The 288358-nt window shown below is 43.1% G+C and overlaps 2 protein-coding genes, 1 long non-coding RNA gene and 1 pseudogene across 11 annotated transcripts; 2 read left to right on the top strand and 2 right to left on the bottom strand.

Annotated features, from left to right (window-relative positions):
• The first annotated feature begins 47501 nt into the window (after window positions 1–47501).
• On the top strand, window positions 47502–237638 carry SVIL (supervillin). 9 transcript variants are annotated; one of them, XM_054522129.2, is made up of 39 exons: window positions 47502–48351; window positions 125288–125345; window positions 131191–131282; window positions 139399–139456; window positions 139573–139724; window positions 142785–142907; window positions 143233–143899; window positions 157344–157424; window positions 159964–160893; window positions 161251–161421; window positions 162135–162169; window positions 162754–162815; window positions 163577–163716; window positions 166378–166473; window positions 168731–168974; window positions 169421–169997; window positions 170815–171040; window positions 180598–180724; window positions 194974–195121; window positions 199080–199169; window positions 199256–199342; window positions 200935–201112; window positions 204160–204332; window positions 206423–206578; window positions 207877–208013; window positions 208621–208768; window positions 208897–209042; window positions 210294–210469; window positions 213380–213524; window positions 214276–214552; window positions 221070–221221; window positions 223821–223926; window positions 224581–224788; window positions 227190–227323; window positions 229306–229461; window positions 231400–231543; window positions 232614–232738; window positions 236410–236565; window positions 236666–237638. In XM_054522129.2, the coding sequence occupies exons 1-39, from the start codon at window positions 48294–48296 to the stop codon at window positions 236750–236752; spliced, it is 7026 nt and encodes a 2341-aa protein (XP_054378104.1). In that variant the 5' UTR covers window positions 47502–48293; the 3' UTR covers window positions 236753–237638. The 9 variants fall into 9 exon arrangements, with proteins under 9 accessions (XP_054378104.1, XP_054378105.1, XP_063583589.1 ...); XM_054522130.2 differs by lacking the exon at window positions 166378–166473 and having other exon boundaries at window positions 47504–48351; XM_063727519.1 differs by lacking the exon at window positions 166378–166473 and having other exon boundaries at window positions 47505–48351; window positions 194977–195121.
• On the bottom strand, window positions 119310–119385 carry LOC112135322 (small nucleolar RNA SNORD115; annotated as a pseudogene).
• LOC103891605 (uncharacterized) lies at window positions 225952–236072 on the bottom strand. Its single transcript, XR_008510361.1, has 5 exons — window positions 234568–236072; window positions 232649–233125; window positions 230977–231119; window positions 229681–229797; window positions 225952–227825 (listed from the first exon to the last, which is right to left on the bottom strand). It is a non-coding gene; the product is annotated as an uncharacterized LOC103891605 (long non-coding RNA).
• Window positions 237639–255927: 18289 nt separating the features above from the next.
• On the top strand, window positions 255928–271462 carry LOC112135154 (putative uncharacterized protein encoded by LINC00575). The gene is made up of 3 exons (XM_024253322.2): window positions 255928–256290; window positions 265930–266149; window positions 271378–271462. Exons 1-3 carry the CDS (start codon window positions 256247–256249, stop codon window positions 271411–271413), a joined length of 300 nt encoding a protein of 99 aa, XP_024109090.2. The 5' UTR covers window positions 255928–256246; the 3' UTR covers window positions 271414–271462.
• Window positions 271463–288358: the final 16896 nt, after the last annotated feature.

Genomic DNA, 288358 nt, shown 5'->3' with positions numbered 1-288358 from the left:
AGGCTCTGGAACCCCAGTTCACTAGAATTGCCAAATTTCTGCCCTCAGAAGTACCGTGCATTGTGCGAGGCATGCAGAATGGAGGAGTGCTCAACCCTGCAGAGAGAGAGAACGCAGGCCCCTCCCTTCATCTAGCTGCCTTTCCTTCAGAATTCAGTTTCCTTATAATTCTGTCCCTCGGGCTGTTTAGGTCCAACGGCTTCTAGCATATGAATCTCTCACCGTGAGCTTTCCTATAAATTCCAAGTTCTTCCTTAGTTTTCCTTTTCCCCTTTGGTTATATTAAGAGAATATTAAATTGTGTTTTAGGGCCAGGCCCAGTGGCTCACACACTTTGGGAGGCCGAGGTGGAAGGATTGCTTGAGGTCAGGAGTTTGGGACCAACCTGGCCAACATAGCAAAACCCTGTCTCTACTAAAAATACAAAAATTAGCTGGATATGATGGCACACACCTGTAATCCCAGCTACTGGGGAGGCTGAGGCAGGAGAATTGCTTGAACCCGGGAGGTGGAGGTTGCAGTGAGCCGAGATCATGCCACTGAACTCTAGCCTGGGTGACAGAGTAAAACTCGATCTTAGAAAAAAAAAATTGTATTTTGGGAAATGCTTGTAATGTAACCATGCTCACAATAACTGTATCAATTTATTTTGTTAAGAGACAGAGTTGCACTCTGTCATCCAGGTTGGAGTGCAGTGATGGGATCATAGCTCACTGCAGCCTCCAACTCCTGGACTTAAGTGATCCTCCTGCTTCAGCTTGGACTACAGCATGTGCTACCATGCCTGGCTAAAAAAAAAATATATATATATATTTTTTTTTAGTAGAGACAGTGTCTTGCTCTGTTGCCCAGGCTGTTTCAAACTCCTAACCTCAAGCAATCCTCCGGCCTCGGCTTCCCAAAGCACTACCCTGCCAATATCGATTTTTGTTATTCCTCTCTTTGTTTACATCTCCTTACTTCGTTGGTTCATCACAATTCTGGGTGTAGGGGGCTGTCTATGGGATGGGAGAGGACACTGGGCTCCTTAGCCCATCACAGGATCTAGAAACTGGAATTGGAATTTTATCTATGTATGTATGTATGTATGTATGTATGTATGTATGTATCTGTCTATCTATCTATCTATCTATCTATCTATCTCAGTAACTAGGTCTTAGGCCAAAACACTCCATCTTTTAAGCTTGCCTCTAAAATGAGGATAATGATCTAATGAAGAATGAAGATTTGGTTAATGTTGGTAAGGAACTTTTATAGGCCAAGCATGTATTATTTTTCCACCGTTTTGATAGTAGCTATTAGTATGCTGGCTTTTCTCACTTTTGAATAAGGCATTCCTATGTAAGAAGGTGCTTTGAAAGACCTTTTTTCGGGAGAAGGAAAGGGCTGGCACTTGCAGGTGTCTTGTGTGTGTGCAGTTGTGGTGCACACAGCGGCTTGGCTCCGCAGTGCAGTGAGGTCTGGCACCCACCCGGCTCTCCAGGGGCAGCTTAGTCCTGCTGGGTGCTCAGGTGTCTCTTCTCTCCCACTTTTCCAGGTATCTCTAGGAACTTACTGCCCTTTCAACATGAAGCTTAAATTTTTTATTTGAAGAACCAGCCAATGAGAATGTATTTGGTGATGTCTTCACAGCTGAAACCTTTGCTATGTATGTGTGCCTGTTAAAAGGTAGGAGGGAGAAATCTTCTAGATTGTTTTATTTTTTCCTTCCTCTTCCCTCCTTGCCTTTGCTCCTCTCCCCCACCCCCCACCCCCAAATAAATACACAAAACAAAGGTCCTGAGTGTCATGCTTGAGAATATGGATGTGGGCCACCCTGGCTGGTTTGAATCCTGACTTGGCTCTAACACTTGGGCAAGTTGCTTAACTGTTCTGTCTCCTGATCTGTAAAATGTGGATGAAGACAGTTCTTACCTCACAGGAGCGTGACGAGGGTAGGTGAGTTAACATATGGAAAACACTGAGAGTGCCTGCCATTAACCCATTTATGCCTGAGGTTGCAGTCTTTTTGTGTGAAAAATCAGACCTTGGTGATGACCTTGAATGGTGGGATATAAATAACTCTCACAAGCTTAGCGTTCGAATAATGGAACACTAGGCATGTATGGTTAAGCACTACGTCAGTGTCAGTGACGATGAGACAAAAACCATGTGGGTCATAGCTATTTGGGAGTAATTGTTAGGAAAAAGAATTTTAGAATGGAGCATTCTGAAATACTAGTGTTTCTATATTTTTACAGTAGTAGAAACAAAGTCCTGGCTGGGCACAGCAACTCACGCCTGTAATTCCAACACTTTGAGAGGCTGAGGCAGAAGGATTCCTTGAGCCCAGGAGTCTGAAACCAATCTGAGCAACATAGGGAGACCCTGCCCTTATATTAAAAATATATATTGATATATATGTCATATATAAATATAAATAAGCATTTATATGTATTGTTATATATATAAGGTTCAGAGAAAGTAGAATGTTACTGTATTCCGTGTGTAGCAGGAAAAATAATCATCACAGATCTCTCCTGAACATTTGGTGTATGCCAAGCACTATACCGAGTGCTTGACACTGATGATCTCATTTCAGGCTCTTATGAGTTTGTTCCTGTGCTTATTTTCCAGAAGAGGAAAGAGGTTTGGAGAGATTAAACTTGCCCAAGTTAGGAAGTGGCTGAATGCAATGGGATTCCTGAGCTCACCTGCTCATATGGGGTGGAATGTTCTGCATCCGTCCTTCTGCTGAGCAGAACCAGGGAGAGTTTATCGGCTTTGTCATGATAATCACATCATCTCTTATGGTTGTTAGTGAGTCTAGTAATGCATTTCCTTTAAAAGGCAGTTTTCATGTTGATGAACCTCTACTTGCCTCTACTTGTAAGCCAGAATGCCAAAAACAAGAAACCAAGTTCACGATTCTTTGTTTTCTATGATTTGACAAAGGTTTCTGGCATGAGAGCCTTCTTTTTGTAGCTGTAGAGCAACTGAGGTTCTTCACTGAGGTTGACAGTGTCTTAGCTGAGTGAGCTGCGGCAGGGATTCCCCTGTTTCTTGTGTTTCCAGTTGCTTATTGGCTGATCCAACTTCCAGATGGGTGCTAATTTCATTCCAGGAAAGGGACCAGAGCTGAGCAGCTCATCTGTTTTCCTTAGCATACTCCTCGGTTATTTGAAAGGGTGATTTGAGCTTATTTTTCTTCTTGTTTGTAGAGAACAGTGGTGAGATAATTCGAGTGTCTACCTATAACAGAGTGTGTGACAGGGATTCCATAATCTTTGCTATCCAGCATCTGTTGGACAGGGGTAGATAGGGGGTTTGTTGTCGTTGGAAACCTGGAAGGAACTATTAGTCATGTCTTAATCCTGAGCCATAAATTTACACTCATTTGAGAGATAAGCAAATTTGGCAGAAAGACTGAGTCAGAAATCTTTGTCTTGATCTCTGAGACAGGATTAGTGGACAAACTAAATCATAAATTATTTATTATTTTGGTCACAGAAGCTGGAGCGTTGCCAATAAACGAATCTTTAAAAATTATTCATTATCTGACATACTTTAAATTGTTCATTATTGGTCATTTAGGCTCCGAATACAGTTACAGATTGAAAAGTAAGAGAAAAAAATATCTTTCTACTATAGAACGTTGCAATTTTATTTAATGGGAAAAATATTCTTTTAGTCTTTTTACTCTTCTAGAAGAAAATGTTCCACTGAATAATTGATGCTTCTAAAATGAAGCTTTGCGTTTTATGATACTAGAATAGCTTTCATTATCTGAATGAATGAATGTTAGCCCTGAATATTAACTATTTTCATATAAAAAACATTTGAACTTAAGAAAAATCAGCCAACTTGATTGTTCTCAGGTAAGGTTCAGGCCATGAATTATACAGAACCACAGATAATTGCAGATGATGGAACTAATCACAATATGCAAATCAGCAATGATTAACAACCATATGCGGGTTTTCTCATGGGTTGTGTTCAAATGAAATAGGATATTAAAACTGGAAACTTAATTATGTAATTCAGGATGATAAATACATTATTATGTTTTCACCTTTTTTAAAAGAATTGAGACAAATGTAGTCATTTGTGATTTTGTAATCTTTGCTTTTATTTTGTATAAATTAAAATATAAAATGCATTATTTTTTATGACAGGTGAAATAAAAACATAGCGCTTTCTAGTATTGCATATTCTGGATCTGAAGTTCTGCTTCTAAAATGTATGCTTGGTTCTAAATGATATAAATAGCCTCCATATTACTGACTTATACTTCTAAAACTTCTTTCTGAAGATTCAGCAGCAGGTCCTTGTTATCCAAGGATAATGAGAATGAGAAAAAAGGCCATTTAAGGTGAATCCACTTAAATGGGGACCAACATTTCATAACATAATGAAAAAAAGCTTTGGGAATTTATCATGAAAAAAAATTAACTGAAAATTAAGAAAATAAGTTTATTTTAGCATACATTTATCAAAATTTAGGTGATCATTGCGACTATGGCTAGCTCTTAGAATGAGCAGTGTGAAAGTCAAATGTTGATTATTTTGAAAGGAGTAAATTTTTTGTACAAAATTAGGCGATTCTACATTTCGGTGCTTTTTATATCACAATTGACATTTACATCACAGCATCAATATGACCGGTGTTACAAAGATATTCAAGGTCTTGGTCATTTTCCTTTGCAGCCTTTTAGATTCTTAAATACTAAAATCACTGTAGAAAGTTCTATCTTGTCACCAACGTTAGATTTTTCTCTGAAGTGATTGTTTCCTAATCAAACTGCTCAGCCCCCACTGGCCATTGTTTTGCCTGTTATTGGGGAAATTCTCTAATGCCATTTTGATTAGCCTCATGAAATTCTGTATTTGGGGGAAAGTTTTGCAGTGTTGCTCTGCGGTGGACATACATCTGTGGGAGGTACGAGACAGTCACTAACAGGATTAGGGATAGAGGCTGACTTTGAACAAGGATGGATTTTTAAGAGGGACTCAAGTCAAAAAATGGCTATTAGGAAATATTTTAGTATTTTGAAGGTGTGCTTCCCTGAACAAGCCCATCATTTGTAGGGATTTGGGTCATGAATACTCCGATAACAAGGGCTCCCTGACCTGTGTGTATGAATGCATTTCAGTATGCAGTATGAAAAAGAGACTCAGCTGGGTGCGGTGGCTCACGCCTGTAATCCCAGCACTGTGGGAGGCCGAAATGGGCAGATCACGAGGTCAGGAGTTCGATACCAGCCTGGCCAATATAGTGAAACCTCGTCTCTACTAAAAATACAAAAAATTAGCTGGGTGTGTTGGTGTGTGCCTGTAATCCCCACTACTCGGGAAGCTGAGGCAGGAGAATCACGTGAACCCGAGAGGCAGAGGTTGCAGAGAGCTGAGATCGCACCATGGCACTCCAGCCTGGGTAATAGTGCGAGACTCTGTCTCAAAAAAAAAAAAAAAGAAAACAAAGAAAAAGAGACTCATGAGTCGGAGAGATACCAGTTCCAGCCTCAGTTCTGCCAGTGGGTAGCTGTATACTCATGGATGAATCACTTCCTTTTGGCATAAATTTACTTATCTGTGAAAAGAAAAGGTTGAGCTAAGGTCCCTTCTACCCATTCTGTGATTCTAAATTGGATAGTTTGAGTTGGGGAAGAGCTATATCACTGTTTGCATAATTCCTAGAGCTTAGCAAATATCAACAACTCCTTCTTTTAGTTTATTTGCACTGTATATATATGTGCATTTTATGATTTCAGTATCTTCATCCATATGTAATTATGCTCTTGGTAAAGTTGTAATCAGCACTTTGGTACAATTTTAAATTCTGCTCTTTTCACTAGTCTTTATCTCATAAATGTTTGCATATATATTGTAAACTTAACATTTTTCTCTGTTTTCACATTCACCTTTCCTAATAGCTGATAGCCCATTGAGTAAATATATTTTAATAAGTGTATTAAAACATATACTTAAAACATATTTAAATATATTAAAACATACTGATACACATCCTGATCACCGGGCAACTGAGCATCTCCATACTTCAGAGATTTTTTAATGTTTGTTTGGGCCATGTTACCCTAGACATTTTTGTAGATAGACAATTTTTTAAAAAGAGCTCCTCACACTTGTAGCTCAGTTCTATGTGCATTTCAGTGCACAAATGACTTTTGCCACTGCTGTAAACAGGAAGAAACAAACTAAGGCAAAGAGCCCAGCTAAGTGAAACAGAGAGGAACAAAAGAAAATTAGAACTTGGCTTTTGCTGCTGCCAAGCTGGGCAAATAGCGATCCCAGGGAGCCTGGTGTTAAATAACAAAGAAAGCAGGGAAGGAGGCAGAAATCCCAGTGGGATCTGAACGGCATCTTCAGATGCTTGGCTGCCCCTGCCACACTCTAGGGAGCATCTGATCACCTGGGAGGCATGGTGATCTTTGGCTTCTGACGTTGCACTGGTCAGACTAACCGTCTCCAGAGAACTGAGCCATCAATCATCCCCTGAGGGGAGACAGTCAGGCTCACTGCCTCACCGCCTCGAAGCATCCACAAACTGAATTAGCTAATGCTACATTATTAGACATTTCTGCACTTTTCATTTATATTCAGAAGCTTGGAAATTTTCAATGTGTCCTTGGGGGAAAATAGTTTGTTCAACCATTATAATTAGATTTTCTACCTCTTATCCAGATAAAGGAAGCGTAATTGACACTTTCCTCTTCTACCGGGGAAAGTGTCATTGCTGCTTCTGCATATGTGGGTGTACTATTTGCAATGCTTGTTTCTCACAGCTTACCCCAGAACTAAGGCGGTTATTGGGCAAGAAAGGGAACTATCCATTGCTGAAACTGGGAGTAACTTGTGATAACCAAAATTAGTGACTGAGGCAAAAGTCTCAGTCGATCAGTTTATTAAGCCATCTTAAGGGCACATCCGGGGAGAAACAAATTCCATAGACAGATCTGTGGCTGTTATTCCAAAGAAGTTTTCAGGAGGCTTAGTGTTTATACCTTTTCGTAAAGGGGGAAGGCATTGTAGAAAAAGGGGCAGGTAGGTGGTAAAGCAAATTTTACGGAGTTTTTGTTTGTTTGTTTTTTGTTTGTTTGTTTGTTTATTGAGACAGAGTCTCAACTCTGTCACCCAGGCTGGAGTGCGGTGGCGCGATCTTGGCTAACTGCAACCTCCCTTCCCAGATTGAAGCAATCCTCCTGCCTCAGCACAAGTGTGCACTACCACGGCTGCCTAATTTTTGTATTTTTGGTAGAGACGGGGGTTTTGCCATGTTGGCAAGGCTGGTCTGAAACTGCTGACCTCAGGTGATCCACCTGCCTCAGCCTCCCAAAGTGTTGGATTACAGGCATGAACCACCTCACCTGGCCAAACTTTATATTTTTGGGAGATTTTATTTAGTGCCCAGTAAATCTACATTTTGCGTAAGGTAAGGTGAATGTTTGAAGAGAAAAAAGAGAATAAAGGAAGAATCAATTATGCAGAGTTTCTGGGTAGGTGGAGGAATGATTGATCTGGTCTTGTCTTTGTTCTGTACCAGGGAAGATAAGCTTGTAATTGACATTATCAGTGTGGAATCGAATAGACTTTAGTTTTAAGAGCTAGACTTAGATTGTAAGCATAAAGTTGCAATTGGCATGTCGTTGTTTATGGGAGGGCAGCAAAAAGTTTACTTACCTGTAGAGGCAGTCCTGAGGCCTTCTACTCTGGATAATGCTAGTAACGGCTCTTCATTTGAAAGAGAGTGTTGCATGACTCAGCCTCCAGGCTTAATCTTTTATTTTGCATAAGGAGTTTGGGGGTCTTGAGATTTTTTTAAATTTTCCCTTGCACATGGTTGTTTGCAATAAGTAATGGCAAAGCCTGGTTAAAGTGGATTCAATCAAAACAATTTTAGTCATGATTTAAATTACCAAATAGGAAAAATCTAGGATTCTAGAAATTGTGTGTCAGTTTCAAATCCTGCTGTGCTAGGTCACATGGAAGTGAGGAATATTGATAAAGTAAGAGGCAGTTCCGTATTTCCAGAGGTTAAATGCAAACCAATTCATTCCATTTCATTTAAGTATATATTTCTTGGCTTTGGAAATTACATCCTATGATTTTTAAAACTTTTCTCCCCCAGATTCTGGCTACATTGGAGATTGGTTGCTTTCTAAAACTGAAGGAGAAGCCCATGAAGAGATGGTGGATTCTCATTGAGTTTTGACTAGCAGAAGAAAAGGTAATTATTGATGATTTCAGAATATGTTTGCAGTACCATGTGGAGTTCAGCTGCAGTAGCAGCAAAGACAAAACTGAGAGTTTTAGACATTTTCTCTTATAATAACAACTGGTACCGTTCTAAATTCATTGTGTGAGATGGATTTTTTAAAAACAAAACTTAAAATGTTCTTCTTAAATAAGCTTTTCCAGGTAGGTCTACCTGAGGATTAAGGTGTTACCGTCAAAGCGGTTGACTCCTTTCCTTAGACCACGTTCCTGGGCCTGATTCCCAGCTTGTTCCGTGTGACAGCCTCACATTTATAGGGATTATGAAAGAATTTCCAAGATAGAGGTTACAGGAAGACCACTAAAGTGTAGGAACTCATTTTAATCACAGGTTCCTTGCTTGTCCATTCTGAAAGTATCAGTTTATTTTTTCTCTTTACTTCAAGTTGCTGTGCCTAATGGTTGGATTTAGAGTTAAAAATAAACCATATTTAAATTCATATTGATCTACTTTGTTAGGCAAATTGGTCCTAGGGCCAATGGGTGGAAGATATAAAGAAACAGATTTGAATTCAGTATAAGGAGGATTTTTTGAACATCTGACTGACTAATGAATGGGTTGCCTGGCCTGGAGGAAGCTCTCCATTGATGGAGATATTTCTGTCGTAAACCAAAAATAAAATTCTAAGCCAAGTGACTGAATGGAACATCCTCTCAGCCAAGGGACCCAACAAAACCTGAAAAATTAGTTCAGATCATGATGGGAAGGGAGGGGTCAGGCATGCCTCATTATACTCTCCTCCCTTTGGAATTCAGGCAAAAAACTGACCAGCATTAACTTTTCAAAAGAAGACATACACGTGGCCAACAAGCATGTAAAAAAATGCTCAGCATCACTAATCATTAGAGAAATGCAAATCAAAACCACAATGAGATACCATTTCACACGTCAGAATGGCTACTGTTAAAAAGTCAGAAAGTAACAGATGCTGGCGAGGTTGTGGAGAAAAGGGAATGCTTATACACTGTTGGTGGGAGTGTAAATTAGTTCATTGTGGAAAGCAGTGTGGCAATTCCGTGAAGAACTTAAAGCAGAATTATCATTTGACCCAGCAATCCCATTACTGGCTATAGACCCAAAAGTGTATACATTGTTCTGCCATAAGGGCACATGTACACATATGTTTATCACAACACCATTCTCAATAGCAAGACATGGAATCAACCTAAATGGCCATCACTGGTAGTAGACTGGATAAAGAAAATGTGGTGCATATACACTATGGAATACTACACAGACATGAGAAAGAAGGAGATCATGTCCTTTGCAGCAACATGGATAGAGCTGGAGGCCATTATCCTTAGCAAACTAACGCAGGAACAGAAAACCAAATACTGTATGTTCTCATGCGTAAGTGGAAGCTAAACAATGGGAACACCTGGATACTAGGAGGGGAACAACAGGCACTGGGGCCTACTTGAGAGTGGAGGCTTGGGGGAGAGAAAAGATCAGAAAAAATACTCATTGGGTACTATGCTTACTACCTGGGTGATGATCTGTACACCAAACCCCTGTGACACACAGTTTTACCTACATAATAAACCCACACATGTAATACCCCTGAACCTAAAATAAAAGTTAAAAAAAAATAAAGATCCTAAGACTGACAGAACAGAAAGATACCAAATTCCAACCTGACTCTAGTGTAGCATCATATGGCCGATAGCAGGCACTGAAAACAAATCACCGTATTTTATCCCTTTGACATATTTTGAAATAGCTTTGTAAAGCTGTTTCTTTTGGGAGAAATTTACATTCCATAGAGAATCCTTTCCCTTTCCAGGTCTTTTCCTGATACTGAAGAGATTGGCTGAGAGTCTAGCACCTTTTAAGGGTCTGAATAGGAAGCATTCACCATCTATTGCCTTTGGGGGCAGCCACCTATGAGACTGTGAGACTTCATCTACATAAGAACCTTTGTCTCCACAACCCCCATATTAACCCAAACACTCCTTTCTACTTATTCCAGGTCTTTAGACAATAACTTAACTCTTTCAACCAATTTCCAGACAGAAAATCTTTGACTCCACCTATGACCTGTAAGCCCCCACCCCCCAAGTTTTCCCGCCTTTCTGGATCGAACCAATGTATATCTGACATGTATTGATTGATGTCTTCTGTCTCTGTAAAGCATATAAAACCAAGCTGTAACCCAACCACCTTGGACACATGTTCTCAGGACCTCCTGAGGCTGTGTCACAGGTCATGATCCATAACCTTGGCAAAGTAAACTTCTAAATTGACTGAGACCTGTCTCAGATACTTTTTGGTTCACACTGTAGAAACTGTGTTTGTCTGACAAGGATGTTGCTGCAGGAGAGCCTCCCTGAACTGGGGTTGGTCAAACTGAATCTTCCTAGGTCCATTTTAACCAAAAGGAATTCTACAGTTTCTCTACTGATGGCCCAAAGGAAGCATAGTTTTTTGGGTTTTTTTTTGGAGGTGGGGGTTGGCTTTTTGTTTTCACACATTAAAAAAATTACGCAAAGATGTTCAACTTAATTATTGCACTTGTAATTTCTGGTGCTTCTGTCGTGATTTGGGGTGACTTTCATGAAATGCTTATTCTCAAGCATATTTCCTGACCAGTGTGCCAGGAGGTTAGAGAGGCTATTCAGAGTGAGGATGATTTTGTGCTTCCATGGTGAAGTGCAGCACAGAGGGGTTCTCTGGGGCAAGTTGGGGGAGCCCAGAGTGCATGGAGAGGGAGGGCCTGGCACAGGCTGTGTTTGGATCCCAGGGAACCTCTTAGTGCAGGTGAATCAGGGTAAATGACAATGAAAATCTGCCCGAGGGAGAAGATGTGATCAAAGTATGTGCAAAGCAAGTGTGTGTGTTTTGCTAGGTTGGGAGGGAGAAGATTGCCATAAGTTGATTATAATAAGCCTGTGTAAACCAAAAATAAAATTCTAAGCCCCTCAGCCATCTGAATGAACCCCTCCTCTTGGCCAAGGCCATTCCAAAATTAACCTGAATAACTAGTTCAGGCCCTGATGGGAAGGGCGAATCAGACATGCCTCATGATACCCTCCTCCCTTTTGGAATTCAGACCCAGCTGACCAGCATTAAGATCAACACAGACCTTGAGACTGATAGAACAGACTCTTTAAGTCTAATAAGAAACATTTACAATCAGTTTTCTGAAGCCTGAAGCCTGCTACCTGGAGGCTTCATTTGCATACTAACACCCTGGTCTCCACAACCCCTTATCTTAACCAGACATCCCTTCTTATTGATTCTAAGTCTTCAGACAGTAATTTAACTCTTTCAGCCAATTTCCAATAAGAAAATCTTTGACTCCATCTATGACCTGGAAGCCCTCACCTCCACTCCCAGCTTCCAGTTGTCCCATTTTTCTGGACCAAACCATTGTACATCTTACAAGTATTGATTGAAGCTTTATGTCTTTCTCAAATCTATAAAGCCAAGTTGTAGCCCAATCACCTTAAGCACATGTTCTCAGGATCCCCTGAGCCTTTGTCACGGGCCCTTGGCCACTCATATTTGGCTCAGAATAAATCTCTTCAAATGTTACAGAGTGTGACTCTTTTTATCAACACCTGACTTAGAATCTTAGCACCACCTTTGGACCCACCTGCTCTGCTACCTTTGAGCCCTTAGTTTCTGCCACCCTTGGCCAACTCTACCCATTAACCATTTTGTGAGGACAGGTGCATAGTCATTAAACATGAGGTGAAGCACAGTGTTTTCTGAGAACATCTGAATGTCCTATGACCATTCCTATAGCTAACATACAGTTGAACCTAGAAAAGCATATCTGAATTGTAACAGAATTTGTATACCCCTCTTTCTTCACCAAGCCTGTCTAATTCCAGGCAGAAATGTTTCTCCTTCTTCCTTCTAAATGCAACATCATTTTGTCCTTTGCATGTTTCATTGGTTTGGTTCCTTTTATTAATTATGTGTGTAAAGGGTATGTCCTCACTGATAGCTAGACAATAAGCTCCAGGAGGAAAAGGATTTCTTTCTGTTTTGGTTGCTACTTTATGCCAAGAACCTAGAGCAGTGTCTGGAGCTTAGTAGGTGCTTGATAAACATTTACTTAATGAGATAACAAATGTGTCTCTCTGGCTAAACTGAAAACTTCTTGGGAATAGGACGAGTCTCTTCGTCTGTGACTTCATCATTGGGCTGACACAGCAGCTGCCCTCTCCCCTGGCTATGGAACTATGGGCTGAGATACCTACACATGGGCTACTTTCTCAAAAGGGCTGAGGAGGGGGTGTGGTATTGGAGCTGTTTTGGTGACTAGAGGTTAAGATCTGCCAACCTGCTGCTTAAGGCATAGAAGATTCTTTCCAAGATGCATACAAATGAGATTTGGAAGAGATGCAAAGCCCAGAGCCAGCGTGGGTGTCCATGCTAGGACCTTTTACTAGCTAGGATCACCAGCCCCTCCCAGGAAACTCTCTGATGGGCTGAGAGAGTGGGGACAGGAAGGGCGTGTGCTGGGTGTCACAACAGAGCCTTCCCTTCAAGACAGGTCTGAGCGGAAGTGTGTGGTAAGTCACATGGAGGCAGAAGGTCTGTTCCTGATCAGGGTTAAGGTGCCCCTTTGGTCTCCCTTCCAAGCCTGTGTAAGAAGCCCTGCATCTGTTGAAATAAACAAATGGGACAAAGAAGCGCAGAGGCAGCGAGCCTTATTGCAATGTGCCTAGTGTGGTTTGTAGCAAGGAGGAAGTCCGGCTGGTGGGAGCATCCAGCCCAGCTCTGATGATCTGAAACCATCTTTGAGTAACTGGTGCCCGGAGGGAATGTTTTACTTTTTGGCTGCTTTTCCGACGTGATCATTAGGAAAGAGGTAGGCACACTTTTCCACAACTTCTATGCTAAGCTTCTTTGTCTGGAAAGGAAATTTTGGTTGCAAGGACTTGAAGTTGCCTTCTTGTGAGCTGATACTTTTGAGACAGTCAAGAGGATGTTAATTTAATGAAATCATGAACTTATGCTTCTTATCTCCTCCTCCTCCTCCTCATTCTTCTCTCTCTCAACACACATACACACACACACACACACACACACACACACCATTCCATCTTTAGAAGTCATCATGCCTTTGCATGTCATGCTTTGTGCTATGGTGGCTGAAGACTCTCTCTCCATCACCAGCTGTTCCCCAGGCTGTCATTCTGTATAAAATCCTTGCTGCTGACTTCTCATCCTTCCTTGCCTGCATGTGCCCTAAATCTCACTTTTCTGCCCATCCTCTTTGGCTCATCCTCTTCTCTTCCCACACAATTCCCTTCTCCCAGTGCCATCCTCCTTCTCAGTTGTACCAGTCACAGCCCCATTCCCTACCATGCCAATTACAAATGCAACCCCTTTATGACAGCTTCCTGCCCCACCCCCACAGGGAACTCACCTCTCTTCCACCCTGCAGTGCTCTGAGCTTCTCCCATGGACTTTCTATCTCCTGCCCCTGAGCCAATTTTTTGTGAGGCAAGCCCAGCAGGCAGTGTCCATGCCTGCTAGTTGCCTTCTCCTTCCCTCCCACTTTCCTTGCTATTTTTTTTTTTTTTTTTTTGAGATGGAGTCTCACTGTGTCGCCCAGGCTGGAGTGCAGTGGTATGATCTCAGCTCACTGCAGTCTCCGCTTCCTGGATTCAAGATATTCTCCTGCCTCAGCCTCCTGAGTAGCTGGGATTATAGGCACACACCACCATGCCCAGCTAATTTTTGTATTTTTAGTAGAGACAGGGTTTTACTGTGTTGGCCAGACTGATCTTGAACTCGTGACCTCAAGTGATCCACCCGCCTCGGCCTCCCAAAGTGCTGGGATTACAGGCGTGAGCCACTGCGCCCAGCCTCTCTTGCTATTTTTGATTTGCCCTAAACTCCATCACCCTTCTTAAATGCATGGTACACTTTTTACAGCATAAATATTTGGTGATAGCCCTGAGGCTAAAGTGCAACATCACAGCACGCATCGGGGCCCATTTGGTGCAGGCTCCCATCCCACGGCCCCCTGCCCATGCGCCATATGCTGTAGCATGTGTAATTCCTATCAGCTTTCTTAAAATAGCAGGCTCCAGGCCTCGTGTTGCATACTACCTGGAACACCTTCCCTCTTCCTTCTCAACTGGCTGCATCTGACTGATCACTAAAGATGCCATTCAGGTTCCTCCTCCAAGAAGCCAGCTGGGTCAGATGCACCTCCACTGGTAGAATGGGGAGAGTGGACAGAACGCCTATGAGAACATGTGCCAGACTGTATGTTTCCGGTGCTGATCTCCTTGACTAAACAGACTTTTATTATTACTGAGATAGGATCTTATTCTGTCACCCAGGCTGGAATGCAGTAGCACAGTCACGGCTCACTGCAGCCTCAACCCCTTGGACTGAGATCCTCCCACCTAAGCCCCCCAAGTGGCTGGGATGACAGGCATATGCAACTATGCCGGGTAATTTTTAATTTTTTATTTTTAGGAGAGATAGGATCTCGCTATATTGCCAAGGGTCTCGAACTCCTGGGCTCAAGCAATCCTCCTGCCTCAGCCTCCCAAAGTGCTGGGATTACAGGTGTGAGCCACTGAACCTGACCTGGACTTTTTTTTTTTTTTTTTTAATTTTAGATTCAGGGGGTACATGTACAGGTTTGTGGCATGGATATTCTGTGTAATGGTGAAGTTTGGGCTTCTGTAAATGAACTTCTGTAAAGGTGAAACTGGATCCCTGACCTCTAGCAGTGCCACCCAACAGAAAGGTATTTAGAAAGTGGCTGGCTTGGCGGGGCATGGTGGTGTGTGCCTGCAGTCCCAGTTACTCAGAAGGCTGAGGTGGGAGGATCTCTAGAGCTTGGGCAGATGAGGCTGCAGTGAGCCGTGATCAGTGCCACTGCACTCCAGCCAGGGCAACAGAGTGGGACCCCCATCTCAAAAAAAAAAAAAAAGGAAAAGAAAAAAGAAAACAAAGTGGCTGGCTTTCTAATCATTCATCTTCAGACTTTCCAATCTGTACTCAATGCTTTTGGTTTTAGGTTTTTGTTTTTCTAGTAACATATTTGATGAAGAAGTCCCATCTGATGCAGAGGAGACTTGCATGTGGAAAGGAGTTGTCACTGTTTCTTAAACTGTGGCTTCACTGGCTTCATTAACTGCACCTTCTCTTCTCACAAATACATGTCGTTTTTATTTACCATAACATTTGAGAATTTAGTAAAAGTTAGTGGAGCAAGTTAGTCCCCTTAGTTGCCTACAAGCAGCTCTAAACCCAGGTGTTTTTTTGTTTTGTTTGTTTGTTTGTTTGTTTGTGACAGAGTCTCACTTTGTTGCCCAGGCTGGATTGCAGTGGCACAGTCTCTGCTCACCGCAACCTCTGCCTTTCAGGTTCAAGCGATTCTCCTGCCTCAGCCACCCAAGTAGCTGGGATTACAGGCGTGCGCCACCAAGCCAGGCTACTTTTTGCATTTTTAGTAGAGATGGGGTTTCGCCATATTGGCCAGGCTGGTCTCGAACTCCTGACCTCTGTTGATCCACCTACCTCAGCTTTCCAAAGTACTGGGATTACAGGCATGAGCCACTGTGCCCGGCCACCCAGGTGTTTTTAATTTTATACACGGGCTGCTACAAGAAAACCAATGCTGGGAGATGGTCATGCATTCAGCTCAGGTCAACTCAGGGTACCCTCAACCTAAAATGTGAGAGGAGAGCTACAGAAGCAATGGACGAGAAGAGAGCAGGGGATTTAATATCCCCCACACATCTTCCAGCTTCTACTCTGCTCACTAATTTCATTTTGGACAAAAGCTTGTTGATTCTTCTTACTCAGGCTAGTTTCCTGCATCATACTAAACAGAATTCCTCCAGGGAACAGCCTCTTGGCTAAATCAACATACACCTGCCATTCACAGATGCAGGGCTCTAGCAAGATTCTAGAGCAGGGTCCCCAACCCCCAGGCCATGGATCAGTACTGGTTTGTGGCCTGTTTGGAACCTGCACAGCAGGAGGTGAGCGGCAGGTGAACGAGTGAAACTTCAACTGTATTTGCAATTGCTCCCCATTGCTTGCATTACCCCCTGAGCTCTGCCTCCTGTCAGATCAGCGGTAGCATTAGATTCTCATAGGAGCATGAACCCTATTGTGAACTGTGCATTTGAGGGAGCTAGGTTGCATGCTCCTTATGAGAATCTAATGCCTGATGATCTGTCACTATCTCCCATCACCCTTAGATGGGACTATCTAGTTGCAGGAAAACAAGCTCAGGGCTCCCACTGATTGTACATTATGGTGAGTTGTATAATTATTTCTTATATATTACAATGTAATAATAATAAAGTGCACAATTAATGTAATGCACTTGAATCATCCTGAAACCATCCCCCTCAACCCCTCGTTCATGGAAAAATTGTCTTCCACAAAACCGGTCCCTGGTGCCAAAAAGGTTGGGGATTGCTGTTCTGGAGCCTTTGTCTTTCAGATAAGGTAGACCCTGGCTTCACTTCTAAAAGGAAGATAAATGACTTTCTAGTGATATTTGCCCATTTTAGACAAATGTTTCTGCACCTTAGACTCAGGGCAGGTAGGCAGGATCATTGCTGGGGTGGCTTCCTGCATGAACATTGTAGTTTCTTTGAGTTGAAGGTAGAACATTAAGTTGTGATCACTGAAGGAGGAGCATCAAGCACAAATGAGCTCCTGACATAGTTTACACAGCACTTGGATGGAAAGGGCTATCCCTTTCCCTCTTTCCTTATGGAATTGGGAATCTGACAGTAGGTGGCCAATGAAAATGTATCCTGGCTGGTCACAGTGGCTTATGCCTGTAATCCTAGCACTTTGGGAGGCTGAGGATGGAGGATCGCTTGAACCCAGGGGTTGAGAGCAGCCTAGGCAACATAGTGAGACCCGTTTCTATAAAAAAATAAAAATTAGCTGAGCATAGTGCTGCACAGCTATAGTCCCAGCTACTTAGGAGGCTGAGGTGGGAGGATTACATGGGCTCCATTACATGGAGTCCAGGAGTTTGAAGCTGCAGTGAGCTATGATTGTGCCACTGCACTCCAGCCTGGGCAAGAGTGAGACCCTATCATTCTGACCCAGGTGTTACCCCGAGCAACACTGACAGCATTCAGGGCTAGGTCATGCTTGGTTCTCTTGGCAGAATTTTTTCTTTGGTTTGGGGATATCGCCTGTACATGACAAGACAAAGGGGCAGGAGGAGTGGAAACCTTCCAGCGTCGTTCACATTGCATGCTTGGAAACACTACTTGGGGGTGGAAAGTGAATGCATCTTTGTGGCATCTGAGTTTCCAGCAAGGAGTGTCTGCTGAGCTGAAGGCAAAAAGGGAAGCGGGAGAATTTTATAGAATAGGACATCTGGGGCACTCACATGAAGGGAGATTCAATACTATTCATTCAGTCTCTGGCGTTATTTCTCTTTCCTTAAGTTTACACTTTTTAAATTTGAAATTGAGAAATGATCACATTTAAATAGCAATGATCCAGTTACTTTGGCATCCTTTATTTAGAAATGTCCCTAAGTAAGTGATCTCTAGTCTAGGAGGCAGATGGGTTCTGATGACCTGGGAAGAACTCTGTTGTTACCAAGGCTAAATCTCAACAGATGTTTCCAAGACCCAAGGGTCACAGCTGTGTGCCAGTAGGAAAAGAGAGGTGGAAAGTCTACTCCATACAGCCAAATGGGCGTTACATCCTAGACAAATGCCAACCTAAATGTAGCCCTTTGTGTGGTCAAGGCTGTTGTCAAAAGCAGAAAGAGCTAGCTCTAATTTCTCCAAACCAATGTCCAGCTCAGCATTCCAACTGCCAGCTGCTCCTGCCCCTTAAGGTGATAACTCAGGGCCCAGAGTGACCTCTCTTGCTCCACTGGAGCCAGCCAAACCCTTGTGGTTTTTTTTTCTGCTTACCTTTGACAAGAGGAAATCTCTGCAAACCTCTGTGTGCAGTTCCAGAAACATGTTTTACTTTATCATCATGCTCAAAGACCACTTTGTAAGTTCTCTGCATTGGAGGTAAGCTGGCTAGCATTTACCAAGTATTTGTGTTTAGCAAGTTAGTCTTTGCTCTCAAAGAGTTTATATTGTGCACACACACACACATTCACACACACACTTTTTTTTTCACTTAAAAACAGAAGAATGAATGAATGTATATATGTTTAGGTGACACAGAGAGGTAATGTTACCAAAACACTAGGGGTTTGGTCTTGATCCTGCTGCTGCTCACCACACAGAAAGCCAATCACCGAGACAATCAGTATTGCCAGGGAAGAAGGCTTTATCTGGGTGCTGCAGTTGAGGAGATGGGAGATCAGTCTCAAATCCATCTCTCTGACTGACTAAAATTAGGGGTTTATATAGCAGGGAAGAAATGTAACCATGCATGGGAAATAGGAATTAGGGAGAGGTAAGGATGAGGAAATGGTCAACAGGAAGCAGGGAGGTCAGTAGGCATCATGATGGGTGAGGGGCCTGGTGTTTTATTGCCCAGATGCAGTGATCTGGTGAGTTTCAGCTCCTTGATACTATCTCAGAGGACTGATGGTTGGTTTCCTGAGAAAGGAGCTCAGATAAGACAAATGTAACTTTCTCAAGTTTCAAGACTGGGAAGGGTCCATTTCTATGTTTAATCAAAAGAAATCATGAACATCAGTTCTATGGGCAATTGGGCTGATCAGTCATATAGCAATAAGATACCCATGAATACATCTTTACTATCATGAACAAGTCTTTGTGTAACACTTGGGCAAAAACTGGAGGAAAGGGCATGGTTTTTCTACTGGGAGGATGGATAAGGGGGAGAAAAATTATTAGTTTTATTCTTAGAACAGTTGAGGGTGAAGATGTAACATGGTTTGATGGACAGGAAATGGAAGCTTGCTACAGTGGGACTGGTGGAAGAGCAGAGGTGTGCTTTGTGAGGTTCTGTGGGTCTGTGTGGGTGGGTGTAACATCCTAGCCTGGACAGGACTGGTTTCTTCTTCTTTTTTGTTTGTTTTAGAGACAAGGTCTCACTCTGTTGCCCAGACTGGAGTGCAGTGGTGTGATTGTAGCTCACTGTAACCTTTAATTCCTGGGCTCAAATGATCCTCCAGCCTCAGCCTCCTGAGTAGCTAGGACCACAGGCATGCACCACCATGTCCAGCTAATTGGTTAACTTTTTCTTTGCAGAAATGGGGTCTTGCTGTGTTGCCTAGGCTGATCTCAAACTCCTAACCTCAAGCAATCCTAACCTCAAGCAATCCTCCCACCTTGGCCCTGCAAAGTGCTGGGATTACAAACATGAGCCATTGTGCCCAGCTGAGGGCTGGTTTCTAGAAATGGTGGTATGCCAGGCTTCATACTGGGGTTATGCTTGTGGACTGGGCTCATTGGCCAGATTGCTCTGGCAATACGTGGGGTAGGAAGAATCATGCCCCCTCTCTCCTCCTCTTCAAAAAATGTCCACATCCCATCCCACTCCCTGGAAGCTGTGAATATGTTCAGTTATATGGCAGTTGGGAATTAAGGTTGCAAGTCAGCTGTCCTTGAGATGGGGAGATTATCCTGGACTATCCAGGTGGGACCTTTGTAATCACAAAGTTCCTCAGAAGTGAAGAAGGAAGTCAGGAGAGTGAGTGTCAGAGTGATGCCATGGGACACGGTCTTCAGGGCTGTTGCTGCCTTGAAGAGGCAGGAAGGGGTCGTGAGCCAAGGAATGCAGGTGGCCTCTAGAAGCTGGGAAAGGCAAGAAAATGGATTCTCCCTGAGAGCCTCCAGCAGAAATGAGGCCCTGCCAACACCTTGACTTGTAGCCCAGTGAGACCCAGACATCTAACATCTAAAACTATAAATAAGAATTTGTGTTGTTTTAAGTCACCACATACATAGTCATTTGTTACAGCAAGCTATAGCAAACAATCCAAATGGAGACCTGTCTGTAGTTTGGAAATGCGAGACCTTCTTATTTATTTGTGGAATATAATATAATGGAAAATTAATGGAATATAAATAACTCCAAGAAGATTCTTGTCAACATTAATTCTGAGATTTCTCTAAGCTAATTTATTTTACTACAGTAAGGCCAGGAATTTTATTGCTTTGCTGTTGTCTCCTCACTGCCTCAATCAGTGCCTAATTCATTCCTTTTTGAATGAACGAATCTTTTCTAACAAAACTCATGAAAAACCCTAAGAAACACCCCCCACGTTTTTTTGAGACAGAATCTCATTTTGTCACCCAGGCTGGAGTGCAGTGGATCACAGCTCACTGCAGCCTCGACCTCCCAAGTTCAGGCAATCCTCCCCACTCAGCTTCCCAAGTAGCTGGGACCACAGGTGGACACCACCACATCCGGCTAATTTTTTAATTTTTTTTTTTTTTTTTTGTAGAGATCAGGTCTTGCTGTGTTGCCTAGACTGGTCTCAAACTCCTGGGCTCAAATGAACCTCCTGCCTTGGCCTCCCAAAATGCTCTCATTACAGGTGTGATCCACTGTGCTCGGCCCCACCTTTTCAAAAAAAAAAATTATGCTAGGCTGGGCTTGGTGGCTCACGCCTGTAGTCCCAGCACTTTGGGAGGCAGAGGCGGGCGGATCATGAGGTCAGGAGATCGAGACCATCCTGGCTAACACAGTGAAACCCTGTCTCTACTAAAAATACAAAAAATTAGCCGGGCGTGGTGGTGGGCGCCTGTAGTCCCAGCTACTCGGGAGGCTGAACCCAGGAGGCGGAGCTTGCAGTGAGCCAAGACTGTGTCACTGCACTCCAGCCTGGGTGACAGAGCGAGACACTGTCTCAAAAAAAAAAAAAATTTATGCTAAAGTGTATCACTATTAGTAGAAATGTTAAATTGAGGCTCTTGTTATAGACAAGGCATATCATACTTTGCATTATCATTCAAAGATGAGAGGCTTAATTAGAGAATTTTCTACAGTTGGGTTTTAACAAGAGCCATTCTTACTTCCTTGCGGTCTAAGAACTTCTTGGTACCTACACATGGTTGAAATGTTAACCCTGTCCTTTGCTGCTTAGCAAGACTGCTGTAATACTGATATGGTCTGGCTCTGTGTCCCCACCCAAATCTCATCTCGAAATTGTAATCTCCACACATCGAGGGAGGGACCTGATGGGAGGTGATTGGATCATGGAGGCGGTGTCCCCCATGCTGTTCTTGTGATAGTGAGTTCTCACAAGATCTGATGGTTTAAAAGTGTTTGGCAGTTCCCCCCAGCTCTCTCTCTCCTGCTGCCATGTAAGACGTGCCTTGCTTCCCCTTTGCCTTCCGCCATGATTTTAAGTTTCCTGGGGCCTCCTCCACTATGGAGAACTGTGAGTCAATTAACCCTCTTTTCTGTATAAATTACTCAGTCTCAGGTAGTTCTTTATAGCAATGTAAAAATGGACTAATACAAATACATAGCAAGTTAGGACCTTAAGTCAGTGATTAAAAAAAAAAAGTATTAATTATTTGTGAAACTCAGCTTGGAATATCTGATATTATTTCCTAACATACAATTAATGATCATTGTGTGGCATCTTTTAGAATAAGAATATTTCTAGTGTAGATTTATTTCTTCACTCATTCTCTAAAGAAATCTTTGCTAAGGCAGGTCACAGTAGCTCACGCCTGTAATCCCCACACTTTGGGAGGCCAAGGTGGGTGAATTACCTGAGGTCAGGAATTCAAGACAAGCCTGGCCAACATGGTGAAACCCCATCTCTACTGAAAATACAAAAATTAGCGGGGTGTGGTGGTGGGTGCCTGTAATCCCAGCTACTCAGGAGGCTGAGGCAGGAGAATTGCTTTAACCTGGGAGGCTGCAGTTGCAGTGAGCCAAGATCACACCACTGCACTCCGGCCTGGGCAACAGAGTGAGACTCTGTCTCAAAAGAAAAAACTTTGTTAAGATCCTGCTGTGTGCCAGGCACTGGAGAAACAAATATAAATAAATAAGGTATGGAATTTTTTCCAGAGGAAGCCACATTCTAGATGCAAAGAAAGATAAGTGAGTAGCTCAAGAGAACATGGAATAGCAGTGCTAAAATAATTTAGGGTGCCAAGAGGAAGGAACTTCCCACTCTGCAGGGAAAGTGCAGAAGAGAGGAGGAGATATTTGAACCTAGTACTGAAGCACAAGGAGGAGCATAGCAAATGGAAGAAATAAACATTATTAATTGCCTACTGAATACTAGGCACCATGCTGGGTACTTATGTGCATAATTTTATTATTTAATTTTTACCCTAAGGAAAATTGGATTTAGTTAAGTAACTTTGCAAAGCCACCCAGAGTGGCATTTCTATTTTTTTCTTTTTTCTTTTTTTAGAGACAGGATCTTGCTCTGTCGCCCAGGCTGGAGCACAGCAGTGTGATCACAGCTCACTGCAGCCTCAACCTCCTATGCTTAGATGATCCAGGATGGCATTTCTGGTTATTGTCTTAGAAGTCATTGGTTTTAACACTCTAGAGGAGAGACTGGCAAACTTTTTCTGTAAAGGGACATATTATAAATGTTTCAGGTTTTGTGGACCATACAGTCTTTGCTCTAATTATTCAACACTGCCACTGGAACATGAAAACAGCCATAGATAATACAGAAATGAATGAGCATGGCTGTGTTCGAATAAAACTTTATTGGCAAAAATTGGCAGTGATCTGGCCCACAGGTTACAGTTTGCTGACCCCTGGTCTAGAAGAGCAATTACAGGTACCATTTTATTTGGGGATATTTCTGGAGAGGGAGTCTATAGGTTTCATTAGCTTCTTAAGTGGGTCAGCGGCTACTGGGATTTCTGGTCAGTGACAGTTTCAAAATGTATTACAGAACCTCACAGAGAAATGATAGCAGGCTGGATTAATAATAGAGATTCAGACTGACCCAATTTTCTAGCGTTTTACATCATAGGGATTAATATTTTACAGATCTCTGAGAATCCAGATATAATACATCTTTAGGTCATTAGAGAGGAGTCCAAAGAGAAAACCACACTAATTCAGTCTTGGCAGAGGGTTTGACATTGTGTGGCCATGTGTATATTTTAACTTGGAGATTTAAAAAAATAGAAATAGAGATGATATGTCTGGAGCCATTGGAAAGAAATAAGGTAAATATCTGAATGGATGACCTAGGAGAAGCCTAGAGTATACAGCCTCGATCCTGCTGTCTTCTGGAAAGACGCAGAAACAGCTGGTTAGTGTAGCAAGGAAGGGGACATGTGACGGAAGTCCCAGCTTTAGTTTGGAAAAGCAGAATGCATCCTTGACATCTTAAAACAATAAGCCAGAAAAATCTGTCTTGAATAGTTGATACTGTGGGAAAAGTCACTAAGTTCAGAGATCTGAGTAAGGAATACTTTAGAGCAAAACAGCGAATTTTCTTTTAAGAACGGATCTTTCCAAAGCATATGCTAAGAGATGTAGTGTGGTGGGAAAACTAATAAAAGACTTCCAAAATGTTATTGAAAGGAAACATTGGGAAGCTATTGAAGGCATTTATCCCGGGGCTACGTGACTAAAAAGAGATTTTTCTCTTGGCTGATAATGGAAGGGTGGATAAGTAAGGTTACTTTGGGGAGCTAATTTCTTTTGAGTAAAACTTTTCAAAAATGAAAAGCAGATGAAGTTTTTAAGATGGGTTCAAGTTTTGGACGGTTCCAGCTGGATTGAAACATTTTCTCTCCAACAAAGGAAATAGATGAAAAGTGAAGTCGGTGCCTGCAGTCTCTGGGGTCTCTGCGCCTGGTGTTCCAAAGTGGATTTTGATCTGGTCCCTCATCAGACTCTGCTGTTGCTCTTAGGGTTGGATGGGAGGAAAGAGGGAGGAAAAGATGGAAAATAGAGGATTTGATGGACTCCTGGAAGAAGCACATGTTAGCCAGCCACAGTTACTCCAATCAAAACAATTTAAACTTTCCCTTCCATTTTGAATCCTGGGCACGATTCCTGTCTTGGATGAAACAGATGTGATTTTGGGATATGTACAAAATCTTATAATATGGAGGCTGAGCCTTGCTGGCTTTCCTGCCACTGCACTTCACTCTAACTTGCAGGGATCAATTCGATCCCGTTTTACATTCTTTTGTTGTTTCTGGCCTCTTTCTGGATGAAATGCAGCTTCATAAAACAGAGAGAGTTTCCTCAACCTATAAATCTTAGAGCAGCTGAAGAAAATAATCTATAAAGCCGATAAATGCTTTGATATGGATTATGTCAAACAAACAATGTTTACACAAGACTTTAACATGTAAACCAATTAAAGATTCTTGTAATTTGACTTCTCTTTCCCATCAGACTAAGCCTTTGTATCACAGAAATGTGACAGAAAATGCCCACACTCTGCAACCTGGCTGACATGCTTTTGTTTTAGCAAGGGTTAAACAAAGGGGCTCCTCAAAGCATTGCTGATCTATTTTATAAAGCTTTGAAGCTTTTATTAGCTTTGTTGGAAATATTTGTTTCCTGGAAAGTTCTGTAATGGAATAATATATCGCTTCTCACAGAAATCCATTTCTTAGGTGTATATAGTCAGTGGCCTAGTTGGTGGAGATGCTACTGCAAGATTAAATTAATATCTAAACTGGTCCTGAGTCAACTATTTCCATTCTAAAATGTTTTAAGTCTTAAGGTTTAAAACTATTGGGGTCAAATTAACCTTTTCTTTATTTTTTTTATTTTTTATTTTTTTTGAGATGGAGTCTCACCCTGTCTCCCAGGCTGGAGTGCAGTGGTGCAATCATGGCTTGCTGCAACCTCTACCTTTTCAGCTCAAGTGATCCTCCCTGCTCAGCCTCCCAGGTGGCTGGGACTACAGGTGCACACAACCATGCCCAGCTAATTTTTAAATTTTTTTGTAGAGACAAGGTCTCCCTGAGTTGCCTAGGCTGGTCTTGAACTCTTGGATTAAAGTGATCCTTTCATCTCGGCCTCCCAAACTGCTGAGATTATAGGCGTTGCCACCACAGCCGGCAACTTTCCTTTATCTTAAATCATGTCACTAAGTCCCAGACAGCAATATCAATACATTTTCCAGCAATTCAGGTGGCTGCTAACCTGCTTCGTCCCGACGTCTCGATCTCCATCTCCATCAACGGCACCTTTGTTCACTCAGTGGCCCAGTCTGGCCACTTCTCATTGCCTCCACTGTCACCTCCCAGCCCAGGGCCATTATCTCTGTCAGGATGGCTGTGGGGGCCTCCTATAGAGCTCCACGCTTCTTCTCATCCACTTCCCTGTCTACCTATTCCCCAAAGTCTGTTTTCCTCAGAGCAACTACAGTAAGTCTTTAAAACTAAATTGAGATCATGTCACTCTCTTGTTTTTATCCAACTGGGGCTTCTAGAAACTCTCAGAATAAACTCCAAAGTCCTGGCCCAGAGCCTGTGTGGCCAGCACTCAGCCATCACTGACCAGCACTTTCTGCTGGTTACCCGGGCTCTCTTCCTTTCACTCACTGCACGCCAGCCAAACTGGCCACTTTGCAAGTTTCTTGCACAGACCAGTCATACTCCCATCTCAAGAGATGGGAGTTGGCACTTGTTCTTTCCTCCAGTGAAACTCTCCCTGCAGATGTGCCCCAGCCTTCTTGCCCAATTCTTCTGGGGCTCTGCTCAAATGGTAGCTCCTCAGAGACACAGACCACTTTATCTAAAACAGAATCCCCCATCCTCTTAGTCTACTTCCCCTTACCTGCTCTTACCAGCTGACATTCAGTCTCTTAGGGATCAATATGTGTATTTGTCCATTCATTTATTTATTTGTCAGTTACCCCCAAAAGAATGTGAGCTCCATAGAGACAGGGACATTGATTTATCATTGTACCTATAGTGCCTAGAACAGTACTCAGCACACATGGGCAACCAGGAGTATTGACTCTAGAAAAAAACTGGAATCCTTCACGTTGTTTTTGGTCTGGGTATGTAGGCTGAATCATAGTGCAGTTATGTTTTTTCAATAGTACAGTGATTTGAAAAAATCCTTCTGCCCCACTAAAGGTTTGCCATTTGACAATCAAGATTTATGTTAGATTTGGCCGGGCCCAGTGGCTCACACCTGTAATCCCAGCACTCAGGGAGGCCAAGGTGGGTGGATCACCTGAGGTCAGGAGTTCGAGACCAGCCTGGCCAACATGGTGAAACTCCGTCTCTACTAAAAACACAAAAAATTAGCCGGGTGTGGTAGCATGTGCCTATAGTCCCAGCTACTTGGGAGGCTGAGACAGGAGAATTGCGTGAACCCAGAAGACAGAGGTTGCAGTGAGCTGAGATGGCTCCATTGCACTCCAGCCTGAGCAACAGAGTGAGACTTCATCTCAAAGAAAAAAAAATTATCTTAGATTTTACTTCTTGCCTGAAGATTTTAGCAGTAACCTTGGCTTACTTTCAACATAATTGAATATTTGGATCGCAGTAGCTGAGTATGTCAGTGAGTTAGCGGTTTTGTAGGCCTCGTCTGTGTAGACAGATAGCTACTGGATCCTTTCTGCCTTCTTTCCTTGGTGATGAGCAGGTGCATACTTAGCATGAGGAGAAAGAGCTCCATATTCCTCTATTTTTTCTTTTTTTGAGACAGGGTCTCACTCTGGTGCCCAGGCTACAGTACAGTACTCCTCTATTTTTAATACAAGAGAGTTCCCATTATTATCTAAACACTCAGAGGTAGCTTTAAGAAATGTTATATGACTAAGGGAGCTTTATTCTCTAAAAATAAGCAATTAATAGTCTTCCTGTAAATATAGGGTGAGAATAAATTGGAGCTGGGTGTTAGTAAAGGAAGTTAGATACATGGTTTGTAGAACCTTGTAGAAGATGACAATAGCCCTATTCCATGAGATAATTTTATTGGCATCATTTCTCTGATCTGCTTTTAGAAAGTCAGATTTATTGGTATATAACTCATATATAATAAAATTGCCTGTTTTTATTGTACAGCTTATTTTTTTTTTGAAAGACAGGGTCTTGCTGTGTCACCCAAGCTACAGTACAGTGGCACAGGCATGGTTCCCTGTATCCTTAAACTCCTGGGCTCAAGCAATCCTCCTGCCTCAGCCTCCTGAGTAGCTAGGACAGTAGGTGCACACTGCACCACCACGCCTGGGTTATTTTTATTTTTTTAGAGACACGGTCTTGCTATGTTTCCCAGGCTTGTCTTGAACTCCTGACCTCAAATGATCCTTCCCTCTCAGCTTCCCAAAGTGTTGAGATTACAGGTGTGAACCACTGCACCTGGCCCAGGTATGTTTTGATAAGCCCATACCGTTGTGTAACCACCGCCATAATCAAGATGTAAATATCCATCATCCTAAAAAAGTTCCTTGTTTTCCCTGTGTCATCAGTCCCCACACTCAGCCCCCAAACCCTGGCAACGACTGCTGTTTTCTATCCCTACGGTTCTGCCTTTTCCAGAATGTTATGCAAATGGAGTCACACAGGATGTCTTTTGAGTCTGGCTTCTCTCATTTACCATGATGTGCTTAAGCTGATCCACATTGTTGTGTGTCAACAGCAGTTCTTTTTTGTTGCTGAGTCGTGTTCCATTGTATTGTTGTAGAGTTTCCTTATTCACTCACCAAAGGACTTTGAGATTGTTTCCATATTTTAGTGATTATGAATAAAACTCCAGTTCCATTTATGAGCAGATTTTTATGGAAACGTAAGTTTTCACTTTTTCTTGAGTAAATACATAGGGTGTGGAGTTGCTGGTTCATAAGTTAAGTTTAACTTTATGAAAAAAAGAAGAAACACCTGCTAGGCTGTTTCCCAAAGTACCTGTGCCACTTTTTTGCATTCCAACCAGCAAAATGTGAGTGCTCCTAGCTCCTTCAGAGCCTTCAAGCACTAACACCCTGTATTAGTCTTTTCTCTCATTCTGCTAATAAAGACTTACCCAAGACTGGGTAATTTATAAAGGAAAGAAGTTTAATGGACTCTATGGGTGCTACAATTCAAGATGAGGTTTGGGTGGAGACACAGCCAAACCATATTATGCCCAGTGTGATTTTCCTCCTTGAAGAGAAACCTCGGAATATGACTTTCCCTTTTCTTTCCCTCAATTTTGTGTTCCAATCCCTTCTACTTAGAACTTTAAATTACTTTTATTTAAAAGTCCTTCTAGCTTCACTATTGCCTGAGTTTGTTTTTTCCTTCTCTGCACATAACACAGTGTGTTGTATTCAGGAGATGCTAAGTGCACATCTATTTCTCTTGGGTGTAGTAAACTAAGTAAAACTGAGCTCAAGGGTAATACCCACCCTTAGTGAGACCTTGGCGTAAGTGTACCAGGCTCATGGGTCATCTGTACGAGGCGGTGGACTCCTGTCCCAAGATCTAGGGAGAGAGCCCTATTACGTCTTTCCAGGCAAAAAGGTATCCTTAGGTGTGGGATATAAAACTATGTTGGGACTTTTGCAGTGACAAAGATCCTTTTTGCCCCAGGCAGAGAAGTCAGATGCAAATCTCTATGGTTATTAAAAGGCATATAGATTTATCTTGGAGATACTACTTAGGATGTCGTGAAATCTTGTGAAAACCTTTTTACCTCTCTGAAAGCTTTTGTATTATTTTTTTAAATAGTGGAACATCAGAGCATAATGGTTAGGAGTAGGCCAGGTACACAGTAGCTCACGCTTGTAATCCCAGCACTTTGAAAAGCTGAGGCAGGAGGATCACTTGAGGCCAGGAGTTTGAGACCAGCCTGGGCCACATAGTGAGACCCCATCTTTATAAAAAATAAAAAAATTAGCCAGGCATGATGGCATGCGCCTGTAGGGCTAGCTACTGTTGAGAGGCTAAGGAGGGAGGATCCCTTGGTAACATGCATCCAGAAGGCATCACTTAAACCTTGAGAAAGGAGGTGAAGGTCATCCAGGATCAATCAGGACCCATCCCCTTTTTCCCCTGTTATGGGGGTTGATAGGCAGAGAGTATGAAGCGTGAACTGGAGCCCTTAGTGTATATCTATCTTACCAAACATAGTTTGCATAGCAGTAGGGTTTTTTGTTTGTTTGTTTGTTTGTTTTTGAGATGGAGTCTCGCTCTGTTGTCCAGGCTGGAGTGCAGTGGCGCAATCTTGGCTCACTGCAAGCTCCGCCCCCCGGGTTCACACCATTGTCCTGCCTCAGCCTCCCGAGTAGCTGGGACTACAGGGTCCGCCACCAAGCATGGCTAATTTTTGTATTTTTAGTAGAGACGGGGTTTCATCTTGTTAGACAGGATGGTGTTGATCTCCTGACCTCGTGATCCGCCAGCCTTGACCTCCCAAAGTGCTGGGATTACAGACGTGAGCCACTGTGCCTGGCCAGCAGTAGGTTTTTAAGTTTGGTATTAGTTGTCCACCTAGACAAAAAAGAGCAAGGCCTAGCATAATAGTTTATTTTCGTGAAAATGTGCACCTATGAAGTCAGTAGAGAGCAATAGAAAATATTTGCCTTCGCCAGGTGCTGAATTGCATGGATTACAACTGTATGGGATTCAGGAGTCCAGAGAGGGATCAACATACCTCAAGACACCACGATTGCTTTGACTCTACTGTGAGCTGCTGGGGAGACCGTTTGCCTCTTTTTTTTTTTTTTTTTTTTTGAGACAAGATCTTGCTCTGTCACCCAAGTGATCCTGCCATCTCAGCCTCCTGAGTAGCTGGCACTACAGGCTTACTTAAAAAAATTTTGTAGAGATAGGGTCTCACTATGTTGCCCCAGCTGGCCTTGAACTCCTGGCCTCAAGCAGTTCTCCCACCTCAGCCTTCTAAAGTGCTGGGATTACAGGCATGAGCCCTTGCCTCTTTCTTAGTTCTCTTTTTATTGAGGTGGCTACATGAATAGTGTCTCGTGACCTTTTCTGTAAAAATACACTTATATGATTGTATGATTTGTAAACTTCTTCAGGTCTGAGAACAGTTGGAGGAAATCATGATGTTGTTTGAGGCACACTGAAATGTTGAAATGTTGCATTCTGTTTTTCTGTTTTACAACTTAGCTCATTATATGCTTTATCATCATATATACAAATGTGTGCATCCATATGTGTATGTGTGCATGTGTATGTGTATATATATATATATATAAAATTACCAAATATAAAATTGACTCTTCTCTAATGGGTAGATGGTTTTGTTGATTTGGCATTTTATTTATTTACTTTTTACAAATGTTCAAATAACAACAATTATTATTATTATTATTCCTGTGGCTAATCCAACCCTGGATGGCTGAGAATTAGCTGTAATTGTTATTTATAATCAAGATCAAGCATTTGGCATGAATTAAGGAGACAGGGAGAGGTCTCTGGGGATGAATCCAGGCAGCCAGAGAAGGTCTCCTGCTATAGACAATATAAAATCATATTCATACATGCATGTATCTGTCACACACCAACCTGAGTTTTTCTTCAATTTTTGCTACTTATTTATTCATTTTGTGGTTGCTATTAAGCAAGTGGTAGGAGCCATCAAAAAAAACACATTTGAAAAAAATTATGAATATACATTTTGAAAAAGTATATGAGAGATTCTTAAAGTTGAGAATTCTGCCCATTAACTCAATTTTTCCACTTGTGATTTTGGTTAATACCCATATCCTTGAAGCAGAACATCTCCCAGGGTTTTGCAGGAGTGTACTAAAAAATGTATGAGGACCTGATGTTTCCTTTTAAGAACCTGTGCTGTCATGGGATACACGGGAAGGTCCCCCAATGGCAGCATAAAGACCATCAAGTGGGGAACATGTCCCGTAGGAAGATATCCCCAAGGACAGAGGGGTGGTGGAGTTTCTGGATCTCACCAGGGAGGATTGTGGTGCTTATTTTAGCTCCCTCTCCTTGATGTGCCCTTGGCGTCAGTTGCTATTTTGACTGTGAGCATCTTCTTGCAGTTGCCGATGTGCTGATTGCCAGCAGCACTCACTGGGAGAACCAGCGGCTGCTCTGCCCACTGCCTCCCTGTCAGTCTTTGTGCATCTTTTTGTTGAGCATGGGACTCATGCCCATGAAACACTGAAAACATACAGTGCAGGAGAAGAGTCCCGCTGATAAAAACCGAGTCTGATTTTAGAGGGAAAAGTCCTTATGGAATATAGGCATCTCTCAACCAGGGCACGGTGGCTCACACCTGTAATCCCAGCACTTTGGGAGGCCAAGCACGGCAGATCACTTGAGGTCAGGAGTTCAAGACCAGCCTGGCCAACATGGTGAAACCCTGTCTCTACTAAAATACAAAAATTAGCTGGGCATGGTGTTGCACACCTGTAATTCCATGAACCTGGGAGGCGGAGGTTGCAGTGAGCTGAGATTGTGCCACTGCACTCCAGCCTGGGTGACAGAGGGAGACTATGTCTCAAAAGAAAAAAAAAAAAGAAATATAAGTATCTGTTGATTGAGAGGTAAAGTACAGAAAAGTTGTCACCATCAAATCTAATATGTTCTTCATAGTGGAAACTACCGATGTTTACTTCCTGAAAAATCCAGTATTTGGAACAATATTCACCATTCTATAGATACTGTCTTACTGTGTAAAAATATTACAAGTCTAGGATCACAAAGTCTTCTATAGTTTTCTTGACGAATAAAATGGGCCATTGGTTAGTGCTCTTAAAATGGTCTATTATTTTATTATTATTACTATTTAAGAGACAGAGTCTTATTCTGTTGCCCAGGCTGGAGTGCAGTAGTGTGATCATAACTCACTGCAGCCTCAAATCCCTGGCCTCAAGCGATCCTCTAGCCTCAGCCTCCCAAATAGCTAGGGCTGCAGGTGCACGCCACCACACCCAGTTAATTTTCTTTATTTTTTTGTAGAGATGGGGTCTTGCTTTGCTGCCCAGGCGGGTCTCAAACTTCTGGCCTCAAGTGATCCTCCCACCTTGGGCTCGCAGAGTGCTGGGATTACAGGCATGAGCCACTGCACCTGGCCTATTATTTGTCCTTTATCCAAGTGTTCCGTGTGTGTCTGTGTGTGTGCACACGCACATACATCCCTGCTGCTCTGTCTCCTCATGCCGGCTTCCCACTTTAATTGTTGCTCATTGCTTCTAACTTGGCTCACACATGTGACAGTCCAGTCACTTACTAGTGACTTTCCAATCCATGTGTTTGCTTCTGGAATTATTGCTGTCAGAATGGTAAGCCTTGGGCACTAATGTGGTAGGCAGCTATCTGAGGGGTGATGGATGGCTGGAACTACTCCAGACACAGTGATGTCTGCAGGTCACTGTGCAGTTCCAGTCAGTGGGGACCTTCTCTAATGGGGAGATGGTTTTGTTGATTTGGCATTTTATTTATTTACTTTTTACAAATGTTCAAATAACAATAATGATTATTATACTTATTATTATTCCTGTGGCTAATCCAACCCTTGATGGTTGAGAATTAGCCATATTGTTACTTATAATCAGCATCAGGTGTTTGGCGTGGATTCAGGAGACAGGGAGGTCTCTGAGGATGGATGAAGGCAGTCAGAGAAGCTCTCCTGGAAACTGGGGGCATCCAGGCTGAATCCTGAAAGATTTGTATGAGAACGGGGAGGAAGTGCCCAAGGCTCTGCGAAAATGTCTGGAAGAACCAGCTTTCCTTGCTAAAGGCAGCTAGGGAAAAATGTTGGAGAAAGAAGCCAGAATAAAAGTTGGGTCTCATGGCAGCCTCATCCCTGAGTTCTGCAGTGGGGGTTGTTGGCTGCTTGGTGGAGAGGGATAAGTTGCTGCTTAATGCCCCAGAACTAGAGGCACTTGCTACTATAGTAGTTTGGTAGTATGTGAATAAAACTCACTGGGGCCGGGCATGGTGGCTCACTCCTGTAACCTCAGCCCTTTGGGAGGCCAAAGGCGGGAGGATCACTTGAAGCCAGGAGTTTAAGACCAGCCTGAGCAACATAATGAGACTGCATCTCAAAAAAAAGATAGAAAGTTTATTTGATTTTTCAGTTCTAGAAGTTGGAAAATGAAAACAAAAACTCACCAGAAACATCCATTTACTGTGGGCACCTCCATGGGCACCATCTGTCAAACCACAGGCTTGAAACATTAACCTAAAAGGATGTCTTTGTCCGGCATATCTCTCTTCCAGATGCAATTGGTCTAGATTTAGTCCCAGAGTCTAGTCAGAGTTTTTGCACAGGGGGTTGATAACCTGGTGAAAGTCGGTAACAGTTTGTTTTGTCCGGAAAGAAAGGCCTTGGGAAGGTCAAGAGAGCCGTGGAGAAAAGAGACAAGCCCTCCTGGTCTGGCTCCAGCTTAGCTAGCATCTCCTCCTGCTGCATTAATCATGCTCATTCTCCTTTCCCCGGTGCCCTGTTTCCCTCTGGAATTCTTTTCTGCTTTTATTCCGGTTTGACTCATTTCTCGAACTTCAACCTGTCCCTAAATTTGGACCTTTTCCTGTTTGTATTCTTGCTCTTTTATTTTTCCTAAATGATCCTGACTGCGTGAAAGCTGGTTGATGATGGGGTTTTCCTGTCAATATATTCTGAAGTTTTACTCTCTAGTGACTGAGGTTTTCCCTTTGTCTTTAAGCAAACCAGATTTCTAGGACTCAAGTGTTTCAGGCACAGGCTTTTTTTTTTTTTTTTTTTTTTCCTTGTGAGACGGTGTCTTGCTCTGTCGCCAGGCTAGAGTGCAGTGGTGCGACCTCGGCTCACTGCAACCTCCAACTCCCTGGTTCAAGCAATTCTCCTGCCTCAGCCTCCCGAGTAGCTGGGATTACAGGCATGTGCCACCATACCTGGCTAATTTTTGTATTTTTAGTAGAGACAGGGTTTCACCATGTTGGCCAGGATGGTCTTGATCTCTTGACCTCGTGATCCACCCATCTCAGCCTCGCAGAGTGCTGGGATTACAGGTGTGAGGCACCGCGCCCAGCCCAGGCACAAGCTTTTTAAACTCCTTCTTTGTCCCTGAGCTCACAATTTCACTGCAGATTTTCTTCTATCTGGACTCACAGTTGTAGAGCCCCAAGGCAATTGCTGTGCACACTATGAGTTTGAGAGCCCATGCTCTGGAGGTCAGGAGGGGAATGAGCCAGGGGAAGACGTGAGCATCTGGGCAGAGAGTAGCACTCTCTTTAAGAAGAGGGAGAGATGGGAATGTTTCTGTTCTGCCCTTTCTTCTTGGCTTCTTGTGATTCTCTTGGCCCGTTCCCCCCATCAGAATTTTACTCTGTGGCCTAGGCTGGAGTGCAGTGGTGAGACCATGGCTCACTGCAGTCTCCACCTCCCAGGCTCAAGCGATCCTCCCACCTCAGCCTCCCTAGTAGCTGGGAGGTGTGCAACACCATGCCTGGCTAATTTTTTATATTTTTTGTAAACACAGGGTCTTGCTATGTTGCCCAGGCTGGTCTCAAACTCCTGGGCTCAATTGATCCTCTCACTTTGGCCTCCTAAAGTGCTGGAACAATAGGTATGAGCCACCCCACCCTGCCTTTTTAATTTTTTTTTTTGAGTCAAGCAAGGTGTTGCTTTGTTGCCCGAGCTGGAGCGCAGTGGTACGATGGTAGCTCACTGTAATCTGCAACTCCTGGGCCCAAACAATCTTTCTCCCTCAGCCTGTTGGGTAGCTGGGACCATAGGCAGGCCCAGCTAATTTTTTATTTTTTTGTAGAGACAAAGTCTCACTGTATTGCCCAGCTTAGTCTTGAACTCCTGGCCTCAAGCCATCCTCCTGCCTCAGCCTCCCAAAATGCTGGGATTACAGGCATGAGCTACTGTGCCCAGCCCCTGTTTTCTTTTTGAGTAGTTTTCTTTTTCTTTCTTTTGTGGCTGGTTCAATACAAAGGTCTCCTTTTCCTAAGCAGGCAAAGGATTTTTTTTTTTATTATTATACTTTAAGTTTTAGGGTACATGTGCACAATGTGCAGGTTAGTTACATATGTATACATGTGCCATGCTGGTGTGCTGCACCCATTAACTCGTCACTTAGCATTAGGTATATCTCCTAAAGCCATCCCTCCCCCCTCCCCCCACCCCACAACAGTCCCCAGAGTGTGATGTTCCCCTTCCTGTGTCCACGTGCGGCACTATTCACAATAGCAAAGACTTGGAACCAACCCAAATGTCCAACAATGATAGACTGGATTAAGAAAATGTGGCACATATACACCATGGAATACTATGCAGCCATAAAAATGATGAGTTCATGTCCTTTGTAGGGACATGGATGAAATTGGAAATCATCATTCTCAGTAAACTATCACAAGGACAAAAAAACCAAACACCGCATATTCTCACTCATAGGTGGGAATTGAACAATGAGAACGCAAAGGATTTTTTTAAACCAGTTTGGAGTCCTAAGGAGGAGTCCCAGGGGAAAAAGAGAGGTTTACATTGGTCTAGCCCAGTTCTCAAGGCACCAAAGCTTTTTAGTAATAAAGAGATTTGTGGAGGAAAGGGAAAATGATTTTTTTTATTGTTGGCACAAAAAACAGTCTGCTTAAATCCAATAATTTGTCTGTGTTTACCACAACCATCTTTGTGGCTTACAGGAATGAGTTCATGACTGTCTGAATTCCACCAGGCAGTGGTGACAATAATTTTATTTTATTTTTTAACCTTGTGGGAACTTCACATGGGCTGACTCCCCTTTGACCCCGCACCCATCACAAGATGACTTTTTCCTAGAAGTTGCCTCTGGGGCTGGGCTTCTGGACATGAACCCCATTCTCTCTATGCCGGATAAACCAGGCTTCTGACATCCTGCCTGCGGAATATTTATAAAAATGAGCGCCAAGGGATTCAGCTGTGGTTTCTTGCAATGCCTGGTGTGGTGCCAGCTGTTGCCCAGTTCAGAGCCCTCTGTGCTTGAGTGAATTCTTTTCCGACTTTTTCCAGCGGTAAGAATACAAGGAAGTGCTGAGTAGACAACAGAGAGGAGATGAGAAGATGGAACTCAATAGCCTAAGACAAAAGACTTCCCAAAGCCACGCTTGTAAACCACTAACCAGCTGATAAACGAGGGGCTTTCCTCTGTAGTCTGGGATTGCAGGGCTGGAGCCTTCTGTGTTGGGGACCTCTCCCAGGCTGAGTCATTAAGAACCACACAGAGTGTCAGCCCTCGAGTCTAAAGAATGACTCTGTAACCTTGTGAGTCATCTTTCATACAAATTGCACCTCGTCAGGCAAACCACAAGGGGAAATGCATGTTTGCCTTAATTCTACTCTGGTACATTCTAGCATAGGTGGGGTTTCCCCTCACTCTTTGAGGAAAATAAATGCAGAGATTGTCTCTGCCTGGAATGCTTGACATAGACCAAGTCATAGCCAAATCACTCACCCTGATGCCTTCGGTGAGTTATTCCAGTCTCCTAACTCTCCACCTAGCATGTCTTTTTCTGTGGAATTGGGTCTTTGTTAGTTCCATCCAACTTCGTGATGAATTTCAACCCATTTCTTATTTTCTCAGATGTCCCTTTGTGACAAGGCTGCTGTTCCCAAGCCTCCATATTTGTTCTTTTGTTTTTAATTTTTTTAAAGACAGGGTCTTGCTTGTTGCCCAGGCTGAAGTACAGTGATCCAAACATGGCTCACTGCAGCCTTAACCTCCTGGGCTCAAGTGATCCTCCTGCCTTGGCCTCCCATGTAGCTGGGACCACAGGAGCACACTTCCATGCTCAGCTAATTTGTTCAATTTTTTGTATAGACAGGGTTTCACTTTGTTGCCCAGGCTGGTCTTGAACTCCTGGCCTCAAGCAGTCCTCCCACTTCAACTTCCCAAAGTGCCAGGATTACAGGTGGGAGCCACCATGCCTGGCCATCTCTATATTTGGATTTGATTTTAAATTTGAATTTAGAAAGTACTCATATTTACCAAAAATGACTCTTGCTTATAGACCAAATAATAAAATTTTAGTCCTCCCAGAAAAATAAGAGCTTTGGAGAACCATTGCATAGAAATGACTTTATTCACTGAGTTTACGATGAGTGGGAAAAAATGCATTCTTTTATTGAGCACTTTTTATAAGAGGTTTAAAAAGGTACTTTAACCGCTGCCTGTAATTTGTAGTTGCTGATGTTGATGAGTATTTGAAAGGGAAAAAGCTCTTTGGAGGCAGCAAATTAATCACAGCAGAGTATCCAGTTTCATTCGTACGTGTGGTTGTCTTGTATTGTTTGCTATTTTCTTTCTCAGATTTTTCAGTCGAGACTTTGTCCTTTTTCAGAGAGAGTTCAAGCGGATGGCCTTGAGGACCTGAAAAGCTGAGATGTGATGATTTTGAAGTCATTTCACATCTGAAGCCATGATTTAAATATTAGCATTAAGGTAAGTATTGAGGAAAGAAATATGACACTTTTGTGGTTAACGCATTATTGGCTTTGCTTGCACTGTTAGAAGAGATTAAAGCACATTGTGAAGGGTGATTTTGTTTGAATCATGTTCAACAAACCAGAGCTCGGAGAAGATTAAAGCGGCCTCTGTGATGCGGTGTGGAACCGTAGACATATAGTGGAGCTGAGCCACTGTGATGGTTGGAAATGTCTTCATTTGTCCTCGGTGGTCATGTGTCCCAGTGTGCCTTTTAGGAACTCCAGGAAAGAACAGGAAAACTTAAAGCTGTGGTTTTCTTTCTCAGCTGAGCCGTGGCTATTAGGGAGCTTTCCGGGCATGTGAATTAGATAGGACCTTCACATAGGAGCAGAGCCAGCCAAAGGAGTGGGAACAGGAGCACCCTTCTGGAAACTGTGCTATTTGACCTGCCTTTCTGGAGCAGGAGTTCTCAAAGTGTGTTCCCTGGAACACAGCTCCCTACACCACTAACACAGTGGGGACCTGGGTCAGAGGATGGGTCTATGCCTAAGTGCGTTTGGAAAGCATTGGATTAAAGTTAAATGACCTTCTTCAAAACTAATGAGCTTTGTGAATCTTGACGGGTGTGTGTAGCGGGCAGTGCTCAGCAGAGTTCCATGGAACTATTTTCTTGTGAGGCATCTTAAGACCAGTGTTCCATTTGTTCATTAAATATTGATTGCGCACCAGCCATGGATGGTGTTAGATGCTAGAGATGCAGGAGAAACTGAGGTTGACAGTGCTCATGTATAGATAATAAATACATTAACAAGTAACGAAAGGTAATCATTGAGAGACACAATAGCAAGTGTTTAAGAGCCTGGTATCTGCAGCTCAGTGGCTTGGGTTTTAATCCTGGGTTTGACACTTATAAACTGCATGACCTTGGAAAAGACATGTAACCTCTTTTTCAATTTCCTTATGTGTAAGATGATCATAATAGTATTCACTTTGTAGATACTATTATTGCAAGGACTAAAATTTTGAATATGTGCTGGCAAATACCAAACTTTATGTTAATACAAGTGTCATCAGAATATGTACATATATTAATATTAATTGTTACCAAAACACCAAGGGTTCAGTCTGGGTCCTGCTGTTCACTGCACAGAAAGCCAGTGACTGAGACAACAAGTATTGCCAAGGAAGAAGGCTTTAACTGGGTGCTGCAGCCGAGGAGATGGGAGCTCAGTCTCAAGTCCATCTCTCTGACTGACTAAAACTGGCTATATAGCAGGGAAGAAATGTAATCATGTGTGGGAAAACAGGAACTCAGAAGGGGCTTGGAAACAATCGTGTTGAATTAGGGGTCCGCATTTTATTGTCTGGATATGATCTGGTGAGTTTCATTTCTTTGACACTTTTTTTGAGAGGCTTGAAGGTCATTTCCTGAGGAAGGATCTCAGATAAAACAAATATAACTTCCAAGTGTTAAGACCAGAACGTTCAATTTCTATGTTTTTTTGTTTTTTGTTTTTTTTTTTTTTAAAGCTATATGGGACTGTTGGGTTGGTTTCATAATGGCTGAGTACTTTGAAGGTTCCGTGGCTGCATGAATGGAGAAGACAGGGTGATGGGCGGGGACTTTTGAATAGGGTGATCCAGGAATGCCCTGAAGTAGAGACCCGTAAGAATGAGAAATAGTAAGTTATGCAGGTGGCATAGAAAAAGCTTCCAGATTGAAAAGCAAAGGCAAAGGGGATGTCTTATGCAGAGAAAGCATTTGACAAAATTCAATACCTCTTCATGTTTAAAAAAAAAAAAAACACTCACACTCGGCCGGGCACAGTGGCTCACACCTGTAATCCCAGCACTTTGGGAGGCCAAGGCAGGCAGATCATGAGGTCAGGAGATCGAGACCATGCTGGCCAACATGGTGAAACCCCGTCTCTACTAAAAATACAAAAATTAGCTGAGCATGGTGCCACATACCTGTAGTGCCAGCTACTCGGGAGGCTGAGGCAGGAGAAGCACCTGAACAGAAGTCTGAGGTTGCAGTGAGCCAAGATCACACCACTGCACTCCAGTGACAGAGCAAAACTCCAAAAGAAACAGAAAAAAAAAAAAAACCCCACACATACACACTCAACAGACTAGGAATAGAAGGGAACTTCAACCTGAAAAGACATCTATGAAGAACCCACAGCTAACATGACACTGAATGGTGAAGGGCTGAAAGCTTTTCTCCTAAGCTCAGAGACAAGACAAGGCTATCCATTCTCACCACTTCTGTTCAGTATTTGTGAACCGTAAATTTTAGGTGTTGTGATGGTTAATATTAGGTGTCAACTTGATTGGACTAAGGGATGCTTAGATGCCTGGTAAAGTGTTGTTTCTGAGTGTGTCTCTGAGGGGCTTGCCAGAGGAGATTGACATTTGAGTTGGTGGACTGGGAGAGGAAGACCCACCCTTGCTGTGGGTGGGCACCATCCAGTCAGCTGCCCAGCATGGCAAGAACAAAGCAGTAGAAGAAGGTGGGATAAGCAGCTTGCTGGGTCTTCTGGCTCTCTTTCTTCTTCCTGTGCTGGATGCTTCCTTCCACTCCTCCTGCCCTTGGACATCAGATTCCAGGTTCTTTGGCCTTTAGACTCTGGGACTTACACCAGTGGCTTGCCGGGGAGTCTAGGGCCTTTGGCCACAGACTGAAGGCTGCACTGTTGGCTTCCCCAGTTTTGAGGCTTTAGGACTTGGACTGAGCCACTACCAGCTTCTCTCTTCCCCAGCTTGCAGACAGCCTATCATGGGACTTACCTTGTAATTGTGTGAGGCAGTTCTCCCTAATAAATTCCCTTTCACATGTATATGTATCCTGTTGGTTCTGCCCCTCTGGAGAACCCTAATATATTTGTCAACCTGGCTGGAATAAAAAATACCTAGATAGCTGATATAACATTATTTCTGCATGTGTCTGTGAGGGTGTTTCTGGACGAGATTGGTGTATGAGTGGTAGACTAAGTGAGGAAGATCCACCCTCCATGTGGGTGATCACTGTCCAATTGACTGGGGGCCCAGATAGAACAAAAGACAGGGGAAAGGTCTTTGCTGGAGCTGGAACACTTCTTCTACTGCCCTTGGACATCAGAGCTCCAGGTCCTCTGTCCTTTGGACTCTGGCAGGTGTACCAGTGGCCCCAGGATTCTCAGATCTTGGGCCTTAGATTGATAGAGTGATACCATTGGCTAGATACCATTGGCTACCCTGATTCTGAGGCCTTTGGACTTAGATGGAGACAGGCTGCCAGTCTTCCTGGTTGTCCAACTTGAGGACACTCGGTTGTGGGACTTCTCAGCCCCCATTATCCTGTAAGCCAATTCCTCTAATACATTTCCTGTCTACCTCTATATATCTATCCTATTCATTCTGTCTCTCTGGAGAACCCTGACTAATAGAGTATTGTGCTGGAGGTTCTAGCCAGAGCAGTTATACAAGAAAATGAAATAAGAGGCTTCCAGATTGGAAAAGAAAAGGTAAAACTATCTTTACTTGCAGATGGCATGATCTTGTTTATAGAAAATTTTTAGGAATTCACCATACTATTAAAACTAATAAGTTCAGCAAGATTGCAGAACATTAGATTAATGTACAAAATCAATTTTGTTATATATACTTGTAATGAATAATATGAAATAAAACAGAAATAATAATTCATTTTATAATAGCATGAAAAAGATAAAAAACTTAGGAATAAGTTTAACAAAAGAAGTGTAAAACATACCTTAAAACTACAAAACATCATTGAAAGAAATTAAAGAAGACCTAAATAACTGGAAAAACATTCCATGTGCATGGAACAGAAAACAATATTGTCAAAATGACAATACTCTTCAAATTGATCTACAGATTTAATGCAATCTCTGTCAAAAATCTCAGATGAATTTTTTTTAATTGACAAGTAGATACTAAAACTAATATGGAAATTCAAGGGACCCAGAATAGCCATGACAATCCTGAAACAGAAGCACAAAATAGAAAACTCAGCTTCCTATTTTCAAAACGTATTACAAAACTACAGTAATTAAGATAGTGTGGTACTGGTATTCTATTCTATTCTATAGAATAGAATTGAGTCTAGAAATAAACTCATACATTATTTATGGTCAATTGATTTTCAATAAACTCATACATTATTTATGGTCAATTGATTTTCAATAAATCAGTGGAAACAATACAAAACAATGCCAAAACAATTCAATGGGGAAAAATAATATCTTCAACAAATTGTACTGGGGAAACTGTATATCCATCTGCCAAAGAAAAGTTGGACTCCTACCTCATATCGTAAACAAAAGTTAACTTAAAATTAATAAGAGGCTTAAATGTAAGCCTTAGAACTCTCAGAAAAAGCATAGATACAAATTTAATGGCCTTGGATTGGATTTTTTTAGATATGATACCAAAAGGACAAGTGACAAAATAAAAATAGATAAATGTATCAAAATTAGAAACCTTTGTGCAGCAAAGGACAATATCAAGAAAGTGAAAAGGGCTATGCATTAGTCCATTCTCGCATTGCTATAAAAAACTACCTGAGACTGGATAATTCATAAAGAAAATAGGCTTAATTGGCTGATGGATCTTCAGGCCATACAGGAAGCATGGTTGCAGAGGCCTCAGGAAACTTACAATCATGGCAGAAGGTGAATGGGAAGCAGACACAGCCTGCATGGCTGAAGCAGGAGGAAGAGAGAGAAGGGGGATGTGCTACACACTTTTAAACAACCAGATCTCGTGAGAACTCACCATCACAAGAACAGCAAGGGGGAAGTTTGCCCCCACGATCCAATCACTTCCCACCAGGCCTGTCCTCCAACATTGGGGGTTATAATTCAACATGAGATTTGGGCAAGAACACAAATCCAAACCATATCAGGCTGAGCACAGGGACTCATGCCTGTAATCCTGGCACTTTGGGAGGCCAAAGCAGTAGGATTGTTTGAGTCTGGGAGTTTGAGACCAGCTTGGTCAACATAGCGAGACCTTGACTCAGAAAAAAAAAAAGGAAAAGGAAAAAGGCGATTCACAGAATGGGAGAAAATAGTTGCAAATTATATATGTCATAAAGGACTGTATCTACAATACATAAAGAACTCTTAAGACTCAGTAATAAAAAGATAATTTGATTAAAAATGGGCAAATGATTGGAATGGATAGTCCTCCAAAGAAGATATGCTAATAACTATTAAGCACATGAGAAGATTTTTACTGTCATTAGCCATTAGGGAAATGCAAATTACAACCACAATAAAAAACACTTCATACCCACAAAGACAGATAATGACAGTTGTTTGTGAGGATGTGAAGAAATTGGAATGCCCATGTTTCCAAAGCAACTGTTTTGGAAAACAGTCCAGCAGTTCCTCAAACAATTAAACACAGATTTACCTTTTATAACCCAATATATCCACTCCTAGGCATATCCCCAAGAGAAATAGGAAACATACTTATACATATACCTATATCTGTAGTCCCAGCTATACAAAAATAATAATATTTCTAGCAGCATTATTCATAATACCTAAAGAATGGAAAAAACCCAAATGTTTGTCAACTGAAGAAGAGACAAGTAAAATGTGGTATATCCATATGGTAAAACACTATTCAACTTTAAAAAGGATTGTAGTGCTGACATATGCTAAAACATGGATGAACCCTGAAAACATGCTAAGTGAAAGAAGCCAGACACCAAAGAACACATACTGTATAATTCCTTTTATGTGAAATTTCTAGAACAGGCAAATCCATAGACACAAAGTAGATTAATGGTCACCTACGACTGGGGGTGTATGGCGGCAAATTATGAGTGACTGCTATGGGTCTGTGGTTTCTTCCGGGAATGATGAAAGTGACTAGAATTGAGTTTCTAATGGTTGTACAATTCCGTGAATATATTAAAAACCACTGAATGATACATTTTACATTAGTGAATTGTATGGTATGTGAATTTTATATCAGTAAGTCTGGTGTGTGTTTGTGTGTGTGTGTGTGTCTTACATATATTGGAGGGTTAACTGTCAGCACTTCGTTATAGATGAGACTTAGGGAGTGAGGACAAGGGAGGAATTAAGAATGACCTCTAAATTTTGGTCTTGGGCAACTTCTGAGAAGGAGATGAAAGACTGAGATTAGGAGGGTTTCTTTTTGCTTGGTTTTGTTTTTGTTTTATGGAGAGGGCCAGCTTTGAGAATCAAGAGTTCTATTGTGGACATATTAAGTTTGAGGTGTCTATTAAATATCCAAACAAATCTTAGGCAGACAGTTGAACGTGTGTCTAGAACTCCAAGGAGTAATCTAGACTGGAGATAACATTTAGATGATAGGTGAATCTGTAGGAAAGGATGAAAACAGAGAGAGAGAGAGAGAGAGAGAGAGAGAATGCATGTGGCACAGGATGAGGTAGAATAGGAGAGGGGAGCTACAAAGCAAACTGAGAAGGAATGGCCAGGCAGGGAGGAAGGAGAAGTAAGAGAGTGAGTGCAAGGTCACTGAATTCAGGCCTGGAGTAAGTCCTACTGAGAGGCAGCCATAGGAGGACAGAAGGATCTGTTGTAATTGCCAAGATGGATGTTGCCCATGACCATGATAAGAGAAGTTCAGATTGAGAACTCCAGATCCGAGTGGGTTGAAGAGGGAATGTGAAGTGCTACAGTGGAGACAGTTTGGCACCTGTTTTCAGAAGTGTTGCTGTCACCAGATTCTGGTGAAAAATTGCTCTTGGATCCTTACCTGCTCTGCTGAAATGCCCAACAACGTGCTGGTTGGGTTTGGAGGTCGTGTCTTCCTGGAAGCCAGCCCTTCTGGGTATGAATGTTGCATCTATGTAGGGAGTTGCTAACGTGTAGGCAGGGTTGGGGCACGAGGGTGGTGTGAGGCTGGGGTTCGGAGAAGAGTGCCATTCTTTGCCTTGTTCTCTGATGGTTTTGATTTTGTTTAGTTATTTTGATTGGGAGAAAATGTAAAGAAGGAGTTTACTAATGTGCTTTTTCAAAGTCTAGGTCAAATTGATAAAAAGAAATCTCTGTTTGAAATCAGAATAAAGAGAAAAGACATTCCATGCTCTTGTTTTGGAGACAGGGTCTCCTGTTGCTGCCCAGACTGGAGTTAAGTAGCACAAACTACTGGCCTCAAGTGATCCTCATGCCTCAGCCTCCCATGTGGCTGGGATTACAGGCATGTGCCACCATGGCTAACTTATTATTTTTATTTATTTTTTATTTTTTATTTTTTTTATTTATGAAGTATTTATTGATCATTCTTGGGTGTTTCTCAGAGAGGGGGATATGGGAGGGTCATAGGATAATAGTGGAGAGAAGGTCAGCAGATAAACACATGAACAAAGGTCTCTGGTTTTCCTAGGCAGAGGACCCTGCGGCCTTCTGCAGTGTTTGTGTCCCTGGGTACTTGAGATTAGGGAGTGGTGATGACTCTTAAAGAGCATGCTGCTTTCAAGCATCTGTTTAACAAAGCACGTCTTGCACCGCCCTTAATCCATTTAACCCTGAGTTGACACAGCACATGTTTCAGAGAGCACGGGGCTGGGGGAAAGGCCATAGATCAACAGCATCCCAAGGCAGAAGAATTTCTCCTCCCAGACAGGGCGGCCGGGTAGAGGCACTCCTCACTTCCCAGACGGGGCCGCCGGGCAGAGGCGCTCCTCACTTCCCAGAGGGGGCGGCCGGGCAGAGGCACTCCTCACCTCCCAGACGGGGCGGCCGGGCAGAGGCGCTCCTCAATTCCCAGACGGGGTGGCCGGGCAGAGACGCTCCTCACTTCCTCCCAGACGGGGTGGCGGCCAGGCAGAGGCGCTCCTCACCTCCCAGACGGGGCGGCCGGGCAGAGGCTGTAATCTTAGCGCTTTAAGAGGCCAAGGCAGGAGGCTGGTAGGTGGAGGTTGTAGCGAGCCGAGATCACGCCACTGCACTCCAGCCTGAGCACCATTGAGCATTGAGTGAGCGAGACTCCGTCTGCAATCCTAGCACCTCGGGAGGCCGAGGCAGGCAGATCACTCGAGGCCAGGAGCTGGAGACCAGCCCGGTCAACACGGCGAAACCCCGTCTCCACCAAAAACACAAAAACCATTCAGGCGTGGCAGCGCGCACCTGCAATCCCAGGCACTCGGCAGGCCGAGACAGGAGAGTCACAGGACCCCGAGACAGGGAGGCTGCAGCGAGCCGAGATCACGGCAGCACAGTCCAGCTTCGGCAACAGAGGGAGACCGAAAAAAGAAGGAGAGGGAGACCGAAAAAAGAAGGAGAGGGAGACCGAAGAAAGGAGGGACAGGGAGAGGGAGGGGGAGGGGGAGGGGGAGGGATTTTTATTTTTGTAGAGACAAAGTCTTCCTATATTGCCCAGTTGTTCTCCAACTCCTGACCTCAATGATCCTCCCAGCTTGGGCTTCCCAATGTGTTGACATTACTGGTATGAGCCTGTGCACAAACTTCATTCCAGGCTTTTTTCTGTAGTGAAAGTCTTTATGAAACACAGTCCTAACTGTACATATATAATTGCCTTGCATTTATTAATACATCAGTTGGTTGGGGTTTGGACCCTGAGACTGTAGCAGTTCCTGGAGTGAACTGAAAGGCAAAGTGGTAACTTTCTCAAAATGCACACACACAGATGCTTTTCAGAAACCTCAAAAGTGCATTGCCCACGGCTCTTACCATTTGCATCAGTACATTCTTTCCCCACGCTTCTTTGCTAATTTAGATTATGTGAAAACAACTTTTTAAGACAGATGTTCCTTCAAGTAACAACCCACTCTTTCTCTTCTCTTGAGAAAATATTAGTTGGAAATGGACTGTTACTTAGGCTAGAAAGTCCATTTGAAATGTTTTGAGCAAACATCATTGTCTAAGTCCACTTCATGCTGCCGTAACAGAATACCACAGAATGGGTAGTTTAGAAACAATAAAAGTTTATTTGGCTCATGGTTCTGGTGGCTGAGAAGTCCATGATCCAGGGGCTGCATCTGGTGAAGGCCTTCATGCTGCGTAATCCCCCAGCAGAAGGCATCACATGGTGAGAGCAAGCAACAGAGAGATGTACTCACTTTTATAGCAAATCCACTCTCGTGATAAAGAACCCACTTCTGTGATAATGATATTAATCCATTCACAAGGACAGAGCACTCATGACTTAATCACCTCTCAAGGGTCCTACCTCTCAACACTGTAGCATTTGGGATTAAATTCCCAGCACATGAACTCTGGGGGACACATTCAAACCGTAGCAATCATATTTTGAGCACATGACTAGGGACTGCTCATCTTAGATGAATCCAAGCTGTGTTTGTTTTTCTTTTACCAGATGTGTGTGTGTGTGCGCCCATGCACTTGCATATTTTGGTAAGTCAATTGTTTGAAGTTATATTTGAGTGTTCCTAGCTAAAATTTTTTCTTATATGGAAAACAAATGGCCTACCATAACACAATATTTTTAAAATTTAGTGTTTTCTAGCTGGCTTGGCATGAAATTAGAGAACGCCCTTATTTCTCTAACCTTAGGTAAAGTCTTCTTACAGCAATTTTCTTATGTGTGTGGTTTAAAAAACAAAACTTTGTGGTTGTAATTCTTTGGTTGTGTTTTATTGTATATGTGAGAGGCATGCCGTGGCAGTTCAGAAGAAAGAATTGTTCAGTATTACTTTCATAAAACATTGAAAGAAGCATCTTCATTTGTTCTAGATGCAGATTCACAGGATTTTTAAATTTATTATTCTGAGAAGATGATATTAGTAGTGTGTCCTATGTGATTAGAAGTTAGAATATCACCCATGAAAAAATTTCTGGCTTAAAAGAAACCCTGCTTTTATTTATTTATTTATTTATTTAGACAGGGCCTTGCTCTGTCACCCAGCCTGGAGTGTAGTAGTGCGATCACAGCTCACTGTAGCCTTGACCTCTTGGGCTTAAAGGATCCTCCTACCTCAGCCACCCAAGTAGCTGGGACTATGGGTGTGAGCCACAATGCCTGGCTAATTTTTAATTTTTTTTTTTTTTTTTTTTTGTAGAGACGGGTGCCTTACTGTGTTGTCCAGGCTGGTCTCAGACTCCTGGACTGAAGCAATCCTCCCCACTTGGCCTCCTAAAGTGCTTGGAATACAGGCATGAGCCTCTATGCCCAGCCCAAGAAACAAACCCTGCTTTTAGAATCTTTTTTTTTTTTTTCCAGCTGTCCTGTGCCCTAGGTTTATAACTTTGACTAACTTCTAGCAACTTCCAATCATGGGAGAATTAGAGTGGTTATCTGGGATGAATTGTTTGAACTTCAACCTGTTATCTTGGCTGGAGGGCTTTCTTGGCCACAGGGCCGTGCTAAAGGGCACTTTGATTTCTTGATTTTCAAAGAGCAAGAGAAAGTGATTGCCAAGAGGAGAGGTTTGGTTGGCTTTTCTCAGAACTAACTGCCTCTCCAGAGAAGCCTGCATCGGCTGCTCATCATGATGAGGGTCGGGCAAGGTCAGTTTCCACTGTCTTCTAATTGTTTTCAGAGAATTGGACGGTACAAAGCAGGTGCCACTGACAACATTTCCCATCATTTTATGGAAGAGTACTGATTCCGTCTTTTCTGCTCAGGGTGGATCTGTGCAAATAACTTTTGTTTCTCAAAAATTTCTGGTTTGTCTTGGGATGCAGCCAGGCCTCTAATGTGATGGTGTGTGCTGTGTCACAAACCTCAGCCCCGAAAGCCTGAGCTTGGCTTTGTCAGATCCGATGAGTGTGCATGAGCAGGAAGCCACCCTTCGGGAGAATTCAGGGGCAAACGTACAAGTGATGTTTGTGAACCTGTGCAGACAAAGGCTTTGGGTAGATGCCTGTGAGATGTGGGGATCCAGGTGACATGAAGGGAGAAGAACAGAAGAAGACAGGTAGGGGACTTGTGGGTTTTCTTAACTCCACGTGGCTGTATTGAGAAAACTAGTTAACATCTCATGGGCTGGTGGGAGCGTCATCTTATTGTTCTCTCTCTTTTTTTTTTTTCTGGTAATGATTTTTTTTTTGATATTGAAAAAAGTTTAATCATTTCAATTAAAAATGCCACTAATTTGACTTTTTAAGTAAAAAATGTAGGCGTTTTTAAAACTACTTTCCTACTACCAAAAAATCAGGAAGTATCTAGCTCTCTAAATTAGGAAAGCAAGCAATGTTATAAAAACACTGAAGGAATCTCTTCTTCGTGACCTTTTGTTAAACTTGGTTTAAGCTGTAGACCTTATTTAAAATAAAATTTACTACAGAACAGGAAATAGAAGCTGTGGAAGACTCAAAATACACCTTTGTAGTTCTCTGTTCTTCACCTGCTCTCTCACTGTCTCTACACACACACACACACACACACACACACACACACACCTACCTATATTTGCATGAAAAATGGGTAGTAAAAGTAGTGAAGGGCAAACAGAAGGTACAATACAATCAAGTAAGAGGTTGAATATAAACTGGAACAAATCTTAATTTTTTATTTCACTTTCATTTGGATACGTTTACTAATTTTCTTTGCTAGCTTTAAGACTTTTAAAACATTCTTTGGCCCTGGGAGGGAGTTGTATAACCATAAAACTTGAGAATCCTGGCCCTAGAATAAATGTTCCTTTTAAAACCCCAAGGACAGAAAATTGAATACAGCTGTGCAAAAAAGAAAAAAAAAAAGAAAAAGAAAGCAAGAAAAGAAAAAAAAGCCAAGTGATGGTTTAGGCTTGCAGGCACCCTGACCAACTTTCCCAGTGCACTTGGGCTGTGGTTTCCTGGAGATGGGAGATGGGGAGCTTTGGTGTACTTCTTGAAGGTTTCAGAAAAAGGCCAAGACTTCTTCAGAGCTGTATGTTTCTGGGATATGGTTAAGAGCGCATTCTTTTTGGCATGGTTATCTATCTTGCTTGTCCTAAGCATGTCCTCTTGTTTTCCCCTGCAGAGGATTGGGGTTTCTAGGTCATTCTCTGTGATGCCATGATTCTGCAAACCTTACAGTTCCTACCTAAAAGTAAGCTTCAGAGTTTAAGCAGTTTCCACCAGTCAGAAGGTGGAACAGATGAGTTTTTGAGATGCAATCTTGCTCTTCTCCCTCAGTCACTGAATTTGCCTCAGTATGGCCAGTTTTCAGACATGGTCCTGAGAACACGGCATTGCTACTCCCTGCTTCTCCTCTCCCTGGATGGAGACCAGAATGTTGCTTCTCTGATGTTTGCCTCGTGGGTTCCCATGTTAGGTTTGTGACCCACGGGGAGCTGTCACTGGGGACCCTACTGCAGCCTGGCATTAATCACTTTGCTCTTTGTCAGGCCGTGTCATGATGATTCATACTTCTTCCTCTACAAGATTAGATTACTGTAATTTTCATATCCTGGACTGCCCACGAGGGATTTGAATTAATACTTGTTGGTATAGAAAGCAGGATCATGTTTCTGGGGAGAAAGGACTGAACTTGCCTACTTGGCCATCATCAGAAAACATTAGGCAGGGCCTGGCTGAAAAATAATCCTGCTTTCAGGGCTTACCACATCAATTAGCTTACCATACGGGCCAGCAAGCCATGTCTCTGTGAACACATGGTCCCTGGGCAGCCGATTTGTGAAAGTGATGCCAAGCCCAAGAGATCAGAATGCACGGAAGATTTTGCAAGGGAGTCCTATATTGAAATCAGACACTGCTTAATGAGGAAAATCTTTCCCAAAGAGGTATTTGAGAAGGAGGTAAACCAATTCAGGCATGTGGAACGGCCTGCACAAAGCCAGCAGGAATTACGATCACAGATTGCAGGGCAGGGGGGATCTATGAGGGATAAAGTTGCCTTTGGAAAAGAACTCATTGCCTTGTCATTTCCCCTGTAGCATACGTATTATTTGCCTTATTCATTCAACAAATATTTATTGAGCACTTACTATATCCTAGGCACCGAAGATGAACAGCAGGTCACAAACCAGACAAAAATCTCTGTCCTCACACAAGTCACATTTTAGGGGACCCATGTCACTAGGGGTACAAGCGTAAGCTGAAGGGAGCTGTAGCAAGGAGTTAGGAGTACCTGGAAGAACTCCTAAATAACTATAGTTGTTTGAAAACGTATTTGCTTATTTATTTTCTCTCTTCCCTTTGATGCAACTTGCACCCTCTATCCCACTAACGAGATTACCAGCCATCTTTCAATAGATCCTTGGGAGGGAATCACTTGTACTTGCTAATGAATAGTCCACTTTAGTAGTCCAACAGATAATAACTTCAGGGTCTTCAAAGGGTTATCTGATCTGCTTTGGCCGAAGTCTCTATTGGAGGGAAGTTGAGGCATGATCAAAGGATTTTATCTTTGCTTGTTCTCCTACTGTCTAATAATTTGTATTTCAGAATGCTTTGCTTTAACATATTTTATCTCGCTTGGAGCACTTTATTCCTTCCTTATTTATTTATTTTTTGAGACGGAGTCTCACTCTATCACCCAGGCTGGAGTTTAGTGGCACAATCTCAGCTCACTGCAACCTCCACCTCCCGGGTTCAAGCGATCCTCCTGCCTCAGCCTCCCGAGTAGTTTGGACTACAAGAGCCCACCACCTCGCCTGACTAATTTTTGTATTTTTAGTAGAGACACAGTTTCACCATGTTGGCCAGGCTGGTCTTGAACTCCTGACCTCAAGTTGTCCCCTCACCTCGGCCTCCCAAAGTGCTGGGCTTACAGGCGTGACCCACCACGCCTGGCCCCTTCCTTCCTTTCTTCCCCCTCATTGTTGAGGCTTTTCTTTGGAGAAGGGGAGATGGTGCTATGCCTCAGAATTGTAGGATTTCAAGTTTTTAGAATTTGATGGCACTGTAGGAATCTTAATCCAGACCAGCGATTTTCAGTCCCCAGACTAAAACCAAGCCCTTACCTGAGGGCAGTGTGATGAGAAATCTAAGAAAATGAAGTGAATGTCGTATTAAATATAAAGCTAAATTTATTCAGTTGGTTTCTACATCATTCTGTTATTTTCTTTTCTTGAAATTTTCAGGGTTGTTTTTTAGTGTCCTCCACCTACCCCAGAAATCAATCTTCCTGACCTCAGCCTTCCACCTCCCAGCATTCTGTCCCCACAGGCTGACTCCTGTCAGACCCCATCCTCCCACGCCCCAGTTTTCAGATGGGACCCTCCTCCTCAGTCTTGTAGCCCCTGCCCTCAATACAGAAGTCACTGGCTAAACCTTAGGGTAGGAAGTTCCCACTCATGCTGTCAGGGAGACATGGCCCAGGATCCGCAGTTGGAGCCAAAGATACATTGTAAGATACAACACATAGTGTTTCTGGTTTCTTTCTTTCTCTCTTTCTTTCTTTCTTTCAGGTGGAATCTCGCTCTGCCGCCCAGGCTGGAGTGCAGTAGCGTGATCTCGGCTCACTGCAAGCTCCGCTTCCTGGGTTCAAGTGGTTCCGTTTTATAGAATTATTGGGACTGTGGTTCCACTCTGTTACAGGCCTATCAGGCTTCTGTGGGTTGGCCAAGTGCATAGCCATTACGTAGAGCTCTGTTTCTGGAGGAAGATGAGAATGGAACCTTCACTGGGCTACACAGTGCTTGGCCCAGGGGATATGTGGTTTCTTGGTCCTTGGGTCTGGGAGAACACGCTCAGAGAAGGCTCCTCGCTCCCGTGTGTCTCTAAGGTATAGATGATGCTCCCTGAGGAGCACAGTCTCCTGGAGTTTTTCTTTCAGGAATAAGAACGATCCATTCCCTCTTGGTATTTGGAATCAGCCAAACAAACCACATGTGGTGCTGAGCTTTGTGATGTCAACAACAGCAGGGAAGGGAAGAGCCTCCCAGGTCCTCACTCCACTGGCCACATCACCGTCAGCTCATGTCCCCATTTGAGCAGCAGCCTCCGTGGTTCTGTTTGTGCAGCGAGCTGCTGCTTGACAGCAGACAGAAATCCCATATTTTTAGATATCTAGCGGCCCAAACGGAGCATGTCACACTTTGTACATCTCTGATTACTCTCAAGACTCTGAGCCTGGTGTCCAGGAATGCAATGTTGCTCCAGCCATGTGAGAGGCTGGGTCTCTGGAGCCAGGACTCATAAACCACAGTCCAGGCTCACCCCTGGCAAGCTCACATCTCATTTTGACCACGAGGCCAGCAGTTCTCTTTGTGTTGAGCTCTGCTACACACCCATTGCTCTGAAGCCACAGCCCAGGAGAGAAGAGTTGGCTCGCTCATCAGTGGTTCAAGCCAGTGACTTACAGATGACCTTGGAACTCAAAGATTTTCAGCTAAAGCCAGTAAAGTTCTCCAAAAGCTTTGAGAAAAAGTGAGACCAGACCAGACAGACAGAAAGACAAACTCAGTTGACTCAATTGATTGAATTATTGATTGATTCAGATTTCTGGCAGGGGTGGGGGGTTGTTGGTTGAAAAATATTAACTGAAAATAATATCCCCTTTTTTGTCTTTAAAAAGAAATTTATGCACAAACAAAATGACTTCCCCATAGTACAGAAGCCCACAAACTCAGATTCATACAGGTGTATCGGTGTACATATCAGTAGACTACAGCATGTCTCTGTCTTCTCCCATAGAGGTCAAAATCCTAAACTTTTTGGGAAAAGGAAATGATTCCAAGTCTGGTTCCATTGTGGCAGAAAATAGGGCAAAATACAGGTCCTGGTTGCCTGGCCTTTTCATCTCCTGGAAATGAGCTGCTTGAAAAATACCTCCAGTGATTGATCAAGTTCATTGCCCTGTGGAAAGCAGAACTTTTCAGAAGGCAGAAGCAAGGAGACAGAGAGTGTTGTTGTCTTACTTTCCTGCACTGACAGTCCTGGCCAATGCTCTGACATCATCTTGAGTCCAGAAATAGGAGTGAGAAATGGACAGTGAGGCCACTACACAGAAACATTTGAGCTGGTGATGCATGTTTTCTTTTCTGCCTGTGAGCTGAGGATCCAACTTGTGACTGTTTCTCCAGCTCTGGAGGGATAGTACATATTGATTAGTCCACCCTGACAAAAGGGAGAATGTTGTAGCTGCATTAAAATGAGAAGAGATCAGCTGGGCGCAGTGGCTCATGCCTGTAATCCCAGCACTTTGAGAGGCTGAAGTGGGCGGATCATTTGAGGTCAGGAGTTCAAGACCAGCCTGGCCAACATGGTGAAACCCAGTTTCTACTAAAAATACGAAAACATTATTCAGGCATGGTGGCATGTGCCTGAGGTCCCAGGTACTTGGGACCCAGGTACTTGAACCCGGTGGGCGGAGGCTACAGCGAGCTGAGATCATGCCATTGCACTCTAGCCTGGAAGACAGAGTGAGACTCTGTTTCAAAAAAAAAAAAAAAAGAGAGAGAGAGAGAGAGAAGAGATCTAACTGCAGACTATTTTGATATTTTCAGTCCACATCACGAACATTTATTAAATTTACTGAGTGGCAGATGTTGCTAGGTCCTGGGAATATGAAGATATCATGGAGCCTCTGCTACAGCCTAGAGATTGGGAATCAGAGACTGTGTCCAGGAGAGGTTTGCAGGGGAAATATTCTCAACTAAGGCTTGAAGTATGATTAGGGGTCTTTCTTTCTTTCTTTCTTTCTTTCTTTCTTTCTTTCTTTCTTTCTCTCTTTCTCTCTCTCTTTCTCTTTCTTTCTTTCTTTCTTTTCTTTCTTTCTTTCTGACAGAGTCTCACTCTGTTGTCCAGGCTGGAGTGCAGTGGCACAATCTCAGCTCACTGCAACCTCTGCCTCCCAGGTTCAAGCGCTTCTCAGCCTCGGGAGTAGCTAGGATTACAGGCTGGAGCCACCATACCTGACTAATTTTTGTATTTTTAGTAGATACAGAATTTCACAGTGTTGGCCAGGCTGGTCTTGAACTCCTGACCTCAGGTGAGCCATCCGCCTCAGCCTCCCCAAGTGCTGGGATTATAGGCATGAGCCACTGCACCTGGCCTGATTAGGGGTTTTCTAAGTGAGAAGGGTGGGAAGGCATTCTGAGCAGAGAGAACAAACTAGATAGGAATAGGAAGGATGGCCAGGGTGGTGTCTCATGGTTGGGCACAGGTCACCTGCTGGTGGGAGGGAGGATAGGAGGTTCCAGCTCAGAGAAGTGGGACTTTGGAATGTATCCAACAGGCTGGCCATCCTTGAGTTTTTTGTTTTCTTTTGTTTTCTGTTTTCCACCAACACAAGTAATCGCATCCCTCCTAGGTTTATCTAAATGTGGTGTTGGTAATGAAGCAAGGCATTGCAGTCCTTATAAGCCTCACAGCTTGTAGGAATACACCTGCAAAAGTAAGTCACTGCAGGTCTTAGTCTGTATGAGATAACCTAAGGGTTAAGTGTCATTTCAAAGTATTTATTTATAACTGGATACCTTTTTTCTCCTACCGATGAATATCTAAATGCAAGAGTGACAGTGATTCTAAGGATAGTCTTACATTTGTCCTTTAACAAATTTATTTTTATTCTTTATTTTATTTATTTTATTTGTTTATTTTGAGATGGAGTTTCTTGTCACCCAGGCAGGAGTGCAGTGGCGCGATCTTGGCTCATTGAAACCTCCGCTTCCTGGGTTCAAGTGATTCTCTTGCCTCAGCCTCTGCAGTAGCTGGGATTACAGGCTCACACCACCATGTCTGGCTAATTTTTGCATTTTCAGTAGAGATGGGTTTCATCATGTTGGCCAGGCTGGTCACAAACTCCTGACCTCAGGTGATCCTCCCACCTCCGCCTTCCAAAGTGCTGGGATTACAGGCGTGAGCTACCACGCGCAGCCTATTGTTTTAAACTTTATTTTTTATTATATTCATTTTACTATTTTTTTAAAGATATGGGGTCTCACTATGTTGCCCAGGCTGGTCTCAAACTCCTTGCTTCAGTCCTTCCACCTCGACCTCCCAAAGTTCTAGGATTACAGGCATGAGCCACTGCACCTAGCCCCCTTTAACAAATTTAATTTTAAAAGTTTGCCATATGGGTCAGGATCTGGGAGAATTTGCTAGATTAAAAAATAAAAACATAAAGTATAAAAAAGACAAAAAGTTTGCCATGTGGGCTTCCATGGGTGAGAAGCAAGCGCTATCCACCTGTCTGTTGGAGGCAGCACTTGCCAGGCCTATGCTTGAGAACTGCTGGGGGACTCTCCAGGAGGGTTTTTATTGGGAGTGAGCAGGCAGGGTGGAGCCGTTTAAAGGCCATTCTGGAAGTGCGGAGAGGGTGGGTTTAGAGAGGTGGAAGTGAAGTTTGGAGACTCTAGGCATAAGCCTGACTCAGGCCCATGAGAACATCAACGGGGTGGAAGGAGAGAGGAAGATTAAAGGCAGGAACCAAGGCATAGTGACTGCTGAGATCTGAATGATCACTCAAGTGAGGCAGGGCCCTGATTTCTGGTTTGGATGGCCAAGTTGCTGATGGGGAGGTTGTGGTCAGGTAGGAAACCAGGAACAAGTTTCCTGATGGGAGATGGGAGATGACGGGTGTAGCTTGATTTCTCTTGAGTTCCATGTTCCTGTGAGATGCTCCTGGTTTGCTGAACTTCAGGGAATCACTAATCTTCTGACTTCTGCTTCAGGTGTGGCAGATGGAGCTCACTCTGGGAGCAGGTAGGATGATACCAGCAGGCTCAGAGTCCTGGGAAACATATGGACATTTGAGGGAGGCAGAGGTGGACACTCAGTGAAACAACTGAGGAGTGATCAGAAGGGCATGGGAGAGCTGAGGAAAGGAGTGTTGGAGACGTTTTACGAAGAGGACATTCCGTGGAGGCGGAAGTGGTCAGAAAGTGCCAGACGCCATAGAGGCCACGTCCAGATGAAGCCTCAGGAGAGTGTGTTGTTGGGAGAGCAGTTTCTGGGTTGTAGGGGAGCCAGAATCCAATGACAAATTTGCTGGGAAGCACATGGGGCTGGGGGACAGGAGACAGTGGTTCTGGAACATTCAGGGTGATAAAAAGAAGGGAAGGTAGGCAAGAGCTTGAAGACAGAGGTGGGGCCAAAGGAACTTTGGGGGCAGAAGATTAGTCGCTGGAGCATATTCTGGGCTTGTGCTGCCTCGTCAACGAACTGAAAAGAAGCCTCATCTCTTCTGTGTGTGACCTGGCATTCCCCAAAGCACCAGAAAAGTCCAGCATAAGTTAGACTGGCCTCCAAAGTGGCGATTCTGGGAGTTTGGACCTAGGTTTTATATTATGGAAACTGAGAAGATAAAGGGCCCTGAAACCTCCATCTGCCCATTCCACTTCTGGGAAGGCTGAACTATTATATCATCTATTTATTTTCAAGAATAAAGAGTTTGGCCGGGTGTGGTGGCTCACGCCTGTAATCTCAGCATTTTGGGAGGCCGAGGTGGGCAGATCACGTGAGGTTAGGAGTTCGAGACCAGCTTGGCCAACATGGTGAAACCCTGTCTACTAAAAATACAAAAATTAGCCAGATGTGGTGGCACGTGCCTGTGATCCCAGCTACTTAGGAGGCTGAGGTAGGAGAATCACTTGAACTTGGGAGGTGAAGGTTGCAGTGAGCCGAGACCGTGCCATTGCACTCCAGCCTAGGCAGCAAGAGTGAAACTCCATCTCAAAAAAAAAAAAGGGCCAGGCGAGGTGACTTATGCCTGTAATCTCATCACTTTGGGAGGCTGAGGTGGGCAGATCACGAAATCGAGAGATCGAGACCATCCTGGCCAACATGGTGAAACCCCATCGTACTAAAAATACAAAACTTAGCTGGGTGTGCTGGCGCGCACCTGTAGTCCCAGCTATTCGGGAGGCTGAGGCAGGAGAATCACTTGAACTTGGGAGGAGGAAATTGCAGTGAGCCGAGATCGCGCCACTGCACTCCAGCTGGTGACAGAGTGAGATTCTGTCTCAAGAAAAAGAAAAACAAAAAAGAAAGAGTTCTAGAGAACAGATTTCAAAAACTTGTTTTCTGTTATATTTATAGCAGTATTCACATTGGAAGACCAGTGCAGTGGCACACTTTCGTTATCCCAGCTACTCAGGAGGCTGAGGCAGGAGGATCACATGAGCCCAAGAGTTCAAGACCAGCCTGAGCCAAATAGCGAGACCCTGTCTCTAAAAATGAAATATAATCAAAAATTGAGATGACCCGATCTCCTCCCTTTCCAAAAAGTTGTTTTCTTGCTCTTTCTCCCGAGTAGGTCAGGTTTTAAAAATTAATAATCTGGGGCAGTAGGTGAAATTTCTGAAAATTATGTGCAGGTTTCCTTTTTTATTTTTGGATGGGCCCTAGATATTAGAGGTGCTCTCTTTAAGTATCTACACAGCCTGCTAAATAAACACATTCAATTGGAAAGCAATGCTTTCCATTTCTTATTCTATATCAAATATTTTACTTTCGGATTAACTTTCATTCTTATAGGGAAAAATAAATATTTCCAGTTTGAAATTCTTAAGATGGCATTGATAATAAGTAAATCTCTATAGATTTATGTGAAGTACAGTTACGGTAAGTCACCCATTTACAAATGGATTATATTTGAAAGTTTCATTTGAAGTGGGTTTGTTTTTTGGGGTTAGGATGCTTTTTCCTTGGAAAAAATACTTAATTAAACTTTTTTTTTTTTTTTTTGAGACAGAGTTTCACACTTGTCACCCAGGCTGGAGTGCAATGGCACAATCTCAGCTCACTGCAACCTCTGCCTCCCGGGTTCAAGCAATTCTCCTGCCTCAGCCTCCCAAGTAGCTGGGATTACAGGCACATGCCAGCTACCATGCCTGGCTAATTTTTGTATTTTTAGTACAGACAGGGTTTCACCACGTTGGCTAGGATGGTCTCGATCTCCTGACCTCAGGTAATCCATCCACCACAGCCTCCCAAAGTTCTGGGATTACAGGCATGAGCCACCCTGCCCTGCTTAATTAAACTTTTAATTTTGAGATAATTATAGATTCAGATGTAGTTGTAAGAAATAATACAGAGCGATCATGAGGGCTTTTTACCCAGTTTCTCCAGTGATAACATCTTGCAAAGCTATACAATAGTATCACAACCAGGATATTGACACTGATGTGGTCAGTCCAATAGAAGAGTTCCAGAACAGGGGTCTCTCATGTGGCCCTGTTAAACCACCTTATTCCCATCCCTAACCTCTAACAACTCCCATCTCTTCTCCATTTCTATAATGTTGTCATCTGGGAAATGCTATGTAAATGCACTCGTATAGTATCTAACATTTTGGGATTGGCTTTCTGTCACTCAGCATACTTTAATTCCCTGGATTCTTATCCAGGTCATGGCATGTACTAATAATTTGTTCCTTTTTATTGTTGAGTAGTATTCCATGATATGGATGTACCACAATGAGGATTGGGTAGACACTCATTGCTTTTGCCTAGGGGTGTCTAATTGCTCTAGCACTGTTTCTTGAATGGCACAGAAATCATTTTGGCATATTCATGTGGGCCTGTCTCTGGGTTCTCCAATCTGTTCCACTGAGCTGTGTTATGTATCTGTCTTTTTGCCAATGCTGTGTTGTCTTGGTTACTGTAGTTATCCAGTAGGCCTTAATATGGGATAGATTAATTGCTCTAACTTTTTTCTTCTTTTGAGATGGAGTCTCACTCTGTGGCCCAGGCTGGAGTGCAGTGGCCTGATCTTGGCTCACTGCAACCTCTGCCTCCCAGGGTTGGGTTCAAACAATGCTCCTGCCTTAGCCTCCTTAGTAGCTGGGATTACAGGCATGCACCACCACGCCCGGCTACCTTTTCTGTATTTTTGGTAGAGACAGTGTTTCACCATGTTGGTTAGGCTTGTCTCGAATTCCTGACCTCAGGTGATCCACCCGCCTCGGCCTACCAAAGTGCTGGGATTACAGGCATGAGCCACCACGCCCGGCCTAACTTTTTTCTTCTTTTTCAAGATGGTTTTTAGCTATTGTAGGGCCTGTACCTTTACTATAAAATTTAGAATATCTGCCAAAAATCACTGTGAGGCCAGGCAGAGTAGCTCATACCTGTAATCCTAGCACTTAAGAAGGCCGAAGTGGGAGGACAGCTGGAGCGCAGGAGTTCAAGACAAGCCTGGCCAACCTAATGAGACCCCATCTCTACAAAAACTAAGAAATTAAAAAATTAGCCCGGTGTGGTTGTGCACATCTGTAGCCCTAGATATTCAGGAGGCTGAGGCAGGAGGATTGCTTGAGCTGGGGAGGTTGAGGCTGCAGTGAGCCATGATTGCACAACTCTACTCCAGCCTGGACAATAGAGCAAGACTATGTCTCAAGAAAACAAAACAAAACAAAACAAAAAAAACCTTGCAAGATTTTGATAGGAATTTTGTTAATCTGTAGATCAGTTTGGGGACAATTGACATCTTTTGTATGTTGATTTTTCTTCCAATTCATGATTATCATCATTGGAAAGAAGTGAGTGTGATGAGTCTTCTAAGCCAGGCAGATAGCAAAAAAATTAGGAAAGTAAATGGATTGCACAGGAAGAATTAACTGGGATTTAAATAATCAAAGACAAAAAGGATATATAAAGGAAGTGACGAAGGAGATTTACCCTATTAGACTCCAATGTATTAATCTAGGACAGTTTGGTTGCTATAGGGAAGCAGTGTGCAAAAACTTAAGAGGCACACAAAAGATTGATGTTTATTTTGTGGGAGTGAATCTTTTTTAGGAAGGAAATAGCACTATTGTGGTAACAGTGATTCATTTTCTCCTCCTATCTTCTCTTTACAAAGAAGGCCCAGATAGTGAACTGTTTTATGTAAGTTTTTATTTATTTTTGCCCTACTTTTCTCTAGGGAGGGGCTTACCACAGCTTATAAAAATACGTAAAACAAGATCAAATAAACTTTAAAATGAGGAAAAAGCCAATATGGTCCAAGGGAAAAGAAGATCAGGGTCAGGACTGAGATTAGGATGCAAAAGCCATGCTATGAAATTTTGTTTGTTATCTTGAGATGGGTTTAAAAAAAAAAAAAAAAAAACAGTTGACTGGGACAAATTTTTTTACCCCTAGCACAAAACAGTCATGAAGCCAATGTTTAATTATTATACCTGTCATCTTTTCACCTGGCCTCAGGACTGTCCTCTTAGGGAGAGGCATTGTTCTGTAGGGTTAATTAGTAACAGGAATTTAGATCCTGCTTAGAGAGGCCTCCTGTGCTGGCTGAAGCAGCTGGTGGTCTGAGAACCCTGACACCCAGAGGCATACCACTGGGAGGCCCCGGGCAGCACACAGCTTTTGCTGTACTCCAGCCCAAGTCTTATGGGGTCTGTGGTTTATATTGAAGTTGGTGCAGACTATTAAGACTCTCTGTTCTTGGTACCGACAGGGACAGAGACCTACAATTGTAAGTATTTTTGTAAACAGGGTTGTGATATTTGTTTGAGTGTATTCAACATGTCAGTGGCCTTTTAATGTTTACAAAAATGCATATGGCCATTTAAGAAGTGGTTGTGCTTCACAGTTAATATTTTTTTCATTAGGTTAGGTTCATCTGGTTTTTCAGTGAGGTGAGCTACCTGAGAGCCATAGGAAGATAGATCTTGCCAGTTCAGAGGACTGACTTTGGCTTTAAGATAAAATATTTGTGTCATTTTCGAGAAAGTACTTCCAGCACAATGCTTTCTTCTGATGATTCATTTTCTACAGTTATTGGAAGTGGGAAGAAATCCACAGAGGTTACAGAATTTGTAAACTTGTAGAGACATGTGCCATTATATCATGCTGTTTCATAGATTTGTACGTCTGTTAGTTACTTTTCGGGCATTCATTGTATATATGTCTGTTACTTACTTTTGGGGTGTTCAGTGTCTGAGCTTTATCAACGATTGTGTGCTCTTTTTTTAGCCTAAAAAAACTAAGATAGAGAAATGTTTGCTTATCCAAGTCTGTATTGTTGTATTATTCAGTAGACTGCTATTGTATTTTTAATTTCTCTATAAAACAAGCTGAAAGACAGTGTGGACAACCTAATTACATTTGAAGTAGCTGCTGGCCAGGCCTGCTGCAACAGCTGATGGGCTCCTCTGAATTTCCAGGGCTATTTCTGGTAGATGAGCTGGTATCAAGGCTCTCGAGTTCAGGCCATAAAAGGCCCGTCCCATGTGAAGTTGCTTCACTGCTCTGACTGCGTCCTCTCCAGGCTGAAGTGTCCTCAGGTTTCATGTGGATTTGCCCAGTAATGGATGGCTTCACCGAGGCCAAGTTGGGGAAGTTCAGCCTCGAGGACACTAGGGGACGAAAAACTTCAAAAAGAAGACTCTTTTTATTAATATTTTGGCGTTCTTTTTGGAGAGGAACTTTTGGGATGTAGCCTTTACCTGTTTCCTGAATTTGACATCCAAAAAGCCTTTTGGAAAACACCATTCTAAATTTATCCTGTTCTGAATCATCATCGCTTCTGATAGATGCAGTTGCTTGCTGACATCGTGATATTTGATTTTGTACAACGCTATTTGGGCTAACTTTTGGGATTTTACTTTGTGCTTAGAATTTGAAAGTAGTATTCATTGGAAAGAGACTCCAAGAAAATACTCGAAGACATCAAAAGCTGGATTCGAGGATATAACGTGTTTTGTTTTGTTTTTTAAATTAGAAAAATAAGGAATTGCAGTGTGATTTTCTTTCCGCCTTTAATTTAGAGGAACGAGGATTATACAGAAATTTGAAGTAAGTGAAAAATCTTCCTATAAATCTAAATGCAGTAGGTTTTTTTTTTTTTTTTTAAGTGCCATCTGTCTGAGCATGTTTCCTGAGGATTTGTTGACTTCAGTCATTGGAAAATTCCTGCCAGCGTTTGCCAGTTACTGCAGCCATTCCTGTAGATACCCTTGAGCATATTTCTTGGGTTGAGAAGGATTGGACTTTTTTTTTTTTAAAGGATTTACTTTATGGTAGAGAAAGGTTTATTACTAACAATTTGATTACTATAACTTAGTCAGTACATTCTGTCTAAATGTTAGCACTTGAAGTCTTGGAATTAAAGTATATTCACAATGCAAAGTACTTTAATAATCGTAGCACAAGTATGGGGGTGGAGTTCAGAAGGGCAAGTTTTATTTCACTGCCATTATAATTCATGTAAAAATAGAAAATCACCAGTGATCCTTTTGCATAATCTTTGTTCTGAGGGTTCTTTGCCTTGGTACTCTCATTCTTCAGGGCTTGATTTACAGAACTTGTGATGTTTCAGAATTTATGAGAAAAACCTCACTGTAGGTTCTAGAGTTTGAACTGCATTTTATTTTTAAATTCTCCAAGAAAAAATACTGCATTAGCCTTTTAAAGCCCTGGAGATTGCTATGGTCTCTTTGTAATTTAGCTCAGTGATTTGCTTCTGCTGAAAAACAGCAGTGAACTCTAGAACACTGAAGGCTTATTTGACATGTTGCTTCTTTGAAAAAAAAAAAAAAAGATTATTTCTTTATACCATATCAGATGGACAAGTACGGGCAGTCATTATTTTTACCAGGTAGGAAAACAGAGTATTTACAGAGGAGAACTTCATCGGTGAATACTGCGAGGGTTCTTCACCGGAGGTAGTGTGGCAACCCTAGGGGGCGTTTGAAAATGCATGGGGGTGTTTCAGGTTTTCTCAATAAGTCACTGGCATTTGGGAGGATGTGGTTAAGAATTGTAAATGCCCAATTTACATGGTGTAGGGGACAGTCCCATACAGCATTACCCTGGCCAAACTGCTGGTGGTATCCTCTGTTGAGTAAAACTGCAGGGTATAAATTGTACCCTCTGTCTCCAAAGAAGAGCAGCCCAGTGGCAGGCAGATGTGTGCTGTCTCTTCTCACCAAACCCAGTGATGTCTTTTTTTTTTTTTTGAGATGGAATCTTGCGCTGTCACCTGGGCTGGAGTGCAGTGGCACGATCTCGGCTCACTGCAACCTCCGCCTCCCAGGTTCAAGTGATTCTCCTTGCCTCAACCTCCCAAGTAACTGGGATTACAGACACCCGGCACCACACCCAGCTAATTTTTTTGTATTTTTAGTAGAGACGGGGTTTCAGTATGTTGGCCAGGCTGATCTTGAACTCCTGACCTCGTGATCTACCCGCCTTGACCTCCCAAAGTGCTGGGATTATAGGCGTGAGCCCCTGCACCCGGCACCCGGTGATGTCTTGAGGATCCAGGGCATCAAGTGTGCACTAGTAGTGTCAGAGAATTTGTCTTACAATGGAAACTGTGGAGTCTATACTCTATGTGTGTGTGTGTGTGTGTGTGTGTGTGTGTGTTAAAGATAATTTATTTAGTCACCTTGATCACTGGATGAGGCTGATGTTATACAAGCTATTGTAGTACATTAGGTGCCTTCTTGCCTACCTTTATGTTAGTACTATTGGTGCATTTAATTTTGCCACTTGCATAGTCTTCAAAGTGAAATTTGGTTAATGCACTCAGCTTGCAGTGGACATCAGTCAGCCATTCAACAAACATTTCTTTATCTTTGCTTCTACTTTGGAGACAGACTGTTTTGTGGTAAACAGACTTCTGGAAGACTTTGGAGTTCAATTCAGAGTGAACATCTTTGGCAACACCTGGGGTTATATAGTATTCTTTTTTTCTTTTTTTTTTTTTGTTTTTTGAGATGGAGTCTTGCTCTGTTGCCCAGTCTGGAGTGCAATGACACAATCTCAGCTCACTGCAACCTCCGCCTCCTGGGCTGAAGTGATTCTCCTGCCTCAGCCTCCCAACTAGCTGGGATTACAGGCATGTGCCACTGCACCCAGGTAATTTTTGTATTTTTAGTAGAGACAGGGTTTCATCATGTTGCCCAGGCTGGTCTTGAACTCCTGACCTCAGGTGATCTACCCGCACTCGGCCTCCCAAAGTTCTGGGATTACAGGCATGAACCACCACACCCAGCGAGTTATTTAATATTCTACAGTTGAGGAATTGTATCCAAAGGAAAGGGCCCTTGGATTTTTATAAGGATATCTGGTGAGCTCCAGCATGCAGGGCTCTCGGGCTACCTGGAGCGTTATGGAGAGTAAGCTGCTAGAAGCCTTGTGATTGTTAGGGTACAAAGGCAGCCTTGGAGTCATCTGAATCTGCAGCTGCCTGGAATTTTAGGACACTCATTGTAATTTTATGTTAAAGCGCTGATCTCAGGGTGCCTCGCTGTGACCGGGAGTATCCGTAGATCTGGAACTTTCCAGCAGTTCTGGGCTTCATTGATTTGTGACTCAACTAGGAATCTTGTGGTCACCCTTGACTCCTCTCCCTGTAGGTCCCCAAGGCTTCTGCCCCACCACCTCCTCTTGAGCCTCGCCATCTTTTTTATTTATTATTTTTTTTGAGACGGAGTCTCACTCTGTCAGCCAAGCTGGAGTGCAATGGCGTGATCTTGGCTCACTGCAACCTCTGCCTCCCGGGTTCAAGGGATTCTCCTTCCGCAGCCTCCTGAGTAGCTGGGATTACAGGCGTCCGCCACCACGCCTGACTAATTTTTGTATATTTAGTAAAGATGAGGTTTCACCATGTTGGTCAGGCTGGTCTCGAAATGCTGACCTCATGATCCGCCCACCTCGGCCTCCCAAAGTGCTGGGATTACAGGCATGAGCCACCGCGCCCGGCCAAGCCTCACCATCTCTTACCTGGGCTACTGCTTTGCCCTTAATGGATCCCTTGGCCCCCGGTTTCTCCTCTGTCTGGTCCAGCCACAGAATGACCTTCCTAAACAAAGATCTCATCTTGCACTCGGCCAGGGCCAAACCCTCATCGTTCCTCACTGCTTACATGCAAAAGCCTGGGCTCCGTAGCCTCCCCTTCAGGGTCTTTCATGCCCCTGGAGTTCTGTTGGCAAGTCTCCCCAAAATGTTGTCTTCTCTTGCCTGCCAGGGAAGCAATATCAAAGGAGATGTGCCAGAAGCTTCCTCTGACATGCCTCTGGCCTCCTGGGCCTCGACTCCAGCCTGTACTCTAGGGCTGCACTCACTAGGTCCTGGTGGCCCTTTCCTTGGCAGCGGGGTACCCAGTGAGGTGCTTGGGTCTCACTTCTCTTACCACTCCCAGGGTCTAGCCCAGTGGGCACTCCAGAAATGTGAGTTGTTTGAATGGATTGAATTGTAACGACTTGTGGGTTCTTCATATCGAAATTTGGCTGTGATCCACCCAGTACTTTTGCCCTCATCCTATATTACTCATAGTAGAAGCTGGTGTTCTGTGTTATAAGTTCTCCTTTTTTTTTTCCTTCATCTATAACAATGCAAGCAGAAAGGTTCGTGTTACGGTAACAAGTCCGATGGGGTTTCTGTATATGGGGTTTCTGTACACGTGCTTTTGCCAACCCGGGAAATTAAGGTGTGCCGCATGAAGTCAGTCACTTCATTATTGGAACTTTGCCTAAAATGAAGAAACTCATCTAGTGGTGCAATTTGACCTAAGTGTTTTACCCATACAGTCAACTTCATCTTGGGTCACACATCTCAGGAGCAGTTTGCACTGTTGATCTCAGGGGCTCTTTAGTATTGGTTCAGAGAGATCTCTGTCCCTCTTAGAGACACTCCCTATTGTAGGAGGTTTTGAAAGAAGCATTCTTTTTCCTCCTAATGTGCTTGTCCCCTTCTGAAAGTTGATCCTTTAATCCAGAACAAATTTATAACCTATGTCTAACTGGTTTTTGTGTAAATATAGTAAAAGAAATAGTTTTCATATTTGCTTTGGGATCATTGGTCTGCCCATGTCACAGCCCTGGGTATATTCATTTCAGTCCATATTTTTTGGGCACTTTCCCTGTGCAGAGTTCCGGGAAGATCCTGTGGGATGCAGAAGCCTATAGCGTATTCCTTCTCATTGGCAACCTCTTTCCCAGAGTGTTTTGGAGAGGGACATAATGGAGCTATTTTACCAGTCAGAGTAGAAGGGATGAACAATAATAACATGCCATCCATTATTACTGTGTGCCAGGCTTAATGCCACACCCTTTACCTCTACAATATATCATTTAATTATTTTTATTTTTTGAGACAGTCTTGTCTTGTCACCCAGGTTGGAGTGCAATGGCATGACCATGGTTCACTGCAGCCTCGAACTCCTGGGCTCAAGCAATCCTCCATCCTCAGCCTCCCGAGTAGCTGGGACTATAGACAATCACTACTATGCCCAGCTAATTAAAAAAAATAAAATTCTAGAGGCAGGGGTCTCACTATGTTGCTTAGGCTGGTCTTGAGCTCCTGGCCTCAAGCTATCCTCCCATTAAGGCCTCTCAAGGCACTGGGATTACAGGTGTGAGCCACCACACCCGGACTCTAATTTTTACAGTAGCCCCCAAGAAATATTAGTGCAATTGTCTTCATTCTACTGACGAAAAAACTGAGGATTAGAAATGCTTGCCCAAGCTTGGGCACATACCATGAGGTCAGGGGAGAGCTGGATTTGAACCCAGATCTAGTTGACTTCAGTGCCTGTATTCATAACCACTGCTTTAGCCAGTGCAGGCCAAACTTTAATAGGAATCACCTGCAGTCTTGTTACTGCAGCGTCTGATTCAGTAGGTCTGCACTGGACTTAGAGAGTCAACAAACAGGATCCAGGTGATGCTAATTCCTCTGTCTGAGGACCTGCTTTGAGCCGCCTTAGGTTAATTCTTTGCCACATGCCTGAGATGGAAGCAACCAGCTGGGGTGGGGGACTCGAAGGGGGCTTCCGGGAGGAGAAGGAGTCTTTCAAGGCTCCTTTGTTCCTCTAGGCTTTTAATGCCACCCCTTCCCGCTCTCTACCTACACCGTTCTCTCCCGTTTGTCTTATTTTCCACTCTGCTCTTCTCCTGGCTTCTCCTTGTGTTGAAAACATCCTCAGGTTTCATCCATTCTAAATAAAGCTCCCCTTGACCTCAAGCAATCACTTCTTTCTTTTCTGCCCACTCACTCCTCAGCACTGATCAGGAACTCTTCTGTCTTCTCCTCTTGGACACCTTTCAAGACCTCCTGGTTACTTTGATGTCCCTGCAGCCTCCCTGGGATGGAGCCCCTCTCCGTGAGAATCCCATCTCAGGTCTAGTGAGGGTGATGGGGCTCTGACCTCTATACTCAGCGTCCACAGCCTGCTGTGATCTTGAGGTCTCCTGGCGGCCTTATTTTTAAAATCATTTTCTGTCTCTTTGCTTGCTCAGCTTTCCTTCTTAAGGTCCATTTAAGATTTTTTTTAAAATCCTGGTGTTCCTCTTTATCAGGTGAATTGTTCAACGTGTCCATTTCAGGAGGAATGCCTTCATTTGGCTTTTAGAGCTGATTTTCTGTTTGTAAGTAGAAATTAACTCCCAATTAGCTGTGTGAGAATTTGTATCCTCTGTATCTGCTATCGATAGAAAAGAACAATTCGGTTCTGGGCGAAGACCCAAAGGGCTTTTTATTAATAATGCACCTACGATTCGTGAACTGTATTTAGGTTCATCAGAGGCCTCTCGTTTCTTTCTGGACTTTCAATTACGTTCTGAGCATGGAAAGTTGGCAAATAACTTAGGCTTGGATGGATAGATACAGTCATTGAATAGAAAAACCATATTGATATTTTTAGGTTTTTAAGATCTCACATACTTTAAATATTTCAAAATTTTAAGTAAATACTCTTTCATACATTCTGAAACATTATATCTAATTTATCTCATTTAGCCAAAAATTTAAGACATATACATGTTGCAGTTGCACACCTGTTACTCCAAAACAAACAAACCGCTCCAGCCAAAACCCAAATGGGAGAGCGCTTGATTTTCAGTAGCTTAAAATATATTGAATTAAGAGGTAGGTTATGAAAGCAAAAATGACATCTGAATGTTTTAGTGGTTTTGGATATAAATTTTCTTAGGAATTTTTTGTTTGAGTTAAGCTGATAGTTTAGTTTACTGTGTGCTACGTTGGTTACAAAATTCAGCTACATTTGTTTATTTTGCAATTAATTCAATTTGTTTGCAAATATTGCATCAGACATCTAAACCAGCTAATAACTCTATAGGTTTGAGCCAGGTTAGAAAAAAAGGCTTGGGTGTACCGTTAAGAAGCAGCTAGCTCTCCAAATTGTGCTGATAGTCTTAATTTCCCCCAGATGTTCATTTTAGCCACACACACATAACCATTTGGATTTATGATTTCATACATTTTTTATTGAAAGTGCTGAATATTTTAAAATTCCGTGATTAGATAAAATTGGTCATTGTGCTTCAGAATAGGGTGACTCAGCTTCATGGGATGTACTTTACCCAGCACAGGATTCTCCCATTTGAAATGGAATTTATGAATTTGGATTTGTATCAGGTCTTCACTCCAGAGGCATCAGAGAGCTTTCAGGCAGCCAACTATTCTTAAATATTTCAAAAGGAAGTTGCAGTGGGCACGTGGCATGGAGAACACAGCAGAGCAAAGTGATGTAGGGGCCATAACAGCCAACACGCTTTGTTTCCTTCATTCATTCACCTACCTCCCCAAAAGTCCAAAGAAGTGTTTTCCCTGCTCTCGGTGGAGGAGGAAGATTCTATCTGGAAATTGAAGGTGTCAATGGCCAGAGGAAGAAGGAGGAGCATTGATTTTCATGAATAACCAGCTGTGTGACCTTGGGTACATTCTTAACCTCTCTGAGCCTCAGTGGCCTCATTCATTCAAACAAGGGTTGGACTGGAGGAGTTCTAAGACCTCTTTTACTTGTTGGGATTCTGTAATCCAAAGGTTTCAGAGATCTAGAATAATCTGTCTTCCTTGGAAAGGCAACACCTTGTATCTGGAAGGTAGTAGTTCAAGGTGGGAGAGCAGGAACAAATTAGAAATGTGTTGAGAAAGAAGATCTTTTTTAAAAAGTCCTCTCACTATCCTTGCTTGTTTCTGTTGAAATATGCAGACTGTTTCTCCCTTCTCTGATGGCTTCATAATCATTCTTTGTCTTTGATTCTTATTTATTTTATTTTATTTTTTTGAGATGGAGTCTCGCTCGGTCTCCCAGGCTGGAGTGCAGTGGCGCGGTCTAGGCTCACTGCAAGCTCCGCCTCCCTGCAAGCTCCGCCTCCCGGGTTCACGCCATTCTCCTGCCTCAGCCTCCTGACTAGCTGGAACTACAGGCGCCCGCCACTATGCCCGGCTAACTTTTTGTATTTTTAGTAGAGATGGGGTTTCACCGTGTTAGCCAGGATGGTCTCGATCTCCTGACCTCGTGATCCACCCACCTCGGCCTCCCAAAGTGCTGGGATTACAGGCCTGAGCCACTGCATCCGGCCTGATTCTTTATTTTGGAAAGTTTCTGACACCTCTTCAAATTAAGCTCTCATAGTTTCTTTTGTGTTCATTTAAGTATGTCTCTTTTCTCTAACCTGATTTATTCTTATCTTCTTTTGGATTTTTGCTTTTTCTCCTGATGTGAAACCCCAAAGTGGTCACAGCAAACTCACTCAGGGATGCCTGAGACCGTCAGAATCTTCCTGTTCACAACAAGATGGGATGTGCTTGGCTTTCGTTTCCCTTTAAGTTTATTAGTTCACTGCTATGTATTTATTGATTCTCGACAGTTGTTTTCTGAGCACTTACTGTGTGTCAGGGACTGGTATAGGTGTTGGGGAAAGAGCGGTGGGAAACAAAATTCCTGCCCTCATAGCGTTTAAGTTCCAATGGAATGGTACTAAAGTACCCTGAGTGATTCTCTTAATCTTCAGCTCCACGTCTGTTGTTCAAGTGCTTAGGTTAATAACAAAATGTAAAATACCTACCATGGTTTCACATAGTTATGTGTGTCTGATGTAGGGGCCATAACTGTATGTGTGTGCCTTGAGAAAACTTAAGATCTACCTTCCTGGCAAATTTTAAATATATAATACATTGTTAGCAACTATAGTCACCATGCTATACCTTAGGTTTCCAGAACTTACTCGTAACTACAAGTTTGCATCCTTTGACCAATGTCTTTCCAGTTTCTGCTACCTCCAGCCCCTGGTTACCACCTTTCCATTTTGTTTCTGTGAGTTCAGCTTTTATATCAAAACATCATGCTGCACACCTTGCGTATATACAATTTTCATTTGTGAATTATACCTCAAAGCTGAAAAAAGACCCCAAAAAACCCAGCATGGTTCCTAACCAAAGGAGACACTTGTAAGGCTTTGTATCCTCTTACAGTTTGCATTTTGTATCTTCTGAAATTCTCTCTTCCCCTAGAATTCATACTGATAAAAGCTTATACGCATTTAAAAATATATGTTTGAGGCCGGGCGTGATGGCTCATGCCTGTAGTCCCAGCACTTTGGGAGGCCGAGGCGGGTGGATCACGAGGCCAGGAGATCGATACCATCCTGGTTAACATGGTGAAACCTCGTCTCTACTAAAAATACAAAAAATTATCCGGGCAATGGTGGTGGGCACCTGTAGTCCCAACTACTCGGGAGGCTGGCAGGAGAATGGTGTGAACCCGGGAGGCAGAGCTTGCAGTGACCGGAGATCACGCCACTGCACTCCAGCATGGGCAACAGAGTGAGACTCCGTCTCAAAAAAAAAAGAAAAAATATATATATATATATATACTTGAGGCAAGTACAAGTCAAATACCCATCTCTCTCTATTTTTAAAATTCATGCTTTCTCTGCCATCATAAAATTCGATCTATAAAATACTGATTTCATTACCAAGGCAAAGGTTGATGTTGATATCAAGCAGGATGTTACAGAAATAAATCATTGGATCAACTTGACTTCTTTCTTACTTTGAGACTTTGTCTCAGAACTTTATTAAACTTAGCAAAAGTTAAAAATAAAGGTAGTCTTACCTGAAGACTTTGAGATGATTTTAGAAAGAGTTTAGTAACATTGGATGAACTATTGTGTGTCACTAATCGTGTCAGAGAATCTAACTTACAACTGAAACTTTGGAGTCTGTAATCTTTCTTTGTGTTTTTTTTTCTAAGACGATTCACCTGGTCACTTCTATCACTGGGTGAAGCTAATTGTATATAAGCTAGAACTGCCTTCTGCCTACCTTTATGTTAGTACTATTTTTACGTTTAATTTTGCACAAGTTGAAAGAGATTGCTTGGTTCATGGGGCCTTAAACATTTCAACATTTGTCCTTCACAAGATAATTATTTCATTAAAAATAAATTACAATTTATTCAGTAGCTCTCCACATGAAAATAATAATCAGATGGTAAATGGATGCCCTAAGATATGTGGAGAACAAATTACCATGGTATTTTAAAGGAGAGAGTTTTCTAAGCTAACTTTTATGCATGTAGCATCTCCCTGTCTAACATGAGCATTGATGATAATTTCTACCATTAATGAGCTCATTTTTTTTTTAATGAGACTTTGTTTTTACTTTTAAAAAACAGTAACCTAAGGCAGGTGAAGTCAAATTGTTATTGCTGGGAAGTTGTGTTTCAAATGAGCACCGTAAATGATTTTGTTGAGCCGGCGTTTTTTGTTTTGTTTTGTTTTGTTTTTGAGACAAAGTCTCACTCTGTCGCCCAGGCTGACATGATCGATATCAGCTCACTGCAACCTCTGCCTCCCACATTCAAGTGATTCTTCTGCCTCAGCCTCCTGGGTAGCTGGGATTACAGGTGTGCACCACCACACCCGGCTAATTTTTGTATTTTAGTAGAGATGGGGTTTCGCCATATTGGCCAGGCTGGTCTTGAACTCCTGACCTCAGGTGATCCACCCACCTCGGCCTCCCAAAGTGTTGGGATTACATGCGTGAGCCAAGCAGATGGTTTTTAAACTGGGGTCCAAGAACAAGCTTTAGAATGTTAGAATATCTCCCCAAAACCATATGGAAAATGGTAGGGTTTTTTTTTTTTGAAAGCTCATTTAATAAAGGAGAGCATCCATTGTTTTCATTACTCTTCTTAAAGGGGCTATGACTCCCAAAAAGTGAAGAACAAATGCATGTGAGGAAAAGTCACATTCTGATTAGTCATATGTTGCTTAACAACAGGAGTACCTGCTGAGAAATATGTCCTTGGGCGATTTCGTCATTCTGCAATAATCATAGAGTGCATTTCCACAAACCTAGATGGTACAGCCCACTACATACTATGATCGATGGTGTAGCCACTGGAATCTTAAGGGACCACCATAGCAAATGACTGTGTTTCTTTTGTTGTTGTTGTTTTTGAGATGGAGTCTTGCTCTGTGGCCCAGGCTGGAGTGCAGTGGCGTGATCTTGGCTCACTGCAACCTCCCCCTCCTAGGTTCAAGCCATTCTCCTGCCTCAGCCTCCCAAATAGCTGGACTACAAGCACGTACCACCATGCCTGGCTAATTTTTTTTGTATTTTTAGTAGAGATGGGGTTTCCCCGTGTTAGCCAGGATGGTCTCAATCTCCTGACCTCATGATCCACCCGCCTTGGCCTCCTGAAGTGCTGGGATTACAGGCGTGAGCCTCCGCGCCTGCCTGGCAAATGACTGTGTTTCTATAGAAATGAAGATCTTAGATGTGCCTGGATGGCTCCAGATAACACCCAGCTGAGCCTTACGGCTCCTAATGGGTCCCATCCTCCCGCTGAAATGAGATCAGAACAACCCATGGGGCCTTAGTACTGGCCAGTAGAACTGGACAATCTGTTGATGGGTGTATTCTCAAACTGGTACTGTTCTGTTGGGTAGCCCCTAGCCACTGGTAGCAAGTGCCACTGAGGAATTAGACCTTAACCTTGACTTCATGTTAATTAGTCAGAATTGCAGTGGCCCCTTTTGTTGGACAGCACAGGACCAGAGGAAGTGGATTTGCACTTTCCATCTGCTGATAGGAATTGAAAAACTGCCATGCATTGCCTATTGACCTATCCATGTAATTTGTCATACTTGGATAGCAGAGGAAAAATCTGAAATACTGTGTTTTTCAAAAGAAATGGAAGCTTATTGTATTAGGGGAAAATTTTCTGGGGATTCCTTATTTCTTTCACATATACACACACCCAGTGCAAGCATGCACACACACACACACTCGCACACACACTGGATACAGTTTTGTAGGTTCTTTGTGTCCCGAAAACATAAAATGTTCATTTCTGCATTTTGAATTATGGATTTGAAGATCCATGCTGTGCAGTCTCAGCATCACTAATAACGCTCGAGTTGAATGCTCCAAGCTTACTTCACAAGGCAGCTCTCGCTTAGGGAGCGGTTTGCATGGAGGTGCTTTGAATTCCAGGACAGAATGGTTTGGGGAACTAGGGGGACTGCAGTCTCTGTTGACAGCATGTCCTTTGGCTGCTTGGTTGTTCTTTCCTAAGTTTGTGTTTTGGTTTCAGGTCGTGGTGTTGTTCTGGGAGAAATTAGCTTAAATAGCGTTTTGTTTGTTTTTGCTTTTGACGTGTTTAAACATATGGATGGAAACTAAAGTTGTCCTCTGGGAACCAGGACTGTGATGTGCATGATTAGACCTGTCTGTGTTGATGGCTTGTGTGAGATCTTGTGATTATCCAGCGAACTGTGCCAAAGTTTCATTATTTATTCATTCCTTCCGATGATTTTGGAGTACCTGCTGTGGCTACTAAGGATATCATGTATTTTCTTCCCAAACGTCTGCAACTCATAAACCTCTGACGGTTTAGACTGTGTGTGGAGCTGGGCGGGATGATCATAAGAGGAGACGGTGCGCTTGTCACCTGTATAAGCCACTTAGATTCCCAGGCAGTTTTCTCACCTGAAAAACGAGAGATTGACCTTCAGTGTTTCCGAGGTTCTTTGCTGCTCCCAAGCCTCTGATGTTTGTGTGTGTCTATGTGTATGTGTTCTTGTGTGTGTGTTTCTGTATGTATGCGTATTTGTGTCTGTGATTGTGTATGTGTGTTTGTATGTGTGTGTGCGTGCGCATGTATTTAGCTTTTCCTCATAAACTTTTATTATTAAAATGAGCCCACAACAGAAGAGGATGAGAACTCTTGGGCTATGTAGGAAATGCGGGGCCGGAGGGTGTATTAGGATCAAGAAGAGGCCAGACTGGCCGACGGGGCCAGACCCCCAGGTCATGGACCTCCTCCTGCCATGGGCCCACAGCCCATGTGATTTTGTGAGGTCGCTTGAAAACCTGGTTAACCTGGAATGTAATTTTTAAACATGATTGTACTTTGTGGAAAGAGGCTGTTATTTCTTGTTAGAGGGATCTGGTCATCTTTTCTGCTCTGTTATCTTTGTTTATGCTCTCATGAGAGTCATGGTTCCCTCTGCACCTTGGGCTCGGCCCGCTGTGGGGTAGCCCCTGTTTCCCAAGCATGGTGGGACCCCTGTTCTGCCTCCACATCTGTGTTCTCCATCTGCTCTGGAATGCCCTCCCTGCCAACGCACAGAGCTCTCCAGCCTCAGGGAACTTGCTGCTTTGGTTGGGAAATTCCCCTTGGGATTAAGCGTTCCTGCCTTCCCGCAGCACTTTCCTAGCTCAGAGCAGGCTCACAGAATGTGTGAGTGTCCTTGGGTGCAGAATACCACAGGCAAGGGAGATCATTCTCCATTGCATTTCTTTTCAACTACGATTTGAGTGATTTTTCAGAAGTACAACAAGATTTACCTGATTCTTATATGGAGGTAGTGATGTATTATTAAATACACAGAATACAAAGGCAGGGATGGGTGGGGCATGTACCTGTAATCCCAGCACTTTGGGAGGCCGAGGTGGGAGAATTACTTGAGGCCAAGAGTTCGAGACCAGCCTGGGAAATATAGTGAGACCCCATCTCTATAAAAAAAAAATTTTTTTTAAGAATAAAAAATCAAATTTAAAAAGTTTATTTGAAAAGTCAGGGATAGCCCAACCGTGGTGGCTCACACCTGTAATCCCAGCACTTTGGGAAGCTGAGGTGGGCGGATCACGAGGTCAGGAGTTTGAGACCAGCCTGGCCAACATGGTGAAACCCCATCTCTACTTAAAATACAAAAAATAGCTGGGCGTGGTGGTGGACGCCTGTAATCCCAGCTACTCAGGAGGCTGAGGCAAGAGAATCGTTTGAATCCGGGAGGTGGAGGTTGCAGTGAGCTGAGATCGCGCCATTGTACTCCAGCCTGGGTGAGACTCCGTCTCAAAAAAATAAAAATAAAAATAAAAGGCAGGGATAATACCTCACTTCCCCTGCTTAACCCTAGCATCAAGAGTAGATGAATACACAAGTTGAATTGGATTAGGTGACTATATATCAAAAACAATTCAGCTCAGCTGTTGCACTGAATGAACGTTTTTAAAATAACCACACAGTTGACTATCCGAGTTGCCACCTGCCCTTATTTGGTTTGTCAGAGGGTGGGTGAATATTTAGGGACACTATAAGGGGAGTCCTCTCCTTTCTCTCCCACCTCTTTCCTTTTACTCTCTCTCCCCCTTTCCCTTCCTCTCTTTTCCTTTCTTTTCTTTTCCTTCCTTTTCCTTCTCTTTTCCTCTCCTCTTTCCTTTTCATCTCTTCCTATATCCTCCTTTCTCTTATTGTCTTTCTGTCTTTCCCCTTTCATCTTCAAGACCTAACAACATGGCTATGGATATCTGTAAGTCTGACTGATTTTAATGTGTGCAATGATAATTTTTAAAACATGCATAGTATATACATAATATGTCTCCATTTACACGGTTCTGATGGCTTTCTTAATATTGCTAATACTAAAAAAACTTTTAAAAATTATTATAATTTGAAACATGAATTCTGATTTCTAGGCTTCATGATAGTTTGTGGAAAGAAGCTGTTATTTCTTCTTAGGATTGGTCATTTTTTCTTCTCTGTTATCTTTGTGTATATATGTATTATACATGTATGTGTACCTATGTATGAGTAACATCCAAAAAAAATCCACATTTAAAAAAATGTAGTTTGCAGTAATCTTTTTAAAAATGTAGTTTGTCATAATATTTTTTAAAATGTAGTTTGTAATGAGGAGAAAATGAGTACATGACAATCGAGTTTAATTTTAGTAGAGCAAAAATTAAAATCAACCCTCAGCTTCTGCTTTGGTGTTTGTCAACTCAAATTTAAAATTAGAAATGTGGTAATTATTTGGCAGTTCTGGCTTTCTCAGGGAAACCATATCATATTGTATGTGTGTGTGCTGGCCTTTAAAAATAGATATTGCCATGAAGCTCATCATCTATATTCATGGCCGACTCCTGGAAGTGGTGGGCTTTGAAAAGCAGGGCTGTGAGTTTGACTCTTACACTTCCAGGGGGCTCTCCATTCCAGCTTTGGTTCCCTTCAGTCCATCTGTGGTCAAAGCTCTTTTGTTTTCAAAGCTAACTGCCGAAGAGTAAACACTCTTGACCCCGACCGTAAATATCTGTCATACGTCTGGTTAGTTTTAGTTTTAACTGAACAAAATCATTTTGGCAGAAGAGTCATTAAAGTTTGCACAAAATCCTGACCTTCACATCCCTGGTTTTCCTCACACAGGCATCCACAGCGAGTCACAATCCATTTGAAAACATTTCTTTTCTGGGACTGAAAATCTCCTAAAACGTATATTCTTCAGCAAACAAAGTATCTCATAGAATGCAAACATGGATGACTGGGGGAATACAATTTTTTTTTTTTGCGCTCTCATAGAATGCAAACATGGATGACTGGGGGAATACAATTTTTTTTTTTGCGCATAATGACTTCTGTCAGTCCTCTAAGAAATTCAAAGAATTTTCACGGCTTCCAGTTTAAATTCTAGCGCCTCTGGCCATGGCCATGGTTTGTTCTGTGTTTGATTATCTTTCCGTTCAGGGGTTCGATTGTTACTGGGCTACGTTAGACAAAGCTACCTGGATCTTGAGTTGCCACTTTTAGCCCAAAATCCCCTTCCTACCTGTTTATGGGGCAGTGGAGCACTTGGTGGCCACACTGGCTCTCTGTGTTAAGATGTTTGCTGAAAATTAGCCGTCTACGGTGGCCTATGCCGGTAGTCCCAGCTACTCAGGAGGCTGAGGGGGCGGGAATTCCCTGAGTCCAGGAGTTTGAGGCTACAGTGAGCTCTGACTGCGCCACCGCACTCCAGCCTGGGTGACAAAGCGACACTCTGTCTCAAAAAAAAAAAAAAAAAAAAATCTGCTGCTGCAAGAGCTTATTTGTAACCTGGAAGGGAAGGAGTAGTCCAGGGTTTGGGGCAGAGCCTATTGCCTCTGAAAAGACCCAGTAAATTCTCTGGGGACTGCTTGTACCCTTGTAACTAGATAGTCATCACACATGAGTCGAAAGAAGGCATTTGGGCTTTGAAGGTGGTCAAGAGCGTCCAGGCTGGGCCAGGCATGGTGGGTCTGTGTGAGAAGCAGAGCTTAGGAAGGCTGGGGTCTGAACATGCTTTGACTTTTGCTTTGTGCAACCAGTAATCCAGAAAAATCCTGCCTGAAGCCCCAGAGGCTGTGCTTCTTCAGCAGGGTGTCGTATTGTCAGGGAGCTGCAAACAGCCTGTTGTAGTCAGAAAAGATGGTGTTTTCCTTTCCACAGCTTTATGGACATAAAATAAAACTTGAATTTGACAAACAATACAATAAATCCTCCTTTCCCAAAAATTATGAGTTGAGGTCATGGTTCCTAATCGGAACTGTGTGCAGCTGTTGGATTTTTGGCGCTTTCTAGAGCTTTCACTAAAATCAAATGCATTTAAACACCCTCCCTCCTCAAGAGGACGGGATTAGCCCGCCTCCCCAGGAGAACAGTGCTCTCCTGTGTCAGCAAGCTCTTTACACAGTGGTCTCCTGCCTGTGTCAGCGAGCTCCTTATAACAGTCTCTGTGCACGCCCTATCACTTTATCATGGATTAGAGGCTGCAGGATGTTTTCATATGGCCCATGATAATGTAATGATGGCTGGTACTTTAGGACTTGAAAACCTCTTAACGTCTTGGCCAGACTGTGTACTGTTCTTTCAGGCATCTGTCTTTTAAATCAGTTATCTCCATTTGCTGTCAAATTTGGCCTGCATTGGCCGGCTTTATTATTTCTGTCGTTCCATAGAGAGCCACACTGAAACTAATTTGAGAAAAGTGGAATTTCTATTGAAAACTTGGAGGCTACCAGCAAGTAGACTGTATATTTTGGAGGGTCCACCAAAGGCTCACAGTCACTGTCACCTCGTAAGGATCCTTCCAATGAATCTCCAAAAAGTAGTTTACATCTGCATCCTTGATGGAGATTTTCTTGTTAAGTAGACAGAATTTCTCTTTTTTTCTTTCTTTGTTTTCTTTTTTTTTTTTTTTTTTAAGATTAGTTTTCCTCTTGTTGCCCAGGCTGGAGTGCAGTGGCACGATCTCGGCTTACCGCAACCTCTGCCTTCCGGGTTCAAGCGATTCTCCTGCCTCAGCCTCCCAAGTAGCTGGGACTACAGGCGCGCACCACCACGCCTGGCTAATTTTTTGTATTTTTAGTACAAAATACAAAATAGAGAAATACATTAGAAATACAAGTGCGATGCTCTTGTCAGGGAAGAAAAACTCTTTCTTTACCCTCTCTTGTGCAATGATCAGGGGCCTGCAAATGTAACTGACAAAAGTCAGGTTCACAGCAGAAAAGAATACAAATGTTATTAATAATTTATATGCATGGGAGTTCACAGAAAAGAAGTAACACTCAACAGATCAGACTTGGGAGCTTATATACCTTTCTTCATAAAGGAAAAGAGCTTTGGGCTTCAAGGGATGATCAATTGTGCAGAAGCAACTGGAAAATACACGGGGGAAACTAGGGGAAGATAAGGGTTATTTTAGTGAGGTTTGTTTGTGCAGACTCATCTCCATCTCCGGTGTTAAAAGTTCCACTTCAGCCAGGTGCAGTGTCTCATGCCTGTAATCCCAGCACTTTGGGAGGCTGAGGTGGGTGGTTCACCTGAAATTGGGAGTTCAAGACCAGCCTGGCCAACATGGCGAAACCCTGTCCCTACTAAAAATATAAAAATCAGCCACGCTTCGTGGCGTGGGCCTATAGTCCCAGCTATCCAGGAGGCTGAGGCAGAAGAACTACTTGAACCTGGGAGGCAGAGGTTGCAGTGAGTGGAGATCACGCCACTGCACTCCAGCATGGGTGTGACAGAGCCAGACTCCATCTCAAACAAAATAAAAAAGAGTTGCACTTCCCCTTCCTGGTACAGCAGTGGGAGACACCTGAACAAAGGGAAGTTTATGCCTGGCTTTTAGGCAGAAAAAGTGGGGGCAGAGATCCTCAGTTGCCTTCAACTCAGAATAATCCTAATGCCAGAGTGGCATATTTTGAAATGGTGTATTCCAGACCCTGCTTCATACTTTACAGAAAAAATATCAGTGCAGTACGATAAATCCTAATATCAGATTACTGTGTTTTCAGTGTGACATTTTGTTTATTGGAATCTGTCTTGTATGTCAGTTTATTGTATATTTTATTTGATTTTGGACTAACTTGCATGTATTATGTATATCATAATTGCCCAAACCTCAATATTACAGAACGAGTTTACACGTTTTTGTCTTAAAAATGGAAATACAGGCTGGGTGCGATGGCTCATGCCTGTGATCCTAACACTTTGGGAGGCCGAAGTGGGTGGATTACCTGAGTTCAGGAGTTCAAGACCAGCCTGTGCAACATGGTGAAACCCTGCCTCTACCAAAATACAAAAATTAGCTGGGCAAGGTGGCACACACCTGTAGTCCCAGCTACTTGGGAGGCTGAGGCACGAGAATCGCTTGAACACAGGAGGAAAATAAAAAGGAAATGCAATTTCTCAAATAGTAAAGGTTTAATAAGCCACCCACCTATGTGCTGAAATAACCTTGAATTGATAAAGATTTAAACAAAAACTAAATTTGGTCATCTTTAGAAGCATATTATTTAGATATGGGGTATCATGCCATGTCATTGCAAATTGTGTAGGAAAAGCATCAACTTCTGTTTAAATTTGCTTGGCTGAAATGAATGTGAGGAAGTCAGCGTGGGAGTTTATGGCAAACTCTGAATTATTCTGAAAATAGGGTATTTCAAAGAGGCAGATATCTCTAAACAAATCTGAACAGGATTTGGAAAACATTTTTGTACTTAAATTTGATATTATGCCTGATATTTAGGACTTCTAACCATTACTGCCCAATGCTTGGTACATAGCAATAAATATTTGTGCAATGAAGAAATTAATGAATGGAACACACATACTTGAATGAGCAGAAAGACTGAAAGTACACAGAGCTGAAAGCCTGTTTGATTTCTTCATCTGTCAAGCTCCCTAGTGAAAATTTGCTTTGTGACACTTCTGATTCATTCAAACCTTCTCCAGAAGGAAAGTAATTAAGTGTTTTTGTTTTAGACAGTTCCATTTTTATACTGCAGGTGACAAGCGAGGAATAACCAGCTTTAGCTTTTAATACAATGAGTAATTAAACACAGAAGGTACTGCCAACAAAATTGAAATCAAATCTGTCATTTGATCCTGTGCTGTGTTGCATTTGCTTTGTGAATTGGTGGGGAAAATATGCTAAATAATAATACACCATTGAATGTTAAGAAACAGCTGGGAGAATTAGGATCATTTTAAAAGGCTGAGAAACAAGGTGGCAAACATCTAGAAAATTCTTTAATTAAAGCTTAAGCAAATGAGATAAGATGAATCCTTCGACTGTGATATGATAGTTTTTAAAAAAATAGCAATTGTTTGGTCTGTTTCTTAAATAGATGCTGTCATTTACCTTAAAAGCTTTGCTAACCTCAAGTCTGACTGCAGGCTTTCTCTGTGGCCGCTGAAGCTACTAGTGTTGGTTCAAATTCCAACACTTTTTGTTATGACTTGCATTAGCATGGGGGGATAACTTAACTTCTGCCTCAATATCCTCATCTATAAAATGGGAATGATAGTAGTACATATCACATAGAGTTGTTATGAGGATCAAATAGGTTTATGCCTGTAGAACACCAAAAGCGCCACTTGCAACATGGGCATGTTTATTGAATGATGATGATTAATCTTCATTAGGACCCAAATGATTCGTAGATTTCATTTTAGCCATAAGCTGCAAGAATTTTTTTTATACTTTAAGTTCTGAGATACATGTGCGGAACATGCAGGTTTGTTACATAGGTATACATGTGCCATGTTGGTTTACTGAACCCATTAACTCGTCATTTACATTAGGTATTTCTCCTAATGCTGTCCCTCCCCTATCCCCCCACCCTCTGACAGGCCCTGGTGTGTGATGTTCCCCTCCCTGTGTCCATGTGTTCTCATTGTTTAACTCCTACTTTGGAGTGAGAACATGTGGTGTTTGGTTTTCTTTTCCTGTGTTAGTTTGCTGAGAATGATGGTTTCCAGCTTCATCCATGTCCCTGCAAAGGACACGAACTCATCCTTTTTTAGGGCTGCATAGTATTCCATGGTGTATATGTGCCATATTTTCTTTATCCAATCTATCATTGATGGGCATTTGGGTTGGTTCCAAGTCTTTGCTATTGTGAACAGTGCGGCAATAAACATACGTGTGCATGTGTCTTTATACTGGAATGATTTATAATCGTTTGCGTATATATCCAGTAATGGGATTGCTGGGTCAAATGGTATTTCTTGTTCTAGATCATGTTGCAATTTTTTTTTTAACTAAAATGTTATTGTAATTCTTTTTGTAACTTTGGTGTTAAAAGTAAATGATTTGAGCCTATGATTTCCATGAAATCTAGGGAAATGATTTAATATCCTTTAATTTTTTTAAAAAATGGCTTTAAAAGGTTCTGTCATGGTATAGTTAGTGATAATAGAAAGCTCCTATTCCTGGTGCCTTAGTGGCCATTCCAGAGCCAGTTTCCTGAGGAGGCTGAGCTCAGTGCCTAAGACTTAGCCAGGATTCTGCAGCTGATTCACCGAGGAAACCTTGACCACAGTGGTCTCATACGTTCCATAAGGGGAAAGGAAAGCTTTCCTGCTGATGAGTTGGTTGGGCTTTTGGAATTCATATGTAAGGTGATTATCTGGATTTTAGTACCCTTAGGTCAATCCTTTAAAAAATGTGTAAAAAAAGAGAATATTCTTCTGGTTGCAGTGTCAAATTATAGGTAAGTATCTGCATATTTATTCATCCAGAGAAAATTCTGGATTCACTGAAATAAAATATTTCAACTACAGCCATATCACCATGGGTTTGGAACAGATCATCATTCATCAAGGTTATTGTTTTCCAGATTGGATGATCATTAGAACTGCTTGATAAATGGCCAGGCTCCACGCCTGTAATCCCAGCACTTTGAGAGGCCTATGCAGGAGGATCACTTGAGCCCAGGAGTTCAAGACAAGCCCTGGCAACATAGTGAGACCTCCATCTTTAAAAAAAAAAAAATTTTTTTTAAGTAGCTGGGCATGGTAATACGCACTTGTAATCCCAGCACTTTGCAAGGCTGAAGCAGAAGCATTGCTTGAGCCCAGGAGTTCAAGGTTGCAGTGATCCTTGATTGCGCCACTGCACTCCAGCCTGAGCAACAGAGCAACACCCCACTCTAAATAAATAAATAAATAAAATACTTGATAAAGCTCTTGAAAAATATGGCTTTCTGATCCCCACCCAGACCTATTTACTCAAAACCAGAGGGTAGGGATTATCAACCTCTCCGCTGCACCAGAGCATCACTCTTTCGATCCGCATCCCTCTTTCTTCTTCTTCTTCTTCTTTTTTTTTTTTTTTTTTTTTGAGATGGAGTCTCTCTCTGTCGCCAGGCTGGAGTGCAATGGCACAATCTCAGCTCACTGCAACCTCTGCCTCCCGGGTTCAAGCAATTCCCCTTCTCAGCCTCCCGAGTAGCTGGTACTACAGGCATGTGCCACCACACCCAGCTAGTATTTTGTATTTTTAGTAGAGACCAGGTTTCACCATGTTGGCCAGGATGGTCTCAATCTCTTGACCTTGTGATCCGCCCACCTCAGCCTCCCAAAGTGTTGGGATTACAAGCGTGAACCACCATGCCCAGCCTCATCCCTCCTTCTATAGCATCTTGGCCCAGTGCCATCCAGCCATCAGCTTGAGTGAACCCACCAGCATGGGGCTGTGTGAACATTGTCCTAATTGTCCTGTACAGATTGGACATTTGTGACTAGGAAAAGCACACTTACTAAGGATCTACGTTTTTGAAACTTTTTGAAATCTTTTTTCTTTTGCTATGTTTTTTCTTTTCTTAACTGCATAACATAAATCTCTTAGAAAATCACGTTTAAAATCCAAGAGAACTCATGATGCCCTCTTCTTATGTTTTCTGGGTGCAGAGCTCCAGAGCTGTTTCTTTGAAATACAAGTTATCTGTTGAACTTAAGGGTATTTGGCAGAGCACCCTGGGAGGACAGCACTGCCCCCAAACTCTGAGTCTCACAAGGAGGGAGGTCCTTTATCAGTGTGCAAGTGATTCCCCTGTAATTCCACCCAACCCACCAAAAAGCCTCACTTCCGACTCCATCCCTGATATCGTGGATGATGTAAAGAATGGTCAGTCATTCCACTGTCTGATGTCACTACCAATACACAAGAATCTAGAAAGGGGATAAACAGAGAGCAGGGAACTCTAAAATATTTTCCCTGAGAATCACTGGAACAAGGGGTCTGATTACGTCTCTGTTGGCTGTTGAGGATCCATAGTCAACCGACTATCCGTGCTCCTCCTATTCCCTGGGACCCTTGCTCGAATGACCTCACCACCTGGCTGGCACATGCTACCCTGGGGTGGAAGCACATTCTCTTATGACTTGCAATGGGAAAAAGGGCTGAGGATCGATTTTTTTTTTTTCCCGAGATAGCTGAGGAGGTGAGTCCTGCCAACATCTGAGCTACCCCGTAGGGCAGGCAGAATATTTCTGGAGAAAAATGAGCCAACATATTGCTAACAGATTCCATGGCATTCCAAACCCCACCCTCCCACTGGGCCATTTGGTATCTCCTGGAGCGTAAAGTCCATGGAGTGAGAGATTCTCCCCCTGGTTCTGGCATGGCCCCATTTTCTAATAATACCCATCTGCAGTCTTAAGCCTTTAAGCTGTCCCAAGGGTAGGGGGTCTCAGGGAACCAGTTGGCTCCAGTCACCTTGAAGGATTCACTCTGAGTTCTGACTGGTTGAGACCAGAAGCTCTCGTAAGTAGCAGCTTTGCCTCTGAGATGCTCCTTCGCCTCATCTGCACGATTCTGCAGAGCTGGGGTCCTGCCTACCTTTTAACCACATCTGACAATAACTATCCTTACCTTTTGCTACCCCTTGAATTGAGACTTCTTTACGTTTGGCATTGGTTTGCTCCTGATTCCTCTCCGAAATATTCTAGAATGCTAAAAAATGTCAAATGATTTTTATCTTAAACAAGGGCCAGTGTTTGAACCATCATATGTCATAGGGACATGCCTGTCGGAGCTAAAATGAGACTTACTACATGCCGTCCTGCTTGGGAGTAGTTGGGGATGAGTAACCACTTGACACGTTCCAGCAGTCCCCCCACCTCGGTCCCTATTCGAGACAGGCTAGAGCTGTGGCCATACCAGCATCCAGTCCTTATGTTTAAAACAGATCAAGCCTCTAAAAAAAGAGACTTTTAAGTGCTTGTAGACATTTTTTGAAAGTGTGAAGGAGCAGTGTACTGAAGATAATGAACAAGCTTCCTTCTCACTAAACAAGAGTAAACCAAGAATTGCACTCACAGGGATATAGGCAAGGCACAAGTAGACGGCGGGACTGTAGATCATGCTCCAGTGAGGATACTTGACTGAGGAAGGAGGGGCGACATTCCTCTCAGGCACTTAGTGAGTTGGGTATAAGTGTTACTTATTGGTATCCAAAAAGGCAACTAAAAATCATCAAGGTGATTCACGTGGAAAGAGCAGAAGAGTGTCCATGGTAATTATGAAGTAGCTGATGGCTCTGGGCACAAAAGTGAGCTGAACACAGTTATGGGCCAGTGTGCTTTGGGTAGCAGAGAGCCTCCTTCAGCAGCTCAGAAATGCATGAGCGAGAGTGCACCTAAAGAATCACAAGTGATGCACTGCACAGGAGTTATGGGAAATGAGGAGCCAGGGGCTGAGGGAGTCTGGGAAGGTTTCATAGGCACAAAGGGTGGGGTAGGACTTTGATTCATGAAAAGATGGAGGTTGGTGGGCAGGAGGAAAGGACACATGAAGGTAGAATGGGCAGGGTGCAGTGGCTCACACCTGTAATCCCAACACTTTGGGAGGCTGAGGCGGGAGGATCATTTGAGGCCAGGAGTTTGAGATCAGCCTGGGCAACATGGTGAAACCTCGTCTCTACTAAAAATACAAAAGTTAGCCAGGCATAGTGGAGCATGCCTGGAGAATCGCTTAAACCCAGGAAGTGGAGGTTGCAGTGAGCTGACCATGCTATTGCACTCCAGCCTGGGTGACAAAGCGAGACTCTGTCTCAAAAAAAAAAAAAAAAAAGTGCAGAATGAATGGAGCTTGTTTGGGCAGGGGAGAGCCTTGAATGACAAGATAAGTGGTGTGTGTTTATAGACAATGGCAAACCTTGGGAGTCTGGAAGGAACAGATGCTCTGGCCCTATAGAGGATGGAGAGGAGGAGGAGACACCACCAGAGGTAATTCAGAGGCTATTGTGATTGTACAAGTCTCAGATTTTGCAATGATGGCAGCGAGAAGGGAAAGGAAGGGACGAGGGTGGGGTGTGAGGGAAGAATAGGTTGAGGAACTGATTGGAGATAGAAATCTGCAAGAACTCAGAGATACAAGTGGGACAAACTACTCAGATTGGCAGGGAGCCCGCCACAGTGTGGAAATGAGAAAAGGGTGAGGGGTTGCTCTGACTTCACTGTGATGAGCCTGTCCAGTCCTTACCAGTCTCTCGGGGGAGGGAGGTCACAGTGTCACAGGATCCTTAGGGTGTTGCTTCACCAGCTGGAAACCTCTGTGGCTGGTGGCACCTCTGCTTGAGTTTTGCTCATGCCTGCTGGACTTGTTCCGTCCACTCAGCCCAGCAAGATGTGCTCAGCTCATGCTACCAGCCTGGATCCCATGCCTGCCAAGGGCAAGCCAGGCACGGAGCAGCAAGGGGATATGTGAGTGAGTGAGCACAGGGTCTGGCCACTGCACAGCCAGGCACGCTGGCTGCTGTGGCAGGGTGGGAAGCTCCATGTGCCAGCTCCCTTTGAGGCTGCGGCTGGACCAGATGTATCACAAGTGGCTTCCACTGTGGGCACCAGCATCTGGATGAGGGAAATGTGGTGGTGCCCAAAAGCTCAGAGACACCAGGAACAGCACTCCCCAAATAGGTGTTACAGTATGTCACAGCCATGGCTCAGGGAGCACCAAGGTCTGGACTTCCAGAAGGGCTGCAGCTCTTCTCTACCTCTTGTTACCTACAGTGCGGTGAGTGGGGGGACATGTTCCAGCCCATTTGTGTTACAGCTCTTTCAGTCCCACCACCTTGCTCTGGCCCGTGGCTCATGGGCTGGCCCAGCCCCACTGCTGCTTCCCATCATGTGGGGTGGCCACTCGGCACCAGCAGAGGGTGGGAGGGCTATAGTGTTAACAGCAGCTCTGGCTCAGGGAATCCTGAGGTCTGGGTCCCTAGAAGGGTTGCCATCCTTTACTCCCATAGCCCAGGAGCATGTCACCACCCACAGCTCGGCGAGCTGGTCAGGAACATGTTACAGCTCCTTTCACTTCCACTGTTCAGCAGGTCCTGAGTTCTTGTCCCATGTCCAGGAAGAATGAGGTTATGCAGACAACTGGGTGAACAAGGCAGGCAGGAGCTTTACTGAGTGACAAAACAGCTGTCAGGAGACCCAAAGTGGGTGGCTCCTTTCCACAGGTAGTCCAGACAAGTGTCTTAGGCTGGCTGAGTCTGGGGTTTTTATGGGCTCAGAAGAGAGGAAGTGCATGCTGATTGGTCCATAGGCGGCCATAGGCAGGCCTGGAAAAAGCACCATCTGATTGGCCAAAAGGCATCAGTGAATTTCTCACTCCAGGTTGCGGACTCCACCTGGAACGGACAGCTGAGCCCCCAGGCTTCAGGCCATCCCTGGCTTAAAGGTAGGGTTTCACTAGAGACCCACCCCTTCCTGCCTAGGAACCTGTCTGCCTCCCACTGCCATCAACATGCCATCCATGGCACCCAGGCTGTCTGCACTGAGGGGTGCCCACATGCCCACGCTCACCTGCCCTCAATGCCCCCAGCCTCCCTCCCACATTCATCACTGCCCAAAGTCCAGAAAGGGCTGAGGCAGCAGGGTGCTGGCTCTGCCACAACTTTGCTTCGCACTGGAGCAGGCACTGGGAGAGAGGAGAGGCCAGATAGTGGGAACAGGCACTTCTGCCTGAAGGAGTAGGAGGCTTCCCAGGCCCTGGAGAGTGCAGTGATGCCCAGGTCCACAGCTGGGCAGCTGCAACTGCCTGGGAGAACAGGCTCCCATCCTACCAGCTTGGTAGGGCACAGAGCTTCTGCTGGGAGCACCTGTTCCTGGCCCCTGCCAACTCCACAGAGTGCACAATCCCAGCCGTGGCTTCCACACTGCAGCTGGCGTCCTTACAGCAGCCACCCCAGATGGGCCACTGTTGCCATCAACAGTTGGCAGGAAGGCAGGCTGAGCCTGGTGTCTCAACCAGAGGACTTCACAGCAGAGGTAATTGTCAACCCCACTTCCACTGCCTTGACATCCCTCTTGTAGCAGAGAAGCTAATCCTGCCCAGCCTGGCCATGAGTGAGGGCACCTGAAGGGGTGAGGAGGTGGGGGTAATGTTGTGTGGGTAGAGAGTCCCATACTCAAAGTGACTGCCAAATCCAGGGCTGTGCGTAGAACGACTGCTGACAGCCTTTGATAAGCTTGCTGTGAGTCCAAAAGAATGATCGGATAGATGCTTGTCTTGCAGTGCATCTACATTAATCTCATAGCAAATTATTTGTCTCATATTAGAGAAAGTTTAGCTTTCTTAGAAGCTTGATGGGAAAGAGCCTCCCAGCTCTTAGAGTTTGCTTTTTCGCAACTCAGTTTACGTCTTCTTCTTACTCCAGGTTCCCAGCTCCTTGAGCCTTGCCCGTGAAGGGGTTGAGTCAGGATGGGAGACCTTGAGCTGCCTTGACCCGCTACAGCTCTGACTCAGGGATGTGCCCTGCTTGTCACAGCATGGGTGTGCTGGGCCTTGGAGCATCTTTTCAGGCAGAGAGCAAGACTTTGGCACTGTTGAAAGCTGTACCTCCAAACAGCAGCCCATTCATAGACTACAGAGGAAAAAAAGACCACACTTGCTACAGTAACAACGCAGTTCAGTACCAGGGAATAACTTAACATGAAACATGTCAAATCTATGTAAACAACTGGAAGATACTCCTAAAAAATACAAAAAAGAATTTGAAAAAAAAATCATGTTCTAAATGAGGGAAGTTTGAGGTTATAAATATATCAGTTCTTCCTAATTTATTACATTTTACACATTCTCAATTTATAAAATACCAACCATTAAGAAAAAAAATAAACTAGGCAAGGAGATTCCAAAGTTCACGTGGACAAATAAGCAAGAGCTGCCAGTTATTGAATACATTACACAGCCTCAGTAATTAAAATAACGTGGTACTGGCAAGTGAATAAACAAGACAGCAGAACATATTAGAAAGCCAGAAGTAGTCCCAGATATATATGAGAATATATAAATTTTGAAACTTCTCATTTAAAGTCAACAAAGAAAACTAGATTGCCCAATAAACATAATGGCAACTGGGTAACCATAAGGAAGAATGAATAAATCATGCCCCACACCAGGATAAATTTCTAATGGATCACATATTTAAATAGTTAAATGTGTAGGCCGGGCATAGTGGCTCATGCCCGTAATTTCAGCACTTTGGGAGGTCAAAGTGGATGGATAACCTGAGGTCAGGAGTTTGAGGCCAGCCTAGCTAACATGGCGAAACCTCATCTCTACTAAAAATACAAAAATTAGCTGGGTGTGATGGCACGTGGCTGTAATCCCAGCTGCTTGGGAGGCTGAGGCAGGAGAACTGCTTGAACACAGGAGGCAGAGGTTGCCATGAGCCAAGATCCTGCCACTGCACTCCAGCCTGGGCAACAGAACAAGATTCTGACTCAAATAAACAAATAAATAAATAGTTAAATGTTTGAGGCAACTGGAGAAAATCAAATATAGATCAAGTATTAGATGATACCAAATAATATTGTTAATTTTGTTACATATAATAGCATTATACAGGGAAATAGTCATAATTTTAAAATGCATATTGAAGTATATAGAGGTAAAATGAGTTGATATTTTGGGTGTACTTTAAAATAATTTTGTTGAGAGAGAGAGTCAGAGAGAAGAGATAGAAGAAAGAAGTATAATAAAACCTTGATAGCAGTTGAATTTAGGTGGGGGTATATGCCAGTTTATTATAACCTTGTCTCTACTTTGTACAGGTTTAAATTTTTTCAAAATCAAAAATATTGGCTGGTTGCAGTGGCCAATATCTGTAATGCCAGCACTTTGGGAGGCTGAGGCGGGAGGACTGCTTGAGACCAGGAGTTTAAGACAAGCCTGGGCAAAATAGCAAGACTCCATCTCTACAAAAATTTTTAAAAATAGGCCGGGAGCTGTGGCTCACGCCTGTAATCCCAGCACTTAGGGGCCAAGGCAGGTGGATCACTTGAGTTCAGGAGTTCGAGATCAGCCTGGCCAACGTGACAGAAGCCCATCTCTACCAAAAATACAAAAATTAACTGGGCGTGGTGGCAGATGCCTGTAATCCCAGCTACTCGGGAGGCTGAGGCAGGAGCATTGCTGGAACCCAGGAGGCGGAGGTTGCAGTGAGCTGAGATAGCACTGCTGCACTCCAGCCTGGGTGACAGAGCAAGACTCCATCTCAAAATAAATAAAAATAAAAACTAATAAGTACTAGAAGAAAACAGGAGAATTTCTTCATAGCTGTGGATTTGGCAAGCCTTTCCAACTGATTTGAAATTAAGAAACCATGAAAGAAAAGACTGATAAAAATCAACTCTCTCTCTCTATACAAACACACACATATACATTTATTTATATAAAATATATATTATGTAAATAATATATATTTGAATATATATTATGTAAATAATATATATTTGAATATATATTTTTTAAAGCCACTTTTCCACTAAGGGGGAAAAACCCACCAAAGAGAAAAAAAACTAGGAAAACTATTTGCCGCTCACATCACAAACAAATGGCTAATATATTAATATAGACATTTCAGGAAATCCTTTTAAAAAGTTAAAACTATCAAAATAGACAAAAGATCTGAACAGACAGCTCACAAAAAAGGTAAAAGGAATTTAAGGAGCCTAAAACATATGGAAAGATGCTCAACCTCATTCTTAGTAAGAGGAAAGAAATGTACCATATCTGGGAAACCTCAGAGCAGCAAAACTCTAGAGCTGCTCTTGCACTCCGCTGAGGCTGGGGGGAGACAGGAACCATGGCTGATGGGAATGTAAACTGGTGCAATTTGACAGTTTTTGTCAGAATTCTTTCAGATACACTTAGATTCAAGGTGATATAGCTTTGTTTGAAAACAGCAAAAGAATAGAAACCTTAAGGCCCATCCATAGAGGACTGGCTAAGTAAATCACAGACTCTGCGTACAGTAAAATACTATGCACCTGTAAGAAAATGAGGCTAATGCCTGTATGCCTATATGGGAAGATCTCCAAAGCACATTGCTAAGTGTACTTTGCACACTTCTGCTTATATATGAAAGGGAAACTAAGTATCTATTTGTATTTGCTTGCATAAAGAAACTCCATAAGGACAAACAAGAAACAAATACAGTATTCCCTCCCTTATCCTGGGGGATGCATTTGAAGACCCTCAGTGGATTCCTGAAATCACAGATAGAACCTAATCCTGTATATAGTGTTTTTTCCCATACTGTACACACATAAACCTATGATAATGTTTATTTATAAATTAGGCCAGGTGCAGTGGCTCAGGCTATAACCCCAGCATTTTGGGAGACCCAGGTGGGAGGATCATTTAATCTCAGGGGTTCAAGACCAGCCTGGGCAACACAGCAAGACCCTATCCTTACAAAAATTTTTTTAAAAGATTAGCTGGGCATAGTGACATGCACCTGTAGACCCAGCTACTTCAGATGCCAAGGCGGGAGGATCACTTGAGAGCGGGAGATCGAGGCTGCAGTGACGTATGATTGTGCCACTGCACTCCAGCCTGGGCAACAGAGCAGGACCCTATCAATCCATCAGTGAGTGAGTAAGTAAATAAATAAATAAATAAAGGCACAATGAAAGATCAACAATATGGCCAGGCTCAGTGGCTCACACCTGTAATCCCAACACTTTGGGAAGGCCGAGGTGGGCAGGTCACTTGAGTCCAGGAGTTTGAGACCAGCCTGGCCAACATGGCAAAACCCTGTCTCTTACTAAAAATACCAAAAAAAAAAAAAAAAAAAGCCAGACATGGTGGCATATGCCTGTAATCCCAGCTACTCAGGTGTCTGAGGCATGAGAATTGCTTGAACCCAGGAGGTGGAGGTTGCAGTGAGCCAAGATTGCACCACTGCACTCCTGGGTGACAGAGCAAAACTCTGTCTCAAAAAAAAAAAAAAAAAAAAGAGCAACAATAATAAATAATACAATACAATTCTAGTAAGATACTGTAATAAAAGGTATGTGAATGTGGTGCCTCTCTTTCTCTCAAAATATCTTACTGTACTGCACTGTGGGTAACTGCAACCTTGAAAAGGGAAGCGATGGACATGGGGTGACTACTGTCACTGGCACCTCAGAAATAGGGAAGGGGGTGGAAATATACTGCCACTTTTTAACTTTATTCAATCACGTGAGTCAAAAAATTACAAATGTAAATTGGATTTTTAAAGACTGTACTGTGGGCTTATTACATAGTCACCTTTGCGGATTAAGTCCTGGCTTTATGTATGACATCTATTAGCAGCCTAATTTTATATTAATTGAATGCAATTCCAAAAATAACAGTTAGGTCATTTGAAAACATATGCCTCAGGTGCCCATTAAATGCTCTTTTCAATATCTGTTTTGTTCAGAATGTAGTCTGGCCGGCCCTGGGTGAGTAGTTCCATGAAGTAAGATACTGTCATCACTTTGAGTGGGCAGGGTCCCTTTGCTCATTCCTATATCATTTCATTACCTTCCTCATGATCCAGCCAGCTGCTCTATTAAATATGAATACCAAGTATGCTTTAAACCTACAGGTGAAGAAATTAGATGAACTGTCTGGCCATAAATTATATCATGATTCTTGGGAGAGTCCCGTAGCCTGGAGCCAGAGCTGTTTCATTGTGGTTGAGACCAAATTTCAGGCATCTGCTCACTGAATGCTTTTCCATTTTTGCTTTAAAAGCTTCATATGAGTACATACAGCATTTTATTTGCTTCACAGCATGCCCCACAGAACTCTTTCTTGGAAATACAGAGATTCCTATTTTTAGTCTTTCAGGAAACAAAATTACTAACTTCTCCCCCTGCTTCCCTTTTTCTTCTTTATAAAGAAGAAAGGGTTGGAAATCTTATTGCATTTTCATTCTCTGTGATACGAAGATGAGGGGGGAGGGCAGGGTTTGTGGGGATCTTTCACAGCGTTTCTCCCAGCTGGGACTAAATACCATGAATGGCTACAGCCTTGTCCTGTTCTGCACTTGCTTTTATTTATTTACCTCCAAAGTAAAACACATCCAGCAAGGGGAAGGAGTGCTCAAGTTTCAGTCGTCAGGATGGTAAGAAGTTCTTCATTATCATCTTCCTGGGCATGAAAAGATTTTAAAACAACTGATATACCTCTCCCTTTCTTTTTTTGAGATGGAGTTTCTCTCTTGTTGCCCAGGCTGGAATGCAATAGTGCAATCTTGGCTCACTGCAACCTCTGCCTCCTGGGTACAAGCAATTCTCCTGCCTCAGCCTCCCAAGTAGCTGGAATTACAGGCGCCTGCCACCACACCTGGCTAATTTTTGTATTTTTAGTAGAGACAGGGTTTCACCATGTTGACCAGGCTGGTCTCAAACTCCTGACCTCAGGTGATCCAACTGCCTTGGCCCCCCGAAGTGCTGGGATTACAGGCGTGAGCGACAGCGCCCAGCCTCTCCCTTTCTTTTTTTAAAAAAAAATTATATTTAGTCTTCTTTCAGGCTTGACCATTTGCATCTTTAAACATTATATTGCAAAGCCACTTGAAAGCTGCAGTTTACAAATGTACATGATTGATAGGTCTATAGATTTTCATAGAAGGCCTGACTTCATAAGCATTTATACTCATGAATAAAAACATTTGCATTCTCTTTCTTCCCCCAAATCATTCTGGCAGTGAACACTTCACCTGCCCAGGCCTTTTATGGAAAAGTGTATGTAATCCCTCTGAGCCTTTGGGGCCTGGGATCCAGGTTGTCCCACAGCAGGGAAGGGAGGGTGAGACAAGGCAGGTTAAGCAGGTACGGCATGTTGGAAGGTGTACCATGTGCCCTTAAAGGTGAACCCAGTGCACCTTCATGAACCGTGGTACACCTTTAAGAACTTGGTACGCCTTCATGAACACTTCAAGTACCAGGGGGCACTTCATGAACCATCATTAAGTTTCTCCTAAATCATTGCAAAATAATCAGAACTCTTTTGTCGTGGACAGCATTTCTTTTGTAGGTGTTTAGAGTTGCCAATAGCTCCATAAATTGTTAAAAGCAAAATATTGAAATATAACCTAATAATCCAGGGCCCCATGTTTTGAAAGAACACTGCCAAATCTTTCACGTAGATACCAAACACTGTGTCAACATTTAGCTAAATCGAATTGATGGTGATCCCAACAAGCAATGAACTGGTACAAAGAGAAACAATTAGGAGAATAAAGGACTCAGCCATCAACAAACTGAATAATGTTCAAATGGACAAAAGTACAGATAATGAGGAAGAGAAGAAAGAGAAAGGGAGAGGAAAGAGGTAACCGGTGCTGAGCAGGAGATGATGCCACCTGGTAGCAGAATCAGAAGCCTGCATGGTGCGGAGTGCACTATTACAAATGTGAATGTCATCAATCCTTAGAACAACCTTAAAGGCATTGTCATTAAAAGAGGGGATAATTAGCCTGAGTTACATAGCTAAAAAGCACCAGAGCTGGGCTTTGAACTCATGTCTGATGAGCCCAGGCTCTTACTCTCCAGGCTGTTCTTTGCATTTGTGGTAGGCCATCAGTCACCTGTTTCTCTCTGCATCAGAGCTGAAAGCCACAGGTTCAATCCTGAAATGGGCCTATGGCAAGAACCTCATTCTATATAGTAGTTGCAAATTGTGCCTCAGGCTTAAACCTCTCCCAGAACTGGGGACAAAAGTGGCTAGACGCTATGGTGAAAGAATATGGATAGTTCAGTTTAAACACATTTCTACTTTTAAAGAAATAATGCATTAATGCATTAATGCATTATTCTCCCTAATAGTTATTTAGAAGCATCTTGTTGATAGATACAGAGTAGCACATTTTAAGCTTTATAATTTTCAGTTTCAGCTCTGGAATTGGGTAAAACTGATGTGTACATTGGTTTTAGGTCAAAACGTGGCATGTAGCATTTTGGAAAGCAAAGTGAATAAATAAAAATCCAGGGGGAAATTTTTTTTTGATGCTTTTGCTCTGGGAACTTATTTATGCTGGTATCGTTAGCTGTTTTTCTTGGATGACCAATGTGTATAATTGTAGTGACATATTTCTGAGATAGGATGAAAACCACAACAAAATACAAACCTTTCAAGTCAGCACATAAGTTATGTATATTAATGACAGGGAGAAATGGAGCCAGGAAAAGTGGTTTTAAAACCGCGCAGACACCAGGGAGTGTCCGTGTATGTGGTTTTATTAAATCTGACTTCTAGAAGCGAGTTGCTCACCACTCAGTGTGAGAAAGAACCTGGAACATCATAATCATATGTATTGACTATAATTCAGATCAGATAAGTGGTCCCATAGCATGAGTCCCTTGAAGAGAGATGCCATTGTGGGGTTTTAGTTAGAACAGTCTTTCGGTCCTTCTCCTGGTTCACGGAATTTGTTTGGATGTTGTTCTCATCACAATTCTTCCCCTTCGTCTTTGCATAGGGTCCCTTTTGTGCCCCAATATTTCATGTTCTGGGACTAAGAAAATGTTAATTGCCTATTCTCTAATAATATGTGTATAAAATGCATCCCCAAGTAACAAACTTTACTATGTAAATGATGCTGCTGTTTATAAAAGAAAATGATGGGTTCTTACAGTCCTGATTTTGCCACTGACAGCACCTTAGCCAACCTATGTGTTTCTCCATCTGATGTGGAGGTGCAACAGGCCTGGGCTGCATGCTGAATCACCTGGGGAACTTTAAAAAAATTCCCATGCCTGGGTCCCACCCAGAGATTCTGGTGCCGTATGTCTGGGTGTGGTGAGGGCATGGGACGGTTAAGACTCCTTAGGAGGGTCTAACAATGCTCAGCTCCAGTTGGCAATGACTAAACCAGAGGACTTCTAAAGCCACCTCCAACCTGCCCCTTTGTGACTTCTAGTCTGTATCATACATAACTAATGGCCAAAATTCAGAGTAAAAATTTTTCAGTGATTCATGTAACAATCTCATCCAGCCAGACATGGTGGCTCATACCTGTAGCCCAAGCTATTGGGAGGTTGAAGTGGGGAAATTGGTTGAGCCCAGGAGTTTGAGGCTGCAGTGAGTCATGACTGCACCATTGTACTCCAGCCTGGGCAACAGAGTGAGACCCTATCTCTTAAGAAAAAAAAGAATCAAAAAAATCTCATCCAGCCCAAAGCACTCAATAGTAGAGTACCTCTTTTGCCACATGTAGTGGATTTTATCGGTTCTTTTGTGGGATGCATTTACCAGATTACCCTACTCCTACCTCTAACTCTTCCATTAGAATAGCAAACCAAACAGAAGAGGGCTGTCATTAATAATGTCCTACTTAATAGGCACTTGATGAACATCTTCCACATTTGGTGTAAATTCCATTCACCCTGCGAGCCACCGGTATCCTGTCTATCTGACCGCTGGGAAATTGATTTTGTTATTTTTGCTTCTCCCTGGAGGACTACACAAAGTTTTAAAACAGGCTTGGCATGGTGGCTCATGCCTGTAATCCCAGCACTTGGGGAGGCCAGGGCGGGCGGATCACCTGAGATCAGGAGTTCGAGACCAGCCTGGCTAACATGGCGAAACCCCGTCTCTACTAAAAATACAAAAGATTAGCTGGGTGTAGTGGCGCGTACCCATAGTCCCAGCTACTCAGGAGGCTGAGGCACAAGAACCGCTTGAACCCGGGAGGCAGAGGTTGCAGTGAGCTGAGATCATGCCTCTGCACTCCAACCTGGGCGAGAGAGCAAGACTCCGTCTCAAAAAAAAAAAAAAAGTTTTAAAACAAAAAGGCAAGACTGAACAAAAAAATGGAGAGCAAATAAAAGAAAGAAAACAACATTCACATGATGTTGAATGTGCTCTAAATTTTCCAGGCAAGAGAAAAGAACAGCTGTGATTCTGCGAGTTTGCCTGAATGTCAAGGTCAGACTTAGGAGTTGAGTGTTGTCCTGGGTGTCAGGCTGAGGTTCCTCACTCTCATCTCTTAACTTGCCCAGACTAGTGATTGCAGGGATGAAATAGTCCTGCTATAGGAAACATTTTTTTTTTCTTTGCCAGATCAGCATGATCAAATATTTCTAAAGCTAAACCAAATGACATATTGGCTTGCAAGGATTACCCACACCCTTGCATCAGTAAAAAAAGAAACAAACTGAACTGCCTGGAGGGAGTGGAGAGAGGCTATTTTGTGCTCTGAAAGATGCCCAAGGCAGCTGTAGATAGCATTGTTTTCATGAAACGTTGGCTGGGCTGGCCTGTGCATTAGCTCATGTTCCAAATCTGTCACCAGAAGAATGTAGTGAGAATCTTGTTTCAATCTTCTTTTCTTTCTCGCTTCACTCTTTCCTCAACCAGAGTCCAGCATCTACACAGCCGCTCCGGCCAAGGTTTGAAAACAGCAGTTTTGAATAAAACCTAACAGGCTTTTCACATTATTCTAAAAAGGAATGGAGGCCCTTTGATACCCATTTCCAGGCCTTATTTCCCCACTCACTCCAGAGACAGTTGCTGCTGAGTTTTCAAACATATGGATTACCCTTTCTCTGAGGAATCTCCACTGAAACTAGAGATGGCAGAGGGAAAACTGGGGGCAGCCGTAACTGCATGCTGGCATTTGCAGCTCAGATTGGTCATTTCTGTCCACAGGGGCACAGGCAGCAATCCAGGGATTTTGTACAACCTTCAGGGACCAAACAACCTTTTGGTCCTCAGTCCCACACCCACAGGTTCAGAACCCACCTGTTAACCCTTCATGTTTTCCTCTCACTAGCCCTATGGGGCTTTTTCCCTCAAATTTTTTTTATTGTGGTAAAATACACACACCATAAAATGTACTATTTTAACCATCTGAAGTGTACAGTTTGGTGGTATTAAATGTCAGTACATCCACATTGTCGTGCAAGCATCCCCATCCATCTCCCAAATTCTTCGCATCTTGCAAAACTGAAACTCTGTACGTATTAAACTTCCCATTCCGCCAGCCCCTGACAATCACCATTCTACCTTCTAGCTCTGTGACTGTCACAAGTACGTCATTATGTGGGATCATACAGTATTTTTTTGTGACTGGCTTATTATACTTAGCATGATCTACGTTGTAGCAGGTGTCAGAATTTCCTTCCTTTGAAAGGCTGAATAATATTCCACTGGGTTTAGATACACCACATTTTGTTGACCCATTCACCCATCAAGGGACCCAAGTTGCTTCCACATTTTAGCTACAGTGAATAATGCTACTAGAAACATAAGGGCACAAAGCTGGGTCTGTGACACCCTGCTTTTAATTCTTTTGTCACAAGCCCTGTTGTTTTAACCTTGCTGTGTTAGCGGTGGAAGAGATGTGAGTTACCCTGAGTTACCGGCTGTGAATCCGTAAGGGTCCACAGCAACTTCAGTCCTTGCCTCCTAAAAAGAAATAATTCAACTGAGGGGCATCAAGCAGAAAGAGACTAAGGCAAGGTTCAAAGCAGGAGTGGAAGTGTATTTTAAAAGGTTTTAGGCCTGGCGCGGTGGTTCACGCCTGTAATCCCAGCACTTTGGGAGGCCGAGGCTGGTGGATCACTTGAGGTCAGGAGTTCGAGACCAGCCTGGCCAACATGGCAAAAACCCGTCTCTACTAAAAATACAAAAATTAGCCGGGCGTGGTGGTGGGCACCTGTAATCCCAACTGCTCGTGAGGCTGAACCCAGGAGGTGGAGGTTGCAGTGAGCCAAGATCGCCACTGCTCTCCAGCCTGGGCAACAGAGCAAGATTCCCTCTCAAAAATAAAAATAAAAGGATTTAGAACGGGAAAGAAGTCTTAGAAGAGATCCAGGTGGGCGCCTGAAGGCCCAAGAGAGAAAAAGGGAGGCATTTACCCTTGATCCTGGGACTTTAAAGGCTGCCCTCTCTCCCATGATTCTTCCCTTAGGGCGGGCTTTCCGCTTGCGCAGTGCCCTCTTTCCCCTTTGGAAGTGAGCAGTGCAGCCCGTTTAAGGAGTTATGCACATGCCCAGAACATCATACTTCGCCATTTTGTCTCTTAACGTGTATGCCCAAGAGGTTGCTTCTCCCTGGGGTCTGCATTCAATTAACACTTTTAATGTTAACAGGTGTGCAACCTCAGGAGCCCGTCTCTCTCTGGCTGCCGAATTACCGTTTTTAGAGAGGCAATGCGATAGTTGCTGGACCATCACCAGACATTCCTGGTAGGGGGGTGGGAGAGCCCTCTCCTGCCCTGCCCATGTCTAATTACCTGTAGCAGCTGGAGATCAGTCTGCTCATCGCAGCAATGGGGACAGCATACACTTAACTTCGTGCTAGCGGGATCACACGAAGCTGCCTTGATTAAAGCCCTTTGTAAATTATCAAACACTTTACCATTGTCCATTTATGCGGTGTGAAGATGAAACGAGATATGGAAAGCATTCTGCATGCAGTACAAATGGACAGTATAGTGTGACTCATTTGTGCTACCATGGGATGGGTTCTGTACTTGGCCCTGGGTGGGAACTTGGTTTCCATACATGAGAAAGTAACAAAAGGGAGGTGCAGGAGGGGATAGGGATCCTCCCTCTAGCCCAATGCCCAGTGGCCCTGAAACTCCCTGAGTTGTGGCATCATCCCCCACCCCCACATTTTCCAAACCTCTTAATTCCTCTATTGCTGGATGGCTTACTGAAATGCTCTTCCCATGATCTCGGTGGGCAAAGGGAAATAATTTTTTTTTCTTTTACAGACAGGGCCTCACTCTGCTGCCCAAGCTGGAGTGCAGTAGCACAATCACAGCTCACTGCAGCCTTGAACTCCTGGGCTTAAGTGATCTTCCTGCCACAGCCTCCTAAGTAGCTGGGACTGTAGGTGCGTGCCACCATGCCCAGCTCATTTGTTTTTAGTCTTTATAGAGACGGGGTCTCACTATCTTGCTTAGACTGGTCTCAAACTCCTGGCCTCAAGTGATCCTCCCACCTCGGCCTCCGAAAGGGCTGGGATTACAGGCAAGAGCCACTGCGCCCATCCAGGAAGGGAATTTTTAAAGGACAAATTATGGTGGTGCATAGCTACAGAGCCCACTAGGCACAGCTGTCCCTGAAGAAGGAATCCTCGTGAAGGAGAAGGGGTGTGTGGTGCTTCTGTGCTCTCATATGTGACACCTGCTCACATGCACACAGGCTGGCCTCATCATGCATGACTGTAAAGACATTTTGGGTCACACTGCAGAAAAGAAAGTGTTGGGACTGGTCTCTAAGCTCATCCTGCAGAAACAGCGAGCTGTCCTAGCTGTCCTGGGAATGATGGGGCCACAGACTACATGGCCAAGAGCAGGCAGAGCAGCTACTGTTTCCCTAGGGCCACGTGTGGAATGAGTCACTTCATCAGCTCACCACAACTGCTGGCCTGGCACCTGGGTCCTATGGAGAGGGCATGGGAGGTAAAGTGCCATCGCAGAAGCACCAGGTACCGAAGACCGCGTTGCCTGCTTGGAGGATACGGGCCTGGCTCACTGCAGAAGACAGGCACTGATGCTAGAGACTTTCCCCTGGGCCATATGTATTTTTGTCTTGAAAGAGGAGTCGTAAGGGTTTGCCTACTCAAAAGCTATTTTGTTTCATATTTACATTTTTAGTTCTTTCTCCATCAAGAAAACAATTAGTGAAATGAATGGAATTTGCCTTCCTTGCTGCTATTGCTTATGTGTTCCTATTTCACCATCTTTTGTAAATAACAGTGTTGTTGCTGTCAGGGCACTTCTCCCTCACTGGGCACATGCCTTTCTGTGCTGTGGCCAGCCCACCATCGCCTGTCCTCACCCGCCATCCATACCCTAGCAGAGTCGTGCTGCTCTGAGGGTGCCGGGTGGGGCTCCATTCTCACCCTAGCAAACTCACCAGAACAAAGCCCACCTGCTCAACCCTGTCCTTGTCTCATTTCCCAGCTTCCTGAGGCTCCCTTCCATACCCACAGAGGTAGGACTGCTAGAGCCCCACTCATGAGAATCACAGTCATTTCCCAGCTTCCTGGGGCTTCCTTCCATGCCCGCAGAACAGAGGCGGGACTGCTAGAGCCCCACTCATGAGAATCACAGTTTCCACAGAGAAGACCAGTCTAGCTTGGACTGTGGGTTCCTGGTTTTGCAGACGTAGAGTGGTGAAGGCCTAACCGAGGAGAGGAAACAGGAGTGTAACAGTCTCCATTCCAGGACCAGCATCTCTTCCCTCCCCTTCAGGGGGTTTACCTTCCTGAACTTCTCAGTGTATGAAACACAGCAGGGGCTGGGGAACTATACAACCCAGAGGTGTGTGTGTTTCAAGTATTTTTTCGAGCAGTTTCAGGTTCAAAATTGAGCAGAGGCTGGGCGCAGTAGTTTACGCCTGTAATCCCAACGCTTTGGAAGGCTGAGGCAGGCTGATTGCTTGAGCCCAGGAGTTCAAGACTGGCCTAGGCAATATGGCGAAACCCTGTCTCTACTAAAAATACAAAAATTATCTGGGTGTGGTGGCGCACACCTGTAGTCCCAGCTACTTGGGAGGCTGAGGTAGGAGGGTCACCTGAGCTCAGGAGGCAAAGATTGCGGTGAGCCCAGATCACACCACTGGACTCCAGCCTGGGTGACAGAGTGAGACCCTGTTTCAAAAAAAAAAAAAAAAGAAATTAAGAAGGTACAGAGATTTCCCATAAACTCCTTGCCTCCCACTTGCACAGCCTCCCCTACTATCAACATCCCCCACTAGAGTGGTACATATGCCACAATTGATGAGCCTACACTGACACATCATTATCATCCAGAGTCCATAGTTTAATTAGGGTTTACTCTTGGTGTATAGCCTGTGGGTTTGAATAATGATAATATGTATTATTATACAGGTTGAGTATCTCTCATCTGAAATGGTTGAGACCTAGGAGTGTTTCAGATCTCAGAATTTTTTTTTTATTTTGGAATATTTGCATGTACATAATGAGATATCTTGGGGACAGGACCAATGTCTAAACACCAAATTCTTTTATGTTTCATGTATACCTTATATACATGGCCTTAAGGTTATTTTATATAACATTTTAAATAATTTTGTGTATGAAACAAAGTTTGTGTACATTGAACAATCAGAAAGCAAAAGTGTCATTGTCTCATGTCAGGGCTCAAAAACTTTGTGATTTTGGAGCTGAACCAATTTTGGATTTTCTGATTAGGGATGCTCAACCTGTAGTACACTACAGGGTATTTTCACCGCCTTAAAAAATCCACTGTGCTCCACCTATGCATTCCTCCCTCCCCTCCCAACCCCAGAGAACCAGTAATCTGCTTGCTGTCTCCATAGTTTTGCCAAGTTTCTTAGAACTGGGTATAAATTAAGAATAAAAGGGCATTTCTCAGTCTCCAAGGATAAGGGCTTGGGCGCAGTCCATTTAATGACATTATTTTCCTTATGAAAAATTATAGGATTGATTTATTGACTATTTCTTAACATGTGTATGGTGTTAAATGTTCTTAATAAGTTTTGGCACATTGTCCAAAATATTACATCGTAAATTTGGGAAGTTCCATAGTTCTTTTACTTAGAAGGTTTGAATTAGAGGTGAATTGCCCGAGATTTGAGAAGGAGGCTGGGAGGCAGAGAGTGGAAGGCATTTGATGTATTTGGGTTTTGATAACCCCCCTGTTCAGGTTTTAGTGAAGACCATCTTTGGCTTCTAAGGACTTGAGTCTGACAGATAGGCAACTGGGGGGCCCATGTGTGGATTTCGCTTGGTCTGGAATCTTCCTGATGGGCAGATGGGGAGTGAGAAATGCTCTTGAGTCCCCAGTTGAAACATTTGGGGATCTTTAGTGACACCAGCCTATATCCTTTATGTGAAGGTCCAAGAGTGAGTTTCAGGCACTTAACAGTTAACATCCAACTGTCCGCTACTGTCAGAGCCTGCAGAGGACTGTGGGGACAGGCTATGTCTTGTGTGTACTTTTATAATAGCGTAAAATGTTAATGAAGTATTGCATTATAATATGATTTTACTATAAAATGACAGAATATATCTTTTTTTTTCAACAAGTATTCTCTAACTCTACAAATATCAATGTGGCTGCTATCAAAAAATTTTAAACATAGCACAGATTAGGGCCACAGTCTTCAAGGTAATATTTAAACCTGGATCACCATATTTGATAGCTTTCGATGTGACCTTGAATATCCAAAGTCCTGCTTTTGTTTAAAACTTCCCTTCAACAATTCAATAAATTAGAATTTTAGAGACTTTTTTCCTTTAAATTTAGAAACTGAGTTGAAATTGAACCTATTTCCACCACTCTTTTACTAGCCCTAAAGAATGACATAGAACATTAGTCATTAGAATGAACTTTAATCTAGGCCTTGATCATGACGGAAATATTTAGATAAATGATTTGAATTTTGTATAGACTCAATGTAATTATAGTCACACAGATTTTATTTGAAAATCAACTAGGCTTCTTTTACCCCAAGAGATTTTTACCTAACAAAGTGCACCTTGCATATTTTAACATTGATTGTTTATGCTTACTTTATGGTTAATTTGGATCAAATATTGGGTCTGGCAAATGCTGCTCCCCTTCCTGCATAACTGTCAAGAGTCCATGCAATGATGGACACCTTGACACTGTAACCTCCATTATGGAGGTCTCACTGTTAACTGGAAGAATCGCAGCTGCAAGAAACTGAACAGCACCTGGGCGACTTAGGTAGAGTTTAAAACAGAAATGAGAAACCAACATGTATTCAGCTTTTGTGAAATTGTGTGCTTCTAGAAGATTCTTCTTGCCCCTTGTCTTGTGAAATATCGAAGAGGCTTTATTTTCTTATTCAGAAATAGGTAATATGTTGGAAAATAGAATATCCAAATATTACACTTAGACGCTTAAAAACAGTGACATTGTTTCAGAGAAATCTCCTTTTTTCTTTCTTTCTTTTTTTGAGAAAGAGTCTCATTCTGTTGCCCAGGCTGGAGTGCAGTGGCACCATCTTGGCTCACTGCAACCTCCACCTCCGAGGTTCAAGCAATTCTCCCACCTCAGCCTCCCAAGCAGCTGGAATTATAGGTATACACCACCATTCCTGGCTAATTGTTTGTATTCTTAGTAGAGATGTGGTTTTGCTATGTTGGCCAGGCTGGTCTCAAACTCCTGACCTCAAGTGATCCGTCTGCCTCGGCCTCGCAAAGTGCTGGGATTACAGGCATGAGCCACAGCACCCGGCCCAGAGAAAACTCTTTATGTCCCGTGAGCATTAGAGCAGTACCCGGGACCATGTAAGGTACTAGCAGTGGTAAATGCCTGGCAGGCTCTTTGCTCATCTCCCCCTGAGCCAGGAACAGGCATCAGCCCTTACCCAGAGCACTTGGATCTCCCCACATGTGCTAAGATCCCTTCACAGCATGGAGCTTCGTGCAGCAAGGCTGATGACATAAGCTGGCATGAGTTCTGTCTGCTGCCCTGGTATATCCTATAGCACCTAATGTGCTGGAAGGACTCACGTATTTAGGAACATGATAGTTCTTAGGCTGTCAGTTTTTTTAAAAGGTGCAGGGTGCAGAGGAGGAGAATCGGGAAGTTATTATTGCTTTGTCAGAGGTGAGATTCTGAATAAACTATTCGCACAGTTGCAATGTTTATATACAAAATTTTTACTATGGCACAGGTTTGCATCAGGTTTTATAGAGAGAGCTATTACTTTTTTATAAGACTGCCTCACTTTTATAACTGTCAATATATTAGCTTATAATACAGACAATTGAAAATAGCAAAAGCACTTTTATATAGCTGACAATAAAGCCTCTTAGTTTGGATTCCCTGGGTTTCGATGCCATGGTCCACAGTCATTTTACTCAACAGGTTCTTCTTGAGGGCACGGGGTGGAAAGTTCTGGACCTGCCTGGGGAGGTCGAGGTGAGAATGACAGCCAAGGAGCTGAAGAAAGAAACCAGCAATGCAGAAGCACAGGTGTTCCCAGAGTATTTGAGATTTCACACACGTAAACACATTTCACTTCGTGTGTATTAAAAGAGAAGGCCAATAAGTGTGTGAAACATTATTCTTTATTTGGTTATTACTAGAACATAAGTTTGTGTGGGCAAGGAGTTTGTCTCACTGTATCCACAGCCCCAGAACCGGGCTTGGCCTCTTGGGTGCTCCATAAATATTTGTTGAGTGAATGAATGAAATAATTTGCTAACATTTAATTTCTTGCATGTCTTGGAGATATTAAAACTATTTTAAACAAAGATGTCCTTGCTTCAGGGTTTCTATTTGGAGTGTTTCGTAAAATTGGCTTTGGGAAATGCATCGATTCTTTTCTGCCACCAGGGGGCGGTATAGTGCAGTTCAGGAATCAAGTTTTTAAGTTTTTTCAAAGAGGGGTTAGTACTTCAACTGATACCCTTAGATGTGGATAACTGTGACTAAGTTAAATCAGCACTGCAGGATGAGGTTTAAAGCTATATCAGCATATTTCAAGCTTAACACAAGCATGTGTCCGGGTTAAAAATAATATCCATAAATACAGCCTGATAATGTGCTTAAAAATAAAACATATAAATAGGTTGCAAATGATGATTGAATCTTTCATCATTTTATGATCACTTTCTGCCACCCAACCAGATGGCATATGTGATCTACTAGCCAGAAGGTGTAAAGTACATGTTAAAGTGAACAAATACTCTTTTTTTCTTCAGAACAGGAAAAGATCTGATAAAAATCTATCATTCTGTCCATGCAGTTGGCACCGTTTTAATGTCAGGGGGAAAATGCAGTGGTTCTAGTTCTGCTTCATAGACAGTGACTAAATATATACCGTCAAGGCTGAGTGTCAGGGGCTGGCTCAGTACAATCAAGCACCTGAATAGCTCTTTTGTGCTGGGAACCTGTTGGGCAGCCTTACTTAACAGGGGAGCCACAGGACAGGAGGTCTGGTAATATCTTTATTATTAAGGAGAGAGTCCCAGGGGCTGGAAGGGAGGAATTTTCCTTTACAACATTTTTTTTTTTTTTTTTTTTTTGAGACTGAGTCTCGCTCTGTCGCCAAGGCTAGAGTGCAGTGGCGCAATCTTGGCTCACTGCAACCTCTGCCTCCTGGGTTCAAGCAATTCTCTGCCTCAGCCTCCTGAGTAGCTGGGATTACAGGCACATGCCACCACACCCGGCTAATTTTTTGTATTTTTAGTAGAGACGGGGTTTCACCATCTTGGCCAGGCTGGTCTTCACTCCTGACCTCGTGATCCACCCACCTTGGCCTCCCAAAGTGCTGGGATTACAGGCGTGAGCCACCACACCCGGCCAACAACATTATTTTTAATGAGAACAAACTTAATTTTAGTTCAGTAGACATTGCCTATTATGTGGGAAATTAATGTATTCTTTTATTACTATCTTCAGTTTGCAGTTCCTGAGGTCTTGAGGTTTGGCCATATAAGAACATCCAGGTACATCCAGGTCTCTCGGCAACTCCAGATCCTCTGTTACAGGAGTCTTGATTGACAGAGCTTGCTGTGAGGATCGGTAGCCAGCAGCTAAATTGTCTCACCTCCTTTTCTTTTCTTGCCTGGTCTCTGGGTGGAAGTTCCAATTAGGGCTCAAACAGCCCCCAAAGCCGGCAGCTGAAGAGGAAAGGGGAAATACGGTGGTGCTTCAGTGCCATCTAATTTGGCCTTAAACAGTAGGAAATTAGCTGCTTCTCATTAAAATAAACAAATGGCAGCCTGTTCCGTCCTGCATGCTGCCGGGGACTTGCAAGGGGACTGGTGAAGTCCCCACAGTTTCTGGGGGTTACAGTGGGCCCAGAGCTGCTCTCCTCCCCTCCAGATTCCCACCACACTGTTGGCCAGCTGTGGATCCTCTCCTCCTTTGCCTAAGTTAGAGGAGACAAAGGTGAGTGTGAGCTGAGTGCTTCAGTGTCGAGGCTGTGCGGGAGATGTGATAGGGCAGCACGGAGTTGGTGTTACTTAAAAGTCCGTTTCCCAATGCTGCTTTCCACAGAGCTGGAGGACAGGCTTTTGGTGTCGAGTGTCTCACATCCTTGTTTTTTTTCCCTTTGCCATGAATATCTAGACAGGAATTTCTGATAACCTCCTGTGAACCGAAAAGTCACTGAGGCATCTCAATCCACTTAAAGGTTTATTTTGCCAACATTCAGGATGCTTCTGGGGAAAAAGGGACACAAGTCCCAGTGGGATCAATGTACTGTGCTTTTTCCAAACTGGGTTTGAGTTTGAGGACTTCAGTATTTAAAGGACAAGGAAAAAAAGGGGTGGGTGGGAGAGGTAGGAAGTGAGGCAAGTGGTCACATTCTTGTGAGGCTCTGATGAGCATTCTGTGAGTCTACATTTTACATGTGAAAACAAAGGAGGGGAAAGTCAGTTACGCATTTGTCTCTTGCACAGTAAATCTACATTTTACATAAGGTACCCTAAGCCTGTGAGGTCACAGCTATCTTTCTGGGGACAAAAGCAAGCAGCTTTTGTGTGACTCGCTTCCTAAGCTTCACTTTCCTTTTGGCATAGTGAGTTTGGGGTTCCCAAGATTCTATTTTCCTTTCACACTCTATTAGAGAATTCCCTAGGGACTATTTTGGTTTGGTAAATGCTGGATTAGTGTAAACTAAAAATCAATCTGCTATTTACATCCCCAACATAATGGCACTTAATAGGCAACCATTTTTCATAAGTCTTGTTTCAGACATCACAGACTCTATTCCCCAGAGAAGCAGAGAATGAATGGGTGCTGTATGTTCACTGCTGGGTGTCCGAGAAACTGCACAGGAACTGTTTTAACATGAAGAGAGTCCGCACTGGACACCGATGCAAAGGGCAGAGTGAAGGGATGAAGCGTCAGATGCGTCTCTGTTTGCCACCGGCACACGTTTCTGCTGTGCTAGATCTGACCATGCACAGGACTCTAAACTGGTGGTTTGGTGACTATTAACCTCCACGGTATTGCTATCTCATGCTCCCTGACCCCTTCCTAATTTTGCTGTGGTTCAGCAGCTCCAGTCTACTGTTGAAATGCTGGTAGATTTCAAAACTCCATTGGGACATATTAAATTCCGGTGAGCCAGTGGGTGGGATGCCTTCTGAATGACAAAGGGGCCCTGTGGCTAAAAGCTGAAGAAAATTTGTGCAATGATGAATGTGCTGCAATTAATCACCAGAGATCTGTTCTTTTCCTTATATGCATAGTACAGTGCAGGGGCCAGGGCGGGGGAGAGTCTCTGAGTCCAGATCTTCATAGAATTAAAAATAATGAATGTTTGTAATCAGGCATGGCTTGACCAACAACTCCGCCTCCTTAGTTGGAAATACAGATGTCCACTTTTCGCTGGTGTGTAATTATTTTCTGGAATGCTGAGAATGGTTCCCCTGACCTATGGCTTCTTTTTAAGCATCCGGGATATACAGTCAATTTGCAGGTTGCTATTTTGAAGTCAGGGAGTCTCGGAGATTGAATATATGCCACGTAAGTTCCTGCAAGATGGACTTTCTGGGAGTCCTCTGATGAGGTTGGGAGAAGGCAAAGAGGAGACGTTTCCATGTAAAGGCTGAGCAAGCTCCAGGCCACTGCAGAAGTTCAGCTTTCTTCAGCTCTGTAAGCTGGACCCTGCGGCTGGAGTCTGGCCAACTGCTGGGACAAGTTTCTATTATTATGTAAATGGAGTCCCAGTGCAGCCTTGGAAGAGTTTCTGGCACAAGGTAACCCTTTGTCTGCCAAAAGGTAGCCTCTCCCTTTGCTTCAAGCCCAGAGTGTGCATTTTGCAGTGGTGACCTGTAAGCCACCGGTCAGCCTGCAGATTGCCTTATTAGGCAGACTGCGGAGGCTGGTGGCTGGGGACTGGCTGGCAGCGGCAGTGGCAGTGAGCTTGTGTCCTGTACAAAGCCGGAGAACCCGAGCCCCAGAGACGTGGCCTAGTACTGTTCTATTAATGATAGTGCTCCGTGATGACAGGAATATGCACTCTCCTTGGCAGGCATACTTTATGGGTTGGTTGGAGAACAGGAGGTTTGCAGGGGGAGGTGACTGCCTGAAGGACAGAATGGTACGGGGCTTTCTTCACTGCGTAGCTTGTGTGTTCAGTTCTGTATCAGGGCTTATTCTACAGAGTATGGACTTTATCAGGAAATTTTTTTTTAACTTTTAAGTTCAGGAGTACATGTGCAGATTTGTTATATAGGTAAACATGTGCTATGGGGGTTTGTTGTACAGATTATTTCATCACCCAGGTACTAAGCTTAGTACTCGTTAGTTATTTTTCATAATCTTCTACCTCCTCCCACCCTCCACCCTCCGAAAGGCCCCAGTGTGTGTTGTTCCCCTCTGTGTGTCCATGTGTTCTCATCATTTAGCTCCCACTTATAAGTGAGAACATGTGGTATTTGGTTTTTCTGTTCCTACATTAGTTTTCCAAGGATGGTAGCCTCCTGCTTCATCCATGTCCCTGCAGAGGACATAGTTTTGTTCTTTTTTATGGCTGCATAGTATTCCATATTAGGAAATGTGGAATGTTTTCCTTTTAATGCAAGATGTTTTGCGGACTCTCAGAATCTTGCTTATGTTTTATAGTAAACTTTTCTGAATGATGAGGTCATATGTGTAGTAGGGAGGAAATATAACTAGATAGACAAGTGGTACAATGGAAACGGCAGAGTTTTAGGAGCCAAGAGACCTGTGTTCCAGGGCTGCCACAAGTGAGCTAAGTGGAATAAGTCACTTGCATTAGGGAGGTGATTTCCCCAAGGACAGAATGGTATAGCTCATGTATCTAGGGCTTAGTGGGCAATCACTAGTGATCACTAGTGAATCGGTGATCACTATACATTATACATATCCAAACATCACTATGTACCCCATAAATACGTACATTTATTATTTGTCAATTAAAAAATAAAAATGTAGAGTGGACTGAATGCACTCAATTACCTCTCCATCGTACATTTCTCTCCTCAAATTGCATTAACCAGCCTCCCCTTTCCTTTGTGTTCTTTTTAGTAAAACTGTTTAATGAGTGTGTGTGGTTAATAGCCACAGCCGAGCATCCATGGGGACCGTTTTCCCAACGGAACCTGTAAGGCTGAATCCATCTTTTCTCTTCTGAGTTTCTTCCAAACTTGCTGCAGTAGCTGAAAGTTAGTGAAGATGGCACTTTCCTGCACTGAAATGCTCGTTCAGATGCCTCAGGTTCTATGGGTTATGGCTCATGGACCAAAGCTGCACGTGAGGCAAACGAACATCTGGAGGAGCCTGCGTTCAGGATGCGGCAGTGACCACGCTCAGAGCGCTCAGTCTCACATCCCTTGCCTAAGCGGCTTCTCATTCATTGAGCTGAGGCATCGGACAGCCTGCCGGGAAGACAGACACGAACCACAGATCACGCTCACTCCTGACTGCTCCGGACCCTGGCTTCAGTTCTCCTCTCCCTCCAGAGATCTTGGGGCACCAGGGCTCATAAGCTGCTGCATGAGAACAGGGACGCTCTTACTGCTGGAGTCAGATTCAGAGTGTGTGTGTGTGTGTGTGTGTGTGTGTGTGTTTTTAGCACAGTTGGGAGATGACATCTGAGATGCTGCTGGCTCAGCTCTGCTGGTGTCTCTTTTAAGCATGGAGCGGTGTCCTTGTTGTCTTCTTTTCATTGCTTATATCTGCTGCTTGCTGTTCAGGGAAAGCACAAATTCACTTTCTCCTCTTGTTAAAAAAATAGTGTGGCGGGCGTGGTGGCTCATGCCTATAATCCCAGCATGTTAGGAGAATGAGGTGGAAGGATTCTTGAGGCCAGGAGTTCAAGGCCAGCCTGGGCAACATAGTGAGGCCACTGTCTCTATAAAGAATAGGCTGGGCATTTTAAACAAATGCCACATGTGGTCTGAGGGCCACCCAAGTTTGATATCCTTTGCTTAATCAGATGTTACACCCATGCATGAGCGTAAACGTGTCTTGAGTCATTTCAACAGACAGTGTGGAATGTGCCTTTGATTTGTTTTGCGTCATGACCTCCACATGGCACCTGCACTTTGAGCACGGGATCTGCTTTCCCAGTGCAATAATACGATCATGAAGAAAGTCAATCATGAACGTGTGAAATCTCATGGACATGCCCTCCCCCACCCTGCATCAATCAGCAAGGGGCTGGGGACCTGTTCTGAGAGCCTGGTAGGTCTCTAGTGCCAATTAAAACAACCCATGGAAGCCAGGCACAGTGGGTCATGCCTGTAATCCCAGCACTCTAGGAGGCCGAGGTGGGAGGATTGCTTGAGCCCAGGAGTTTGAGACCTGCCTGGGCAACATGTTGAGATCCCATCTCTACAACAAATACAAAAGTTAGCTAGGCGTGGTGGTGTGCACCTGTAGTCCCAGCTACTCAGGAGGCAGGGGTGGGAGGAATTGGCTTGAGCTCAGGAGGTCAAGGCTGCAGTGAGCTGTGATTGTGCCACTGCACTGCAGCTTGGGCAACAGAGCCAGACCCTGTCTCAAAAAATAAAAAATAACCCATGGAAAACAAGGGTGACATTGGAGATCGCAGGTTAATGAGCTTTTCTTGCATTTTCATACTGATTATTATTGCTGAGATTGTCGTTGTTGTTACTTTATTAAGATGCCCTTCTGAGAACAAGGAGAGCCAGAAATTACTTTATTTGAAACTTTCCTTCAAATTATTGAAGACTAGCTCTAGAACAGCTGTGATCTATCCGGTATCAACAGACATTTTATATATGTACTTGTCTGCCATCTGGACTTTTAGACTCATAAGAAATTCTCCTCTGTGGTGATTCAGTGTTTCCCTGCTTTCTGTTCATGTGAAAACCATCAAGTAGTGACCATTGAATGACTGGATTTGGCAGAGCCTTCTCCGCCCTCCCTGGACGATTGTCATCGAGTCAGCCCCTTCCCCTCTGCATGAGGTCTTCTTCTCACGAGAGGAGAGGCGTGGGCCCCCACAGCTCTGGAGGTGTGGGCCCCCGCAGCTCTGGAGGTGTGGCACGCTGCACCTTATGATGTCCTGGGATGCAGCCGCAGACTTCATACAGTGAACGCCTAGGTTTACTATTATTATTATTATTGTTGTTATTATTATTATTATTATTATTATTATTAGAGACAGGGTCTCACTCTGTCACCCAGGCTGGAGTGTAATAACATGATCAAAGCTCACCACAGCCTCAAATTTCTGGGCTTAAGTAATCCTCCCTTCTCAGGCTTCTGAGTGGCTAGAACTACACCATCGTGCCTGGCTAATTTTAAAATTTTTTTGGTAAAGACGGGGGTCTCGCTATGTTGCCCAGGCTGGTCTCTAACTCCTGGTCTCAAGCAGTCCTCCTGCCTCAGCCTCCCAAAGTGCTGGGATTACAGGTGTGAGCCACCGTTCCTGGGAACAGCTAGTTTTATGTTTATTCGTCACATCATTGATTAAGAGCCCTTTGTGGGTTGGGGCTTTGAACAGGTCAGAATCGTCCTTGGCATCTCCTGGCCTCCGGCGAGTGGTGGGCCGGCCATGTGCCCCTCACAAGAGCTGTTCTCCAGGTGCTCAGCATGTGCCTGCATTTTATGTCAGCTGTGATTTGCCCTCAGTGTACATTTTATTGTATATTGTACTGAAATATACATACCGTGACATTTACCATTTCAACATGTTTAAGTGAACAGTTCGGTGGCATTTAGGTGCATTCACTCACAGAGTGTGCAGCCATCACCACCATCCCTCTCCAGAACTTTTTCATCATTCAAACTGAAACTCTACCTATTCAACAACTCCCCAACTTTCCCTCTGCCCAGTCCCTGATCACCACCATTCTACTATGTGTCTCTGAATGTGACTGTTCTAGAAACCTCATATAAGTAGGATTGTACAGTATTTGTCCTTTGGTGACTGGCTTATTTCACTTAGCATAATGTCTTCAAGGTTCCTCTACATTGTAGCAAGCGTCAGAATTTCCTTCCTTTTTAAGGCCGAATAATATTCCATCATATGTATATTCAGTGTGTAATTTAAACACAGAACTGACCTATGTCTTTTTTTTTCTGACAATCAGCTGACCATTCTCTCTTCCTCTGAGGTACCTGGATTTTTCTCTCCAAGAGTCATTAGCCATAGATTTGGAATGAACCAGAAACTAAAATGATTAGAGATAATTTCATTACAAATGTTAACATTACTCTTTTGAACATTTACTTTAAAGACACTAATAAGTCTTTTAGATGATTGCAATAAGCCTTTTCTTTAAAAAAGAATTCTGAAGTTTAGAAAGGCTGGCATGGTTTTCTTTCAACACATCTGATGAAGAAGAAATAGCTGTGACTTGTAACATTTCTTATTGAATGTACTTTGCCTTTTCATCTCTACCTACGTGGTCTGTTTCAAATTACCTGATGCAGTGATGTAACGCAACATTTTATTTGCACGCTTGTCCAAAATATTACCACTAACCAAAATTCACAGAGCATCTCACAGTACACACGGGAGGAGAATTAGACTAAAATGAGGAATCTGGAAAGTCTGACTGACCAGTGAGATGTGATCAAGGGGAAATGAAAGGCCCTAAGTGGGCTTTCCCCAGGGGCAATTTTCTCAGGTCAGGCAGTTCTGCCTCAGATTAAGGATCTGCACACATAAAGAAAATCCACCAAAGAAAATGAGAATACCATTTATGGCTGTTGCTAGCATACAAAATGCTCCTTTACTGGGCTATGAAAATATGTTCTTCACTTTGGAATTTCACTCCAGCCATCATCATTAGTAGCTTATAGTAGATTTCATTAAAATCGTTTCCATAGCACTTCTTGATATTGGAAATGTATTGGTAAGTCACGTCAGTATGTATTCAGACAACTGCTAGTCATAATATCACACTCCCCTATACTGTACATTTAAATTCCAGCTCATGGTTGGCTTGATGGTTCACGCCTGTAATCCCAGCACTTTGGGAGGCCAAGGTGGAAGAATCACTTCAGGCCAGGAGTTTGAGACCAGCCTGGGCACATGGCAAGATCCCATGTCTACAAATTTCAAAAAATAGCCAGGCATGGTCCCAGCTACTCGAGAGGCTGAGGTAGAAGGATGGCTTGAGCCCAGGAGGTTGAGGCTGCAATGAGCCGTGTTTGTGCCACTGCACTCCAGCCTGGGCAACAGAGCCAGACCCTGTCTCAAATAAATAAATACATACATACATACATTAATTAGTTAATTCATTCATTCCAGCTCATTTTCCTGTAGACTGGGAGTGCTTTCATTGATGTTCACTGGGCACAACAAGGTGACATGAGGTGACATCATACGGACCTCTGGAAGAGCATGTAGTGCACCCGAATCCCTTTTCAATACGGAGTTCCTTGTGTGGATTAAATAATGGAGTCCATTTTCGGAGTGCTTCTATACATGTTCTCTCATTTTATCCTGACCTCACTGTCCTATTTCCCTCTTTGATTTTATTGTGGCTGGCCAGGGAATGGCTGTTTTGCCTTTATTAAAACAATTTTTTTAGAGACAGGGTCTTAATCTGTTGCCCACACTAGAGGAGTGCCGTGGCGTGATCATAGCTCACTGCAGCCTTGGCCTCCAGGGCTCAAACGATCCTCCCACTTCAGCTTCACAAGTAGCTGATTACAAGTAGGGATTGCAGGCATGTGCCACCATGCCCAGCTAAATTTTTTTTTTTTTTAATTTTTTGTAGAGACAGAGTCTCACTTTGTTGCCCAGGCTGCTCTCGAACTCCTGGCTTCAAGCGATCCTCCTGACTTGGCCTCTCAAAGTGCGGGGATTACAGGCATAAGCCACCACCAGGCCCTGTTTTGCCTTCAGAGATGTATTTTAAGTTGTTGGTCTAGGCTTGATGTATCTATCCTAGGTCAGGCACTATCCTGGTTTTCTCATCTGTATATGAGGGTAAGTCACCGAGAAGACTAAAGGAATTAAATACTCCAGGACCCTCAGCCTTGCATCCGCCCCCCAGCAAAGAGCCAGGGGTGGTCACAGGTGCCATCCTGTTCAGCCCTGGTGGGAAATGGCTGCCTGCAGTGGAGGTGCTGGCTACTTCCCTTTTCCTTGGCTTTGCCCTCGTTTTCTCCCCCAGGATGATGGCCCCTATAGGAGAGTTGCCTCAAAGGACAGCGTTGCAGGGGTGCTTGCGTGTCATCAGCCAGAACAAGTGACAGGGTCTGGCTCCCCAAATAGCCTCCCTGTAGTCTGAGCTGCCACTGTGACCTGCGCTACGCAGTCCCTGAAGGTTTAATACCGTGACTGTCATCTAATGCCTTATCTTTTGACCTTGTCAATTTGGGAGGTGACACTTCTCACCTGGACTCATACTGAGACATTGTCAATAGTTGGACTGCAGGGATCATTGTCCCCGTTTTTGTTTTTTGTTTTTTGTTTTGTTTTGTTTGTTTTGTTTTTTTGAGACAGAGTCTTGCTCTGTCACCCAGGCTGCAGTGCAGTGACGCAATCTCTGCTCACTGCACCCTCCACCTCTGGGGTTCATACCATTCTCCTGCCTCAGTCTCCCGAGTAGCTGGGACTACAGGCGCCCGCCACCACGCCCAGCTAATTTTTTCGTATTTTTAGTAGAGACGGGGTTTCACCGTGTTAGCCAGGATGGTCTCAATCTCCTGACCTCATGATCCACCCACCTCGGCCTCCCAAAGTGCTGGGATTACAGGCGTGAGCCACCGTGCCTGGCCCATTGTCCCCATTTTTACCTTTGCCTAGCTCAAAAATCCTGTTAGATGCCCAGGAACTCAGATGATCACATTGTTCTGAAGAAAACTAGGAATACACATAGTAACGAAGTAGGTGAAATAGAGAATAATAAGATACTTCCAGTTTCCCCAGCGAATCTTTAGCATGTTCTTCCTGATTCTCCCTACATGCAAATATTTCTGTTTCACATCATGGCTTCAGATTTTAGGAAAGACAAGAAGACTTTAAGTAATAATCTCAAGCTGAGGAAAGAGAAGTAATACTTTTCCTCTCTGCAAACTATTCAAGAAATGAGGTTGGCTAAGAATGGGAGAAATTTATGGATAGAAGTGATTTCAGTGCTTGCGTGCTCATTTGATTGATTGATCCATTCAACCAGTATTGATAGTTTACTTGTTCTGAGCCAGGCTCTGTGCTAGAAATGCACCCAGAAGTGTGCGTCACATGCTGTCTCTCCAGTTTTTATAATCCTTTAGCTAGGAGACAATAAAGGCTTTTGAGCAGGAAAGGTGTGATTGGTAATAAAGAAGAACATTTATGAAGGGGATTTAACAGGTGAATTCAATGTTGATAGGCAGGGCAAGGTTCTTCTGTGCACACCTGGTGTCAAGGTTAAGCAACACTGGTGCCCGTTATCAAGGATCTTGGTGACCGTCTAGGTCAACTCCTCAATTTAGAGCCAAGAAAATGCATCTGCTGGAAGAAGTGAGCAGGCTGATTTTGTGCCATAGGGCCATAGGCGCCATTCATTCACACCAGGATTTTCTCCTGGATTTTTAGTCTATGTCTAAGCTTTGGGGATTTAAGAGGTCTTATTGCCTTCATCTCCATTTGTATTTAATTGTTTTGCAATTACAGAAGGAAATCATGCATATGGTAGATACTTTGGAAAATAGAGAAGTTACTTTGGAAAAAACATGAACAGAGTTATCTCTGAGTTGTGAGAGAATTAATTTCTTGGTTTATTTCCTGTCATTCTGATTAGGTGTGTGTGCATCTCTAATATAATATTTAAAATTTTTCAAATCAATAATGGAGTTTCAACCCTGGTTTGCTTGTGTAATTTATTTACCCAGTCTTCTATATGCACCCCAGGTAGACTAATTCCCATTTTATACATTTATAAATGTATACACAAATGGGTCCGTTAATTTTAACAATATTAATTATTCCAATTCATGGACCCATTTATTTGAGTCATCTATAATTTCTTTCATCAATGTTTTATAGTTTTCAGTATACAGATCTTTCATCTAGTTGGTTAAATTTACAACTATTTTATTTTTTGATACAATTATGAATGGGATTGATTTCTTAATTTCTTTTTTAGATAGTTTGTTGTTGGTGTAAAGAAATGTTATTGGCATTCCTTAAGGAACCAAAAGTAAAACTACCATTTAATCCAACAATCCCACTACTGGGTATCTACCCAAAGGAAAAGAAGTCATTATATAAAAAAGATACACGCACCCGCATATTTATAGCAGCACAATTCACAATTGCAAAGATATGGAACCAACCTAAGTGCCCATAGACCAACAAGTGGATAAAGAAAATGTGGTATATATACACTGTGGAATACTACTCAGCCATAAAAAAAGAATGAAATAATGTCTGTTGCAAGAACCTGGATGGAGCTGGAGACCATTATTCTAAGTGAAGTAACTCAGAAATGGAAAACCAAATATCATATGTTTTCATTTATAAGCGGGAGCTAAGCTATGAGGACTCAAAGGCATAAGAGTTGTATAATGGACCTTGGGGACTCTAAAGGGAAGGTTGGGAGAGGAGTGAGGGATAAAAGACTACATATTAGGTACACTGTACACTGCTCAGGTAAGGGTGCACTAAAATCTCAGAAATCACCACTAAAGAACTTATCTGTTTAATCCAAAACCACCTGTACCCAAAAAACTATTAAAATTAAAAAAATCATTTGCAGTCAGGCACGGTGGCTCACGCCTGTAATCCCAGCACTTTGGGAGACCGAGGCAGGCGGATCATGAGGTCAGGAGATCGAGACCATCTTGGTCAACATGGTGAAACCCCGTCTCTACTAAAAATACAAAAATTAACTGGGTGTGGTGGAGCGTGCCTATAATCCCAGCTGCTCGGGAGGCTGAAGCAGGGGAATCGCTTGAATCCAGGAGGCAGAGGTTGCAGTGAGCCTAGCTCACACCACTGCCTTCTAGCCTGGTGACAGAGCAAGACTTCATCTAACAACAACAACAAAAAAATCATTTGCATTGTTAAAAAGAATAAAATAAATGCTACTAGCAGGGAGCGGTGGCTCATGCCTGTAATCCTAGCATTTTGTGAAGCCAAGGCAGGAGGATCACTTGAGGCCAGGAGCTGGAGATCAGCCAGGAGCTGGAGATCAGCCTGGGAAACACAGTGAGACCCAATCTCTACCAAAAAATTCAAAAATTAACCAGGCATATTGGCACATGCCTGTAGTTCCGTAGACTCAGGAAGATGAGGTGGGAGAATTGCTTGAGCCCAGGAGTTCAAGGCAACAGTGAGCTATGGTCACACCACTGCACTTCAGCCTGGGTGACAGAAAAAGATATACTACCCATAATTGTATTTAATTTAATAAATGATGGGATATGTATATATCAGAATTAGAACATGTCACCATAATGCCATTGTGAGTCATCATCAATAAACCACAAACATTGTAAAAACATAGCAACCTGACATATAAATTAGAATAGGTTAACTTCTATATTTAGACCAAATGAATATCACCTCTTAGCGATGATACCAATAATCACAAGCCTTGTCAACATTATGTCAATGCAATTTTAGTAAAAAGTAAAGTTTCCCTCTTGTAGATCCCATCAAGTATGCTAGTCACTCATTGAGAAGAAGAGTGCACAAGGGTAATCATGTTGCCTGAAGGAATGGCCCTGATTGTCATTCATATGAGTGTCCATACAAGTCTTATTTACCATTGGCATCATTCACAGCACACACTTTCATCATAATGAAAATGAAGCCAAACGTACTTGGGAGACAAAAGTCAGGTACCAGATTGCTCATCAATTTATCCAATTTCAAGTTTCATGGGAAAACACATATTATTGTAACTCACATTTATACCCCAATTGCAAGGGTATTTCAGTCATAAAGATTCATCAGTGATCAAAACATATCCTAGCACTGTTAGAATACTATACTAATATTATAGAAAATTTAGTCTGTATTTAGACCTCAATGACTATAATGCATTGAGCAAAATTCCAATGTGTCATATTTCTCGATCCTTAAAAAAATCAATCCTAGGTAAAAAGTAAGGATTTTCTCATGAGGATTGCATCATATGTGTCTGTCAGTTATTGAGAAAACCCTGTCATGATATTCATGTTGTCTGAATGAATAATTGTAATTATTATAGAGCTCAGTCTTCACTAGTTCAATTATCTATTTGGAATTTTTCAGCTGGCAAAGGTAGCCTCTCACTTCCACTCAATAGAATAGCACCAGTAGGGCTTACTAAATCATGCAGTGAGAGGAAGAGAGCAAGGGTCTTAGTGCCAAATATCCAAGAAAATTAGGAATTATAGGAAACAAACACCTAAAGAATCAGAATTTATAGTTTACTTAGAAGCACACAGATAGAAGTGTGCAAAACAAGTTTCAAAGAAATATTTCATTGCCAGAATCCTGAAATAAAATCTCCACAGAAGGAAACTAAGAAATCCAAACTTCTTGTCTCACAATTGTTACCTAGGCTGGGCCTCAGCATAATCCTACTAAGCTTAATTTTTACATTATCATTTCTCGTCAAGATAATAATTCATCATTGGCCTAACCCATGGCACTCATATGCATATGCACACTTAGATCAAATATGCTTAACAGAGATGGTTTCCTTAAACACTGGTGGTAAAGTGGACTGGATGCCACATCTTCAGTGCTAGACAATTGGGTGGTATCAGTATACAAATGGTAAACACCCTTGAGTTCATTCATAGTAATTTCCTTGTGTGCATTTTTAGAAATAGAAATAATGAGTCATTGCTTCCTACACACTTCAAAGTAGTCACATCCATATCTTATTCCTCTCCAGTAAGGTGGGAGAATTAGGAAGAAAAGGAAAAATAATAATCAATTGCTTCTTTTTATACACAACACCCACACCCCACCAGGGACACTGACTTCTCTCTGAGCCTTATGGCCTTAGCTATGCCCTAGTTACTCATATCTGGGGGCGGCCCTGGTTTCGAGCAAGGTCTGTGGGATCAAAACTAGACTTAGAAATCATATAAGTTTATGAAAGACAACTGCAACTCGCCTGACGTCTCCTTCTGGGGTCAGGCTGGCCCCTTTACCAGCGACATCCATATGGGCTGGTCAGGCTGATCACGAATGTGGGAGTTGTCCTGGGGAGAGTCAGAGCATGTGGATTTTCAGCCTGGCACTTCCACGCCACAAGCTTTGTGACCTTGAGTATTCTATAGGAGTCACTAACATTTCATTACATGAAGACCAGGTGATCAGAAAGGCCCCTTCGGCTCCAGTCTTACCAGGGTCCGCCCGGGCCTGATTCACTTGTTCCAGTGATACCACCGTGGGGTGTCAGCATCGCAATGGCTCACTCATAGATCCTTCAGGTCTCCTCCAGCCACCACCCTTGTACCATGACACGACATGGCACGTACCATGGTCCGATGTCATGTGCACCATGGCATGGTGTGATGTGTACCATGACATGACCATGTTCCATGACATGCTATGACAGTGACCTCCCTCAGTCTGTCCCAGGCACACGGTTTTACCCCTTCTCCTAAAGCAGGTTCGCATGCCCATCTAAAGGCAACTTCAATATTTGCTTTTACTTCTCTTTAAAGATTACAACCTTAAAAATATCCAGTAAAATACTGTACTTCCATAAAGCATTGCCCCTGAGTAAGATTAGTGCTTCTCAGTGGACACAGCAGCAGGGAACTTTGTGCGTTCATGCTGAGCTAGTGGCTGTGTGATGCTATTGAAAAGGGAATACACCACCATCAGCGCTCGGTTAAAACGTCTTCTCCCTGAAATTTAAGAAAGTCACAGGCTGGGCGTGGTGGCTCACACCTGTAAGCCCAGCACTTTGGGAGGCCAAGGTGGGTGGATCACCTGAGGTCCGGAGTTCGAGACCAGCCTGGCCAACATGGCGAAACCCCGTCTCTACTAAAAATACAAAAATTAGCTGGGCATGGTGGCGCGTGCCTGTAATCCCAGCTGCTCAGGAGGCTGAGGCAGAAGAATCGCTTGAACCCGGGAGGCGGAGGTTGCAGTGACCCAAGAGACATGCCATTGCACTCCAGCCTGGGTGACAGAGCGGAAAAAAAAAAAAAGTCACAATCACAACTTAGAATTTCTCTGCAAATAAATATGTTAAACTACAGAATGAAGTGAGGAAATGTTTGGGTATTTTGTAGCTCCCCTGTGTGAATGAGCTAGCCTAAAACAATAATGATAATAATAGTAGTAATAATTCTTGAATATCAAGGGGAAAAATTAAAAATAATAATTCATTATAATTATTGGAGAGTAAATGAAAATTTTTCAAAGATACTTTCTATGAACATAAAATAGAGATTTTTCTTCACAGTCTTATTTGGTTTCCTATGGATAGGATACCTAAATAATAGATTAAATTTTATATCCATAATTTCATAAAGAATGTTGTGCTTTTTTCCTTTCAACAATTATGTCATATTTAAATCAGTTTGCTTTGTACCATAATTCATGGGTGAGGCAAAGAATTTTGGTAAGACTCCGTTACCAACTTAAAGATAATACCCAACAATTAAAAAAATTCTGTACTGGAATTTTATTTTCAAAATTTCGAATACGGGAAGGGGACAAGAGCTGAAAAACAAATGATTGGGTACTATGCTCAGTACCAGGGTGATGGGACCCATGTACCCCAAACCTCAGCATCACTCAATGTACCCATGTAACAAACCTGCACACATATCCCCTAATCTAAAATAAATGTTGAAAAAAAAGGAGAAAAGGAAAAGCAAGCGACAGGAAAATTTGAAAAAAAATTAGAATAGACTTATTCCTTAATAATAATTCAAAATAAACATTTAGATTCTTTTAGGATAACTGTAATTGAGTATTCTATAGGAAGAGTAATTTTCAGGCACAAAAAGGGTGATGAGCAGTGATACTGTGTTCCATAAACTGTTACATTCTTTATAAAGGATTATTTATCAATATGTCAACATGTATATTATTTCATCTTATCTCTCTATTCTTTTTTTTTTTTTTTTTTGAGATAAGATCTCACTCTGTTGCCTAGGCTGGAGTGCAGTGGTGCAACCATGGTTCACTGCAGTCTTGACCTCCCAGGCTCAAGCAATCCTCCCGCCTCAGCCTCCCAAGTAGCTGGGACTACAGGTGTGTACCACCACATCCAGCTCATTTTTTATTTTTTGTAGAGACAGGGCCTCACCATGTTGCCCAGACCAGTCTTGAACTCTTGGCCTCAAGTGATCCTCCTGCCTTGGCCTCCCAAAGTTTTGAGATTATAGGCATCAGCCACCATGCCTGGTTCATCTCTTTATTTCCAGAATCAAATTGCTTCTACTATTTCCACTCCTTCCTCTTCTCCTCCCAACACTCTGTTTTTTCTTTTTGTTGCTAATTATCTATGACCTTACCATCAAGTTTCTAATATAGTTATCCAAGTTACTGACGTTGTTCCTTGCTGAGTTTTTTTTAACTATCCTATTTGCCATAGTTTTTCCTGATTTTAGACTATAATGTAATGAGTTTAGAGAAAAATGGCAAAAATGCCACCACTGACCTCTCTAGTACCCAGGGTTGATGTACCTTGTGTTTATGTGTCTTTATTAATTCAGCATATAATTCTTCATTTTCACCTTAAGTGTGTTTGTATTTTACAAATTAGTCTAAGTCCACCTGGTTTGAACACAGGATACTAACTCCACACACCCGGAGATCTCTAGCTTTTAGAAGAGATTATCTTGTGATTTCCTATGGTCATTCAGCAAACATTTCCTGCAGCCCTACTGTGCACCAGGTACAGTGTCCAGAACTAAAGATACAAAGACAAACTCAGAGTGCCTGCTCCTAGGTGGGGGTGTGGTGAATCACAATCTTGATCCCACCTCCCCAAGATCCCGTAGCTCCATCACCAAACAGTTGTCTATCCAGGAGCAAGCTCTCGTCTAGCCCTATTTCCTTAGCTTGCAAATGAGACCATTTCTCTTGGTTCTCTGGAATGTTCCATTTTTCTGTACAATCAGTCTGTAATTATTGCGAATTTTTCTTGGAATTGCATGAGCATTGCTTGAGCTCACCAACTACATATTGTGGTTAAAATTAAACAGAGGGCAATCTAATAGGCAAAGCTTAACTTAATAGCTTCTACTTCAAATTAAAATTTGAATCTCTGGTAATATCTGCCCTTTCTTTTCCCGCAGTTTCACTCATATGTTGTTCATAAATCTTAAGTATGGGTTTTTGGCTCTCTGTTAGGTAAAATACTTCATTTAACTTAGCCAAAGCCAGACTTGGAGCAGCCTGGAAATACTCAAGCATCCCTTCTTCCCAATACACGAGGGTGTCTGTAGGTTTTTCTTTGTATGTGTGTCTGTAGGGAGAGCAAGTTGTATTTGACTCCTCCGATGATGGTTAGGTTGCAGCACTGTCTCCTTAGCCGGAGCAAATGCTGGGATGCACCATGGCTTTGCCTTGGTCATCTACATCACCCACGTCCCATCACTGGGCTCCAGTCTGTTGCAGCGCCTCCAGGCTTAATTTCTGTTCATAATCTGATTATGGGGTCTGAGCTGTTCCAGCCAGCGGCCTCTTGCTTCTCCTGTACCATAGGCACAAAGACACAAGTGCCTGGTCGCTCTAGTCCTGCACTGTGAAAAATCTCAACCCAGTTTTGCTTAGACCAGACGAAGGTGGTTGCTGGCTGAGAATGAGCTGTAGAGCAGGCTGTGTGACCGAGCCGTCTGTGTGCAGCCATGTTCAGAAGCCCAGGTTTTTCCAGCTATTTGGGAGCTTTCAAATTCTCTGAGAAACAAGGTAAGGCAAGAGAAATATGAAATGCACTTATGTATGGATTTTATAACATAATGAATGCATGGGGTCCTCTATTTTGCCCTATGTATTCTCCTGTGTTCAGTTACTTATCCACATTTCCCCAAAGACACTTTAAATATCTAATTGAGTTTATAAATGAGCTTATCTTGTGATTGCTGATAATGTGAATTTTTTTCCCTTAGTAAGTTAAAGTTACTACTAAACCACTGAAACCTTTATGTAAGAAAAATTGCAAATGCAATTGGAATGCCCACACTTTGGATCAAATTCTAGATGTGCTGCACTTTGGCTAAAATATTTTTCTAAATCAAATGCTATACATACTAAATTATTTCCAGTAGGCATTGGTGAGTAGCGTCTTTTTATTAACTCTTCATGTGAGACAGTTTGGAACAAAATACTGTCTTTTCAGTGGCTTTCTTCCAGCACAGAGGAAAATACATGCTTTCAATTTAATTTCTGAAGTGGTGTGGCATGTTCAGTTCACTGATTGAACAAAAATGAAACACTAAGGTTATTTTGAGTATCATATTTGAAACTCAGCCATTATACATCCAAACTGTTTTCCAGCTCAAATGCACTATTGGGAAGTGACTTGAACAATTCAGACCTCAGATTCAGGAATTTCCTCCTACAGTACTTGAAAGCTTTTTGAATTGATTTCTCTTTGGTTAATTACATAACAAGATACTGTATAGTTAAGAGAAAAGCTTAGATGTTTTACTGGCATTATGGCTTTCATTTTATTGTATTTCTTTAGTTGGCCACAGTTCCAAATTCCAGGACTGAGGATGTATTTTGATGGATAATGAAGTGCCAACATCTGATATATTTTGTACTTATTTTTCCTTGGGCTTCTGCCCCTAAATATTAAAGAGCAAAAGGCACTTCCTTAGGGGAAGAAGTTTCTGTAAATGGTCTATTTGTGGTTTTCTTAGTGGACAAATGCTGTAAGCCAAAGGCTGTAAAACAGATTACATGCCATTAGACTGGTTATAAATTTTGTCTGTGCCTGGTTTTGATTAACCTGTTCATTTGGGATGTTTTTCCTGTATAGAATTGTTACCAGCTGTCTTTACGTAATACATATCTTGTCTTCAAAATACAAATAAATAGTTATTTTTATTGGTTGTTATTGTTTAGATTGTAGTGAGAGCAAAAGACACAGCTGAGTTGTCCTTTGCTCTTCAGACCCCACCCCCATTCTTTAAAGGCATCTCAAACATTTCTAGTTACCTGGACCAAAATTGCTTATTTTCTCCTCTATTCCTGAGTATATAGCTGCCTTATTTAGTATTTAATTGCTTTGAGTTATTCTTGTTGCCATAACAAATTTAAATGGTAACATTGAACTGTGTTAGAAGTATTATTGTTATTCTTGTTCTTATTATTTTCATTTACCCACGGAGTATGTTGGCTACTTTCCGGAAAAGAAAAGCAAAACTTGCCTATGTAAATTTCCATGTGGAATTTGATTCTTAGAAGGTGTCATTTTTGTATTTCTATTTTTTGTCTGGTTAATGGTTTTCTTTTTCTTAAATTATATGTTCAAAAGGAGTTTGGAGAGTTTTTTCTCACTGGATTTTTAACAATTTGTATAACTATTTCAATGTTACGTTATTTCTTTTCCCTTAGATTTCAACAAGAAAAACTTAAGCTTCCTTGGATTCCCACGTCAAAGGAAAGTTTCAAGGTAAAGTGGCCTTGTCTCAACAAGTGTGAAATTTTGAAGATTTGTCGTAGCTTTTAAAATTATTCTCTCGAATGTCTAACTCATGAGTTTCAATGTTTGGCGATATGCTTTCTCCCCAGAATTCGATTTATTAAAATGTATGAAGCAGAGGAAGCTTTGCATTTAATTCTGCTTATGGAAACTATTTGGAGAACAGAATCTTGGTGTCTCTTGTCATTGCAAACTTTTAAAGGACTATTATCTTCTCTTTCTCACACCTGCCTCTAAGCAGGCACTGTCTTTTGCAATCTGTCCATCAAAGAAGGGAGCTAGATTCTTTTTAGAAATGGTTTAAACTTGTTTCTCTTCCCTCTCCTTTCCTCCTTCCTTCCTCTCCTCCCTCCCTCCCTTTTCCCATAGACACACACACACACATACACACACACACACACACACCATCCATCCATCCATCCATGTGAGTTATTCTTCCCTGGTGTTCCCAACTCTCTCTCTTAGCCTTTCTGTACTTCCAGTTCCCTTGGCCACAGAAATTTATGGGTGCTAATTTGATTGACCTAATGTGCTAAAACTCCATGACACATCATCATGGATGTAAGAGAAGTGGAAATGAATGCCTGTGCCATACACAGTAGCTGTATCTCAGGTGCTTTTTAGTAGATTATTGTCTATATTAATAGAGTTTGATATTTTCAGATGGAGGCACAAAGTTGTCCCCTACACAGTCAGGCAAAGATCTCAATCTGTGCTTCATTATAGTGGAAGGACCCAGCCCCAATTTCCACACAGCTGCTCTTGTGCCTAAGGTATTATGACATTGTTCCTTGACCAAAAAGGATTTGCATTTCAACAACATTAGGATAGATAGGGGTCTAACTTCTGTCCTCCTCAGGCATTTGAAAATGGCAGTTGATCTCGTGAACACACTGGATGGGGCAAATCTTTGGTGTATTTCATCCACATCTTTTAAATGCTTATGCTTTATTTAATTTTTACACACAATATCATCAAACAGCACATCTAAGTATAAAGTTAATTAGAGCAATGATGATCCAGGGTCATCAGTGAGGTTGTCTTAACTGACTCACAAAACGTCACTTTTTTAATGGGATGCATCCATATTTCTCATCTTGGCCATGTTTTAATAGAATCTGAGGCTTGGTTTCTTTCTGTGTTTTGTTTTTTTTTTTTTTTTTTCTTTTTGAGACGGAGTCTCACTCTGTCACCCAGGCTGGAGTACAGTGACGTGATCTCAGCTCACTGCAAGCTCCGCCTCCTGGGTTCACGCCATTCTCCTGCCTCAGCCTCCCGAGTGGCTGGGACTATAGGCGCCCGCCACCAGGCCCGGCTAATTTTTTGTATTTTTAGTAAAGACGGGGTTTCACCATGTTAGCCAGGATGGTCTCGATCTCCTGACCTTGTGATCCGCCCGCCTCGGCCTCCCAAAGTGCTGGGATTACAGGCATGAGCCACTGCGCCCGGCCTCGGCTTGGTTTCTAATATGTCCCTAGCTGGTTGGTTTAACTGTCATGGAGCTAATAAGTGACTAAGGAAAAAAGAGACAGGAAGGCATTCCTTATTCAAGGGTAGGAAAAGCAGGCAATATGAAAGTCACACACGTCAGTGGACAGAGACTCAAAAAGACACAGCTGTTCTCAAATCGTGGGTATTACGTCATGCATACCTATTAAAATGACAGCCTGTGCCATGGTGCTAAGTGTAAAATGGGCTGGAGGTACAAGAGCCTGCTTCCTTAAAAGAAATCTGGTCAACCAGACACCAGCTAAAAGAGACGAAAATATGAGCTAATGGGGCTTCGTCTCCCGTATCTTGTAATTTAAACTTCAGTAGTGGAATGAACAGATTGCGGAGGAGACCTACACCGCATGGGTGCTGGACAGTCCTTGTAATAGTAGCATATTCCATGTTGTGAAAAATAGAGATGATAACAGCGGAGTATCCTGCTCTCCCTTTAATAAAATTCCCCCGTGTTGCTATGGATAGGTATTTAAGTAGGTTAATGGGACATGTTTAAAAGAAAAATTGTCACAGAAGCAGGGGGCATTCTCTTCTTAGAAGCAGAGGAAGGGGGGTGGCGGCACAAACAATCAGTCCTAAAGAACGAGCACTGTTTCAGGGGAGACAAAGAGAGTTGGAAAAAAATCCAAAAGGTGTTTCTCACTGTTAGAAAGTTAAAATCAAAATGCAGAAAATGAAGTGGATAGCACTAACTTTAGTATCTATGGAGAGATGCCTCCCTACTGAAACATAGGCTCTTACTTTTGGTTGAGCTCTAGTGAGACACCAAGGCCTGCAGAGGTTGCCCCTGCAGACACCCCTTTGTCCCTGAGGAAGTTGGGGTTGGGGGGTCACTGAAGAGGAAGGGCAGGATCCAGCATCCGAGAGCTCCATGCTTTTGGGGTCACCGGTCATGTGCATTAGTAATGGGCCCTACCAGTCTCCCTGCTGGGGGGCCTCTGAGTCAGAAGAAGCGGAGAGGAGAGGAGAGTCTGGACCCTCACAGGTGCTTGTGTTTCATCAGCATCAGATGAGCCGAAAAAGGTGCTCACTGATGAACCATCCTGAATTTTACAAGCACGTCTTACTTGTGTTTTCATTGATGATCGGTGCCCTCGGGTAGAGAAAGTTCAGGAAAGAAACATGATTTTTTTTAAAGAAAGAAACTCGATTTCACATGTTGATTTGAGGGGTCTTGCATTAATCACATCTTGTGGCACTGCCTTGAGCCAGAGCCACACTTTCCAGCCCAGTCTGCCTGCTCCTGCTCCTCCTGTCTGCTCATCTGATTTCTCAGAAGCCCCCAGTCATTTAGCGGGAGCAGGGGAGAGAGGCAGCAGAGACAGGACCAGAGGGTGATGACAGCCGTGTGGACTCAGTAATAAATGTTTACCTGGAAGCTGCAGATTCTAAAATCGATATTTTATAAACACGTGCAATTACGCCAGTTTTTCACACAGGTATGCAAGGTGAGCAAAGGTACTAAAGAATGATGTGTTCCAAATTATGCCCTGACCAAAGATGAAAGAAGGAAAGAAAGGAAGAAAGGAAAGGAAGGAGGGTGATAAGGAAGGGAGGGAGGAGGGGCTTATGACTGATGTTATTGACCGTATGTTCTTATAGTTATTCTCAATGTTTGTAATGATTTTGCCCCTGGCCATCACATCAACTTTGCATAAAAGGTACACAAAAAATACTTCAGGGTGAATTGTAGTATTCATTTGAAGTGTTTTGTAGTAATCATTCATTCATTCGACATATTTTAATTTTTTTTAATATTTTTTAATTCTATCATTTAATTTTTTTAACAGACAGGGTCTCACTCTGTCTCCCAGGCTGGAGTACAGTGAAATGATCATAGCTCACTGCAACCTCAAACTCCTAGGCTCAATGGATCCTGCCGTGTCAGCCTCCTGAGTAGCTGGGACTACAGGCTTGTGCCACTGTGCCTGGCTAATTTTCCTATTTTTTTTTTAGAGATGGGATCTTGCTATGTTGCCCACGCTGGTCTCAAACTCCTGGGTTCAAACAATCCTCCTGCCTCAGCCCCCACAAAGTGCTGGGGTTAACGAGGTGTGTAATATACTTTGGGTGATGGTCACGATGGGCAGTGGGTTTAGGTGCTCTGCCCTGAGGACATGACCAGTCAACTGAGGCCCAGACCAGAAGCGAGACGAAGCCACACGATCGCAGGAGGCTGGAGAGGAGAGAGCTTAGGGGGAGGAAACAGCACATCGAGTGAACCACGTTAAGAAGCATCAGAGACTTTCCTCTTAGAGCTTTGGTTTTCTTTGGTTTCTGACCTGCCATCAAAAGGCTGCACTTCACGTGGGTGCTGGGACTATTTGTAATGTGTTTCGAGAAAATAAGTGCCTGTGAAGCCAGGGAGTGTCCGGTGACGACTTGTAAAGCTCACTCTGTAAATTCAGCAGAGTATTTAACTCAGGGACACTTTCTTGCTTTTCATTAGCGGCTCCATTGAGCTTTCTGAGAAACAGAAAGAAAGAGGAAAACGAAGACACACAGATGTTTATTTTTGAAAATAAGATATAGCATTTGTACCCCAAGGCAAGTGGCCCGAAAAGCTGAATATTTCAGGGATTGCATTATTTCACTTTAATGTAGAATTTTTTTCCTGAAAAGATTTTAGTTTCCCAAAGAAAGCATAGAGCTTTGTCAAGATGTTTAAATTAGCAATTAAATAATCAATGAAAATAACATGCCATTCCTTAAGTGGGGTACATTTCTGCCATTATTTAAATTTTTTAGGTTTCTACATTGAAAGGAGTAGTTACTGCCTTCCAATTCAGTGTCTAGAAGTCGGTGCTAATTCTAAGTTTCTGACTAGGCAGGTGTCCCAGGCTCTTCCAGCCAATCTGGAGTGTGGCTTATGATGCCTAATTATTCTCAAGACTTTTCATTAAATAATGTGAACACACTTACCTATGGAATATGAGCTTTGCTACATTGCATATGGAAAGACGAAGATTTCAGATGGGCTTGGTTCTAGGAGGGCGGGATGGTAGCCGTGCTTCGGACTGTGTGGAAGTTCTTTCCCTGTAGTTTATACAGGGTGTGGAGGTTATCAACTGTCCCACTCACACAGTATGCACAGCGGCTTCCTCGCTCTCTTCCTTGGCCTCTATAGAAATGCACCTGTACAGGGAAAAGGTCAGCTTCACAGTGAGTCTTTTTCAAGCCCATCTTTTCCCCCTCTGGAGGTCACACTGACCTTGAGGAACAGCAGTTCACTGTTTCCACAGGTTTGTTTTCTTCCTTCGAGGCAGCAGCACCCTCTGCCCTGCCCACTCCAGGCACATCAAAGACCATGGAGTTGGGTACACAGCAGTCTTGGGGTGACTGTGGCTAGTATGAAACTAGGAGACGGATTTGAATCTCATCTCCTCTTCCTGTCAAATATGAGTCTTTGGGCGAATCACGTAACAATTTCCGGATCTGTAAACCGAGGATGGTACTAGTTCCGGTGTTGTGCTGCAGCCAGACGTGTGTGCCTGTCTCCCGACTTTGAGTTTAGTGAGTCCTGTGGGAGCCTGAGATCCGCCATGGAGGGAGTGTTGACACCACCAGTCAATATTACAAAGCAGGTGCTTTTTGCAGCGCCAAGTGGAGGGCCTGGGTGGGCGGGGCAAGAGGGCAGGGCCATTTGTACCTTTATAACCACACCACGGAGTAGTTCATACCTCTTAGGGTCTTGGGGAGATAATTAAGGAGATAGCTGGGGTGTGCTTAACATGGGGGAAAGTCCACAGTAAGGGCTCACTTCCTTTATTATTCTCCTCTTTCATTTCCTCTTTTATTCCAACACGAGTCTTCATGAGGCTTTCCAAACTTTTGACCATGCTTTGATGCCTTGGTTGTTTGAAGGCATCTGTTACTTTAATATAATTTTAACACTGGAGGACAGCGTGTAGATCACCTAGACAAGTTGTTGATTTTCTGAAGAAGAAATTGTAGCACAGAGAGGTTGAGTAATTAATGCAAGCTTGCACAGCTATTCTTAGGTCAAGAAGAGGTAGTCAGTCTGAGTTAAAGCTCATAACTCCCAGTTCAGCAATGTTTTCACACATCACACCACGCCACCCGCCAATCCTGCTGTAATTACTTAGTTGCACAAAAAATCACAATATTTACAGAAATATAAATAAATGAAAAAAGTTACCAATTTACTCCCCAATATAAAACATTTTACCTGCGATATGTATACATATTTAATGATGTGTAACAATATCATAATTTTTATGTTCTGCATTTTTTCACTTACATATCTTTATTTAAATGGACTTAACTTTACTAATGGAGTAATTTTTAGCTTTCAGAAGGAGTTCTCCCTCGAAGATAAAGAACAGCTCACTAACCACAAAAGAGGAATCGATGCTCAGCTTTTAGTTGCACTTCCTAAAGGTAAGGCTGTTCCTAAGTGACCAACCATGTCTAGGTGGATGCATATTGTGTTGTCTGAATTTCCTCGAGCAGAACTCTCTCCCTAACCTCCAGCTTACAGTCTCCTTTGCGGCCCTTCCTGCGTCCTCCCAGAATTAGCTTCAATTCCCTTCCCTCTCTCTCCATGCATCCATGCATTTTTAATCCTCACCTTTCTACTCCTCCTTGCCCTTTAATTTTAGGCATCCTCAGGTTTTCGCCAGAGGCTGGGTGTGGCGGGTGAGACAGGAAACATAAAATCAACCTGCCCTCATCTCTTTCTCCGTTTAACCTTCTCCAAGGGCAGTGAGTTCTGACCATACCCCCATTTCTTCTCTGTCCACCCACTCCTGCTGCCTCTGGAGGCTGCCCCAGGCCTTAGGGCTCTTTTTTTTTTTTTTTTTTTTTTTGAGACAGAGTCTCGCTCTGTCGCCCAGGGTGGAGTGCAGTGGCGCGATCTCGGCTCACCGCAACCTCCGCCTCCCAGGTTCAAGTGATTCTCCTTCCTCAGCCTCCCGAATAGCTGGGACTACAGGCGCCCACCACCGCGCCCGGCTAATTTTTTGTATTTTTAGTAGAGACAGGGTTTCGCTATGTTGGCCAGGCTGGTTTCGACTCCTGACCTTAGGTGATCCGCCCGCCTCCGCCTTCCAAAGTGCTGCGATTACAGGCGTGAGTCACCGCGCCTGGCCAGGGCTTTTACATTTAACATCTTGCAGCTTCCTGCTGGGCTGAGAACAGCCCGTGCAGACTTATCATGACCATTTTTCTTCTTCCCCAAGTGGGCACTCACACGTGTTTGGTGAATTACTATTTCCACTGGTCAAGGCGCACATGTGGTAAAATATCTGCACCAACTATAAACCAATTCCCCCTAGTGTTACCTGTGAAATGACGTAAACATTGCTTGGTCTTTGTAACTAACCCTAGCACAAGAAATGATCATTAGTCTCAGCTCACAGAATATCTTCATCTTGACTGAGCTGTGGAAACCTTCCAGTGGAAGAAACAGATTTGATGGAAGGGCAGATTTTTTCTACTCTGAAAGAAAAAGCAAAAATCATGCCCCAAAGAAATTAGAACAAAAAACGTATTCTTTTAATAGAAAGTAAATCCAGTAAAAAAAAGTCCCGCTGACGAATTGTAATATATCCTGAGGAACTGAACGGATGATAGGCTGTGACATAGTCTGATGAGGGTGGATGTCTGAAAGACTCAGGGGATTTGGCCTGGTGAAGGAAACCCAGACAGAGACATGTGGCAATTTTCAAGAACTGACAACACTGTCAGCTGGAATACAGGTTTATTCTATGTTGCTCCAGAGGCCGAAAGTAAGAATAACGTGTAGAATTACAAGGAGGCAGATGAGATTTCATATCAACAAGAAAATTAATCGTTCATGGTACCTGGAAATGAGGTGGTCCACACTGTGCTCGCATCGGCTCTCCCCCAGAGTTTTCAAGGGCAAGTCAGTGGCCTCGTGTCCAGTTAGGACGGGTACAGATGGGGCATGGAACGGCTGTCAAATGGAATGGCTCTGCCAATGTTTAGGACTCTCTGTGAAAGACAAAAAAAAAAAAAAAATTTCCTCTGAGCCAAACTAAAGTGCTTAATACCTATGCAGATGATCAAAACAAAGTATAAGAACGAACAAATCCATATTAGCAATAGCTGAGAAAAGTTGATTAGGCAAAGTTCTACATAGCAGAGGTTGTTTCCACCAGTCAGAAGGGTCCCTCTTTCCCTTTCTGTATCCCAGTTCCTTTATTTGATGCATAATACCGCAGACAATATTATGAGCAGAAAAATCAAAAACAGGATGAAATGCTGGGTTCCTTAAGGTTCAACAAATGGTAACTTCATCTGTAATAAACTTTTAGAACACCTAAGCTTATTAGCCAGTTGTATTAAAAAATTGTCATAAATGATTATAAAAAATAAGTTTTACAAATCAAAGATGACGATTTTATGTATTCACCAGATTGATGTTTCTAAATTAACATGGTCCCTAAATCCTTAAAACATGCTTTAAAAGTGCCAGTGCCCCGGCCGGGCATGGTGGCTCACATCTGTAATCCCAGCACTTTGGGAGGCCAAGGCAGGTGGATTACGAGGTCAGGAGATCGAGACCATCCTGGCTAACACGGTGAAACCCCGTCTCTACTAAAAATACAAAAAAATTAGCTGGGCAAGTCCCATCTACTCGGGAGGCTGAGGCAGGAGAATCACTTGAACCCGGGAGGCAGAGGTTGCCATGAGCCAAGATCACGCCACTGCACTCCAGCCTGGGCAACAGAGCGAGACTCCGTCTAAAAAAAAAAACAGTGCCAGTGCCCCATGTCCCCTGAATTTCACCTAAATTCTCTACAGTCTTATTTCACGTATCTTTGCTTTTTATGAAAAAAATAGGCGGATTTGGAAAGACCAGCAATTTCGTTGTTTCTCTGATTTAACACATGTATTAATGATTTTATGTGTCAGCTCTTAGCAATATTATGTTAAAAAAGATTTGGTTATAATTTTATTTTAATGACATCAAGTTTTATGTGTGAGAAGTTTATAGAAGTCTCTTTCTGTTCATTTCTTGTGAAACTGGGCATTAAAGTGGTTGTTACTTTTTCTCTACGGGACTTCCTCTAAGTGTGTATCACAAACAAGTAATCAAGGGATTAAAAATCTTTACCTATGTAACGTTTATAATCTTAAAAAAGATTTTTTATTTAGGAATTATAAAGTGGACCAAATGTATTACTCCACTTTCTTTAGCAGCTTTATTAAGATACAACACATATACCATGCAATCCTATCATTTGAAGTTTGCGATTAGGTCGGTTCTGGCAATTCAGAGTTCTGCCTCCATCGGCACAGCCAGTTTTAGAACATTTTCGTGACTCCAAAAAGAAACCCTACACCCTTTAGCCGTCACCCCTCCCCCTTATTCCTCTAGTTTGTAATTGCTTGGTTTATGAGCTGCTTGTCTTTATATTAGTGGCTGCCATCCAAGAGTAAAAGTTAAAGGACTTTACTCCTGTGGGAAGTAAGATCAGAATATTCCAAATTTGGCCTGGGCTCTTGGGCTGTCGTGTGAAGCAGAGAAGTGTTCTTGGCGGTACCCCTGCCACTTATATTTCTTTGGAAGATTCTACTGTACTCAAGTGTTGGAGGACTGAACTCAACAATGTCTGAACCAGAAACCTTCTGTTTCTTAGAGCTAATGGAAGAAACTATGTTTCCCAAGAAAAGCACCCTGCAGACCAAATTGTCTAGAATATTGGTGTTATGTAGTCTTATTGCAAAGCCTATTAGGTGGTTGTAAATAACTTATGAAGTATTATAGCTCTGCTATCAAGTTTCCTTAAATCGCCTTACTTGAAAACTAACGTCCAGCTCCCATCAGAAATAACTAAAGAAATAGACTCACAGAGTCCCTATCGCCACAGTAGTACCACTCCAAATTACTCAAAGAAGAGGAACAGACCAACACAGCAGGTAAAATAAGGGACACGTGGATGTGTTTGGAAGTCCTAATGTATTTGAAAGCAAAGTAGAAAATGTCTCATTACAATGGAAATTAGACCATCGATGCTTATTTATATCTGGATTACATAATAACTACTATTACTAAACATGAACCATATATGAATTATAATTATGACACAGCATATAATCAATTGAATTACAGCTGGTAAACCTAATTTTAAAAAGCATTCTTATTCTTTTTTGTTAAGAAACACGCACTGAAGAATTTAGAGATAAAGGGACCTCATGCTGCAATTGACTCAAATGATTCAGAAAAAAATACTATGTAAATATGTATGTGTATGTATGTACATAGACACATATGCACATATAAATATACTTAAAGAAAAAAGAATAAAAATAAACCCAATGTAGTAAAACGTTAACATATTATGAAGGATATCTCTTACATTTTCTGTACGTCTGATATTACAAAAAATTTTTTTGAAATTTTAAAAGAACACAAACCTTCAAGATTTTCAACCAGAAGGTAACTTTGGTAGAACTGTAGGTATGCTTTATAAATAAAACAACAGAGTTACAACATAGATTTCCACAGCAATGGTGACTTTCATGCATGATGTTTTTAGTATTGGCTTTATGCTAATAATAGTACAAAAACATGTTTTATATGATTAATAATAATATAAAATAATATAAAACATGGTTTATATAATAATATAATATATATAATATAAACCTTATTCTATATACATATATATATATATTTCAAGGCAGAATCACACTCTGTCACTCAGGCTGGAGTGCAGTGGCACAGTCTTGGCTCACTGCAACCTCCGTCTCCCGGGTTCAAGCAATTCTCCTGCCTCAGCCTCCTGAGTAGCTGGGATTACAGACACATGCTACCAGGCCTGGCTAATTTTTGTATTTTTAGTTTGTATTTTGTATTTTAGTTTTGTATTTTTAGTTAAGACGGGATTTCATCATGTTAGCCACACTAGTCTCAAACTCCTGACCTCAAGTGATCCACACACCTCAGCTTCCTTGCTGGGATTACAGGCATGAGCCACCATGCCTGGCTATTATTATTAATAATAATATAAAACAGATATGTAATATAATACACATCAATTATATTACATGTTAGTACAGACATGGGGAAAATAGGCAAAACTCAAAATGTCTCTCCGTTGCTTCTTTTTGTCTTGTACATCATTTCTTATAATCCTGTTTCTGTAGGAATGAGGCATATCTTGATAATTAAAAATATATTTGCTAGAAAGAATAGACTGAGAGGTCATCATTTGTTTGCTGGAGAGACTTTTTTATTTTCCTTTTAAAATTCACTATAGATTTTCACTAAGAATTAGTAAGCTCACCAATACATTTAAAGGACAATTTAATTTATAAGCTCATTTAATTCCTCAGTGAAATGATCAGAGAGGACTCTAAGGTGTCCCTTCAAGTACCCACTATGTTGATGGATTCTAGCTTCCAGGAGCAATAGGTTTGGCATAGCTTTGCGTAGAATCTGGGCTTAACTGAAAAGAGTGCAGTGCTGGGCTAGTGGCGTCTGTACTGTGTAACCTAGGGCGTGGGAGTCTAAGGCACAGGCTGTGTATTTGAAATTCTAGTACCGGGGAATCAGTGATTCTCAATGGTTCTCAATTTAGGGCAGTCCCTAAGGGGCTTTAGAAATATATGAGGATATTTTTGTGTCGCAGCAACTGGGGGTGATTTAGCATCACTAGCAGAACCTGGGACATTCAACATCCTGTGGTACAGAGCTCACAGCAAAGCCACTTCCCATTCAGAAGCCATTAGCGCCCCCATAGTGATCTGGGAGCTCTCCAGAGCCAGCCTCCTGAGCCCATGACCCTGATGAGGTCCATCCGTGTGTCTGCTAGATCCTATCGTGAGAACTTCTCGTCTTATGCCCAGAAGTGGATGGCTATCAGAGGGCAGTGTTCACTGGAAGGGCAATAGGAAAGTCTACCTTTCCTGTGGATGGGAGGCTTGCACAGTCTCCCAGCTAGATCTTTCCTTCTGGAATATGGGAAATAGAGAATAGCAGGAAGCAACATGTTGCTTTGCTTTTCCATGCACTGTTGTAATCTTTTTTTAAAATGGCTTTAGTTGCATTTCTATAGAAAAATTTTAAAACTAATTAAAATTTGGATGAAATGAAAGTGATTTTCAGCAGTCTCTAATTAGAACCAAGAAAAGTCTATCTTAACTTTTTCCAGTGGAAGTTACATGATACTCTGTATATTAACGGTTTTGATACTTACCCAGTGGAAATAATGTGGGGTGAGAAAAGGGATATGTTAGGCCAGGCGCGGTGGCTCACGCCTGCAATCCCAGCAGTTTGGGAGGCCAAGGCGGGCAGATCCCTTGAGCCTAGGAGTTCAAGACCATCCTGGATAACATAGCGAAACCCTGTCTCCACAAAAAACAACCAAAAGCTAGCCAGGCGTGGTGGCACATGCCTGTAATCTCACCTACTCGTGAGGCTGAGTTGGGAGGATCACTTGAGTCTGGGAGGTTGAGGCTGCAGTGAGTCGAGATCGTGCCTCTACACTCCAGCCTGGGTGACAGAATGAGACCCTGTCTCAAAAAGAAAGGGAGCAGGGAGAAAAGAAAAGAAAGGGAAGGGGAAGGGAAGGGAGGGGAGGGGATGCTATTATGCTACTCAGGACCCGATTAATATTTTCTATTTCTCAGTTAGGGTTTGAGGCATGGGTTCAAGTTGTACCTTTTAGGCGCCCTTGGAATTTGGTTTTGATAGCTTCTTGAGTGGTCTTTTGAAAAATAGGGCTCCACTCTCCTCTTTGGGGTTTAAATAATTAAAACCCTTTGCTTTTGTCATCCTTGAAAATATTTTCAAAATATGTCCTACCAGCCATTAAAGTTTTGTCATCACAATCCCACTAGGGCTAATTTGTTGACAGAGAAGCTGTTGTTATTGACCAAGCCTCCTCTCCCAAGGCCGCATGGCAGGGTGCACCATTCTCATTATACCCCTGTCTTCTAAATAGGAACATAATTAGAACGAGGACTTCTCTGCCTCCAGCTACTCTGATTCCTGGGGAGGCCAACTGGGAGACCTTTTTGAAGTCAGAGGGAGAGAGGTTTTGTTTTTTCGAAGCCAGCTATCTCAACAAAAGCCAATTCAACTGAAGTTTTAAGGTGGCTGTCACTTAAAAATAAATGAAGAAAAACAAGGCTTCTATCCCTGAACACAAAGGGCAATATAAAACTTTGTGTGTGTATGCGTGCGTGTGTGTGTGTGTAGTTTTGACTCATTACTAAAAATTACCACTTAGAGAAAAGAAAACGGAAATTGAAGCCGTCGAACATCAGATTCCTTTGAGTTTCTCCTGTGACTCAGCCTTTCAAAACTTTTCATTGGCCCTGGCCCCGGGCTGTCCAGCCACCCCTCTCACTTTCTCCCACCCCATTTTGAGTCCTTCATAGAGTCACTCAGATGCGCCCTTATGAATTTAAGCTATTGAGGAGGAGGCAAAAAGAGAGACCTTTATTCTCCATGAACTTTGGCCATTTCTCCAAAGAAACAGTTGTCTGGCATCTCAGTAATATCCTTGTAGTCAGTATCATGTGAGAACCTCCCAACCTCAGCACAGCGTTTGCTCTGTTTCTCCAGTGCTGCCAGAAACATTGGGGTAATTACCTTACCCATCATCCACCTAAATTATAGCAAGGAAACCATTGTTAACATTTGCTTCCAGTGAAAGCCTGTACAGGGAGGCGGAGGACCTGTGTTCATCTAAACTGTAGCTAATTGAAGCGGCCACTTTAGGCACTGTTGGAAACACAATCAGATAGTTACAGCCATTGACAGATTCCGTGACAGGGTGGAGAAGAAGCGGCTGTGAGTTCATGCTTGTAGCTTGCCGACGGCCCTGTGGGGTTCACACTCCTAGTCTATACTTCTGTAAATGATTTCCATAATAGAAGCTTAGAATACTTTGTTAAATCAAACAAAAGTTAGAAACAGTTGCTGAGATTTCTGCCTAAAATACTTTCTTAGAGAGAGCTTGCTCGTCAGGTCTCCCTTGATTCCCCTAGATGAAATAAAACCTTCTCCCTTACCCTGTAAGGTTTTACTTCTTAGCCAACCTATATATGTGACATTTACATGAGTCACATAGCTAGGTGTTGCAATATATATACAACAAAACATTCTATTTAAATTATTTTAATGTATGTGATTTTAAATATATTACATATGTATTTCATATTAAACAGTATGTTGAGTGAGCATGTCTTAGTTTTGCCTTGATAACTCTGTCATTTTTATGGGCATCAAATATTCAGCTTGACCTTAGAAGAGGATGATGCATCCTGGGGGTGTGTGTGTATGTGTGTGTGTGTGTGTTTGTGTGTTTGTGTCTGCACACTCTTATTCATTTGGCATCTGCCTCCCCTACTAGGAAACAGTTTCCAAGAAAGCAGGAACTTGGTCAGTTTTGCATGTCACTGTTACATAGGAACCAAGAACTGAAATTTGCAGTTCAATAAACACATTGCATGAATGAATAAAATGAGCGCATGACTACTAAATACTATATTTTGTCCTTTTTTGGTTTTCTTCTAGTTGCAGAATTAAGACAAATCTTTGAACCAAAGAAAAAAGAATTCTTAGAAATGAAAAGGTAAGATCTTTATAGTGGGAGTTAGGAAGTAGAAGAGAGCTTGGCAAAGCAGTATTCCATTTTCCTTTAGACTCAATCGCTGTTGCTCACTCCGCCTCTTGTGGTGTATTTCACAGAAAAGAAAGAATTGCCAGGCGCCTGGAAGGGATTGAAAATGACACTCAGCCCATCCTCTTGCAGAGCTGCACAGGGTTGGTGACTCATCGCCTGCTGGAGGAAGACACCCCTCGATACATGAGAGCCAGCGACCCTGCCAGCCCCCACATCGGTGAGCGTGGAGCTGGGTGGCCCATTTTCCAGCAGGCTGCCTGGCTGGTTACAAGTTGCCCTTTCCACCCAGTGGTATCAGAACATGAGATATTCCACAGAAGTGAATTGTGTGGATATAATTTTTTTAACACAAGGTTTCACTCTCTCACACAGGCTGGAATGCAGGAGTATGATCATAGCTCGCTGCAGCCTTGACTCCTGGGCTCAAGCTCAAGGGTTCTCCCGCCCCAGCCTCCTGAGTTGCTGGGACTACAAGCTTACACCACCACATCTGGCTAATTTTTTTTTAAACATTTTTGTAGAGACAGAGTCTCACTATGTTGCCCAGGCTGGTCTCAAACTTCTGGCTTTTAGTGATCCTCCCACCTTGGCCTTCCAAAGTGCTGAAAATACAAGCGTGAGCCAGTGGACTTGGCCTAATTTTTTGTTAAATGTATTTGTTTTTTGTTTATTTTTATTTTTATTTTTTTTAGAGACAGAGTCTCACTCTGTCACCTAGGCTGTAGTGCAGTGGCCTGATCAAAGCTCACTGAAGCCTCAACCTCCCAGGCTCAAGTGATCCTCCCACCTCAGCCTCCCGAGTACCTGGGACTACCAGCGTGTGCCACCATGCCCGGCTATTAAATAGATTTGCTAAAAACAGCAACAACATGCATGTCATCTCTGCCCCGCCTCACGGATCTGGCCTTCCATGTCACAGCAGTATGAAACGATTCCCCTCGCACATTGTTGGGTAACTGAGAGCCAGTCATTTTCCTCCCTAGACTGGGGCCCTCAAAGGCAGTAACTGTGTCTTTCTTCACCCTCAGGGCCCAGCACTGGATCTGTGCTCTAAGATAGGGGCCTCTCAAGGTTCTCCCCTAGTACAGGGAGCGGCTGCTCTCAGCAGGGAGCCTTAGAGTCAAAGCTGCACCTTGAATGAGTATGGTTGTTACTTTAGAGATGCAAGAAAACTTTCTATTTAAGTTATCTTAATGTAGATAATTTTAAATACGTTGCATATTTATTTCATATTAAACAGTATGTTGAGTGCGCATGACTCAGCTTTTCCCTAATCATTCAGTCATTGTTGTCATCACATATTCAACTTGACCTTAGGAGAGGAGGATGCACGCAGGGCTGCTCTTCCCACCACAGTCCCTGGCTCTGAGGCGCTGTGCTGCTGCTTTTTATTTTTTATTTAATTGTATTTTATTTTTGGAGATGAAGTTTTGCTCTTGTTGCCCAGGCTGGAGTGCAATGGCGAGATCTTGGCTCACTGCAGCCTCCATCTCCCAGGTTTAAGCGATTCTCCTGCCTCAGCCTCCGGAGTAGCTGGGATTACAGGTGCCCGCCACCATACCGGGCTAATTTTTTTGTATTTTTAGTAGAGATGAGGTTTCACCATGTTGGCGAGGCTGGTCTCGAACTCCTGACCCCAGGTGATCTGCCTGCCTTGGCCACCCAAAGTGCTGTGATTACAGGCGTGAGCCACTGTGCCCGGCCATGCTGCTGCTTTTTATAGCCAGTGTTTTCTAGTTTCTAGCTCAGAGACAGCTATTGATCTCATTTTATGATGTTATCAGTTTACTTGTCTCTACGGTTTCCAATTTCCTGTGGCCAGAAAGCTAGAAAACTAAGATATTTTAAAATCACATGCAATTATTAAAAAAAAAAAAAAAAAAAAGGCTGGGCTTGGTGGCTCACACCAGTAATTCCAGCACTTTGGGAGGCTGAGGCAGGAGAATAGCTGGAGCTCAGGAGTGCAAGATTAGCCTGGACAACACAGCCAGACTCCATCTCTTAAAAAGTAATTACACGCTTGAAATATCAATACACAGATCAGAGTCCCAAAATTTATAGCCAGAAATAAACCGTAGTGTACCTGAAATGGTAATCTGTGTGGTATATGATAGTTTAAGCTTCACATAGTAGTGAGAAAAGGAAGAATTATTTAATAAAATCATAATGAAAAAAATGGATTTGCCAGAGGGTGGGAAGAGGCATATCCCTCTTCTCAATTCATACCAAACTCCAAAATTAGTTTCAGTTACTCACCTGTTTAATTTAAAGAAAATAATGGAAAAGATACGTGAATATTTAATTCAGGTGGAATGAAAAAGGCCATGTGGTTAAGGTAATAATGGAATGCCTGTTACATAGACTGTTAGGACCCTTTAATGATGTCTTCAAAATAGATTTCCAAATATGGGAATTTTTTTTTTTTTAAGACAGAGTCTCACTTTGTTGCCCAGGCTGGAGTGCAGTGGCATGATCTCGGCTCACTGCAACCTCCGCCTCCCGGGTTCAAGCGATTCTCCTGCCTCAGCCTCCTGAGTAGCTGGGATTACAAGCACGTACCACCATGCCCGGCTAATTTTTGCATTTTTAGTAGAGACGGGGTTTCACCATGTTGGTCAGGCTGGTCTCGAACTCCTGACCTCGTGATCTGCCTGCTTCGTGATCCGCCTGTCTCAGCCTCCCAAAGTGCTAGGATTACAGTTGTGAGCCAGCTGGGAAAACATTTTTATAGAATGCGGAAAATATTTTTATAGAACATTAATAACATTAAATATTTTATAAAGAAAAAATTATATGAAAAACTAGAAGGAATATATAAAAATGTTATTAGTTTGTAGGGTGATGATTGGTAGTTTTTTTTTTTTTTTTTTGAGAGAAGGTCTTGCTCTCTTGCTCAGGTTAGAGTTTAGTGGCACGATCGATCATAGCTTACTGCAGCCCTGAACTCCTGGGCTGAAGCTACCTGCCCACCTCAGCCTCTTGAGTAGCTGGCACCATGGACATATGCCATCATGCCCAGCTAATTTTTAAAATAATTTTTGTAGAGGCAGGGTCTCACTATGTTACCCAGGCTGGTCTCGAACTCCTGGCCTCCAGCCACCCTCCCACCTCAGTTTCCCAAAGCGCTGGGATTACAGGTGTGAGCCACTATGCCAGGCTCATATTAGATATTTCCTATATCAGGCATGTGTGTTATAATTGGGAAAAAAAACACTTCTGTAAAAAAGAAAAGCCTGGTGAATAATGATATGGGCCATATTGTTATGGTTACTCTCAGATCCCCGGAAACCAGCATCCATCACTTGTCCAATGACAGCAGCTCACTTGTCTGCTGTCTTTCCCAGAGGACTCAACTCATCCTATGGCCTCCCACGTGAAATACTGAACTCCACAAAAAAGGGTAAATCAGTAAGGGGAAATAAGCACTGAACAAAGACTGAGGCACTCTGGGGAGTGAAGGGGCTGAGCTTAAGTTAAAGCCACACCTTACGGGGCTTGCAGAACGTGCACCATTCACAGCCTTTGTAGATTTCACTGCAGATCTCAGACTTCTTCAGCAGCCCAGGTAAATAATCACTTTAGGCAAACACACCTCGGTGAGAAACTGGTCCTTCACAGCATGGGCACCCAGATGTGTACTGTGTGCAGTAGAGGGTGTCATTCTGTGTGTAAATACATGTCTTTACTTGAAATCTGCACCTCTCATCCATGTGACCTTATTGTAGGCCGATCAAATGAAGAGGAAGAAACTTCTGATTCTTCTCTAGAAAAGCAAACTCGATCCAAATACTGCACAGAAACCTCCGGTGTCCACAGTGACTCACCCTATGGTTCGGGTACCATGGACACCCACAGTCTGGAGTCCAAAGCTGAAAGAATCGCAAGGTACAAAGCAGAAAGAAGGCGACAGCTGGCAGAGAAGTATGGGCTGACTCTGGATCCCGAGGCCGACTCCGAGTATTTATCCTGCTATACCAAGTCCAGGAAGGAGCCTGGTGCTGTCGAGAAGCGGGGAGGAAAAAGTGACAAACAGGAAGAGTCAAGCAGAGATGCGAGTTCTCTGTACCCCGGGACCGAGACGATGGGGCTCAGGACCTGTGCCGGTGAATCCAAGGACTATGCCCTCCATGGAGGTGACGGTGCTTCCGACCCAGAGGTGCTGCTGAACATAGAAAACCAAAGACAAGGTCAAGAGCTGAGTGCCACCCGGCAGGCCCATGACCTGTCCCCAGCAGCTGAGAGTTCCTCGACCTTCTCTTTCTCTGGGCGAGACTCCTCCTTCACTGAAGTGCCACGGTCCCCCAAGCACGTGCACAGCTCCTCCCTGCAGCAGGCGGCCTCCCGGAGCCCTTCCTTTGGTGACCCACAGCTACCCCCTGAGGCCCGACCCAGGTAAGCATCCAGCCCACGTTAAGCATCCTGAACGCAGGAGAATACCTTCTTTTTGCCTGTCTGTGTGATAGGGTTTGGGTATTCTTAGCATCTTGTGGAGGTCAAGGCTCATTGGAGAAATATCATGGTATATGATTCTTTTTTTTTTTTTTTTTTTTTTTCTGAAGACAGGGTTCCACTCTGTTGCCCAGGCTGGAGGGCAGTGGCACTATCATAGCTCACTGCAGCCTGGAACTCCTGGGCTCAAGCAATCCTCCCGCCTCAGCCTCATAAGTAGCTGGAACCACAGCACATGCCACCACGTCCGGCTAATTTTTACATTTTTTTTTTTTTTTTGCAGAGACAGGGTCTCGCTATGTTGCCCAGGCTGATCACAAATTCCTGGCCACAAGAGATTCTCTTGTTTGACCTCCCAGTGCACTGGGATTACAGACATGAGCCACTGTACCTGGCCTAAGATTCTTACATTTCGGCCATATCAAAAGAGGTTCTACCAAAGCAGGAAGCCTTGTGTTCTTTTTCTTTGTGTGTTTCTTATGTTCTTTTTAAAAACAAACTGAACAGGTGTCATGGGGACACTTTCATGGACTCCTCACTTCAGGACCCTCTTACTGGGTTTCCCACCCCCCTTTCATAGTTTATCTTTCCCACCCCCCTTTCATAGTTTATCTTTTCGCCGCTTTTCTGTAATCATATCAGAGACTGATGATTTTTGGTGATTGCTTTTGTTGCTGTGATTAGAATCACAGAGCAGAAGCAGCACCACTAACCAGTGGAAGCATCTCAGCGAAGAGCACAGGAGTATGACTGCAATATACACGAAATAGAACTAGAATGCCTAGTTCTGTAAGTATATCACACACTAGGACACAGGTATGTGTGAGAACCCCGCATTATGAATATCAGCTGTTAAAGAAACCACTGTGTAAAAAGATCCCCTCAAGATAAGAGCAGCTCCCATTTGGAGAAATTGAAAAGGGTATAAAATCAGAAAGATGACAGAAGAGAATATATGTTTACTTCCAAATTTAAATTTTAAAAGTGTGATGACTATATTAAAAGTGCAATTTACTTAACTGTCCCGCTTAAAGGTTTGGGGTAATTGTCTAGGTGGATCTTAAGTGTATTTTTCAGTTCAAGCGAGCAATAGTTTCCCAGGTTAATTGAGAAGGGATGAGAACCTAAGGTCAGGGAGATTCATTCTGAAAGAAAAAGATTCATATGTGGGAAACACCCCTATTTGTTTCCCACTGGGACAGACGGGTGCACATCTGGTCATCTCTAAGTGGCAGTAACACATATGAAGCAGACCCTTGTGGTACTGAAATGTATTAACCCAAAGACCTGTCACCACATACTCGAGCATCCAGACTGAAATATTTAGAGAGATCAGCTTCCAACAGAATTAAAAGGTAGATCCCAAGGATCCATTTTGAGCACGTTTTTTCAGCCTCTAGCTTTAACTACTGGAAATGTAGGGACTGTGAGTTACTGTCTCATATTTTGAAATGAAGGTCTTTTGTTTGGGGAATTCGCATTTCATCATAGAAACCATGTTCTTGGTTTAGTTACTTTCTACCAAAGGAAGTTCTTCATGTGTTTTGCAAGTAGGATGAAGAACCTAACAGACTCCAATTTAAAAAGAATATTAGAGATATATAATTACACTGGTTTAAAAGAAATGGGGAATCTAATTTCAGATTGCCACATGATGACAGCTGTTGAAGTCGTTATCATGGTATCTGAGTTAGTCACCTAGATCACATATAATAGATTCTCAAATAGATTTTAAATCAGTTATAATAGTAATTAAGACTTTGTTGAGCATCCCAAGTAAAGACAGGATACTTCGTATTTCGTATGAGTTAAAATCTTAATATTAAAAAAATGTGTATAACTGGTCTTAAGACCTAGAAAAAAGCATTGTTGACATATTTAGGCCTGTAACAAAATAAAGCCACTTCTTTATAGGTTATTTTGAAGATGCATATTACCTAGAAGTTTCCATAAGCCAAACCTTAGCTTCACAGCACTTTACTTTCATGAAAAAGATTTAAAAGAATTAAGAAATTGTAAGGACTTCTAGAAGAGGTGCATGCCTTATTTTCTAAGCCATTTAAGGTGTACAATTCTATGATTCATAGGCAAAGAAACCCAAATTAGTTTATATATTTATTAGGAAAATACCTGGGACATATTTACATAAAGAGGGATGGAAAATGTGTGACAAATTTGACATTTAAAAACATTAAGATTTACATTGTAATGACAGCAGTGATTCAGCTTGTAAAAATTGATTTACAGTGGATTAAAATTCTGCTTAGCTAGTCTTTATCTAGAACCAGGAAATTCAAGTTTCAGAAAGTCATTTTCTGATTCCTATTTAGGGAGAAGTAAGATGAACCAAAAAAATATGTTGTAACTCAAAACAGTAACAAAAGAAACCTCCTTGGTGACCTAAATAACTGTATATGAAAATAATAATGTCATCTGATATGGAAACATGTAACCGAAAACTTTAACAAGTGAAGACAAATAGTACCCATGAATAATGTTTAATGCTGTGGTTTTTTGTGGATTTTTTTCTGTCACTAAAATGGAATATTTTTCTCACTGCTGCACTCTCTTATCATCTAGCTCTGCCAAATTTTTTGGCTGTTAAATCTCTGAATCAACTCATTCCCATTTAATCATTTTGTTCTGTGCTTGCTAGCAAGAGGCTGTCTTATTATTTAAATATGAATACAATGACACTCATGAATATATCATCAAAAGACCACCAATAGTGTCCTAAATATTCAAATGTGAGCACCATATCCAATGCTCAGTTTTTGAATGTGCTCATGTACATTAGCACCTGTACACACCTGTGTATATATACAGAATAATCATTAATTCTTATACTTCACTATACTGTACTCATTAAGCATTATAGGCAAAATAACAGTCTTTAGGACAATATTTACCTGAATAATACATTTATTTTACAATTTTTTAGTATTCAGTTTATATGATAAAGAAGATTTTTAAAAAAATAGTTAATTGATTCGTTGATATTACAGGATCTTTAACTCAGAAATACTGTTAGATGCCCAGGAATTCAGATGGACACATTGCTCCGAAGAAGACTAAGAATACACATAGTAACGAAATAGGTGAAGTAGAAAATAATAAGATACTTCCAGCCCCACCTCTCTAACTGTTACAAACCTATAAACTTGGAATTTCAGAAATACTGTTATTTGCTGGAGAGGCAGTGTTACTGATTATGAACTATTCTTTATTAATTCCACCACTGTGAACTTTAGAATAAAATTAAAAGGGATTTAGGTCCTATGGATTATTCAGATTTTTATACATCTGAGCTTGAGCTTCCGCTACTACTAGAAATTCCGAATCCAAAGCTCTTGTTGAATTTGTTACTTTATGCATCTCACGTATCTATATAAAGAAAATGTGCTGTATTTTTTACTTTAATGAGTGGAGAAACTCACTGTCTTCAGTCCTGCTGTTGCCTTTGCTGAGCATCCAGCCATCACTCTCTGTTCTCAGGGAACTATATGACTGGCAAAGGGAATGAAATGGAAGGTAGACCTCATTTTCTTTCTTTCTTTCTTTTTTTCTTTTTCTTTTCTTTTCTTTTTTTTTTTTTTTTTTTTTTTTTTTTTGTGAGACAGAGTCTCACTCTGACACCAAGCTGGAGTGCAGTGGTGCAATCTTGGCTCACTGTAACCTCCACCTCCTGGGTTCAAGCAATTCTGCCTCAGCCTCCCAAGTAGCTGGGACTACAGGCATGCGCCACCAAACCCAGCTAATTTTTGTATTTTTAGTAGCGACGGAGTTTCACCGTGTTGGCCAGGATGGTCTTGATCCCTTGACCTCATGATACGCCTACCTCGGCATCCCAAAATGCTGGGATTACAGGCATGAGCCACTGCGCCCGGCCAGTAGGCCTCATTTTCTAGTGGTATCCACTCTAGAAAACCCTCGTTTATTAGTTTTGTTTGTCATTACTGTACTGCAGCCCCTCACCACTCCTTTCTCTTTAGTAAATTGTATCCTTAGTAGTGAGAACATGATATGGAGGTTTCATGCAGAGCTGAGGCTGACATTGGACCCCTGGGAGAGTTGCCATTGGTGGATGATGGTCTGGGCAGGGCTCCCCATGGATGCCAGAGAGCCACTGATCAGCTCAGGAAATAGACCAGGGCACCCTCTGGAATGCGGCTTCTGCAACACCTTGACACGGTGCAGACTGAGCCACTAAGAAAGCAAGGGGCTTGTGCTAGGCACTTGGAGTTTATTTCTGATGGCATTTGCTCATCTCCCAATGAGAGCTTTTAGTCTAAAAACTGTCTCCAGAGCCTCAAGCTCTCTTGGTTCAGTGGTCTGTTTCCATGCACTGAGAGAGGTGTCTGCAGGAGAGCATCGTGCTTCACCTTCCATGCTCCCGTGTCCACTAGCAGGCAGGTTTTCTGACACAGGCTGCGGGATTCAGGACAGCGCATCATGGAGAAACATACATCTTGGGGGCCACTCTCTAAAGAACAGACATCTGGGTCCTCCTCACAGCTTGTTCTATTACTGGAATGGAACTGGCTTCACCTTTCAGTCCCTGTACCCCCAAACACCTGTGCTTCCTGCCATACTCTAGAATCCCAACTGTTAAAATAGATGGGTAAGTCATTCCCTCTTTTTTTTTTATTTCATCCTGTTCTTATTGTCAAGTGACAATTCTCATTCTTTTTTTTTTTTTTTTTTTTTTTTAGAATAGGTCTCGCTCTGTTGCCCAGGCTGGAGTGCAGTGGTACAATCTCACTGCAGCCTTGACTTTCTGGGCTCAAGCGTTCCTCCTGCCTCAGCCTCCTGAGTAGTTGGGACTTAACAGGTGCACGCCACTATGCCTGGCTAATTTTTGTATTTTTTGGAAGAGATGGAGTTTCACAATGTTGCCCAGGCTGGTCTGGAACTCCTGGTGTTAAGCGATCCACCCGCCTTGGCCTCCCAAAGTGCTGGGACTACACGCGTGAGCCACCAGGCCTGGCAGACTATTCCTATTCATTGGACTAAATGTAAATATATCTCCCCAAACCCTAGTTACTATGTACACTAGCTAAAAACTCAAAGGCGTGTGAGATTTTTAAATGCAAAATTTTGTCCTTGAGCCTGTGTCCTTGGAGATTTTGTACCTGTACATATCTGCAGAACGGTCATTAGCAGTTTTTCCAAACAAGCGACTTTTAGCAAATTAACTGTTAATTTTAATGAGATTCAGAAGTTAATAGCCATTCTTAACATTTTATAATTAGAAGCTGTTATATAATTAGAGCTGGACACCCACATGGAGAAACTAATTTGACTGTGCTGGATTTGACTTCACTTTGGTAACAGGAAGCACTTTTTGTCTGCAGACCCTTGGGAGTTTTAGGGAGTTAATGATCATTATATACTATTATATACTTAGGGATACAACCCAAGGGCAACCCCTGGCCTTTATGAAAACTTGGAGTGAGTTATTATTTCCTGGTAATATAATTCTCTGCCAGCCAGTTGCTGTATCAAAACAGTTTGGATACACACACCTAAAGTCACCACTTCTCTGTTCTGGTCCCCAGTAACCCTATAAGCCTCTCCCTCTGTAGGTGACCTCTGCCCTGTGAAGGGTTGGCTCACCCCAAGATTCCACAAAATAAATTGTCTGTTTATGAGAACAAGGCTTTTTAAGTACCATAGGTAATGCATGCATATAAATGCATGTATTTAGATCAGATTTCTGGAGGAAGGATTGTAAGTTTGATGAGTAAAAGGGAAGTAGAGAGAGATAGAGGAGGAAGAGAGGTAAGAAGGAGTGGGAGAGAGAGCAAGAGAACAGGATCATGTAGGCAAGAGAGCATGTGTACCTGGAACAATGGTTAGAAACTAACAAGGTGAAATTTAATAAAGTCCTGAATTTAGATGGAAAAAAAAATCAGTGCACAAGTTCAAGATTGTGGAAACCTGATTTAACAGCAGTTCGTGGGAAACAGACCTAAGGGTTTTAGTTGACAGCAAGTTCTTTATATGACTGCCAAAGTGATTAGTCCAATCTTGGGGGACATTAATGAAAGTGAGTCGCCAATAGCACAGGTAGGCAATGGTCCCCCTGCGTCCTGCAGTGGTCAGGTTACATCTGGGTATCTCTTTCTAATAGGGCCACTGACAAATGTGTCCAGAGAAGAGTCCACCTTCCCATCTGTCCTGCTTTCTTGACCTTTCCAGGTTGTTTTGTTGTTTTTTGGTAACTTCTCTCTCTCTTAACCCATGTACGCCTGAGGTTGCAATTTTTTGAATTTTTGCAATCAGACCTTGGTGATGTCCTTGAGCAGTAGAATATAAATAACTCCCACATGCTTAGCGTTCCAATAATGGAACACTAGGCATAAATGGGCTAATAGGAACTGGGACCATTTTTGGAGTCACTTCCACTTTCTGTGGTGTTTAGACTCTCGCACCAGTCTGCTCTCATTATCGTATCGTGAGTTTCCCAGGGACAGAGCTGGAGCTTGGCTCAGCTTGGCAAACGGAGCCCTGATGTTATTAGTTTGGCTTCTGGGTTGCTGATGATTGTACTGGAAGGGAAAAGAGGAGAAACAGGTCATGAGCCAAATGAGGAGTCCCACAGATGCCGCTTCACAGGCACCCTATGTCGTAGGAAGGATATTCAAATGTCCAGCACCTAATGGGTACAAAAAATAGTTGGAAAGAATGAATAAGACCTGCTTTGTATTAGCACAACAGGGCGACTATAGTCTAATAATTGTGCATTTTAAAATAACTAAAAGTATAATTCAATTGTTTGTGACACAAAGAATAAATACTTAAGGGGATGGATACCCCATTCTCCGTGATGTGATTATTACGCATTGCATGCCTGCATCAAAACATCTCAGGTACCCCATAAATACATACACTTACTATGTACCCACAGAAATTAAAAATTTAAAAAAAAGACAACAAATGGTAATACGCACCCTAGATCATGGCTGTCATACCCGGAAGAGGATTTTAGCAATTTCATAAGGATTTTTTCCAGACACGGCACTGTGGGTTTGGTATTAAGCTCTTCTGTAAGTCTGGTAAGGGTGATTGCAGTGATAGCATTACTTTAGTAGAAGCTTTAAGAGATGAGTAGATACCTTGCTCTAGTCATTTTCATATCTCCTTCACTGCAACTGGGATATCCAACTATTTCAAGTGACCTAGAAAATCACTTTTGAATGAATGTTCTGCTGTTTTCTGTGTTTGCTTAAAGTGTCACCAAACTATAGCAGTGCTGTTTGAAATAGCCAATCTGCAAACTGTTTATCAGCACACAACCTGTGAGACACTTGCTCCTGAATGTAAATTATGTATGGTTTCCTTCATTGAGAAAATCATGCTGTGAAGAAAATGTCAGCTGAACTACACAGCAGGCTTAGCGATGTTGTTAATTTCCCTTCTGGTGAGAGCCTTTTGTCTAATCATGGAGCAGGGACACCAATAAGCAGAACACACTGTGAGCAGCACTTGTTTATACAACAAAGCTCTTTCTACTTTGTCTGGGATTGGGGTTCTTGTATGTGGTCTTGAGTCAGGCTACTTATAAATATTATTAAACAGTAAATGGGAGTCATGATAAGTGAGCAGAAAATCATCAGCCACTTGTGGAGCATCGTGAACTGAGTCCACAGCCCCAAATGGCTGATTCTAGTCTAGTCTCATGATGAAAGCTGTCAAGTCCCCGATTACCTTATTCTAGGAGTGGTGGTTCCAATTAGGAGATGAGGGGATGCCAATCCAGCCTCGCACCTTCCTCAGATGCCAGCATTTTCTGACAATTGTGCTATCTGCACATACCTCCTCCCTCCCTCCTTTCTGGGCTGCGGTTACAGCATTCGGGCCTTCATTGAGATTAGCCCAAAGGGAGATTGGAAGAAATTGGTTATCTCACATGTTTATCCTGCTTCTGCCCCCAGAAAATGCTACATTTTCAGTACTCAAGAAGTCCTTACTCTGTAACCCAACGATGACATATTTTTTAAATGAGGTATAATTTACATCAAATACACAGATTTTAAGGATGCAGCTTGGTGAGTTTGGGTAAATGTATAATCATCATCCCAGTCAGGATAGGAAACATTTCCATCATCCCTTGTGCCTCTGTCCACCAGAATTGATTCTTGACTCCATGCGCAAAGACTGGTATAGCCTCACAGTAAGTATTCTGTGTTCAACTCATTATGTTGTATAAAGCAAATCTCCCACTGTTAATTTCTTAACCAAACCTTATTTATCAAAAATAATTAAGCGTAACATTTAGGAAGACTTCATGAAATAATGTCATACAAGATTAAAAGACATGAAGAGAAAATAAAAGAGAAAAATAACCACCATACAGATGTGATCTCTCTTTTTGTTCATGTTTTTTAAAAAATCTCACCTGCTATTTTACTATCTCTCCAAAAAGAATGCCCTGTGGGCCCCCGAAGTAAATTTTGTGCTTTGATGGAATGAAATATTTTAAAATCTGAGTTGGACATCTCTTTGCCAACCCCTCAGTATTATGATCAGGCTGTGCTGCTCCAAGGTGGAAAGCTCAGTCCACAACCTTCCACTGCCTGACTCCTTTGATTTGATATTATTCATTGGAGAAACAAAGGAAGAAGGTAATTGGGTTCTGCAGAATTCATAGGTAATCGGGTAACTCTGCTGATGGTGGAAACAGCACTAGAGAGAGATCCACATCCGGTCAGGGTTGTGGCTGTGACCCGGAAGTTCTTGGTGTCTTCCTTGCTTAACCTTAGAGTCCATGAACACTGGCATCCCAACCTCATTCTTACCCATTCAAGCCAAGGAAGCAGCCGTTTTCCAGAATGTGGAAGCTTGTCGCTCTGGAAGGCTGGAAGGTGCAGGCTGGGGGGTCCTGCTGCACTGGGTCCAAGCCCCATCCTTTTATTACCAGTCGTGTGATCGTGGGTAGTTAATGTCTTTCCCTTGCACCTCACCATCTGCATCTATAAAATGGAGACGAGAAGACCTCTTAAAGTTGCTGTGGAGATGAGAAGACCTCATAGAGTTGCTGTGGAGATTATCATTCATCAGTTAATCATTCCACGAGCATCTGAGACCTACTGTTCACCACACATAGTTCCGAGTGCTGAAGAGATGTGAACAAAGTCTCTCTCTCCAGAGGCTGTCACATCCTAGTGAAGAGAGAGGGCTGTAGCGGAAGGGGCAGGTGGTAGGGATGATGTTAGTGAGACCACAGATCGGGGAGGGCCTTAGAACCACCGCAAGGGCTTTGGGGTTTGCGCTAATTGATATGTTGAGCCCTAGGAGGGTTTGAACAAGAGGAATGACTCATCTGCCTTACATTTCAAAGCATTATGCTGGCTGCTAAGCGGAAGATAGACTTTAGTGGGGCCAGGATGAAAACAGGTAGAATAATGAGGAGGTCGTCTTGGTAACGCATGTGAGAGGCGGTGGTGGCTTGAACTAGAATGATGGCAGCACAGGTGGTAGAAAGAGGTTATATTTTGAAGGTACCCAGGAGAACTTGCTGATAAGGTAGGGGTGGGGTTTGAAAGAAACAGAGGAGTAAAAAGCGAGTCTCAATTTTTTGGCCAAGGCAACTCGAAGCAGGGATTTGGCATAGGGAAGACTCCAGTACAAGTTGGGACAGAGGGAAGTTAAGAGTTCATTTTCTGGGCATGTAAATTTAAGACGTCTATTAAATATCCAAGTTGAAATGTCAAGAGCACCTTGGGGCTCTGTATCTTGGGGGTGAGGAGGAGAACTCAGCTAAGAAGTCTGATAGGGGAGATGGGAGACGGAAGAGGGGAGTGTCGAAAGTGTAGATGCTGCTGCACAACTCAGAAGCGGCTGCCTTCTGTGAGATCATTGCTACGCAGCGCCCAGGACAGCCTGTGCACTGTTGGTGTCTGATTTAGGCCTCTCCTCATCCCTCTCATTTTCATTTCAGATGGCAGATAACCTCACCCAAATACGTGTCATAGCCAACCTCAGGGATCCTGAAACCCTTACTTGGAGAAATGCTTTTCTAGATCACTCCGCTTTACATGTACTAAAGACAAACTCAGGCCCTCCTGGTGAGGCTGGACTCACCCTGCTGAAAATCACATGACTTCTGAATTGGGTCTCCATAAGTATTATGTCTTCAAAACATAAAAAGAGAAATTCATAAACTTTCATTACTGTGTTGACTATGAAGAAGGAAGAAGATAAGAAAAGCATTTAAAAGGCTTATTATGTCCTAGGCATGATGCCTTCACATACTTTATTTATTTATTTACTTATTTATTTATTTATTTATTAGAGGCCGAGTCTCACTCTGTCTCCCAGGCTGGAGTGCAGTGGTGCAATCATAGCTCACTGCAGCCTCAAACTCCTGGGCTCAAAGGATCCTCCTGCCTCAGCCTCCTGAGTAGCTAGGTCTACAAACACATGCCACCATGATTCACTAACTTTTTAATTTTTTAAATACAAACAGAGTCTTGCTATGTTGCTCAGGCTGGCTCGAACTCCTGGCCTCAAGGGATCCTCCTACCTCAGCCTCCTAAAGGGCTGGGATTACAGGAGGCATGAGCCACCACACCTGGCCTCTTTGTTTCTTATTACATACATTTGTATTTATTTTACAGATGTTCCTCAACTTACGATGGGGTCTCATCCCAATAAATCCATCATAACTTGAAAATATTGCAAGTCAGAAAAACAAAGGAAACATTAAGTCAAAAATGCACTTAATACACCCAACCTACCTTAGATATGCTCAGAACACTCACATTAGCTTGGATTGGACAAAACCGTCTGGCCATGCAGCACACTATGGAGATGAGTCGTTCCCCTCATGGTTGTGTGGCTGGTGGCGATCTGGGAGCGGCGGCTCACTGCCTCTGCCCAGCATCGCAGGGGAGCATCGCACCACACACCACCAGCCCAGGAAAAGAACAGAATTCACAATTCCAAGCACAGGCTCTCCTGAATGCCTATCACTTCCGCAACATCTTAAAGTCAATAAATCTTACATTGAACCATTTTAAGTCAGAGACTGTCCATATACTCAGACTTTGAGTATTCACCACCCTGGCGGTAGTCCTTTGGTTTTTGGCTGGTTTCATATCTCAGGTGTAATAAGCAAATAGAGCCCAGTAAGTCCCCTGTGTCTGTGTGGGATTTCCATTTTATAAATGCTAACCCAACATTCTTACACAAGCCCTTGATGGAGTTTGATGGTGATGCTGACCAAGTTTTAGTCTTGTCGGTGAAGGTCATGTTCAAAAAGTTGTATTGCACTTTGTTTACAAAGCCCTCTATTATATAGAAAGCATTCAGCCTAAACATAACCCTGTGAAGGCGGCAGATTCGTTATAGGAACTTGATGTCATTTCCAACAGCAGGCGTCCGCTGTCCCCTCTTCCCCTCTGCACACTGGACTGAGTTGCGCTGCCTTCGTTCCTGGCTGCAGGCAATGAGCCAAACTCTTCCTATCAAATAAAAGTTGATAAATTGGACCCTTTATATTTTTAATGAAATGACTTTACATACATCTTAACTTTTTATTTGCTGTGGGCAAAATTGATGTGATGCAGAGGATTGGGAGGTGGGGTGATAGTTTTAGGAGTAGCAAGGCTGGAGGATCTTACTGGAGAAACAGATCAGTCCAAGCCTAAACTGAGATAGAGGTCAGTGGTTACAGCAAGATGTACAATAGTTGTGCCAGGTACCTGCCTGTCCCCTCCAACCAAAACTCAAACCAAAATGATTTTAGAAAATTAAGTTGATTAAAACTTTTATTTTCTTTTAGAAATTGCTTTTTGAGCTGCAATATGTTTCCAGCCTGGTGTTGAAAAATTCTTGCAGATAGGCTCGTAAAGTTTTGAGCTGGTAAACATTGTAACTAGCCTGTAGAATTTCCTTTTTTTCTTTCTACATGGTAAGAGGAGACAGGGCAGTAATCTGAGTGTTCCTCATGTGACTTGCTTTACATTGTTAAAACAAGGTTGTCCTTACCCATGATGTTTCTCTAAAATACCTTCAGCCTGGTGTAATTACTCGTTCACATTCTGCTTGGCATCATACTCAATCGTGTGTTGAGGAATGAATGTGTGGATTATATATTACCTAGCCTACCTGCGGTTTAAGGTTTTTAATGGCTATGTTGATTTATGATTCATTTTCGTCATTCCTTAGCTCATTACTTGCACATACTAGGAGCTCAATAAATATCAGCAGAATGGACCTGAATTAGTACTTGTAACTCTTGTGTTGGTCGCATTATTCAGTGATAATTATAAAAGGAACATGTGTAATAGCAACTAAAAATGTGATCCCATTGATTTATTTTATTTTTATTTATTTTAATTATCTTCTTTATTTGAAATGTGTTGTTTTACATGGATGCTATTTTTATATTAGGCTATTTACCAATGTGTCACTGCAAAACTTATGGAAATTAGATTACCTTTTACTTTTAGTCAGCTGCTTACAAGAGAATTGCCTGGTATTTGTGGGCAGAGTGTGACTATAACAGACTCCATTCTTTTTTTTTTTTTTTTTTTTGTTTGAGACAGAGTCCTGCTGTTGTCGCCCGGGCTGGAGTGCAATGGCATGATCTTGGCTCACTGCAACCTCCACCTCCCAGGTTCCAGCAATTCTCCTGCCTCAGCCTCCCAAGTAGCTGAGATTACTGGTGCCTACTACCACACCCGGCTAATTTTTTGTATTTTTAGTAGAGACAGGGTTTCACCATGTTGGCCAGGCTGGTCTTGGACTCCTAACCTCAGATCATCCACCCACCCGGCCTCCCAAAGTGCTGGGATTACAGGCGTGAGCCACTGCACCCAGCCAACAGACTGCTTTCTAATAATTTAAAATTACTTGGGAAAACACATGATTTGATGGCCTTAGATACATTTATTTTTACCTCTTGATTTTAGTAGTGAGCCACATGTCCTGGAAACTCCATGAAGTGAATATAAACTCTATAGCAAAATGTGCTTATACATTTTCAACAGCCAGAATTATTCTTTTTTTTCCTACAATATTCCTATTTGTTTATTTTTTTAAGTTTTAATTTAGGTTCAGGGGTACATGTGCAGATTTGTTATATAGGTAAATTGTCACAAGGCTTTGGTGTATGAAATATTTTGTCACCCAGGTAATAAGCATAGCAGCCAACAGGTTGTGTTTCGATCCCCGCCCTCCTGCCTCTCTCCTCCCTCAGGTGGGCCTCATGTCTGCTGCTCCCTCTTTGTGACCATGTGTACTCCATGTTTAACTCCCACATATAAGTGAGGATTATTTTTAATAAAAATCAGCCTTTAGGTTTTAAGTTATGGTAAAGTCTGTGTATATGTTGACATTTTAATAGAGATTATCTGGTTTTGTTTTTTGTACACAATAGTACAGGGAAACCCAAACATGAGTGGTTTCTCCAGAAAGATTCCGAAGGGGACACACCTTCACTTATCAACTGGCCATCCAGGTACCCGCACGCCGGCCCTCTGGGGCTTGTGTGCATGAGTGTTGCTTCTTCCTGCCTGACCGCACATCAGCTAACACCCACTCTCCTCTTGCCTTCTTTAATACCAGTGCACTTGAAAATCATGTGGAAGTTACTTTCTAATCATTTGCTTTTCTCCTCCACATGCCCTAATCCATGCTAATAGTATCTCTCCTTCCCCCTCTTTTTCAATCTTTGTCAATCTTTCTTGATTGACAAACCTTTTACTTCACCTCTTGCTTTTCCCTTCTCACCAGCTCACATAGGATTGGCCAGTGAGGGGCAGTAGTGAGCACCCAGCCAGGCCCTGGGCTCCTCTCCGGAGCTGGACTCACTAGCCCGCGTCCCATCTGCTCAGCTCCCCACTGCTCCCAACCCTTCCAGCCTCCTTGCTTTCATATCTCCTCATCTCTAAACCAGAAGTTAATTTTCAACAGTTAAATTTAGGGCATGTGGTTTTTAAAGCAAACAAAACCCCCTATCATTTCATTTTTAAGACTGGGGGCAGGGAGAGGCGGAAGGAGTCAGAATGAGTAAGTCATGGAAGGACAAAGCTCCCCACACAGAGCTTCTGACAGTCACTTTGTTCTTGGCTGAGGACAACATTCAGATTGTCTCTGATCAGAAGCACGCATTCCACAGGAGAACTGGAACCGCGCTTCAGTCTCTTTTTGATTAACAAACGTTTTAAGTATGAAAACCTCCAACACTGGCTCATCTCTGGGAAAAATAACAACCCAGAATGTTTTCTTTTCCTGAGTTGTTCATAGTCACCACCTCTATGTGCGTCTGTGTGGATTGTCCTTTAATGACGCTTATATAGATACCCTGCCTCTTATGTTAAAAAAATATATGGCAGTTTTTATCAAATTTAGCAGGGTGCACTTATCATTAAATAAACTATTCTTTTCCATACAGTGCACATCATAAATAATTACTTTTGCCAATTAAGCTTAAGTAAAGGGTCTACATTCCTCTCCCTGCAAGAAATCCCTTTTCCCACTCCAAAAGCCCTCTTTACTTTTTAAAGCTGAGCCCTAATCAGTTTTCCATTCTCAAGTAGTTGAAATTGTGTCTCCTTTCCCACTACATGGTACTTCAAAAAGCAAAAATAAGAACTAGATAACACTATTAAACATTTACTCTTTGCTAAGCGCTAAGCCATGTGCTTTGCAAATGTCACACTACATTATGTCACTATTATTTCCATTTAAAAGGTAAAGCAACTGAGGCTTACTAAGGGCAGGTGAGTTGCCCAACACTACACAGCTCGACCTGACTGAGCCAGGATCTGAGCAGAGGTCTCTTCTGACCCCACAGCCAGAGCTCTTGGTTTCTTTGTTTTGCAGTAATGGAAAAAGGTATGTAGCTTTTGAAAAGGATGTCAGTTTTGCTCTCAGATATTGAATAACTTTAGAAACAACTGGAGCAATCTCCTTATTTTTTATTTTATTTTTGTTTTTTAGGGACAGAGCCTCTCTCTGTTGCCTATGCTGGAGTGTAGCTGTACAATCATAGCTCACTGCAGCCTCAGACTCCTGGATTCAAGTGGGCCTCCTGCCTCAGCCTCCTAAGTAGCTGGGACTACAGGCACACGCCACTGCACCTAGCTATTGTTTTTTTACTTTTGTAGAGACAAGATCTCACTATGTTGCCCAAACTGATCTCAAACTCCTGGCCTCAAATGATCCTCCTGCCCAGGCCTCCCAAAAGGTTGCGATTACAGGCATTGAGCCCCAGGGCCTGGCCTCTCTTTTGGGATTCATTTTTAACTAAGAGCATAACAGCAGGACAGGGGGATGGTGGTGGGAAATGTTCACTTCATTAGTTCTCTCAGCAACTATCTTTTCTCTAACATTCTTTTGGTGCTAGAATTATTCATAATGATGCCCAAACTGGCCACGTGCCTTCTGAATGAATGAATATACTCTGCATTGCATGAAAAAGCTTGTGAATGTCTAGTTGAGTGCTTTAAAAGAGAGGCGATTGTTGTATCTGAAACTAAATAAAAAGCATAAATAATCGTGAGTGCTCTTACATTTTCAGGCGACAATGAAATTACAACATTTGATCAATAGGTGTCTGTAGGCCAGGAACCTTCCCCCACACTCCGTGTTCTGGACCTCTGCATCCGTGCATGAGGAAAGCTTACTGATTCAAGGCACCAGACTCACCATGCCCTAATGCATGCTGGTGGTGGATATTAATGCATTTTTTCTGTGGCTTCTGGGTATTTATTTAGTCAGAAGGGACCCATTCTCCCCCAGGATAGCATCTGACCCCTGCCGGTTTTTACAAGGGGTAGAGTTAGTTTTGCACCTCCCGGGCATACATATGCAAATTGGAAACTCAACTCAGGATCATCTCACAAGTAGTTGACATTAGACACCAAAATGCTTTTTCACAAGTTATTCTCTCTTGGGTCAGTTTCCATTCACTGGTAATCTGTGATCTACGCATGCTTTCCTCCTGTGAGGCTGTTACTGCACTTTGCAACTTAAATCCTTTTTCTTTCTTAAAGAGTTAAAGTTAGAGAAAAATTGGTGAAAGAGGAAAGTGCTCGAAACAGCCCTGAACTCGCCTCAGAGTCCGTAACTCAGAGGAGACACCAGCCAGCGCCAGTCCATTACGTGTCATTTCATTCTGAGCACTCGGCCTTTGATAGGGTCCCCAGCAAGGCAGCAGGCTCTACACGACAGCCAATTCGTGGCTATGTCCAACCTGCAGATACCGGTCACACCGCCAAGCTGGTGACGCCAGAAACCCCAGAAAATGTATCTGAGTGTAGCTGGGTAGCATCAGCCACCCAGAATGTCCCCAAACCTCCCACCTTGACGGTTCTAGAAGGTGACGGAAGGGATAGCCCAGTTCTCCATATCTGCGAGTCAAAAGCAGAAGAAGAAGAAGAAGAAGGAGAAGGAGAAGAAAAAGAAGAAGATGTGCTCTTCACTGAAGCTCTTGAGCAAAGCAAGAAAACCCTACTGGCTTTGGAGGGTGATGGGCTTGTGAGAAGCCCAGAAGATCCCTCTAGAAATGAGGACTTTGGTAAGCCTGCTGTGAGCACAGTCACCTTAGAGCATCAGAAGGAACTGGAAAACGTGGCACACCCCCCTCAAGCTCAGCACCAGCCCACTGAGAGGACAGGCAGGAGCGAGATGGTTCTCTACATTCAAAGTGAGCCTGTGTCCCAAGACACCAAACCAACTGGTCACAACAAGGAAGCCTCGAAAAAGCGCAAGGTCCGCACCCGCTCTCTGTCAGATTTCACAGGCCCCCCTCAGCTCCAGGCCTTGAAGTATAAGGACCCAGCTTCCAGGAGAGAGCTGGAGCTGCCCAGCTCCAAGACCGAAGGGCCCTATGGGGAGATCAGCATGCTGGACACAAAGGTCTCTGTCGCCCAGCTCCGAAGTGCGTTCCTGGCATCTGCCAACGCCTGCAGGAGACCTGAACTGTAGGTGATGCTTCACACACCCTCCAGCTGTGTCACTTGCACGTCCCTGGCAGAATGATTCACTCCTCGACCTGTGTTGTGTTCTGCATTGAATCATATTAGCTTAGCTCACAAGTGTGTGCAGGGCGACTATGCGGAAAATGGCTCAAAAACTACTACTCTGCTTCTGCCTACTAATGGGGAACTAAGCAGACTGGGTTTCTGGAATGTCTCCTTCCTTACGTGCATGGTAGAGGCATGAAGAGGGGTTTGGTGGTGTCTGTGCCTTGACTCACAGAGATGCATAATCCTTTGCCGTCTTCTCTTTCTCTGTCTTCGTTTGCCTTCCTTATACTCTCTGCCCTTTGATTCTCAAAGCAAATCACGGGTGGAGAGGTCGGCCGAAGGACCTGGCTTGCCCACCAGTGTGGAACGGGAGAGAGGGTCCCGGAAACCAAGACGCTATTTTTCTCCTGGTGAAAGTAGAAAAACTTCCGAGAGATTTAGAACCCAACCTATAACTTCAGCAGAACGAAAGGAATCGGATAGGTAGGCATGCGTATGTGCAGTTTCCTGGTCCAGGAACGTGGCAATGACACAGGAGTTTTACCACACTGACGGTCTTGATGCTATTTATATAGGATGTTGGCGATTCCGTAATTCTTCCATCTAACCTATAAGCGTTATTTATTTGGCTTATTTAAAAGTCTTTTTAAAGAATGTTAGCCTTTACAGTGGTATTATGATACATACACAATTTTACATTGCATTCAGATGATAAGAAGTAAGAAATATTGTTTTTCATTTAATGTTTTTAATACTTTTTACCTTCTTGTTAAATTAGATCCCAGATTGCATATTCACCAGATTTTACAGGGAAAATAACTGAGGAATTTTATGTTCATTTTCTAAATGTTCATCTACTTATTGTATTTGAGTTTTATACTATAGAAATAGTAGAAATGGCATATAGAAATGGTAAGATTTGTCTAGAAAATTGTCATCAGTGGTGTTTAACAAGTTGTTCTTGTGCCTGATCTCTCTCCACGGGGTGTGTACTTGGCTGGGATTGTGTGCACACACGCTCCACAGTGTCACTTCACAACTGTATGTGTGTTTTCACAACTAGAATTGCTACCAGGAGGTTACTTCTTAAAAGAATTTAATTGCATTTTTATTTTTACTTTCAATATGATGTTTTATTTCGATCTTCTGCTCCCGCCTGCTAATGTATTATTATTATTTGCTAATGTCTTTCCTAGGTGCGCTTCACATTCAGAAACGCCAACTGTCGATGGCAAGTACCTGTTTCCCTTTTTTTTCTTCTTTATTATCTCATCTAGACGGGATTTAATAATAAGATTTTTGGCTTTTTGAGAGAGTAAGATGATGAAGCATATCAATGTCTCCCTTTGCTGCAGGTTTTCGTTCTGTGAATATAATAAAATCTAGTTGAAATTTTCAGACGAGCTTTCCCTTCTTTTTGAGAGCAGTTAGAGAATCATACAGTGACCAATGTGAAAACAACTAATTCAAACCAAAGGAGCAGGTTCTTCTTGTTGTGCTGCTGCTACTATTTAAAACTAAAAAAAATTCCCCCCATAAAATATATTCATGAAATCTCGATCGGACAAACGTTAGAGTAGAAATCCCTGGACAGAGTTTGCTTTGGTTTGGCTGGGTTGAATTGCAAGGGAAATTAGTACCTTTTCACTGAGCAGAAAGAATGGGCTCCCTGCAAGGGGAAACTACCACCAATTATTATTTTAGTGCACCTATTGTTGTATTCAAAGATTTCCAGGTCAGCCCTGAAAGACATTTTGGAGACCGAACTTAACCTTTTCTAATGATGTCCAGTTTTTAATTTGTGGCTTTTTGCAGATGAAGAAAAGGTGGATGAACGAGCCAAGCTGAGCGTCGCCGCCAAGAGGTTGCTTTTCAGGGTAAGCCGTGCTGACGTGCTTGAATACAGATCCCTACTGGGTGCAGTAATCCCAGCTACTTGAGAGGCCAAGGCAGGAGGATCACTTGAGGCCAGGAGTTTGAGACCAGCCTGGGCAACATAGTGAGACCCCCATCTCAAAAAAAATAAAAATTGTAAGCCTTAGGGAGGGAGAATCTTGTGGACCCAGCCTACTTCATGCACCTCTGGGCATGCTAAGGCCCTCCTGCCTCTGGCCCACCTGTTGTTCTCTTCCTAATCTTTGGCTGGTTGTGGCCACCTCATGGACACAGCATGAGTGTACACTTGTGACAACGATACGAGGTGCTCATTGGTGACCCCTCCTGTAAGTCCTGTAGGAGAACAAAGTAAAGAATTTTTACTGCCCCCATTTCCTTTCCTTGAATTTCTTTGTTATTTTTAATTTTTTTTAGAGATAGGGTCTCACTCTCTCACTCAGGGTTGAGTGCAGCAATGCGATCATGGCTCACTGCAGCCTCAACCTCCCAGGCTCAAGTGATGTTCCCACCTCAGCCTCCCAAGTAGCTGGGACTACAGGCCTGTGCCAGCATGCCTGGCTAATTTATGCATTTTTTGTAGAGATGGGGGGGTCTCACTTTGTTGCCCAGGCTGGTCTTGAACTCTTGGCCTCCAGCAATCTTCCCTCCTTAGCCTCCCAAAGTGCTGGGATTACAGGCGTGAGCCACCATGCCCAGCTCTTTCCTTGAATTTATAAGGGTTCCACAATATTTCTAATCTTAGGAGATGGAAAAATCTTTTGATGAACAAAGTGTTCCAAAGCGACGCTCGAGAAACACAGCTGTGGAGCAGAGGCTACGCCGTTTGCAGGACAGGTCCCTCACCCAGCCCATCACCACTGAGGAGGTGGTCATCGCAGCCACGTAAGTGCCCACAGGACTTCTCAGCCTTGGCTATAATGTCTTTTTTTAAAAAAATACATTTAAAGAGTGTTCAATGAAAATGAGGCATTGGGGAGGAGGTGGTTTAGCTAGAAGCCACAGAGAAGTTAGCACTAAGGGATTTTGTTTACTGTGGTATCTCTAAACTTTGTAATGGGATGTGTATCTTCTAGAAAAACTTGAAAGGAGTTTTTGTTCTATTTTGTATCTGTCTCTGCATATTGATATTTTAAAGATCTCTTTGACAACGGAAAATAGAAACGTGAAACTTGGTGGATTGCTGTGATGAAACCCCAGCTTCCACGGTCATCTGCTTCTGGCCCCCTCCTGGCGGGTGATGCTCAGCCCATGTCCCATTCATTTCCCGTTTCCTCCTGCGCTATTTTCAGACAAACACTAGAGGTCTTACCATTTCATCCATAAATATCCCAGTACGCCCCTCTAAAAGATAAGGGTTTGTTTTGTTCTTAATTGCCAGAAATCTCTTTTCTTTTTTCTTTTTTCTTTTTTTTTTTGAGACAGAGTCTTGCTCTGTCACCCAGAATGGAGTGCAGTGGCATGATCTCGGCTCACTGCAACCTCCACCTCCTGGGTTCAAGCGATTCTCCTGCCTCCACCTCCTGAGTAGTTGAGATTACAGGCGTGTGCCACCACATTCAGCTAATTTTTGTATTTTTAGTAGAGACGGGGTTTCACCATGTTGGCCAGGCTGGTCTCAAACTCCTGACCTCAGGTGATCCACCTGCCTCAGCCTCCCAAAGTGCTGGGATTAATTGCCAGAAATTTCTAAAAATTAAATTGCAGTTTGATAACTTTCCAAACAATTGGAAGTTCGTTTTGAATAATATGTTTCAATATATTCAGAATTAATTTCCCAGAGTAGTTCATTCAGAGATCATTGCTTCGATCAAGTGAAAAATTTTATTATTTTTGCAGGGGGGGTTGTTTGTTTTTTTGAGGCAGTGTCTCACTCTGTTACTCAGGCTGGAATGCAGTGCGCCATCTTGGCTCACTACAGCCTCAACCTCCTGGGCTCAATTGACCCTCCAACCTCAGCCTCCCAAGTAGTTGGGACTATAGGCCCAACCACCACACCTGGCTAATTTTTGTATTTTTTGTGGAGATGGGGTTTTGCCATGTTGCCCAGCCTGATCTTAAACTCCTGGGCTCAAGCAATCCTCCCACCTCAGCCTCCCAAAGTGCTGGAGCTACAGGCGTGAGCCACTGTACCCAGCCTAGTTTTGTTGTTGATGTTGTTAATTGGTTTTGTGCTTGCCTCGGACACACAGACACCCTTCCTGGAAAAAAAAAAAAAAAAAAAAGTTCATCCCATTAGGTTATTGACATCCCAAAAGGCCTTTATGTCAGTGCCCCGTTCTGTGGACCTACTGTTAGATCAGCTGCCTGCAGTTCCTCCCCCAGTTGTTCCTCAGTTTCTTGGTATATTTGTAGCTAAGTATATCCTCGCACTCATTAGGAACTCCTTGCAAATCAGTTTGTTTTTTAAAAAAGAAATATTTGAATGGCTGGTGTAAAATAATAGGCAGACACCCATGGGAGCAAAACGGTAAATATAAGAAAAATGAATCCCATTTTAAGGCGCAATAAATCTACCTTGATGTGCCTATAGATTGTATAAGAACACTGATACTTTTAAAAAGTAGATTGAGGCCGGGCACAGTGGCTCACACCTGTAATCCCAGCACTTTGGGAGGCAGAGGTGGGTGGATCACCTGAGGTCAGGAGTTCAAGACCAGCCCGGCCAACATGGTGAAACCCCATCCCTACTAAAAATTACAAAAATATTGGCCGGGCATGGTGGCGCACGCCTGTAATCCCAGCTACTCGGGAGGCTGAGGCAGGAGAACTGCTTGAACCCAGGAGGTGGAGGCTGCAGTGAGCCGAGATGGCGCCACTGCATTCCAGCCTGGGCAACAAAGTGAGACTCTGTCAAAAAAAAAAAAAAAAAAAGGCCGGGCGCAGTGGCTTATGCCTGTTATCCCAGCACTTTGGGAGGCTGAGACGGGTGGATCACAAGGTCAAGAGATCAAGACCATCCTGGCTAACACGGTGAAACCTCATCGCTAACAAAAATACAAAAATTAACTGGGCATGGTGGCGCGCACCTGTAATCCTAGCTACTCGGGAGGCTGAGGCAGGAGAAACGCTTGACCCCGGGAGGTGGAGGTTGCAGTGAGCCAAGATCATGCCACTGCACTCCAGCCTGGTGACAGAGCCAGACTCCATCTCCAAAAAAAAAAAAAAAAGAAAGAAAAAAATTAGATTGAAAACAATATTCTAAAACACAGACATAATCTACTGATTTTTGGATAGCTAATATTTGCTTCTTTGAATTATTATTTTTTTTTACACCAAGACATGTATTCTCAAGACAGAGTAAACCCTCCCAGCTCTGAACACCTATTCTTACCCCATTTGCTTTGGGTAGCCACTATCTCTTATTTCCTGAGTTTGTATTTGCTTTTCAAGTTCTTTCGTGATTTTTCTCCCCAAAAATAATTAGCAAAATATTCTGTTAAAATTTTTGATTTAACGTTTCTGAATTTAAAACTATGCTGTCCTTAATGCTTCTTTTCTTCTCTCTCCTTATGAATGTTTCCTCTTTGGCAATTGCTTTTAAAGTGAACCTATCCCCGCTTCGTGTTCTGGGGGCACCCACCCTGTAATGGCGAGACTTCCTAGCCCCACTGTAGCTAGGAGCGCTGTGCAGCCTGCCAGGTACTGGACAGATACAGATGCATGCGGCACCCGGTGCAAAGGTGCTGAACAGCAGATGCATCCTAAAGTCTTGAATGTCTGTCGTTTGTTTGACAAACAAGTCAGTGCCGTGAGTTGTTCCAGAATGTGTGGCATTTTGTTTTGTCATAGCGCAAGGTGCTGATAACCACATGCTGGCATGCGTGGGAAAACATTTCGTCTCTCTGCATATGTTATGTGTTAGAACTAGGATCACACTAACTCACGTATCCAGTTGCTTTGTTTGTTTTTCGTAATAATAGTCATCCCTCAAAAATTTTGTTCTTTATCTAAATACTGTTATAGCATTTAATAAAGATTAATAGAAAAATGGGACATTGGTCGGGCATGGTGGCTCACGCCTGTAATCCCAGCGCTTTGAGAGGCCAAGGCGGGTGGATCACGAGGTCAAGAGATGGAGACCATCCTGGCCAACATGGTGAAATCCCGTCTCTACTAAAAATACAAAAATTAGCTGGGCATGGTGGCATGTGCCAGTAATCCTAGCTACTTGGGAGGCTGAGGCAGGAGAATCGCTTGAACCTGGGAGGCGGAGGTTACAGTGACCCGAGACTGAGCCACTGCACTCCAGCCTGGTGACAGAGCAAGATTCTGTCTCAAAAAAAAAAGAAAAAAGAAAGAAAGAAACAGAAAAAAAGAAAGAAAAAAAAAGAAAAATGGGACATTAACCTGAATGTTGAAATGCTGATAAGACCCAGTCTTTTTCAAACACCTGTAGACACAAATACAAGCTGAAAACAATCCTCCCTCTTTCTGATTTATAGAGAGACAATGCCATTATATTTTGTGACTGGGAAAATAACAATTTATAGTGTCTAAACGTAGATGTTTTACTATCGTGTTTCAGATTGTGGTGCTTTAAAATTATGTCCTTACATCAGGTCATATCCCTTCATTTTACTGTTATATGAGCCAAACCACAAAAGCTAAAAATAATGGCAGTGCCGGGATAAAGCTGGTACACCCACAGCAGGGCCCTCCCGGAGAAGTGGGTTTCCCTGCCCTCCTGGTTACTGCACTAGGTCCACGCAGGACTCTGAGGCTCAGGTGGCTTTTTTGTCACTGGCCTCACTATACACCTGGAATATGGAGGCTGGCTACTCTTTGGCCTGGGACAGCCTGTGCATTGGGGATTCACTGGAATCAAGGCAGAATATCTCCTTTACTAGATCTGAGAATTGGATCGGTCAGGGGCAGAAGATATAGTGCATTAAAAACCTCTAGAGATTCATATTGACTGTGAAGACTTCAGGCTTTCCTTCTTTTCTAGCTGGAAATTGGAGGGAGCTCTTTATTTATTCACTGATTTATGTATTCATTCATTTATTTTTGAGACACAGTCTTGCTCTGTTGCCCAGGCTTGATCACTGCTGACTGCAGCCTCAACCTCACAGGCTCAAGCAATCCTCCCACCTCAGCCTCCCAAGTAGCTGGGATCACAGGTGCACACCACCAAGCCTGGCTAATTTTTATATTTTTTGTAGAGATGGGGTTTCACAATGTTGCCCAGGCTAGTCTCCAACTCCTAAATTCAAGTGATCCTCTTGCCTTGGCCTTCCATAGATATGGGCCACCAGACCTGGCCAGTTGGAGGGATTTATAATCACCTGAAATTTTCTTTACTCCTCTGGTTACTGGAAATTGCAGATTTAAGTACCTTTTAGAAAACTGGTAGGAACCTATGACAGTAAATGCTAAGCTGAAGCAGTGACTCTTTAAAAATTAAGCCATTTGTCTTTAGCAAGTGAAAATCAAGACCTTCTGTTATTATGTTGTTGACAGATGACTGTATCGTTTCCTAATTATTTAAAATGAAAGAGCACCTTCTGAACCACATCTTTAGATGAGGTCTAAATACACCATAGGTAATACTTTGTGACTCCCTTTCATTCTACTTATTATGATACTAACAATGCCACCTCCCAGTCTAAGATAAGGTATAGCCAAGCTGACTTCAATGTCTTAAACAGGAAATTCGTTTTGTAGAAATAATTCGGAGCTCAAAGTCTGCTCTTTGTAGAAGTGATGATGCTAAGTGTCCTGTGCCGACTCTGCTTGTTGAGTAGCTGAACAGCTGCCTGCCTCTGTCCTAGATGTGCTTAGGGAAAAAGAAGCCCTTTGCAAAATGATGTGACACTTGGCAGAAACTTAACATAGAAACTTAGTGGTGGGCTTTTGTTTGTTGGTATATGTGTTGCTGACATTTTATTTTTTTCAGATTGCAGGCCTCTGCTCACCAAAAGGCTTTAGCCAAGGACCAGACAAATGAGGGCAAAGAGCTTGCTGAGCAAGGAGAACCTGATTCCTCCACTCTAAGCTTGGCCGAAAAGTTGGCCTTGTTTAACAAATTGTCCCAGCCAGTCTCGAAAGCGATTTCTACCCGGAACAGAATAGACACGAGACAGAGGAGAATGAACGCTCGCTATCAAACTCAGCCAGTCACGCTAGGAGAGGTGGAGCAGGTGGGTGTGCTATAGTCCGATTGCCGTTTGTGTGTGTGTGTTCTTAAATTATCGCACTGCAGTATTCCTCTGAGGTCAATGATGTAATTAAGGTGCTCTACCAGGAAACTGCTACCTGTAGGTGATTTGGTAATAGCTTTCTTCCTGAAAAATGATAATTCTACCAAGTAGGTTGCTCTTTTTTTGTTTTCATACCTTGCTTGCTGAAATATCTAGAATGAGTCCATTTTGGAGAGAAAAAAATAGTATGCACAACTGCGTTTCACCCAGAGGATTTTGTTTAATGAGACGTATTATATAACTATGTCCAGGAATGGTTTTCCACTAAGAGAAACAGTGAAACTGCATCAAATCGAGTATTTCAGCTTCTGTCAATTCATAAACCAGGATTTTTATAGAAGATATTTTTCAAGCAGCTTTTTTACTTTTTAAATGTGTCCTTCCAGGTGCAGAGTGGAAAGCTCATTCCTTTCTCACCTGCCGTGAACACATCGGTGTCTACCGTAGCATCCACAGTTGCTCCAATGTATGCCGGGGATCTTCGCACGAAGCCACCTCTTGACCACAATGCAAGTGCCACTGACTATAAGTTTTCTTCTTCAATAGAAAATTCAGACTCTCCAGTTAGAAGCATTCTGAAATCGCAAGCTTGGCAGCCCTTGGTAGAGAGTAGCGGGAACAAGGGAATGTTGAGAGAATATGGAGAGACAGAAAGCAAGAGAGCTTTGACAGGTCGAGACAGTGGGATGGAGAAGTATGGGTCTTTTGAGGAAGCAGAAGTGTCCCACCCCATCCTGAACAGAGCCAGGGAAGGTGACAGCTATAAGGAACCTAAATATGCCGTTCCCAGAAAAGGAAGCCTGGAACGGGCAAATCCTCCCATCACCCTCCTTGGGGATGAACCGAAGGAATTTTCCATGGCTAAAACGAATGCACAAGGAAACTTGGACTTGAGGGACAGGCTGCCCTTTGAAGACAAGGTGGAGGTGGAGAATGTTATGAAAAGGAAGTTTTCACTAAGAGGTAAATGACCAGTGCCCCTAAAGCTTTAGAAAGCCACTGGGTTTTAGTTTCTGCTTGATTTGTCCTGTGTATCTATGATGGCTTTTAACAAAGTTCTATAGGCAGTTTACAGCTAGTATTGGTTAAAGGTTCAGCAGGAATCCTATTCTTCCCTGGATCTGACTAGAGGATACATCAGGTTTTCAGCAATAAAACTACTGGAAGCGCTTTCATGCATCTTCATGGAGTTTCTGTTGACTTTGGTCACTCACACAATGGCCTTCTGAGCTGCTTAGTTCTGGTGGCCCCTTTTAGAAATTGATGACCCCAAAGGTCCAGGCTGGGTAAGCACAAGGAATTAAGGAAAGACTTGACACCAGTCTCTGAATCGCTAGAGTGTTTCTTCCTGCACGCCTGTTTTGCAGGCTAGCAAGCCACACTGCGTGGGCCCTTCATCCTCTTTCCCTGTTTGCATGAAACAGTACAGTGTAAGTTATGACAGGGGTTCGCGTTTGTGAGTATAGCACATTTGAATGTTAAAGTATTATTTTGGAGAATAGAACCATTCTGGAGTAAATAGTTAAAGCTGACTTCCTGCGTCTCACACACAGGAGAGAAACCAATTGCCACGAAGCATTTTGCTGTGTGGGTAACCCTCCGGGAAGTTTGGTTTTCTCACAGAGTGCAGCGTGCTGCAGATTTGCATAAATCCCAGTGGATTGGGTCACCCACCGTGTGCCCACGGATTGAACCCTGAGAGCTGCACTGTTGAGGGCGAATCGCTGGAAGAATGTTCGCCTGAGGAGTCCAGTGCTGATGTTGCTCTTTTCCTTCCCAGCGGCAGAGTTCGGGGAGCCCACTTCCGAGCAGACGGGGACAGCTGCTGGGAAAACTGTTGCTCAAACCGCAGCCCCCGTGTCCCGGAAGCCCCAGGATTCTTCGGAACAGCCACAGGAGAAGCTCTGCAAGAATCCATGTGCGATGTTTGCCGCTGGAGAGATCAAAACGCCAACAGGGGAGGGCCTTCTTGACTCACCCAGCAAAACCATGTCTATTAAAGAAAGGTAATGAGATTCGGTGAGCGAAAAGTAATTCTCTCGGGGAGGAGCTTACAGCTTGCTTTTAGAAAGCGATCTGGGTGATGGGCAAAGAGATGGACTCACACATTCAGCTTCTAACGGGGCTGTGCTCTTGTCCTGGAGTAATTCTAGGAAGCTGAGGTGTTTGAGAGTGAACCGCCTTTGCTCGTGAGCCTGGTTAATAATGAGCCTGGTTTGGACAGGGCTGGTTCCAGGCTCAGATGAGAAAACAAACAGAAACAGACTTCTGTTTTATTTATTTGCTTCCACTGTCCCAATGTCTTTTATAACATTAAATTATTGGACTATCTAGTGACAGGAGCTGAGATCTTGGCTATTCCCCTTTTGGATACACAGGGTTCATACTGAATGCACAAACCACTTGTGACTTTGTATAAAATATGTGTAGAGGAAGTGAAGATAAATTTACATACAGGGCATACATCTTTGGGCTTAGAATCCAAGTTTTGTTTCTTTTACAGATTGTAAAATGGATGACTTTTCTGAACTGCATTTAGAAATTGTATGTCAGGTAATAGCTTGAAAGATTGCATTTCAGCATCAAATAACACAGTAGCCTAATTTCTTTCAAAAGAATGATGTAGGGTGCAGAGGAATATATTTAAATGAGACAGATACAGAGAATTGGAAGTAAATTACCTTGGGGATGTGTTTTCCTTGTTAACCCTTAACCATAGATGAATTAAGCAGCAAAAGATGCAATAGGGGGAATAAATTCAGGGTTTGATAGCAGAATAGGGTGACTAAATAAAAACGTATTGTACTCAGATGACGGACATTCTAAATAGAGACTTGATCACTATGCATTTTATATGTGTAACAAAATTTCTCATGCACCACATAAATTTGTACAAAAAAAAAGGAGAAAGTCTTCAGTAGGAAAAAAACATGATGGAATAGTGATAGGAAAACTGGGTGAAGAAAAGTCTTGTCAACTCCATATTAGGAGAATCATTTCCATTGCCTGTTCCCACAGTTCTGCCAACCTCCACCCTCCCTCAGCACCTCCCACTGCACAGAAGTCTGCATGCTTTGTTAGGCACTGACCACTCTTATTTTTCTAGATACATTTCAAACTGCCTAAGACTATACCAATGAAAAGTCTTCTTTCTTTCTTTTCCTTCTTTCTTTTTTTTTTCGAGACCAAGTCTTGTTCTGTCACCCAGGCTGGAGTGCAATGGGGCGATCTTGGCTTACTGCAACCTCTGCCTCCCAGGTTCAAGCGATTCTCCTGCCTCAGCCTCCCAAGTGGCTGGGACTACAGGCGCACACCACCACACCCAGCTAATTTTTTGTATTTTTAGTAGAGTCGGGGCTTCACCGTGTTAGCTAGGATGATCTCGATCTCCTGACGTCCTGATCCACCTGCCTCGGCCTCCCAATTTGCTGGGATTACAGGCTTGAGCCACCGTGCCTGGCCCCTTCTTTCTTTTTTTTTAGAGGAATGGTCTTCCTCTGTTGCCCAGACTAGAGTGCAATGGTGCTGTCACAGCTCCACTGCAGCCTTGAACTCCTGGGCACAAGTGATCCTCCTGCCTCGGCCTCCCCAGTAGCTGGGACTGCAGACACGTACCATCATGCCTGGCTAATTTTTTCAAAAAGATTTTTTGTAGAGTTGGGAGGTCTCACCATGTTGCCCAGGCTGGTCTCCAACTCCTGGCCTCAAACAGTCCTCCCACCTCAGCCTTCCAAAATGCAGGGATTACAGACATGCACCACCATGCCTGGCCCTTCTTTCTAGTTTTAAGCCAAGCTTCTTGAACATTATTTATAAAATAATAGATGCCATCTTTTTCAACTGACAAATTAATAAGATTGTTAAATCTGACTTACTTTCTCCTTTACTTACTTAAAATTCATGATAAGTTAGACCTGGCAGGCTGAGGGGCACAGGGAAGGGGCAGAGGGGACAGTGCAATGAGGAGAGGGATGTCTTCAATCGGGGAAGCAGTTGGGCCTATTGAGGCTTGAAGTTCTCTTCCACGAAAATGGGGCTCAAAGAGAGTTTCATCCTAGAAACCCAAATATTGGTAACTGGTTAGGTGAGGAAGAAGAGAAATCATTTAAGGAAATTAACAATAAATATCACTTATACACAAGTTCTGATGTTTTACACATGAGAAAATATCCCTGGGGTATTCCCCAGTGGGAAATACTAATATTATGCCCCATTCTTTCAAAGGCTTTTAAAGGAGCCTTCCCATCTTTGGGATATTCTGTCCATCTGGACTTAGGACTTTTGATGAAGAAGTCCTGTGTCTATCCACTAAGCAATAATTCCTGATTTACTTGCTTGTTTTTTGGTAAATTTTGGTTGATCTGTATTTTTCTGAAAGCTTTAATCCTACTGTAAAATTCTCATTTTTAAAAGTGAGATACTGGAAAGATGCAGCTTCTTAGCTTGGGCTTTGTGGACATCTAAGGCGTTCAAGGATGGCTGTAAAGTTTCTGTGAACAGCCAGGAAGTGTATTCAGAATTGAATGCGTGAGCACGCACACCTGCTGGCTAACAGAAGCCATAACTTATCATGGTCTCCAAGAGATCCCTGAGCCCAGTCTGTTCAGAATCATGACAGAAAGGAATGCTTAATTGATATTCAGCTATTCAGTTTGTTAAAATATGTTTAAGAAAGGACAAGGGACACTTTATTTAGCAGCTATATTTGTAATAAATTACACTAATGCAAAATATGTTGCCAGTGATCTTTTCCCCCTTACCTTGACAGTACTTTTATTTGTACTTTGCTGAAAATAACTAAATTACATATATTTACAATTCATCCGTGATAGCTTTTCCGTGAGACTTTAATCCCTCCCTTTTGTGAAAATGAAATAATGAAGCTTAAACTATTTAAAATAAGAATGTTATTTCTATATTTATTTGGGCTTTACTTTTCTTTCTTGAGAAAGAAATACATAAAATCATAGGACTTCCAAACTTTATTCTAACCATCTCTGACTGCCTCATTTTACCAAAGGAGGGATTCAGCTCCGGTAGCCTCCAGGGCCACGTAGTGAATAGAACTGACCAAGGTGCCACGTCTCCAACTCTCCCCTGGTCCATGGTGAGACCGTGGTGTGTTCAGATTAGTGTTAGAGCAGCCAACCCCGTGTGCTCTAACCAGGAGAATACGGTAAGAGGACAGAAATTCCAGCTAGACGGCAGCGTTAGAAAGACACACCCTCTTTCTTCATGAATTTTCTCAGTTCACATGCTCTTAACAGAGCTTATTTCAAATTACACATCCACGTTCACATTTCAGAGTCTCAGAAATAGAGTCCGGAATTTACAGATTTCCTTCATCGTTTTTTTATAAATGCCTGTCCCCACTAAGGAGGGCAGGTCTGTCTTCTTCAGCCTTGTTGCGTCAGTCTCTCCCCTATCCGGGTCCTGACTATATTAAGTTCTCAATGCTCGGTGCTACCCAGCATCACAGACTGCCTTCCACATTTTGTGCATGATCTCTCATTTAATTTTTGTTTGTTTGTTTTTTGAGACGGAGTCTCGCTCTGTCACCCAGGCTAGAGTGCAGAGGCACAATCGCGGCTCACTACAACCTCCGCCTCCCAGGTTCAAGCGATTCTCCTGCCTCACCCTCCTGAGTAGCTGGGATCACAGGAGCCCACCACCATAACCAGCTAATTTTTGCATTTTTAGTAGAGGCAGGGCTTCGCCATGTTGGCCACGCTGGTGTCGAATGCCTGACCTCAGGTGATCTGCCTGCCTCAGCCACCCAAAGTGTTGGGATTACAGGCGTGAGCCACCGCGCCCGGCTTTCATTTAATATTGAAGACAGCCTTTAGAAGAAAGCAATATTATCCCCATTTGTAGACAAAAAGCGTAGAAACTAAGAAATTATAGGAAAACCTCCATACGCTCCTTTTTTAGAATATGTTTGATGCTCAAGGAAATATATTAAAAAGTTATTGTTATATTTATTTATTTATTTATTTTCTGAGACAGAGTCTCACTCTGTCGCCCAGACTGGAGTGCAGTGACACGATCTTGGCTCACTGCAGCCTCCCCCTCCTGGGTTCAAGCGATTCTCCTGCCTCAGCCTCCCAAGTAGCTGGAATTACAAGCACCTACTACCATGCCTGGCTAATTTTCATATTTTTAGTAGAGACAAGGTTTCACCATATTGGCCAGGCTGGTCTCAAACTCCTGACCTCCAGTGATCCACCCGTCTCGGCCTCCCAACGTGCTGGGATTGCAGACGTGAGTCACCACACCCAGCCTTAAAAAAATTTTTTTTCATCTTTTCTGACATTGTGAATGTCAAATTTGAACCATAACCAGCAAAAAACTTAGGATGCAATCAACTTTTCCCACTGGATTAGTAAAATCGCTATTTTCTGACTGTCCAAATGATGTGTGTTTAAATTGTCCCTGTTTGGAACTTCTTTGAGAAACATTGTGAATTAAATAATTCTTATGTTATTTAGGGATAAAACCTTTGCTATTGCTTAAAGAGTATGTTAGGCCTTTAGAAATCTTATTTCCACAATGTCGGAAACAGTGGCATCTGAGCTTTCTTATTTGGGGAAAAAGACTATTGAAAAGAAAAAAAGAGCCATCCTTTCACTTTGGCAAATTGGTGGCGAGTAAGGACTTAGTGGAACTCCCTGAACTGTTGCAGAATCCACCTCATGCCTCTATGGAGTTCTGCCCTAGAGGGGCCAGCTGGAGGCTCCTGTGTTTCCTGCCTGCTGGGACCCGCCCCAACCATCCACCCTTCGGTATCCCACCCAGCCAGAGGCTGTCTCCCTGTCTCCACAAACTCCAGGTTCTTACCCTGTAGCTGGGAGATTTCAGCCACTAGCGGGCCCCAGATTTATGTAGGAATAAGAATAGAGCGGCAGTTCCCCTTTGCTCCCTCCTTTTCTTTTTCTTTTTTTCTTTTATTTTTCTAGACAGGGTCTTGTGCTGTTGTCCAGGCTGGAGTGCAGTGGTGCGATCATAGCTCACTGTAGCCTCCACCTCCTGGGACTCAAATGATCCTCCCACTTCAGCCTCCCAAGTAGCTGGGACTACAGGCACACACCACCATGCTCAGCTGACTTTTTATTTTCTATTTTTTATTTTTGTAGAGACGGGGTCTTGCTCTATGACCCAGGCTGGTCTCCCACCTCCTGGTCTCAAGCGATCCTCCCACCTCAGCCTTCCAAAGTGCTGGGATTACAGGTGTGAGCCACCACGCCTGGCCCTCCTTTTCCAATGTGTGATTTGTCTCATTTAAAAGACACTTTAGTTCATTCACTTCTCCAACTTGAACGAGCCAAGACCAAGATCTAATATAAGTACTTATGTGTGCTGTTCAGCCCTATCTGAGATCTATGGGGTGCCTGTAATTCTCTAAAATGAAGGGAAAATTCTGAAAAAGAGAGAGAGAAAACATACCTTATTTAATATTAGGGGGCACATGGTTGTCGTGTCTCCTGTTTGACCCAGCTCTGACTGCTCTGAGCCTGAAGTCCTTGTTCTCACCAAGCAGGGTTCTCAGGCCAGCATTCCCTGCTGGAACAGTGTGGGCTATGGAAGAGGAGGCACCATTTCCCCGGGTGTCCTGGCAGGCACCTGTCATGGTGGCCCTGGGCCAGGCGTCGGGTGAGCGGGCCAGTGTCGTGCCTCTCCCTGGGTTCACACAGCCCAGGCCAAGCCGCTGCCCAGGCTCCCAGCATCACAGTCCTGCAAACAGCACTTCGGCTTGGCAGTTGTTAGAAGCGCTGACAGTTGTTTGAATTGCACCGGCAGGAATTTATGTCCTGCATAGACCCAGACGTCGGCTCCTGGACCCTCTCAGAGCCTGGCGGTCTGCGGTGAGCCGGAGGGCTGTGAGCTCACAGGAGGAAGGAACACATTTGGGAAGATCTCCCTCCCTCCTCAGCGTGGTGGACACCAATGAGGAAATCTAAAGGGACAGGAAGAATACACTCAAGTTTTAGTGAGTGTTATTTTCGAGTTATTCATCATGTGCTCCGTAGGCTGGAGGTGAGGGCTGGTTCCAAGTGCAAGGTGGGCTCCTTGGAAGCACAGTTTCTTCCAGATTATTCTGGTTACTCTGTAGTCTTCGGAAGTCCCCAATGGTAACCCTGCCAGCACATGTAGAAGCAAAATTTCAGGGTTTTGGAATGGAGGAATTCTTTGGAGGCCATCCCATGGTGGGAAAAACCTTGTAAGAAAGCCAGAATCCTATGCCAGTCCTAAAACGGTGTGGCAAAAATGTGTCTGGTCAGCTAATGTTCTACCGCAGTGAAACAAGCTACGCACAGGCAGGCAAGGGCTGCAGTCACGTCTCTCTGCCCACTAACATCCAGTGTGACCTCAGTCAATGGAATTCTTGACCCGGATGTACCCACGTTCCTTGTCTGTCAGAATGGGAATAACAATTCCCAGTGTCTTAGGGGTCGCCGTGCAGATCAGCAGAGTATAAGATGGACGAGGCGGTGATCTCAGATGCCACAGCTTGTGTTTTTCCAAGTCAGTTTTAGATGCCACAAAGCAACCACCAGGGAAACCGTCCGATGACATAGGTGCTGGTGTCCTTGCCCCAGACTTTTGAGAGCTTCTTTTTGAGAAGGTCTTCAGAGACCGGAGCTCATGACTTTTAATGAACTCAACTCAGGAAGATGAATTTGATTTTTTAAAAATTCATCATTTGGATCCAATCTGATCAACAAGGTGGATGTTCAGGAGGAGTAGCTGCTGGCCTGGGTCGAAGGTGAAGTGAGAGAAGCTGGCTCTGAGGCCGATTTGTGGGGAGAATATCAGTGAGATGAGTGCCTGGCTCCACAAGATGATGAACTGGAAGGACTTCTCATTTGGGTATTAAAGTGCTGGCATGCTTAATTTTTGAAAGTCTCATTTATTGATACTTTGAAAGCTCAAATACAGCATGCAAATATGAATTTCTTTTAATGATTTCATTTTGTGAGATTATTTTATTAGAATAAAACTGACTCATTCAAAATAATTGGAGAAAAGATGAATCATAGTCATTATATGGTATGAAATGATGCGGATTAAAACTCTTGAAGGAATTTAGACTTAGTCCAAGCCCATGAACTAGCTCTTGTAGCATGCAGAGTGTTGTTAAACATTCGAGAGTTACAGGAGTTAGGACTAAATGAGATCTTGACCCAAAGGGATCTGCATGAGATTGATAAGGCAGCTTTACCCCAGTTCTAGAGAATGAGCACTTGAGATCTTATCTGCTGCCACTTAGCAGAAAGAGGAAAACAGAAAGGAAGCGGGGAGAAGGAAGAGATTGAGGAAGGGGACAGATCCAGAGTTCGAAGCTCCTGCCTCCTTTGGGGAATTCCTTTCTTCATGTCTTTACTTTCCATTATTTGACTGAGTGAATAGACAAGTACAACGTGTGATTATGTACACATAGGTAGATGTCGCCAGATTCTTAAGTACTACAAAATTTGTTTTCTTATTAGCGTAACAAAACTTTTATCATAGGATATATCTCATCCCATCTCCAAAACAAATATTTAATCGGAATTGGGAAGCTTGGAAGAAGGACCCTTAGAGATCATCTGGTCCAGTTCCTGATGTGACAGATACAGGAGGGAGAACCAAGATACTCAAAGGGAGTTAGTAGCTAAATTGGGACCAAAGCTGATGTGCTGCTTAAAAATACACTGTTGTCCAGGCAAGGTGTCTAATGCCTGTAATCCCAGCACTTTGGGAGGCTGAGGCAGGGGGATCGCTTGAGGCCAGGAGTTCAAAACTGGCCTGGGCAACATAGCAAGAGCCTGTCTTTACCAAATAAAAATTTTAAAAATTAGCCTAGTGTAGTGGTGCACAACGGTAGTCCTAGCTACTCTGGAGGCTGACATGGAAGAATTGCTTGAGCCCAGGAGTTCAAAACCAGCCTGGGCAACATAGCAAGACCTTGTCTCTACAAAATAAAAATTTTAAAAATTAACCAGGCACAGGTTTACTTATTTAAACCTGGTTTAAATAAGTAAACCAGGTTTATTTATTTAAAAATAAACCATGCACACCTGTCGTCCTAGCTACTCTGGAGGCCGAGGCAGGATTGTCGCTTGAGCCCAGGAATTCGAGGCTGCCGTGAACTGTGATTGTGCCGCTGCACTCCAGACCTGGTGACAAAGGAAGACCTTGTCTCTAAAACAAATTTATAACAATAAAAAATATTTATGGATTTAATATTTATGGATAAAAAATTATGGATTTAATATTTATGGATAAAAATATTTATACCATTTGTGGATTATGCATTAGTGATATCAGTAAGACCTGGCCCATCAGGTCCAGCATAGAGGGAAAAGGATCTAGTTATTTGGTTTTTTTTCCCTACTCTTTAAATTGTTTGAGCATTGGCTCAAATGAGTTTAATGATCACCACCTTTTTTTTTTTTTTTTACCTTTTATCTTTCCCATGTTTGTTTGTCCAACGTAAATACCTAAGATTTCTTCATTCATGCAATACAGTTAGCTGAAACAGCCACATGTTTGTGAAAAATAACCTTTCAGGATTCCAGTATTCAAGCAGCTTCCTATCAAGTCACACCACCATTGAGTTAAGTAGGTTAGTTAACAATATCAGTTAATTAGATTCTTTTTTTGTATATATCCTTCCCCTGAGGAAAGTTGAAGTGATAATTTTAAAAAATGGGTTTGTAGAAAATAGTTTCTGTCTGAAGAAGATGGATAAGAATGATCAAATTCATTTGTAGGAAAAGAACAGGGCTTAGAACACCTGAGGAGAAACAGTCATAAACATCAAATTTTACCTCTAATTGAAGGGGATGATATTAAGAGACTGTAAGTGCTTCATGGCTTTATGTTTTTTGTTTGTTTGTTTTTAGAGACGGAGTCTCACTGTGTCACCCAGGCTGGAGTGCAGTGGCGCAATCTCGGCTCACTGCAACCTCCGCCTCCCAGGTTCAAGCGATTCTTGTGCCTCAGCCTCCCGCTGGCTAATTTTTGTATTTTTAGTAAAGACGGGGTTTCACCGTATTGGCCAGGCTGGTCTCGAACTCTTGACCTCGTGATCCACCCACCTCGGCCTCCCAAAGTGCTAGGATTAACAGGCGGAAGCCACCGCACCTGCCCAGCTTTATGTTTTTAAGTCCGGGTCTGCATCATTTTCTGTAACACAGCTTTAGTCCTTTAATGTTATTTCACCAAGTGACCAGAAGGCGTCGCTAGAAGACACTTTTCTCTGGGGACGGTTCTCTTGCTTTCAGCCCAACGCCAGGGAACAGACATTCCTTGGCTGGAATGATGGTCCATCTTTTATCTAGCAAGTCAGATTTCGGCTCTGTGTTTCAGTCAACTGTAAAATCTTCGGGGCCATCTTAGAAAAGGGACTTTATTATTTTTCCAGACATGCTGTCTTCGGAATAAATGAAATTCAAAATGTTAAAACGAGGTGGCTGTGGTCATGTCTTGGCCAAAATCTTCTTACTTACCTAGATTATGGTTCCATCACAAGGAAGAGTTTGGTGCTGAACTCTTTGTGCCGGGCATGTTTTCCTCCTAGATTGGCACTGTTGAAGAAAAGCGGGGAGGAAGATTGGAGAAACAGACTCAGCAGGAGGCAGGAGGGCGGCAAGGCGCCGGCCAGCAGCCTGCACACCCAGGAAGCGGGGCGGTCCCTCATCAAGAAGGTAATGTTCCCCGTGTTAGGAAAAGCATTCAGACTAACATCACTCTTGGAAGTACATCAAAGAGACAAGCATGTGCCACTTAATTCCTACTCTGTGAGGCATTTGTGCGTTTTTGCCCTTAGGGTACACACTGAGAGTCTGTCACAGAGCAGCTAAAATTGGGCAGAAGGCTGTGCCTGGAGATGTTTTAAAACCAAGATCAGCAATACACACACACTGTGTCAGCAAGCAAGTGCCTGAATTTTAAAGTGTGGACTTTTTCTTCAGTTTAAAAACCTTCTTCAGTGAAGTCTGGCTTTAGTGTGTTATTAAAGCCTTTATAATGAAAAAATATTGAATTCACCACTAATATCTTTAAGTTGCATGTAAAATACGGACTTGTGTTTCCTACACAGAGATTTTAAACCTAAGTATAAAAAATAAGGACATAATTGTGGTTTATGAGTATTTAGTTCATCATTTAAGCGTGTTTCATGAGTAGCTATGCCTCTTACTGAGAATGTACAGTAATGTATAAGTTGAAACAAAATTAGGTAATGCATGGTGATCGATACTAGCAAGCATTTATATGCGAAAGTATTGATGAATTGCTAAATCACAGATGCGATGATGACCAGCTTTTGACCAGGTAGTGCACACTTTCGAAACTGATGGTGACTTACTTGCTGGCTGGCCCTACAATTGCAAATGCACCTTCTGGCTGGAGGCGAAATGATGCACCGGTGACGCACTCCCTGGTCACTTTCTAGGATCAGAAGTCTTCAAGTAGAAAAGAAAAAGAATGCTTTCAACCAGATGATCCTCAGGCCCCTTCTAGCTCTAAAATAAGTTAAGCATCTGTGGAAGGGAGAGATGAGTGTGACTTTCAATCATTAAGAAACTTACATAAAAATGAGATGTGCACATAGAAGTGTGAGTCAGGAGTTCTGACACTATTTCCTCTGATACTTCTGTGTCTTCTTAGGTTACACTGGAATGGCAATTTGAATTCTCTTCTTTGAGACATACATGGTGTTAAAGATAATATAACTAAAGACATTTAACCCTCAGCCATTTGTAAAGTTCTCAAACATAACTAGATATTTAGAAAGTATACGCATGAGCATATTTTTCACACACGGTGTGAAATTCAGATTTCAAAAATGAGATCCTGAAGTGAAAGAAAACTGGATCTGTCAAATAATGTATCCCCGCTACCCACAAACTTTATTTAAAAGAATCTTGAAATCATTGATTCAAAAATGACTTTAACACATTCCTCATTAGCAAACCTGCCAACTACTATGTCCTGGCACCAAGCAGCGCCTGGCCCCTTCTCCATCATTTTGGAAGGTGCAGAGACTCCCCGGCCCTTCAGGAACTGGGAGTCCCAGAGAGCCGGTGGAAATTTAAATGAAGCCAAAAAGCACGAAGCAGGAGAGGTTCCTGGTGAATAGTGAAATATGTGTGCTGCCCGCTTAGAAGAATGGAGGATCACCTTAGGTGTGGAAGCCAGAAGGCTTTGGGTGGAGGATGAGATCCAAACCGCCTGAACACTGGCTAAGGTTTTTAGAAGGCAAGAGAGGCCAGTTGACTGCAGTTGCCCTTGGGGTCGAAAACCCAGTGACCTGAAGCCCCGGGGCTTCCAAGCAGGCTGGGGCTGGAATGGGAAATGCTGCCTCTGGGCGCATGGAGGCTGCTGTTTCTGCAGACAGCGAACTCTCCTGCTCTTCCTCAGTGGCCTGCTTCCCTTTGGCTGGAGACAATAAGCTCTTTGAAGTTAAAATAAGTGGATCTATTTTAGGCCTTTGTAGCCCACATTGGGCAATCTCAGGTTCTGTTGAGGTCAGGTGTTTCTCAGACGGCCTCTGACAACCCCTCAGTTCACTCCTTCCTGAGGGCTGGCACTGTTTTCAGTCACCCGCTGGCTGTGCTCAGATGTGGTCGGTGAGGCGCCTTAAACCTGTTTTATCTTAAGGGAGTCCCCAAATAGCTGAGGAGGCTTGACATGCCCACTGCTTGCGAGGTGTCTGAATGCTGCCTTGGAGAAGGACGGACAGTCATGACACATGGGCCTGAACAGGGGCGCTTGCTGCACGGAGTAGTAGCTCTAGCCTTGCTGCTGGAGACATACCCAGGAGAGCAGGTGCCAGAACCTTCCATCTTTGGCACCAAGGGCAGAAAGGAGCCGGCGTTATGGTCAGCTCATCACGCCCTTCACGGTTCCTGCGTTCCTTTTGTTTGCTGAGAGCCTGCTGCCGTGAGTGTGCAGTCTGTGGAAATGTAGAAGAGGCAGGAAAGAGAGGGGACTCTAGAAGTTCCTTCCATTGCTCCTGTGGAAATACATGCAGCATGGACGTCAGCATCATCCTGTAAAAATAGAATGTGTGCCACGTAGGTCATTTTGAAATTTTCTCGGAGTCACATTAAAAAAATACATGAAAGGATGTCTTGAAAAATCTGTAACTGTTTTGTTTCTGTCAATGGATTGGTCTCAAAAGAAAACATATTTGAGGGGCTCCAGCCAGCATCTCATTTTGGGTCTTTTATTATGTTAAGATTTACTTTGGAGCCAAGCGCAATGGCAGTGCCTGTAGTCCCAACAGTGGGAGGCCAAGGCAGGAGGATTACTTGAGCCCAGGAGTTTGAGACCAGCCTGGGCAATGTGGTAAAACCCCATGTTTACAAAAATTAATTGGGTGTGGTAGCGCATGACTGTGATCCCAGCTACTTGGGAGGCTGATGCAGGAGGATCGCTTGAGCCTGGCAAGTTGAGGCTGCAATGAGCAGTATTTGTGCCACTGGACTCCAGCCGGTGTGGCAAAGCAAGACCCTGTCTCAAACAAAAACAAAAAAAAATTTGGGCCCGTGAATAGATACTAAGCTGGAGTTTTCATTCCTTTTTTTTTTTTTTTTGAGACAAAGTTTCACTCTCGTTGCCCAGGCTGGAGTGCAATGGCACGATCTCGGCTCACCACAACCTCCACCTCCCGGGTTCAAGCGATTCTCCTGCCTCAGCCTCCCGAGTAGCTGGGATTACAGGCATGCGCCACCATGCCTGGCTAATTTTTTGTATTTTTAGTAGAGACGGGGTTTCTCCGTGTTGGTCAGGCTGGTCTCGAACTCCCGACCTCAGGTGATCCACCTGCCTCGGCCTCCCAAAGTGCTAGAATTACAGGCGTGAGCTACCGTGCCCAGCCTGGAGTTTTCATTTCTATACTAAAAGATCAAGCACATCTCACGAAATGGGAAACTTACCAGCAGTTCCTTCTTTCCCCATTTTACCCTCCCCACCTCCAAAATGAGGATTGATGATCAACAGCTTAAGAGCACTAATTGTTTACCTAGCTAGTTCTGTCATTTCCTGTGAAAAACTGTTTGGGTATTCTCTCTCTCTCTCTCTCTCTGTCTCTCTCTCTCTCTCTCTCTCTCCCCGCCCCCCTTTCTCTCTCCCCCTCTTTCTCTTTCTTTCTCTTCCTTGCTGTCCTTCTTATCTTTCTCCTGTTCTTGGTATAGTCTAGGCCAGGCTAACCTGACTTAAACATGTGTGAGTCTCCTAGCATATATACTTGGTCTAAAGATGGTAAAGCTGTCTGTTTTGTGGATTTGGTCTGGTCTGCACAGTGTGGTTTATGTGCACTTGAGCATGGCTTGTGTACACTTTCCTCCAGAGTAACTCATTCCACCAGAGAGAAATCAAACGAAGCAAAGTCTCAAAGAAGTGGTTTGGCAGGAGTCTCTGTTACAACTAACTTTCAGTTATGTATTTATTTTCACCAAATAGTTATTTTCAATTCCAACCCTATTTCGGTTTATTCAACGTTAAGGCACACACGGTGGCTCCCACGTCTTTTGTGAAGATAGTCATCCAGCGAATCAGACATTTTCCAAGAAGTGAAAACCCTTTATAGACTTGGCCATTAAAACCCTGTGTCTGTTTCTGAGTTCCAGAGGGAATTCGATACCCCACTGTGCTTCAGCAGCTGTGAGGTCAGTGTATCCAGCTCAGTTCTATGACAGCCCCAGAACAAGTGCCTGAAATTTCAAGAAAGGTGAATCTGGCACATTTATATTCTCGGTGTCTGCTGCCATTGAAATTCCAGATCATAGTTCAGGAGAATGAAGTTACTTTAAAGTGCGAGGATGGGAGGGAGAGAAAGGCTGATGGAACGCTCTCTAAACTCCAGATGATCATTCTGCGGTCACGGAATGAGTTGGCCTGAGGTTCACATCACCCTATTGTGTGAGCACATGCATGCTGCTGTTTGAACCCAGGCATGAAATACTTGAAGGTGATTGCAATGCGCTGACCAGGCTCTTCTCTTCCAATACTCTGCCATGTTCCCTGTTTGTTTTAACCTGTAGGAAGAAGGAGGAGTTGCGGATGATAGTGCCATTTCTAATCTGCTTTGGGTAAGCCTGACTCTAACACAGGTGTCCTCTCGATGGTGGCCAGAATTACACTTCGCGTGGGTAATTCTGATCCTGGGTGGTTCCTTCGTGCACCCTCCCTGGTGCTTTTCTTATCTCCAGATCAGACACAGCCTTTGTCCGGAGTGGAGAGCTGAGCCCGTGCCCTTAAACTATTTTTTTAATCATGTAATGAAGATACTTTAAAGAAGATGATATTTTCTGTTAAATGTTAAAACTGTCAACGAAATTAATGGTTTCCCTCTCTGTAACTGACAATCTTCTATAAATTAACTCATTTAATTACTGCACAAAGCTGACTCAGGTGTATTTACCGCGCTCGTGTGGATTTACTTTAGCATTAGCCTTACAAGGGAGGACTCTCTTGAAAAGAGAACTGAAATTGCAATGAGTAAATTAACATTCTGTTAGAAAAATCATTGTTTTGTCTCTCCCTCCCCCACATCCCTGCCCGGCCCCGCTCTGATAAATCTCTTTTCACCTTAAACCCTCTTGCTTTGCTCTGTAGGAACCCGTATATGCTTCTACTTATTTTCCTGCTATTCCTGCTGCCCATAAATACCTGTCTTTTGTGTCGATTAATCAGGTGAGGAAAAGCCACTCATCTGAAGCCTCACTGCAATTTCTGAGCAATAGGAAAAGAACTTCTGTTTTAATTTTGGGAAATAACTTATTTGGTGCATTTCACTTTGAAAGAGAGGTGTGTGTGTGTGTGTGTGTGGCAGTACAATTTTGGGTGTGTCCATGAGAGTGTGTGTGTATCTATGAGTGTGTTTCTGAGTGTGTATCTGTGAGAGTGTGTCTGTTTGAGTGTCTGTGTCTATAAGAGTCTGTGTGTGTGTCTTTAAGTGTGTGCGTATGTGTGTGTTTAATTGGTTCTTCATATGTTTAGGGTCAGTCACACACACATGGATCCTTGGCTCAGATTTTCAGGTGGACTTGATGGCATTAATTCACCTCGTAGTCATGAAACTGGTTTAAGAGGAGAGTGTCCCCTTTCAGCCTCCGAGCTTCGATCCTGAGTCAGGAGCCCAGGAGATGCGGCCGTGTTCTTTGTTCTGGCTCAGTGAGGATGTTGTCCTGCTCAGTTCATAGAGGAGGAGGATATGGTGGAGGCAGTTTGGGGTGTGGAGGGACAGGGAGGAAGACTCAGCGAGGGAAGGCCCCTCCAGTGACCCTATTAAAGAACCAGGAGGAGCTGGTTCCAATGGCCCTATTAAAACTAGAGACCATGGGCCCCCTGCCCTTTCCCTCCATCCTCACTGAAGCCTCTCTGAACCCCACCCCAGAGGGCAGATCGCAGCCTGGGCTGAGCCACTGTGTGGGTGAATAACATGAAAAATAGGAACGGCTGGTTTTTTTTATTTCACCGTGGAATGTCCTTGGTGTCAGAACAGCTCTGCAAAGTGGCACCATCCACTTTTCCATGAATGCCAGGCTCCCATCTCCTCCCTGCCGGGCTTTGCCCCATCACTTCCCTCCTAGGGCCTCTGTCCCTTCCCTGCAGGCCCTCTGTCCCCTCCCTCATAGGGCCTCTGTCCTTTCCCTTTAGGGCCTCTGTCCCCTCCCTCTTAGGCCCTCTGTCTCCTTCCTCTTAGGCCCTCTGTCCCCTCCCTCTTAGGGCCTCTGTCCCCTCCCTCTAGGGCCTCTGTCCCCTCCCTCGTAGGCCCTCTGTCCCCTCCCTCGTAGGGTCTCTGTCCCCTCCCTCTTAGGCCCTCTGTCTCCTCCCTCATAGGGCCTCTGTCCCCTCCCTCGTAGGCCCTCTGTCCCCTCCCTCTTAGACCCTCTGTCTCCTTCCTCTTAGGCCCTCTGTCCCCTCCCTCTTAGGGTCTCTGTCCCCTCCCTCTAGGGCCTCTGTCCCCTCCCTCGTAGGGCCTCTGACCCCTCCCTCTAGGGTCTCTGTCCCCTCCCTCGTAGGGTCTCTGTCCCCTCCCTCGTAGGCCCTCTGTCCCCTCCCTCTTAGACCCTCTGTCTCCTTCCTCTTAGGCCCTCTGTCCCCTCCCTCTAGGGCCTCTGTCCCCTCCCTCGTAGGGCCTCTGACCCCTCCCTCTAGGGTCTCTGTCCCCTCCCTCGTAGGGTCTCTGTCCCCTCCCTCGTAGGCCCTCTGTCCCCTCCCTCTTAGACCCTCTGTCTCCTTCCTCTTAGGCCCTCTGTCCCCTCCCTCTAGGGCCTCTGTCCCCTCCCTCGTAGGGCCTCTGACCCCTCCCTCTAGGGTCTCTGTCCCCTCCCTCGTAGGGTCTCTGTCCCCTCCCTCGTAGGCCCTCTGTCCCCTCCCTCTTAGACCCTCTGTCTCCTTCCTCTTAGGCCTTCTGTCCCCTCCCTCTTAGGGTCTCTGTCCCCTCCCTCTAGGGCCTCTGTCCCCTCCCTCGTAGGGCCTCTGTCCCCTCCCTCTAGGGTCTCTGTCCCCTCCCTCTTAGGCCCTCTGTCTCCTCCCTCATAGGGCCTCTGTCCCCTCCCTCTAGGGCCTCTGTCCCCTCCCTCTAGGGCCTCTGTCCCCTCCCTCTAGGGCCTCGTCTCCCCAGCAGGACTGGGGCTTTCTTAGCTCTCAGGTGGCCTCTGACAGTGCCGCGATGGGCCTGCTCCAGCAGCACCAGCAGTTGTTGAATGAGCGGCTCAGGGTTTCATATGCGAAGCTGACAGAGAAGGTGTCTGGGGTCCTCCCATCGTCATCTCGCCTCTTCACAAATGGAAACTCCCCACTTCTTCTCCCTGGGGTGGCTTTTCCCGCATTCTCCTGGTTCCTTTCCTCGAAGCTGGAAATGCTGGTTGTAAGAGCCCAGGCCCCATGTACCCAGCCAGTGTCCACCCCAAGAAAGAGGCTGAAATGTGGAGGAAACTTCCTATCCCATCACAAATGGGGAAATGAGCTTGTGTTTCTTTGAAATAAGTCAATATTAAACTTTAAAGGAGAAGATATATTATTGAAGTCTTTAAGTGTATACTGTCGGCCCTTCATCTCTTCCAGTTCCGCATCCAAGTATTCAACCAACTAGGGATACTTGGGAATAAAACCAATAAAAAAGAACAATACAACAGTTAAAAAATTAAAAACCAATACAGCAGAACAACTATTTACATATACCTTGTATTAGGTATTATAAGTAATCATGAAATGATTTAAAGTACACGGCGGGGATGTGCACAGGCTATGTGCAAATCCTACCCCATTTTATATCAGGGACTTGAGCATCTGTGGATTTTGGTATCTGTAGGAGGTCCTTGAACCAGTCCCCCATAGACACTGAGGGACAACTAGATGTATTTTTCAGAAGAATTTATTTTTTTGGAGCAGTTGTAGGTTCACAGCAGAAAGTACAGAGTTCCTACCTCATCCCTGCCCTCCCACACACAGCCACCCCAATTATCAACATCCCCCTCCAGAGTGGCACATTTGCTACCATTGATGAACCTACGTTGACACGTCATTATCCCCAAATTTAATAGATTACGTTAAAATTTACTCTTGGTGTGGTCCATTCTCTCGGTTTTGACAAATACTTAATGACATATGTCCACCATTACACTATCATACAGAGTCGTTTCCCTGCCCTGAAGATCCCCTGTGCTCTGCCTGCTCATCACTCTCACCGCCCAGTCCTTGGCAACCGGTCATTTTTTACTGTCGCATAGTTTTGCCTTTTCCAGAATGTCATTGAATTGGAATCACACAGTATGTAGCCTTTTCAGATTGGCTTCTTTCATTTAGTAATATGCATTTAAGATTCCTCTATGTCTTTTTAAAATTGTATTTATTTTTAAATTATTATTATTATTATTATTTTGGAGATGGCGTTTCACTCTGTTACCCAGGCTGGAGTGCAGTGGTGCAATCTTAGCTCACTGCAACCTCCAACTCCCGGGTTCAAGCGATTCTCCTGCCTCAGCCTCCTGAGTAGCTGGGATTGCAGGCGCCTGCCACCACACCCCAGGTAATTTTTTTGTATTTTTAGTAGAGACGGGGTTTCGCCACGTTGGCCAGGCTGGTCTCAAACTCCTAACCTCAGGTGATCCGCCCACCTCAGCCTCTCAGAGTGTTGGGATTACAGGCGTGAGCCTCCACTGTGTCTTTTTATGGCTTGAAAGCTTTTTTCTTTGTATTGTCGAATAATATTTCATTATCTGAACGTGCCACAGTTTATTTATCTATTCATCTACTGGAGGACAGCTTGGTTGCTTCCAAGTCTTGGCAGTTATGAATAAAGTGCTAGAAGCATCCATGTGCAGGCTTTTATTTGGACGTAAGTTTTCAACTCATTTGAGTATCAAGGAGCATGATTGCTGTATCATACGGTAAGAGTATGTTTAGTTGTGTGAGAAACCTCCAAACTGTCTTCCAAGGTGACTGTACCATTTTGCATTTCCATCAGCACTGAATGAGAGTTCCTGTTGCTCCATATCCTTGCTAGCATTTGGTGTTGTCAGTGTTTGCATTTTTGCCATCCTAATTGATGTGTAATAATGTCACCTTGTTTTAATTTGCAAGTCTCTAATGATGAGATTTGCAGATATGATGTTGAGCATATTTCCATGTGCTTATTTTCTGTCTTATATCTTCTTTGGTGAGGTATCTATTCAGATGTTTTTCCCATCTGTTAATCTGGTTGTTCATTTTCATATTGTTGAGTTTTAACAGTTCTTTGTATATTTGGGGTAGTAGTCCTTTATCAGATATGTCTTTTGCAAATATTTTCTCCCATTCTGTAGTTTGTCTTCTCATTCTTTTAACAGTATCTTTTACAGAAGTCTTTAATTTCAGTGAAGTTCAGCTTATCAGTTATTTCTTCTGTGGATATTGCCTTTGGTGTTATATCTAAAAACTAATCACCAAATCCAAGATAATCTAAATTTCCTCCTATGTAATCTTCTAGGAGTTTTATAGTTTTAATTTTTACAGTTAGGCCTTTGTGATCCATTTTGAGTTAATTTTGGGGAATGGTGGAAAATTTGTATCTAGATTTTTTTTTTTACATGTGAGTGTCCAGTTATTCCGGCATCATTTGTTGAAAAATACTATCTTTTCTTCATTCTAATGTTTTTGCTCCTTTCTCAAAGATCCGTTGACTAAATTTATATGAATCTATTATTGAGCTCTCTATTCCATTGATCTATTTGACTGTTCTTTCATCAATACCACACAATCTTGATTACCGAGGCTTTATAGTAAGTCTTGAAGTTGACGAGTGTTGGTCCTCCAACTTTTTTCTTCCCCTTCAGTGTTGTGTTGGCTATTCTGGGTCTTTTGCCTCTCCATGTAAACTTTAAGATCAGTTTGTCAATATCTACAAAATCTCTTGCTGGGACTTTGGAACTGCATCGAATTTATAGATCAAGTTGGGAAAACCTGCCATCTTAACAAAATTGAGTCTTCTTATCCATGAACATGGAATATATCTCCATATATTGTTAAGTTTAAAGGAAATTAACATTTGCCAAAGGCATTTCTGTTTCATCACTTCAAAATTAAAATTTCAAAATATTATATATTTTTACCTCTGAACAATTTTTCCCAGCTAAATATAAATAGTTTATATACTGAGTATGTAGTACTAGCTCATCTGTGTTTTCAGAGGTCAAGTCACTCCTTTTCTTTCTTCCAGCAGTACTGGTATCTTAATATTTAATAATACAAAGGTTCAGAGAAGATAAAAAGCACACAGGCTCTGTCTAAATGGACCGTTTGTCTCTGTGTCAGGCTTCAACCTGAATTCTCTTCTTTCTCACATGCCTCAGGGCTGTACCAGAAGATTTCACTTTATTCCCTTCCTTTCATCTTAGGAGCTGGTAGATGGTGACAGGACTGGAAAACACTTACTTTGAGGTCTGAGCCTTGACCTGTGATCTTTTCTTCCTCTTTTATTCAGGGTACTTGAGGCTGTATGCAGTCACAAGGGACTGAAATTTCTCTTAAGGAAGGGGCAAAGCTAAATTTCTTTCATAGTGCGTAGAATTCGAAATGATCTTAGCATTTTTGAAAACTGAAAAGTACAGCTTTGTTCCTTTCACCTTATTTCTGTTACTTAATATGTGCTCTTATAATTTCTTCCTTTACAGTTTAACTACATGTGAATAAGATAAAAAAAATTTTAAAAGCCAGGTCACAATATTTTATTTCGATAAAGCTCTCTGGTTGTGGAAGAGTTTGACCCTTAAATCCGCCCTAATCCTTATAATACATCTTAGTTCTATGCTCTGTGTTGGATCACATCCCTGCGTGAGAAACATTAAGTGAGATTTGCTATGATTTTTCAGTCAGTGTATACAGAGAGAAAGAAACCCATCAGCAACATCAGGCAACCTAAAAGCATTCATGCTGATTCGTCCTTTGCACAGTTTCAAGCTGTGACCTACCAAGTATCTGAACATCCCTAAGAAAAGAACCTCCTTTCTGCCTGTTTCACTACCTTATACACACACACACACAGACACACACGTGCATACACATACACAAATACTCATTTTCTCCTCCACCCTCTCTCTCTGCCTTTCCCCACAACATTCATGGGATCTATCTTTGAAAGAATGAAGGATAGATGGGGTAGGTTTCTGTTTAGATTCTTCCTCAACTCTCTCTTACTATTCCAGCCAATCCCAAACATGTGTCAGCTAAACCTGGAAAAATGACACAATACTTATTACTATATATATTACATCCTTCTCTAAACAAGGAAAGAAAAATTTAGAAGGAAAAAAACAAGACAATAATGAAGTTTTAAGCTTAAAAAAATCAAGTGAGCAAATATATATATATATATCTTCTTTGTTCTCACATTTTGAGTTCTAAATTGTGATAAATATTTATTAGATTATTTAGAGAATAAACAAACTGTATATGCTTTACACCCTTCTAGAGCCACGTAAAGTCGAATTGCAGCAATTAGGGGGTCCTAAGCCAACCCTACTAAGTAGCAAAGTTAAATCAAAATTTCTAGAAAAACAAAAACATTTATGTTTAATATTATTATTTAGAAGGGAGTAAAAATTATTTCTTCTTGCCCTAGGTCTGGCAAATGAATGGGAGCTTTAAATTCTAAAATGGTTGTATCATCCCAAAGTTTGTATCCATCATGTGCATAAAGGGCTCTGAGTGAATCCCAGTGCTTTGAAAAACGAAATTTTGGACTTGAAGATACCATTTTTCTGAGTCATTATCCACACCCACTACCCCACCCTGGACTGTCGAGATGCCTGAGATAATTCACCGCGGAGTTGACTAAGTGAATAGTGAATCACCATAGTGATGGCTGGACCTTTGGGGACGCCAACTTTCTTGGCACTTGATATGTTTCTTGGAAATATTCGAAGCCAAGCGCCATATTGGTTTGATTAAAATTCACTCCTGAAACTTCATTTTCAAAGAAAACGTATTCTCTTTGTTGAATTTTGATGAGGTCTTTCGGGCAAGTGAATCTCATCATTTATTTAAAAAGGATACATGATTCAGAGAGTTACTTGGAATTAGGGGCTTCTTGCCGATCACAAGGGGAAATGTTAAGGTTTTTAGGAAAAAATTTTAGTAGCTTTTAATTTTGATAAAATGTTAAACTTACAGAAAAAATTCCATTATAGGCAGAGCACTTTCATACCCTTTACCAGAACCACTCATTGTTGACATTGGCCCCCTTCCTTCACTCTCCCTCCCTTCCTCCCTCCAGTCCTCACCCCACTTTCTTGCCTTCTCTTCCCCCACCTCATTTTTCCCACCCCAACCATGTGCCAGTAATTTGGAAACATTGTGGTCCTCTACCTTTCAATATTTGACTTTATTTCCTAAAGTCAAAGATATTTCCTTGCATAACCACAATATGGTGATCAAGATGAGGAAGTTAATGTTGATACAATATTTATCTGATCCACGTCCATCTTAAAATTGTGTCAGTTTCCTCCAATAATGCCCTTTGTAGCCCCCACCCCATCTAGGATTCAAGCCAGGATCATGCATTGCGTTTGGTTGTCATATCTCTTTAGGAAAAGGTTTTTAACCTAATTTAAATTGGCAGGGACCTCAAAATCACTTCTGGCTGTGAGGGCTTTATAGAAGAATCCTGTGAAAGAAAGATTCATCACTTAGTGATGGAGAAGTCCACGTTCGTAGCTTAAACCAAATCTTCCCAGTGCAGACCTGGTTTTGTGCTGCTGGAAAGGAAGAGAAGGCGCCTTTCCTCTGTCAACTCCCATCATTCCAGGGGGTTAAGAAAATGAACTGTCCCCATCTCCACTCTCTTCCTGTCCCTCCTGAATCAGGAAGTTCTCTCTTATGGGTCAGTGAAGAGAAATGGTTTGCCATAGTGAGGAGGAACGACATCGGGGAAGAGAATCTCTAGGATGGGCTTCACTCGGGGCTCTCCGAATCCTCCCCCTGTGTCAGCGTGAGGCCTTAGGATCACACTGATCCACAGTGACTTTTTAGCCCAGGAAAACGCCTTAGGAAGGCAGAAAAGCTGGGGTACCTGCTAGAAGAGTAGTGCTCAGAAGTAATTTGAAAGCGGATGCGCTAGCAGCAATCTGGGGAACCTGCTAGAAGAAGGTGTGGAGTGCTCAGATGTAGTTTGAAAGCGGATGCACTAGCAGCAACAGCCTTCCTCGGGTTCAAGTGACAGGGGAAAGCGAGAGGGCAAAGCCAGGAGGCCATCGCCGGCCTCCGGAGCCCCTTCCAGAAACCAGCAGGTGACAGCCAGGGATGTGCCTTCTGCTCTGGAGGGGGCACCTTTCCACTCTTCCTCCCTTGGCATTAGCTCCACAGCTCCTGTGCTTCTCCCCTGCTCCCCACCCAGCCCTGTGCCTCGCCATAAACAGGGGTCTTGTGGTGCAGGGAGGGTTGGCTTGAAGGCAGAGGGAAAGCAAACTCTGCCGGCCAGCGTTTGAGGACCTCCTGCCCTGGTACTGCCCGCGACTGCCACGTACACTCTTCTCCCCAATACACATCACTCAGTGGCATGAGCCCTGTCCTCTGCCTCCATCTCTGCTCCTCTCCCTCCCTCCTCAGCCCCATCTCCCCATCCCAGGCCTGTCCTGAGCCCCTCCTCCTTTCCTGATGCCCTTTGAGTCCCTTGTAGCTTCTTCCCCTTCCCCTCCTGCCACATCCCCAACCGCAAGCCTAATGAGCATCACCAAAGACTTGGAAATGGAAGAAGCAGATCTCTCCAGAAACTTTCCAATTAGAAACTGCTGAAAGCATTTTAAGTAGAAATGTTATTGTGCGTGTAGGTTATGTCTTAGCATAGTTCATCCTCAACATCAGATATCTCATGGCTTAAAGCCACTTCCGTGGGCTCTCCTGGTTGCCTACCTGCCCACAGAACATCATGCCTGCAGGAAAAAGCAAGCAGAGTCCCAGAAAACCTTCTCATTCCCCTTATTCCTAACCAGCCTTCCCTGTCTCTAACTGGGCAAGTTCCTTGTGTGCTCACATGGATAAAGTTTTCTAGATCAATCATGTTCTTTGTGAGTATATAGGGATAAAAAATCTCCCAGTTAACTGAGTTTAACTAGATGGGATAAGACAGAGAAACTTCAATTCCCTGTAGAGTCCAGGGCATGAAAACAATCTATTTTTAATTGTTTGTGTTTACAAAGGATTGTTTTGGTGCTCCAGTGTCCCAAACCAGTAAGTCACAGGACAAAGGTATTCATCTAAAGTTACAGTATCGCCAATGGTGATCTCCCACCCCAACTGGACGTAAGGAAGCCGAGCCCATTTCAGATAAAACATTTTTGAACATCTTTGGACAATATACTCCTCTTTGTCTACCTGCTTTTTTCACTCATGAAATGCTGCAGGCTGAGATCCCCACCACTGTCATTTCTCTCTCCTGTTTTCTCTTCTGTACATTTATGAACAGCAGGTCACAGAAAGTCGAGAGAGCCAAATGACGATTGAGGAGAGGAAGCAGCTCATCACTGTGAGAGAGGAGGCCTGGAAGACGAGAGGCATAGGAGCAGCCAACGACTCGACCCAGTTCACTGTGGCTGGCAGGATGGTGAAGAAAGGTCAGCGTGTGTATGCACGTGTGTGTGTGTGTGTGTATGTGTGTGGTGTGTGCACAATGCACACACATGAGCACACTTACCCATGGAGGGCATGGTGGTACATGATAGCTCAATTTAAAAGAAGAAACCATGGTCTTTTTAAGTTTTTTCTAAGAGACAGGGTCTTGCTCTTTTGCCTAGGCTGGGGTGCAGTGGCTCAATCATGGCTCACTGCAGCCTCAAACTCATGGGTTGGGGCAATCTTCCCACCACAGCGTCTCTAGTAGCTGGGACTATAGGTGTGCAACACCATGCCTGGCTTTTAAAAAATTTTTATGTAGAAATGAGGTGTCGCTGTGTTGCCCAGGCTGGTCTTGAACTCTTGGGCTTAAGTGATCCTCCCACCTCAGCCACCTAAGTAGCTGGGACTACAGGCTTGAGACACCATGCCCAGCCTTCTTTTAAAATTTTTTAAACTTACTGACATTCTATAAATGTTTTTTTGTGTAGGTTCTGTGAGATATTTCTACTGAATATCTTTTCTTCATAAATAGTATTTTCTTTAAACTTTATATGATTCTTGGAAATATTTGAAGGTCATAAAACAGTGATGCATAATTCCATTTGTCACTGTTTCAAAACTTACCCATTTGGAATTGAGTGCAAGTGTAGGTTTCAAAAGCAGTTCAAATCTGCTAACAAATTTTGGTCCTTTCCCATAATTACATTTATTTATTTATTTAGACAGAGTTTCACTCTTGTTGCCCAGACTGGAGTGCAATGGTGTGATCTCGGCTCACTGCATCCTCCACCTCCCGGGTTCAAGCAATTCTCTTGCCTCAGCCCCCCGAGTAGCTGGGATTACAGGCGGCCACCACCACGCCTGGCTAATTTTTCATCTTTTTAGTAGAGACGGAGTTTCACCGTGTGGGCCAGGTGGTCTCAAACTCCTGACCTCAGGTGATCCACCCGCTTCGACCTCCCAAAGTGCTGGGATTACAGGTGTGAACCACTGTGCCCAGCCCCCATAATTACTTTTTTCTTTTTCTTTTTTTTTTTTTTTTTTTTTTTGGTGGAGGGGACAGAATCTCGCTCTGTCTCCCAGGCTGGAGTGCAGTGGCACAATCTCAGGTCACTGCAACCTCTGCCTCCCAGGTTCAAGCAATTTTCCTGCCTCAGACTCCCAAGTAGCTGGGATCACAGGCGCACGCCACCACGCTTGGCTAATTTTTGTATTTTTAGTAGAGACGGGGTTTCACCATGTTTGCCAGGCTGGTCTTGAACTCCTGACCTCAGGTGATTCACCCGCCTTGGACTCCCAAAGTGCTGGGATTACAGGCATGAGCCACCCCGCCGGCCCATAATTACTTTTAAATTGTTTCCATTTCCTTCTGACCTGGCAACCATATACCCTAAGTCGGCCTTTCACAATAAGGAAGTTTATCCCCTCTTCCTTTTAGGTTAATTCCTAGGTCCTTCTCCATTAAACCTGATTTCTCTGACTGACCAAAGCCAAATCCGGGTATGCTTTAATAGCTGTCTAAAAGATGTCCTCAGTTCCTAGGCAGTGGGATGTCCCTGCTGCAATCTTCTGCTGCTGAGCTCTTGGAACTGATTTGATGCCTGTATTCAAAAATTTATAAAACTGACTTACATATCACATGGTTAGTAAAGTTACTGGAGAGCTTTGAGGCTTCATAAGAGTGTTTGGGGCTTTATTTCATATCCTGCAGGAAATGATTGAAATTTGGGGTCCCTTTGTCATCTATATGCACATACCATCACTTTCTAAGCTATTATTTAAAAGCAGATTTCCCAACTTAGTGATATACGTTTTCACATTCACTTGTTCTTAACATCTTGTCATCAAATATAGAGGCTTAGCTTTTCTTTTTCTCAGAACCTTTAATCCACACTTTTATGAAGAGTACCTAACTCATTATAGGTACATAATGAATGTTTGTAGAAGGAAGGGAAGGAGCGAGGCATGGGAAATCCCTGAACTGTGATTAACTAAAATCTTAGTGGGGAATCCTTTCTAACAAATCTATTCTTACCTCATCTTGGAATTGTGAAAATATAATTTACTCTCACAGAATGAGATACCATTTGCCAATTTTCTGCATCAGATCACAGAACTGGATACTCATGTTTAAACTCCTTTAATGTGAGCCCCAACCCTTCTTTAACAGAAGCACATCGTTAGGTGCAGAGTGACTAAGTAGAACTGGAACTGAGAACTTGAACCAGACCTCAGGTTTTCCAGCTTCTAGCCCAGGCTTTTATCTTGATGACTTTCTGCTTTGGTGTTTTTTCTTTCTTCCATCTTAAAAACCCTAATTTATTTGTAAATGGGTTCTTACTACCAAATGCCACTGCCCTTGTCCACACTGACATCTGTGAAAATGTTCCCAAAGAGAGTAGGTGACTGGTTGTTGTGTTTAGAATTCATTGAAAAGAGCTATGGAGGAGATCTTTTTTTTTGTTTTAACATTTTGTAATTTGCATCTCCCTGCCATGAGTCATTCATTCCCTAAGGATCCTTAGCTAGGTGGGGAGCACTTTTGCATAGTGCCACTGCCTGAACCGCCAGCAGGGGGAGCCATGGCAGCGGGGTTTGCCCGGCACCGGCCGGGACAGGGGTGGATTTCTCCGGTTGCTTTGGAAACCAGCCTTCAGAGTCAGTCCTGTTAATTAGCTGCGGAGTTAAAGGCCTCTGTGCTAATGAACTCCTCTGATGTCTCTTAAGCATCCTTCTAGTGAGTGATGATTTCCCTCCCCACCCTGTGATACCAGATTTTATTCATCTTTATCATCGTTCAAGAAAGTTTAATTTCTCATGGATATAAACCCTTTGCAGTTCTGGCAATTGAAACAAATTTTAAAACTTTTATTGACATCATCAATCAAATATATGTACGTAATGAGAATACTACTTGTAGAATACTACTAAAACTTGAGTTTTAAACCATTTAATGGGTTTTTTTATTAAATTTTTTATGCTATAATACTCCTCCCGTTCACAGGAGGAAGGAGCAGAATCATTTATTCCCTTGGTTTTCCTTGTGATAGTGATTTGCATATCCTCTGGATGTTGTTCGTCCAGGGATGCATTGTCATCTAAGTAGCAATGTCATCTAAGGATTTCACATTTATTACAAATGAGTACAGAGAACATTCACATCTCATTTTGTTTTTTTGTAAATGCACTAATCAGTTTTCTTTCCAATGCCTTCCACTTAGGTTAGGGAAGCAATACTCATCCTTCTCTTTACTAGGTTTTCTTCTTCCAGCTGGATACTTTCTCCATGCAGGAATTCCTCCCTTTCCCTTTCATATGTCTCTCACCACTTGCCCTTTTAAAGATTCCCCACCCTGCTTCTCGGTAAATATACGAGGAAAAGCATTTCCTGTTTCTGCCCACACAGGAGATGGACAGGACTTCCAACATGCAGTCGGTCCAGACCTGCCCTGGTCTGTAATTTCTTCTGAAAGGTTGGCCCTCCTTGGGTTACTGTCTATGTCATGTCCCCAGGGCCACTGTCCCTCCCTCCCCTCAGCCTGGAGGAGAGCTCCAGTGTGGGGGGCCAGTTGCTGGCAAGTGTGACACAGCTCATTCTGCAGATGGCACCAATGCACTCTCAGCTGCCCCTGCCATCTCCAAAGGGCCTCAGAACTCACAGCTGCATTTGCCCAAGTTAACGTGTCATGGACATGTTTTCCCATGTCTTCACCATTCATTTTGGAATATCGGCTTGTCAGCCACTACAGTCCTTGGAAATAATAAAATCCTGTCTACATTTGCAGTTGGTTGTCCCACAGTCGCGGTACCTATGAAATGTCTCCGTGTGTGTCTGCATGTGTGTAAATTCTTATATGTTGTGCCGTCTATCCTGGGACTCCTGGAGATCAGTCAGGGTCCCAGGGATTTCCAGAAGTGACCCTGAGATGCTCAGTAGCTCATCTGTGTGTTCCGCAGGTTTGGCGTCCCCTACTGCCATAACCCCAGTAGCCTCACCCATTTGCAGTAAAACAAGAGGCACCACACCCGTTTCCAAACCCCTGGAAGGTAAGTCACCAAGGCCCCGGCCACGCCAAGCCTGATCAGAAGAGGCCTTAGTGATGCGGTCTCACTGACAGTTTCTGCTTGCCTAGATATCGAAGCCAGACCAGGTATGCAGTTAGAATCGGACCTGAAGCTGGACAGGCTGGAAACCTTTCTAAGAAGGCTGAATAACAAAGGTACCTACTGGAAGCCAGAAGGCTTTGCTCTCAGAATCTCTAAATCCTGATTCTGATTGCTTTTCTTCCTCAGCTAAATTGTTTTCTATTATGGCTTTCCTAATTCATACTGTAATCATTATCTTTGTTGTTATCTTCAAAAAAATGAAGTTTTGGTCAAGACTGATTAGATTAACAAGCCCTAATTCACTTGATAACGTACTAAATTGGGGACTTCCAATAATACATTTTTTTTCTTGAATCTAAACCCTTGGGATGTAATCCAATTGGAATTGTGAACTAAGTGATTTTGCTTATAACTCCGAAAGCAGATTATTATATGTTGGCAAAATCAACGTGATCTTGGGCCTGGTGAACTTTAAATTGTATGTTATCAATTTCCAATAAGGTAAAAGCTAATATTATTTCGTATAATCACAAATGATTTCTAAAAGAAAATTATGACAAATGAATATTGAAGTAAATGTTTCAATATAAAAGTCAATGAGGTATACCAAATAAAAGAGCAATGTGCAAAAACAGCCTTTTATCTCTTGATTAAAATGTCCAATCCTGGAAACTTATCAAATACTAGGCGCTGGGAGTCCCTACTATTGACAGTGACCACTAAAAGGTTGAAAATAATACAACCACAACTGAACAGAAATATAAAAGTGTAATATAACTGAACTGGCTAGGCAGGGAATGCCAATCAGCAAAGCATTTATTACACACATGGAGCAGTGATCTAGCCCGTGGGTCAGCAAGTGATGGCCATTGCCAAATCCAGCTGCCCACCTTTTTTTTTTTTCCTTGTTTGTTTGTTTTTTAGAGACAGGGTCTTGCTCTGTCACCCAAGCTAAAGTGCAGTGGTGCCATCATAGCTCACTATAGCCTTGAACTCCTGGACTAAAGCAATCCTCCCACCTCAGCCTCCCAAGTAGGTGGGACTATGGGCGTGCACCACCAAGCCTGGCAAATTTTTTTTCTGTTTTTGTAGAGATGGGGTCCCACTATGTTGCTCAGGCTGAAGTCCTGGGCTCAAGCGATCCCCCAGCCTCAGCCTCCCAAAGTGCTGAGATTATAAGCATGAGCCACCATGCCCAGCCCTGTTTTTGTAAATAAAGTTTTATTGAAACATACCCATGCCCATTTGTGAACTATTGTCAATAGCTTTTGCATTAAGACAGCAGAACTGAGTTGTTGCAACACAGGCCCCATGTCACCCCTCCCCATGCAAAGCCTAAAATGTTTACTGGCTGGCCCTTTTCGGAAGAAGTTTGCCAACCCTTCATGTAGAATGAGGCTGAGGCTGGTTCATCTACCCTCAACAGAAGCAAGTGCAGGTTCAGAAGCGTTCAGTGGGCTCGTGTGTGCAGTATGGTCAGCCTCCCTCTCTCCCATTTTACTACAGAAGATTTGTTCAGGTGGGAAGTCCTTACGTCAGAGATAAAGTAAGGGCCTGGGAAGCAACCACAGGACCCTGTATATCACAACCGTGTTTCTTCCACTTCTGGAACTTAGGAGGAAGTAGAATTTTTAAACTATTGTGAAGCATAATTGGAGTCCTTGTTTTTATAAAACTCTTATGTCTTTTGCTTATTTGTTGATAGTTGGCGGGATGCACGAAACGGTGCTCACTGTCACCGGCAAATCTGTGAAGGAGGTGATGAAGCCGGATGATGATGAAACCTTTGCCAAATTTTACCGCAGCGTGGATTATAATATGCCGCGAAGTCCTGTGGAGCTGGACGAGGACTTCGATGTCATTTTCGATCCTTATGCACCCAAGTGAGTTATTTGGGTCTCCGTCTTTCCTCCACTGAGAAGGGCTTCCTTCGCCTGCACAGGACACATCCATGAGGCTCTTCCCCCAGTGCGGCTTCCTTCTCCTTCTCCTTCTAACTCCATCACGGCGGCGTTAGTATTCTAGAGCCAGGGCACCGTGTTGCAGGAGCCAGGGGCACGGAGCCTCGCAGCAGATAAAACATGCAGAGGGCAGACCAGATGTGCATGCAGGCAGACCGCGTGGGCCACAGATGCTGGTCCTGTGCCATAAAGAGGGCGTCACTGGATTTTTCACATAACGTGAATATTGTTTTGCAGTTTTTAGGTTTACATCACTTAGCAGAGAGTTCACGCCTGTCTTTCATTTGACATATTGAATTCTTGCTCATAATTTTGCAAAATATTTGGATGAGATGGGCTTAAACTAATACAGCTAACTAGAAAATCAGGCATGTTTCTTAGCTTCCAATCATTTATAAAATCAATAGATCTGCGGGTTTTCTCATTGATGTCTAAGGGTTTCTCTTCCCAGGGGAACATGACTAAACCAACTAGGAAAAGTGATTATGGTATTAGGAGTCCGTCAATTTCAAGTGCCAAGAAAAAGATCCCAACTCAAACTGATTTCAGCAAAAAGAAAAGTGCGGAGGGGTTTACCGGCTCAGTCGCTGCACAAGTGCGGAGGGGTTTACTGGCTCAGGCGCTACACAGTGCGGCGGGGTTTACTGGCTCTCTCTCTGCACAGTGCGGGGGGGTTTACTGGCTCTCTCTCTGCGCAGTGCGGCGGGGTTTACTGGCTCTCTCTCTGCACAGTGCAGAGGGGTTTACTGGCTCAGTCGCTGCACAGTGCGGCGGGGTTTACTGGCTCTCTCTCTGCTCAGTGCAGAGGGGTTTACTGGCTCAGTCGCTGCACAGTGCGGCGGGGTTTACTGGCTCTCTCTCTGCTCAGTGCTGAGGGGTTTACTGGCTCTCTCTCTGCACAGTGCGGCGGGGTTTACTGGCTCAGTCGCTGCACAGTGCGGCGGGGTTTACTGGCTCTCTCTCTGCTCAGTGCTGAGGGGTTTACTGGCTCTCTCTCTGCGCAGTGCGGCGGGGTTTACTGGCTCAGTCGCTGCACAGTGCAGCGGGGTTTACTGGCTCTCTCTCTGCGCAGTGCGGAGTGGTTTACTGGCTCAGTCGCTGCACAGTGCGGCGGGGTTTACTGGCTCTCTCTCTGCGCAGTGCGGCGGGGTTTACTGGCTCTCTGCGCAGTGCAGAGGGGTTTACTGGCTCTCTCTGCGCAGTGCGGAGGGGTTTACTGTTTCACTCGCTGCACAGTGCGGGGGGGTTTACTGGCTCTCTCTCTGCACAGTGCGGAGGGGTTCGCTGGCTCAGTCGCCGCACAGTGCGGGGGGGTTCGCTGGCTTAGTCGCCGCACAGTGCGGGGGGGTTCGCTGGCTCAGTCGCCGCACAGTGCGGGGGGGTTCGCTGGCTCAGTCGCCGCACAGTGCGGGGGGGTTCGCTGGCTCGCTCGCTGCACAGTGCCGAGGGGTTTGTCGGCTCAGTAGCTGAACAGTGCAGAGGGGTTTGCTGGCTCGCTCGCTGAACAGTGGAGATGTGGTCTCCGGTTCTAAAAGCCCCTCAGAACACAGTCTGTCTTGGCTGTTTTCCTTTGGGCGGCCTTACTCTCCGTCAGGCAGTGGCCTGGCGGCAGATGGACACCCCAGCTCTGGAGTCACAAGGCTGCCTCCCTGGCCAGCCCAGCACGGGTAGCTTCTCTTCTCAGTAGTCCAAGCAGAAGTTCCAGGTTTGATTTTCTTGGCTTCAGCTTGAGCCCCTGTCCATCCCTAAACCAGTCACTGTGGCCAATGGGATAGAAGATGCTGACTGGGTAAAGGCGGGTCTCTGGGTCTCCTTTAGAGCCACGGGTGGGGGCGCAGGGAGGTGGTTTCCCCAAAGGAAAATCCAGATGCTATTACCAGACACAGAGGAAGACGGGCTAGACAGGCTCCACCCACGGCAATCCACCACATCCATCTGGTCTTAACTGCGAAATTGTCAGAGTGACGTGTCATGTCATTTTCTACAAGCTGCTTCAGATAAATTCGTTGCGTATTCCAGTTTGCTCAATTTGTTTCAGTTTGCATGTTTTAATTTCCTAACTTAAAAAAATGAGCCCTTTGCCATTTTCCACTTCAAAATAGTATTTTGGATATTTGCATACATAACCGTTTAACCATTTCTCAGTCTTCCGCCCACACAATGTTACTGTTCAAATAGTTGTATATCATAATTTAAACATATTGACACACATATGACACCATGGTACGTAAAGACGCCTTTTGGGCACAGAGGCCTGCGCAGCTGGAGGTGGAGAGTGGCAGCAGGAGTCTGTTGGGAGATCGCTTCGCTCGGTTTGCTCACCTCCCCTAGTCTGGTTTTCTACCCCAAAGAGTTGTGAGAATGTGGGGTGGTCACAGATGGTTGCGGGCCTATTTTATTTCAATATATTCTTCCAAAAAGTGGTTATTTTTCAGAGGTGGGCAGTGAGTTGAGTGGAAGCTAGTCATGGAGGGTCAGTAAGGGGACCGGAAGCTATTGCATAGGGAGAAAGATTAGTCTGAGCGAAGAGGATTACATCAAGGAGCCGTGGTCTGCAAATTCCCGAAGGGCTTGCCGGAGACAGACAAGTAGACATGGGTGTATGGTTCCAAAGCGAGAATTAGGACGTGTGCATGGGCGCGGTAAGGAGAGGGAAGAGCTGCCTAACCCCTAGAGCTGTCTAGCAGAGCCATGAGCTGCCCGGAAGTACTCCACACCCTCCCAGGCGGAGACCAAGGGCCATGAGTGAGTGTGGGCGTCCGGGCGTGGCTGAGATTTGAATTCAGTGGGCTTGCGTCTCTCTTCCATCTCCAAGATTCTACGACTCCATGTCAGGGGAGTGGCAGTGGGAGGAGGAGTTGCAAGATTTGTAACAAAATCAGGAAATACACTGGGGAGTCCAAGACCCCCAGGTCATCCAGGTGTGGTGGTGTCGCAGACTGGGACCGCGGCTCTGCTTCCATCCGCAGATTGACGTCTTCTGTGGCCGAGCACAAGCGGGCAGTTAGGCCCAAGCGCCGGGTTCAGGCCTCCAAAAACCCCCTGAAAATGCTGGCGGCAAGAGAAGATCTCCTTCAGGAATACACTGAGCAGAGATTAAACGTTGCCTTCATGGAGTCAAAGCGGATGAAAGTAGAGAAGAGTGAGTATTTGAACCCCCACCCTGCTTCTGAGTTTGGGAATGGCTTCTTCCGATGCTTTACTCATTGCTTGGTTTTCTGCCCTGTGAAGGCCAATAATGGTGCTCAGAAGACCCTCATGAAGTAAAAAGGAGTAAGTTTGGACACACATGTGCACGCTTACCTAGACTTTAAAGATTTTTCATAGAAATTCTCACAGTGTGTATCACCTGTTCAGTTAGTTAATTCAGATTATCCTGGGGTTTGGTTTTTTTTTGTTTTTTTTTTTAAAGACTGGGGTCTTGTCATATTGCCCAGGCTCATCTCAAACTCTCTGGCCTCAAACAGTCCTCCCACCTTGATCTCTTAAAGTGCTGGGATTACAGGCACAAGCCACCGCACCTGGTTACAAATTACCCTGTTTTATTGAGTTTTCTTTCTGGAAGTTAAAAGAGATGGATATTTCTGAGTATGGTAATTCAGCCATTTTCAGCTTTGTAGATCCTGAACACACAATCATTCTTCATTTAATCTTATTAGTCGTTTGATCTCTTATAGTAAAAGAGCCGTTTGGTCTTTTGGTAAAACACTTCAAATCACTGGAGTATCTAATCCTAGATTTTTATATTATTAATTAACACAAACGCCAGTGCTTTTCAGGTCGTTCTTGGTAAGACCCTGAGCTTCTCGGAGTTGGGATGTGGGCTGGAGGGAGCAGGTGGAGCTGGCGGGGGTGATGAATGGAGGCGAGGAGATGGGCTCCAGACTCTCAGTCTCACTGTAGGCCTAGCCACACTGCTCTCATCTGCCCAATAATGTGGGGTTCCATCATTCTGAAACAGTGATTTTCTTGGTTTGAGGTGATAGCATGCATAATCTTGATTTTTGGAATAATCTTGCTGTAATTTTCATTTTCCCATAACACTCATAGACCTATTTCCTAATGTTTTTCTTAGAAATATAGTATTTAGATGAAGTGGTTGAGTCTTTTCGTTATAACTGGTTTACTAGGAAAGTATATTTCAGACTGGGTGTGGTGGTTCATGCCTGTAATCCCAGCGCTTCAGGAGGCAGAGGCAGGAGGATCACTTGAGCCCAGGGGTCTGAGACCAGCCTGGGAAACATAGCTAGACTTCATCTCTACAAAAAACAAAAAAATTAGCCAGGTGTGGTGGCATTCACCTGGGGTCCCAGCTACTCAGGAGGCTGAGGTGCGAGGCTCACTTAACCCCAGGAGATCAAGGCTGCAGTGAGCCATGATAGCACCACTGCACTCCAGGCTGGGCGACAGAGCCACACCCTTTCTCAACAACAACAAAAAAAGTGTATTTAAAAACCACAACACCATAACGAATTGACAAGTGGTGTTATATGTCTTCAAACTTAATCCCAGTGAAATAAATTTCTGAATTTCTCTCCAGCATATACATTTTTAAAACAATAAGTTGGAGAAATAAATGTTGGCACAGATTTTACGTATGTTTCCTCTGCCTCCACTTTTGGGGGCTCAGGGGTTGGATTAGTGATGACTGACCGGTCTATAGATGTTTGCTGTTTTGCAGTGAAAACCCATCTTATAACTACAGTCTTAACTCTAAGAGCAGAAGACCTCAAGATACCATCTGGCTGATCACTTTGCCTTCAGATAAAGATTAGAACCTAATCATCCCTTACAGATGTCTACTTTTTTTGTTTTCTTTATGTATAAAGGCTTTTGGTGAAAGCTGTCTAACAGTCATCTGGCATCCATACATTTGGGCATCTAAAAGTTGTTAGGATTTAGAACAGCTTTCAGTGGAATTGCAACAAGTGAATCCAGCTCCTGGTTTTGTACTAAATTAGCTGGTCCACATCATCACTCAGTTCTTGTCCCTCTGCACAGCGCAGTGTGACACTTGTCAACAAGCAGTTTATATTTTCAATGCTGTACTTAATTCTTAACACGGTGGTTAAGCATTGAATTGCACATTTAATCAAACTTGAGTATGTTTCCCCTCTCGGGATTAACGTGAAAAGACAAAGGTGTTGAGTCAGTTATGAATAATTTCTGACTGTAAATATTGTCACTGTAACTGAACCTCCTGTTTTGTGTTTCCTTATTCAACCTGCCCAGTGTCTTCCAACTCCAACTTCTCAGAAGTCACCCTGGCAGGTTTAGCTAGTAAAGAAAACTTCAGCAACGTCAGCCTGCGGAGCGTCAACCTGACAGAACAGAACTCTAACAACAGCGCTGTGCCCTACAAGAGGCTGATGCTGTTGCAGATTAAAGGTATTTCAGAGCAGCCTGGCACGGTCACTCAGGGCCCGTGTTTTCTGTCTGGTCCCATACGGAGTCCTGACTCTGTAATTCATTGCCTGTGCCGGGAAAGGAATGCATGCTTTTTGAGAACTTATTGTGTGTTCCTTGCTATGCAACCTCCTGTCTCTTAAGCTTCCCCAAATCCCATGACATAGGAAGTATTCTGCCCACCAGGGCTTCCAGAGGCAGGAACGTGTCTGGAGTCCCAGCAGCTACTGGGTGGCAGAGCTGGATTGGAACCCAGGTCCCCCCACTCCAGAATCCCAGCTTTTACTCCTGGTGCCCCCTGCCCCACGAAGCGGCCACACATCCATGCAGTTACCAGAGGTGCCCTACGTCATCAGAGGGGCTCTTTGCTCCCTGCCCAGTTCTCCCCAAGTCAGTACAGAACCGGAGAGGGAGACACAGCTTGGAGAAGGAATCAAGGGAAGGTCGACACAGATGAAGCCCACCTGCATTCCGCTCCAGTGCCCTTCCTGTCTGTAGCAAGGGAGATTCCAAAGACGAACCAGGGGGGGCTCTGGGCCATGAGGAGGAGACTCGGCTGCCTCCTGGTGGCCACTGTATAGATGAGTCCTTGAGATGAGAATGGAGGAAATATCCTCTCCCTCCAGGAGGGTTTCCCGCATGTTTCTGTGTAACCACTATCCTATTGTGTGTATTTAAAAAGGCTAGTGACAAGCTCAAATAACCAAATAGTCCTCAGTCTTAACCCAGAGACTACATGATCAGTTTAATTGTGGAAAGCTCAAAATCAACAAATATTTAGGAAAAGGTGTTGAAAGCCACAGAAGGCGGTGGCTCCATCCTTCCTGTTGAGAGGCCCCTAGGGTTCATAGTGGAAACTCCCCAGGGGAAGATCCGACCCTTCCTGAAGGCGTGGCTTCCCTTGCCTGGGCCACAGGTGTAATTCGATGCAGGAGGTGGCCAGGGGAGAGAAAGGCCCCGGGAGAAGAGTGAAGGAGGGAAAAGGAGCCTGTGTGCTTATCTCCCTGGAAGGGGGAGCCTTCATTAACCCATGCACATGACACTGATAATGGTCCTGAGAAGCGGGTGACATGTGGGAAAGCACAAACCAGGGAAGCAGCTGCTAGTGCCATCGCGATGCCCTTTCTAAATTCCCCTGCTGCCACCCTGGGCCATGGGCACTCTTATTAGCAGACAAGACTCTAGAAGTGAAAGTGTCCGCAGCAGAGATGCTTCCGATGTGGGGTGTGTCCTATCCCCGTTCTGTCTGGAAAGATGGTGACTGTCTGCCTCATGTTCAGGAAGAAGACACGTGCAGACCAGGCTGGTGGAACCTCGAGCTTCGGCGCTCAACAGTGGGGACTGCTTCCTCCTGCTCTCTCCCCACTGCTGCTTCCTGTGGGTAGGAGAGTTTGCAAACGTCATAGAAAAGGCAAAGGTTGGTACCTGAAAAATAAAAGACGTAGCTTTAGCTAACGTCTCCTTTCCACACCGGTGGAGTGTTCTTCCCGGCATCAGTCACAAAGCTTCTAAACGCCAGGTGCTGCATTCAAGTGAGAAGGGATAGCTAGGATTCCTTTTCCTGAATGTCTCTCAAACAAGCCTTCATTACATGTTTAAATGGGATGCTTTAGGACTATGACCTACACCCCAGTGTTTAGGTCCTGGGTTCCTTCCTACTCCTGTGTAAAAAAGGAAGCGGCCCCACTTTAAAGTCCTTTATCCCAGGTAGCTATGAAGTTCTGCCATAGACCTATTGAATGAGACTGTCATGGGGTAAAGCCCAAAGAATAGTGTTTTTTAAAAGCATCACATGTGACCTATTGAAGATGGAGAACTATTGCTCTAAAGAATTGATACTCCCTGGTCTTTCAGTTATGTTTTCTTGAGGTCATTGAAAATACCCAGTAACCAGCATCTACCCACACCCGTGGTCACAAGGCTTTCCTTGCAGGCACACTGTTTCTCCCTCTGGTTTTGACATGTGCCACTCTGTCTAGCCAAGGGCTTTTCTACCCAGGTAATTGTGTTCCTTTCTTTTTTAGGCCTCAGAACTTGCAACTTTAATTCAGACAAAGAGGGAACTTGGTTGTAGAGCTACTTATATCCAAACCATTGAAGAAGGAATTAATACACACACCCATGCAGCCAAAGACTTCTGGAAGCTTCTGGGTGGCCAAACCAGTTACCAATGTAAGACTTCATTGTACTTCAGAGATTGACAAGACTTGAATCTCCTTTCTTCTCCCTTAGCTCATTCTTCTAAACCAGCTACTTTGCAATGTAAAATGTGATGCTCTCCTGTTGTTCTTATCCCCAAGCTGCTGGAGACCCAAAAGAAGATGAACTCTATGAAGCAGCCATAATAGAAACTAACTGCATTTACCGTCTCATGGATGATAAACTTGTTCCTGATGACGACTACTGGGGGAAAATTCCAAAGTGCTCCCTTCTGCAACCCAAAGAGGTACAGTCCGTGGGCTCTGCCCTTCAGTGAGAAAGCACACTGAAAGCACTCAGCACAGGCTGCCCAATAAATTAGATAGTAAGTGCCCAATAAAGGTTAGCCAGTGTCAGTACCCATTGTAGAACATTTACAGCTTTTTAAAGGATATTTGTGATTTCAAACCATTACTGGTATCTTAAATGCTAATATGGAATCCAGAATATAATTTAGAGGTGACATGGATCATTGAAGGTTTTTATATCTTAGGCAAAATACAAATACTTCTTAGCCCTATTTTTGCATTTTGCATAAACATTATAATAAAATATTTTTAAGTCCTTAAATTTGAGGAACACTAGATGCATGTATATATAATTTATGGATTTCTCAATTAATGTGCTGTTTTTGTCCTGTCACAGCAGTAAATATTTATTAATTACATACATTTCCAGTACCATTAAGCATGCTAAGTATCGAGAAAGTGGAAGACACACAGGCCCTTAAGTTTAATTGGGCAGAAGAGTATTAGAAGGAATGTAATCTGGAGCAAGGTTGACTGTGTGACATGTATGGGCATTTACATGAGGGGAAAGTCACAGAAAAATAAATCTTCAGGAATAATTTTACATAGAAAGTGAAATTGAGCCTAGTTTAGAGTTAAGCAAAATTTGAATTGCTGGAAGTGAAGGGAGAAATCATTCTAAGAGAAAGAATAAAATGAACCATGAAAATAAGAAATAGCATTACATTCATGTATTCATTCAGCAAACACTTAGTAATCAACCCCTCCTGTGCGTATTGCTATGATCTGATCCCTGCCCTTAAGGATCTTGGAATTGTGTACTGGAGAGAAGACACCATTGGACCACGAGTGCCTGGGGTATATGAAGTGGCCTCTGTGTATATATTAAGTGAATGAATGAGCACATGAGAGGGGGAGGAATAGGGGACAGAGGGAGGAAGTCGACAGGAAGATGTACCTAAAGAACTCTTGTGAATCGCAAGTTGTAAGCACGTTGAGAGTTCAGAGGAGGAAACATTATCCTGGCCACTTAGGACACTGGGAGGAGGAATCGTGCCCGCAGGGCAGAGGCTGGCTCAGTGGGGCAGTGCCAGCTGAGATCTCCTGGCCTTTTTGTGTCTGTGCTGGTTGCCCCATTAGGATTTCTGTCTTCCTCCATTTGACTCACTGTCAACAGAGACCCTGTTGCACCTGATTCAACTGTTGCACGTTCTTGAAGTTAACAAATTCTTTTGTGCCATTTCTCCCAGGTACTGGTGTTTGATTTTGGTAGTGAAGTTTACGTATGGCATGGGAAAGAAGTCACATTAGCACAACGAAAAATAGCATTTCAGCTGGCAAAGCACTTATGGAATGGAACCTTTGACTATGAGAACTGTGACATCAATCCCCTGGATCCTGGAGAATGCAATCCGCTTATCCCCAGGTACTCCTGCTGCCGCCCAGGGACAGCTCTTCAAGCGAGCTGATTCCCTTCGATCCCTCTGTTCTCACCACAGTCCTCTACTCTCGCTCTTTATAGGATTCAGTTTTCATAAACGGTTATATGCAGTGGACTGTGAATATTCACAAAAGGAACAGTTCTTTAACTTTTATCTAACTATTGCAGAAATATGGATGTTGTAGTCTTCTGGAAGAGGTTTGTTATAGTTGATTTCTTGAAGTGAGCAAGAAATGCTGCAAGTTTCTCCCTGCGGCATTCCAGGTGCTGCTGTGGCAGATGAACAGCAATTGTTTAAACAAATTACATGTGCATCTGAAAGGCTTCCCCGGGTCTGGAATTCAGCCATTGATCTGAAGGTGCAAAGGCAGCATGCCTCCTTCTAATTTCATACCTTCCCAGCATCGCCTTCGAATTCCAGGATTTATTTGGCAGAAGATGATGTTTATGTCTTTATACCTTTTGGGAAGGGAAGAGGGGGAGGAGATGGTGTTAAAATAATGATTGCAATTGTAATATTCCCTGCATGTACTAGACTCTGTAAAGTCATTTTGGCAATTCAAGAGAATATGTGCAAAGTCACAAATTATGATTATGGAAAAAAGAATTCCTACATGCAAAGGATTGTTGTTGTTTTTTCAACTATCAGACCAAAAAAGAACTAGTGCTTTTTAACTATGGGTGCCGTTATAATAGATTAGAAACCAGTGAACCACCAAACAGCATAGAATATTGGGCATCACACATTTTAATGTTTTCCATTGAACTGGTCTATGAATTTCAACCTTCCTGCCTAGTTTCCTGCTTTAAAATCCAATTATTGATTTTCTTATTAATTATTATAGAAATCATTAAAATTATGTCAGTGTGGTAAGAAGTTTTAACGTCCTTGTTAAGCAAATGCACTAATGTTTAACCTCAGTATGGTAACAACTGTTGTTTTAAGGACTGGAACTACAGCTCAAAGATTTTATTTGGTATAGCAGAGGAAAAAAGAACAAGCTAAAGCATAAAATCTATGTAATGGCCAACTGTATTTAATAGTGGCATAATCACAGATCTGAAAGTAGATGACTGAGCTCCTAACCTACTGGTTTTCAACATCTCTGAGGCAGAATCACCTGAGGGGCCTTTAAAAAAAGGCATTTGCTCAGCCCAGCCCCAGAGATGTGTTTTCGATTCATGTGAGTTACAGCTTATGTGTCAATATGTCTTAAAAGCTCCCAGGGATTTTAAGATGCAGCCAGGATTACACACCCAACCCTTCTTAGCAAATGAGGCTGAAAGCACTGAGCCCAGTTCCAGCTGTAAGTCAGGGAAGGGGGTAGAGAAACCCCTGGCTCCTGGCCCAGGTCCGTCCCCCTCACCCTGCAATCTGCTGCGTCGCTTGCTCACAACGCTTCAAAACATAAATGCCAGATTCTAAAGCAGAAGCCAAGAGCCCTTTCAATCATCATCTTAGCAAGCCTGCAGAGTAGGACTGACATAAGAGGCAGTCATTCAGATATTTTCTGATAAAGACCACAGCCTTTCAAGACCGCAGTGCATTTTCCATAGGTGCTTATGTTTGGTTCCTAAAGTCCCACAAGAGCATGAGGTAGAAGTGTCTGTGCTCTGTGATTTATCTGGCAGCTTTCTTTGAATCAGGCAGCCTTTTTGATGTGCCTCAGCTGCGACATCAGCAGCTGTGGTCTTGACCAAACAGGAAGTGACTGAGGCAGTAGCACAGCAGGGCACAAGCAGCAGGGGGGGTTGCTCTGAGGGGTGGCTGCATCCCAGGCCGGATTCACAACCAAAGATGGATCTGGAGGGATGAGAGATCGTGCATAGTATTCCAGGGCTACACCCTCCGCAGCACACGTATCTTCTCAGCTATACCTTTATCTAAAATACCTGTGTTCTTGGGGACAGTGTAAATTCTGAAATCCTAAGGCCACACAAGACCTCCGGGTGGAGCTGTGCCGTTTTCTTTCCTATCTCTCTGTGCTCTCCTGTCTGCTGCCCTGGCCAGTGGCCTAGAAATAAGTGCACAAAAAGGCACTTCAAGATCTATGAAAGTGTGTTCATTTTAGTGACGGGAGAATCTCCATACTCTGGAGAGCTTTGTTGTAACATGACATAAAATAGTAGAGAATTGAGGAGGGAGCTACCTCTTCCCTACATCTATTAATTAATTGGAGGGGAAACTTGGTAAGCGTCTGCAGGTGACTGGGTGGCTAAAGTAGACAAGGTTTTCCCGCGGCTTCTGCCTTTGCCAAAATCCCCACCCAGCGTGCCACCCCAGGGTATCCCAAAGACAAGAATTTGCTAGAATATGGCCCACACCTGTAGTCCCAGCACTTTGGGAGACTGAGAAGGAAGGATCACTTAAGGCCAGGAGTTCAAGACCAGCCTGGGCAACATAGCGAGACCCCTGTCTCATATTTAAAAAAATACAAAAATTAGCTAGGCATGGTGGCACACACCTGCAGTTCCAGCTATTTGCAAGGCTGAGGCAGGAGGATCACTCCAGCCCAGGAGTTCAAGGCTGCAGGGAGCTATGATTGTGCAACTGCACTTCAGCCTAGGCAACAGAACAAGACCTTATCTCTAAAAAAAAAAAAAAAAAAAAAAGAACTTGCTAGAATGTAAGAAAAGTCTAGTCCTGACATGGTTCATGTCACATTCAGGCACATCAAAAACTCTATGTACACAAGCTTTGCATGACTTAAGACTAAAATAACAAAATGTCATTATTTGGTAAAATGCAGGAAAATAAACCATTTGTTTTATATGTACTTAAGTACTTTGAGGTTTTTTCCAGTAGCCGCATGTGTTTTAGATTCCTTTGTTTAAGCTTGGCTTAATCTTGGTTCTTTTCCTGTCTGTTCTCCCAACCCCCCTCCTACCCTACAGAAAAGGACAGGGGAGGCCCGACTGGGCGATATTTGGGAGACTTACTGAACACAATGAGACGATTTTGTTCAAAGAGAAGTTTCTGGATTGGACAGAACTGAAGAGACCGAATGAGAAGAACCCCGGGGAACTTGCCCAGCACAAGGTATTCCGGCGACCAAGTCTCAAACCTCAGGGCTTGGTTTGGGTCCCAATAAAAGTGGCCTTGATGTAAAATGATCAAATCAGGATAGTTCGCATGGCCGTCACCCCAGAGGTATCATTTCTTTGTGGTGAGAACATTCAAATCTCTTCTAGCTATTTTGAAATATGCAATATAGTATTGGAAAACAGTCACCCCACTGTGCAGGAGAAAACCAGAGCTCATTCCTCCTCTCTGATTGTCATTTTGTACCCGTTGGCCAACATCTCCCTATCCTCCCTGTGCCATCTCCTTCCCACACCCCCTTCCCCATAAAACAGATGCATGTATCAACACATCAAATCATACCCATAATAATGTGTCAACTAAAATACTTTTTTAATTAAAAAAAAAACCATGGAGACACACACACACACACACACACACACACACTCTCTCTCTCAAAGCTAGGAAGCCTTCCCAGGATTCACTAGTAGAACAGCAGACAGGCCTCCAGTTCTAATCTGACCCTGGGAAGTGAAGAGTCTGGTTTGTGCCTGTTCTCAGGCATCCATGCGCTGTTGTGGCGATGGGTGTTCAGACCTCCCAGAGTCTGGAAATGCAGCCTTTCCCTGACTGCAGTTAAACATCCTGAGACAGAGTGTGGAAGCTGTATTTTTATGCTGTCCCATGAACAGCTGAAGCAGCATTGAGCGTGACAAGGAATAGCTGCGGAAACAGGCAACTGAACCGATGTCTTCACGTTCCTCTGTAGGAAGACCCCAGGGCCGATGTCAAGGCATACGATGTGACACGGATGGTGTCCATGCCCCAGACGACAGCAGGCACCATCCTGGACGGGGTGAATGTCGGCCGTGGCTATGGCCTGGTGGAAGGACACGACAGGAGGCAGTTTGAGATCACCAGCGTCTCCGTGGATGTCTGGCACATCCTAGAATTCGACTATAGCAGGCTCCCCAAACAGAGCATCGGGCAGTTCCACGAGGGGGATGCCTATGTGGTCAAGTGGAAGTTCATGGTGAGCACGGCAGGTTAGTGAGCGCTCATGGCTTCTTCCAGCTGAAAGAGGTCGGCCCGGCAGCCCTGCAGGAGCCAGCTTCTCCAGTGAATCCTGTCGTGCCCTCTGCTGCGTGCGTGCAGTGGGGCACTGCAGTCGTGCGCCTTTGAGAGCCACTTAGTAAACCACAGAGATGAAAAGAAGTAAGGCCGAATTCCTAACAACCCAGCATTGCCGAGGCCGCTGGTGTTCACCTGTAGAAATTGAACTTGCACGTCAAGTCTTCTCAGCTCTCTCTCTCCCTCCCCTACCCCTGTCCCCAGAGCTTTTCTGGGAAAGAGATGATTGGCCTCTAAATGATATTTCCCACGTGGCTGTGTGCTGCTTCAATTAAAGTCATTAAGTACAGCATATTTTCGTGATTTAAAGCTGGAACCAAATGGTGCTGTAACATAATAGTAAATACATGCACAGAAGATTGATTTGAGAAGTGAAAGAGGCTGTTTCTCCCGAGACTGAGAGCACAGGTGGTGCTTTGTGGGTCTGGTGTAGTAAATGCAGAGTCTAAACTCTCCTCGCTTCCTGATGGTGACAGACCCCGTTGCAAAACACTCACCTGGATGCTTGGCGCCGGGGAAAGGGGGAGTCCGGTTATCTCTGGAGAAATCATCCCTCTCCTTGCCAAGGAGGAGCCTTTTCCACAGCGCTCCTCACCCCTTCCCATTTAGGAGAGCATGCAGGTCACAGGTTTGTGACTTCAACTCAGAAGAGAGTATTTTTGCCTCTTTACAGCCCCCTTGCTGTGCAGGTGCACCTGCCCCCGGGGCCACAGGAAGCACAGGCAGCTGTTTGCTGACCAGAAAACTGCAGGCTCAGATCCTGATTTATACAAGATGCATCTATTCATCAGCTGACATTTCCTGAGCACCTACTCTATGGAAGACACTTTGTAGGGACCAAGTAAATATTTCAGACCCTGTCTCCAAGACGCATGTGGTATCAATGACATAAAGCAGGTGCAGGAGCAGCCAGCAGGTGGGCCTCGCTGAGTACATAGCCAATGGGGTTGTGTGCTGTGCAGAGCCAGGCTGTGGCCCAGAGGTCCCCCTGCCCCCTGGGGCACGATGCTGAGGGCTTTACCCTGCCTCTAGCTGAGTGCCTGCTGGGCTCCCTGAGACTTCTCTGTTGTGGTGCTAATTTTTCAGATAAGGACCAAGACAGTAACATCAAGGAACCTGCCTGAAGCCACACAGCTAGCAGGGAGTGGAGCTGGACACTCAAGTCCAGACCTGCCTCTTTTCAAACCCAACTGTGCTATTAACCCGCTCTGCAGGCAGGGAGTCAGAGTGGGGCTCCAGCACAGGATGTGGGCAGCCATGAGTTTGGCTACAAAGAGGGGCCAAAGATCCCAGTCACCAGACCGTGGAGCAGGTCAGGGTTGAACCAGCAGCAAGGCGACTTGAGGTTGAGCCACTAAACACACCAAACTTCAGGGGCTTCTTAAACAGCAGGAATGGGCTCTTCCAGGGCCCAGGCAGCTCCAGCTTCTCCTTCCAGGGAGTAGTGGGGTGTCAGACAAGGACCCCCAATGGGAGGGACATTTCTTTCTTTCTTTTTGTTCTGTTTTTTTTTTTGAGACAGGGTTTCACTCTGTCTTCCAAGCTGGAGTGCAGTGGCAGAATCTCGGTTCACTGCAGCCTCGACCTCCCAGGCTCAAGCCATCCTCATGCCTCAGCCTCCCAAGTAGCTGGGACTACAGGCACGTGCCACCATATCAAGCTAATTTTTTTTATTTGTTATAGAGATGGGGTCTCACTATGTTGCCCAGGCTGGTCTCAAACTCCTGGGCTCAAACCATCCTCCCACTTCAGCCTCCCAAAGGGAGCAGCATTTCTCATCTACTTAATTTCTTATGAGCAAGCAATTGGAACTGCTCCTTTCCTTTTTCATAAGGAGCCACAGGCGCTGGGACCCTACAGCCTGGGATTCAGAATCTCAGGCCCTCACTTACCAGCTGTGTGGGCTGGGTAAAGTTACCCTGTCTGAGCCTTGGTTTTCTCACCTGGAAAATAGGGATTATAGTACTCAGCTCACAGGACTTTATAATCAGGTATATATGACATTTAGCCGGTGCCTGGCCTGTGTTCACATTGTAGGTGCAGGAAATACTCATCACTGACATTGTCAGCAGGAACAGCGTAATTACTGTTTTTAACTTGAAGATGAGATAACGTGGATCTCCCCAAAATAATAACAATAACAATAACAAAGAGTCACTGTCGTGGATTTACACTCTTGCTTTTGTGCAGAGGTGGCATGTACAGTGTTAATCTCTGATGCTGATTACCAAAGACAACAATAATAGGGAATTGAGTGTGTTTCAGGGCAGGCAGATCTCTTAACCCTTGGAGTAGTGGAACTGGGAACTTTAAAGAACAAACTAAAGGCACTTGTAGTGCCCATTCCTAAAATGCAAAAAGGGAAACCATGTTTTATAAAACCAGACATAGTTTAATTTAGCCATTTTCTTACTTTAGCTGTTAGTTATGAGAAAAAAAAAAGGTAATAGTGAGTGAATGAATGAGTAAAACTGTTAAGTGAATTAATTAAAAATAAAGCAAAGAGTTCAGACTTTCATGGACTATTGACTTGGAGGCCCCTAGGAAATATGATTTGACCCAGGTGATTCCTTTCCATATTTCTTCCCAATAAACACAATGAACATCTCACAGCCAGCTCCAACAACATCTTTTCCAGCAGACTTACAACTTAGAAAAAGCCCAGCTTTAGAGAATTAAGTTAAAGCAGGGAGCATTCAGATTCCAGACCATCCCTCCAGCAGGGGTGAGGCACAGCCCGATGGCACTTGCAGTCACTCTGTAGCCAACGCAGAAGCTCTGGCCCCTTGGTGACACTAGTCCGGCTCCTCTATCACTTGTGCCCACAAGGGCCACACCTGCAAACAGGACTGAGTCAGAGCTCAGGGTGCACTTCTGGGAGAGGGTCAGCAAAAAGCAGCACCTGCACAGGTGGTACAGCCTCCACTTCGCTGATGCTGGCCGGACTGCTAGGGTCAATGTCCTGGCCCAGTGCCTCCAGGGTAGGGTTGCTCACTCCCCAGCAGGGTCAGGGGACAGCTGCTCAAGGTGCCCAGGGGTGCTGAGCCAGGCTCCTCCAGGGCCTGATAGATGTCTAGTTCCTATTAATAGGTGACTCTGGTGCAAGAATACTTGACCATGAACAGTCTTTATATTTGTGTTGTCTGTTATTCCTAAATAGAACTACTAGTACCAAACTTATTCTTGAAAGTGCCTTGATGGCGTAACATGTCCACACTTTAAATTAGGTAACTAATCAAGGTTGTAAAGAGAATAGCTGGCTGGGCGCGGTGGCTCATGCCTGTAATCCCAGCACTTCGGGAGGCCGAGGCAGGCAAATCACGAGGTCAAGATTTCGAGACCATCCTGGCCAACATGGTGAAAACCCCTGTCTCTACTAAAAATACAAAAAGTTAGCTGGGCATAGTGGCGGGCACCTATAATCCCAGCTACTTGGGAGGCTGAGGCAGGAGAATCGCTTGAACCCGGGAGGCAGAGGTTGCAGTGAGCTGAGATCATGCCACTGCACTCCAGCCTGGGCGACAGGGTGAGACCCTGTCTCAAAAAAAAAGAATAGCCCATAAGTTCTTACTACTAAAAATTTAATCTTTACATTGCCAAAATTAAAAATGAATACACATATGAAAAATTAAGTTGCATATAGGACTAAATTTGGGTATGTGCAGAAAAACTGTAAGGAAAACCAGTGAAATGTTTGCTTCATAAAATATCTTTAAAGAAATAAAATTCTAGACTCACACTTGTAACCCCAGAGTTTTGGGAAGCTGAGGTGAGAAAATCACTTAAGGCCACATGTTTAAGACTAACCTGGGCAACATAGTGAGAGACCCTGTTTATACAAAAAAATAAAAAATGAGCCCAGCATGGTGGCATGCACCTGTAATCCCAGCGCTTTGGGAGGCTGAGGCAGGAGGATCACTTGAGCCCAGGTGCAGTGAGCTATGGTCATACCACTGCACTCCAACCTGGCCAACAGAGCAAGACCCTGTCTCTAAAATAAAAGTAATTTAAAAAAGAGACAATTCTATTTTGGGTATATACACTCAAGTCTGTTTGCAATGTTAGGATGTGATGTTGGTTATTTTAGTGTGAATATGTATTTACACAATGTATTTGAGTGCTAACAGATTTCAAGATCTTTATAAACCGTTATGATCTATTTGAAACATATCTTTCCTCAGTAATCTATTTAGTGCAACAAATGTTCACTATTTGAAGAATGGGATTGCTATTCAAAGGCAAAGTTTTGTTGCTGAGTTAGCAGAAATTTCAATTAAGTGGCTTCCAAAGTAATTGTGGGATTTATAATCTAGTCATTGATAGTTCCTATTTTATTTTGCCCTCTCAAAAACACCCAAACTTAACCAGTTCAGATCCACAGTGGATGGTACAAAAGACTGTCCTTAGTCAAAATACTTTAAGAAATTATTAGAATCATTTATGAAACCTATGTTACAGATACTTTACCAAACAAAGGGCTAAAAATCAAATAAATATGACCCCCTACCTTTTAAGAACTTAAATGAGTTTTATTCTTCCCTTCAAACCTCAATACAGTTGCAATGTTAGAAATGGGATTGGAGCTGGGAAAAATTGCAGTGATATAAAACCAGAGACTCCAGTTATTCTCATTCCTTTTAAACCTGTGTGAGTGTTCCCATCAACTACTGCATTCTCCCATGTTGACCCTCACTCCCTGGGACACCCGGGCCTTTGGGTCAAGAGCTTGGTCTAATGGCCTCACTCAGCCTAGAAACTTCTGCTTCCAGATTAGAGTCATTCAGGTCTGCACTCCCCACCTCCTCAGAAAGGCCCTCCCTCAGCAGGTGTCCCATGAGCCCTGACCCTGGCTGGCGTCACCTTCTTGTCTCTTGTCCTCATAGCACTTATCACTATCTGAAATTGTCTTGCTCGTCTCTTTATTAGAACAAAAGCACCAAGCATCAAGTTCATCATTGTCTTGTTCATCATTGTAGCCCAGAATCCTGAAGTCCCCGCTCATTGAATATTTGTTGAATGCATGAATGAATGAAGGGAATCTAGAGTGAGACATATTCTTACAGGTAGAGATTTGGATGTCTGTAATAACATCTAAAATGCCCATTTGGCCTATAATTCCAGCACTTTTGGAGGCTGAGGTGGGAGGATCACTTGAGGCCAGGAGTTAGAGACCAGCCTGGGTAACATAGTGAGACCCTATCTCTACAAAATGTTAAAAATAAAAATTAGCCAGGCATGGTGATGCATGCCTGTAGTCCCAGCTATTTGGGAGGCTGAGGCGGGAGGATCATTTGAGCCCAGGAGGCTGAGGCTGCAGTGAGCCATGATTGCGCCATTGCACTCCAGCCTGGGTGACAGAGGGAGACCCTGTAACCTCCCTGTGACTGCTCTCCACACCAAGCATTCTCATCTGCCTCCTGTGCTACTCATGTTTACCGAGTGCCTGTGCGGTGCCAACCATGGGGACCATCAGCACTTAATCCCGGCAGCAGCCCTGGTGACAGACATGAAATCCAGATTAGTTTGTGCTCAAGTGATTTGTCAGCAACCTAACTCCTCATTTCTGACAGAACTTGAAAACTTCAAAGTTGTATTTTTTACTAGAATAGTTTTAACAGCCTGCATTTTTTCCTTTGTGCTTAAAGCTGGCCCTGCTATTGTTTTTAACATCTTTTCTCTACCAGCTAATCTTTTGCCAAAGAGTGGTGTAATACGGAAAATGCGTTTGGGTCTGTGTGAGCCCTTAGTCCTGCTCTGGCAGTCACCACATACTTTATTTATTTATTTATTTATTTATTTATTTATTTATTTATTTATTCATTTATTTGTAAGAGTGTCTCACTCTGTCACCCAGGCTGGAGTGCAGTGACACAATCATGGCTAACTGCGGTCTCAAACTCCTAGGCTCAAGTGATCCTCCTGCCTCAGTCTCCCAAGTAGCTGGGACTACAGGTGTGCAACACCACGCCAGGCTAATTTCTTTAAATTATTTTAGAGGTGGGGTCTTGCTATGTTGCCCAGGCTGGTCTTGAAATCCTGACCTCAAGCAGTCCTCCCAGAGTGTTGGGATTACAGACATGAGCCACTCACCTGGCCTCACCAAATATTTTGAAGAAATTACTCTGTTGCACACTTGGAGTGATCTGCCACCCCCTCCAGATGACAGATCTTTTTCTCAGGGCACCAAGAGGGCCCCTCAGATCCCTTTTCTCCCTGTTGGAAGCTCTGGGTCAGGAGCTGGAAGGAAGGTGGTTTTTCTCTTCTCCTGGGCGTGACCAGCCTTCCCTCCAGGTGCCAGTGGTTTCTCCCCAGCCCTAGGCCCAAGGCTCTTTGCCACTGGTCCTTGCAGGCCCCGGGGAAGTGAGCCAGACATTTGCTTCTCCTCAGGTGTCGCAGCTGCTGACCTGTCCCTCTGCCATTGTGTGTTTGCAGTGGGAAGTCGCCAGAAGGGAGAGCACTCGGTGAGGGCGGCCGGCAAAGAGAAGTGCGTCTACTTCTTCTGGCAAGGCCGGCACTCCACCGTGAGTGAGAAGGGCACGTCGGCGCTGATGACGGTGGAGCTGGATGAGGAAAGGGGGGCCCAGGTGAGTCCTGGGGAGCTCTGCACCCTGGGGACTGAGAGGAGCATCCTCTCCTGGGAGCCGATGGCACTCGGCCTGGTCCCTCCCAACATGATTCTGATAATGGAAGACCACGTCACCCAAAGCACTTCAGTCCTGGTCTGGCTTCTGCAGATTTCAGGCTGTGCCCTCCCATTTCTTTCCTTCTCCCACTTTTTGTAAGATGATCCTAGAGAAAATGTTGTATCTGCAAATAGGAAATCCACATGACAAGTGCAGATGGCCAGTGGGTGGCTTTGAAAGGTTTGTTAGGTTTCCACCTAACCAATCAAGGCACTGTAGGTAAAACAAAGAGATGTCATCATCCACTTCTCACAATGGTAGTGATTTTTTAAAGAATGGATCCAGGGCCAGCTAGCAAGGCCTCAGTAGGATGAGGATGCTGTGTTTTGGGTGAGAAGTGTAACTTGAACAGCCATCCTGAAATTTTGTCACAAGAACCTTAAAACTTTGATCAGTTGTTCCATGTACACGAATCTACCTGAAGGAAATATCAGGTGAATGTAAGGACTGGGAACACCCATCACCTGTATTCATGGCAGCCTGAGTGGTTTTCTGGGATAGGTCAGATTGGGTCACTCCCTTGCTGTCTGCCACACACACTGCAGTCTAAGCGGCTTCCCAGGGCTCCAGCACCTTCGTGGTAGGCCCTGGGCACCTCTCCCAGCTCCTCCTGCTCCTCCCCTCCACCCAGGCCACTCCAGCCTCTCCCTGTTCCATGACCACCTCCTTCCATTTACCTCCTGCCCTGTGCCCCATTCCACTGTCTGGAAACTTCCCCTGCCTACTCCATACTGCCTCTATGTACGTACCCCTGTGTACTGCCTCTTATGAGGCAGGTTTCTGTTCAGATGTCACCCGCACCCCCACCCCACCCCTGTTCTAGCCGAGCCTTCTCATTCTCCCATCATCCTCAGTCCCTGCACTTTATCTTTTATTTTCACAGCACTTCCCACCACCTAAAGCTATGTGATCCCCCAGGAGCATGACAGAGACCCTGCAACCCTGGCCTTACAACCCCATGGCCTTATAACCCCAGGGCCTGCATCGTGCCTGGCAGGGACTGCTGCCCAGATCCGAGGCCACCTAAAGCTGCTGGCCTCACAACCCCATGGCCTTATAACCCCAGGGCCTGCATCGTGCTTGGCAGGGACTGCTGCCCAGGTCCGAGGCTTGCAAACTTGTCTCTTTAACATTCAGATGATCTCTGCCTGAGTCTCCTCTGCTCTGTAGAGTACGAGCAATTAAGAGTTAACTTGCTGAGTAGCAGCAATTAAGAGTTAACTCTGGGATTCTTTGAAAACAGGACAATGCCATGTGCAAAATCTCTTTATTCTCCTGGTTGAATGATTACCGATAGCAGGAGGGAAGACAGCAGAGACATTCTTGCCAGAAATAGATCCACACTCACCCAGCCTTCCACAGTCCACTAACCCAGCCAATCACGTTTCCTAAAAAATATTTTCTACTATGGACTATATTTTAGAAATGGTATTGGCAAGAGTTGCATTTTAATTTATTCCTAATAGTCATTTCAACTACCCGTTTATGTTTTTGTAAAGGCCATGAATGAATATGCTTTTATCATGCCTTCAAAATTATCCTCAGAGTTTTGAGTCTTAATCTCATTTGAGCATTTTACCTGTTACCAATCCAGTGGATGGAAAATCATTTTATTTTTATTTGTATCATTTTTTTGAGACAGGGTCTCACTCTGTCACCCAGGCTGGAGTTCGGTGGCACTGTCATCACTCACTGCAGCCTTGACCTCCCAGGCTCAATAAGTCCTCCTTCCTCAGCCTCCTGGGTAGCTGGGACTTCAGGTGTGCGCCACTACAGGCATGAGCCATGGTCCAGCTGTGGAAAATCATTTTAGATATGAAATACTGCCACAGAATGGCAACTGGTTATGCAAAATGGGCACTGAGATTGATAACTCACAGTGAGAAATGCTTTCTCTCAGTGCTCCCTGACTACCAGCTCCAGGAAACATTTCCTCTTTAAGGAAAGGTGTCCTAGAGGGAGGTGACTCAACCCTAACATTATTCGTGGTGCAGATAACACCTGAAGGAAGAGCCTTCTCTAACAGGCCAGGAAGAGGCTGAGTGGACTGCTGGGGTGGCCGCAAGCCATGTATTTTCCCTAGAATTATTATCAAGTCAGTGATGAGTCATTCTCATTGCTGAGAGCTATCTTGTTAAGAATGTATTTATATCAGTCTTGTGACATCAATAACCACAGAATACCATTAAAATATCAGGAGTTATGTTTTAAAAGAATATTCCTTGACAGAACAACATTAAGTAAAGAAAATGAGGCTGTACATCAATATAAAGCAAGGCTCCTATTTTGTTTAGGAAAAGAAGACCCTCCCTGAGTAACACCCTGAGAGGAGGCTGCACACAGCAGCGTTCGCAGAGCTTCTCTTTAGGTGGTAGTGTTAGCAATGGCTTTTGTTTGTACGTCTTGGTATTTTTCAGATTTTCTGCAAGAGGCATGTATTGTTTTTAGGACTTTGAAAGCCCCACGCCCCTTACCTATTTACCTCTGTTTAAATCGGAAGGTCCAGGTTCTCCAGGGAAAAGAGCCCCCCTGTTTCCTGCAGTGTTTCCAGGGGGGGATGGTGGTGCACTCGGGGAGGCGGGAAGAGGAAGAAGAAAATGTGCAAAGTAAGTCACTTTTACTGCTGGAATTCGACTTTGCCTTTCCCTCTCTTGGAAAGAATTTTTATAAGCTGGGGGCTGAAAGTGAGTCTGTCTTCATCTAGCTGTGGCTCTACCTCTGAAAGCCTCCTGATGTTTGCCTGATAACTCAGCTCTATGGGTGCTCGTGACCCGCCTCTCTCTGGAGAATTTACTCGGGGATTCACCTTTGCACGCAGGAGGCTGGAAGGTGGTCTCCCCTCCTCTGTCTGCTCTTTTTAGGAGGAAAGAAAAATCAGTGGCTCTTCTATTATAAATTATGAAATTTTTTGTTGACCAGCACCCCACCCCGCAAAAAAATCTTAGCTCTAGAGCCTTTTAAAATATGCCTGTTATAGAACTTATTGTATAAATATTGGGAAAATGGTTTTTCTACATTGTGGACTTCAGATCACCTGCTTCTAACTACGTAAGAACCCACTTTTTAGGCTGGCAGGAAGGCCTGATGCCTCAGTGCTCGGCAGGGCTCCCTGCGCAGTGCCTCAGCCCCTCCAGTCCCCTAAGTCCCTGGCCCTGGACGGAGGTGGCTGCCGTGGACGGCACAGAGGACAGTAGGAAGGGCCGCGTTTGCTGCCACTCGCTCACGTCCTAACTCCTCCGCGCCGCCGGTGCCCCCTGCAGGTGAGTGGCGGCTGTACTGCGTGCGCGGAGAGGTGCCCGTGGAAGGGAATTTGCTGGAAGTGGCCTGTCACTGTAGCAGCCTGAGGTCCAGAACTTCCATGGTGGTGCTCAACGTCAACAAGGCCCTCATCTACCTGTGGCACGGATGCAAAGCCCAGGCCCACACGAAGGAGGTCGGAAGGACCGCCGCGAACAAGATCAAGGAACAGTGAGTGTTGTGTCTGCGACGAGTCCCCCACACAACGGGCTTCCCAGAGGGACGGGGCAGGCTCAAGGGTACCAAGACTCCCAGCAGATCCCAGGGTGCTGAAAGTGACTGCAGCAAGGGATGGCTGGGAACGTGGTCAGGGGCCTCTGACATTCCGAGCAGAGAGGACACACATCTCACTCCAGACCTCCGATTTGGGGGCCGTTCTCGCAGTCTGAGGATTTATCTGGCTGGGTGAGAGGCTGGTGAGGACCCAGGGAGTGACTCTCGCAAGCACTCTGGGTTCTTTCTTCATAGTTGCCGTTCAGCTTTTGGATGAGAAGCCTGGGGGCCTTTGATATTTAAAGGGAGCACATTTAAAATACCTGTTAAGGATTTGGAGTTTTCATTTGCCAGAACAGTGGAGTGTTAAAAAGCTAAAGAAGAGTGTGGGAAACCGCCATCTGTGTCAGACAATAAGATGTCCCCCATTCTGGAGAGCAGCCCCCGATGGGGAGGGATCGGACTCTCCGGGCACTTCCCGGGTACAGCACTTCCGGGTTGGGTTTTGTTCCCCTCCCAGGCAGGCACCTGCCGTTGGCCACTTGCAAAGGCTCAGCACACTGTGAGATAGCACTGAGTGGGGACCTTGGGGAAGAGGGGAACCGGAAGAGCAGTGAAGGCCACAGCCCAGGGAGGACGCTATGGTGGCCGGCCCCCCGGTAGGGTGGTCTGCCGCTGTGGCTCTGCGCTTCCTAGCAGCCCAGGCAAAATAAGCATTGCAAGCTTCCAGAGAAGCCCAGTGTCGCCCAGGCATTCAGGAGGCAACTGAAACCTGTGAGGACCTCAGTGAGGAAAACTGAAGAGCTTCCTAGGGGCACATGTCCCCAGAGTTTGATTTGGTGAACCCCATTCTCTGGGTTCTGGAACAGGGCAGTGGCCAGGGCCCCTGTGTCCGCTCTGAAAACACACTACCCAGAGAGGGCAGAGAGGAGAACGGGGCAGGTACCTCTCCACAGAGAGGCAGATATGAAACAAGATGTTTCATCTCAAACCACCTGTGGGCTAGGACATGGGGAGGGGTGAGAAATCACATGCCCTGAGGTGGCCCAAGGCATTTGAGGCCCATCAGAGGGTTTACTTGGACCACTGAGGAAAAGAAAAACAATGAAGAGCTCATTCACGTATTCACTCAACAAACATTTATTGAGTACCTGATTGGCGCCAAGCAATCTGGACTTACAGGACTTATCCTATAAATCTCAGAAAAATGGTTTTTCTGCATCATGAACTTTGGGCAACCTGCTTCTAACAACTCCAAAGAACTGGAGTTAGGAACTGGGGACTTGGTGGTGAATAAGCCCAAGTCTCTGTCCTCATGAAGTTCATGTTCTAGCAGGAGAGAAAGACAAGAAATAGTCAATATGTATTGTTCTGTATAAAAATGTGTGTAATTTTCATGACACATTAGATGTGATTAAACATCCCTCCCTAGGGGCAAGTCAACTTCCCCTCCTCCACCACACACACTTATAAACTGCAGAGCATTTTTCCATTCATGAGTAAGAATGGCTTTTCCTTAGAAAGTAGAAGAGACGGTGAACTGATCTCCAGATTTAGTTTTGAATAATTTATATCTGTACCCCATATATATATGTACCTACTATTAGTATATACCCACAAATTTTAAAATTAAAAAAAGCAGACAATAACAAGTATTGGCAAGGATGTGAAAATTGGAACCCTTACACATTACTTGGAAAACAGTCTAGCAATTTCTCAAAAGATTTAACAATACAGTTACCATATGACTAGCAACTCTACTCCTAGATATCTACCCAAGAGAAATGAAAACACTTGTACGTGAAGGTTCATAGCCATGTTAGTCATAGTGGCCAAAAGATGGAAATAACCCAAATATCTACCAACACATTAATGGATGAAAAAAATGTGGCATAGCCATACAGTGGAATATTATTCTGCCATAAAAAAGAATTCAGTACTGATACATGCTACAACATGGATGAACCTTAAAAACATTACACTAAGTTAAAAAAACTCAGTCACAAAGGAACGTATATTATATAATTCCATCTGTATGAAATGTCCAAAACAGGCAAGTCCATAAATACAGAAGTAGATTAGTGGGTTCTGAGGACTAAGGATGGGGGAAATGCGGAGTGACTGCTAACGGGTACAGGGCTTCTTTTTCCGGGAGATGAAAATGTTCTGAAATTAGTGATGACAGTTGCACAACTCTGTGAATATACTAAAATCTGTACACATAAAAAGAGTGAATTTTATGACGTGAATTATATCTCAATAAAGCTATTATAAAGCTGTTATCATAATAGCAATAATAATTTTGGGTCGCCAGCACTCTCCAGACTTATAAAGAACTCTTGGAGTTTCTCCCTTGCAGATGTCCCCTGGAAGCAGGACTGCATAGTAGCAGCAAAGTCACAATACACGAGTGTGATGAAGGCTCCGAGCCACTCGGATTCTGGGACGCCTTAGGAAGGAGAGACAGGAAAGCCTACGATTGCATGCTTCAAGGTAATGTGGCATCCACAGTCTATGATCTGGTTTTTTTGTTTGTTTTTGGAAACAAGAGTCTTGCTCTGTTATCCAGGCTGGAGTATAGTGGTACGATCACAGCTCACTGCAGCTTCAACCTCCTGGGCTCAAGTGATCAGCCTGCCTCAGCCTCTCAAAGTGCAGGCTTGAGCCACTGTGCCCCATTCATGTTTTATCTTAATTCTTCAGTCTGTCTTAAATCTAGTGTGATGAGTATTATGTCCAGCTGATTGAACAGTTTTTTTCTCCCCAGGGGTGAGTTTAACTTGGACACCAAGACTTCAAATTCTCACTGGCAAATCAGCTCCCAAGGCCTCCTGGGGACCAAGCCACCTTCCAAGGTCTTAGGGACTCAGGGCACCATTTTATTTCTTTCCTCATAGCTGCCACCTGAGAAATAGCAGTCCTCTGGGTGTTGGAGTGGGATCTGGGGAAGGAAGCCGGCCTCTTATCCCCTTTCCAGAGCCCTTCAGTCATTAACCTATTTGGAAATACAAAGGCCGGGTCTGTATAGAATAGGCACTCCCGTTCATCGGAGTGAGGTTAGGTGTGTATATGTGTACTTTGCCAGCTGTTCTCAAAATACAGATGAACATTAGAAGGAAAGCAAACTTTTGTTAAGCAGTTCCAGCCAGCACCTTACATATAGTAACTCCGTTAGTACAACCCAACACTCTGCCATTTTTACAGATGAGAAAAATGAAACATACAGAAGTTAATCAGCTTGCCCAAGGCTGGGCAGCAATGGAGTATCCTCATAACTGCTCCATACTACTCTGCCCCTCAATGTTTATAAACTTTTATATAGCTTTTTAAACATAATGCCTAGAAAACGTTTGAAATTATGGAGAAGTTAAAAAAAGAAATGAAGTCACTTATAACCACATTTCTCAGAAGTAACAGAATTCACATTTCTCTGTGCTATATATAATATCTTTTAAAAAATAATATGTGGATCTACTGTTTCGTAACCTGCTTTTTTCCTTTATTATGAATAATTTCCCAAGTTATTAAAATTTAGATTTCTAATGGCTGTGAGATATTCTGTTATTCTGTGAATATATGCCACTCTCTACCTGATAGTCTCTGACAGCTGGGGAGTTGAGTTGTTTCTTATTTCTGATTTTTCTCCCTTATATAATAATGCAGTTTGAATACTTTTTAAAATAATTCTATACATTCATTCCTAATTGAGAGGAATTCCTAGATGTGGAACCACCGTGCTTGTTATAAAAGTCTGATAGCGTGTATCAGCTCAGGCCAAGTTTCACTGTCACTTGCAACACACAAAAGCATTCATTTCTCAGCACAATCACACATTCAGCAGATTATTTTGTCCTCTTTGCCAAATTGATGAAAGGAGACAGATAGCTAAGCATTGTTTTGTTTTACTTAGGAGTACATATATATGTATATTTATATACATGTATAATGTATATAAAATACAGTATATGTATATTTGTTATATAACATATATGCATATTTATGTTACATATGTGTTTGTGATATACACATACGTATATCTGTGTATATATATGCATATATACACAGTATCTATATATATTTTTTAACCATTTTAATTTCTACTTTGGTGAGTGTTCTATTTGTGTCTTTTGCACATTTTATTAAGATATTTATTTTTTCCTTATGTATGTCCCTTCATGTATTAAGGATATTAACTAGTTGCTGTATTACAAATATTTCCCATTTGTTACTTGGTTTTTCTTTTCTTTTTAATTTTGCATTGTTTTTCATTTTTATATAATTAATGCATTATTTTCCCTTTTGATTGGTTATTTTACTATTGCAATTGAAAAGGCCTTCTCCACCTTGAAGCTCAGATAAATCCTACCTGTGTTTCCACAGTGCTTTGAATTATTTCATATTTTACATTCATTCTTCATCTGGAATTTACTTTGATGTACATGATATCTTCAACTTTGTTCTCTTTTCTTTCAAAGATCCTGGAAGTTTTAACTTCGCACCCCGCCTGTTCATCCTCAGCAGCTCCTCTGGGGATTTTGCAGCCACGGAGTTTGTGTACCCTGCCCGAGCCCCCTCTGTGATCAGTTCCATGCCCTTCCTGCAGGAAGATCTGTACAGCGCACCCCAGCCAGGTAAGGCCTGCAGGGGGCAGCTATGCTGAGCAGTAGAAGGTGCATCTTCCAGAAAGCCTTTTGATTTTACGTTTTTATTGATTAAGTGCCAAGTACACTCCAGAACACCCAGAACATGTGCTTACACTCATTTCATCCTTACCCCTACACCAAAAGGAAGGAGAGTGAAATCAGCCACACTTTATAGCATAAGGAACGAGACTCAGTCACTTAACCCACCCAAAGACGTCAGCTAAGAACAGGTTGAGCACCACAGTGGCAGGCTTGGCATCTCTGCTCTTCTCTCAGCCTTCCTCTCAGTCTTGTTGCTGCATGGTCACCGGTCGACTGCCATTGCTCCAGCCATCATGTTTGCATTCAAGATAGAGAAAGAAGGGGGAAGGAAAAAAGGCCACTTAATAGCCACATATTTCTCTTTAATCAGATAAAGCACATGTTTTCCCAGAAGCCCCCGGCAGACTTCTGCTTACATCCCATTGGCCAGAACCTGTCACATGGCCAGCCCCAGCTGCTAGGGAGCCTGGGGAAGCAAATGGCAGAGGAGAAGGATGTTGGGGTATTGGCTAAGTTAGCCAGGGAACAGGGTCTGCCATACCAAGTCTCCGCAGCAGAGCCAAAACTCCAGCCCAGGTCTTCTGATCCCAAGGTCAGGGCTCTGTGCCCTCATTCTGGTTGGGAAAGTCACAAGAAACTGGGCTTGACAACCCCTCCCACCCACCCTCCAATGAAGCCAAGGTCAGCTGCCTCTCAGTTTGTGTTTGTTGCTTCTCACATTACAAGAGCCTGGAGCTGCAGCCAGGGACCTCAGCTTGCACTGGGAGCCCAGGGCAGCACTGAAAGTTTGACCAGTGCACATGTCATGCTTGGAAAATCTTAGCCACCAGAAAGAGAGGCTATGCCCACGCCCTTCATCCTGGGGCTCAGGGCGGGTTATCAACCTCCACTGGGCTTTTAAAGTGTGGTTTTCACAGAATCCTGAAATGCATGCCAGGAAAGGACACACGGTGAGCCGACTAGCAAGAGTGAGAGGCGTTTTGCCACCTGGAGTAAGAGTCAGGCTGACAATTTGAGGAGGAGAAAAAGTTAGGAGGAAAAGGCAGTAGAACAGTTCTGATTTTTATTTCCTTTTATTTTTTAGAGACAGGGTCTTACTCTGTCATCCAGGCTGGAGTGCAGTGGCGCAGTCATGGCTCACTGCAGCCTCTAACTCCTGGGCTCAAGCGATCCTCCCTCCTTAGCTTACTGAGTAGCTGAGACTACATGCATGCACCACTATGCCTCGCTAATTTTTTTTTTCTTTTTGTAGAGATAGGGTCTCACCATGTTGCCCAGGCTGGTCTTGAACTCCTGGGCTCAAACAATCCTTCCTCCTCAGCCTCCCAAAGCACTGGGATTACAGGCATGAGCCACCACTCCCGGTGGCAGTTTTGCTTTTTAAAGCCCATTTCTCTGTAAGACAGCCATGAGCTCACCTCACTGCTAAGCAGTCACGCGCAGGGCAGGAATGGCACTTACCTGTCTGCAGTGAGATGTGTGCTCCAGTGTTGACTGTGCTCTTCGGAGATACGTGGTGCTAACAGTCCCTTGAGTGGCACATGCATTATCCCTTCCACTCTTAGCACAGCCCTGCCAGTATCCAGAAGGGCCAGGGGCTTGAGCTGGGGCAAAGGGAGGAGGACCTGAAGGACGAGGAATGAAAGAGACCAACTCCTCGACGCCACCTCTCTGCCTACAGGCTTCTTCCTGTTGAACTGTCAAAGGGCTGGGGTGTCCTAGGTTTCTCTGTTTGTCCCTTTGCCCCTGGTTTGATAGCCAAGGGGGTTTCCCCCTGTGACACTGCAGTCGAGAGGGACAACATCCACTAGGTTTGGGGAGGAGTGAGCTAAAAGTGTCCGTGAAGGAGCTCCTGATGGTCTGGCCCTGTCCCTGCCCTCACAGCACTTTTCCTTGTTGACAATCACCACGAGGTATACCTCTGGCAAGGCTGGTGGCCCATCGAGAACAAGATCACTGGTTCTGCCCGCATCCGCTGGGCCTCCGACCGGAAGAGCGCGATGGAGACTGTGCTCCAGTACTGCAAAGGTGAGGCTCCCTCTAATGCGCCTGCAGCACGGAACAGATGGGGAAGCCCCTCAGGCACGCCCAGCCAGGAGACCCCTTTCCCTTTCTGTGTGTGTCAGCCAGCATCCATAAAGCCTGGCAGGTGGTGATGAAACCACTTTTTTCCCCTTTAACTTTTTGAGATGTATTAATTTTTAGATTAGCACATTCTCAGCTGCCAGCATGAAGAAGTAGTAGTTGTTCTCTCTGATGTTATGAGGCTAACTTGTTACCCTCAAGAATAAAGGCTGTATTGTGGAATGCCCCAGGCAGATTAAAACCCCGCTGTACTCGGGGTTGATCATGTGAGAGACAAGTTGGCCTCTGCCCTGTACGTTATCTGCAAGCACTACCATGCTGTTGGAGAATGGAGGTCTCCCCCAAACAGTGAACGGCCATTGCCAACCTTTTTATTGTTCATTATTATTTTTAGTATTATATCCAAAGAGAAATACCCATAGTAAGTTCATGGTTCTTTCACATGAAATTTCTAGTCTTTTATATAAAATGAAAATGCCAGTAATTAATATCTTATGTAATTTTTATGGTTTCATTGACACAACTAGTTTAATGTCACTGAGTATGTGCAATTGATTCTCTTCCTGAAAAACTCTTTAGCAATAAATAACATATCTTCCACCCAATGTTATAGTGAATGTGGATGTATAAGATGCTGTCGTTCGCCGTCAGTCATTATGGGATTTAATTCTGTGCTAGGAAATGAGAGGGATGACTCTACAGGTGAATTCAGGAGGAAGAAAATGCTCCACCCAGAAGCTGCAGACAGCTTCTCTCTCCCTTCCAGGAATGCAGAGCGTTTTGTTAGGTTCAAGAAGTATAGACTCAGGTTGATTATAGGTCACTATTGTAGTCACAGGCATGAAATTAACATCTTATATAAACATTATCCATGTGTTATTATGAACTACTGGTAACTTGCATTTTAAGCATGAAGTCATGAGTTCTGGCAAAGAAGAAAAGATTTCAAGGAAAATCAGCAAAAGACAGGGTCTCCCTTGGGTCTACTGACGTTGCACTCTGTGTAACTACAGGAAAAAATCTCAAGAAGCCAGCCCCCAAGTCTTACCTTATCCACGCTGGTCTGGAGCCGCTGACATTCACCAATATGTTTCCCAGCTGGGAGCACAGAGAGGACGTCGCTGAGATCACAGAGATGGTGAGCGCGCTTTCCTGCCCTGTGAAGGTGGCTCCTGCGCCTTTTGGATTGTGGGTTGACTTGACTTTGGGGAGAGCATCCAATTGCACTTTCAGAGTGGGAAAATATTTTTCCTTTTGCAACATCTTAACAAATCTACATAGAATTTGCTTAGGAAGAAGAGAAGTCTAATGGAAAATCAATTAGCTATTTTAGTAATTTTCCACACATGATACCCAAATTTTAAAAACTTAAAAGCAAAGGTGAGTTTAATCATGCTGAGAACTATATATGTACATAAAAGCTGCGAACTCTTCATTCTGTTTGCTAAGAACCTGTTGCTTGGCATTGCTTGTCTCTCAGTGTCCATGTGACGCACAGCCAAACCCTCATGTTTCAGACGTTAACCTTGTGTAGAGGAGACACAAACGAAATCTGATGAATTAGTATGTTCAGAAAACTGAATGAATGGAGGTGCCGCGACTCCCTTATGATAAGGGATCGCTCAACATCTCATTAATATTGTCTTTTATGAGACCACCTGGTATTTCTGCATGAGGCATTTATCATAACTTCTATCTACCAAAATATATTATAATCTAGAATGTTTTCTTTTCCAACCACACAGGAAAGAATTTTACTATAGCTATGTTGAATTTCTTATATATGAGCTATTAACATTGCTAGCGATAGCAAATCCAAGGATTTGTTTTGATTTGGTGAGAGATAGGTTTTTTACCGTTTTGATTTTTTTTACTATGTAGGAGAGCTGCTTTGCTTGGGGAAATGACCCAAGTGTATTTTATAGGAAATTCGAGTAATTTTAAACAAACAGAATCTACTTCTGCTTAGCAATGGAGAGGGGCTGTTGGGTAGTACAGACATCACTGCTCACCCTAACCTGTCTCCCTAGAGCCAAATGGACTTGATGTACACAGGGAAGGGGCTGACTTCAGCTTGGTCTCTGCCGCAGCCAGAATGAGATGGTTCTGTTCACTGTAACTATGGTTTCGTTAGACCAGAAGGCTCTAGGGATTACAAGCTCTGTGGCCGCTGCATGCAGTCTAAGTTCAGGTGTTACCAAATTGCCAGGGGTTCAGTCTAGGGCTTATTGCTCACTACACAGAAAAAAGCCAATCACTGAGACAAGCACAGCCAAGGAAGAAAGTTTATTTGGGTGCTACAGCCAAGGGGAACAGGACATAAGTCTCAAATCTGTGTCTCTGGTCTACTAAAATTAGGGGTTTTTATAGCAGGGAAGAAATGTAACCATGTGTGGGAAACCGGAATTAGGGAGGGGTGAGGAAGAGGAGCTGGTCAACAGGAAGCAGGGGGTTGGTTAGGCATCATGATGGGTAAGGGGCCTGGTAAGCTTCAGGTTTTGTTTTTGTTTTTTGAGACAGGTCTTGCTCTGTTGCCCAGGCTAGAGTGCGGTGGTGTAATCACAGCTCACTGCAGCCTCCAGCTCCTGGGCTCAGACAATCCTCCCACAACAGCCTCCCAGATAGCTGGGACTACAAGCACACACCATAATGCCTGGCTAATTTGTTTTGTATTTTCAATGAGGTTTTGCCATGTCTCTCAGTCTGGTTTTGAACTCCTGAGGCTCAAGCTATCTGCCCACCTCAGCCTCTCAAAGTGCTGGGATTACAAGCATGAGCCACTGCTGGCTTTTTGATACTATTGGAGATGCCTGGTGGTTGGTTTCCTGAGAAAGGAACTCAGATAAGACAAATATAACTTTCTCGAATTTCAAGAATAGGAGAGTTAATTTTGATCTTTATTCCAAAGAAATCATAAACATCAGTTCTGTGGCACAGTTGAGCCACTTTCAGAAGGATATAACTCACCATCCTCCCTGTGTATTCACTATAGATCTTGGGGGTTAGCAGCGGGGCCATTTACTGTTGTGCAGGCCTGTGGGATTACAGCCAGAGAAGAGTCAGGCTTCCCACACCAGCAAGTTATACAAATAATTAACATTCATCAAGTGCCCACTCTGCATTAGGCACATCTCCAAGCACTTTACACTGATTTTCTCATTTATCACAACAGTCCATCAAGATATCTTATTATTATCCCCATTTTACTGGTGTGGGAACAGAGGCACAAAAACACGAAGTCACTTGGCCAAAGTGACTTCCAGTGAGTGGAGGAGTCACTACTCAAAGGCAGGCAAGATCATCCAAAACTCACCTCTTCTTTTTTTAGAGAAAGGATCTTGCTTTGTCACCCAGGCTGCAGTGTGGTGACTCAATCATGGCTCACACAAACCTTGAACTCCTGGGCTCAAATGACCCTACCACCTCAGCCCCCGAAGTAGGTAGGACTACAGGTGCACACCTCCATGCCTAGCCTATTTTTGTATTCTTTATAGAGACAGGGTCTCATCATATTGCCCAAGCTGGTCTCCAACTCCCGGATTCAAGGACTCTTCCCACCTCAGCCTCCTACAGTGTTGAGATCACAGGCACATGCCACTGCACCCAGCCCAAAACCTGCCTCTTGACCACCAGTCTGCCCCATGTATTTCTAATATGAGCAACAGCTCTTAGTCATGCATTCCCACCATCCACCCACCCAAAAGGACAGCAGCCAATCTGGGGTCCCAAGCTTAATGGAGGAAGAGAATTTACCCAGAATAGTTTGTTCATATTAAATTCACACAGTGGTTTTAAAAACAAAAAAATTGATTCTGCTCCAGAGTATTCTAGATGCATTTTCTGACCTTCTTTTTCTATTGCAGATTAAGAAATGGGGCCAGGGGAGGGAAGGGGGGTGTGATTTCTTTTCAGGTTATTTTTTAATATTTTTAAACAAATTCCATTATTTGGAGGCTTCTGGTGTTTAGACTTCAAATCTACTAATCTTAGTCCATAATTCACCCATGGGAAAGTCCCTAAACATTTTTCCAGAGATAGTTCTGAGACAGGGTTTGTTTGAAACTCTGTGACAAGGTGAGAAAACATCTAAAAGTCAGAGAAACGAGACTCTGTCTCTACAAAAAAAATTTTTTAATTATTAGGTGGACGTGGTGGCATGTGCCAATAGTCCCAGCTACTCAGGAGGCTTGAGGTGGGAGCACTGCTTGAGTCCAGGAGTTTAAGGCTGCAGTGAGCTATGATCGAGCCACTGCCCTCCAGCCTGGGTTACAGTGAGACACTGTCTCTAAAAAAATAACAAAATTTGGGTTCAAGTGTGGTGGTTCACACCTGTAATCCCAGCAGGAAGATCGCTTGAGGCTAGAAGTTTGAGACCAGCCTAAGCAGTATAGCAAGACCCAGTCTCTACCAAAAAAAAAGGAAAAGGGAAAATAAATTAGCCAGGCCTGGTGATGCACACTCATAGTCCCAGCTACTCAGGAGGCTGAGGCAGGAGGATCACTTGAGCCCAGGAGCTGGAGGCTGCAGTGAGCTATGATTGCACCACTGCACTCCAGCCTGAGTAGCAGAGTGAGACCTTGTCTCAAAAAATATCATTTTTTAATTTAAAATTTAAAAATTAAGAGTCCAGACAACTGCAGGGCTTTGGAAATGGCTCTTCTTTCAGAGCCATTTCCTCCTCAGTGATATGAAACTATGCGTCCTCAGGCTGTGTGCAGATGGCACAGGGCTGTGTGTTTGCAAGCACTTAATAAAACAAGTTCAAATGTAGGACACGAGCTCTCCTGTCTGCCCCCTCCTCTTCTCTAGGACACGGAAGTTTCCAATCAGATCACCCTCGTGGAAGACGTCTTAGCCAAGCTCTGCAAAACCATTTACCCGCTGGCCGACCTCCTGGCCAGGCCACTCCCGGAGGGGGTCGATCCTCTGAAGCTTGAGATCTATCTCACTGACGAAGACTTCGAGGTAAGCGGTTCTTCCGGTGGGGTGGGGATGGGAGTAAGACAACACACGCACACCTGGCTCCTTTCTCTGAGCCGCGGGGCGCTTCTCCCAATGTTTCCAGTTTGCACTAGACATGACGAGGGATGAATACAACGCCCTGCCCGCCTGGAAGCAGGTGAACCTGAAGAAAGCAAAAGGCCTGTTCTGAGTGGGGAGACGCCAGAGGAGCCTCACGGTCACGTCCAATACCACCGCACCAGGGAAATGGATATATATTTTTGGACTGGTGTTTTTCACAAAGTATTTTTCAATCAGAGTTTTCAGAACCTGACATTGTTAAAGATACTGCTTGTCCTGGAGTTGTGTATTTTGTAAATGTTCAAGAGAACTGTTTGGAAACTTCTTTCCACCATTCAGCAGGTTATCAGAATTAATAAAAGTATCTGTTATGTGCACTTAAGCCGCAGCTGCTATAGATAGCACTGCCTTCTTGTTCCAGCTAGGCAATGCCTTTTTTTTTTTTTTTGAAGCAGTTCTCTTTATAAAGTGTTATTTTGATAGTTTGTGGATTCTAAAATATATATATATTTATATAAACACCATATAAGTCAAATATGTATTTAACAAAGCAATATGTATTCATTCACTTTCAAGATTTGTTTTGGTGTCAAAATAACATGAAAAGGTAGATGGAGTTGCTTCTGTTGAATTAGCTCTGCCACCAATATGTATCTTCATACACGTTTGGAAATGTTTCCTACAGCATTAGGTATGACTTGTTCTGAGTACTGCTTCCGGTGCTAAAATGAACAAAGAATTTGTACTTAATGGCATGGACTCTGGAGAATCTATGCGAATCAACCTTTCTACCTTAATATCTCCCCAAAAATGTATAGTGCCTTGTTTTTATGTACAGTTTATATACTGAAAAGTTTGCTCTGCATTTTTGATGATGGTTTGGAACATTATCTACAATTTTACTCTCAAATAGTCAAAATAAAAACATCTCAATTTCTAATACCTGTTGTAAACAGTACACATGTCATTTTGTGATATAGGACTCCCAAATAAAAGCATCAGAATAAACACAACAATTAACTGATTGGTTCACATTGAATTCCAAGCATATTCCTTTCTGGAATTTTTTTTTTTTGGTAAATATTAACATAGCAACAATATTTTGTCATTAAGTATAAATGACTATACATTTGAATTTAGTTTAGGGCAAGATTTTATACAAGGTCATAAGATTAAATACAAAGCTATTTGCCCCATAAAATTAGTACTCAGTACTATATTGAAGACATACTTTTGCAAATCATCATTCAGCAGAAGTTCTTTATCCCACAGCTATATCTACAATTTCAATTTTAGGATCTCAATGCCTTTTAAAAAATTGTATGGGCCAGGCGAAGTGGCCCACGCCTGTAATCCCGGCACTTTGGGAGGCTGAGGCAGGCAGATCACCTGAGACCAGGAGTTCAACAGCAGCCTGGCCAACATGTTGAAACCCAGTCTCTACTAAAAATACAAAAATTAGTCGGGCATGGTGGCACATGCCTGTAATCCCAGCTACTCAAGAGGCTGAAGCAGGAGAATCGTTTGAAACCAGGAGGCAGAGGTTGCAGTGAGCCAAGATCGCGCCATTGCACTACAGCCTGGGTGACAAGAGTGGGACTCCATTTCAAAAAAAAAAAAATTGTATGGATAAGACATCTAGAAAACTTAAAAAATGAGTTAGGAAACTCCTCACAAGCTCCTTTGTTCTTAAATCCATGGTTTTGTGAACATATTCTACAGACCTACTCTGAATTGTCATAGCCCTTCCCCACTCCCTGTTAGTCTAATTTAATACATCCAATCACAGCACATTTGCCTGAAACTTCAGGACTTACGGGCCCCATCCTGGGACTGCACCAGGGTAGAAACCTATAACCTGCTCCTGGTCTCACCATTTTATGATTTTTATGATATTGGGTCATCACTGAACTTTTCTACCTCGATTTCCTTTAAAAGGAGACACTCCTAGCTATCCTGCCTGCATCACAAGATTCCGAGCAAGGAACTGGTGGAAGCTCTTTGAAAATCGCCAAGTGCTAGATACCTGCCAGTATTAAGATTATTGTGATGGTAGTTAAAATGGGAAAGCAGGGGGGTTAAGTTAGGGAGTGTTGTCACGCACCTAGAAATGATGGATTAAATCAAAGCAAGGAGAGAAAAAAGGAGAGAGAGAGGCTCAAAGTCGATGTTCCATAGATAACACGCAAAGAGGTGTGGTGAAAGGTTCCTAGAGTCACTAGGGCAACCTGAGGGTCAGAAAGAGGCAGGACTGCAACCTCTGCAGCAGGTTCCAGATATCACCTGGATCCTTAGATACCCAGGAAGGAGCTTGAGTTGCTACAGGAACTACCAGTGGAGAGCCGCTGTAATAAATAAGACAGGTGTCCTCATTAATATTCATGAACACCAGATTTTCCCAAAGTCCTTTAAAATTGTGTCTATCTACTTGTATTGAACATTGGCAGCCAGGTGTGGTGGCTCATGCCTGTAATCCCAGCACTTTGGGAGGCCAAGGCAGGTGGATCACTTGAGGTCAGGAGTTTGAGACCAGCCTGACCAACATGGCAAAACCCTGTCTCTACTAAAAATACAAAAATTAGCTGGGCATGGTGGCGCATGCCTGTAATCCCAGCTACTTGGGAGGCTGAGGCATGAGAATCGCTTGAGCCTGGGAGGCGAATGTTGCAGTGAGCCGAGATCATACCACTACACTCCAGCCTGGGCGATACAGTGAGACTCTGTCTCAAAAAAAAAAACCATTGTCCCTCCCAAAACGTGCTGTCTGTCTGCTTCTTGCCACTTCTTAGTGAATAAGACACCCCAGCTTGGAGAGCCAGTTAACTGTTTGCCTCTGTTCCCCTGAATTGTTTCCTGCATCTCTTTCCTGCTTATAGAACCAGCTCCTATTTTCCATGTTTTTTTCTGATCCTTTTCCTTCCATAACGGCAACCTTTGACCTTTGTACACTGGGAAGGGACCTAGCTGAAACACTTGAATTGCTAAACCTTAAAGTCTCAGCCCATGAATTGACACTGGTGCTTGGGGCTTTTCTCCACACTCCTCCAAACTCAAACCCCCGCTCTCACTGCAGCAGGGGCAGGGAAGTGGGATGTCCTTAATGTGCTGCCCTTGAACTAAGGGACTCATGAGAGGGGTGAGTGTTTGGGTTGAGATCGATATCAGATGTGCCACGGGGCAGACGGGATGTTGAGTGTGTTCTGCAGCTTTGGATGAAGTGTGCGAATATGAGCCACTTCCAGAGTGGGACAATCGTGCCTCTTTGTTCCCAAATCCGAGGAGGGGAAAGGCTGCTGTGAGCCCACTTCTTTCTCTCCTACATTTCCTGCCCTGCTTTAGAATTCCCATTTTGGTAAAGGGAAACGTATTCCAGAAACAGTTCCAGAATTCATTTTGGTCCTTTGGTTTTGTTTTTTTGATTATAAAATTAGCTGTGTGTGTCCACACAGAGACCTGGACACAGATGTTCATAGCGGCATTATTCATAATAGCCCAGACCTGTAAACAACCCACATGACCGTCAACTGAGAAACAGAAAAACAAAAGGCAGGACCTCCATGCGATGGCGTCCTCCCCGACGGCAAAGGGACAGATATTCCTGCGTATGCTCACTACAACATGGATATGCCTCAAAAGCATTAAGTGAAAGAAGCCAGATGCAAAAGGCCACATATTGTTTGATTCTTTTAATATGAAACTTCCCAAAAAGGCAAATCTGTGCACACAGCAAGATCAACAGTGGCTGAGGTTGGAGATGGGAGTGGTGGTTAACTGCAAATGGCATGAATGATCTTTTCGGAGTAATGGAAATGTCTCAAAACTGGATTGTGGTGATGACTGCACAACTCTATAAAGGTATTAAAGATTTTTGAGGCCGGACACCATGGCTCACTCTTGCAATCCCAACACTTTAGGAAGCGAGGCTGGAGGATCGTTGGGCCTAGGAGTTTAAGACCAGCATAGGCAACATAGTGAGAGCCCATCTGTACAAAAATTTTTAAATCAGCCAGGTGTGTTGGTGCGTGCTTGTAGTCCCAGCCACTTGGGAGGCTGAGGAGGGAGGATCCCTTGAGCCCAGGAGTTTGAGTCTGCAGTGAGCTGTGATCATACTACTGCACTCCAACCTGGTGACAAGAGTGAGACCTTGTCTCTAAAAAGGAAAAAAAAATAATTAAAAAAAAGTATTGTTCACTTACATGAGTGTATTTTATGGCATATATATTATATATATACACACACATATACAAACACATTTTATATATATATGTAAAATATCACAAAAAAGCAGTTTAAAGAATAGTAACACCTGATCTATGTAAAAAATGCAATCACTACAAAGATATATAATCTAGGAATCAAAAATCATAAGTAATACCACTAACCAAATACAAGTACTTTAATAATCTGATTTATATTCTTCTGGATTTTTCTTTACATCTACTAGCATAGATGTGTATGCTCACATTAAAAAAAAAAAAAAAAAAAAAAAACTGGCACATCCCTGTAGTTTCAGCTACTTGGGAGGCTGAGGCAGGAGGATTACTTGAGCCCAGGAGGTAGAGGCTGCAGTGAGCCATGATTGCGCCACTACACTCCAGCCTGGGTGACAGAGCAAGACCCTATATTAAAAATATATAAACAAAAACTGTTTTTGTTCTGCATCTTAAATTTTTTGTTAGCAATAAGTTGCAGACACTGGTCCTTGGAGGTTTATTTATGGGTGTGTGATGTTCTAAGATCACAGAAGGCCCAGTGTGAAGACCTAAATCAGCAATGGTCCTGAGCCCCAATCCCACTGACCTCCCACCACTGTCCTCAGCCATCACAGGACTTTCTTGATCTGAGACCTAGGTAAGGCACAGAAGTCTCAAAATGGACCTCTGTGCAAAGCCTTTCTGAACTAGCATAGCAACTAGTAACAGGGGACAATAACCAAGAAGTCAATAAAGAGTTTGGTGCGAGGCCAGGTGGGGTGGCTCACGCCTGTAATTCCAGTGCTTTGAGAGGCCAAGGAGGGAGGATCCCTTGAGGCCAAGAGGTCAAGATCAGCTTAGGCAACATAGTGACATCCTGCCTCTACAAAAAATTTAAAAATCAGCTGGTAATGGTGGGGACATGGCTTTAGTTTCAGCTACTCTGAAAGGTGAGATGGGAGGATCACTTGGACCCAGGAAGCAGAGGCTGCAGTGAGTTATTATCCTGCCATTGCACCCAGCAACAGAGCAATACCCTGTCTCTAAAAAAAAAAAAGTATAGTGCTCTGTTTTCAGAAATATCAAGGTAATTCAAATGCAAATAACTGAAAATTAACTATATTGGTAGGGCATTTGGCCCAAAGAAGACTTCTTCTTTTTGAAAAGAAAATACATTGCATTGCATGCATTTGCTCTTCTCCCCAGAGAAAGGATGTTGGGCTGCTCCAGACCTCTGACAATGGATGCACCCCGAGGACTAGATCAGAAAGGTGGACCTGCCAGGGGAAAGCATCAGAGGCTTCTGTTCTACCATCAGTACCATGGATGAGCTGCGAGTGTGGAGCCTGTATGGAAATGCCCCACTGATTTCACAGTGTCTAAAGCTGATCCTTGGGGACTAATAGAGAAGAAAGATTAACAGACCAGCGTCCCTTGTTTCTAATACTGAACTGGCCTTTACTGAGCTTTTCTGTCGTGCAGCTAAGATTGGAAAGGAAGCCGCAGGAGCAGAAGCAAATGCATGCTAACAGAAAGAAAGGCAGCGCGGGGGACGCCGCAGCCCCAGCACCCTCCCAGCCTCAGCAGAGCTGTGGGGATTGTTCTTCACATCTGACGCCATGTGGTTCTGGAAGTCTCTTAAGGGATATATTGGAACTGACTCGTATTATTTGGAAATTGACATAAATTGTCTATTATTAAATCTCACTGAATTAAGCCCAACTTTACCTCTGAACACCGTTTTAGCATTCATCCTGAAATGGCTGGAACACGATTTGTTAGCTCCATAAGGGTAAATATATATTAGCTGGGTGCAGTGGCTCATGCCTGCAATTCCAGCACTCTGGGAGGCCAAAGTGGGAGGACAGATTGAGCGCAGGAGTTTCAGATCAGCCTGAGCAACATGATGAGACCCTGTTTCTACAAAAAATTAAACCATTAGCCAGGTGTGGTGGCACGTCCCTGTAGTCCCAGGTACTCAGGCGGCTGAGCTGGGAGGACTGCTGGAGCTCAGGAGGTTGAGGCTGCAGTGAGCTGTGATTGCACCACTGCACTCCAGCCTGGATGACAGAGTGAGAACCTGTCTCAAAAAAAAAAAAAAAAGAAATATTGAGCAACGACTGACCAAGAGCCCGTATGGAAGAAAAGAAAAATAAAACAAGCCTAATTTTTAGTAGTGGTTTCTGCAGATGGGAAGACAGCAAACGGGGGAAGAGTGCATTTGGGATTGCAGGACTTGGTTAGTGTCAGAGCCCGTCCTAAAAGACGACGATGCAGCAGGACCCTGCCTCTCCTTATGACTTCCTTTCTTCCTCCACGCTCACCCTCTGTGCTTCCTTCCTGAAGGAGGCCATTCCATTATTAAAATCAGGAACTGCAAAGATCCAGCAGGGAGCATCATTTGCCAATGACACTTGAGGTCCCAGTGGGGAAGATTTTTTTTTTTTGGTTGGATGGGGTCTTTCCACAGATTCACATACAGTTATCATGACAGCAACAGCACCTGCTGAAGTCTATTTCTAGTATCATGTTGCATATTCCAGACCCCTCATTATTTGCAGTGGTCCACATTCATTCATGAATACTTATATTTACTACTTGTTTATTCAAATATTTATTGAATGTGTGCTTAGCTTAAGGGTCAACAGAACACAAATATGCCTTATATCCAGGCTCAGATGCCCCAAGGGGCCTGCATTCCAGGAGAGGTGAAAATAATGATAATACACCAAGAAGTACAAATAACGATGCAGGGTCAGACGTGGTGGCTTACACTGTAATACCAGCAATTTGGGAGGCCAACGCAAGAGGATGGCTTGAGCTCAGGAGTTTGAGATCAGCTGGGCAACACAGTGAGACCCCATCTCTATAAAAATATTTAAAAATTAGCCAGTCATAGTGGGCACATCTGTAGTCCCAGCTACTTGGGAGACTGAGGTGGGAGGATCACTTGAGCCCAGGAGTTCAAGACTGCAGTGAGCTATGATTGTACCACTGCACTTGAGCCTGGACCACACAGTGAGACCTTGTCTCTAAAAATAATAATAATAATAGCAATGCAACAAGAATCTGTTCTGGGTGAAATTGTGCCCCACTTTTTCCCCCTCACCCACTCCCCCAAAAAAGATTGGCGTTCTAACCCCTAGTACCTCAGAATGTGACCTTATTTGGAGATCCTTGGGTAATTAAGTTCAATGAGGTTTTCAGGGTAGGCCTAATCCAATCTGACTAGTGTCTTTATATGAAGGGGAAATTTGGAAGTGGAGACAGGTGTGCACAGAGGGAAGCCAATGTGCAGATGCACGGGGAGAAGACGGCCCTCTGAAAGCCCAGAAGAGAGGCCTCAGAAGAAACCAACCCTGCCCACACCTTGATCTCAGACTTCAGCCCTCCAGAGCTGCGAGACAATACGGGTTCTGTTGTTTAAGCAGCCCAGTTTGTGGTACTTTGTCACAACAGCCCAAGGAAACCAATCATGTCCAAAGGAGGGACTTCTGGCTGGAGGTGGGAGGGAGGGGAAGGGATCAGGGTGGCTTCCAGGAGGAGGTGTCCTCTGAATCAGCCTTGAAGGACTGGCAGGATTTCTCACTGCAACTGGACATCAGTTCTTCAGCCATCAGCTCCAAAGAGAAGATCTGGAAGGAGGAGAGGGAGAGGAGAGGTGCACCCAGTCTCCCACGTGTGGCACAGGCAGGATAAGGACATAGTAAGTAGGGCCTCAAGGCTGAGGTGAGGGTGCACAGAAGGAAAGTGGACTCGGACATGGACGGGCCAGGGGACCCCGGCTAAGGGGCTCTTCAGATGTGGGGATGACCCGGCAACAGCACCTGCGACTGACTCCTCTGGTCCGCAGGATCCCCAGGCCTAGTGCGTCCCTTTCTCATGGGGCCCGGGGTGTTTCCAGGGCTGGGGCTGGTTTCATAGTATCCTGTGCCCTGCGCTAGCACTTCTGTCTTGGACCTTGATGTTGAAATCATTAGAGGTGCTGACTCTGTTACATTCTCCTCTCGTCTGATCTTCATGTAAAGATATTTCTGAAATCTCCAGCAAACAACATGGCACTTGGAAAATGGCGGACTTGGGTTTCCTACACAGTAGTGCCGTTTCTTGGTGGACATCAGTGACCATGAGGCAGCTCTACCAAATGCTGCTCTGATCTTATCAGCTCCTCAGGAAAACGAAATTGTTCTGTTGCACTGAAAATATGGAAAGTTTTGGAATCTTATCTTGCTATTTTAAAGTATTAATTTTTTAGATTTTGACTCTTAAAAAAATCTTTGAATGGCCCTGGGAGATAGATTGGTCATGTCATAAACAAAAGACCAAGGCATACGAAAGTTACGGGACTCGGCTAAGACAACAGAGCTGGGTGTGGCAAGGCTCTTTAAGGACGGCACCCAGATGTGGCGGTCTGCATTCCCCTGTACCTGATTGTTGTTGAATAATGGAGGTAAACTGAGGCCCGAGATCACCTCCTGCTTTAGGGAGGGCCTTAGGTAAGGGCGGGAGTGGAATCGCACGCCCCGCCCGAACAGGCTGCTTTCTCTGCATGATTTCATCACATCCTCGCAGGCAGCCCCGAGAGGCACCTGCTGTGCCCTTTACTGAGGAGGGCCTCCGACATTCAGTTCTTCCTCATCCTCCCATCGCTGGTAAGAGACCCATTCCAGTGGAAGCTGAGGAACGAGACCTGCCTGGGAATGAGACCTCTCCTCATGAACACTAATTTTATCCAGGGGTGATAGGGTTAGGGGGGGATGTTTGCTGTTGATATCCGAATGTCTCTCTAACAGATTTGATATAGTCTCTATAACAGGTTTGATATAACCTGTCAGCTGCCTCCCTCCAGCTGGAGAAGCCAGGAAAGGAAATGCAGGGACTGGCCAGGCAAGGAAATACGGAAGCGACAAAGGAGAAATCTTTGCACCTGGCGGGGGGCAGCCGCGCTGAGGGAAGGCTGTGGTCAGCAGGTGGCGCTGTTGCTCACCGCAGAAGCCAAGGCTCCAACTCCAGCACCGCCCCCAGCCTCGCAGTCAGGATCTGCAGAGGAAGCCTCCGCTCTTAGGCATGGGACTGGGCGAAGACCTTCCCCTAAAGACCCCAGGCGCCAACCCCAGCTCCATCCGGCTCATTTGTTTCCAGTTCAAGGAACCTGAAGTCTACGATGGGCTGACCTAGGAACGTTCCCATTGCCCTGATGCCAGCAGTGATAAATTATGCAGTGACATGAACGTGCCCAAGGTGGGAGTCTGCGAACCACAGTTCCTCTTAGCCAGGCTTCCCTCCGCCTGCATGCACACGCTTTTTAATTTTTATTTTATTTTGTGGCTTCTTTAAAGCTCTTCCCTTTGCCAGTTTTGCCATCTATAGAATGAAGGTGATACCTTTCTTTGGCTCAATTAGTTAATGTCAGGAAAGCTCTCTGCAGATGAAAAGCACTAAATTCTATTGATCAAATATTTAATTAGCCACACTTGCGGATGATTCATAATCATCTGTTCAACTTCCTGAATTACCAAGCAGAGAAAATGGCATGATTAGAAATATAATTTTAAATACCGGTTTTCAGAGATTTTGTACCTGTCAAGGCTATGAGAGAATTTCTGAATTAGCACACCAGTTCCTCCCCGATTTTCCAAGGGCCTGAAGAAACCAGCTCCCTTCCCACTCAGCCTGTGGCTGTGGCCACGACTGCCCTCCTCCACCCGCACCTGACCTGGGGAGTAACTCAGCCGCAGGGCCCCAATGGCAGTGTCCAGAGGGTTGGACCACAGTGCCAGGACCTCGCCCCGGGGCTGCATCTCAGCCCTGGCAGGCCACAGCACCTCTTCTGCCTAGGGCAGTTCCTTCATGTTCTGTCACATGCCTGCCCCTTTTCTGCCCTGGTAGGGACTCAGTGAGGAGAAACTAGGTCATGTAGGAGACACGGACACTTTCAAAAGCAAGACATCCAAGCAGGTCAGAGTGTAAGGGGATTTCCAGGCATTTCCAGTTGCTTTGAAGCACAGTCAGCAACATGGCCTGGTTTGTCTTCAGCTCTGGGTTCCAACCCAACCAAGACTGCAGGTCTGGTTGTGCATGTGGCCTCTGAAAGCAAAATAGGCTTTTTCTTATTCATTCATTCTGCAAATATTAGTGTAAATGCTATGCTAGATATGCAGGATAAACTGGTACAGACGATTATCTTTGACTTTCTGGCAAAACATAATTTTCAAAAAGTGAAAAAAACAAAACCATCATACAGATAGATGGGAAGCACGTGTCATTTGGGGTCCTCAGGAAGCAGGCTTCAAAACAGAGCTAGATGTGCAAGACATTTATTGGGAGGAACATTTTTTGGGGCTAAGAACAGTGGCAGCAGGAGGCAGGGAGGGTTTTGGGAGGGTGCTGCAAGGCTGACCCCTAGGAAAGGAGAGGGGAAGGAGGGAGAATGGGGAGGAAAGAGCCTCTGAGTGAGGGGCAGCTCTGAGAAGGTCTGACCAGCCCCCAAGGAGCCCCAGGGCAGAACTTGACCCTTAGAGGAAATAGGCAGAAATGGCCAGGTCCTAGGCCCCCCTCCTGGGCTCTGTCACTGGCTGGGCCTGACCTTGGCAGGAAAGGTATACTGCAGTGGTTCCCATCTTTTTTGGCACCAGGGACCGGTTTCATGGAACACAATTTTTCCACGAACAGAGGCGGCTTAGGGGGATGGTTTGGGGATGAAATTGTTCCATCTCAGATCATTAGGCATTAGATTACCATAAGGAGTGTGCAACCTAGATCTCTGGAACGTGCAGTTCACAATAGCGTTTGCGCTCCTACGAGAATCTAATGCCACGGCTGATCTGACAGGAGGCGGGGCTCAGGCAGTAATCCTGGTTCGCCTGCTGCTCACCTCCTGCTGTATGGCCTGGTTCCTAACAGGCCACAGGACAGTCACGTGGGACCAGCTGGGACTGGGGCACATGAACATCTTCATGTCAACAGGAAACCCAGGGCCCCTGTGTAACTCTGAAAAGATGAAAGGGTGCCTTCCACTCCTGATTAAGTCAGGTTCATCTGAAATAGAGGATCTGGGCATTTCTTGGTGGCTGGATAATCTTCCTTCCCTCTGGGCACCATCCTGGGGAAATGGATTATTAAATAATCTATCTCTTCTCAATATCTAAGACACTTAAAGGAGAGTTAAGCCGATTTGCCTCCCAAAAGGGAAAACCAGGCCAGAGAGTTCTTTTCACCATATTATGCGGGTTTCTAAAAATAGCATTAAAATTTCACTTCACTTAAAATTTAAAACAACGTAGGATTAAAACGTAGACATCTCCCAATTCTACATTATCCATTTCATTCCTCAAGAGCAAAGAGTATTTGCAGTTTGGGGTGAAACCTTCTATACATTTGCTATGTATGTACCACACACACACACGGGTGCAATGATTTCCTCCATTCTGTGATGCCATCGAATGTAAAGCCCAGGAGTGCACTAGTGCCAGTCCTCCAGGCTACTGTCCCCTCCCATTGCATCCCCTCCCACTGTGCCCCAAGTGTAGGCACAGCCCAATCCCTTTCTCCACAGTAAGACTGATCAAGTAAGTGATGGTTTGCATAGCGATACTGACATTTTGAGAAATAACTGGCAGGAATTACATCACATAACAAGCCAGAAAACGAAACTAGATATTACACATTATTGCTCTGGAACTGGACAGCCTAGGTTCATATCCCAGCTTTTCTACTCACTAATGGTCTGACTTTGAGAAAATTACTGAGGTTTCTCAATTTTCTCATTTGTGAAATGAAGATAATAATGGTACCTGCCTTATAGGATTGTTCACAGAATTATATTACATACATGAGAAGAGCCCATAGCCATGCTGGGCAAGAATGAGAGCTCAGCAAATGTTAAATTTGTTTAACGCTTCAAAAAAATCATACATTATACTATAAGGCAGGGGTTAGCAAGCTTTTTTGGTAAAGGATCACATAGTAAATACTTTGGGCTTTGGGAGCCATATGGTCTCTGCCAAACTCTTCAACTCTGCACAGGGGAAAACAGCCCTAGACAATAAGTTCTTTTAAAAAATTTATTTCTCAATCATTTTAATGTAAAAAATCATTCTTCACTCCTGGGCCATGCAAAATCAGGTGGTGGGCTGGATTTGGCCTACAGGCTGTAGTTCACCAACAAATCTCCTCACCACCATCACCCCACTTAGCCACTTCTGCACCCTCTCTTCACCAGGTCTCCATCTCCCTGTTTTTGCTCATCTTTCCTCTATAGGAGAAAGCAAAACTCAGTAACCACATTTCTACTCAAGAAGAGTCCTTTCCCATTAGGACACAGGGAGCATGGTCCCTCTGTCTCAGGCTCTACACTCCAGGTTGAGCTCTGCCCTCAACCTTTGCAAACTAGAGGGACCGGGGAAAATGATCACGTGTTGTAGGTGGAAGCCTGCCCTCTGCTGGGGACATATATTTTGTCTGCATAGCAGTCAACTGCTTGAGTCCACCAACTTCTTTAACTTGTCCCTTGGTAATTGACATGGTTTGGATGTGTGTTCCCACCCAAATCTCATGTTGAATTGTAATCCCCAGTATCAGAGGTGGGGCCTGGTGGGAGATGATCGGATTGTGGGGGTGGATTTCTCATGAGTGGTTTAGCATCGTCCTCTTGGTGCTATCCTCGCAATAGTGAGTGACTTCTTGCAAGATCTGGCTATTTGAAAGCATGGCACCTCTTTCTCTCTCTCTCTCTCTCTGTCTCTCTCTCTCTCTCTCTCTCCCTCCTGTTCCCACCATGCGAGATACCTGCTCCCCCTTTACCTTCTACCACAATTGTAAGCCTCCTGAGGCCTCCCCGGAAGCAGATACCTGTGTTATGCTTCCTGTATAGCCTGCAGAACTATAAACCAGTTAAACCTCTTTTTCTTAATAAATTATCCAGTCTCAGATATTTCTTTATAGCAATGCATAAACAGCCTAATACAATAATGAGTGTTTCTATTATATTGTTTCCAGGTTCCAGGTTTGCACTATTACAAAGAATGCTGCATTTTCTCATAAAATCTTCAAACAACTCTATGAAAGGGGAACAATTTAATCCCATTTTACAGATGAAGGAATGGAGGCACAGAAAAATGAAGTAATTTGGCTGATCTCATACATGGTTATAATGGTTAAGGGGTCTGTGATGGTTAATACTGAGTGTCAACTTGACTGGATACAAAGTATTGATCCTGGGTGTGCCTGTGATGGTGTTCCCAAAGGAGATTAACATTTGAGTCAGCGGGCTGGGAAAGGCAGACCCACCCTTAATGTGGGTGGGTACCATCTAATCAGCTGCCAGTGTGGCTAGAATATAAGCAGGCAGAAAAATGTGAAAAGAGAGACTGGCCTCGCCTCTCAGCCTACATCTTTCTCCCATGCTAGATGCTTCCTGTCCTCAAACACAGGACTCCAAATTCTTCAGTTTGGGAACTTGGACTGGCTGTCCTTGTTCTTCAGCCTGCAGATGGCCTATTGCAGGACCTTGTGATCATGTGAGTTAATACTTACTAAACTCCCCTTTATATATATATATATATATATTCCATTAGTTCTGTCTCTCTAGAGAACCCCGACTAATACAGGGTCCCTGGAGAATCTCTGACCTGCCCCACAAGTGTTTACATTAGATACTTTTATGCAGATGAGGGAACTTGCCCAGGGCCTTGTCTGAGCATGCCCACATGTGCACTGGGGAAAAGGCTGTGGGGAGCCACAGGCAGTGGCAGGAGCCTGGCCTCTTCAGTTCCTGTGCAGTGGCCTGGGATTCAATCTGTGGGGTGGGGGGCCTGTTAGCAGGACTCCATTTTGCTTTGCTGAGTTTGTTTTTTCTCTTTTCACCCAGTAAAATCCTGTTCCACTCACGCTTCAGTGTGTGTGCGTGCCTAAATTTTCCTGGTCGTGTGACAAGAACCCGGTTTTAGCTGAACTAAGGAGCAATATTCTGCAACACTATGACCCTACTTCCAGGATACAACTGACTGACCACCAGGAGTGGTCACTGGAGCCAAGATATTGTTACTGTCATATTCATTTTCTTGTATTACTTAATTAGTCCGTAGGCAGGCACATGGCCCATGCTAAGTCAATCAGTGTCCTTTTCCCAGAATTTTAGAACTGGAATCAAGAAACTCTTATAATTCAAACTCAGATCTACTGCAGACTTTTGGAGAAAAACTCCTCTGTTTTCAAAGAGAAGGAAGGCAGGGCAGGCAGAAAAATGGATAAACCATGAGACTCTTGAGGGAACTCAAGGCTTGGTTCCAGGTGTTCCTGAGGCCCAGCTATACCCCTGACCTTCCAGAAGCTAAGTTGTTTTGTAAGACTCCACAATATATATTTAATCAATTACTTTTGAAAGTGCTTTTATTTAAAAAAGATTTCCTTTCACTTTTATCTGATAGAGTTCTAATTACTTTAAGTAAATTAATAATCTGGTGGTACTGTAAACATTATAAGAAGATAGCCATGAGGATGAGGACATTTCTCTGATGGCCACTGAAAGTTTAATAGGTTTATAAACCAAAAATAAATTCCTAAGCACCCTCCAACTGACAAAATGGATCCTTCTTGGCCAAGACGACGCCAGAGAAATCTGAAAGATTGAATTCCTGCCATAACAGGAAAAGAGTTTGGACATACCTGATTATGTCCCCTCCCTTCTGGAGTTTAGGCAGAACTGACCAGCATCAACATTAAAATAGAGATCACAAGACTGAAAAAATAGACTCTTTGTGGCAATAAGATATCAAATTCCAACCTGACTCTAGTATAGCATTGCATGATAAATGGCAGACCCTGAGAGAAATCAAAGTATTTTACCCCAAAATATATTTGACATATTTTGAAATTGCTCTGCAAAGCCGTCTTTTATGGGGGAAATTTGTATCTGTAGAGAATCTCCATGAATGCAGCCAGGCCTTCCCTTTCCAAGCCTTTCCTGGATCTAGGAGAGATTAAGAGTCTGATATATTTTAAGATCTGAAAAAAAGACATTTACCATCATATTCTCTCTGAAGGCTGCTACCTAAGAGACTTCATCTCCAAAACAAGATCTTTGGTCTCCATAAGCCACCTTATCTTAACTCAAGCATTCTTTTCTACTGACTTCAAATCTTTAGACAAAGCTTAACTTTTTCAACCAATCGCCAACCAGAAAATCTTTGAATCCACCTAGGACCTGTAATCCCACCCCACCTCACCCCCATCTCACTGCCCACTTCAAGATATCCCACCTCTTTACGCTGAACGAATATAGACTTTCTATGTCTTAAATTAGTATTTTACCTGCAATTCCCATCTCCCTAAAATGTATAAAACCAAACAGTAACCCAACTACCTAGGGCACTCTTTCTCAGAAGCTCTCAAGACTGTTCCCTGGGCCATGGTCACTCATATTGGCTTAGAATAAACCTCTTTAAAATACTTTACAGAGTTTGAGGTTTGTTTGTTTTTTTACATCAACAGGTTATAGACTCAAGACAGGTATTTCTATTAAAGAGTCAAAAGAAAGTACATTTAGCAAACCAAGAAGCATACTCTATTAGCCATGGCATAAAAATAGACAAAATTAAAGCCACCAATGTTGCAGAACTTTCTTTGTTAAAAATAAAGAGGGGGAAAAAGTAGAGAAGTAAAGAAGGAATAACAGATCCCAATCAACAGGAATAAACCATTTAAACTCTTTTCTGTAACCTCCTCAGTTTTATGTAAAAAAGAAAAATCTATTTAGCTCTGATGTTAAAAAATGTCAACAGTAATTCACAAATTTTTTAAAGTCCCAAAAATATGACAAAGATTATTTTCATACAAAACACAACTGTCAAAAATGGAGATCTTACAGCTTAGCTGCAACAATATAACCAGAGTGAATACTTCAGAATATTCTTATTGGTTAATCAGTTTGTGTTTATGATAAATTGCCACAAGCTCTCAGAAGTGACCTGTGAAATCTAAGATATAGCCTGTGCTTTTTAGATACTAAAATATATAAAGCTGTTGTGTGACAATTAAAGAAAGCAAAATCAAATTGCTGTTATTTATTTCTGTATAGCTTTTAATTTAAACTTGCTACTCAGCTCAAGATCCAACTCATATTTATTTTTATTTTAAAGTCTACTTCATTTCACACCGATAGTTCACTTTATTATGAATATTTTCTTTCCTGTGTGAAACGAAAATATCTTGGGACCCGAAATCACTAAGCCAAAGGGAAAAGTCAAGCTGGGAACTGCTTAGGGCAAACCTGCCTCCCATTCTATTCAAAGTCACCCCTCTGCTCACTGAGACAAATGCATATCTGATTGCCTCCGTTGGAGAGGCTCATGAGAAACTCAAAATAATGCAACCATTTGTCTCTTATCTACCTATGACCTGGAAGCCCCCTCCCACTTCGATTTGTCCCGCCCTTCCAGACCAAACCAATGTTCATCTTACCTATGTTGATTGATGCCTCATGTCTCCCTAAAATGTGTAAAATCAAACTGTGCTCTGACCACCTTGGGCACACGTCATTAGGACCTTGTGAGACTGTGTCACAGGCGTGCATTCCCAACCCTGGCAAAATATACTTTCTAAATTAACTGACACCTGTCTCAGATTTTTGGGGTTCACAACTGTGATTTACTACAATATGCATATGTGTGTGTATATACACACACATATATATATATAATCATATATGTACATACATATAATTGGGGTAATGATTACAAAACATTTTTGCCAGGTACAGAAAATGGTAATTAATGTTTTCCAGCTGCTACTTGGTGCGTCACCAAAAGAGCCACTGGCCGCACAGAATAAAGCACACCTATGCAAGTCACCTGGCAGCCTTTCTGGACTGAGATTTTTTTCAGTTCCATTAAAGCACATAAGCCTCGGCTTATTCCAACTCTTACTGTACATACAAATTCCATACAATGAAAATGTTAAGAAAAAATAGGGCTTCGTCACGCAGCTCTCCCTTTTACAGTACCAGCAGAATAGGAACCAAAGAATCTGCTCTGCTCTCCCCTGACCAAACCCTTAAGTCAAGGATGGGCAGTGGGGTCTCATGAAAGCCATGAGCTTTATACACCCATGTTTATAGCAGCATTTCTCACAACAACTAACACATGGAGGCAACCCAAGGGTCCGTCAGTGTTTGAGGGATATGCAAAATGTGGTATATACACACAATAGAATATCATTCAGCTTAATAAAGGAAGGAAATTCTGACATAGGCTAAAACACAGATGAACCTTGAGGATATCATGTTAGGTGAAATAAGCCAATCACAAAAAGACAAATACTGTATGATTCCACTTATCTGAGGTATTTATTTACAGTAGTCAAAATCATAGAGATAGACGGGAGAATGATGGCTAGATGGGGGCTGGGAGCAGGGAGGAATGGGGAATGGTTTAAGAGATACAAGGTTTCTGTTTTGCAAGATGAGTGGTCTCTGGAAATGGATGGTGGTGATGGTTGTACAACATTACACCACTGGACAGTACATTTAGAAATGGTTGAGATTGTAAATTTTATGTTACGTGTATTTTACCACCATTTTTTAAATTGGGAAAAACAAATGTCCACCAATAACAGAATGATTAGATGAGCTATGCTATATCCTTTTTTGTATGACATTTTGTGACATTATGCAGCAGTTAAATATGCCATCTCTGAGAAGCATTGTTAGTGAAAAAGCAAGCTACAGAAATATATATATACACACACACATACAGACATATATATATATATACACATATATATATATACACACATATATATATCAGTCATGGTTCAACTAAAGAAACAAAACCAGTAGGAAATACATATTAAGAGATTTATTGCAAGGAATATGTGTATGCAATTGTCAGGCTGGCTAGGCAGTCTGAGAACCACAGGGCAGGCCAACAGGGAGAGAAATAAATTAACTGGTTGTTTAAAGAAAGGAATGTTTGTAACAAGTCAGGCATGAACTGATGCTGCTACCCACAGGCAGAATTCCTTTTTCTTCAGGGAAGACTCAGCTCTGCTCTTAAGAACTTTCAAATGATTGATTCAGGCCCACCCAGATTATGTAGGATAATCTCCCTTACTCAAAGTCAACAGAATATAGATTTTAATCACATCTACAAAAATGCCTTTACAGCAACATACCTAGGTTAGTGTTGATTGAACAATGGAAACTGTACCCTAGTGAAGTTGATGCATAAGACTGACAATCACAATCATATATATTAATATATATAAATATATCATGATCCAGATGCACTGTGGGTACACGTGTGTGTGTGTGTGTGTGTGGCTATACTGACAAACAGAGTGTGGGAAGGATTCACACTAAATAGCTAACAATGGTTACTATTGAGGAACAGTGTGAAAATAGGAAAGTTCAGGAACAGAGTGAAAATCGAAAGGAGGAGTGGTCTAGAGCAAAGACAAAATTCATGTTTTGCTCTTTATAGTTCCAATTTTTAAGTGTTTTATCCACTAGATCATATAATAAATTACATATCTGTGTGTTTGTGTGTGTGTGTGTGTGTGTGTGTATGTATTTTTTGTTTAAGAGACAGGGTCTCACCCAGGCTGGAGTGCAGTGGCATAATAATAGCTCACCGCAGCCCCAAACTCCCAGGCTCAGGCAATCCTCTGGCCTCAGCCTCCTGAGTAGTTAGGACTACAAGTCCACACCACCATGCAGGTCACATGGGACCCACTTTTTAGCATTCCAATCTAATGGACTTGTTAGATATGAGTTCTAAATTTCTTTTCAAAGAATCAATGTCAGTATGTTCAATTTTTTTGCCTTCTACTTTTAAACTTAACTTCCTCGTAAAGCAACCTTTTTTGATTACCTGCTCCACCCTGACTCATCCCAATTACCTACTCCACCATGAATCATTCCGATTACCTGCTCTGTGGTAACCATTTTTCCCGCCAAACTACTCACCCCGTTACTCTCTTTAAATTAGCCAATCAGAATTAGTTTAGCCTGCGCAGTCTAGCCCTAGCCAATAGGGGAATGACAGCAGCAGAGGCCACGTGTGTCAGGGATAAGAACCCCTTCCCCTCCCCTGTCCAAGTGTGTGTTCACCATTGCTCCATCTGTAAGGGCGCACCCTTCTATAGAAGTAACTTGCCTTGCTGAGAATTCAAAAGAAAATTTTATATTCGAGTGCTATTTCTTTTGCAGCACCAAAACTTTATTTATAACAATTTGGGGGATCGCCCATGATTACATTCCCCTCCGGGGGTGGTCTCTGGTTCTCTTTCATGAGGAGGCATGCCCCGCCCCCTTGTGATGGCCTCAGGGGTGAGAAATCAGGACCCACCCAGTGCGAGGAATAACCGGAGCTCTCAGCACCGCAGAAAGAAACCGGCCAGCAACGTAGCTTAAAGGATCCTCACATACTGCAGCGATGACTCTGTGCACAGACCAAGGAAGAAGCAGCCGCGGGAGCCGGTAAAGTATTTCCTTGGTGGTCGGGACTAAGGAAAAAGCCGTGGGGCAGTAAAGCAGTCCTGGGTTAGGACATACCAGGGAGAAAGAAACCACAGGGGTGGTAAAGCATTCCTTAGTCTGGACTAGGGAAAGAAAGCCATTGAGGGCAGTGAAGTATTCCTTAGTCGGGATGTCTTGGAGATTAAAAAGAGGTGAGAAATCCCCATGGTAGGGGTCGAACCTCAGAAAGAGGTGAGAAATCCCCATTGATGGGGGTTAAACCTCACACAAACCTCCGGTAGTAAGAAAAATACTCAGAATCCCCCTTTTCTTTCTTCTTGGGGGAAGAAAGAGTAGCTCCTCTCCCGCTGGTCCCTCCCCTAGGGGAAAGGGGTAGCTCCTCTCCCGCTGGTCCCTCCCCTAGGGGAAGGGGAAGAAGAGGGGAGAACAGCAGCATAAGCGGCTGGCATAGGTAGGGAAAGACCAACAGAGAGGAAAGAGGAAGATAGAGAGAAAGAGGAGAAAGAGAGAGAGAGGAAAGAGAGCGAGCGAGGAGAAAGAGGCAGAGAGAGGAAGAGACAGAGAGACAAAGAGGAGTTAGAGAGAGAAAGAGAGGCAGAGAGAGAGGAACAGACAGAGACAAAAAGGGAGTCAAAGAGAGAGAGAGAAAGAGAGAGACAGAAAGTCAAGGAGAGAAAGAAAGAGATAGAAGTAGTAAAGAGAAAACAGTATACCCTATTCCTTTAAAAGCCAGGGTAAATTTAAGACCTATAATTGATAATTGAAGGTCTTCTCCATGACCCTAAACACTCCAATACCGTCTTTTTGTCACTGTCAACAAGGGCATAGCCCAAAAGCACTGAGGCCACTGACAACCCGTAGCCCTCCTAATCAAAAATCCTTAACCCAGTAACCTGCGAATGGCGCAAATGCATTCAATCTGTAGCAGCAACTGCTTTGCTAACAGAAAAAGTAGAAAAATAATTTTTGGAGGAAACCTCATTGTGAGCACACCTCATCAGGTCAGAACTACCCTAAGTCAAAAAAAAAAAAAAAGCAAAAAGGTAGCTTACTGACTCAAGAACCTTAAAGTATAAGGCTATTCTGTTAGAAAAAGATGATGTAACATTAACCATTGAAAATTCTCTTAACCCAGCAGGTTTCCTAACGGGGGATCTAAATCTTAATTACCATACAAAGGTCCAACCAAACCTAGGAGGAACTCCCTTCAGGACAGGATGATAGATGGTTCCTCCCAGGTGACTGAGGGAAAAAAACACAATGGGTATTCAGTAAGTGATAAGGAAACTCTTGTAGAAGCAGAGTCAGGAAAATTGCCTAATAATTGGTCTGCTCAAATTTATGAGCTGTTTGCACTCAGCCAAGCCTTAAAGTGCTTACAGAATCAGGGAAGAGCCATCTATACCAATTCTAAGTTAATATGGACTGAACGAAGTCTTATTAATAGCAAAAAATAATTGAAATCCCAAACTTACAAGGTGTTCAACAAAAGTAAAGTTTGCTAAAAGTTAACAGTATAACATGTATTATCCTAACTTCTAATCTTGTGGCCTTAGACAGTCTAGTCCACAGACATGAAGGAAGTTTGCTTTGGAAAAGAATGGTTATCACCTTTGAGAAAAAAAAAAAGGGGGGTGGAGAATTTATGTAAAAAGGAATGTTATATGGTAAATTCTTATCCTAAAATAGATTAACTGGTTGTTTAAAGAAAGGGATGTTTGCAACAAGTCAGAAAGCTGAGGCAAGCCAAATAATTGTCTGTAAAAGTCGTGAAAAAAAAGTTATAAAAGGGAATTTATGCAAGAAATGTTGTATAATTTAAAAGTAATTAGGCATCCTGAATGTAAAACTATTGAAGAAACAGTTTATGTGCAAGGTATATACTCTTGGACTTCCCAGCCGCCAGACCCATGAACCAATAAATCTGTGTTCACTATACATTGCTATTTATAGTGCTATTGTTATAATAGCACAAAATGGACTAAGACAGGAGTGAACTACAATTCAATTCTGACACAAACCACCCAGACTTAGCATCAAACTCTACAGGTTTTAAAATTCAGTTACAAGTAGGGACCCCAGCCCCTCACGTTTCTGACAAACTGGCTACAAATTCAGGGTTCTCACTATCTCCTCAGGTTTGATAACTTGCTAGAATGACTCAAAGAACTCAAGAAAATGCAATACTTATTATTACAGTTTTATTTTAAAGGATACACATAGGGCAAAGTCTGGGAGAGTCCAGGACAAGAGCTTCTCCCCATACAGTCAGGCTATGACATCCTCTTGGCACATTGATGTATTCTCCAGCCAGGAAGCTCCCCCATGTCTCCATAAGCAGAGTTTTTATTGGAGTTTTATTACTTAGGCATGATTGATTAATTCATTGGTCACATAACTGAACTCAGTCTCCAAACTTCCCCTCCCTTGAGGGCAAGTGGCTGAAAGTTCTAACCCTCTAACCCTGTTCTTGGTCTTTTTGGAGGGCAGTTCCCATCCTGAAGCTATCTAATGGCCCACAGTGAGTCATCTAATTAGTATAACAAAACCATTCCCATCACACAGAAAACTCCAAGCATTTTGAAGCTATTTTGAGGGAACCATAGACAACTACTTTTCTTTTTTCTTTTTTTAAAGAGACAGGGTCTTGCTCTGTTTCCCAGGCTGGAATGCAAGTAGTGCAATCATAGCTCACTGCAGCCTTGAACTTGTAGGCTCAACTTAATACATTAGTTAAAAATTAAAAATGGAAAGGTCACAGTGAAACATGAGAGCATCCAGAACACAGAGAAAAATTGTAAAGCCTTCATTTAAAAAAGGACAGATTACTGGAAGTCCTAGGTAGAGCAATCAGACAAGAGAAATAAATAAAGGACATCCAAATTGTAAAGGAGTAAGTCAAATTATCTTTGTAGATGATATAATGTTATATTTGGAAAAACCTAAAAACTCCATCAAAAAACTATTAGAACTGACAAACAAATTCAGTAAAGTTTCAGGATACAACATCGACATACAAAAAGCAGTAGCATTTCTATATGCCAACAACAAACAATCAGAAAAAGAAATAAAAAGTAATCCCATTTATAATAGCTATGAATAAAATAAAATGCCTAGGAATTAACCAAAAAAGTGAAAGATCTCTACAATAAAAACTATAAAACATTAATGAAAAAAATTGAAGGGGACACAAAAAAATGGAAAGATAGTCCATGTTCATTAATTGGAAGAAACAATATTGTTAAACTGTCCATACTATCCAAAGCAATCTAGAGTCAATGCAATCATTATCAAAATAACTAATTACATTCTTCAAAGAAATAGAGAAAACAATCCTAAAATTTATATGGAACCACAGAAGACCCAGAATAGCCAAAGCTATCCTGAGTGTGGCGGGGAGCGGGGGATATAAACAACAACAAAAAAAACTGGAGGAATCACATTACCTGACTTCAAATTCAATTACAGAGAGCTCTAGTAGCCAAAACGGCATAGTACTGGCATAAAAACAGATGCAGACAAATAGAATAGAATAAAGAACCCAGAAACAAATCCATACATCTACATTGAACTCATTTTTCACAAAGGTGCCAAGAACATACACTGGGGAAAGGACAGTTTCTTCAATAAATACTGCTTGGAAAACTGGATATCCATATGCAGAAAAATGAAACTAAACCCCCATCTCTTGCCAGATTCAAAAATCAAATCAAAATGGATTAAAGACATAAATCTAAGACCTCAAACTATGAAACCACTAAAAGAAAACTTGGGGGAAACTCTCCAGGGCATTGGACTGAGCAAAGATTTCTTGAGTAATACTCCCCAATCACAAGCAACCAAAGCAAAAATAGACAGATGGGATCACATCAAGTTAAAAAGCTTCTTCATGGCAATGGAAACAGAGAAGAGGCAACCCAAAAAATGGGAGCAAATATTTGCAAACTATCTGTCTTACAAGGCACTAATAACAAGAATATATATAAGGAGCTCAATCAACTTAATCAGAAAAATCTAATAATCTGATGAGAAAATCGGCAAAAGATCTCAAGAGACATTCCTCAAAAGAAGACATACAAACAGCAAACAGGTTTATACAAAGGTTCTCAATATCATCAATCATCAGAGAAATGTAAATCAAAACTACACTGATGTATCATCTCACCTTAGTTAAAATTACATACATCCAAAAGACGGGAAATAACAAATGCTGGCAAGGCTGTGGAGAAAAGGGAATCCTTGTACACTGTTGGTGGGAATGTAAATTAGTACTATGCAGAACAGTTGGAAGTTTCTCAGAAAACTAAAAATAGAGTTACCATATGATTCAGAAATCCCACTGCTGGGTATATACACAAAAGAAAGGAAATTGACATATTGAAGAGATATATGCACTTGCATGTTTATTGAAGCACTACTCACAATAGCCAAGATTTGGAATTAACCTAAGTCTCCATCAACAGATGAATGGATAAAGAAAATGCAGTGCATATACAAAATGGAGTACTATTTGGCCATAAAAAAGAATAAGATCCTGTCATTTGCAACAACATGGATGGAACTGGAGGACATTATGTTAAGTGAAATAAGCCAGGCACAGAAAGAGAAACTTCATATGTTCTCACATATTTGTGAGAGCTAAAAGTTAAAACAATTGAACTCATAGAGATAGAGGGTAGAATTAAGATTACCAGAGGCTAGAAAGGGTAGTAGGGGTTGGGGGTGGGAATGGGGATGGTTAATGGGTACAAAAATATAGTTACGTAGAATAAATAAGATCTAGTATTTGACAGCAAAACAGGGTGCCTACAGTCAATTTATTATACATTTTAAAATAACTAAAAGAGCATAATTGGATTGTTTGTAACACAAAGAAAGGATAAATGCTTGAGGTGATGGATAACCCATTTACCCTCATGTAATTATTATACATTATATGCCTATATGAAAATATCCCATGTACCTCATAAATATATACACCTACTATGTATCCACAAAAGTTCAAAATTTAAAAATTTAAATGACAGTTTAACTGTAAAGAAATGGCTATCATGTGGGTAGCAGAGCACTCACAAAAATAAGCAAAAATGAATGCTAAAATATCATGGGGAAATATCTTCAATGTACCCAAAGTAAAGAACTCTGAAACTAAACTTCTACACATAATAAACTACCATTGAAGAAAGAAGATAATTAAACACATATCCAGACATTTAAAAAAAAAACGAGTTTATGCCTCACTGACATTTGCAAAGAAACTACTGAAGAATGGGCACCAGCAACAAAACTGATTCAAGGAGGGAGGGAAATGCAATGGTGAGCAAATCAATTCAAAAACATATTGCTGAACTAAATTAAGTATTAACACTGAAAAAAATAAACACAGTAACTCTCATGTGGTGTTTCAATATCAAAGTGGAATTAAAATTCTATATAAAAGTAACATGGAAGTTGGGTGTTTCAGCAAAAAATAAAAATATTATAAATTTTTTTTCATTTTAGAATAGAATTTACTAAGTAAATTTAGAATTTGTTAGGAAATATGAAGCTGACATATATGTTAAAAATTCAAGAGTAACTTTTTAAGCAAATCACAGATATAAAGAAAACCACCCTAATCCAACAAAAGGGGCAAAGAATAACAACAGAAAAAGCAGGTGGGGATAAAGTCATGGTAGACAACACAAAATAGGATAATAGAAATAAATCCAAAAATAAATCATAGGCTGGGCGCAGTGGCCCATGCCTGTAATCCCAGCACTTTGGGAGGCCGAGGCAGGAGGATCGCTTGAGCCCGAGTTCAAGACCAGCCTGGGCAAGATAGTGAGATCCTGTCTCTACAAAAACAAAAAATAAATAAAAATAAATTTTACATCTGTAGTTCCAGCTACAGGGGAAGCTGAGGTGAGAAGACTGTTTGAGCCTGAGAGGTCAAGGCTGCAGTAAGCTATGATAGTACCACTGCACTCCAGCCTGAATAACGGCAAAACCCTGTCTCAAAAAGTTCAAATGGGTATAAAACACCGATTAGGAGACAAACTTTAAAATTAGGTGTTTTTAAAATTTTTTTAAATCCTGCTATAAGAGACATACCTAAAACAAACCAATACTAAATGTTTAAAAATAAAGGCATAGAAAAAGACACCAAAAGTAATAAATGGTGCTGATATAGTGATATTTTTAAGTACCAAATATTTAATGAGGTAAAGAGAGACATTTGATACTGAGAAAAGGACAAATTTCCAAGAAGATCGTAAGCAAAATATCCTAGAATATAATGGAAACAAACAGAATTACAAAGACAAATTAACAAATTCACAATTATCGTAAAAGATTTTACATCTCTCTCACTTAGAAACTGACAGGAAAAGCAGATAAAAGATATAGAAATGTGTAGCACATTTATGGAGAAAGGATCTTGTACACAAAGGAGTAAATATTATTTTCAAGTACATATAGATTTACATATACTAGACCAGAAAAGATATCTCAACAAATTCCAAAGAACTGACATTAAATAAACCATTTTCTGACAATAATATAATAAAATTATAAATAAAAATAAAATATAACCAAGAAAATTCAGTAGTTTTAGAAATCATTCTACTTTAAAATAAGCCATGTCGCTTCTAGGTCATGTTACAGCTGTACCCGCAGCAGAGTCTAGAGCTCTGAAACAAGCAGGAAAGGGTTGCACAGGTAACTCAAAGATAGCAGAGGAGCTCATAGAAAATTTGGTCTGATTTTATTTCCTAAAAGCTGAATCCCTTCTATAGAATGATACAGAAAAACTGAAAGGAGAGTAATGAATGGTAGTCTTTTTCAATTGACCTACTAAACCCACACAAGCATTAGTAATCTGGATATCTGAATTACTGAAATAAAATAATCAGAATAGATCATCTAGAATCAGGAGAGTAGATTAAACCAGATCCTGAAACTCATACATGTTTTACTATAGAACTTAGTACTTTGTAGTGACTGATTTGTTAAGTAATTGTAGACATTTAATTGCTGTGCTTTAAGGAGGTAAAAAAATATCTGCTGATGTGTAATAAAGAAATACTCTCAGGCCGGGCACAGCGGCTGGGGTCTGTAATAGCAGCACTTTGGGAGGTCAGGGTGGCAGGATGGCTTGAGTCCAGGAGTTTGAGACCTGCCTGAACCACATGGCATGACCACATCTCTAAAACGCTTTTTTTTTAAAGCTAGCCAGGTGTAGTGGCATGCACCTTTAGTCCCAGCTACTTGGAAGGCTGAGGCGGGAGGATCACTTGAGCTCAGGAGTTGGAGGCTGCAATGAGCCATGATCAAGCCACTGTACTCCAGCTTGTGTGACAGAGTACAACCCTGTGAAAGAAGGAAGGAAGGAAGGAGAGAGAGGGAAAGAGAGAAAGAGAAACATAAGAAAGAGAAAGGAAGGAAGAAGGAAAAAAGGGAGGGAGGGAGGGAAGAAGGAAAGAAGGAAGGAAGGAAGGAAGAAAGAAAGAAAGAGGAAATATCATAGATATGGGCAGCAAGAGGGCCTGGGTAGACTTGCTCTGTTGTATAACCCCCCAACTCTTGACATTTCAGGAAGGGAGGAAAGAAAGAAAAAGAGAAAAATAAAGAAAGAGAAAGAAAGAAAGAGAAGAAAGAGAGAGAGAAGAAAGAAAGAAAGAAAGGAAAGAAAGAAAGAAAGAAAAAGAGAGGGAGGGAGGGGAAAGAGAAAGAGAGAGAAAGAAAGAGAGGAAGGAAGGAAGGAAGGAAAGAAAAAGATTATAGATATGGGCAGCGAGAGGGCCTGGGTTTAGACTTGCTCCGTTGTATAACCCCCCAACTCTGACATTTCATCTAAAATGCTTAGGAGAGCAGCTGAGCTATTCTCTCCTTAATGTGGATGTGGTCCAAGGAATGGAATTCCAAAATTGGTTACTCCATCTATCGACTTTAAATGTGATCCAGCTGCTACTAGGGTTATGGCTCATGAATGATAAACTCAAGAGGCAGCTATAACTAGGACTTGGAACATGCAAAGATGAAAGACAAAAGAAATCCTCAGTCCAATTTACCTTTTTTTTTTGAAATGGAGTCTCGCTCTGTCACCCAGGCTGGAGTGCAAGTGGCGCGATCTCTGCTCACTGCAAGCTCCACCTCTCGGGTTCACGCCATTCTTCTGCCTCAGCCTCCCGAGTAGCTGGGACCACAGGCGCCTGCCACCACGCCCGGCTAATTTTTTGTATTCGGGGTTTCACCATGTTGGTGATGATCTCGATCTCCTGACCTCGTGATCCGCCAGCCTCAGCCTCCCAAAGTGCTGGGATTACAGGCGTGAGCCACCATGCCCGGCCACTACCATATTTCTTTAAAAATAGAAAACTGATGCCATCTTGTGGTTATTTTAATAAGGTCACTCTTAAACGACTGAAATCTTGGAAAGCTAACAAAATCTCTTCTTCCTTTCTCCTTTAAAATATTGTTAAATATATTTTCCTTGGACTTTAGATGCACTTTCCTTACAATCTGGAGATTTCATTAAAATGCTGCATCTACCCACATGGAAACACAATTACTGTTAAAGTATTAATGCTAAGTGATTGCTAACCATGGAAAAGCACCAAGCAATTTTCGCAGTTCTAGAAAATGCATGACCTGGCTTTCAAGAACTGAGTTCAGTGCATGTTAAAAGGTAGGATTTTCATTAAAATGTCACCATCAAGGACCAGAACTGGTGCATGGTGAGTTCATGGGCAGAGTGTGAGTCACACTCCAAATGACATTCCCCCACCTGGGAACTGCAGAATAGACCAAAGAAATTGAACAAAAAAGAGACAAGCTTACAAAAATTCTGGAGACTCGAGGCAATACCATTCATATGTCACAAATTTTGGAGAGTTTCTTCCAGATAGAATTCAAAGGAAATCAGATTTTAAAAATGATCCCGTGGACTACTCATAATTAATTGCTGTATAAATGGTGCAGGCAAGTCCTCTAAACATGACTAGATAGATGCATTTGTTTTATTCATAGATTCCCAATATCATTAAAATAATGTATATATCAGTCCTCAAAACTTTGCTGTCTTAGCCAAAATTACCAACATGAGTATGGTAATTTACATATATGAATACAAAATACATTAAGATGAAAAAGGATGCTGTTAATATATTCTTCTGAAATGAGAAAGAAAATAACAAAATATATCCATGTGACACCTGTAGACGTATGCATGGCTTGCATGTGGGAGTTGTGGATGAGGATAGAGAATGACTTGGGTATGAGATTGTTAAAATAGTTTGACTAAATAAAACAGCTCAGAACCACTCCCATGGAACACAGAAACTGAACAGACCTTTCACGATCCCAAAATATCACTGAACCACTCCCTACCCTGAGTCTCCCAGAGTATCACAAAACTTTCCTTTTTGTATGTTCATGACATTGAGGGATGCCTAAATAGTTGGTATTGTTTCTGGGTGTGTCTGTGAGGGGGTTGCCAGAGGAGACTGACATTTGAGTGGGTGGACTGGGAAAGGAAAACCAACCGTCAATATGGGTGGGCACCATCCAATCGGCTGCCAGTGCGGCTAGAACAAACCAGGTGGAAGAAGGTGGGATAAGCAGTTTGCTGAGTCTTCTGGCTCTCTTTCTTCTTCCCAGGCTGTATGCTTGCTGCTGCTCCTCCTGCCCTTGGACATCAGACTCCAGGTTCTTCGACCTTTGGACTCTGGGACTTGCCCCAATGGCTTGCAGGGGGCTCTTGGGCTACATGGTCAGCTTCCCTGGTTTCGAGGCTTTCAGACTTGGACTGAGCCACTACCAGCTTTTCTCTCTACCCAGCTTGCAGGCGGCCTATCGTGGGACTTCACCTTGTAATCGTGTGAGCCAGTTCTCCCTAATAAAACCCCTTTTATATATACACATATATTCTGTTGGTTCTGTCCCTCTGGAGAGCCCTAATATAATAACCTATCCCTTGATCCAGTAACCTAGACATACTCTTCTTGCCTCAGAGCTGTTATCACTTCAGCTAAATTAGTTGAACATCTTCAGTTCTTGTACTGGGATGACCTTCAAATCTGAAGATAGCACATGCAGTACAATCTCCACTGATAATTAAAAGCACTGCAACTTCAACCCGTTGGTTAACTATGAAATATGATTCCTTTCTCCTCATATTTCTTAATACTTTTTATTTTAAAAAAGTAGAGACAGGGTCTCACGTATTGCCCAGGCTGGTCTCGAACTCCTGGCCTCAAGCAATCCAGGCTATGCTCCCTTCTTGCTCCAAACTACCTGGCACTCACTGGTAGGATGGTTTCTGCCAACCTTGAGGCCAATCTGGCAGCTACTATGAAGTCTGGGAGATTGCTTCTCAGACACCTGGTTCCAGTTTCAGCCTTTCCCCACCAAGGACCAGAACTGGTACATGGTGAGTTCATGGGCTCTGCCCTTGCTCCCAAGGGCAGTGAAGGGGTGGCCTGCCCTTCCACACCTGTGGGTATTTCTAGTCAGGTGGGACGAGAGACTGAGAAAAGAATAAGACACAGAGACAAAGTACAGAGAAACAACAGTGGGCCCAGGGGACCGGCACACAGCACACCAAGGACCTGCACCGGCACTGGCCTCTGAGTTCCCTCAGTTTTTATTGTATTATTATTTTCATTATTTCAGCAAAAAGGAATGTAGTAGGAGGGCAGGGTGATAATAAGGAGAAGGTCAGCAAAAAACATGTGAGCAAAACAATCTATATCATAATTAAGTTCAAGGGAAAGTACTATGACTGGATGTGCATGTAAGCCAGATATATGTTTCTCTCCACCCAAACATCTCAGTGGAGTAAAGAATAACAAAGCAGCATTGCTGCAAACATGTCTCGCCTCCCACCATAGGGCGGTTTTTCTCCTATCTCAGAATTGAACAAATGTACAATCAGGTTTTATACGGAGACATTCAGTTCCCAGGGGCAGGCAAGAGACAGTAGCCTTCCTCTATCTCAACTGCAAGAGGCTTTCCTCTTTTACTAATCCACCTCAGCACACACCCTTTACGGGTGTCGGGCTGGGGGATGGTGAGGTCTTTCTCATCCCACGAGGCCATATTTCAGGCTATCACATGGGGAGAAACGTTGGACAATACCACACTTTCAAGGGCAGAGGTCCCTGCAGCTTTCCACAGTGCATTGTGCCCCTGGTTTATGGAGACTAGAGAATGGCGATGACTTTTACCAAGTATACTGCTTGTAAACATTTTGTTAACAAGGCACGTCCTGCACAGCTCTAGATTCCTTAAACCTTGATTTCATACAACACATGTTTTTGTGAGCTCCAGGTTGGCTCAAAGTGGCTGGGGCAAAGTGGCTGGGGCAAAGCTACAAATTAACATCTCGGCAAAGCAATTGTTTAAAGTACAGGTCTTTTTCAAAATGGAGTCTGTCTTCCCTTTCTACATAGACACAGTAACAGTCTGATCTCTTTTTTTCCCCTACAGGCAGAGTGCGAGTCACACTCCAAATTTAAGGACGTTGCATGCCATCTCTTGACCTAAGGCTCATCCAGGCTCTAAGACCTTTATTTACCTTTATTCCCAAAGCCTCTTGGTCAACACAGGCACTGGGAATAAGTTAACAAACAAAAACACACCTTAGTGCTGCAGTCGCAAAGACACAGTCTGGCCAGGGTGTATGTGGGGAATGTGCTAATTCTTTATGAGAATGGAAGGTAAGGAAGACACATGCACAAACAGTTACATCTACTCCAGGGCCACACCAGTGCCTCCTGGTCTAGTTCTCCTACTTTCAATGACAATGTAAATCGTAAATTGATCAAACCAATTTTATATTATTAATTTCACTTTGTTTCTGGAATAGGTAAGATTGATGGCGTAGGTAGTCATGTATCTCTTAATGATGGAGACACATTCTGAGCATTGTGTCATCAGGCGATTTCATTGTGTGCAAACATCACAGAGTGTACTTACACAAACCAAGGTGGTAGAGCCTGTGACACACCTATGCTGTATGGTATAGCCTATTGCTCCTAGGCTACAGATCTGTACAGCAGGTTACTATACTCAATACCATAAGCAATAGTAACATAATGTAAGTATTTGTGTATTTAAACACAGTGACAAAGGTACAGTAAAAACACAGTATTATCTTATGAAACCATCAACATATGTGATCTGTAGTTGACCAAAACATCATGTGGTACATGATTTTATAATTCTTAATTGGGCATATGAGTAAACTGAGGCATCAAGTGATTCAGTGACTCCTAAATGTTGACTGGCGAGTTGTGGAACCAGGATTAGAACTTCCACTCTGGTCTATTTCTGCTATGTTGCAAATTCTGCTTTTCTGGGTTATGTAAGTTTTTGACTTTTATATTATAGTGAGATAGAATTAACTTTGTATCAGGAGTTTAGGGATCCATGAAAATTGTATGCTCAATTTGATGTGCATGTAAGATCCTCCTTATGAGGTGACTTACAATTTTCATGAAGTTTCTAAAAGGGTCTGTGTAACCAAAAAGGTTAAGAACGCTGGCGTGCTGTGTGTGTCACAATGAGACTGAGGTCAAGTCTAGGGTGACCTTTTTACGGACTGTAAATGGGGATTGTAAACCCAGAGAAGACGGATGTTCGGGTGGGAATAATCATTTCATTCGTCAGAGTCAGACAGCACTGGAGCGGCCACCTTCCTGAGAAAGTGGTACATGTGCTTATAGCTCTACAAGTGCATTCGGACAAGCTTAGAACCTGAGATCGAGGATTCTTGAAGATCATTAAACCTAAGGGTCCACAAATCTGGCTACACATTAGAATCATCTGGGGAGCTTTGAAAGGCACCATGTCTGGGACCAACCCCCAGGGATTTCTATTTTAATTGTCCTAAGATTCTGGCTTCTGTATTTGTTTTTAAAGCTCCTCAGATAGTTCTCATGTACCAGAGTTAGGATTACCAATCTTCTAAATGAGTAGTTATCAACCTTGGCTGAACAATGAAATCACTTGGGGAGTTGTTAAGAAGTCCTCTTGCCTGAATCTCACCCTCAGATCTTCTGATTTAATTTGTCAGGGGTGTGCTAGGCATCAGGAATTTTTTAAATGACCCCAGGTGATTTTCACAGGCACTCCAATTTGAGAACCATTGTTGGGATCTAATCCGACACTTCCTGATGCAAAGAAAACCAAGCCGAAGAGAAGTGGCCTAAGGTCATAGGGCTAAAACAGAACCAGGATTAAACCCAGGACCCAACTCTAGGCTTGGACTCTCTGGTTCACCTAGTCAAGGTACATGGATTTAACTTAGGCAGTTCAGGGTGGATCTGAGAAAGGGAGCTCGTCAGGGACAGGCCTTGCTTCTCTCTTTGATTAGAGAGAAACATATAAACAAATATATTATGTTTTTGAATGAATGTTGTCCTGCTTAACGGATGAAATCCCAGTGCTCTGGCCCAGATGCACAGTTCCCTGTGACCCCTCAGATTGGTAGCTAACTCTATGGGAGACGACCTCTAAGATGAGCCCCAACAATCCCTGTGTCTATATTCACACCCTTGTGTGATCCCTGCAATAGAGTATGGCTAGACCCAGACATTTACTTCTAATGAACAGAATATGGCAGAAGGGATGTGATGCTACTTCTGAGATTAGATTATAAAGAGATAGTAGCTTTTGCCTTGCAAACCTCTCTTGCTTACTTCTTTACTGCTCATTTTGATAGAAGCCAGTTGCCATGTAGTGAGCTGTTCTATGGATCCCCATATGGCAAAGAACTGAGGAAAGTTCACTGACCAACGGTCAGTAGGGAACTGAGACCCTTAATCCAATAGCCTGGGAGGAATTGAATTGTGCCAGCAACCATGCGAGTGAGCTTAGAAGTGGATCCTCTCTCAATTGAACCTTCAGATGAAACAGCGGCTCTAGCCAATAACTGTATTACAGCCTAGTAAGACTTTGAGGCAGTTACCCAATAAGCCATGTCTGGACTCCTGACCCACAGAAACTGTGAGATAGTGTTTGTTGTTTCAAACAACAATTTAAGTTTTGAAGTAATTTGTATGCAGAAATAGATAACTATTACAAAGTCCATGCATAAAAGTTCTTAAGTCATGTTATAGTTGTTGAAACCAAGGTATCAAAAGACTAAATGTATTTTCCATAGTCAACCGGGGAAGCAGTGACAAAACAAGAAATGGAGTTTAGATGCCAGTTGATTCCCAGACTTATTCTCTCCTATATAAAGGTTAATGACATTTTGCATGAAATAATGCTAGTAGAACCCACGAGGTTGTTAGCCATGTTACCTTCCTTACCTTCCCTTGACTTTCTTTTTAAATCTCTTTATAGAGTAACCTTTGAGCAATGAGCCTTTTCCCTAGAAATATTATTCTTTTAAGAATGTCTTTTCTAACTTTGTCTTTTCTAAAACAAAGAGATCCCAGGCATTCAGTGTGCATTCTAAAAAATGAGATGTTGAGGCACGGGAGGAAAGTGACTTTCAAATAAGCACATAAAGATCAAGCAATCTTCTCTCTACCTTTCATGCTGAGAACAGTCACAAATATTTCATTCCTGAGAATCTTGTTCCCAAATTGACAATGCTTCAATAAGCACCTTTTTGTACTTTCTTCTTAATCAAGTAGAAAGAAAAACCATCATAAATACAAGAGGAGTATTTTCCCTTCTATTCAAAGTGTGTAGCCAGGAGCCCCAGCATTCTTTCCAGATAGTATGGTTCTAAACTATCACTTAGGCGACTGAGCACAGTATTTGGATAGAAGGATGCTTTGTATCAACCATGACAATTTAAAAAAATCATTGAAGAAATCTAACATGCACTTTAGTAAGAGTGAAGAACTAGTAATGTTAGGATATATTCTAATACCTAACATTAGGATAAAATCTAACCTAATGTTGGTAATACCAGGTTAGAGTACTCCCACTTAATAGGAATTGGATATGAGCAGAAGTTCTTTGATAGAAAACTGAGGATCAGAAGGGTAAATATTTGTCTAAGGCCATAAACTGAGTTTCCACTGTAATCGGGACTTAATTCCACAATGCACTTTACCCTCTTAATTCTGGCTACTATTCTTATCTTAGAGAGAAGACTCATTGCCCTTGAAAAACTCCTCCTGAGGAGGTCAATGTGAGAAAGAGGAAGCATGCCACTTGAACAAATTGTCTGCCATATAGCCACAGACAGTAAACAAATCACATAAAAGCTTTTGAAACAAAAGCAAGACTATGAAGAGATAAAACTTAGCTTTACTAAGTTAAATCTGAAGAGAAAAAGACAGATCCAGAAGATACTATTTCCAAAACATGATTCTATAAACTGAAATGGAAAAGCAAGTGGCCAGCTTTCTTTTATTCTTTCACCGGCCAAGGGGGAGCAACATTTCGTGCAGGGCCCCTTCACCACCAAGGACTCTGACCGCTCCTCCGCCTCCAGGACACGCACTGAGGCCAGTTCCACCTTCAATCTGCTGGTCTCCCACATTCGCACAGGGCCATTTCACCACCGACTCCTACTGCTTCTCTGCCTCCAGGAGGAGCACTGAGGCCAATTTCGCCACGATTCTGAATGTCTCCCACTTTGGTGCAGGGCCATTTCACTACAGAGGACTCCATTTCTCCACCTCCAGGACGAACACCGAGGCCGATATCACCTCCATTCTGGTGGCTTCACACAGCAACTCGCTGCTGAACCCAGACCATCTTTGCTGAAGTCAGTTGACTGGGCAGTACAGTGCAGGATCTGCGTGTGGCACAGGGAAACGCAAGCCAGATCCAGTACCAGCAGGTGTGCGTGAGGTACAAGATGCTCTGCATGGTGCCCCCAACCCGCTCCTGTACGCCTGGCAGGTGGACAAAACGCTCGACCTGAGCAGCATCTCCTTCCCCATCTATAACCATGGTGGACACCCCCTCTACCTGACCAGCTTCTTCAGAGGACACATCTTTGGGGACAGCCTAGGAATGGGCCAGTTACTCCTGCGGGCCAAAGCCATGCGGCTGCTGTACTGCCTGAAGACGGAGCACCCTGAGGATGACGTGCAGAGCAAGCAGTGGCTCACCCATTTCCTCGACCAATTTACCAACATTAAGAACAGCCTGGCCTTGAAGAAAATTGAGGTACCTGGTGGTTTGGGTTTACAGGGAGGCCAGGAGAAGGTGAGAGGGACGAGGAAGACTTGCGCCCAGAACTCTAACGAAAGTACTGCCTGACTACTTCATGGGGTCCTTGCCTCAAAGCTGGGTGTGCTCTGCTGTATTTGGTACTCAATCCAATTTTCTTAACACTGACAGATGCTAGAAATTGTGAATCCTGGGTAACATTCTAGTCGATAACACAAATCCTGTGTCCACCAGATGGGCCAGTTCAGTACAGACACTGATCTTCACATTTAATTTTGGGGTTTGGTTTCTAATACTTTGAAATTCTACTTTTAGTTAAAGTCTTCACTGGTTTTGGGGAGCCTCCTAAAACTTGTTTGGAGCTCACTGGGATTAAAAAAGAAAAACAAACTTTTAAGTCAAAGTTAATGGTGTTAAGGTAACTAGCTCAGCATTTTTCAAGTTAGATACATATGAAGCACCTGGCTTAGTGTGAGGTACATATCAGCTGTTCAGTTATTGCTGGGTCAGCAACTCTATTAAGACTTATAAATAGAGGAGCAGTGGGCAGCATCAGGGCATGGCCCAGGCAGGAGCAGCGGCCACAGCGTTCATCCACCTATGGAGGAAGAGGCAGCCTTGGCGGGTCAACTGTGTTGCTCCAAGTGATACAATGTCATGATTTTGATAGCTGAAGTGTTTGCCTTGTGTACATATTAGAGTTTCTTGATGTCTTCATTTATGGATGGACAGGTTCATCTGTGTTGCTCCAAACAACATAATTTCATTATTTTGGTAGCCAAAAAGCATTTCCCTAAAGTATATATACCAGAGTTTCCTGATCCCTTCATCTGTGGATGGACAGGTTTCTCCACGTGGTTGCGGATGACAGGGTTTCCCAAAGCTTTATGGCTGAAGAGTATACCATCATGTATCTAATACGGCAGTTTCTTTACCACTTTATCTGTGGATGGACAGGTTCATGTGATTCCTGCATTGTCTGGAAGAAGCAAATATAGAACAGAGGTGGAAGATAAACGCCTAAATCAAATCATTGCAGATTCTCACTAAAGATGAGCTCATAATTCCAAATAATAAAACACATGATCAATGAGAGAGAACAGAAAATGTGAGCAACCAGATTTGATCAATCTGAACAAGAATATAAATAAGTGTAATTAAACAAATTAAGGACATAGAAGTATAAAGTAGAAATCAAGAAGTAGATTTGCAGTAGAACCAAATAGAACTTCTAGAAGTAAAAATTACACACACAGAGAATCTAAGGTCCATTGGTCATACTGAGCAGCAGACTGAATACAGCTGGAAAGAATTAATACGCTGAAAGATAAAACCAAGGAAATTAACCAGGAGGCAGCACAGAGAGATAAAGCTCTTGTCTAAAAATGTCTTTATTTTGTCCTGTTGAATTACTAATTTAGATTGCTGGAAAGAGACTTGTAAGTTCACTGTTGTCTTCCCTTGGCACAGTTGATATATTATAGACTTTCTTTTACTGTAAAAAAAATAAAGACTTATAAATAAGCCTGGTGAAAGAGACACCTGCTGGAAAGAGCCTTCAAAGACTAGGCCTACCTCAAATGATATTTATGCAAATGAAATAGTAGAAGACACCAACCTAATAAAAATTTACAAAAAGTTATAATTTTTTTTCTTTTCTTTTTTTTTTTTTTTTTTGACACAGTCTTGCTCTGTCGCCCAGGCTGGAGTGCAATGGTGCGATCTCAGCTCACTGCAACCTCCACCCGCCAGGTTCAAGTGATTCTCGCATCTCAGCCTCCCGAGTAGCTGGGATTACAGGTGTGTACCACCACACCTGGTTTTTTGTATTTTTAGCAGAGACAGAGTTTCACCATGTTGGCCAGGCTGGTTTCGAACTCCTGACCTCAGGTGATCTGCCCACCTCGACCTCCCAAAGTGCTGGGATTATAGGAGTGAGCCACCACACCCAGCCAAAAGTTGTAATTTCTACAGCTGTTAATGAAAACAAGATATCACAGTTTTAGGCTGGGCACGGTGGCTCATGCCTGTAATTCCAGTACTTTGGCAGGCTGATGCAGGTAGAGTGCTTGAGCCCAGGAGTTCGAGACCAGCTTGGGCAAACTGGTGAAACCCCATCTCTACTAAAAATACAAAAATTAGCCAGATGTGGGGGCGCACACCTGTAGGTATCTTGCTGTGTTTTCCAGGCTGGCCTCAAAACTCCTTGGATCAACTGATCCTTCCGCCCCACCCTCCCGAGTAGCTGGAAGTACATCCATGTGAATCCAGAAGGAAACTACTAGAGTTAATAAATTAAGCACAGCTTCAGGATACAAGATCAACACAAAAATGAGTTGTTTTTCTGTACATGTGCAATGAACAATCTAAAAAGGAAATTAAGAAGGCAATTCCATTTAAATAGTGCTAAACAAATAAAATGCTTAGGAATAAATGTACCCAAGGAAGTGAAAGACCTGCACGCTGAATACTACCAAACATTGGTAAAAGAAACTTAAAAAGACCTAGGTAAATGGAAAGATCCTTAGTTCCTGGGTTGGCAGACTCAATATTGCTGAAATGCCAGTCCTATTCAAAACAACCTACAGATTCAACACAATCCCCAGCAAAATTCTGACAACCATTTTCCCCCCAGAAATAGAGAAGCCAATCCTTAAATTAAAATGGAATTGCAAGGAGTCTCAGATGACCAAAATAATCTTGAAAAAAACGAACAGAGTTGGAGGACTCAGTATTATTCAGCCATGAAAAGGAATGAAGTTCTGATACATGCTACAAGGATGAACCTTGAAAACATGCCTAGTGAAATGAGCCAGTCACAAAAAGATAAACATACGGTTCCACTTACATGAAATCTTTAGAATAGGAAAGTTCACAGAGACAAAGTAGATTAAAGGTTAACTGACAATGGGGGGCTGGTGGTGATGGGGAGTTACTGCAGAATGATAACAGAGATCCTGTTTGGGGTGATGAAAAATACTTGGGAACAGATAGTTGTGATGGTTGCGTGACAGTGTGGATGTAATTAATGCCACCAAATTATACGTTTAAGAGTTGTTATAATAGCATATTTTATGTCATATATATTATATTTTACCACAATAAAATATTTCTCACTAAGTAAGAGATTTAAAAACTAATCCAAGCTTTTTACCTGCAGCATGATGTGACTGCAAGCAGTATGATGAGAACATATGCCAGGTTGAAAACAAAGGGACTGATGTCATAGACATTGTCTCAAATTCCAGTTGTCTGGAAAGCGATGTAAAGTGGACTGCCTGCCACAAAAATATACTCAGGTAAATAACTTTTAATTCCAATATTTGTGTGTGAGCTACAAACACTATAGAAACACTTTATATTAGTGATGAAACAATATGTTAAAATTCAGTAAAAGATGAAAATACGTGGATTATGACTTTAGAAGAGAGAAAATAATGTAGATTTGCTTCTTCCCACAAATCTATGAGTTCCTCCTAAAGTTTCTTTCAGATTCAAAGTTTAAATAAAACTCCTGAATATACAAAATCCGAATTCACAAAAAAAGAAGAACAAAAAGGAGCTCTTGGCTGGGCGCAGTGGCTCACGCCTATAATCTCAGCACTTTGGGAGGTCGAGGCGGGCAGATCACTTGAAGCCAGGAGTTTGAGACCAGCCTGGCCAGCATGGTGAAACCCCACCTCTACTGAAAATACAAAACTTAGCCTGGTGTGGTGGCACATGTCTGTAGTCCCAGCTACTCTGGAGGCTGAGGTGGGAGAACTGCTTGAACCTGGGAGGTGGAGCCTAGATGATACCACTGCACTCCAACCTGAGTGACAGGGTGAGACTGTCTCAAATTTAAAAATAAAACAAAGAGCTCTTCCTTACAGAATTCCAAATAAGATATGTAGACAGAGTGATGGCATTTGAAAAAATCGTCATTTGATAACCACCATAGTTAGAATGGCAGGATCATATATTGTCCTTATCGCTTGTCACAGGCAAGAAGTATCAATGGATGCTAAAATAAGAGGACAACAAATACGATGAAAAGGAGGATATCTAATACAGTTTCAACGTATCTCTCCAAAAGAAATACATTCATTACAAGGGGAAAAATAATAACTTCACAGAGGAAAAAGTTGGCATATATCACCCAATAGTAACCAAAGTCCCACCACCAGTAAATGTGACAAACAGACACCATGTGCCTCCTGACACTGTGCTCTGAGCAACACTTCTGTGGAATTCCTGCCAAAAGTGCATAACCTGAATCCAACCATAAGGACACTCTGGATATACGTAAATTATGCAGCATTCTACAAAATAATTATTTACTCTTCAAAAATGTCAAGGCCCTGGAAAGACAAGACAAGAACCGTTCAGATTAAAAGAGACTGAAGAGTGCCCAGGCATGGTGGCTCACGCCTGTAATCCCAGCACTTTGGGAGGCCGCAGCGGGTGAATCACCTGAAGTCAGGAGTTCAAGACCAGCCTGACCAACATGGTGAAACCCCGTCTCTACTAAAAATACAAAAATTAGCTGGGTGCAGTGGCACACACCTGTAATCCCAGCTACTTGGGGGGGCTGAGGCAGGAGAATCACTTGAACCCGGGAAGCGGAGGTTGCAATGAGCTGAGATTGCACCATTGCACTCCAGCCCAGGCGACAGGGCGAGACTCCATCTCAAAAAAAAAAAAAAATAAAAAGAGAGAGACTGAAGAGAAATAACTAAATTCAGTGTATGATCCTGAACCCAAAACAATTATTTGTCTTTTGCTATATAGGACATTAATGGGACAACTGATGAAATCTTTCTATAGACAACAGAGTTGTATCCATGTTGATTCAAGAATATACAAAGTATGTAGACATTAAAGACATCATGTCTGCAATCTACTCTCAAATAATTCATTTAAAAAAATTAATCAGAAAAATAACCAATGCTTTTTTTTTAAAAAAAAGAATACTGTGTGTGTATGTAGAAAGAGAATGATAAAGCAAATGTGACAAATATTAACATTTGGATGGTGTAATTTAGTAGGATACACAAGAATTATTTGTGCTATTTTTACAAATATATGAGTCTGAAAAAAATAGACAAACAATAAATGTAAACAAATATAGGCAGTTAAGATAAACTACTTGTTTTCCCTAATAATACTGCTAGGATCATCTTACTATATTCTCATCAGATCATCAAATTTTAAAGCTCGGGAAAAAGAAGTATTCTCTCTCCCCAAAACCTCCCAATTTACAGATGAAGTTAGTAAGTCAAGATTACACCTAATTCAAGGCAAAGCCAAGACTATTATCTAGCTCTGACTCAGCTCAGCTACCTTTCAACTATTCCAAGCGGTCTTTTCATTCCTTCATGTTGTTGTCTATGGTCTAAACACATGACACCAAAATACTTACCTCTATCTTCTCATACATTCTCATAAGTTAGTGTGACTAACCACTTTCAGGCCATCTAAATTTTATCTTTAAAAGGAATTTAAGTATCATTGCTCCTAACAGTCCTTAATAACTAATATCAATACATATGTAAAGATCAGAATACATGTCAAACACTGTAGCAAATGCTGAACATACAAAATTAATGTACTGTACTGTTAGGTCCATGATGACAGAGACCAAGTTTATGTTATTCAATATTATAACCCCACCTCTTAGTAACAGTGCCTGGCATACAGTAAGTACTCAAATAACTGTTGTATATTGCAAAATAAAAGACAATCCATAATACAGGAAAGAAATGTGTGTACGGATAACCGTAATATCAGTAGTTTTAATAAAGTCTCATGAGACAACAGATAAGGAAATTATTTTCTCTTGGTAAGATCTAGAAAGGCTTCAGAGATTTAATGATACCAAAGTTAAATCTTGAAGGACAAATAAAATGTCAACAGACATGGAGGTGTTGGGGTGGTGAGAGGAACGTAGAAGGATTTAGATTAAAAAGCCCAAAGGCAAGAATATATTAGACATTTCTACTGAATTTTTAAACACAGGCTTACCTATTGTTGCTGCAAGTTCTGGATCAAAGGTATCATCTGTGAACTTCAAGAGCAGGCTGAAAGAGATATTAAAAAGACAGGTTAGGAATTAGAATTTTTCTTTCTAATCATATAAGTGTGTTCATGATTATTATATCGAGTCACAAATTATTAAATGCAGATAACAATAACTGATGGAAGCCTGCTCCTAGAAATACTGCCTCAGAGCAGGTATACATAGAAGAATTAAATTACTAGAAAGGCAATTTAAAAACTGCCAAGAGCAAAGTAGTTTACTATTAAATATATTCCCCATGCTCTCCTACACAATCCCCCAAGTGCAAAAGGTGGGGGTTTTTGTTATTGTTTTTAACTGTTCTGGTATGTCCAGAGAAAATGATATTAGCAACATGTCATGCTTTAATTGACACGGATGAAAGAGAAAAAATAAAGTTTTCTTGGAATGCCACAAAGTAACTTAGAAAAATCTGATGTGTAATCCACTTTAAGTTCAAGCACAAACAGAAAGATATCAAAGCGTAGCATTCTGTAACAGGCAGTATGGCTACCACCTAAGTGGGAAGAAAAGATATAGTACAAAGGGAGATTAAAAAAAAAAAAAAGATCGCAGGACAGAGTAGGTATACTCAGGCAAACACCAGGTAGGGTTTATAAAACCAAGTAGGCAACTGGAAGCTATTGAAGGCTTTTAAAGAAAGTTATGACAAGAACTGCTCTTTGTTTTGAAAAGTTAATGCCAACAAAAAATGGAAGAAAAATCAACAGAAGACAACTGCCGTGGTTATGGCAAGAGAGAACAAAGGACTAAACCTAGGAAATGGTAAGAAACTAGAAAGGAAGGATAAAAGCAAAAGACACCAGATTAGAAGGGTACTTTAAGATTTTCCATCTTCCAAAATTATTTTACTTACTATGAAGCAGAAGTGTCAGTTATTAGAAGCTCTTCGAAAATAAAAGCTAATGTTAAAGCCCTAAATTTTAAAATCACTCAATCTTCCCTCATTAACTTCTAAAGTATAAGTCTGTTCTGTTGACCTGTTTGTATTAATAAAATTAAAGAAACAGTCATCAGATGTCTAAATTATAGAAAAATCTTATGAATATTTATAATACTCTAATTTCTAATTAGAGTCTAATATTCATAAGGTTGTGATTATTGCTGCTAGAGATAAGTTTTGTCCACAGAGTATTTTGCAAAACATAATGGCCTCCTGGTAGTTTCCAAACCCAATGTCATTAATTATATTTGAAGGATTAACTCTACCTTACTTGGTTTTGTTTTCTTGTGTTTACCATAAAACGAGCCCCATAGAATCAAAGTAAAACAGGAGAGTCAAATTCTAGATTTCTCTATTTAACATCTTAACTATATTTACTTACTTTGAACATAAGTTAGGTGACAGCACTAATAAGACTCTAAAATAAAACCTATAAAAATTTTCTTTCTCCCAACATACTCAGTTACCCATAACTTAAGAATAGAAAAGATACATATCTACATGTTGTCACCACAGAAAATACTACTACAAAAATGTAAGTTAATATAACCTTGTAGAGTAGTTGTAATAATATAATAATAATAATAATAATAATAATACCACAAGTAATAATAATGATATTGGGTATTATTTATTGAACATATGGCAATGTGCAGACAAAAAGCCAGAGGTTTTTCTCTCATGATTGCTAATCCTTACAACAGCCATTGTCATTAATGATACTTTGTCAGGAGAGTCAGGGAATTGGTGGCATGCTGTGAAGCTACAAATTTTAATACAGGCTCTGGGTATACATCAGATCTTAGCCAGGGGTACCCTGGTAGCCCAAAATGTATTCTAAATTCTATGTGTGCATTTTTCTAGGCAGAGAGTCCATTTCTCTATTAGACTTTGACAGGGTCTCACTCTGTCACCCAGGCTGGAATGCAGTGGCACAATCACAGCTCACTAATCCTCCCACCTTAGCTCCCCAAGTAACTGGCATGACAGGTGGGCATCACCATGGCCGGCTAATTTTTTTATTTTTCAGTTTTTTAGAGGCATGGTCTTGCTATGTTGCCCAAGCTGGTCTCGAACTCCTGGCCTCAAGTGATCCTCCTGCCTCAGCCTCCTGAGTAGCTAGGATTACAGGATGAGCCACCGCACCTGGTAGAAGCACCATTCTTAAAATATTGTATATTTACACCTTCATATTTCAAAGTTAAAGGAGCAAAATGCTTTCCATGCAGAGGTAGAGATGGAAGGAGTAACTACCACCATGGCACTTAGATAAGACCAAATTTACAACAAACAGAGTGTGATTATAACTAATCTGCATTTCTTTATCTACAAATGAAATTTACCAAAATGAATGGCACGGCTAGGGGCATAGGAGGGACAGCAATTTACATAATAGGTCTCTCTAATCCCTTCCAGTTCTTGATACACTCTGCTACCTCTACCTCACCGGGCCTAGCCACAGAATCGGAGTCTTACACATTTAACACTAGATAGGGTTTCAGAGTTTTCTATTTCAACCCCCTCACTTTTGAAATGAAGGCCTAGAGCATTCAAGGGTCACACACAAGGCCACACAAGTGGCAGCCCCAGTTTCATAATCCTGATCTGCTGATTACTATCACATACCCTTTAGACTCCAACGCCATGAAATACACTAGAAAGCAACCTACTAATTCGGCTTAAAGATATCCTTTGTTGTGCAATAATTCTCCAACAACATGAGTGCTATTTCACTTCCACTAGCTCCAGCTCTGTAAAGAAACAGAACAAACTTGGTAAAAACAACCCAACCCTTTAAGATCACATCCATGACAAATGTTTCTGTACTAACTTACTTTAAAAAGTATAGGCTTCTATTTTAGTGGAGTCATTTATTCTCATCTTATCCAGAAAGATAAGTGTTTAAGGTTATTTTCCATAGCATATCACATAGGCCAATAATGTATATCTAGCCAGACAAACAAGACAACTTTCTCACTAAATGCAGTCCTTTCACGAAAGAGGTAAAGTGTCAAAATTTTGCAGTGAGCAATTGATAATCCACCACTACATACTGAGGAAAAAGTTTAAAAAAGATTAGGCCTAAATACATTTGTTTCTGGGGAGTGAACTAGAGGGACTGATAAACCCACTTAGAAGACCTTTTTCTAAAAAGGGACTCTCAGCTGGGTGCCATGGCTCATGCCTGTAATCCCAGCACTCTGAGAGCTCCGGAGTTCGAGACCAGCCTAGGTAACACAGCAAGACCTTGTCTCTATAAAAAACCCTAGCCAGGCATGGTGATTCATCTCTGTAGTCCAAGCTACTCAGAAGGCTGAGGTGGGAGGATTGATTGAGCCCGGGAAGTCAAGGCTGCAGTGAACAGTGATCACACCACTGCACTCCAGCAGGTGACAGAACAAGACCCTGTCTCAAAAAAAAAGCGGTGGTGGTGGTGGGGGTGCGGGGAACAAATCTCATTTATATACTCCAGTTAACTTTCCAGAAAATTTTAACCATCCTAACTTGTCACCCATGCAATACATTTACATAAAGTGCTAACCAATTTCAACCCAATTTCATGTATTGGGTTGAACTACATGAAATGACAACCAACCATTCATGATTTCAAAAATGCCAATTTCATATGCCTGAACTTAAATGAGAACCATATGTCAAGAAAAAAAAGAGAAATGAAAAAGAAAGATCACAAGGTTATGAAATTCCTATTAAGGCAATTTTTATTACATTAACTTTTTAACCCTCAAATATGTATGTGCAATAACAGATGATCATGTAAATAATTTTATTCATCCCTTTTACACACACACACAAATCATACTGGTTTGCTTACCCATAGTGTTTCATTATTCTATTCCTTGGTATGTGCAAATCCCTCTGACTACAGTAGACATAGAGTACATTAAGTAAGGAATACTGGAAAAATGTATTGTCAAACTTTAAAAATACAAAAAAATTCAAAATATATTACATAGTAAACTTTAAAATCCTGAAGTAGCTAAAAAAGTAGGACTTTGTAATCTTATTTATTTATTTACTATACTTTAAGTTCTGGGATACATGTGCAGAACGTGCAGGTTTGTTACATAGGTAAAGGCTTTGTAATTTTACAAGTTACATGAGGAAAGCTTTCATTCTATTTTGTATAAGCATACTTCAGTTCATAAAATTTTACATGAATAACAAGTTATTTAAAAGATATGTATCAGCCAGGAGCAGTGTCTCACGCCTGTAATCCCAGCACTTTGTGAGGCTGAGGCGGGTGGATCACTTGAGGTCAGGAGTTCGAGAGCAGACTGGCCAACAGAGTGAAACCCCGTCTCTACTAAAATACAAAAATTAGCCGGGCGTGGTGACACACACCTGTAATCCCAGCTACTCAGGAGGCTGAGGCAGGAGAATCGCTTGAACCCAGGAGGCGGAGGTTGCCTTGAGCTGAGATCTCGCCACTGCACTCCAGCCTGGGCAACAGAGCGAGACTATGTCTCAAAAACAAAAACAACAACAACAGCAAAAAAGATATGTATATCAGAAGGAATAGCTAAAATATGAAACTGATTACAGCCCCTGGAGTGTAAATGTGGTTTAAGGATCAGGACGGCCTTGAACACAACCTACTCATAATTAGAGGGCAAGAATGACTTCACCTGAAGAACTCTGTTCCAACACCTGGATGAAATCACAGCCCTCTAGCAACATCCACCTAGATCCATGTCTTACCTTATACTCAACTCCACTGTCAATACTATTTTCCCCAAGAAAAAAATAAAAAATGAAAAGACACAACACTAATCTTTTGTCTCCATAGGATGTGGCAAAATGAGAAATAACAATTACACTTTATTTTCAAAAGTGGTCCGACTGCTTCAGTCGTGGACCACTTACACTAAAGCGAAATTTTGCAGCAGTCACAAGATCCAGTTCTTTCACAGCCGACTAATAAAAAAGTAAAAGAATCGACATTAAGCTGCGCCCAAACAGGCCAGGAATGGGTCCTAAGGCGTCACGAAACTTCCCTAGGACATTATGTATTTAGAGAAGGCCCCACAGAAATCCTCAAGTGGGAAAGTTATGTCTCCCGGGTCTGGGGGTGACAGGCAACCTGAACCCCGAGGGGCTCGAGGCGAGGCGCCCCCGGCCGGATTCGAGCCCAAACCAGCCCGCCACGCCCTGAGCTCCGCGCAGCAAACCGGCCGGCCAGGCGGCGGCCCTCGGAATGGTGTTTTCTCGGCGCCACAGGAGGGACAGCGACCCAGAGAACTGGCAGAGGCCGGGAACCAGGCAGGCGCGGGTGGGGAGAGGGGCGCAGAAGCCGCGGGAGAGCGCGGCCCAGAGGCCGAGGAGGGCGCGAACGGAGCCGGCCTGAGCCGGGCCGCCATCGTGGACACTTGCAGCGGTTGATGGTTCCCATCGCGGCCCAAGAGACAGCGGCCACGGAGGCAGAAAGAGCCCAGCCACCCTTATCACCGCCCGCACGCCCGCACGCCCGCCTCACCTGGACTTGCCCACCCCACTCTCGCCGATGATGAGGCTCTTCAGGGTGCAACACGTCCTCGTCCATCCTGACCCCGCTGCACTCCGAGCCCAGCTGGCCGCCCAGGTGCGCCTCTCAGCTATTCAGCAGCGGGAGCTGCTGCGCATGTGTGCGCTCCAAGGCCGCGCACTCCCAGAATTCCCCCGCGTTTTTCCGGAGGGCGCGTTCGTTATGTGTCTTTGCCGACATCGTGGGCTTAAAATAAAGATTTAAACAAGTTGTGGAAGGTTTGTAAAAATTAACCTTGTAAACATGAAAGGTGTGATCAGGTATTAACTTGCTGGTTTCCCCTCTGTTAGAGTGGGGAGCACCCTTTACACGTTAATTCATCTTGAAAGGGAGGTGTAGACTTCAGGTAGGTCAGATGCATATAAACTTCTGGTGGTGCAACTTCAAACCAACTCTTCCTCCTCGTAAGAACTGCTGCACTCCAACTGCAGGAAGTGTATGTCTACACCTTGCCTCTTGCATTAAGTTGTAACTCTTAGTGAAGGTACCAAACCTCATTCATAAAACTTAGCACAGTGCCTGGTACATGGCAGGCACTCAATAAACATCCCTAATCTTGTCTTATCTCCTTATACCTGCAGTTAACGTCATATACAATAGATATCTGATTAAAGAATACATACACATAAAGCTTAGTTGGGTGCTGTGGCTCACGCCTGTAATCCCAGCACTTTTGGAGGCCTAAGCAGGTGGATCGTTTGAGCTCAGAAGTTCAAGACCAGCCTGGCTAACATGTGAAACCCCATCTCTATTAAAAATACAAAAATTAGCTGGGTGTGGTGGCACGCACCTGTAATCCTAGCTACTCAGGAGGTGGAGGCAGGATAATCGCTGGAATCTTAAGAGGTGGAAGTTGCAGTGAGCAGAGATCGCGCCACTGCACTCCAGCCTGGGCAACAGAGTGAGAGATACTGTGTCTCAAAAACAAAAAATAAAACGTAGAATAAGTTAAGAAATTATTTGTTAAATACCTGGAAAAGCTCTTTCACCAGATATCCAAATGACTTCTTTGCCTACTTCAGATCTTTGCTCAAATGTTGCCTTCTTAAGGAGGCCTTCCCTGCACATCCTACTGAAATATGCGGATTCCTCCAGCATCTCTGAGGAATCCAGAAGCCTGGCATGCTGGCAAAAGGGTAAGAATTTCTTACCAGTCAGACTTCTGGCCTCTCTCTTTCTCTGTGCAAATCAGTTGAATGAATAGTAAAAATCATTGTTTATCTCCTCTGTAAAGTTTCAATGAATGAGATGAAGGATTCATGAGGCTAATCTTAAGCTGTAGTGAATCTAGTGTGTTTTGTGTGTCTTTCTGTGTTCTATAATGGAGAGGGGAAACTTAGAACACAGGCTTAGGATACCTGTAAGCCTGCTTTTTAAGATAGCCCAGCAAACTGGTCAGTTACAAACTTTGCTGCAGGTCTCTGAAAAAAAAAACTGGATGAGGTTTCCGTCTTGTCTTGTATGTCCTTGGGAGCTTGATCTTGTAACCATGCTGCCATGCTTTTTCTTTTCACAATGGCAGCCCGGGTTCAGGGTTCAATTCCTGGCTTGGAAAATGAGTTCCTTTTATCTTCTATGTATTTAAATATATTATGTGTGTTATGTTGACATATGAAAGAGCTTTAATTAGTCAATATTTTCACACATAGAATTATGTTTACAAGGTTAATTTTTACAAACCTTCCACAACTTGTTTAAACTTTTAGCTTTATTTTATTTAATTTTAAACAATCCTTTAACCCTCTAAACTAGGCAAAAATTTACATTCCCATGCCTTGTTATAATCTCTTTCCAAAAACACATTTCCTTCTCCTCACACACCTTGCATGTAAGCCTGTTTTTTAAGTAGTCTCAATTACATGTTATAATGGTAATTCTTAGCAACTTTCACTTTTGGTGCATAAATTTTCTTTCACAAATCTTTTCACGGTATACACAGACCATCTACAACATGTTTGGACTTTCTGACTTGTCGTAGGCATCCCTCTTTTTAAACAACCAGTTATTTTACTTTAGGACAAGAATTTACCATATAAGATCCTTTCTTATATAAAATATGTTTTCTTTATAACTTCCTTTGAATAGCTAGGGGGCATGGCTAATTCCATATATCCCCAGGCCTTATTTAGAATTTAATGTCTCTAAAAGAAATTGAACAATTTTCTATTTTCTTTTTTTTTTTTTTTTTTTTTGAGACAGAGTCTCTCTCTGTCACCCAGGCTGGAGTGCAGTGGCGCAATCTCGGCTCACTGCAAGCTCCGCCTCCCAGGTAAATTGAACAATTTTCAAAAGTCAAAGAGGCAGTTTATGACCTTAAAGCATTTAGCAAACTTAATATCTGACCTGCATAGTTTAGACCAAATGTTTGTATTTTTAAAGATATTTTTATTTTCCCAATAATCTTTAAAACTGTCTTTATTTCCAAGAGATTACTTAAGTCACATGAACTAAAAGGCATTACACTTTTTACTTTCTAATACAATATTTGATTTAAGCACTTATTATTTTTAAACCAATTATAATATAAGTATATGTTGTCAATCATAATTATAGTTATTATGTTAAGTTATTGTATACCACAGAAATAACCAAATTTCCTTGTATAAAAGTGCTAACATAAGTAGAACAAAAAAATTAATTAAATACCAAGAAAATACTTTCCCAAGTTTTCATGTTAAACCAGGCGATACTGAAATTGTTTACATATACAATTTGAACTCCATGGTCCAAGTCAAATTATCTGTAATAACCCATTAGTTATCAGTGCTATGCACTTAAATTGGAGAAACAACTGGTATTCAAGAGGACATAAAGTCCAATGTTAAGCATAGACTCATGGAGAACCAGGACAGTCACCTTGCCCTTCCTGAGTCCTTAAAGGTTTTGTTATTTGTTATTAAATGTTCTGCATTCCATGACTCATCATGGAACAGATAAAACAATCCAAATTGAATATATTGATGTGGTGACTTATAAATTGTGAAAATAGTTTAAAACCAGTGTTTGGTTCCATATTCCTGGGAAGACAATCAAACCTTCATGTACATTTGGTTACCTGATGGGTCATTTAAACATTTATAAAGAGATTTCATTTGATTGTTAGTTTCAATGCATGTCTTATGTTATAACAGTTAATTATCATCCCACAGTATATTTTCACCAGGTAAAGAAAGCTTTTTATGGTTCATTGGGGACAATCAACCCCTTCACAATCTAGAACCTGAAGACTGGATCTTCTGAGAACATCAGAGAAAGACTGTCCTTGCCATTCACACTGCAACAAAACTTTGGAACCTTGAACCTTGGGTTTATAAACTCACAATTGAGAAAGGTCCCTCCATACCCTTGGAAGTGTACACCCATTGAAACCCTCAAGGTAAAACAAACTGGGAAAGTTTCTCCAGAAAAGAAGATGACATCCTTGATGTAAACAGCTTTTCCCAAGATCATAGATGAAGACTTCTACTATCATGAGATTCTTTTTTTATTTTTATGTTTTGAGACAGAGTTTCACTCTTGTTGCCCAGGCTGGAGTGCAATGGTGCCATCTGGGTGCTGCAACCTGGGTGCTGCAGATGGTGCTGCAACCTCCACCTCCTGGGTCCAAGCAATTCTCCTGCCTCAGCCTCCCGAGTAGCTGGAATTACAGGCATGTACCACCATGCCTGGCTAATTTTGTATTTTTAGTAGAGACAGGGTTTTGCCATGTTGGTCAGGCTGGTCTCAAACTCCCGACCTCAGGTGATCCGCCCACCTCAGCCTCCCAAAGTGCTGGGATTACAGGCATCAGCCACTGTGCCCAGCCTATCATGAGACTCTTATATCTTTGAATATTTTTTCCTTGTTTATTCCTCTATGAACAAAAGAAATAAAAAGGGGTTCTATTATGTGCACTTATAGGGTATACTTATACTTTTATTTGTGAAGTATTTTTTTAGCCAGCTTTCTACATAAATAACCTTATATGGTGATAGATAAAAGATAAAGGCCCAATGTAGGTGAGAAACTTTAATGGTACATTCATTGCATCATAATCAGTCAAAAGTCCTCTTAACTCTCATCATGGGTTAAAGAGAACATTGCCAGAAGACCTTCACTCTTACAGAAGGACATCATTTGTTAGGTCCTTGTTCCATGGTTTAGAATAAAAGAGGCAATAATTAGAAACGTATCCCTTATGATAGGCTGTATAGTAGATTCTAAGTAAAGGCTATGTTTACACAACAGACTTTAAATTTTCTTGTGAAAGTTATGCTAAATAGTTTTTTCGGTCTCCCGCTGTTACCGAAGCTGGACTGTACTGCCATGATCCGGCTCGCTGCAACCTCCCTGCCTCGGGCTCCGGTGACTCTCCTGCCTCGGCCTGCCGAGTGCCTGGGATTGCAGGCGCACGCCGCCA

This window comes from Pongo abelii, chromosome 8 (genome assembly GCF_028885655.2).
Source record: "Pongo abelii isolate AG06213 chromosome 8, NHGRI_mPonAbe1-v2.0_pri, whole genome shotgun sequence".
Taxonomy (NCBI): Eukaryota; Metazoa; Chordata; class Mammalia; order Primates; family Hominidae; genus Pongo; species Pongo abelii.
Note: the sequence above shows the minus strand (reverse complement) of the source record. Positions and strands in the feature narration are given on the sequence as shown.

Excerpts from the sequence above, each read along its gene's own strand:
- SVIL (XM_054522129.2), top strand. The coding sequence starts at position 48,294 with ATGCCTGTGAGATGTGGGGATCCAGGTGACATGAAGGGAGAAGAACAG. Across the intron at positions 201,113-204,159 it reads TTCGATCCTTATGCACCCAA|ATTGACGTCTTCTGTGGCCG; the intron begins GTGAGTTATTTG and ends TTCCATCCGCAG. Across the intron at positions 223,927-224,580 it reads GGAAGAAGAAAATGTGCAAA|GTGAGTGGCGGCTGTACTGC; the intron begins GTAAGTCACTTT and ends TGCCCCCTGCAG.
- LOC112135154 (XM_024253322.2), top strand. The coding sequence starts at position 256,247 with ATGACTCTGTGCACAGACCAAGGAAGAAGCAGCCGCGGGAGCCG. Across the intron at positions 256,291-265,929 it reads AGAAGCAGCCGCGGGAGCCG|GCTGTATGCTTGCTGCTGCT; the intron begins GTAAAGTATTTC and ends TCTTCTTCCCAG. Across the intron at positions 266,150-271,377 it reads GGACTTCACCTTGTAATCGT|AGAGAAGACTCATTGCCCTT; the intron begins GTGAGCCAGTTC and ends TTCTTATCTTAG.